At 38.4% G+C, this 236,690-nt stretch overlaps 1 protein-coding gene across 3 annotated transcripts; it reads right to left on the bottom strand.

The window, feature by feature from the left end:
- Window positions 1-12,884: 12,884 nt before the first annotated feature.
- On the bottom strand, window positions 12,885-222,358 carry TRHDE (thyrotropin releasing hormone degrading enzyme). Of its 3 annotated transcripts, XM_039391315.1 has the most exons (19): window positions 221,489-222,358; window positions 215,783-216,056; window positions 180,490-180,616; window positions 139,877-140,031; window positions 133,970-134,083; window positions 122,069-122,206; window positions 106,466-106,531; window positions 88,813-88,878; window positions 86,406-86,593; window positions 70,118-70,206; window positions 60,175-60,308; window positions 60,021-60,076; window positions 44,964-45,111; window positions 42,659-42,756; window positions 42,056-42,163; window positions 28,859-29,026; window positions 28,188-28,328; window positions 22,078-22,159; window positions 12,885-20,221 (listed from the first exon to the last, which is right to left on the bottom strand). In XM_039391315.1, the coding sequence occupies exons 1-19, from the start codon at window positions 222,298-222,300 to the stop codon at window positions 20,078-20,080; spliced, it is 3,108 nt and encodes a 1,035-aa protein (XP_039247249.1). In that variant the 5' UTR covers window positions 222,301-222,358; the 3' UTR covers window positions 12,885-20,077. The 3 variants fall into 3 exon arrangements, with proteins under 3 accessions (XP_039247249.1, XP_039247251.1, XP_039247250.1); XM_039391317.1 differs by lacking the exon at window positions 122,069-122,206; XM_039391316.1 differs by lacking the exon at window positions 88,813-88,878.
- Window positions 222,359-236,690: the final 14,332 nt, after the last annotated feature.

Genomic DNA, 236,690 nt, shown 5'->3' on the forward strand with positions numbered 1-236,690 from the left:
GAATTATGTGGACAAAGAAAGAATACATTGAGGAATCTGTGGAAAGAACTCTGCAAGATCTACTCTTGGAGTGCCTGAAATGTATAATAAAAACGTGTCCATAGGCTCTGTGAAATCAACTTGTTTAATTACACTAATAACAGGAAGTAAAAGTATAAAGCCGAAGTGCTGCAGGGCTCGAGATTTCTTTTCATAGAAGTCCTTCTCTAGGGAAGAAGAATATAATTAAAACCTTTGTTTTTACAAAAAGTGTGGAGATCTAAAGAAAAATGGGAGTTTGAAGGAAAGTCATTATTCTTGATCAAAGTTATTTGATAGAAAATGGCAGTCTTCCTTTGCTAAATGTGCCTGCTTACAATGTAAGAAAAATTACTGTATTAACTTTTACTTTGCCATCTTGGTGTAGAAGACAATTGCTGTCTATGTTGCTCATGATTAAATATTCTAAAGTATTGCTCTTGGAGGCAGATAACATTCTTTTGGTAAATTGGTTCTGTCTGGTAATGCCAGTCACTGAGAACATTTTAATGACTGCAGTCACAATATCACCGTTATTTCAAGATGCAATAAGTCATCATCCATGATGATGACATCTACTGTCCTTTGGGTAGGTTGGACTTGAACCCACGGCCTTCACCAGGTGTTAGTTAATGTAGGCTATAAACATCCAATGGGCTCAGTTGGTCTTTCAAAAGGAAAATGCGAACTAGGGTTTTTCTGCCCTTCACAAAATGTGAAAAAGTGTCCTTGAAGATTAGCCCCAAGACGAACATATCTTTGAATTTGGCCTTAAACAGAAGTGGAATTCACTGAAATGATAATATTAGCATGAGAGTCCTCAAGGAGAGTAATTTCAGAATCACAGAATATTCTGAGTTGGAAGGGACTCACGAGGACCTTCAAGTCCAGCTCTTAAGTGAATGGCCCATACAGGGATTGAACCCATAACCTTGGCATTATTAGCAACAATTTTTAACCACAAGTCTTCCACAGAGACTCTGGAACAAGAAAGATTCAATTAAGAACTTGAAAATTACTACAGTATGAAGTTCACAGAATCACAGAATATGCCGAGCTGGAAGGCACCCACAAAGATCATCAAGTCCAACTCCTGGCCCTGCACAGGAACATCCACAGGAGTCACACCATGTGCCTGAGGGTATCATCCAGATGCTTTTTGAACTCTGTCACCCTTGGTGCTGTGACCACTTCCCTGGGGAGCCTATTCCAGGGCCCAACCACCCCCTTAGTGAAGAACCTGTTTCTAATATCCAACTTAAATCTCCCCGACACAACTTCAGGCCATTCCCTCAGCTTCTGTCACTGGTCACCAGAAAGAACAAATCAGTGCCTGCCCCTCCTCTTCCCCTCCCAAGGAAGTTGTAACTGCAATGAGGTCTCCCTTCAGTCTCCTCCAGGCTGAACAGACCAAGTGACATCAGCTGCTCCTCACACAGCTTCCCCTCAAGGCCCTTCACTGTCTTCATTGCCCTCTTTTGGACACTCTCTAATAGCTTCATATCTTTCTTATATTGTGGTGCCAGAACTGCACACAATATTCAAGGTAAGGCTGCACCAGTGCAGAGCAGAGTGGGACAATTCCCTCTCTTGACCACTCAACCTCACCTCCCAGGACACGATTGGCCCTCCTGGCTGCCAAGGCACTGTTGATTCATATTCAACTTGCTGTTGACTAAATTAGGCTAGAAATATGAGCTAAATAATTGTAGACATCAGGTGAGAACTGCCTGTGAGCAGTCTGAAGATTCTTGGTTCTGAGGTAGAATGCAGAAAAGTAGCTGCTTATTTGTCCTGCTATGAAAGTAACATAGTTAGCTTAAAGCCATCTATAATAACAGTTGTGTGGCTACAGTGCAAGCATACACTTTGGTAGGAAGCCAGAAAGAGTTTTTAAATGAAGGAATTATCATAATTCTGATAGTGCTTTGAAGTGTTTCTCTGATCAGCAGTACTGCTCTTCCTGTGAGATCTCTAACCACTGAAATTATTGCTGCTTTGTCAAAACACTCTGGCTTGAAACGGACCACCCCGACCCTGGAAGAGGTGCTCTGCCATTGGATTTCTTTGTTTCTATTTTTCTCAAGGGAAAACGCGCAAAAATGTGGTAGTATTTCCCTCAGTGATACTGGTGTCTCTCTCAGGTTGCTGTGGGGACCAATGGACTGGGAATCAACAGTGCCAAAAATTGTGTGAGTAACAGATGAAATTGTCAAAAAGTTACTAGTAGCTAAGTTGAACCAGAAAAACAAAGTTAACTGGTGCTTCCACAGCAGAAATAGACCTCAGCCACCTTTTTCATTGACATATTTGGCAAATTCTAGGGGTGTCCAGCCCTGAGGGCGGGAAGCAAGACCACAGAACTGTCTGCGAGCTCACCTCCCCACAGCACCCCATGTCACTGAAAGACATCAGCTTGTCTGTTGCACACCCAGACAATGGCTCATTGGTCACTGGCACAAACTGATGGCAGGAACTGCTGGGAGTAGAGAGGCAGCAGAGGCCTCAGGGAGGGCAGTCCTAAAGCAGCTGCTTTCAATTTCATCTTCAGTCACAGCCTGGTTGGTGCCCTGTGCCTCTCTGAGAATACTGGGCATAAGCTCCCCCTCAATGCAGACTGTCTACAGGTAAAACCTCCCTTTCTAGGCCTCTGCCAGAAGTAAATTTCAGTGGCAGCGCTTTTCCCATGCCTAGTCTGTTTTGACTTTCCCAGAGACATTGCTCAGCGTCCTCTCCGTCTTCTTTGTAAAGCATGATGAAAATCTCTCACATTAGAAGGTATCTGAGAAGGTCGACTATATTAATTAACAGTGCCTCAGTCAGCACAGCCACACATAGATCTTATACATTCCTATTTTGCTAGACTTACATGCTCCAAGGCCAATGCCTCTGCCAGTGATCAAGTATCTGAATTATTTTAATTTTCTCCAGTGATTTCTATTGACCATTTTCAGAAAATATATTACTCCTGATTCAAGCTCTGGATAGTGGTTTAAATCACAGTTCTGTTATAACAATATTTTGAAACATTAATATTAAATATGGAAATATTACAAAAAATATGGAGTAGGTATTTACAAACACAATCAGGACGTTGTTGAATACCTGTCAGACTCCACTCCATCTGGAGATAAGAAATCTCCAGGGTAGCAGCTATTCTTCTACCCCTCAATTTTCACATCTTCTTTTAACTTTCAAGTTAGAAATAGCAGTATTAACATCAGATGATAAAGACATCATGGTGGTGATGGATGGAGTTTCAGAAACATATGCTGGGGATATGACTAATTTCAGAGATTTACATAAATTAGGTAAAGAGGTTGTATTCAGTCTGGTGGAGTCAGTGTCTTGATCTCCCTCACCAAAGGAATCTCTCTAAGCTATGCAGTCATTTATCAGATGATATGGTAATTAAAGTAGTGTCAGCAAGGCATCTTGGCAGTCTCCACTGAAAATACACTTTGTAAATTTTTGCAGAGGTACTGTTATTGCAGCCAGGATTGTCCACAAAGCTGGTAGGCAGAACTGTGATTTTTATTCAACCTACTGATAGATCTGGAGATGATCCCTAAGACTTCAGGCAAAACAGCCCTTCTTTAGTTTCCAAACAGAACAACTACAGATAAATTCAAATTGCTGCTTAACTTAAGATGTGTTAATCAGTAAGAATGGGACAACAGAGCCTTTGTTACCTGAGGTAAAGAAGGGAGCCCTTGGTCATCTCTGAGGAGTGCAGCCCTTGAGCTGACAAGCCAATTACAGAGGGGAGGTAAAAAAAAAAAAAAGGCAGCTGCTTTCGCTTCAGGCTGTGAGATGTACTGGAGGGACCACAGTACTACACTGTGTCAGCAAATGTGACCCAGAAGCCTGGGGATCATATGAAATGCTTCGAAGGTCAGTTGTGTTCCTGTTGCAGTGTGTCCTTTTGTAGAACACTTTGCATGAACATAAAGAGGTTGGGGAAGTGTTAACCTTCTGTTTCAATGTCAATATTAGTGACAGCTGGATAACAACTGCATCAGCGACAGCCTTGCCAACACACAAAGAATTCTTGGCAGATATGAGAAGGAAACTAGCATTACAAGTGGTACATAGCAAGTCACCATCTTCCTGCCCATCACAGCATGTTAAAACAAGACAAATTTGAATTCACAAAACAACTTCTACCAAAGGTTCTCCAAACTTTTTCCCACTTTACAATACTCAAACCTCCCAATATCCCTTGGGGGAAAAGTATTATTATGCAAAGACTAAATGACTTGCATTCTGCTAGGGATAAATGATTTGCCTAAAGACACAGAGCAAATCAGTGGCTTTGATTTATAGCTCTGATCCGGCCTGACTGCAAGGGAAGACTTTTCTGGATTCACACAGAGTCCCACTGAAGCCTCCAGCCCCACTGGAGAAAGAGCCAGTGCAGGGTCAGAATCCACCAGAGTCTCAGTACTTGATCTAGGAGAAGGCAGTCACTCTTTTTCTTGCCTAAGGTACTGTTTGCAGAGTAATGCCTGCAATGTCTTTGCATTATGCATTTGACAGGAAAATTAAAAGAATATAATAAGAATACTAAAATGTTATAATGTATGTTTATATGCATTGCCAGTCTTCTTAAAATTGTGTTTGAGCAATCTAGTTCTAATATTTCTTGTTTCGACAGAACTCTTTGCTAGCTAATTTTGCAAGTGTGTCTGATCAGGCTCATTTAATTCATCATTTTTGTTTGACTCATTAATCTCTGCCTCTGCTTTGAGAGATAATCTGCATTTAATGGCTATGTTATGTAACACGCAGCAAGCCAGGAATATTTTGCACACTTTCATAGGGCAATATTGTAATGTGTCACCAGATTTATCTATGCATCAAGATCTCATTTTTAAGATGCTCAAAGTGCTTTCAATTACCAATAGGCTGAGTTTCTGAGCACTGCTGTAATTTGTTCCTGGGAGGGTCTGAGGGTTAGAAATCAGAGTCATGTAAGAGTGTTTCAAGGTATAGCCACAATCACACACAAAGAAAAATGCAAAGATAAGAATAAATTAGAATTAAATTATAAGCTTTATATATTTTTATTGATACTTACTTACCCCAAAGCTATCCCTTCTGGCAATCACTAGGTTAAGATTGACCATGGGGTGATTTCAGGCTATGGTAGCAGGGACAGTAAGTCCAGACCTTCCCATTACCCCTGCTTCTTGCAGTTCCCAGTAAGGACAGCATAGTCCTTACAACTCTGCTATTGGCAGGTAGGTACAATCCATGTATAGTGGCAGATGTCAATCTACACACCTTTTAGCTAACAAGTGAAGGTGTTTGATGTTCTTCAAACACCTTTTAAAGACACAAACTGACAGCAGCTGGAGAAATTTAATGATGCAACTGGGCAGTAAATCTGGCCCACTATCGATTTCGATTCACTCTTTGTAATGTTTTCTAGACTGAAAAGGCAATGGAAGCACTGAGAGGGTATTTGCAGAGCACTCACCTGGGTCTGGCTTTCCTTTTTTTAACTTCGTCCCATTATTCTTACTGGAGGATTCACCCTGTTCATTCTAGGAAATTTGGGATAGCTAAGCTATGGGCACTTCTTCCTTGCCCTTCATATTACTCATAGACTGGTTTAGTGATTGCTATTTCATTTAAGATTTTTCTTGGTTTTCTTATACCTATTCAGTGTAAATAGACACTTTTTATTTTCATAATCTCTTCACCAAGGATTGAATTTCATTAACAAGTTGAGACATCTAATTAGAGCAATCAATTACCATCCCTTTAAACCCTGGGGTTTTTCTCATCTTGAATTCATTCCTATTTCTTAAATTCTTTCTGAGAATGAAAAACTATATCCAATTGTAGTCAAACCAAAATTGGTAGACAAAGATTCTTTGCTCAATGACATTATGCTTTACAGTGTGATCTAATAGTAGTACTTGCTCATTTTGGTACTATAACTCATTGCAAACCTGTACTTGCTTTGCTCTGTCAGTTCCTCTAGACTATTTTGCACTGATACTATTGAGATTTCCTCATTCTGTGGAGTAACTGACATCTTGAATGATTTTTCCCAGAAGAATTCACCTGCATTTAGTGGTGAATCTTATTGCTATCCTTAATAAAATTCTTTGGGTAGGGTCTCATAAATTTTCCCTGTTGTTACTGTTGTTAACAAGTCCGTCACGCTGTACATTTCATTAAGAGGCTGCTTTTTCCTTCCTTTCTGAGAAATCATTAATGAAGATAATAAAACTTGAGCAAACCCAGATATTCACTAGATATCTCAACCAGGTCTTACAGATTCCCACTTCTCATTATCTTTAGTTAACAGTTCTTCAGACAACTTCACTTTATGTGAACATGTTTGTTCCCTGGCCAATTCAAATTAATTTGGAAAGCTGCTGTCAAATGCTTTATTAAAATCCAAATAAATGATAGCTACTGGTCTGAATTCATCCAATAGTCTTCCAATTTTATCAAAAAAGCAATCATCCAGTTTATCTTGCAAGCTCTGTACTTGGTAAATTCACGTTACTTAATACTGTTACTTTCATTATCTTCCAGAACTCCAGAAATGCCTTCTTTTCCCAACACTTTTTCTTCAGCAACCTAATGATCAAAGTTAGATTTATTAAAATTATTGCCCCTTATTAAAGGGCAACACTATGGCTGTCAAGTATACATAACCGTTGTATGTTGTCACACCCAGTATTCTGAAGCCCAGTAGTACGTAATAATTGTTCCATTTCTACTCTGCCACTTGTCTACCATGTTTCTAATAATGGTTTGAAGTATGTGTAAAGGCTGTGCAGTCTAAAGCTGCTTTTTGTTTGGTCAAAGGCAATAGTTTGTCTTTCTACAACAACAGTTTGTCTTTCTACAGTGTCAATTATTTCCAGATTATTGACACCACACTGTTCCACTTCCATGCTTCTCTCTCAATATCTTTCTTCACTAAGTACTCAGCAGTTTGGTGCCCTTTTCCTGTACCAAATTAAAGTTGCATGTTAATCCAATTCAGTCCAATGCCTTTATTCAAAATCATGAGCACTTTCGTTATCTTTTTACATCCCTACAATATTTTCTTTCTTCTTTTTTTTTTTCCCTACAGGTACCTTGTTCATAACTTATTGCCACTTCACTTCACTGTAAAGAAATCATTGCACCACCTTACGTTTGCCACTACATAGTGCTTAAATACTACTACTGTTTTTATGATGTAAGAGATTACAAACTGGACAATGTAAAGGATTTTCTGTACCAGACAACATCTTCCCTGCCAGGGCATCAGAGTCATGAAGAAATTATATTATTCGTGAATAAAGTAAACCGGAGCCTTGCTCAAAGACTGCATCTGCTCTCTACCCTCAGAATACTCTAGGAGTTACATGAGTTTTAGCCAAAAGCACTACTCCATGTCTGTTCTTGAGTAATGTCATCAGGAAAAGGTCAAACCCTAAATACGTACTAATTAAGTGAACGAAAGCTAGTATCTCACATAATGGTGTGGCAAAAAGACTCTGGGTTTAAATCAGGCTAAAGGGAAGAATCAATTTATGAACTTTGCAGCAATTATCTGCTACCAAATGATTGTCATCTGTGAGAACAGGTAGTGTCTATCTTCAAACATATCTTGATTGGGATATATTGCTTCCCATCTAACACAAGTGACAAAGATTTTTGAAAAAAAAAACAGAAGTCCTTCTGAGACTCCCTTAGTTTGATGGTTGCTTTTTTGCATTCAGGTTCCGACCAACTCCCTGAGCTGGGCTTCAATTACTAATTTAATTTACAGTAAATGGAGTCAGTTTTTTCCCATAAGTTCATCTTTCACTTCAGGTTATGCCTTAACATTTCCTACGTACAATATCCTACTTCCAAAATTAATTATATTCATTGTTTCTATCCACCTTACTGCATTAGTTGCATTTTTTATGATGCGGTTTGTTGGTTTTTTTCACCATGTTAACTAAAGGATCCTCTACAACTAACTCAGACACAGGCATCTATCTAGCAGACAACTAAACTTAGCAAGTCTGACACACATTGTAAGAACCAGACTCTTTTGAAGTAGCGCATTACACTGCTTTGTCTCAGTTGTTTAAATCTCTCTGGCTTGGCTAAAATGGGACTGGATAGTACATTAATTGAATCATTACTGTGAGGACACATGGAAGTCCCAGTCCTGCTGTGCTTTCAGACCAGTGGATACAATTCTTCTGCCACCAACTCTGATACAAATTAGAAGTTGCTGGCACAACCTAGAGTAAGTGAACAGACTTACTTACCAGCAAGACAAACTCAATCTTGCCCAACTGAAAGTGAGTCAACTCTGTTTGAGTTTATTGACTTGTCTATACATGCCTGCACTTAACTTGCTTAAGTATGTAGAGCCAATTCTCATTATGCATTTCCTTTAATCTCTTGGTTTTAGCAAATCTCATTGCTTACTTCAATTTTTCAAATGTAGCTTCTGCATCAGAAGCTGCAAGTTTAACATGTGTAGGAAGCCAGTAGTAGAATTCTGCCCTTTTATAGCTTTAAAAAAATCACTTAGATATTTAAAATGTGTGGCATCATTTTATACTTGATTACAAAGTAGAATTGCTGAACACAAGTGAAATGCTTTTAAAATTGCAATTGGAATTGCATATCTAATTTTAAAAACATGACCATTTTCCCATTTACTATATGCATATTTTTGATTATTTAGCCTCCATAGAAATTCCATGCAGCTATATCAATTAAATATTTGCCCATTTTCATTTATTGTACACACAAAAACCAGTAAAATGCAAACCACATCCATGCCTTTGAAATTTTTGTATTAAGCAAGGTCACAGAAGAATGAATTATGTAAAGACAGATGCAGAGAGAGCTTTTATGAACCATGATCCTGATATTTTGTCTTCAGTTTTTTATTCATCTGACTATTTTTCCCAGGCTGAACTATAAGTTACTGAAAAATACTCTCAACAATAAAGAGATTTAAAAAGAACAAAAAAATTCCTGAGTCAACCATTTATCTGCTACTGAATTCTGTGAGCTAATCTTAGTTCAAGCAAGAGTTCCCCTAAGCAGTTCATATATTTTAATATGGTACAAGTACTCTGGATACATGGTACAGTTTATGCCTTAATTGGTTTTAAAACTTAAGTGAAAAATCTGCAGCTGCAGAGCACACTGGGTGAAACCCTAACCAAGGCTCTTGGCCTGCCAGCCTAAACCAGTCACAGTAAGGCAGTAAGGAAGCCTTGACCTTTTACTGTTTCTCAAACTCTTCACATTTAGCTGTAACCATCAACCAGTGTTTATCTTCAGCAGAAATAACATCTTACACTTGGTGGTAACTATGGGAGGAATATTTTAAAGTGCATGTTTCATTAATCTTGGCCAGTGAAAATGTTTTCAACATAAAGTATTGAGCTCTGCCGGTTCCACTGGAGATTATTGTTAACTGCTTATCATTAAACTAGGCCTGTTGATGTGAAATAATCCTCTGTAGATAATTTTTTTCAGTCTTTTAATTCAGCATTTAGCTCAAAGTGCCTCTGTGTAAGCTTTTCTCAGAGCCACAATCCCAATTCTTGCTTGTGTCTTGTTTGTTTGGGTTTTTTTTCTTTCTCATTTGTTTTATCTTTTTTTGGCTGAGATCTTCCTCTGCTTGTCTTTTATAGCTGCAAAAATATTCAGAATACAATCAAGAAAGAACCCCTCCCCAAAGTGCCTCCGCTTTCCAAGCTGATGTGCTGTCCTTTGGAGCAACTTACCTGCCTTTACGGTTACTTACCTGCTTGGGTTAACCTGCTTTTGATATTAACCACACAAAACCTTGCAGGCTTTTTGAAAGGACATAACTGCTCTGACTTCCACCTATATATTTGGAAATACATGCTGATTTTGTGCTAAGACTTCTATTATTACATCATTACTCTAACCTCCACAGAAATGTATTCGAAACATATCAATTAGCCAAGCAGATGAGTGCAATGAGAAAAAATGTGTTACATCCGTGATTGTAGAGTAGAAACAATATATACTTTTAATGGATATAAAAGTGTATCTCTGAAAATAATACCATTTATTTAAAACCATATTTGTGAGCTATTTCATCTTTTTAAGGGCTGGATTCACATTTGTGCTTGTGCCTATTGCAACCTTTTGACAGTTTTATTGTTGGAAAACTCAAGGTACATCTCATAATTGTACCAGGAGCATGCATTTATCACTGGCAACAGTTCTGTGCCACATGAAATGAATTGCTGTAATAGACATGTCATGTAATAGCATCTTATTATCCTCCCCCACTTCCTCCTCTTTTTCCTAACCTTCTGCAACGAGCAGGTCAAAAATGATGGCAAGTAGAACAGACAAAATGATTCCTGAAAAAGTTCAAGAAGCAAAATGATACCTGCTAAAAATAACGCTGTAGCAGTACAATGAGTAATTAACACTATGCTCAATACACTACATAATGAAAGTGCCATACTAGGGCCTTGAGCCCTAATGCTGCTGTTCAGCCCTAGCAGTGTAGCAGAAAGTGGGGCACTTTGGAGGATCAGGGGCAGGATGGTTAGCACCATGGAAGACTAAGGCTCCTAAGATCCTTCTGCCCTAGTTTCTTCACTGCAGTCCTCTTATTACTGCTGAGGCAAGGCAAAACCTTAACAATACACCCAGGCTTTACCTGCTGTTCCTACAGTTGCTGTGGCCAGAGAAGCAGACAGGGGAGGAGGTGACCCATGGAAAGAGTGCCTGAGGATGCAGTCTCACCATGACCCTGTTGATGCAGTTCTCACTGAGTCTTGCACCATTAGTTCAGATTCTTATGGGTTGACTTCAGACAAATTGACAGAAACATAGAGGACAGTATGGGCTAGATTCAGTACAGAATTTCTGTAGTTTGACATCAGCCCCATGAAGCAAAAAACAACTACTGGTAGGTGTAGGGTGCCTCCTTTTAATCATTCAGCAATTTCTGTTTACTTTAATTACCTTTTGGCCAGAGTAGATGTAGCTGCTAACTCAAAGACTAAGTTTCAACATAATGAGGCTTTAATTTCCCAAGCATATCTTTATTATTTCACATAATTTCAGCCTTACCTTCACTATACTTTCTGAAAAATCTCTTTGCGCTCATTTTCCCATCTCATCCATAAGACAGCCTCAGTCACGTCATTCTCAATATTGTTTGCCTAACATGGAGTTTACATGCTCGATTATCAGAAAAGCCAGGATTGTCAACAGCTTACTGAATTGTTTCTTTTCACTCTCTTGACTCTGATAGCAGTGTGACTCTGTGTGGTGCCTTCCATGCAGAAGGTGCAGTTTAAACGAACTAGATATATTTTTGCTATGAATAGGAGGAAGCAGGAAATTAGTCAGCAAAAGCTGATTTTCTGTTATTAAGATAACAAATACTCCTAAGTCAATTTACAAGCCAAAGGCTCTAGCTTCTTTTCCTCCTACACTCTCCAGCTCAGCTGAGGAGCTTTCAAAGCAAATGGGTGACTTTAAAGTTCTGGTTTTACTGAAGACACTGAGCTGAGAGTAAATAAACAGCTCTTCATTTGGTCTTGTATGAAAATGTTCAACTTGAAAGCAGCTCAGCCACTGAACAAAATGCTGCTCATTGCAGTGGCCACACTGGGGAAGAAACAAGCATGTTCTTTCTGATGTTTGATTCTGAGATGTGCTGCCTGTGGGATTCAGAGGGAACTGCCATTTCTCCCTCCTCACATTCTCCCAAGGATGCTTCCAAGGTGGTCATGTACTTTGCCTCAACTCATTCAACACTCATGGGGAGGTACATGTAGCAGAAAAGAGAGGGACAAGGTCCCTTCTAGGAGCAGTACACCCTAGCCTTTTATAGTTTATCTTACATTCCACTGTCCCCTCTTAATGTGAAAGCTCTCTATTGGCCCACAAGCCTCCTCCTCAGGCCCCCTGAACCTGATCCAGAACTGAACTCAGGAAAATGAGGTATGAAGGGTATGTCTCCATATTCTGCTGATACCGCATACTGGATGGTCCAAATTCTAGCCCCAGTATAATACAGTGAAGTGTTTAAAGGCAGGATACTATAAACATAGTCATTTAGACCTCAGCTCTGCCTACCTGGGCTCAAAGCATCAAAGCTGTCTGTTGTGCTTTGCAAAATCAGGACCTTAAAAATTCCCTCCAGCTTTTCAGCAGACTAAGATGTGCAGTACAGAAGAAAGCATCTTTATTGTTAACCAAAAAAAAAAAAAAAAAAAAGACATTCTGTCTTTGAAAGCTGTATTTTGAAAAATACAGGATTGGCTTTTACTCCCAGTGATGTCAATGTCAAAGCTCCAATTGACTTCAGTGTGAACATGATTGTATCCAATGGTTAAATAATTGCACATATTTCACATCTCATTGTTACTGAAAACTGCTCTTAAAAAAAGGAAAATAATAGCCTGGATTCAAGTACTCTATTAAAAAGTCATTTGAACTGCATTCTAGTTGAAATCACTTTTACCAATGAAAAGATCTTTTTGCTTATTCAAAATTTACATAATTAGAAAAGCACAAAAGACAGACTTTGCTCTCTATTCCAGTCTTAGTCCTGCTAGTCTTGAAGTGCTTAAGAGTACCTCCAAGCCCAAATTTTGTATTTTTCTATGGTTCTCTGCTTTCTACTAGTCCCAGCATTTTAATATGTTTTGAAAAATTCCTCATGTCAAAAAATACTTTCTCTTGCATCTTTTTCATTGTAAAACCTCAGTTTATCTACTCAGCATTATGAAACTGTTATCTCAACTGAAATGGGAACACAATCAAAAGGCCCGGCATTATTTATCTTAGTTATTTCTCCAAATCAGAAAATTAAGACAGTGATGAATTACACATTACTATACAAAATTTTATTATCAGAGAAAAAATTCAATTTTTTTCTGCTTAAAATACAGAAGATAACATTCCTCTTTAAAAAAAATCCATTTAGTCAGTCCTTAGAGTGGAATAAAAATTTTATGTTGAACATATAGTGGTCCCATATTTATGTAGTCATTTTAAAGGCATATAACAGAAAACACTGTTCTGTTAAACTGAAACAGAATCATATATTTTATTTGGCTAATGGTTTCAATTGTGGATTAGTTCTATATTCATTATGATTAGTGCTATATTCATTAATTAACATTGTAAGAATAATTCTGCTTTTATTTAAAAATCCTAGGATGCTCCAAACAAATGAAAATTTTTGTTGAATCTGGCATTTTAGATATACTGAGAATCAGTAAACATCTCCCCTTTATATGAAAAATATGGTTTTCCATTAAAAAAAATTAGAGAGGAGAGCAGTTGGCTCTATATGAAGTTAAGTTGTGATTTTAAATTCAGCAAAACATCACCATATCCTGCACCTGAAACCTGTGCAGAAACAGGTTTCCACTTAAATCACTTTCCAGAAAGACTAGTTCAGCCATATGCATGAGGTTGCAATGAGTATTCATTAATCTGAAGCACATGATTAATCCCACAGACATCAGTGGTCCTACCTAAATGCCTACATATTTGGTTGAGTCTTGGTCAACGCAGCCTCACATCCTGCCTTACATCCAACTGTTTTGCTGAGTTGAAACTTTTTGAGTAAGATCTATAAATACAAATAATCAATGAATGCTTTGTCAAAGCAAAATATCCAGAACTAGAAGCTATACATGCACATATCTATGGTACATAGAGAGAAAAATGTGATATTACACAATCATCTATATTTTCTTTATATGAAAGCAACATTCTGATCTGGCAAACAGACATTTGTGTGAAACCATTTGTGAACTGTATCTAAACTGAACCAATTCCACCTCTTACTTGACAAAGAACTGAATTCCAAAGAATACAGATTTGAGAAGTGATGGAAAAATATGTTCTTCTAATTAGAGTATTTAGAATTAATCTAAGGCTGAGACAGAATTAACAGAAGACTCATCCATTATAACCAGCATTAACAGCTGCAGGATGACTTCTTTCTTCTTAAAGTGTCAAAAGATCTTACATGTGGAGTGTCTTGGGAAAAGAAGGAAATTTATCACCAAACCTTTATTTTCAATAGTATGATCCATTTATGTCATGGACATGTGTGTAGTGGAATAGATCATTAGTTTTCAGAGAACTGATTTATGTTTATCTTCTGCAAAAATAGAGCAACTAGACACCTTTCAACAAAACATCAGACAAGAAGCTACAATCTCTGTTTTTATAAGGCTCTGTGTCTCACCCACACTGAAGCCTGTTGTCTTGTGAACATAACAGCAACATAGCAAAATTACATTTACACATATAATAAAGCTGTCTTTGTACAGGGTAGTTATACAGTAATTACAATGATTTTTCCATCAGACACTGTCAGAATTTTTTTTTTTTTTTGCAGAGTGTCTAAGTCCAGGGAAATCCATCTCTGCTGAAATCTATTGTTTGCAGGAAAAAGAGAGGGTAGTAGCCACACTCTTCACAGTACAGTATTTTACAGTTGTCAAAAAATATTATAAAACTTTATCACATTGGAACCAATCACAAAGTATTATTCTAATGAAAACCAAAGGAAAACAAAAAACATTTATCATCCAATATGTGCTACTGAAAGTTAGATACAAATACACAAAAGATCCTGTACACCAGCCGAGCCATCACCTCGGGGGGCTGTTTTGAGACCAGTGGGTTAGATCCTCAGCTTTAATTCACATTAGTCACTTCAAGGGGTCTACCTCACTGCACCAACAGAGGATCTGCAGCCACACACGTGCTGTCAGTTTGGCTACAGATTACTCTGAAATTACATAAATGAACATATTAAGTGGAGTGAAACATAACACAGAGAATTGAGACTGCATTTTGGCTCTTGGCATGATCTGTTGTATCAAGGCTATCCTTATCAGGCAGATCTAAGTGATGCTACCCAGAAAATGTTGGGGCACTCTAGCAAAAGTCTCCTGGCTCATGACTGTCTGCTGCAGTACAGCCCCTCTGCTCTCACAAAGCTGCTCACCTCCGTGTTCTTTACCAACAACACTGATATTCTTAGGAAATGGTGCACACAAAATAAGCAAAGCATTCTGAAATACTATTTGGCAAGGTCAGACTTACTTTGCTAGTTACAAATCAGTCAAATTTAAGGGCCTTTTCTTCTGAGAAAGCACATTTGGTCTGATCCACAGCACTTGCTCATTGGGTGATTCTCCTTAAACACATCTCAATAGCTCCATATGTCTTTTATAAATTCCAACCTCAGTTGTATTACTATATTCTGAGGTCAAGCTCAGAATCCTCACTGTCAGCATAGACACAAGATAGAACTAAGTGGAACCAGATTCTTCGAAATATACTTGATTTTAAAATTCTGCTCCAATTAGGGCATGTGGCCTTTGGTGAAAAATCCTTCTTCCCCTTCCTTCCCACTGTAAACAAAATTACTCATATCAGCATGGAAAGGAAAAGAGTGTCTATGTTCCTATTTATATCTGAAAAATAATTTTTGACTGTTTGAAATTACTTCTGAAGAACAGACACTAAAATATTGTAGACTTTTACATATATTTTGCTTCCTGCTAGCACAGGGCAATCATATTCATCTCTGAAGATCACCCACAACCTGTACCCCGCAAAGGGACCTTCTGTCCCTCCCAAACAGCTGAAAGAGAGTTCGATGGAACCTCTCTGCATTTCGGTGGTTCCCAGATGGCTTCCTAACCCAGGTGGTCTCGTGGCAGTGGCAGGTAACACATCCAGCACTTTTCTGACTGCTTCATCCACAGCTGGGCAAACAGACTCTCTTCAGGCTGCTCCACAGCTGGATGGTCCTTTTACTCTTTCATGCTCATACTGACACTGTGCCTATATACCCTGATTAAGGCAGGCAGCCTGATATGGTGAGTATTTGTAACAGGAGTGGTGTTAAGTAGATTATATACATAAACCATTTTCAAAGCCACAGCCATTTTCCTCAAAGGAAAAGTTGCACATTTGACTCAAAGTCTATTTTCAGTATCAGCTATGATCATGTGGAAAACCAAACCTTATGATGCAGGTTTCTAAACAAAGGCACCCTCACCTGCAATTACTGGCTTCACTTAATTCTATCCAAATAATTAAATTTTTATGGGAAAAATATCTCTATGGAGGATTTTTCACATTCACACACTAACACACACACATAATATATATAATTTTCATTTTTTTTATACTTTATTACTAAAGATTTAATTGTATGGTTCAGGATCTTTGCTGTGCAAGTAACCTTCTGCATCATTAGATATGTTTCCTTTGGCACTCTAAATCTCAGTGAAATATCCACAACAGACCAAAAGCTACACGAAATTCATCTTCAGTTTCTAACATAGTACTGGAATTCTTGCTATATTCACTGAAAAGATCATCAAAGGTCACAGATTTGGATGTACTGGAGAAGACACAAAGTTTTTTTATCATAATAAATGTCCAAGTACTCCCAGTAATAGCAGAAGAGACATTTCATTTCAGAAGAATGTTTTCACATTGTTCTGTCCTAGTCACAATTAGTAGCTACTAACATTTTAACAGCTATTAGCAATGGATACATGAATTATTCTACCAGCTACAAAATAATAGGTCGAGATATTTGTAGTTGACAATTTTATAAAAATACAATAGACATTTTGTTATGCTGGCATAGAATCATGTCTATTCATATGTCTTCCTATATGATTTAGGATGACATATCAATTAATAACTGCAAAGGATCCTGAGTCATACGAAGGCTGATTATAGATTCAAGCCTCATCAAATCTCTATAAAATGAACGCAGGGCCTAGGTGAGGTCATGTCCACACTGCATTCACATTTTGCAAGATCTCCTCTCATTGGAAAGGATAACGTAAAATCCTGGATTAAAAAATGCTGAAATGTTTGGAATATTTGGCTTCCTTATCTTTAGATAAGGACAAAGGAAGAAAAGGACTGGTAAAGGAGAAAGAAAATCAATAAAATAAATAGATTTTCTAGGCAGACTGTATTAGAGTTTTCCATGAGGAATCAACTGTTCTTTAACACACAGCTGTGAGGAACTTGTTATTAAAAGAAAAGTCTCTAAAGGCATATAAACAAATGCAGGGTTTGAATATCGTAGAAAACAGTTTTAATTTTGCTGGATTTAATCCATTTAAATTTAATCCTGATTCAATGTGAAACAGCAAAATACAGAATATAAAAAATAAAATAATAGAGAATTATAATGGAAAAGTCAGCTGAACCTTAGTTAGAGAAATAATACCAACATTCCTAGAATACAACAATTATAAGCAACACATGAATAGGTACGTATAATATATTCATTTAGGGCTTGATATCTGTGGCAGACCAGTTGCTCAAGGCCACTAAAACATTAATGTACATCCAACACCAGCTAAGTGTGCAAGAACTTCAATTCAAATGATCAAGAGTGGAAATTTCTGTGCACTGTGCAAAATACACAGGCTGTGTATTTTGACTTTGGAATATATTGTTAGCCTGTCCTTTATCAGTGGGAAGACCAGAAACTTTTATGCACATCCTGAAGATATGTGGTTTAATCTGTGGTTCTGAAAAAGAAAAGTCATCAAAGACAATATGGAATAAAATTGTAAAGGGACAGACCATTTCACACTTCTGTTCACTGAAATCCTCAAAGCTATTCATGTTTGAGGTCTTGGTTTTCTGAATACTCTTTGGATATCATCATTTTGGCCTTCATTATAGGGTAGAGGTTATATTAAATAGTATTTGGCTTGCTTTTTTATTACAAAAAAATCTGCATGTGATTTGTCTTAGGAGAAATTAAAAATGTGATGCTACATACTGGCATTGAGGTTGAGTTTGGTCAACCATATAAAATAATACTTTGCACTTTTAAATGCCTTTTATCAGAGGATATTCAAGTGCTTTGCTAACATTAGTCAAGCCTCACAACAGCCCTGTGAGGTAGGTAAAATACATAGGAGGAGGAAGATTTCACTCAGTTTTGAGACAATGTCTCTGGGTATTAGGCTCACTAGCACTGGAACATAGCACAAAGGTTTAGGGCTTACTATAAGGCAAAGAGTTACCAGTACAAGAGCACAGGATTCCCTCTTCTTTTGGTTATGTGAGCCAACCTAACGTACTACACGGCACTGAACAGCTAAAAAAAAAGCCCACGTAAGGATTTCATACACCACGCAATCCACAAACAACACCCTCTGCACAGTTAAAGGTACACAATGACAGGCGCAAGATGGGTATGACAGCTTAGTTATGGAATGGGTCTACTAGTTCTTGAGGAGCAGACTACAACAGGAATGAGAGCCCAGAAAAAAATACTGTCTCCACACAATTCTGAAAATATCTGAAGATGCTTGAGTTTAGTTCTTTTGGCAGTAATGTTTCAAATAACAACTTTCTGGGGATAAGCAACTGCAACTGTAAAGCGTGTTGCTAACTTCCATGCTTTGTGAAGGAAACAACCAGATAAAATGGCTGCTCTCTACTTTGGTTGGCCACATGTTCCCAATGTACAGGGCCAAGATGTGCTCAGATGGTTGGTGTAGGCAGGAATGGGATAAAGAAACACTGTTGCACATTTACATTCTACCTCTGAAGCTGCTGTAATCTGCCTCCTGAAAACTCTGTAACTCTGTGGTTTTTTCCTCCACAATGTAGACATGAGAGAGATTTTGGCCCCCATCACTTTTATCCTCAACGTTTAGGTTCAGTGGCGTAGATAGTCATTGTACAACTCCACTGGGTTACTGATCTGTCAGATTAAGGATTAAGAAGAAACAAACGTGATTAAGAAAACCATCACCCATCTACAACAGTCTATGTGGAATATAAGGGAAGAGAAAGAAAACCATGTTCTCAATATTACTCAGTACAAATAAACACACATACACACACCTCACTTTCTCCATATTTCACTTTTCTATGATGGCATAAATGGTACATTCCATATTTGCAGAAGTATTGCCCACATAGAGAATCTGACCTGTCTATCGTAATAAATCACTACAAAGGCTGGTCTACCACATGCAAGACAGCCCTCTTGGGTAATTTTAAGTCTTTGCATGCAAGATATTCTCCCTTTTTCGCTAATTTCCTTTTGAATCTTATGTTTATTTATAATACTTGTGCACTATCAGCTACAAAACTTACTACTACACAGGTTGGGTAACATGGGTGACCCATTGTGAGTATCAGTGCCTTGTAAAATAGCTGAGAAGAGGTGGTTCGTGGATTCTGTGAAATAAATGCGAAGTTCCTGTCCAACACTGCACACAGTCACAGCTAAAACTACACTGTTTCACTGATCAGCAGTGAACAAATATACATGATTATAATGCAAGGATGATGTCCTCATTTTCTCTCTCTAATGCCCCTCCTCGACCCTTTCTCTTTCTCCTCTCTCTCACTATTTTGCTTATTTAAATACAGGAATATGGCAACTGCAGGAACAACTGGCAACTCAAAAAATGAGCTGGTATCCTTGTAATCATTAAGAGACAATCTGAGTGGTAGATGAGTTGGCAGAGAGCAGGAAAGTTGACTTTACATCTCATACTGCCCCAAGCTGGAAGCCTTCTGCATTTCCTTTTCCTTGCTTTCCCTTTGTTCATCAAAATACTGATTGTCATAGAGTCTTTGTGCTTTGTATAATGCCCAACTTTGATGTAACTGGAACTCACATATAAAATGTGGCTGTTTACATAAGCATGCTAAAATACAGGCAGAGACAGTACAAGCATGCACAAAATAGTCTATGAAGGATTTTTTGTTTGTTTTTCTTCAACATTTACATGCATCACTTAATATCATGTTTGGTTCTGTACATTGAGGACTAGATTTCACAAACATTCATGATCTTGTCTGCTGAAAATCTTCTTGACAATTTCACAAGAGTTCAGTGTAAAAATAAAAACCACAATGAAAAAAGAAAAAATCCCTTATCCCTGCAATCTGATCTTGTCTTGCTGATTTTCATGTTGAACACTTCTAAAATGTCTCCTCTTCTTCTTGCAGTGTGTCATGTTAAATGGTTGGCTGAAAAGACAGATTAGTGTGTCAAGGATTTTCTTAGCCAGTGGAATAGTTCTTCCTTATAAAGCCTTTGCCACCGCACATTGGCTTCTACAGTTTCCACGGCGCGAGAGAAAGAGACAGCAGCTCCCCCTTCATAACTCTTTATAAAGTTCTTTAGCTGGAAATACAAGTTAACAGGTTAAATTTGCAGCAACTAAAGAAAGCAAATATTTCCACTGCACACAAACAAGTCAGGCATTTAGGACAAACCTCGATGATCACTGCAGAAGTAAATGCAGTATCGGGTAGAAAGATTTAGTAGGAAATGTAATAAGACAGCACACTGTCAGTTAGATGTGATGCAATTGCTTCACATTGCACTGGAAGATATTGACATGTCAGCGCTGGATCACATTAATATCATTACCTCCTTCCCTCCTACAGCTCAGCTGCTGCACTGCGTAGATGGCTGCTCTAAAATTTATTTCTACCTAAGAAACCGAACCGTGAGCACTGGAACTGCTTCTAATTAAGGTTTATTTGCAAATATGAGAAGGTAGCCCTGATGTCTTTTGGTTTTATCAAGCTTCACAATATATTTATTTTACTTTCATTTGCAGATCCCTTTTGATGATATAATACAGGTCTGTTGCTGAAAAAAGGAAGGGATGGTTACAGTGTGAAGAGCAAAATAGCAAGTGGGCACTCATTTAACAATGTTTGAATGCCTGAAACATACCCCTTCCCTTATGAGAAAACTTTGATCTTTTTTCTGCAGACTGAAAACACCCCTGCTGTGTTCTTGTGTATACTCAAATTATAGCACCATCACCTGCATCATTACAGCTAATGGTGGTGTGCTTTGAATTACTGTTCTTTCTAAGTGAGAATTGCAAGGCTGATCTGCATAGTAGATCCCATGTTACATTGACTTGTATAAAATTAGGTGGCGTTAGCAACTCTTGCGAATAACTAGTGAATTTCTGTTTGCTGGTGACACCAAATTCACCTTGATTATTAAATTCCAACTGCTCTTTGTGCGTGGGCTCAAAGCTGTAAAGGCTGATTCTGCAACTGTCTGTTTCCCATCACAGTTAAAAGCATGGAAAGGACCTGGAAACTATCAAAATCAGACTTTACTTGATCTCTGTACTTTTTATACCAAAGTATTTACAAAGGTTTAAAAGAAAGGCCAGTTTCTTTAAGGGAAGTATTAACAGGCAGCTTGCCAATGCTGTCACGGAGGTTGAAACTAACAGTACAAAAGGCTTCCTTGAGCAGGGCAGATGTTCAAATCTGGCCAGCACTATCATTCCCACCTGGGTAATTTTGAGGAAACCAGCTGCAGCTCTTCCCTAAGTTCCTGAGGCCACTAGACTTGAGTGCAGACAAGTGGTTGGATGCAAAATATCATAATGCAATCAGAGTTCAAGTCATGGTGACTGTGCTGCAATATGAACCATTGGATCCATTTGGGGCAAGGTTGAGCAGCTGCTAAGCAGGGCTCAGCAAAACTGCACAACTACCTCAGTCAGGACAGATGTTAAGTTAAAATGAGAAATCTTTGCAATCTAAATAATAAGTACTTTGCACTTAGAACAAATTATTTTGGTCAGCATATTCAAGTTAACAGCTTTTCTCACATGGAAAATACTGTAAGCAAGAGAAAAAGACAGAATATGCTTCTACTTTCAACACTGCTGTTTTCAAGGGCTGGCCTCTGCAGCATAAAATAATGTGGATAGAAACATCTCATCTTTAGTTTCTCAACCAATAGTCAAGAGAAAAAAACAAACCTTCACATCCAGCCAAGCACAGAGGTGTCTGCACAATCCCCCTCCTGACACCACCTCTACACACTTGTGTGATTTTGCAATCTGCTCCTCATCCTTGTGCTGCCCAACTGCATGGACAGCTGGGCCATCAACTGCAGCTGAGCAACCAGAGTTTCTGGACAACCTTATTACTGTTCCTGCCTGACCCCATGTCTATGACAAATACAGCCTCACATGCCGAAAGTAATTTAAAAATTACCTCTCTTAGTTCTCCTTCAGTATTGAGGAATTCTGTGACCCCACTGACAAGCTTTGAATTCATAAATAATGCTTCTCCATACCTGCAAGGGCAAAAAGAAGATGCATAGAAAATTAGAAAGTAATCATCTGTAGGCAAGTGAAAAGGCATGGGACTGATTCTGGGGAATCAAGGAAATAGTACTGGAACTGGACACTGATATTTCAGTGTTTCATGATAGAACCCTAGACTGAGATGCTCTTGTAGACTGAAATATTTGTAGTTATTTTAAGTCAGATGCTCTTAAGCAGAATGGGCTTTACTACAGACACAAATGAGCGCTTCTGAGGAGGGAAGGACCAAACCACGCTTAACAGAACAGCTTTCCACATAATGACACCAAAATACAGATGTCAATGAAGGAGCAGAGCAACAACTATGAGAAGTATTCTGAGGAACCCCTCTAGCTGTACCATTAAAACAGACTTTTTGAAATGCTGCAGCCTTCTCTGCATTTTTTATTCATTCACCTCATCTACATTACAAATTGCCTCTCAATAAATGAACTGAATCAAATTTTATTGTTCCAGTACCCGATAATTAAAATAAATAATACTGATAGAGAATAATACTGCTAAAATAATCCCCTGGGCCATGATGTAGCATCTTCAAAGAACCAACCTGGAATGAAAATTTCAAAGCTTGGGCAAGGAATATTTAAAGGATATTCAGCAGCCACCAGCAACAACCTTCAGCAGACAGTTGCTTTGAAATTGGCCATTCAAATCCTCCTGTTCACTTGCTTTTCCAAGAGTTTTTTTCAATTCTCCAAATGAAGCATCTACATGACTCCTGACCAGACTACTTCTTAAGTCTTACATTTCACATTAAAATAGTTTGTGAGGTTTGTTGATGTGGTTTTTCTCTTTTAGTCTTTAGCATGAAAAATATAATTCCACTGGAAAACCAAAGCAAGTCTTTTGCTCAAGTTAGATGTCATTCAGCATCGTAAAAACACTTGACAAATAGTCATCGTTATCTGCATCTCCATACACGTCCAAAGCAATATCTAGCTAATCTGAACATGACTGTTTTTAAGATAGAGAATCCAGCTCTCCTGTAAGACGTGTAAGTATTACCGATAGACTTCACTGCAATCAAGTTTATCTGGGGAAACAATTCAGTTCATCCTCCACTTTTAAAAACTGATTTATAGAAGGAATTCAAAATTCCAAGTGAAATGAACTAGCGCAGGCATGACTTTCTGTTTTGCTTCTATTAATCCCAAATTAATTACCCTTCAATGCTTAGGTATTCTAAGCTACAGTTCTTTCAAAAGGGAGAAAGAAAGAGAAGGAGAGAGATAGCCAAAGTGAGAAGGATATAAAGACGAAGAGGGAAGAGAACTAGGTTCTCTTTGATAAGATTCTGTTTTAGGGAAGGTTTACACCACGTTGCTTGCTATCTTGAGCTTTTGTGAGGAGAAACACAGAGGTATTAAAAATCCTACTCCCTGACCACTAATACCTGAATCATTCACGGATATTTCAGCAAGTACATCTCTTTTCCCAAAACCTCGGTCACACTGGCATATACAGACATCCAGAGGCAAACATCTCCTATGGGAAGTATGGATTTCATGGTCCTTAAGCATGTTTAGGCTTTCTAACAAAGCCCTTTATTATTACAGTCTCAGTTTAGACATAATTGACTGTTTGGAAGACTGGAAGTTCGTCTTGATGGGGTCTTTTGACGAGGTTACCAATCCACTTTAGAAAAGTGACCTCATAAAAAGAGCTGCAGGGGCTTTATTTTTCTTGCAGCCTACCGTAGCCACAGTGCAAACAAGAAGTAACAGAATTTCTTCCACTGAAAATGATACCTTCATGCATACCTGTGCTGATTACTGCCCATTAGGCATACTTGGTAAAAAGTCAGCCATTAACAGCAATTTCTATACAAGCTATGCCAGCAAAAATTCTAGAAAGGTCACTTTCGAAACAGTGTTTTGCAGGTGTGATACAGAAGAATAAATAGGAAAAGCATTTGGTCTTATAAGTGTCAGTCTTCTCACCCTTAACAGGAAAGACAACAGCACTACAGAACTAGGACATTACATGCCTGAACTCCCTGGAAACACTCTGGAGACACTGGCTCTCCACCTGCACCTTTCCTTCTGTGGATGTAAAACTCCAGTTCTCCAAATTTGTACAGGCTTTGCACTTGTGCAAACTCGAGAGGCAGCAAAGTCCATTTACTTTGCACAGATGTAAATGCCTTCCCATATAGTGTCAAATTTTCAAATGCTGACAAATGATTCAGCACTTCAGAATGAAGGAATTCTGATAGGTAGCTGATGGATTAAATTTTCACACACAGACACACATGTGCACACAGGATGAAAATGCTTTAAGAGGTAGTGAATGCTTAGGTCACAAGAACTCAAGCATAGTATTTTCAATTCTCTTTTTTAAAACTGTAGCAGTCCCACAGATTTCTTACTAAAGACTTGTTAGGTAACTCAAGTTTTAAGTCATCTTTATAAATTATATGGGTGATTTTGAAGACTTTATACATTATCAGTATGTTCTGGACAACATGAATACAAGCATACTATAAAAATATGAAAGGTTAACAAGATTTTGTGATAATTCTAACTCCTTGACATGCTGTGTTTAAAAATAGGAGGCAATAGCATTATAATTCAATCCCCCTCAGCTATTTCATATTACTACCTGAAACATCAACACCTTTTATAATAAATTAAATGGAAAATACCACTGAGATGACCTTATTAAATTAATTTTTCGTAGAATGTGTTTTAATATTAAATCAGATTAAATACTAAATTATAATTGTAGGAAAAGGATGCCTTGGGACAGAGTATACTTCAATCACTTCAACTATAGAATGGTTGGGGTTGGAAGAGACCTTAAAGGTCACCCAGTTCCAATTCCCCTGCCATGGGCAGGAACACCTTTAACTAGACCAGGTTGCTCCAAGCCCCATCCAACAGTACCTCACCACCCTCACAGTAAAGAATTTCTTCATATTATCCAATCTAAACCTGCCCTCTTTCAGTTTGAAGACATTACCCCTTGTCCTATCACTAAAAAGTCCTTCTCCAGCTTTCCTGTAGGGCCCTTTCAAGTACTGGAAGGTGCAACAAGGTCTCCCCAGAGCCTTCTCTTCCCCAGGCTGAACATTCCCAACTCTCTCAACATGTCTTCATAGAAGACATACTCCAGCCCTCAGATCATCTTTGTGGCCGTCTGTGGCACTCTCTCCAAGAGGTCCGTATCCTTTTTGAACTATAATTCCACAACAAAGCATGTATTTTAAAAATGTCCTAGTGTGGCGAGCTTAAATCAGAACCCTAATCATAGAATCGTAGAACATTAAGGGATTGGAATGGACCTTAAAGATCATCTAGTCCCAACCACTGTTGCCACGTGCAGGGACACCTCTCACCATAACAGGTTGCTCAACCTGACTTTGAACACTGCCAGGGTTGGTTTATCCATAACCTCCTTGGGTAAGATGTTTCAGTGCCTAACCATCCTCACAGTAAAAAATTTCTTCCTAATATCTAACCTAAATTTCCCCTCTTTCTATTTGTACCCTTTACTCCTTGTCCTATCAGTACAGTTCCTGACAGAGTCCCTCTCTGACTTTCTGTAGGTACCCCTCAGATACCGGAAAGCTGCTATGAGGTCTCCATGCAACCTCTTCTCCAGGCTAAACAGCCCCAACTCTCTCAGTCTGTCTTTGCAGGTAAGGTTCTTCAACCCTCTTATTGGCTTTGTGGCTCTTCTCTGGACTTGCTCCAACAGTTCCATGTCATTCTTATGTTGGGGATGCCAGAACTGTATGCAGTACTCCAGGTGGGGTCTCACAAGAGCAGAGTAGAGGGGGAAAACCACCTCCCTTGACCTGCTGGCCATGTTTCTTTTGATGCAGCCCAGGACTGGATTGGCTTTCTCGGCTGCGAGCACACACTGCCGAATCATGTTGAGTTTTTCATCAACCATCATGCACAAGTCTTTCTCTGCAGGGCTGTTCTCAAACCCTTCTCTGCCCAACCTGTAGGTGTGCCTTGGATTGCATGACCCAGATGTAGGACCTCGCATTCTATCATGTCACTGTTTCACTGAACATTAAAGGGCAAAGTATTAGACTAATTCCATCCTCTCGAAGTCTCACTTAAAAGGTTCTAATCTGTGATTACAAAACAATGTTATTTTCAATTTACATCACATATGTACAGCTTGCACTAATTGTTTTATTCCACTGCATTGAATCTTTCAGTGATCAATAAAAACTCAACTGGATGTCACTTTCAGAAAAATCAACTGCTACAATCTTCTTGGTGGCTCTGACTTGTGTTTGGAGATCAAACTGAATGAAGACAACACAAAGACAGTGTTGGGCAAAGAAACAGACTGTTATTTTCTCATTTTAAAAAAAGGACAATAACAGGTTTTTCATGAGATCTTGCTGATTGTTAAGAATTCAGATTACACAGTGATGCATTCCACACAAGCGAAATAAATACAATTCAAATTCTAGGTGAAGTTAAGCTATTTAAAATTGAAACACAAAAAAGATTTGGCATGTGGCATAGTTTTCTAAATATTTTCTACTTGTCTACACTGCTTAACCTTGTCCACATCTAAAATCACAGGTGTTAGCTATGTTGTCAGATGAATGGGCTTGCTAAGGCAAAACACGACTACTGCATATGTGTTTACAGCAATACAGATTGTGATAGCTTTATGCCTAAACTCTGTATAAATCCCTGGAGGAACCTGAACAATTATTTGGCATCTGCACTGGGTTGCATAATAGTAATGTGTCTGCCATTCAGTTTTCATGTAGAAGTCCAATTCCTGGAATAATCACACCAGGAGCAGAGAATTCTTAATTTTTAAACTCTTCAGCACTCTTAAAGCTTTTTGGAAATTGCTGTCAAAAAGTATGCTCCTGCAATATAAAATTCCAAAACCAATTCCAGCTCAAACCAATTTTCCCAGCTGAACTTCTTCTAAAATACTGCTATACTATAAAATATTATCCAAACCGGCATGAACAGCTTTCTGAACTTTTAGGAAAGTTGCTCAGCATCTGAGTTTCCTTGACTCTTGATGCTGTGAAACCTCTAGAAAGTTTGTACCTGTATTTATCAGGCACTGGCATTTAGTTCCTTAAATACAGCATCTTAAATATACCATTTCAAATATTCTGTGGTACACCAGTTGGCTCCTCACAAGTCCAGAATGGAACATATCTCCAATACCTTTCCTGCCAACACCACAGGAGTGCCTGGTGTGGAATATCTGAAATTCTTGGACACCTGCCTTTAAGAACCCAAGCTTCATTTGAGTTGTGGTCCCTTCTAATCTGTCAGTATCAGATGAGCTGTTGTGCAACCTTTCAGGCCCTCAGGCTGTCCCTAAAGAACTAAAGAAATTCATCATTCATTGAATTAATATAAAAATCTTCACCAAAAAACATTTTAAAATGTTGACTGGGCTTCTGAGTACGAGCATGTAGCACTCGTTCAAAGAGAAAGAGAAGCAGGTGTAAGGAGCAACCCTGTCTCCTTTCTGTTCATCTATTTTTAATTTCAAATGTTGGTCCTTTATTACTTGAAACTCACCTGAAACACAGAGTGGAAAGAAAAGGGATGACACTACATTAGCATCCTTTTGAAAATGGAAACGTTTCAAAAAGGGTTTGGTTTTTTTTTTCCACAGTTGAAATAACATTCTTAAAAAGATAATTTTTTCTATCAGACTTAAAATCAGAAAAACTACTTTGGGAACTTCTGCTTTTTATCTCTATAAAAGTAGAACTGCAGCACTTGATATATAGGTAGAATTCGTTATCATAAGCGCAGACACAACAAAGCAATATGTATACAGATGATTGCTAAGAGACAATGTCTCTATGCACGTGTGTGATAATCTATGAATAAATGCATTTATGACCTATATGTATGTATTTCATATTTAGAGACATCTCTATTTATGAATTAAAAGAGAATGGACTACATTCAGGAACTTACATGAATACACATGAATTATATCAAGATAAGAAAATGAAAATAAATTTAGATTTTTTATCTTTACCTAGCATTCAATATTTTCCATTTTTCTCTGAAAAATTTCCAAGCAAGATCCCTTCCATGTGGATTTCGAGCTACGTGGATTATCACATCAATTGCATCCTGATCCAGGACAACTTCTGAGTTGAGAGACAAATTCAAAAGTCTAGTGGGGGAAACAAGAAAAAAAATCCTACTTAGTTTCACCAACACACAGTCTAATATCAGCACATCAGAAAACTCTCAGAAAAAAAAAAATCACTGCCAAATGGTTTGTTTAAGTCTCCAAGTGAGTTCAGTGGTTTATTTCTATGATTCCAAAGACTGGACGTGTTTATGAATCAGAAAAATCTTGATGTAAAAGGATGTCAGTACAAGTTAAGTGGAGCTTTATGTATGCATTTTTATGAAATCTCTAAGGTCAGACTGGTCAAGACACTTAAATGATATGTTAACAAAAAATATCAGCAATTACAGGATTTCAAACATTTCCAAAGAACATAGGAAAATCTGGAAGTGAAAAGGTATAATATGTGTCAATTTTTATATGTATTAATGCAAAAGCATAAGAAGGTTTCAACAGATAGTGTGTGCTTGAAAAGCAAAGTTCTTTCATTCAGACCAAACCTCAAGTGATGATCCATAAATTTTGAAGTGATTATTGGTAACAGATTCAGATATAAAACATTTTTGTACCTGTTGAGCAAGTTTCTGTCATCACTGCAAGTTAAGGCTTCTAATAATATTTTCTTCTCAGACACTGCTGTGGTGGAATGAAATTTCATCCAAATGAACTCCCATACATCTTCATCCATCAGTGAAACTCCTGTACAGTAGACAATGTCTCTCACATTGAGTGGGATTCTACAAAAGAAATCAGTCATAGCATTGTGGTAAATAATCAGCCTCCTGATATTGGAAACTAAGGAGGAACATTTATGAGACTTCAAAATTAATGTGCAACAGTAACCTTTTTTCTGAAAATTATACTTGCATCTCTTTACTGCCACCAATATCTTCCAGGCCATCATAATGGACTTTCTAATGGGTAACACATGCTTGCCATTCTTTTCATAATGCTGTCATGTTGTGAGGAGACTAGAAAATATGGTCATGTAGTTCATCAACACATGTGCCACATAACCTACAGGTAACACAAGCTCTCCAAATTAGTACAGGATCTTATCATTCTCTTGCTGGGCTCTATGCCAAATCTGCTCTTCTTGTCCTTAATACTGTTTTAGAACAGGAGCTGATCAGCCAGAAACTCCTCCTTGCTTGTGCTGAAAAGTGCTCCATCTTCATACAGTAGCATACAAGTAAGGAAGGATGTTCTGCGATAATGCTAGTTAAACAAGGTATTGTCAGGAGTGAAGAAAATAGAAAGATCTGTTCACTTTTTTCAGCGTATTAATACCAGTACAAAACCAGCTATGCCACAGGATGGTTGTGAACTGTGAATACTGCTCGATTAATATCAACTCAGACCACAGTTAAATGACAGCTTCCTGAAGCCAAATTCAGACCTAGTACAGTATGTGTATATGTATCATTTTCTTCTAAAAAGATCTCAGCTGAGCATTCAATATCCTATCCTGTTTATGTTTCCTATACAAGCATAGAAGCTGAAAGTTCTGTGAGCTAAAGGGTATTCTTACAAGTAAAGCTAGACATTTCTCAGAGGAATATGTTTCTGATTTTTCAGGAAAAAAAAAGACCTCTTTTTGATGGTAAAAATTATACCAAAACACAGTTCTCTAGTTAATAATGGCTGGGCTGAACCACCTCTGGAACTTCATATGCAAGACCTCTTTAGAGAATCTAGAAGTACATACAGTTGCTGTTAATGTCTGTGTAGTAATATAGTGGAACAAAAAATGAAATGACTGCTATAAAACTTGACATCAGAATATACAACAGAGGAGAAAAAAAAGGTTACATCAGTACTTTAATTACAAGAGGATTTCACTGAAGTCTTATACCACAGACTGCGCTAATCCCAGTCAAGAACAAAGAGGTTCTTCTACTCCCATCTATTAATTCTCCAGCAAAAAATTCTTATATTGAAATGGAAAAAGACTTTTCTTTCACTCTGTGATGAATGCCTTTATTAAAAACTTAAGCTGATCTCTTTGGCCATGTTTGAGTCCCTGGAAAATGAAATCAGTGTGGTTTTTTGGCATTTCAAAGTTTTGGTTCCTCTTCAGTACTTCAGAAGGAAGCAGACAAGGTAAGAAACCATATATTGATGATCGTGAAGGGTTACAAACTGTTGTTTCCTCTCTGGGTTAACTGGTCCCAACAACTATGATGGATTCTTAAGAAAAAGAATAAAAAGAATATTTAGCTAAACTGAGGCAAAACTAGGGGGAAAGAAGTGCACTCCTACTACTATGGGCTGAAAAACTTTGGGGAACTAATGCCTCCTGCTTTTTTGTTATGCTTTTTCTGAGCGATAAGAAGTCTTGAGGTTGAGGCAAGCACAGTCATCAGCTCAGAGGGTGTACCTGCAAGTTCAGATGCAGATGGTCATATGAATTTTGCTTCTGCTGAGCTGACATGGCCCAGGATAGTGCTGCTTTCCTGGAGAATTTTAGCAGAGGTCCTTGCTAACAGAGCCACAAAGGGCTACCTTGACTACCACTGAGGTATTTTGCATTTGATGGATACAAACACAGATATTTATTCAGGTGTAAACTCTCCCAAGCAAAACTGAAAGGATGGACAAGAAAAATGTAATCCATTTTAAAGCTACTAGGAATATGAAACTTTTAACCATGCGCAGGACACACCAGCAATATTGCCTTCTAAAGCAAAATCAGAGGTGTAATGTCTCATTTCTACCATGAACTGCTTTCATCTACACAGGGCAGATTGGTACTACAGTGCAGATCCTGGCATGGTTTGAGGTCTTACTGGTTCTTCTCTGACCATCAAATTGCTGTGTGCCTGTTCCAGGCACAGTCAGGCAGTCAGCATTGCTATGGTTATGACCACATAGCTCACACAATTCCTACATGTCAAAAAATTCAGTTTCCACAGTTCCTCCCCCTTGATTCTTCCTATTACCTTCTAAGATTTTTTTCCTCTCAATGTTCAGATGACCTAAAAAGCCTGGCATTGAAAAAAGTTATTAATGCTCCTCAGATTTACCCAGGATCACTAGAATTTTACTCACGTGTGGTCTATACAATTGCTTCTGTGGTTCCTATGGAAGTGATATGTCAAGAGCAAGGAAACAAGAAAATCCTTAAAGTTGAGCAGATCCATTAAAAGAAATAGGGTTTAAACATACATGGGCAGCAAAGGAAAAAAGTTACCACTTTAACCAGCCTTTCCATATACTGAGTTTTGATTTTCAAAACACTGAGTTAACATTAGTAAAATGTGAGTTCAGTTGACATTTACAGAATTATCCATGTATGCTAAGTGTTGAATTTCCATTTCACTGTAATGGAACTTGTACTTCTTACTTGGAAGTCTTATCATTAAGTGCTTGTAGTGATATTTCAAACATTAATGAATATCAACAGTTTATTTTTCTCCCATTTAACCTTTCTTTCAAAAAGTGCATGTAAAGGCAAAAGATATAACTGACTCTATTACATAAAATTAAGAATACGTATTTAAATACAAGAACTCAAGACATACCAACATTAAAGGAGCAGATATTTAGCTGCTGCCTTTGTGTTGAATTATATTAACTCAGAATGAGGCTTAAAGTTTTCTAATACCTGCAAGTCTCAAAACTTTGGGTGAGCAATTACAGTAACATAAATATGCAGCCATATACATATACACTGCCTAGAAGATGAAATTACATTGTCATATTACCCTGATTTTCTAATCACTAAGTTATTTGTTCTTAAAACACAATTTTCTTACTAGTTCATGTCTTTTTTTTCTTTTTAATAGGGGATTTAATACACTGACAGCAGCCATAAGAACATATACTAAATCAAAAGGACTGAGGGGGGCTATCCTGACTAGGGAACCAAACAACCCATTACCCCAAATCTGTCTTGTCATTTGATACCTGAATATGAAGAACAACTGAACCCAGTCAAGCCTTATTTCAATGAAGAAAGAACTTAATATCTTGACACAAACACTAAATCATCTTTTTAGAAGCACATGTAGTTCTTTCTGAGATTTGATAGCAGAAATATTATTTTTGGTTTACTGCAAGAGATGCAATTCAGCAAACAGGTACTCTAAGGAACTATAAAGCACCTGGAAAAAATAATACTTTTTTGGTTAATTGTCCCATTAATTGTCCCATTAAGGTAGGAACTCTAGGCTGGAAGGACTGTCACTCTATGTTTGCCAAGTACAGTCACTGCAGCAGAGGTACCTAGAAGTGGATGTCTAACCCCAGAATGGTCAGCATTCCTCACTTGTGAGGTTTATATTTTTCAAATTTCAAATAAATTCAAGGGCCATCACCAGCAATTTTAACAACAGTGCAGTCAGTAAGTACAGGATCATTTGCATCTCTGGAAAGGAAGGAGGACTTAGGACGAGTGATGGCACTGACCCCATGACCATAGTCTAGATGTCACCATGATCCTTGCTAAGAAAACTCTACTGCCACGAAATCGGTAATAGCATACTGGCAGTGCTGCAGCAGATCTACTCAATATCATCCAATCAATTGCTCCAGGGAAGGTTTTAGGTCTCTATCTATAAGCTATGTCATTAGGGCAATGTAAAAAAAATCAGCCCCCTACAAACCAAGACATCAAAACAAATACTGATTTTAGAAGGTTTACCTTCAGAAACCACAAAATGTACAGCGACAAAACACGACAAACTATTCTTGTGAGAGGCTTGTAATCAGGACTGTAGACAGGGGATTCTTCTTGTGAAAATGAAAATTGTTTATGAAAATAAGAATATCCCCAAAGCAATTTCTCATTGCCCCAAAAGAGACTCCTCTAATCCCATTTTCTCCATTTGTGGGGATTTTTGCTTTCTATCTCTTCCAGTCACTATAGTAGTGTATTTCATCATTATCTAAATATCTGAAATCTCCCCAGTCTACAGATTTTTTAGTATTATAACTTCATGGAAAATGTTGTTCTAAAATTGCAGTTCCCCTTGTTATATTAAACTTTGTCTGGGCCTTCAAGGCTGGTCTCTTTTTTAAAGAGCTAATATGATTGATGGATACTTCAGAAGAATAAAAATAAATGCCTGAGAGCATCACTTTAAATGGCTTTTATTTGAATACTGATCCAATTTATTTAACTTTATTTTTCTTGCTTAAGAGATATGATGGTGAGAATGAAATATGTAGCTAGCAGAGCTTGTTTAAAAATTAAACACTTTGGGAAAAAAGTTAAAAATTAAACAGTTAGAAAAAAATTAATTAAAATCGTGCTGTGCCTTTACAGGCATTTTTTTTTTTCAGGATTGAATTATACAGCTCTACAATGAGCTAAGAATAATCTTCTAAGTTATAATTAATTGGTACATACTTGCTCCTATTTAAAGTATGTTCTAACAATTGAAGATACACTTATAAAATTGGACCATAATTGTTTATCTTCTGGGCAAATTGCGTTCTAATCTTTTAAAATGTAAATGCACACAGTTTAGACAGTTCTTTGATTAAGTAACAAATTTCAACACCATTTACGGTAGTATTTGACAAAGACAATTAATCAGAAACATTATTTTTGCAACAATTTAACATTTAACTTAAGCTTATTTTTCTTGATGACTGTATTTATAGTCTTGTTTAATAGGTTACAAGGCTCAGATAAGAAATAAGAACAAAGTATTAGTACTTTGTTGGCAGATCTTTAATACAGATTCTATTATAAGGAAGAGCACCACACAAAGTTTATTTTTTAACACATCAGTCCCAAATCTTGCACCCTCATTCTCTATTACAAACTCCAGGAGTCATGCTGCTGGCACCACTGTGCAGAGAGATGGGATGATCCTCTGTCACAGTACATATCCAGTCTAAAAAGAAAGGTAGAATTTCCCCTTGAAAATTGAGGCATGGAGCTGTGATGGGCTTGACATTCAGGTGCCTGTCACACATTGAATTTGGGGGACATAACTGAGGACGAGGCTACTGAGGGTGTCTGGGGCAAAGCTATGCATGGTCCCTGTCCCATGCTTCAAAGCCTCAGGTATCATATAGGTCTGACAGAGGCAGGCAGAGAATACATCATCCCTCAAGTGATGGTTACTTCTATTGCTCCTTTCTGTTCCTATCACAGATACCCTGGAAGTGAATGTGCAACTAGCACACTCAAGCTCTCCAACACTGATTTTAATGACTGAGTGATGAGTTAAGCACTTCTTTGTGAGACTAATCTCTGAGTAAATATGCCTTGTTTTATCCATTCTGGACAGTTTTTGCAATAAAAATACAGTCCCTTCTAATCAACTGATTTGCAAAGTTGTGGAGAGATCATTCCCAAATGATTGGAGACTAATCTATCTAAATTCCAAGGATTGCAAATTAATTACTGCTAATACATAATCACTACATACAGGCTCATTTTATTGTGATGACACACGGAAGTCAGAAAGTAGAAACACTACCTGAACTAGCTGCCCCATAAAGCCCAGTTTTGCCTTTTGAGAGATGACGTCCTCTTCCTATTTAGACATATACCCCAAATGGTCTTTCAGAGCACTAAGTTCTTGATTAACTTGTTCACTCAACAGTGTTTTCTTCCTCCTTAAACAGTTTTATTGACTTAAGTGCAAGATTCTACTCAAATGTTGTAACAATCTATTAATTATTAAATCACTTCAGCAACATTGGCTCACATTAGCTGGCAAAGCTCCAGTAACATTTCAAAATGCATGAATAGCTATGCCTGAATTTTTTTCAGTAATTAAAACTTCCAGGGGTGAGAAGGCAGAAGAAGGGATTCATTTTATTGTTTTACATTTATCAGGCACTCATGTGTGAAAAAAATGAAAATAACTCTCTTTTTTTCCTGTTAGCTACTAATGATTTCCAAAAATAGCTGGTGGGCATCAAGCCCTTGAAAAAACCTAGTGCCTTCCAAAAAACCGACAAAAATAATTAACCTGTTGGCCATGTTCTCACAAATACTTAGGTAGGTGGTTAAACTTAAGTACATTTACAAATTGTTGCAAGACTGTAGCACTACTGTGTCCGTGAAGCACAGCAATAAAATTACCTATCTCAAGTAATTAAGAGAAATAAGGGAGGAGGAAAACACTCGTTTGGAGAAACACTTGATTTTCTATCACCTAAGCCAGACTTCATTGAAATTACATCAACTAATGACTAGTAATTTGTTATCTACTACTCCCTCAGATCTATGGAGAGTTTCATTTATAGACATGTTACAGTCTCCTATACACTTTTGCAATTGTTTTTCTAGTGGCATTTCCACTGAGTATTTAAAGGTGCCACCAAGTAAGCACACTGCCAATTCAGGCCAGTGGATGGACATGAATCCATTATTCCGTAAAGGAAACACAAAACCTGAATGAACAAATAGGGAGGTCCAGGACTTGCAATATAGCCTCGTTGGTTATCTCTATCTTTCAAATTACATGATGGAAGACATTACTTACACCTTTCTTAAGACTGATGAAGAACTGATTAGTGTTCCTAACCATCACAGCAATGTACAAATCTTTGTCATGGCAAACAGAATTCACATTAATACCCTTTAAAATGACATAAAGATGTGTTCTGACTTTAAACCCACAGACCAAACAGGAAAATTCATGGTTTATTCTCTTTTCAGCGATCTCTGGCCCTACCTCAGCACCCCAAGACTTCTCAGAACAATCTGGATAATTAGAGACCAGCACAGATTTAAAATATCTGTATTTGCTTTCAGGATTGTCCATCAGTCTCTACTTCTCTTCATGCATGAAGACAGACAAATGCAAACTTCATTAACCCATGGGCTACAGAATTGATGCTGACCTTAGTCTTATTCAGTGCAGCAGCCTGCACTCCATTGCAAACTTCATTAAACCTGATCAGAGTGCTTGTGATGGAAGATTAACAGTAGAAATAGTAAAAACTGCATTAAAGCTAAAATCACTTCAAAGTCATATGAAGCCAAGATCAACCAAATGCATTTACTCTAAGTTTTCTAGGGGTATTGAGGTAATTAGTTAAGGTATTTTGTTTCCATTTAAAAGACAGCAACCAATAAATAGCAATGGTTAAACTTCTAAAGATGAAAATAAGAGCAAACTGAAGAGGCTATGACTAGCTGGGGCCTTCCCACAGATATAGTAACATCTTACAGAAACATTGCCACATAACTCTGTCTGATATAATACTCTCAGCTCACTGTTCCATGTTAGCAGAAGAATAGCATTACCACAGCTCTACTAATAGAATCAGAATACAAGTACTCCTTTTTCTGCTGAAGGCAAAATCAGCTGTCTCAGTTCAAAGTAGTTCTCTCACATACTCACATGTTTACATCATCCTGTTTAACTTTGCCTCAAGCAAGCATACATCCACAGTCGACTTTGCCAGCAGAAACGTGTACGTGGCAACCTGTAGCTGATGGATGGTAACAGTAGCTGGAAGATACTCATGCCTGCACCCACAGAGATGTTTGCAAAAACATGCTCACGTCTATGGATAGGTTATGCTTTGAGTCATCATAGTGTGTATTTGCATGTTACATGCTGTTATGTTATCTTCTGTCAGGAGTTCACCGATTGCAGCTCTCCATACATTTTTTCTTGAACCTCAGAAACACACATTTACTCAGCCTAGCCAAGGCAGGAAGTCTGAAAGTGCTAATCCTCTTAGAAACATGTTTTTCTGTCAGAATAGATGCAGTGAAGGTTAAAGGGGTTAACAAGGCTGATTATTAAGCTCAGGCAGGCATTGAATGGTAATTCTGTTAATTTTTTAGGCTGAACCACAATGCTGTTATATCTAAGGAGTGTGAATAATGTATTTCTTCACACATGAAAGCTTCACAGGGATGAGCTTGGTTAAATGAAGATAGAAGCAAACATCTTAATTTTCAGCCAACAGTAGCTTCTCTTGTACAGCATTCTGTTGTTTGCTGCATACCAAACTACATTCTCAAACTACAAAGGAAATTTCAACATGGTTATACGTTTTCTACTCTGTATTTTCTGGACATCAACATGAAAGTTTCAAGGGTTTCCATTGCTCCAGTACAGAAGCAGCATATATCCCAATTTAAGAGAGTGAAAATGTTTGCCTTAATTTTAACTAACAAGTCAGAAGTAAATACCAACTTTCAAGCAAAATATGTTGGACCCATTAGACATTTGAAAAAAATAAATTTACTCAAATTAATTGATTAAATGAATCAGTGTAAGACATACCTTGAGGTCTAATCTCAGATTTCCAGTGGAAAGAAATAATTGCTTCTTTTTTAACAATTGCAAGGAATAAAATATATCAATTCCAAAACCAGTAAAATCTGATGTCTCTTTAGCCTCTTCTAGCTCTGATGCTATGTGTTTGGTTTCCTCCTTGTAGAGTCAAATTTCTGTTTCAGTTACGTTCCCTGTTTTTATGTTGTGTTTTGCCCTGAAAAAGTGGTAGTGAGCAATACCACCTAAAGCCCTTTGCATACTAAGGAGTTCTGCCATTTCAGGTGCTAAAGCCTCTTTCCCTCATATGAACGCTCTCATCTTTAGACTGGAGAGCTATATTCTTTCTCTTGCTAATGAAATAAATGCTGGAGGCAGAACTTCAACTAGAGGAGGAAAGTGTGTTGTAGCGTCTTAAAACTGTCCCAAACACCTCACAGACAGGTCATCAGGCTTGCCTTCTGCATATGGCAGATACAGGGCTAAGGTACTAAACTGAAGCACAGTAAACTGTTGGAATCTCAGTACTACTGTTTAAAGCAGGGTTGAAGAGCAGCTTCTCTACCAGCTGTGTTTGAAAATAAGTAGTCCTTTTCCTCTTTAGTGGTACTTTTGAAAGGCATCTTTTGCAAGGACCCCATACTCATAGAGAGATCGCCATTAATGTATTCATTTGATACAGGTATCATTCTACCTGTAGTGCTGGACCCTAAGAGGGACCTTTGTGCTTCACAATCTCGTGCTGAGATGCTCTTCAGTGGTGGCTGCCACCAACTTCATTTTTAGAGGTTCCCAAATCCCCTTTTAGGAAGTATAACTCCAAGCATCTGATTCTGCCCTGTGAGCCAGGCATCAAAAAATGAAGCACTGCAACACCTAAGTCACTTTAGAAATTCAAATCTTCAGAGCCTCTGACTTTCATGCATAGAGGCTAATGTTGCAGATCACATGTAAGTTGTTTTTTTCAGTAATTCCATTAAATTTCAGTAATTCCATAGAAAATCTGCAGTGCCATAGTTGGAAATCTAATGGCTTTTTCAAATAGTGCTGGAAACACAAAGAGGACCTCTCACTTTGTGTTATGAGTTACCATTATTTTACTTGGTGAACAGTGGAAAATTATTTGCACAGTAAAGAACATATTATGAAATATAAACACTATTTGATTACTGTGATTATTTCACTTCCTTACGGTGAAGAGTAGATGGCAATTAATTTCTGGACCTACAGCAACCGTAGGCATATGCTGGTAAAATAGTTAGATGTTACTGTATTTACTACCTGACACTCTATTCATAATTAAATGCTACAAGTAGAACAGAAAAAACATTTCAAAAGAACTTCTAAAAAGTCATCAATTAAATATGTGGCCAAAAAAAGTTATGAACTTTAGCATTTCTTCAGTACTATTAATTGTTACTCTGTGTTATACTTATTTGAACTAACTGCAGTAACTGCTAGGGAATCAAAAACCTTCTTTACATGATTTACTGCCTGTGCATTTATGCAGTATTTAATACCACATTTTAATTTAATATTACCCTAATTTTCTATTGATTAAAATCTTGGAACACAAGCCTAATTCCATAGTCTCTACTGCTTTGAAGAATTTGTGTTCCTTCCAACATGTACTGCTTGTGAATTAGCTCATTGTACGAAACATCTGATCTTCTGGAATAAGGTTTCTGGGAGGGGATGGGTGGAAAAGTTGCAAATTAGCCTTTATTTTTATTCTCATAGTCAAACTCAAATTATATCTGTATATTGAAATATCTCTGATCTCTTTGGAACACTATTTTTTGTGCTCTGGCTATGCAAGACCAGGGTTTCTGCAATACATCAGTCAATCACTTCATTCTGTTTCAGAAAAGGGAAGGGTAAAACCAAGAACTTACAGAGTCATTGCTGATGTGGAGGGGAACAGGTAAAGTTACATATAGTTTCTGTACTTGTCACCAACTTTTCTCACCAGTTGTCAGAGAAGTCTGTAGAAAGATGAGCAGCATGAATTTCCCCTTCCTTGTGAGGAAACAAGCTCTGAGGGATTCCTACAGGTTCTGAGGTGGCCGTTTGCAGCAAATTCGCAAACAGCTGTTAAGGGCATCAAACTGAGCAAAACATTTGATCAATGAGAAAGAATACAAAATGGCACCTGTTGGATGTGCTTTCTGCATGGATCTTGTACTTATCTGCTTGCCCTTTGCACTTGAGATAGTTTTTGTCTCTGAAATGCTGTAAGAGGCAGAAGTATGACTCAGACACCATGCTAATTAAATTCCAATTGTAGAATCACCATCGTTTTCTTGGTAGAAAAGCAGGGAAAACAGCCATTGCTTTACTTTCAGGTTTCAGCCTAAATTTGTTTAAACTGAGCAAAGGTGCTATGAGGTACCTCTGATTCAGCAGGGATCTGAATGTTCCTGAGAGAAAATTGACATACCCCTACAAACGTTGTTACTGTGAAACACAAGCTGATTTTATGTCTCCTGAGCTGCTATTACTAGTAGTCTTTGTAATGTTATTTCAATGTAAGCAGATAGGAAAAGAGTCTTGCTCATATATTAGTAACATTCAGGATGTAAGAATGCTTGGAGACTAGCAACTGGTAAATTCTGGAGTGGGGGACCGAACAAATCCTGCAATCTTAAAAAAAAAATCACATCTCTTCTTTGCAAGTTGTGCCCCCATTTATCAGCTCACTGTCAACCTCTATTGTGTAATTACACTACTGTTGCAGCTATTTTTCAAAACTCTGCAGTTCTTTTAGAGAAACACATCGTTTTAACTTAGTAGCTATTCTCCTTCTGTGCACTGCTGTGATGCTTTTATCATAATACTCGTCATATGCTGGCAACCACAATCTTCTGCTACCAAGAATGGCCCCATTGAAAGGCTAAGATGAATCTTCAGATGGCTCCTTAAATTTATTCCTTTCCTAGCTTGCTGTTGCTAGTAAAGCCATAAGCTTGTGTTTTGTTGTCCTTTTTTTTTTCCGATGCCTCCTTTCTCAATCCTATTGGAAATGATGAAGACCAGGATAGGTAGCTTTGCAGGGTGACAGCTTTTTAACACTGAATAATCGATTGATGTGCATGCTAATAGGTAATGCTAGGTTTGATTAACTAATTTTGCAAATGAACATCTAAGTAAATTACTTTTGCGGACTGTTTCCAATGATTCTTTCTCTTTAATCGCCTCTTTGAATAGCTTCATACAGATTGTTGCTGCTGCTGCTAAGGATTCATATAAAACCCTTGGGTATATATTTCTTAGTAAATATATCTGGTATCACCACACATAAGAAAATCCTTCTCCTCAGACACATCTTACTTAAAGGTACGTAGTCATAGTTTCAAGCTCACTTTTTTCCCAGAATTTTCAAAGCCTTATAGGAATGCAAGTTCCCTTCACGCTCAATTCATGGTTGGTTTTAAAAGTCACTCAGATACTTATGTAACTGAGTATGCCTCTGAAGGATTTTTCAAGATTACAGACAGAGATATTTTAATTGCAAACAAACACCTGATTAGCCCAAGATGTCTTTAAAAAATCCTGCATGCTTATATGGCTATAGAGATCTGATCCTTTTGCAGAGCTAATACAAGACTGGGACTAACAATGAGAGACCTTTTTTTTTAATCTTTCTTTTCTTATTTGAAAGTAAAATATTCTTTAAACCAAAGTATCATGCAATGTAAAAATGGATACAGTGCAAATACTTCCACACCCACATTCCACATAATCAGAAAATTCATTATTCTTTCTCAAGAAGTTGTGGTCTTAACCTATACTTTGCACTTATCTCATTGTCCATACATCACTACATACCTAAATATTTGTATTTTCAGTAATTTAATATTTCTTAGATGTTTGCCTTTAAAAGATAAACTTCATACACTATCCATGGCCCATGTTGTCTTGCCTCAGCTGAATAAACCTGCGTCTGGACAGTCTTATATATTAGTTGCCAAACCACTGCGGTGCTGCTAACGCTCAAGGCATCACCTATCATATTATCTGCTCTCTGCAACCTTACATGAGCTTCTCCATGTATTCCTGAATCACATTAATTTCCAAGTCTTCATCCTTAAATACTGCATAACATTTCCTTCATACACATTGTTACATCTCCTTCCTTCCTTCTCAGTCCTTCTGCCTCTAACTTCTCTCACTTCTTTAATAACTTAGCACCTTCTCTTCTTTTGCCCTGACACAGGTTTCATGTTTGTCTGCTAATGTGCTGTCACTCATCTTTCTCTCTTTAAACCCCTCCTTAAAACCCATCTTCTGACCTTCTAGCATAGAATTATCTGACAATAATTTATCAGGAGTGAGCAGAGGCTACGTGGGTGTCCCTTCCACCCACTCGTACATGCAAAGTCAAATAATTCATTCTGAAACTCCACAGACATTTTTAAATGACAGCCAGCAACCTCTGCTTCCTCTCGTACCATTCTGCAAAACAGGGCACTGCAGACAGGGGCAGGTAGGAGAGGAAGAGCATGCCAGTTGTATTGCCTCTCAGTAGGAGAAATGTAAGACACACATTTCAGTTCCACTTACCGGTTCCTATTGCTAGAAATCCAATCTGAGATTAATGTTGCAGCCTGCTGGTGACAGTGTTTGTTACCAAAGCTGCAGGCCAACATGATGACTTCCCGACGCAACTCTCTGTCCAAATTAAAGAAAGCAATGAAGTTGCATTAATGAATGTGTTTGAATGTTTATAAAAAGCTATTTCTTATAACAGTGACAGCGACTGGCAGTCGGGCAACATATCAAAGACAATCTGCTTTACAAATCTCAGTTTCAACTTTATGCCTTCAGCTGCTGCAACAATTAAAGAAAGGTTGTGGACCAAAACCAGCCCCCATTTACACTTAGACACTTTTCCTAACCTCCATGGTCACTTCAGTTCAAGTTCTCAAATATCCAGTGCAGTCAGATATTAAGTTAGGGCTTAGAAAACCGTGTTCTCCCAACTTAGGAAAGAAGAATTCATCTCACAGCATCTTTCTGCTCTCCTTCTAATCCAGAAAGGAAAAACAGAGGGGCAACAGAGCTAGGGGATTATGACATGCTGAAGATGACACTAAACTTTAGGAGAGTGCATTATTTCAACTATATTCCACAAATAAACAATAAAAAAAAGAAATATAACAGTACTCATGTTGGTAGGATGCTTGAACAAGTGATTTGTTTAAATTGTTCATTGGCCATCCAAGCTTCAGATACATTGATGCAACTTGTCTTAAAATATACTCCTGAGGGGAAAAAGAAAAATATATTTAATGTTAACCATCATGGGTTTTTTTACTTGAAACTGAAATACTACTGACTACTGAGGTTTAACCCTTTCACCCTCAAAAAATAATGTCCAACTCCAAAGATTTTGATTTGCATTTAGCAAAGCAACTTGTCCACTTATAATCCCCTTTCACCAACAGAGTAAGAATCAATCTGTAGAACAGCTATTTGATTAGATGCCAAGTATAAGACAATTTATTGCTAAAAAATCCATCACTTTCAAAAGTTTATTACATGCTATTTTGCAGTCACAATACACAGCTGAAAAATTGCAAGAGTGTCAATAGCTTAATTTTTACTCTATGGCCAATCTGGACTATATCTTGAATGTTCACTTTTAAAAGAACATTGTTTTAATAGCCATAGCCATAGCAAAAACATTATCTGGGTACAGTCAATTGCCTTTGGAATACATAACAATGTGGCTGCAAATAAGCTTTGTACACTTAATGATACTATGCTATAAGTTTAGGTTCCCAGTGTGCTTAAAGAACAAAATAAGCCCAAGATCTATTTTAGTGAATTCTACTTTTTACGCAAGAGACATACTTACGTATTCTGACCAGTTTTAAAGAAAACCACTGTCATTGTATTCAGCGTAATCTTTTGCCAGTGGAATTCAACAATTTGAAAAAGAGAACTGAGATATACAGAACTGCATATGAGAGCATCTATTTTATCATTGCAGATGCATAGGCATGTATAGATGACAACACATAAGAAAATTCACAGTGCAGCTTTTTCTAGCAAATACGTTATTCTGTGACTAAAAAGACTTTTTATTTCTTCTGCTATCACCTCTGCTTTCAAAACTCCTATCTGTAGTGATAAAACATAACCTAGCTGTGAATTTTACTGGTTTTATTTATTAAAATTGTATTTTCTTTACACAACCAAGTTTAAAAGTGAAACAGGCTCCTAAGAATTTTTCTGTGCAGTTAACAACAGACTAAACATGCATATCATTTCAACATTTTACATTATGGCTCTGGTTTGCATGTAGACCTACACTGTAGGTTCATAAAAATTTCGATGTGTCCTTATTAATCTGTAGTATATGTTCTACAAAAATAATTTTCCATGTCATCAGGTGTATATTTGTATATGTGTGTGTGTGTGTGTACTTGATGATCCTTGTGGGTCCCTTCCAACTCAACATATTCTGTGATTCTCTGATATATATGTATGTACTTCTACATACATACATAAATCCAGCTACTTCTAACTTCCTGCTCTCTGAGCATGGTGTGTACGGTCACACACACACACAAACAAATATATATTTAACAAGAAGCATCCTTAAGCATTTCAGGTTTTTAAAAGTTCCTCCATTTGAAGTCTTTACAACATTACATAGTTACCGTATGTTGACCATTGAAAATATGTAGACTACATAAACTTCACAGTGAATAAAAATCCCAAGACTTCATAATAGTTACTGGCTGCGGTCAAATCTCATGTACTTCATAAACGATGCTTCAGTGTAGCTATGATTTTTTTTACTATTTCAGATAACATGTTAAAATATTTGTCATGTCTATCTTAATTATCTACTGTGAACTGTTACTGATGTCCCTTCGGATGCAATTATGAATGGGCTTTGACTCAATGGTGATCTAATTCTTGTTAATTAAGGGAACTGCATTCAATTCACTATGGATTTTTGGATGAAATAATGCCTACAAATCTTCGCTTCAGTTGCATGTGTTCTGTTCTGTTGTGCCTGCATTTGGTGCTGCTGAGCCTGTGCATCAACCTAAATATCACCGTGGGGCTCCTCAAAAGAGAAAATCTGGAAATAGAATACTTTGGCTTTTTTAAGTGAAATACTTTGTCATAACATTTTACAGGAGGGATAATTACCTTTCCCTCTACTTATCATAAGTGCCTCAAACAACAGTCATCACCGTTCAAATGCAAATGCACCAAAGCTTGATAATTGCTACATTTAAATAAAGAATAATTAGGAAGAAAGTTAATATCCCTAGGTCATTTACAGTATCTGAATGGGGAACAGTTCAAGTCTTGGCAATAAAAGGAGAGAGTAAGAGGAGAAAGGAAGAAAAGTTAAAAAAAGGAAGAAAGAACAGACTGACAAAGAGAGGGAGGGAAAGAAAGAAGGGAATAACTAGAGGAAGAAAGAGAGGAAGACTGTATATCTTACATTGAAGATGTTGTAGTTTTCTGTGCGGTCCAGCAATTTATCTAGAGGATAAAGAGCTCGGCTGGCAGCGTGCCAAGGCAGAAAATCTTTTTCCTCTGAAAGGTATCTGATAATCTCCAAAGGAATATTCTGAGGCAAATAACCAGCTCTGCACAATAAAAGAAGTTAGTATTAAATTGGTTTTCAGAAGATACACAATGAGGCAAAAATTATTTATTTTTTTCCCAAATGAAATTAAAATGCATAAAAACATGATAAACTCATCACACTTCAATGATACAAAAGTCAACCTTATAAAAATCAGCAACTTGCAGTCTCTCCCAACACATGCAAGCATATTGAATTGATGAAGCAAGGCATGAACACACATGAAAGAAAACTAGACAAGCTGTCCCTACCTTGTAGGGATACTTGTGGCTATAAGACATGAAAAAAAAGTAACTAACTTCAAGAAAAAAAAAAAACCAACAACAAATCAAAACAAACAGAAGGTGTTGCTTTTCTGATTTGTAAGACAGAAAGTTGTCTGCATAAAATCAACAATCCAAGGCACTTTGCTTCAGAGAACATTTTTACTGGCTGTGGACAATTGGAAAGAACTAGTGGTGAAGAAGTAGCTTTAGTTTTAGTTATTCTCCTGAGTCATTTCTTTCTCCTTTAGAGCTGCCTTGTCTTTTACCACCTTCAGTCACTTTGGAATGATTTATCCAGTGGCATCACTGTGGTTAAGGATGTTTCAGTACTTACCACAATTTGTGGAAAAAACTATGTTTTTTCCAGATGTTTATAAACCAACTAGCTAGAATTCTGCCCCATTATTTTACAGTCACAAAAGACCTCTCCCTGAAGGGGAAAGAGTTTAGGAGGGAGTCAGAAAGGCTTAATTAATAGCATTGCAAGTAAAATGCAGTACAGACACAAGCATTTGAAAGCTACTTTTAAAAACCAAGTACAGAAAACATCAAGCTTTAGGTTTTGCTCTCATTTTCTTTTTCAGAACGGCATTTTTTCTTAACTATCCAGATTGCAAAAACAAAGTACAACCCTGTAGGTGTGAACTTTCCAGAAACACATGGTCTACTCTTCGCCTGATGCATGTGTTTAAATCCAAAAGGAGTCATCTATCTGCCTAGGGAGGAGATAATGATTCTGTTTTCATTAAACACTTAAAATCAGCAAGGTGAATTCCAGAAACTTCAATATAACATAGGCTAAACTATTATATAGCTTCATAGACTAGTTTTTCTCCTTGGTTGTAAATATTCCTTTCATTTCCATCAATGTCTGGGGAAGAAATGCATGCTTACAGCAAACAAATAAAGCTAGACACATTATTTCAGAAATTGACCCATACATACGAGTTAATATAAATTATCTCAGTTGTAATTGTATATAAAAACTACCTTGCTGAAATACTTGAAATAGATTGTTTTCTTGCAACATGCACTGCATCTTGCAGGCCTTTCTTTTTCACACTCTCTATTGGAACAATTACACTTTGTTCCCTTCATGTTCTCAGCAAAGGAGTTCATGTGACAGTTTTCAAAAGTATCTATCCCATGTCATTATGATGACCCACCCTCCAGTCTGTTTCATGTCATCTTTGTCCACATTTTGTCAGCTCTGTTTTCAACTCCTGTTACAGCACATACTCAAGCAAGAAAAACAAGATCACTTGGGGAGGTCACTGTGTCAACTGAGGAACTGAGCAGATATGAAATGACAGTGGTGGAGCTTTTAGAGTAGGTGGTGGACAAAGTTCATTACATCTGAAGACAGGTTACTCCATTTTATAGGTCTCTTATTTCTGAAGCAACAGAATATCAGTAAGATGAGTTCTAGGTCATAATACTTTGTAGAGATTTATAAACATAATTAACGGAGACAGAAGTACGCTGGACTGACTGCAGTTAAAAATATTGGAGATAATGTTAGCAAAGAGGTAAACTAGTTTGAAGTTGGTATATATATAATCAGTTCCTAATGGGATTTGTGATTATTTTTACTGATAATTTGATTGACATGAGAAAGTGTAGAGTAAGAAACAAGAAGAATAGCTCTAGGAAACATGCTGCTTAAGGAATAAACAGATTAATGCTTATTATAGCTGCACTAATGGACATTTACGTTCATGTTCTGAAATTAAATCTATCAATACTAACCGCAAAAGGAAAATCACCACTGAAAAACAGATTATTTCTTTTTAAGCTTAACTTCTCCATAAAGACACATAAGAAGTGAACTCAGAGAAATTGATCTCTTATCCTGAGTTCTTCAGAGGTTCCTAATGAGTTTCAAAATCATGATTCTTGGCTGATGGTACTCATCCTGTTCATAACAGAAGCTGTTACTCTCATCACTCACTGCTTCTAACTTCCAAATTTATCAGCCCATTCAATTCTGCCTGTCTCACTCCCTGACTCCCCACTTTTCCTATTGTTTCCCCCTAAGAGTAGAGTGCAACTTACAAAAACAGATCAGGGCAAAGTCTGAGTTTTTTTCTGTTTACTCCTGACCCTCCTTCTCTTTATGGGAATGACCCTTGAAGAGCTTACGCACAGTATCATGAAAATCACACCGCTACACACACATCAACAAAACAGTCCCAAGAGAATGGATGGGGGCGAGGGGAGGTTTTTGGGGATGACATTATTATATAAATGACAACAAATTCGTCACTTCAGACCATGATTTTGAGGAAAAGTGGTCATGGCTGCTACAGTCAATGTTAAACTGTCTGTCAGCACAAGCTGGGCAGTACAGATGCTAGGCTGGACCTCTGAGGGAACTTGAGCAGAGGCAAATCTAAAATCTTCTTACAGTGGCAGTTAAGACAGGAGCACTGGAGAAAACAAAAGTGCTTCAGGAACTTTACTTTGGCTTAATGTCCTTTATTGTACAGATGCCTACAGAAAACCAAGACAGCCCTATTCTTTTACCCTCAGCCACTAAGTCACATTTATGAACTTCTTATTCCAAATATACTGCGCTACCAGACTATTTGGCATTAAATAGCTTCTGTCAAGAGGTAATGATAAGTACATTCATTGTTTCACCGTTTTGTGTAAAACGTGGCATATGCTACAAATTATTAACTGTATATTATAGTTTTAAAAGCTTGAGGAGTATTTTCTTTCCCTCCCCCCCCCAAAAAAAAAAAAATCACATCAAAACCAAGGAAAGAGTTTAGTAAGTGTATAAGGGTAAGGTCAAATACTAATTTTTGGCATTCGTAGTTGAGAAAATAGAATATAAGGAGAAATTCTCACACTAGAGCATAAAAGAGACAAATAATGAATGATAAAACACACAAAAAGTTTTAGGACTTGTGTGAAGTGTGCCAGGAGGTAACATGACTACCATGGCAAGCAGGTCAGCAGAAGACAGAATCTAAACCAATCACAGTGACTGTGTGGTGAGCTATGCTCTAGCATTCTGCACCTTCACAAAGCACAGCAGCTGGTTTCTTAAGCTGTGTATTTTAGTATAATCATATTCTTTTACTTTACACTGAAAGCTTGTCCAGTGCTGAGTGACATCAAGACTCCTCTTTCCCAGGGAATACTGCATTCAGCAAGATGCACTGGCTCACTTCAACAACAGCAAACCAGCCATTGCTAGGATCCTCCTCACTAGCCTGGAAGAACTAGGTTCAAGGATGGTTACACAGGATCTGGTCATCAAAAACATTTATGAAGCAGGATAATAACCAAAATGAGGGAAGAAGGCAGAACAGAGGATGAATCTGTTCTGAGTATATCTGTAAACTTTGTTGGAAAAACACAGACCTGTAGAAATGTTAAACAGAAATGTTTAACACTTATAATAAGAAAAGCTATATATAAAAGTTATTATAATAAGAACCTTCCCATCAAAGGTAAAAATGTAAAATAATTTCCCTGTCATATAATTGCCTGGAAATATTCACTCAAAGGTACTACAGAGTATAAGATAAGCTTAGTACATACTATACACAAGCATCTTGATTTATTACTCTCTCTTCCAACAAAGTCACTGGAAGGTCAGTGACAGAAATCCTTATTTTTCTTGTGTCTTTTTAGCCATCAATCATATTGCCATCCTTAAGTCCAGCAAAATTACTATCAGATATTGCCTGTCAAAGACCAAATGCATGAGAGTTAGGGCTAAGAGACAAGGTTCTTTTCTAACTTAGCCATCTTGGAGAAAAATTGAAATATTGTCTGTCACTTGGAGAATAGCTGATTATGGGCTATACTGGAACCAGGAAACAAACAAACACCACAGAAATACCATGATGTCCAATCTTATGTCTGGTCTAAAAAAGTCACACTGTTTTTCTAGGTATGTCTCCAGTAGCCACCCGAGTATCTTAGCAAGCATGTACCTACAACCAAAAAAATTCTGCTGGGGAATCTGGTATAGTTTTGGCAAGTATCTTAACAGATAAAAAAGTCAAATAAAGCGGTATTGATGCATAAACAGTGGTTGAATGCATACTGATGTTCAGGTAAAACATTTCTCAAGGGTAAGGTTAAAGAGTTTACAAAACTTCACTTATAGTGTCTGAAATTAAAAGAACCTTAAGAGCTCATCTAGTCTCTCCCTACCCAAAACAGACTCATACCAGTGCCATTCCTGACAGAAATTGGTCTAGTTTTGTTTATATAGGTCTCTAGTGATGGGTATCCTAGGAACACTACAATTTCAGTACTCCTCTGCCAAGAGGCATGATTAAGAATAACATACCTCTGGTCTTTTCCTCTGTAAATATTCACAGAAGAGTACCAACAGATCCACTTCATATTCTAAAATGAACTGTTGTTCATGTAGTTTCATTATAAACTACATAAAGCGGACATCCCTCTTTTTTGTATTTTAGATAAGAGTATTTTGATTGACATCATGGATCATAGAGAAAGCAGCCTAGACTTCAAAAAGAGCCTCTACAAGCCATCTCAAAGCCAGCTTTCTCCATACTGAGTCATTTAAAACACATGACTACAAAAGCAAAATTTAACCAAAAAGATCACATTTGAGACACTTCATTGCTTTATCCATTTTATATAATTGTCCTTACCTATAAGTTTATCAGCATGTCAATCAATCTGTAGCCATTCCTACACAAGAGCATGTGTTAGAAACACAGCACCACATGAGGTTTTACTTATTATCTGTGTTCCTAATTTCACAGTTGCCTGCCGAGCTAAAGAGAACAGGAGAACAGGAACACAGACCGGCAATAAGATCCGGTTTAGTTATTAGGAACATTAGCCCTAGACAAACATCCTGGTTCAGCAGGTTTTTCATGCCTAAGGAGGCTGCTGATGAACTGTAGTGAAAAGGTGATATCTCATTTTTATGACAAGGACAGAGGTGGAAAAAGACCTTTCAAAAGTTATATATAGATATATTAAGTGGCTTATGAGATCTTATAATATCATAAGCACCAACCCTTAGCAAGGTACTATCCTGTTTACACTGAAGAAGTTGGTAGGGTGGCCATTGCTGCAGAGAAAAGAGGCAATGAACAGAACAAGAAAGTACTGAACGTGGCAATGAAATATTCCTGTTAAAAATCTCATAGCAATCAAAAATAATCTTTAAATTACATGAGCCTTTAATGAGTCAGATAAAAGCAGAAGATCTAGATTATATTATGAAACATCAGTTTGTATTCAACTGCATTCTGACCTTGATTTGTTCTTTACACTGAGCCGCTGAACTTATGGACAGATCCCAGCACATTCATTTTCCCCTTAGGGACCAAGTACCAAATGGTAGCGTAATTGCCAAGGGAAAATTATTACTCTGTTCTGAATTATTTCTATCATAAATCCAGCACCAGTCAAACAGACTCTGTTAAAAAAACGACAGGGTTGCTGTACAGTGATGAGAGTCCCACACACAAGGGCATCATAAATCCTTTGGTCCCACCACCCAACAAAGTCATTTTAAGTCATGTGTTTAAATCAAAATTAGAAAATCCAAGCTGGCAGCAAACTGGTCTGCATTGTTGAAACAATGGAAATGAGGTGATTTACTTGCTGCTGGTTTAAAACTCCCACTGCCTTGTCTGTTTCTCATGGAATATGTAAAACATGACTAGCTTTTTTCCTGGGTAATTTTGAAGGGGTAAAAAGTAGCTCTTCAGAACACAGATGTGCAACTGAGATTAACATCAGTTCTGTTTCTGTGCATGTGCAATATATGAATAATTAGACTCTACTCATTAACTCCTAAAGGAACAGTTTAAAGTAAGTTAGGATTCTTATTAATTGATTAATTGATTGTTTTACCTTAACAGTCAAGTGTGTAGATTAGAATAACTCCCGGAAAAACTTGGTGCCAATGAACATTCATATTTAACTGTATAAAGCTTTTTCACTTCTTCTGGACCTATCAAGGATTGATGTCCCTATTGATGTATTCAGCATATTCTTTCCTACAGTGCTTTAACAGCAGTTCCTTGACAGCTGAGTAAGAGCAAGTATGTTGAACCCTGACATGTAAAAGAAGCTTTGAGCAAGGTGACCCATACAACAGAGAAACTAACTCCTGTAGTCACAGATTTCACCTTCAACTTCTGCAAGACTGGGATGCCAAAGATTAAAAACTTACAATGACTGACATCCATGTTCAACCACGGAAGCTAGAGAAAGAATGTCTTCTCATAGAAAACTAATGGGCAATCTGTAAAAAAGGCCCTGTGATCTCCAGTATCAAAGAATAATTTACCTCATTCTCCCCAACCAGGATTGGGCTGACTTAGGACCATGTAAAGGACTCTGCTTTTCTAAGACAAGCAAAGTGACTTAATGGAGGTATTATGATCTGTAATAGCTATGGACTTCCACATAAACAGGACAGGAATGCACATCTGTTCTTTGAAAAATACAACAGCAACATTTGGCTTACAAGCTCATTTTAAGAACTACATTTAATTAGCATTCAATCTCTCCAATCTTAAAGGATTCAGAGAGTATGACAGTTTTAAGTGAAGCCTGCTTATTATTATGTTTTCTTACATGCAAAATATTTGAGGACTCTTCAAGTGACATTCAACTCCACACAAGAGCATTTGAAGCATTCTACAAAGAATAGTTCAGATTCAATGTAATTATCAGAGTATAATGTGGCTTAAATTATCTTGCATAATTTAAGAGTTGACACATAAGCATGTTAATTTGAACTACTCACCTTTCTTGAAAACAGAAAAAAAAAAAAATTCAAGCCCCCTCTTTTGTAAAAATGCAAAAAAAATTCCTTCAAACTATAGTTCAGAATCTCTTCTTTCCTCTTCTTCCCATATGAAAAAAAATGATAAAAAAAAAGAGTAGTGCAAGATGAAAAAGAAATAAACTTATTGCTAAAAATTAAGGCTATGCAGTCAGGTATGTTATGTTCTTCATCATTACAAAACCATGATTTTTGAGAAGTATGTAATTCACACAGTTAAATTAACTAAAGAAATTTGAATGTATTTCAGGGGCTAATAGACATCAATTTCGGATGATTCAATTATCATAAGTGTTATTTATTTTCTTTCTTGATGATTTTGTTGGAAAGGGTAGAATGAAACAGCTCTTCTATTCATTTAGTTGTCAACGGGTGATGGTATCTATGAGAGTATCTTTGAGCAAAACCAAAATTGAGTTAGTTTATTATTATGCACAATACTTTTTCATCACTCTCTTTTTTCCTGGTCTAATGTTCATAATTTGCATATCAGTCAGCCAAGTGAAATATTTGTTTAATAGCTAGAAACTTCATATGGAAAGCACAGAAGCCTGATCTTGAAAATATACATACAATCCAAATTTTCTTTGCCAGAATATCTACAGAATTGGACATTCTTTCTCTGAAGGCAATTCCCTATAAAATATTTATCATGAAATATTCTCTGAAATTCTCATAAACCCTCACCTATTCTCTCATTTCCATTTTGCGAGAAAGCAGAGACAAACAATTTAAGTGATTTTACCAGGATCACCTAGGAAGGCTACAGCAGAAATACCATCTCAGGTTTTTCTAGTCTCTGTGCAATGCCTTAGTCATAACACAGTCCTTCCTGTCATTTATTGCTTGATTTCTGCGTAAGCACACTTCTAGCTGAGGAGGAAGGAGCTAATCTATTGTAACATTCAAGCAGATAGAGCATACAAAGACAAAGACCAGACCTCCCCTAGACAACAATTCTGGCCAACAGTAACTGGATAAGCACAAAAAGTAGGATCATTGTTGAGAAGCAACGGTGCACTCAGGTGAAAGCAGCAGGCAAAGTAGTGAATAGCCTATGGTCGCAGACTATTTTGTTTATGCTGATAGGCATCTGTATTGTCTACTCTATTTAGAAAAGTTGGTTCATGCCTTTTATTCATGTATCTTTTGTTGATACTGGGAAAGGACAGGGTATTTAGAGCAGTACTTCCAGCTTTTCAGGGTGGCTTATATTTGCTACCTTGACCAAGTTAGCAGAAAGGTCTTTTTGTCCTCTATACTAGTCCTGTCAGACCCTCAGAAAGAAAAGTAATAGGGTTCTGGGATAAGGGTAAGGAGTCAAGGAGTCAAAAAAGCTGCTTATTTTTAGAGGACAGGTGAGGGAGGTAAAGAAAGGGCTGATCAGGCAGCTGTGGGGAAGAAAAAGGTGTCTGTAGATGAGACAAAAGCACAAGGAATGGGTGTCTGCCAGGTGTGACAGGATAGAGCCCCCACAGAATGGCACAGGTTGTGAGGCTGTAAAAAGACTTCCCCCTGCCCCACCAATACAGAGATTCCTGAAGTCATATTTGCACTTCTTAGCTCATTTCCAACACTTAAAGTTGCTAAGAAGCCTTCAGCAAGCTCCACACATGACACTCCTCTTCTTGTTTAACCTCAAACTCAAGTTAAGTGCTCTCTTGAAGCATAATTCAGACACAGTTTAATTAACGTTTCCAAAACAAGTTTCACAAGCTGTTCCCCACCTCTGTCATTACACAGCAGTCTCTGGCACTGCAACATGGATAGATCCATACCAAGCTGACTTCAGAGACCAGCTTGAACTGTAACAATGAGTTAACAACCATTAGCTAAAAATAATTCTTTCACTCCCTTGAAACTGGAGTCAAGTTTTCCTGATAGTTTATTTTGGATTTGACCAAGAATAGAGTTAATGTAGTTTACAGAATAAAACAATTAGTGCTATAATAGCTCAGAAGTAATAGAAGTAATTGAAGCATAGGCAAATGTTGCAGGGACGTGACAAGACCAAGACCTACTCATGCAGTAAACATCTCCATCCCTGGAGGTTTTTAAGATGAGGCTGGACGTGGCACTTAGTGCCATGGTCTAGCAACTGTGGTGGTAGTGGATCAAGGGTTGGACTTGATGATCTCAGAGGTCCTTTCCAACCCATCTGATTCTATGATTCTATGATTCTATCTGCAGCCAGATCTATAGGGCTGGTTTTTAGTATGTGCTTAAGAGTCTTCTCCAACTTCTTCCCTGGCTTTCAGCAAGTATTTCTATTTTCCAGGATGCTCTCACAGCACCAGCACTTCTCTGGAATGTGCTGTAAAAATTGTTTTACTGCTTTTAGCTATGATACATACTACAAAAGCAGAATTGACTTTTAGTGTGCTTAGTCTCAGGAATTGCTTTGATTCTTCTTGTATGAACATATGCAAATGTTATCTCCACATAACAAAATGTGTATCTCCACATAAAGCAGATATCAAGGCTGTGATATGTCAGAGAACATATGGATTGACACGCAGCATATGTAATGAATGACGGCTACCTTAAAATAATTGTAGCTTCCTATTTTATCTAAAAAAAGGCACAGCTGCTCAGGCCCACTGAGAGATATTTATGTCAGAGGAAACCAAACCACTCCCGTAGGAAGCCACACCTAAATCAATTGCTAGTGAACTATCACCAAAATTTGCCTGACAGTGAATGGGAGTTACTGTCGCATTTGCTGAAATAATTTGGATGAGGCCTCATTTATTAAAATAGTAAATCTATAGCACTATTAATCAAGTGCAATACAAATTATTGATCTAATACTCGGCCCCTTAGCTGGTACTCAGAGGTACTAATTAAAGGACCTGCATAACCTATCTGTTGTTTGTCTCTGTGTTGAACTATCAGAAAATGCAATCAGGAGTAAAGATGAAGGCTGGAGTTAAACTCCAGTTTACTCATTTAAATGGACCCTATATAATTGTTTATGAATAACCCAACAACACAAGGTGAACAACCCTGAATATGGCTGTTGAGATATTGAAACATTTTGAAGTACATTAATCGGGCTAGATGAGAACCTCTATCTTTGTCACCTACTTATTATCCAGCCCCAGCAATTAAATGCCTTGACTTCTCCTGACATTACACTGAACAGGACTTGAAGTAATACAAAACAAGTGTAACATGGAAGCAATTAGCTCACATACGCTGAAATACTTCAAATGATACAATAAATAAAATCTTAATCTCTAAGGAAGGAAAATAACAACGAAGATCACTTCAACTCCATAGTATAGTTTTGTTATGCACGTATTTCGACCAGAAATTTCAATAAAACATTCCTCTAATTTAGCGGTAATAATTCTGGCTTTTATATGGAAGTGTTTGAATTACAGGCTTGGTTACAAGGTAACTCTCAGTTTCCAGAAATAAGATCAGCTAATCATTAAGCGGGGTGGTGCTGCCTCAGGTAGTTAGTTGAATGGATAAAATGTTTTTGCTTACATGTCAAGACTCCATATCCGGGAATTAACTTAAGGAACAGGGAGAGGGTTGGCTTTGATTTGTTTCCCCCCATTTTTTTCTGGTTTTTTTTTTTTAAAGAAACATAAAATAAGGGGTCCTAAAGATGTGATTTTCCAGATCCAAAAGGCTACACTTGATTAACTAAGACTTACTTTTTAAATTAATTTGCCTTTACAAGTTGGTGAGAAAATTATAAGGAGTCAGCATTAGCTTACTTTGGTATTTTACTTCTGGAATCAACCTTGGAGTCAAATGCACCAGCTGTTAAAGATAAATTTGTGTCAAGGGGGATAATTTGGATTTATATATTGAAAAGTAGGTTGGCACTGCCTTTTCCCTTGCCCTCAGACTTTGGTTTTCTAGAGTCAGCGGAACTCACAGTTTGGAAAGAAGCAAGGCAAAAAGAATTGATTAACAGCAGGAAAACAATCATCATAACTCATCATATATCTATTCACACAAGGATCCTGGTTTTGGTCTAGTGTATGAAATTCTGAGAGGAACACTTATGAAGGCCATCTACAACATGATGAACTTAGTTCACAGATAATTTTGAAGGTATATTTTTGTTGTTTTTCATTTCTGACACAGTTCTCTATATTTGTCAAGTCTACAGGGGCAAGCTACATCTAAAGAGGCTATAGCTCACTCTCCTCCTAATCTGTGCAAGGAAATTGACAGCACTCCAACACAGTCATCCATCCTTGGAGTGTAAGAACAATTATTTAACAACACAGCTTCATGCTTTCTCATTCAGTGCTTCAAGAACTGGAAACAACAATAACTATTTTAGGTGACAGTAAAATAGATATTCCCAGTCACATCTGGTCCAACACTGATTAACATTAAATACAAACCAGACCTATTTCTTTCACATAATATTGGATTAAGTCAACCAGTTTAATGAGGGAAATCTTTTACGAAGAGCCCATTTAGAGCCCATCAAGGAAGAACCAGGAGGGACACAACACTCTTAACATTGAGTGATTTATCTTATCCTATATGGTTAAGTAGTTTTGAGAGGTCAGGTGCATGTTTCTCTCCATTAACTGTCAGTGCAGTACAAGGTGAGAATGTCAGATTTACAGGTCTACCTTTGGGATGCCTAAAGTAAAATGGGAGGCATCCCACCTCACATACTCACTGACTGATCACTTATACTAAGGAAAGAGAAAGACAGGAGAAGTTGACGGCATTACTCATGCTTAAAACAGTGGGATCTTTGTTATTTATTTTGACATTGCTTATTGGAGCTATCTGAAATGACCTCTGCTTTGTTTAAGCTTAGAAGAGAACCACAGTTCTATTTGTCTTCTCTCAGCTTCTTGGTTTTCTTAGTCAACATTTACTAGTACATTTACTAGAATCAACATATTTTCAAACTGTACTGAAACTTCATACAAAGCGAAAAATAAAGGATCTTCAAGAAGAAGGGAAGAGTGTTATTCCTGCTCAAGAATGCGGGGCATAAATTTCCCTAAGCTACGTTACTGCCAAGACTACAGCTTTCCAGATCTTAAGGGTGTGTGCATGCATGCACTACCACTGAGAACAGAATTATGCTTAAAAATCTGGAAAACAAGCAGGTTGTAACTTTCTTTTGTGGTTATTATTCCACTTAACTCTCCTTGATGTGTTATGTTAACAAAATTACACCAAGAAGGAAGATGAAGGAATGTATTTCCACGTAAAATGGGCAAAAAATTATGAAATTAAAGCTATAAAGCTTAAAATATTCCTTGGTAGTAACAATTCATTTATGTTTTTTATTTTTGAGAAATCATTATGCTGGACAGTAAAAGGATAATAAACCTTTTGAAGGAATGAAATCAAAAACACCTTTAAAAAATAAAATGTGGTGCTCCAAAATAATTTATATGAGCAATTTTCTTCATATTTCTCGAGATCTAAATATTATTAAATTCTATTAAAGAGAAGACCAGTACTTGTTCCATAAACAAAATCAAGTAGCAGTAAAACTACATAGAAATAATCATATTAGGACCTACCATATTAGGATAGTGAAAAAATTGAGTTAAATCCTTTTGGTGTTATCTGCATCAAGTTCAACGACACATTAGAGAGTACTGTAGAAGTTTCTAAGAAATACAGTCTCTTCAGTACAGTAAAAAGAACTGTTTATGTTAGAAATTATTTTTAAAAGGACCAGCATGAATTTAAGTAGTTATGTTTTAATTTTGGAATTATTTCATCACTGAAAATAATAGCTAGGGATTAAAGTACGTATTCCACAGTTCTGTCTCTCAAAATATGTATATTTATAGTTGTAGACAAGAAGATAACACATCGTTGCAACTGGGAACCAAAACCGAGGGCTGAATTACTGTTAAAAACAGCCGGTCTTCTCAGAAGTCAGGTCTGAACTACCAATTACTGCCTCTATGCCTGGTCAATAAGGTTACTCACCTTTTCTCATGTCACAGTCAAAGACAAGTGTATGCATTTAATCTCCCCATCACGAAATGTCATATGGGCAGGGAGAAACGCACATTGTGCAATGCAGACAAGTATCAGCACTGCATCCACAAGGCAGGTAATATCCAAACCATGGTACTGTTCCAAAAGAAAGTGAGGCAACTTTCTGCACTGTGCCTTGCAGCCAAGGGAGGCACTAGCTAACAGCACTCTGATCATAGTAAAATTCAAAATGCTGTATGAATGCTGTACAAATTCCAGAAATGCTCAATGGAACTGCTTTTCCATTCTGTGTGAAAAGCACCACACAGAAAAAAAGAGTCTGTTCCAGCAGATTACAAGAAAAGAAAGATACTGGGAAAATGATATAACAATACAAGTGTAGTGGGTTTCTGTGGCTGGGTTTTGGTAGCGAGGGTTGGGCTACAGAGGTGGTTTCTCCTGTCCCATGGAGCCAATGCCAGCCGGCTCCAGGACAGACTTCCTGCTACTGGCCAAGGCCAAGCCATCGAGAATGATAGTAATGCCTCTGTGATAACATATTTAAGAACAGAAGGTTGTGGCGCAGAAGGAATTCCAAACAGGGAAGAGCAGAGCGAAAACATGGGAACAACAAGGTAAACACCAAGGTCAGTGCAGAAGGAGGGGGAGGAGGTGATCCAGTTGCTGGAGCTGTGGCCCTTGCGGCCCGTGGTGCAGACCATGGTGGAGCAGCTGTGCCCCTGCAGCCCATGGAGGACCATTGGGGTGCAGAGACCCACCTGCAGCCCATGGAGGAGCCCTTGCTGGAGCAGGTAGATGCATGAAGGACGTTGTGACCCTGTTGGAGGCCCAGGATGAAGCAGGGTCCTGCTGGAGACCTGAAGCCCATGGAGAGGGAAGCCCACACAGGAGCAGGTTTTTCCCAGGTAGGACTTGTGGCCCCTGGGGGGACCCACGTCGGTACAGCTCATTCATGAAGGACTGCACCCCATGGAGGACTGATCCACAGGACAGCAGTTTGGGAAGAACTGCTGCCCGAGGGATGGACTCACGCTGGAGAGGTCCATCAAGGGACTGTCTCCCGTGGGAGGGACCCCACGGGAGCAAGGGAAGGACTCCTCTCCCTGAGCAGGGGCAGAAACAACAACTGACCGAAACCCCCATTCCCTGTCCTCCTGCACTGTGGGGCAGAAGGGAGAACATGGAAAGAAGGAGGTGTTGGGGGAAGATGTTTCTAAAACTGTTTTATTTCTCACTCTTTGGCTCTTATCCTGTTAGTAATAAATTTAAGTCCTATCCCCACTTTGAGTCTGTTTTGCCCATGAAGGTAATCAGTAACTGACCTCTCCCAGCTCTTAACTCATGAATCCTTAGCTGTTTTTTTCTCTCTCCTCTGTCCAGTTGCAGAGAGAGAGTGAGAGAGTGGCTTTAGTGGGTACTGGGCATCTGGCCAGAGTCAATCCACTACAACAAATCAGGGCAAAAAAAAATTACTAAAGCTTAAAGGTGCCTTCCATAACAAATTAAACACACCACAAGGGTCAGTTATAAAAAAAAAAAAAAGGAGAGGCAGGGCATTAGGGAGAAACAGAAGAAAAAACCTTCATTCATTAGAGAAAGAGGAAAGAGATTATTTATCTTCAAAGTGTAAAATTGAACTTGCTGCAAAATTGATCAGATATCTTCAGACTCGGAAATACCCTATGGCAATTATTGATCAAGAGGAGTGAACGTGCCACAGACCAGGTTTCTGTGCCACAAAAAAAAGGAAGAGAGGGGACGCAAAAGAACTTCCGTATGTTTAAGACATATTTAAGTTCGAAGCACACTCAACTGCTGAGTTAACAGTTGCATGAACTATTGCAGCAATGTGTATGAGGATAGACGATCTTCAGGAAAACATACCTGGCTAGATTGAATGCATCATCGATTAAGCCTGCTCGATTACTGACAGAGATAACCTGTGAGGGCCAAGCACAAAAATTGAACCATTTAGGGTGATGGAACAGTGAAGGTTCACCTATGAAAGTAGATTTTAGGGATGAGAATAGGAGCTTACCTCATGGTTCCTTGTTAGCTGATTAATTAGCAGCCTCCAATTCCTAATATCATAATTAACTCTAAAGTAGCCAGTCTGGTTGATGTTCCCCAGCAACCAACCTGCCTCTTCGAAAGCAGGAATTCTGTGGTGTTCTGGAAACAAAGAACAAGAAGGGAAGGGGTTTTGGTTTTAAATTTAAAAATTATAAAGACATATCAGTTAAATTTTCTCCTTCTTTAAGTATACACGAAGGCAGCAAAATTAAGTGAAAGACTAACAAAAACATTGTGCTTGATTAACAATAATCTCCTTTATCTGTTCTGATGTAGAGAGATGCCAGCTGACATTCCCATGGGGACCTTTTACCCACACAGAACTCCAAGTATGCTTTTCTGTCCCCTGGAAAATATTATTTACGTGAGAAGTACACATCTTAAGTTTGGTACCCTGATTCTGGTGATGCTAAAACAGCTTTCTACAACTGTAACTCGAATAATTCAACGGATATGTTATAGAGAGAAGACTAAACCTGTGATTAAAAAAATAAATTCCTAAGTGTTTTTGCATGTATTTGATGAAGCTTTTATATTGGATTCTAAATTAAAGTATTTCCAGTTGTACAGCTTCTAGCTACTAACCACTGAGAGGCTTCTCTTTAGAGCTAGAACCTTATATCAACTAACCTGTTCTTCATCTTTCCCCTCATTTTAAGTAATCACTTCGGGGCAGAAAGTCTAAATTTATTACAGTATTTCTACGGTCAAGTATTCCACGACTATTTGCAGGACTAGGGATTTCAACAACAAAAACACGCTGAACTCATAACACACACTTTTGTTTCACTATGGAAAGAATTACCATAGGATGAAGCCTCAGGCTTCCGTGTTTCTTGAAGTCTTCAATCTAGTAAATTATTCTGACAAAACTAATCATGAACCAGAACTCACTAAAAATTCCAAAACTTTTTTTTACTATAAAAAAATTAGTTTGTACATTGTTGAAGAAACAGTTTTCTCAGGCATTTTAAAAATAAAAAAGAAATACATAAAATTTGTTATAAATGTAATTCCATCAGGGAATTGCTTAGTATGCTTGAATTCCCTGAAAGTAACGATCAGGAAAAAAGTTAACAACGTGGTCTTTACAATTCGCACATGTTATCTAGTACACAGATTTACTAAAGAAAGTGATTTGTTTCAGTCTTTCTTATAAAAAAGTAATTTCTGAGTAAATAATAGATGACTAGGACTACAAATAAAAGTTATGCTTCTCCCTCAACTAAGCAAACCCACAAATAACTATTATTTTAAGGTGCAATAAATACAAAGATCAGCAAGACCCCAATCTTAAAGACACATAATTATATGTGCAAATTCATGGAGCTGCATCATGCACGTGAATTTAGACAAAAAGCTGCAGGATTAGAAAATAAAGTCCTCATCTCTCCTAGGGAGTTCTGAAATCATTAAAACATCTTAAAAATACACTTCTTAGAAATATTAAGCCTAGAATAACTCAGTTGTTGCCTAGTCAATTCAACTGTTATTGCTCCTTTAGGGTTTGTCTAACAGACTCTTACCAGCTCAATCTAATTACTCTATATAAACAAATGAGAAAAAAAAATACAGACCCCTGGGTTTAGTGAAAATAATCTGTGATAAAGCACCAAGTGGACATATTCTTTAGGAGCAAAGATATCCTGCAGAAATTGGACTGAGAAAATCAGAATGAAGTCCTACAACTCTGTGGACTTCCCAAGCATTCATACTGTCAAACCACCTAAGCTGCTTTTGCCACACAGTCTGATTTGGGACAAGGTTGTAACACTGTGTGTCCCTTCTTCCACAGGGGTCTAATAAACACTGGGCTGTGCAGCTCAGTCCTTACCAAACTCTCTTAGACTGCTATACTGAAATTGCTCTTCTGTTTAAATCCTTTTTTCACTGGACCCAACGTCAGAACCACCCCACTGCACCATGCTACTTAGAGACGACTTGAATCCTGTTTCCTGTGTAACCTTATAAAAACATTACTGTAGAAAAATTATATGAGATTGTAACAATTTACACCATAGTGATAAAGGCATTTTCTTAGAACAGATTTGGATCAAATATCTCCCGTAAAAAAAGGGAGAGAAGAAATTTGAATCCAGATCTACTCCATCCTATTTATTCTTCCCAGTGTGGTGCTTTGAATACAGCCTGTCACCCCTAAACATCAGCTATATTCTTTACCAACATAGTGGGTTTCTTAAAGAAACAGGAAAAAGTACACACTTCTGTATCTAGGAGACAATGCTGAGGGAAAGGATGACTTTAAGAGTTTCTCTGGGTTTTTAGGGGCATACTGCCATGGTAGGGTCAGGAGCGGGCTGCTCACTCTAGGCAGAAAATCCTATCACCTTAATGCAGTACAGCCTTCTGCCCATGTTCTTCAGTTGCAAACTAACCTCTAAATACCACCATTCCTGAAAGCAGCTACTTGTGACTGCTTAATCCCCACACCTCTATGATACTACCTAAAAGCATACCAAATGGGCTATAAGCCTTTCTTAAGCATTATCTGGGTAAATAAATTCATTAAATGGAAATTTTCAAAATCAGATGTAACAAAAAAATACATACCCTTATTCTTGTTTCAGTATTTGAGGAAATTACTTCTGCTTTAATAGAGTATTGAATGGTACTTGCCAGTCAAATATGACAAGTTCTAAATAACCTATTTCATAAGTAACAGCTATGCAACATCCCCAACACACATGGCATTAAAGGAGAATATCTTTCAGAAGCTTGATGGCATTATTGCTGTTTTAGTTAGTTTAAATACAACCATAACCACTTGCCATTATTTTCTGGTAAGACTGGCAGGTCCTGTCTGACCAACCTGATCTCTTTTTACGATCAGGTGACCCACCTGGTGGATGAGGGGAAGGCTGTGGATGTGGTCTATCTAGACTTCAGCAAGGCCTTTGACACCGTCTCCCATAATATACTCCTGGAAAAGCTGGTAGCCCATGGCTTGGACAAGTGTACCCTCTCCTGGATTAGGAGCTGGCTGGAGGGTCGGGCCCAGAGAGTGCTGGTGAATGGAGCTGCATCCAGCTGGCGGCCTGTCACCAGTGGTGTTCCCCAGGGGTCTGTGTTGGGTCCAGTCCTGTTTAATATCTTTATTGATGATTTAGATGAGGGGATTGAGTCCATCATCAGCAAATTTGCTGATGACACCAAATTGGGAGGGAGTGTTGACCTGCTGGAAGGCAGGAGGGCTCTGCAGAGGGATCTGGATAGACTTGAGAGATGGGCTGATTCCAATGTGATGAAGTTCAATAAAGCCAAGTGCCGGGTCCTGCACTTTGGCCACAACAACCCCCTGCAGCGCTACAGGCTGGGCACAGAGTGGCTGGAAAGCAGCCAGGCAGAAAGGGACCTGGGGGTACTAATTGACAGGAAGCTCAACATGAGCCAACAGTGTGCCCAGGTGGCCAAGAAGGCCAATGGGATCTTGTCCTGTATCAAAAATAGCGTGGCCAGCAGGAGCAGGGAAGTGATCCTTCCCCTGGAGGTGCTGGAGCGGGTCCAGAGAAGAGCTGGTGAAGGGACTGGAGCATAAGTCCTATGGGGAGAGGCTGAGGGAGCTGGGGTTGTTTAGCCTGGAGAAGAGGAGGCTCAGAGGTGACCTCATCGCCGTCTATAACTACCTGAAGGGAAGTTCTAGCCAGGGGGGGGTTGGTCTCTTCTCTCAGGCACTCAGCAATAGGACAAGGGGGCACGGGCTTAAGCTCCGCCAGGGGAAATTTAAGTTGGATATCAGGAGAAAATTCTTTACAGAGAGAGTAATCAGGCATTGGAATGGGCTGCCCAGAGAGGTGGTGGATTCACCAGCCCTGGAGATTTTTAAACGCAGATTGGACGTGGCACTGAGTGCCATGATCTAGTAAATGGACTGGATTTGGACCAAGGGTTGGACTCGATGATCTCGGAGGTCTTTTCCAACCCAATCGATTCTATGATTCTATGATTCTATGATTCTATGACTGCTCATGTGTTGACTTTCTCCTGAAATACGGAACAAGAATGTTTCACACCTTCTCAGCTAATATAAAAAGGTGGTTATTTCAAGGAGCTGCCTGATGCATGTGCTTCACACAGTTCTATATTATTTAGTAGAATTTGATATTTGTGTTTGTCAATTCTCACATTTTCCTATAAAAGAAATTCTTTGTTTTGGTGATTATAGCACTAAAAATGTCTATACACCTGGGTAATGTCTCCACTTACTAAAAACACATTTACTAGTCTCCTGTTAAAAGTATTATAGTTAGGGAAAAGGTAGTAATTCAGTGTTAAATTCTGTATTAGAACACTCATGACTTTCTAAACAACAACAAAGACTTAATTTGAAATGAAATCTATCTTTGACAGTTTTAGTTCACCTCTTAAAATTCAATCTAAGATATATATCCAGTTGTATTTGAGATTAAAGGGAATTTTTTTTAATCTTCTTTCATCAGAAAGTGCTTTTCCATGGTTGTGTTTTCTCTGGATGCCTCAGAAAACAATGCTGCTCTGAAACTTCCAGTTTTGCCACATACATATAGGAAATATTTACAAGGAAATGTTTAAGTTTTATGACATTTGTTTTGAAGGAAGAAAATCAGCTAGGGTCTTATTCCCAGTTTCTCTGCTCTCAAAGTGTGAGACAGTCCTCCAGCTGGTGCTACCTGCACGTGGCTTGAAGTTCTGTGCTCTCCCAGCTCTCGAGCAACTTCAACTCCTTCAAAACCAGCAAAAATGATGGAAGTCTGCTCCTCCACACGGTAACCCGAGCACCATGTGAGGCAGGTCTGGGAGAAGAGCACTCCTCTGGAAGACTATGTCAGTGCTGCAAAGAGCATAGCTAAACACAGTTCCACTACCATTTCAAATGTTCAGACTCACAGCTGTTATTTTAACTTTTCATTTTATACAACCCCTAGCATACTAAGAAATTGGCTTATGCTGGGAGAACTCACTCCATTTTGCTGCAAAAATAACTGCACAAGTGTAGCAAAATTCTATGTCAAGAACAGAAAGTGAAATTTTTCTGGTAAATAAAAATGTTCCATGAGGAAATTCATCATAATCACAATATTTTGTGAAAAGATACTGACTAACTAAATTCTACAAATCTTCTTGCATGAACTTTTCATATGGGGAGAAGGAAACCAGAAAAAAAAGTTCTATCTCACTTGCCATGTAGCCATAGCTCCATGATGAAAGAAAATGTTTTGGTATAGGGAATAACACAATAAATGAAGGTCATCAGGAAATATGATCAAAATGATCAAGTTCTATCTCACATAATCTTTCCTCAGACTACCCTTCCATCAATTAACATTCCTATATGATGGAACTGCTAAAGTCTAAGGTGATACACAGTGTAAGCAGCAGTCTTCTGTCTCTTCCTCCTGCTTTTGAAAGATACAAGAGTGGAGTCTGGAAGCAACACAGGTAAAGCTCAGCAGCTGAGTCTCCGAAAGGAAAAAAAAAAGGTATTTTTCTAAAGCTACAACTAATGCTCTCTTTCCCGGTGGGCAGCTAGCAAACCCCAGCTCAGAAGCATCTGTCTCCTACAAAACACTTCATGGAGGAGAATCTGATGGTCAAGTGGCTTACAGCTAAAGTAGAGATTTAGCTAATAGGAGGTGGCATAGTAAATTGGGACTTGTTGGAAATCAATTTCCATGTTGAACTTCCTTTCCCCCATCTTATGGCAATCCTGAGGAGATACTTACAGCAGTCTGAATAGCAGTCATTTTATCAGAGGCAGAGAAGTTCATCAGAGGAATATTTCCCCAGAACATAAGAAACCAGTCAACAAACAGGAGGTGGGGATGGAAAGGACAGACTGTAAAGCTGTGTCAGTCAGTTCAGCAACACTTGCTGAGTTGCATGGAGATGTTTCCTACTTGGAGACTGAGCACCAGAACAATGATGCCCAGGGAACAGCAAGTCTGCCTTTATCAAAAGCCCTGCTCGCCTGTTGAAAGTGGATGCTACCTAAACCTCCTCACTTCAGGTCATGGTCAGTTCTTCTGCATTTGCCGAAACATGACAGGTGAGTCTGTGCTTCCACACTTAGTATGCCTTCAGCAGCAATTGCCAACACCTTCCCACAAGCCCAGCTAAGCAGTCATCTTGTGAGGCTGTAATGGGTTCAAAGCCAGTTCTTGAATTTTATCCACTGCTTTTGGGGGGATCCCAAAACGCTGTGGATACATGGTTATAGATTATTACAGCAACCACAAAAGAGGCAACTTATCTAGGCAAAACAGAAACAAGCCCTAGGTTTATGACAAAGCAGAAGTTTGTAACACCAATGATTTCCCCAGTGGCAGTGAAATTTATCATTCAGCAGATGTGCAAGACTAAGGCACAAAGAGCATTGCAGCCACCTTAGTGTGATATCTCTGACCTCAGCATGGATAGGAAGGTTAATCATAAGATGTCTCCTTTGTGACTGGTTTACACTCACTTGAAGCAGAACACCCTCATCCATGGCTATAGGGAGTGAACAGGGAAAAAGTGGTGGTGACCTATCTGTGCAGAACTCTGAGAGCAAACAAGACAGGTCCATTTCACACACCAGACAAACTAAGCGAGTAAAATGGTCATCATCTGGTGGCAGGTATATGAACTGATGAGTACAAACATGGTTACAAAAATGCCACGGCTCACTGGGTAAGGAGAAGAGAGACTGGCAGAAGCACTTGGAAAATTAAAAGCTTCCAAAACTATAACTATGTACCTTCCACAAACAGGTGGGAAGAGATATATTGAAAATGAAACATCTTGGAGACAATGAACTTCATCAGACAGTTGCCAACGTCTGGCATTGTCTTCCCTACAGGATTTGCTGCAAAGGATAATGAATTACATCTCAAAAAAGACACTGCATAGCTGTAATTTCCAGAGCAGGCCTTTACTGAAGAGTGGACAGAATTAGCACTGTTGCCAGCAGCTGGGATGATCTGCAGTTATCTGAACTAATCCTGCTCAGCATATTGAACAATCACTTATCTGCGTGCTCACTATCTCTGGTATAGAGCCAGACACTGACAGGATGAGTAGAGAGCAGCAACTCAATCACCCTACATTCATGTGGCTCTCACAAAACTGGATAGCAACCTCTTATCCCTTGTTCATGAAAATGCCAATTGGCATCCTACAATACCTTGATGAGGTCACAGACTCAAAAAGGATGCAAAAATCAGCAGTTCTCTCTCTTGCCTCTCTGGATGTACACGAAGGAAAAGACTCTTCCATTAGCAAATAACCATCCTAGGTGAACTCTAGTACAAGGCAGGGGATTTACTCCCCTGAGATATTATTTGAAATACCAGAAAAAAGGAATATTTCTTGATGGCAATATATGTAGCTATTTCAAAATTGCCATGGTTTTGTTTCTCTCAGATAACCCACAGACAAGGTTAATTTTATTGAAAAATTTAAGTGATATGCCAAGATATCATAATGGTAGTCATTAATTTGAACCCTCTTCACTATTGGCAGCAGAAATGAGGTCTGTGATCACTAATACATGGCAAACAAAAGAGAGCTGTTCATTACCTCCTATCCACTCCTCAGGTTACACTGGAAGCTCTTCCAGCATGACAGTTTGGTTAAAAAGAAGGAATTGCCTACTCTTTCCTCAAAGGGCACAGAAACCATCCTCGTGAACAGCATTTATTCCAAACTTGATTTGAGTATCTCATTCAATTATACTCACTTGAAGAACAATGTGACCACTCCCAATCTTCCAAATATCCTTTGGAGTAGTTTGTTTCACCTCCAACTTGCAGAGTTGTTCCCAGACTACTCACTGGGACAACACTGAAATTGTGTCCTCTGTACAACAGAATGTCTTCATGATTCTTCCAGTCCACAAAAATCAATCCTGGGAACTGTCCTTTGGAGTCTCAGAATCCCTCCCACATCCCCACAAAGCTGCAGAAAAACTCCAGGAGTAACACAAAATCCTCTATACCAGCCTCAATACATAACAGCATGTACAATGAATCATACATTGAGTACATTCAGGGATGTTCTTACTGACTTTTTATGTTGAGGAATTCTCCAGCTGAGCTAGATAACAATAAGTAGAAGCAAGAGGACATGCTTGATGTAGTCATAAGTTTACAGCCTCATTTTCAATGAGGCACAGTAAGTGAATGAGTGAGTGAAAGTAATGAGGACGAACAAGGATAATGGCAATAGATCACAGTGCCATTGATTTGCTATACAGGAGACAGATGACTCGGAAAGGTTCCTCTTTAATTTCTATATAGTAGCCACCCCAAAATAATTGCTTACACTGGCCATCATTAATTTGTTGATTTCTTGAAGGCATTCCAATAGGAACAGTAGATCTTAAAAGACTGGGTAGCAGTTTTATGGACTTGTTCCTCCGCAGCACTCTGCATGCAAAAAGCAATGAGGAACCATCTGTGTAGATAACAGTGATATAATGAACTTTGAAGGCAGGAGCGAAGGGAAGGAGGCATGCATGTGCAACCTAATGAGATGAGATGAGGTGATCAACTCTCTCTGAAGTCAGTGGGAATCTTTCTGATAACTTCAATGAGAGTTCAGTCAAGCCCTAAAGGACAAAAGTAGAGCAGGTCATTAACGCAGGCTGTGAAAGTGCAAACAGGTTTTGAAGTATTTCAGAGATGTTCATATTAAAAAGTATGGCCAATGTAGTAAGTTTCTGAGAAGTGAAGCAGCATCCGTATGCTCTTACTAGAGTATGTTTCCCAGGTACAAAAAGTGCCCTGATCACAGGCACATTTCTAGATCATTATATCATGGGAGCGGTATAAAACATGTTGCTTTCTCATAGGCTGCAAATGATCAGGGTAAAGAAACACACCCTATACCACTAGAAATTTGGGGTACTCAGATTTCTACTGATCACGCACCATACATCTCCATTCCTACTGGCTATTGAGCTCTATGTGACTAATATATTATAGTAACTTATAAAAGAGGAAAAGAAGTCTCACACAGGTTTGACACCCTCATCTCTCCCAATAAATTTCTATCAGAGGGAAATCTCTGTACCCTTCTAATTTTACAGGAAGGGATCGGTTCTCCCTGTACAGCCCATGTGTCAAGGGGATGCGTGGATCCTTCTTTTCCCTTCCATATAATCCTTCTATTCAAGTCTCGATATGTCTTCCCTCACTCTCTTCAATTCCAGTCCAAAATTGTCAGACAATGTAGCATGAAGTGCTAAGGAAATAAATATTTCAGGACATTGCTATGGCGGGATTTTTTTTTTTTAGGTGATAAAAAACCACTGGTATCTAGCACTCACTGTCCTCAGGACAATAACTATTACTGTTATGATCATGTAGGAACTGAGGAGGAAGAAAAAAAGTAATAAGCAAAATAATGCACTTTTGAGGTCCAGCATATGGTTATCTAATAGAGAGAACAAATACTTTTGATAGATCAATAAGGAAAATTTTAGTTACAGCAAACATTTCTTAGCCCTGGTTCAGACCACAGATCAGAGTCAAAAATTATAGAATTCTAAATTTACTAAATCATACTCATCAGATGCTTTGCTATAAAATAATACATTTCACTTTCACCAATCAATAAATGAATTGCATTCATCAATGATTTGATATGTGTTGCCAAATATAAAATACTTAGCATTTAGTTACATATTTCTACATAAAAGCTTTACATCATACTGTCTAAATTCTGCAATAATTATAAATCTAGCTTGTTGCTCATCTTTCATTCCTCCTCCCTCCCTTCCCAACTCTCCTTTTTTTTTGTAATTCATTTTAAGTAGTTAAACCTGGGTGCAGAGCAACTAAACAATTATCTAGGATCAATTCCAAAGAAACAGTTGAGGAAAACACAAGTATGCTTTATGAGATTCCACTGGGAGGAAAGTTTATTTTTACCTGATTTGTTAGACACCCATATAATTGCCTCTGATGAGATGTGGCTCGTATTTCCTACTGCAATTGTTAATGGAATCTGCCACAAGTAGCTGCAAGACAAAGGAGGGGGAATCTAAGAACAAAAATACTGAACTGATTCTTCTCACAGTAATCAGGGATCATGTCAAAGACATCAAAACACAATTTTAGTAGCACTGTAAAGATCTGTGGATTTTAAGAAGTTACTCTGATTTTGAAATGCATTTGCTATTAGTAATAAAACAATGAAAAAGTAATTCATTTAAAAAAACCTCCTAAATTATATTTTACATTTTTCACACACTATCATTATATGAGGACTTTTTTGCAAGGCTTTTCCTAATTTTACAAAATGATTCGCAAAAGAGGAAATAATGATTTCTCATATAAAGAAGAACACTTTTTTATATTTATGTAGAAAAAGACTACCAGTTTAAAAATAACATACTCTTCTAGTAACTTCTGAAAAAGCTACAATTGGCTTTCCTTGCTGCTGGTTTATAAAAACAAAATGAATGGGATGGATCTCCACTTCTTTGCACCATTTATTATCACCTGTGCATATGCAAACTTGACAAAACTTGCTGCATGTGGTTTGGTGATATACTGGTGTAATCAGACCCCAAATTCCTTATAGGATATTAAAAATTGTTTCTTATTTGGAGTAAATGTTATAATTTACCTAAAATTTTTATATAACATCTTTTTCTTAATAAGCAGAAATTGACTGTATGAAATCAATTTTTGGGGCGAGGACAGAAAGGATGAATTCCTGCATGTCTTCATGACCTCTATTTCTGAACTCTCAAAAGTACCATTTCACCAGTCAGTGAAAGAGTGGACATTTCCCTGACAGGCCTGCCACATCATTTTGTAAACCAGTCAAGAGGAAGCACTCGGTAATGATACAGGTGGTACCTTTGCTGGTCTTTGAGTAGGTGGTCTAGGGGGAGTATTTATGCAGTTAAGCAAGGCAGCATGGCAAGAGAATGGCCTCAACTCAGATATCACTGTATACTACCACTTTGATACCAGGTACATAATTTTTGACTGATTGCATTAAAATAGTGCGAGTGTGGGCCAGTTCTTGATGTCAGCATCAGCTTCTCTCCTGCTAGTACGCAGCATTGCAAAACTAGCCCATGGTGCTAAAAAAACAATTGGTTTTGCTCCTTTCCACTTATCCAGAAGCCTGATGCACTGAATTACAAAAATTACAAACACCACCCAGATGTTCCACAACTGCAGTCAACATGGGCTGGCTTGCAAGGGTGGCATTTGCTGGCCTGACTTGGAGTCTGGGGAAGAGAGAGAGACCCCTGCTCTGCCTCCACACTTTGCTCCCGGCTCCCCACACGTTTGCAAAGAGCCCTCAGCACGCACAGGGATTTGTATTACTTAGAACAGAATCATGTGTGCTGGGAAACACTTGATCATACAGCAGCGATTCAGCAGAGGGGGAAATATTTGGGCAACCATACAGCTGAAAGAGCTATGAATGATAGTAGAAAGGAAACATGGCATTTATTGCCAATTGGGAGAAGAAAAAGGTTCCATGTGATTTTAGTTTCTCTGAGTGTTGGTATCATGACTGGGAAAACTCAGATCTACTCCTGCACTGAAGATAAGCTCCACATGAGTACATGCCCTGGCAGACATTTTTTGGATAATTGAGCTGTGGCATTTGAAGGTGCTTATGGCTTTATCAGTCTGCCCATTCCTTGTGCTGAACATTGACACACTCCGTAGCATGGCCGGCAGAAAAGAATGTCCACTAGGTGCACAAGCTTCTGCAGTTCTCTATCTGGGGTCCTCACACAAAGTTACCCTCCTTGTAGGCTTAACCAATATTCTGGACTGTGAACTGGAGCAATGAGATGAAAGTGTGTTTTGTGTCCTGCTGCTTTTGCTACAGTGTCAGTAATTTCTGGGTTCAACAGGTGAGGGCACTCAGGGAATGCTGCAAAGTGATGCACCAGATTATATTCACTACTCTCTTAACTACCTTATACCTTACTAGACATTCACTAGTGTCTGTCCAAAAAAACTCCTTGGAAATATATCACCTTTAAAAACATATCCAGTTCTAAATACTTGGTTCTCCAGAATGAAAAAGATGCTGGAAAACTGTGATTGAGAAAAACGAGGCAAAATTTGCATAAAGCTTTTACATTATTTGAAAGAACAGGAACACTGGCATATGAAAAAAAATAAAAACTGCATTTGCATGGAATTTTTATGACCTTTCAGCTCCTACTGAAAAAGCTAAACTGCAAAATAAAAGATACTGAGAGCTGCCTATGTAGATGATTTAAGCACATATATACACATTCACAAATATTCATGTATGAACATACACATGGACACCTGTTATTTTCAGAAGGAATTTCATAGAAATGTATTTTGCACATTGAAGTATCTATACAGAGAAGAATTTTATATTACTTGACATTATTTTGCCTCCAATTAAGATAAATCCCACCGAAATAAGGACAGATCCTTCTCTGAAAGGTGATCCAGCTGTCACAAAAGCTACTCCTCCTCAGAAAATATGTGTGGATTTAGTTAGGGAGACTAGTACTGGCAAATTTAACTTTTATCTCCCCAATATGAGAGACCTCCTGATGTTCTTGGTGCTCTCCAGAACCTCCAAATCTCACTCTCTTGACTATTAGTTTCCCAGGTGAACCACGGGTTTCCTTTAAATAGGCATCTCCAGAAACATATTTTTCCTACTTTATTGCCGCTGTTCTCTCTGTTTATCTGTTTTCTCATTCCATTTCTCTTCATTCTCAGAGAAACTTCTGCTGCTGTTGCAGAAGCAGCTGTGGCCAACTTTTTCTATCTATGTGAGAGAGACGTATGTGGCTCACTTTTCAAGAAGACAGCTTCCACTCACTGAGTGATCTGTACAGACTTTGTTCTCCAGGTGTGACTGGGAAGAGGCAAACTTTGTTTGCACTTTTCTATCACAGTATTCTGCTTTACAGAGAAAAGAGAAAAAAGGGGGCCCACTCGCCTGTTTTCCTCATGCCTTGTCTGTGAGTAGTGTAGACCTATTATTTATATTTTGGGAGCACCACCAGTGTGCTCTCAGTATGTATTTGTCATTAAAAAAGAAAAGGAAAGGTTCCTGGCATTTCAGATTTTGCACACCTCTTCAACTACTTTTTCACGTTAATGAATGTTTTTGCTGAGATGTAAACCCATATATTTTCAAGATTCATCTTCCCAGTAACCATAATGTGCCAAGCTTCATGTAGGCATTAGCTGGCACTGGTGAAATCCCAACCATCATCTTCTGTGACTCAGTTTCTCTGGCATTAATTCAATTGTGCAAGGTGACGTCAACTGAGCTGTCACAGGGTACTTGAGACATCTGCCATGGGCTGTTAAATATGACAGAGCACCTAAGGATGCTCCCACCCTTGTAATGGCAACACAAGGCAAAGTAAGACACCTTAGAACACCTTGAATGGCACCAGTCATCTGTGCAAGCAACTAAATGGGTCTCTCCCTCCACTTGATGTTGACCTCTCATAATTAAACCTGAGTTTCCCAAGGAAACTTTTCAAAACCAAGCTGCTTGTAAGAAAAAGAAGGCTTCAGCACAGATTTTCAAATACAGTATTTAAAACAGGCACTGCTGCAACATTTTATAACTACTGTTTTAAATAAGAACTTTCAGTTTACTGATTCAAAAAAATGCGGGGAGAAGTTAAAATGACTGAAACTGAAATGTAAGGTAGTGAAATTACAGAACTGAAATGAATGTTCTAAACTAATTATTCCCCAATTTTTGCTTTGATTTTTGTCCTGATTCAATAGAGGGAAATGTTTTGATATGTTGAAAATTTCTGTGGGATGGGAATCCATTACTTGTTCATCAGTAACACTTACTAATCTTTGTAAAGTATTTTGAGAACATAATCTAAGACCTTATATCACTGAGAGATATGATTAAAGCTATTTAACTCAAAGTGAGGCATAAAAATAGTTCAAGAGTAAAAAGCATAAAACAAGAATCCAAGAGTAAAACTGACTGGTTAAAACACCTACCCCCTTTTGCTGCCACTAGAACTTAATAACCAAAATACCAACTCAGTATCTTCAGTTAAAGATAACAGTCTGGTACATCCAGAGTGGGTGAAGATGAGAAACAGAGAGCAAGAACTCCTTGGCATTAGTTTCCTCAGCTCTCTCCAGATGGAAATGCTGAAATCTCATGTACACACACATATCTTAGGTGAGCAGCACTGAGTCTGAGGAGGGGACGCTTTCCCAGTGTGGCCCTTGCAAATATTGGTGATTCCCTGAATAAGTTAGGATGCTGATAAGCATTTCTTATTAAGGGAATATTTTGCTATGAGCCATCTGCATGATTATGTTGTTTGGATTTCAGGGACAAAAGAACACAAAAGCAAAGTAACGAGAAAATCTGACCTTTCGGAAAGTTTTGCTTTGCTTGTGCACACAGGTTTTGCTTTCTCTATTAAGTAGTCTTTATCTCAAGCCATGTTTTCTCACTTTTACTCTTCCAGTTCTCTTCCCCCATTCCAATGGGGGAAGTGAGCAAGTGGTTGCATGGGGCTTAGTTGCTGGCTGGGGTTGAACCACAATATGTCAAAAGAAAGCCTTTGTTTTCAGTGAATTTTGAATGTTAACATAGTGAAGGTTCAAAGATAATTTATTATTAACAGAAAACCTGAAAGTGTATTCAACTAATGTACAAAATTATGAGCTTTGTTGCAGTGATATCTGGAAGTATTTATTCCTAGGCTGAGATAAGGTGGTCATGGGAAACAAGTGAAAGTTGTTGAACAGCAGAACAGCTTTCAAGCTTCCTACTACAGAAAGAGATTATACATGAAGCAGAACTCAGTAGGATACAATTTTGTAAGCTACACTTTCTAGAGAGATTGTGTTGGGAAAGATAATTTAAAAGCATCACAGAGATTTTCCCAGGTTATTATATAGTATAGTACATCATTCAGTAAGAAGTAATTCAGGTTTCGGGGAAGCTCATGTGAATATTACAGGAAATCACATACTTTTATTAAGTGTGATTCTACAGATTGTTAGTTCTCTTTAATGGATAAGAAGCTGACAATATATTCATATTGTGAATATCATTCTCACAAGACTGAAGAACACAGAGATTTCATTAGATTTAATACGTGCCAGTAAAGCGATTGTAGGCTTTGCCCAGAGGCATAACAAAACAGAATATGATGTTATTCCCTCTCTCATAAGTATTACACCTCCTACACTGAGACAGGGTGTCAAGGGATTCCTTGTACTCTGTCAGCATGGAAGATGGCACATAGGAAGGGGAGATTTCATTAACTTTGTAGCTAAGACAAATATAAGATGAAAAATGGATCAGGAAGAACAACATCAAGTAACTGAGATCCACTAAACACAGCTTGAGGTATTCACTGGTCATCTGCATATGCCCAGTGTGATCTTAATTCCTGTGTTCAGAGTAAGAACAAGAAGTTTAATACAAACAACAATGAGAAACAGGTGAATAACACTGGTAAGGTAACTGATTAAGTTGGATTCCCTACAAGGGGGGTGAAAGAGCACACAACAGCAGACTTTTTCATCAAGTTACATATCACAGTTAGCCAACTTGAATTCAGAAAGGAGAGTACGTGGTAACTGGAAAAGGCCTGCTGGTGTCTGAATCAGACAGGACTTTCATGAGTCCTGCAGACAGAGAATTTCTGACTGCAGCATTGTATGCAGTGCAGAAACGAAACAGTGGGGCACAGTAAAGTGTGACACACAGCACATTAATTGTAGGATGCATATCAAAGGTTTGCTGGACTTAAGCAAAATGAGGAAAGGAAATAGTGCTAACATTGGGATCCTGGGGCTACAATGGTACTGTCCTCACCCAAGACTAACAGATAGGAGTCCTAAGACTAACAGATGGGTCAACAATAAAAAGGTAAGCTAAGGTAAAAAAAAAGGGACAGAGAAGTTAACAACACTGACTACATGACCAACCAGAAAAAGATGGTAAGAAAAAGGTTGTGGAAGTGCTTACTCTAAGATCATTCTGCACTGTGCTGGGCAGAGAAGTTTCTTGCCCCTTTACAAAACTGTGGTGGACTTTGATGGGGTCTGTGAATTAAGGACAGTGTTCCAGTATAATCTTTAAGAAGCTGAATCTGCCTGTAATATAGACTGTAATTTTTTCATCCAAGGGTCCAGACATAATTAACTTAGTGTGCAACAGTATTGTGTAAGCAGATAACAAAATTCCAAATGAGGAACCTGTTACTTAAAAATTAGCAGTCTTCATGTTACCTTCTATACCAAATGCTGCCAAAACCTAACTGAGCTTTTTGTATCAGTTCTGCTCTTCTTTCTCACTAATGCCTCACCTATGGAGGAGTTCAATTTTTTAGTCAGACCAATCTACCAACCAAAACAACCCAATGGGGCCAGATCTTGATAGGTGCTGCCAGGAAGAGAATGGCTTCACCATCTGATAGATCTGAACGGGCTCCACATCTGAGGTGTCAGTTTTTTAAGAGTACTTCAAGTTTTTAATAGAAGTGAACTTAACAGATGTCTCATGGATGAACAGAAATCAATTTACAGAGCAGTCTTGCCTCTTAACTACTTGGAGATTTTCAAAGGCTCTGATTGGATGTGCAGTTGAATACAGCTAATATACATTTCAGAGGGAAGCAAAACTCTGGGTTTTGAGAGATATTTGGAATTGTGAGACTATTATATTTTAAATACAAATTATACTTAGCTGCACACATGGATGAAACTATGGATAATCTTTATAGATTGGAGAAATATTTAACATTGCATAAGAATGACTAGGAAACATATTTTAGTCTTGAGAGTGAGTTCTGCCTCAATATAGCTGCTAATTTTATGTATTTGTCTATTATGTATGCTTTCATTTAGAAACCCATATTAAAAAAGGCAATCATATTGGTATACTCTAAATGAAGGGCTGATAGCTGCTTCTAAGAACAACGTCTAGGATCCTTTAGGTTTTCTCCTGTATAAGAATATAAATACAAAGATACAGAGGGAAAAGTATTTTCAATGTCAGCATGGTGAAATATATTTTAGAGGCACAATTCCTTTGTGGTCATAGCAGTGATTAACATGGTTAACAGCAATGTATTAAAGATGCAGATTTTTTGGTTTTCCTTTACTCTGACATAGTCCTAATTCCTTCTTTACGAGAATCTTTGGAATAATTTTTGACAATAAGCAAATCCTAGAGCTGACAAAAGGAAAAAGGGGGAAAAATTACATTCTCCAAGAGTCTTATGCCAAATATAATGCCTTTACCAACGTAATGACAACACAAATTCCTAAACATAAGAAAAGGATTCAGTGCTGTAACAGCAGTCCTAGCATGAAAGAGCTCAAGTGTGGCTCTGCACTGTGAGTCTGCCTCAAGATGACAACCTACACAGTCTGCTAGAAAACAGCTGTATATCTTTGGCATCCTATCTAACTTTGGTCTGGCTGCCTTTTTAATGGTAGACACAAAGTAATTTAAATGAGTAAATTTAAATTAAATTACCCAGTTTGAAAAGAAAAAAATGCATTGTCTGATAATATAATATAATATAATTATAATTATCTGATTACCAAACTTTCTATAAAGTTCTGTGTAATATTTCATCCAAAAATAAATTATAAAGGAGGTGGTTATAAATATCATGACGCTTTCTAAAACTGACACATTTCAGTGCCAGTGCTAGCTGCGTACCTTACTAAACCTAGAAAAATGTTGTGGGCAAAGAACAAATACTACAAATTCTTTGTCAGTACATGCTGTCTCCTTCCTGCCTAACACTACCTTTTTTACAGCAAAACACAAACCACTTCATTTTTCGAAATTGACAAGCAACCTTCGGTGCTGAATCAAAGATGGATACAAAGAAGCTGGGTTTAAGCAGTTTTAACTGTCTATACCAACAGCTGCCTCTTTACTCTGCAGTAACAGCTCTTAATCTCTCCAGCATCCTCTGTTCCATCTTGCACCAGTGCAAAACATCCTTGCAGAATTGCACACGTGGTGCTGATCATGCAAACCCCATCTCTGTGTTGTCCTTCACCCATGAGCACAGCCCCTTAACTAGAGTGCAGGTGTGAGATTTCTCTGAATGGAACAGAAGGATGCGTTATCGGCTGAGAAGGGACTGCCCTAGCAGGAATAAGAGTAGCATTTTAGCTATGCTTACAATCCTCCAATATGTTCTCAGAGACTTTGTACTAACCATTTTTCAGCATATTCCAACGTTCAGTTCTGATTTTTCCTCTGAATAATGTAGTTTTAAGCAAAATCAAAACACAATTCCTATGATTCTCTTTCCTCAGTAAACTTCCCTAAGAGTCCCCCACCAAAGTATCTCCTCCATAAAATCTAACATTCTACTATTGAGTTTGAAGGCTCACACAAAGACATAAGGAAAAGAAACCCATTATCAGCAACTTAAAAAAGCAGAAGGAAGAAAACATAAAAACCAGAGCATGTTAGAAGCTTTATCCTCTGATCAACAATGGGGAACTCACATCTCTGACTTCTAAAAAGCCATTTATCCACCCTCATCCCTCCTATAAAACTTGGCTCTGGCAAATGCTGTCTGGGCTTTCCCCAATCTGCTCCTTACCTCACTAAAGCCCCCACCTTAAACATCATTTCCCTCGTACTCCATATTTGCCTGTTCCAGTTATACAACTTTAATGCTCCAAATTCCAGCTCATGTCTGCATCCTGCCATGCAGCATTCCCTCTCTTACCCCCTGCTTGTTAAGCAGCTCCCCACCAGCACTGCTGCCCTTATTGTCCTCTTCATCTCCCCACTTCACTCTACATTATAACATAGTTCTGCCCTCAAGTACATGCTTCTTCTCTCAGCATGGAATTGATTTAATTACTGTGAGTTAATTAACTAGTTTGGGTATCTAGGAATTCCTGAGAGTTAGTATTAGCAAATAAGATGAGAAAAGTGACACATTTTGGAGTGATAATAAAATGCAGTAGCAGCTTTTCCCTGTCAGCCTAGCTTCCGTCAGGATACCAGTGCTGCCACTGCACAGGAAGCAATGACACAATACACCAATTTTGTCTTCTTTAGCATTCTGCAAATTCTAACACTAAAAGTTGCCCACATACTACTTGCCAGAGCATCCTGGAAGTTTCCCAGTGAGAGAAGTTTCTTGCAAATAGAAGCTGTGAAATAGTTTTGGAAATAAAGCGCTAAATTAGAATTGGCATTTCTGAGATCTGTGCAAGCAGCAAAATCATAATCTTGCTGGAGACACCAGCACAGACATGTACAGGAACAGATTTTAAAAGCACTTCCTATTCTGATTTAAAAAAAATATGCAACAATCAGAAAAGCCTCTAGAAAATGAAAAGGCAACACAAAAAATAGTACTTTCTAGTGGCTTTTACATTAAAAAAATCATATTTCAACAAGCAGAGCACAGTACAAGGGCTGGGCTGGCAAACACCAGCACCCAACAGCAAAGGCACTCTTCTGGCACGTGCTGAGGCAGGCAGGCTTCCTCCAGGTCACTCACAGAGGCAGCCCTTGTGCCCACTCCTTTGGAGGAGTAGCACTCTGCACAGCATTGTCCTCTCTCAGGCTGCTGGGGTTAAGGACTGTCCCAATACCCATCAAAGGACAAGATCAATTGGTGTCACAGACCTGGCCTCTGCTCCAGTGCACATGTAAAGAGAAGGAGAGCCCCACGCTTTTCTTCTGCAAGAAAAAGTATTTTCAAGTCCCTGCTTGACTAGCTAAAAAAATGGTTAAATCAGTATCTGGCAGTGTTCACACACAGTTCTGTGATCCACTAAGGACTCTTGATTTTTTCATCTCATTTCTGTTAATTCCATTTCCCCTGTGTCTAATACACCATACCTTCCTTTCCTGGAGCCTGTTCCCTTCATCATTATTACAGCTGATATAGAGGCACTGAGGTCAATCCAAATGAACTAGGGTACCACATCTACTCCCTAGGTAGCAACACAAAAGTTGTTTCTGGTACAAATGCTGACACAAGCATAATGTTTCAGGTATAGCAAAGATGAAAGAAAACACTTAGAGGACATGAGAAAACGGAAGATTAGAGGATACTTCTCAGAGATAGGGAGGTAAATGAGCACTTCTTTTTCTATTTATATTTCGTTAGCCCTCTTTCCTCAGTTTATGGAATAGTATTTGTTCATATTATGGTCCTTTTTTATTACATAATTAATACTACATATGCTACATTAATCCACAATTGCTCTAAGAACATCTCATAGATACTAATCAGCATTCCCCATGTGCTCCTAACATTTTGTTTTGTATTTAACCAGCTCCTTAGCTGATAAGTGGACAGAGTAAGTTCCCCATCACTGCTCAAGTGACAACATCCTACAAATGAATAAGAATACACATGGTGATATCCAAACACAGCTATGCTTTTACTATGCAAATAATTATCAGTAAAGGGGACAAGCACAGCCCTTTTTCTGCAAAGCCTGAATAAATAAACAAACTTTGTGTAGGAATTCAGAAGAGACCTGAATGGAAATAAATTCTGAAGTTAATCATTCATCTTGAAGTGGAGTGACTGCTGAACAGCTCTGCCATCCATTGTAAAGTCTTTCAGCTGTCATAATTACTACACAGTGTTAAGCCCATGAGCCTGTACAGCTCTAGTTTTGTTGGTCATGTTCCTGGCTTGCACCATTCAACTGAATTTTCCCTGGTTCCAGTACATGGAGAAAGGCACAGAGGATTACTACATCACAGCACACATGAATATCCTGTTCATATCCCAATTTGTACATCTTCCTTTTTTCTCTTTCCTCACAGCTAGCTGTGTTCAACACCCAGCAAGACATTTCCCTTTAGGATATTATCGTGAACAAGCAAAGATTAGCTATGGAAACTGCATGCATGATAAGAAGACTGTATAAATGAATATTATCCCAGCAACATTAACTTAATTATTTTGATAACATTAAAAAGGTTATTTCTCCACTTTTGAAGATACAAACTCTATATATTTTTAAAAGGCAAAACATACCCACAAGCAGAAAGCTTTGGTCTGCTCTTCAATTGAGTATATAAAAGGTTTATGGATTTCATCAAAACTGGTTAGTTTATTGCCTAGACCACAGATTATTTTTCATAAAATTTCTTGTCATATCTGTGAGCCATTCTTGTAATGATGGATGAGACTAGTGCCTCAAAATCATCATTTTCTGTCAGCAGGGAAACCCAGTGAACCCTGTCAGATGTAATATCACCTTCTCCCCTGTAGCCTTATAACATAAGAGCATAATCCATTCTCACAGAGGTATACAGGAGTCCAGGACCAAACCTACACTTAAATAAAGGATTTTTATATGGGGGTAGAATATGAATTATACAGTTATTATAGTTTTAAAGTTTTGCTCGGATAAGTTGAAATTTCTACTGAAGCATTGTACCAACCATACTCTTTGACATTCAAATCAAGGCCGGTGATTTTGGCCATTCTAAGGAATGACATTTCTAGAAACAGTGTCTGTCACTGCTAGTTTTATTTTCTCATAAAATGAGAACTATGGATGTGACCATGTAAGTGTCAAGCAAAATCTGTGTTCAGTTTGCAAAGAAGTGAAATTGTATACCTTCTATAATTTCAGGTCAAATATTAGAGTTTAGCATGCCCTACAGGCGATTCTATGTACAGAGTTAAATCACAGTTTATACATGTATGGCTGTTGAAACACATTTTTTTGCAGGTATAAAGACATGGAGCCCAAATATACATGAGATTGGAAAATCAACTATATGTAATCATTCTCTTCTGTAGAAGAATTAAAGATACTTACAATAATAGACTAGGCATCAACCACTGCCAAAGGTATCAACAACTTTTACCATTTATCACTTAAAAAATCTGCTTGCCGTTTCTGTATTCCTCTATATGGTTTCAGAGAGAAAAATTACATATGCAGCTTCACTTTCATTTTTAACAGTTAATTGCTGCATAAATACACAGCATAAAGAAAAGCACAGACATTTTATAAAACTAGAATGGTTTTGAAATACTTGGTTGAATATTTACATTTCTTATGCAGTAGATACATCTGAAAGACCTACTCTAAAGTGACTCTTTCTACAGTAAGGCAAAGTTAAATTTGCCTAGAGAGCATCTGAACCAGAAATTTAAACTCCTCATCATTTTGAAGGCAATAGAATTGACATTTATTGCTGTGCCATACCAAACTACAGCCCCACCTCTGGATAACTAAAGACTATATGGCAGATGGATGCTTTAAGAGCCTTCCCTGGAGCCTTCCAGTGCAAACCGTATTGTCTGTTTAGATGATAAACTCCTGGAAAAGCCTGGACCTGTACATTTTTCTGTGTTTTGTGCAGCTCTACTCTTTATGGTGTTTAAAATGATCATCAAAATTTATCCACAGTTAAACTACCCTAAGGAAGCCAATGTTGCCTGCCCTGCAAGACCATGACCTCAAATGTGGCATAAACAATATTCGCTCCCCATTATTTATAGTGCCTATGGCTCCCCAGGAAGCCACATGTATAACACCTAAATTCATAGGTCATTCAGGGGAAATAAGTACCAACTTTATTGGACTGTGAATGAGGCCACTGATACGTAACACCTCCAAAGACTGCATGTTGATGAGATATATAGATATATAGATATACAGATAGATAGATGTATCTCATCATCAAACATCAGCGAACCCACTAGTGTTTAATGTCCCTCAATGTGCTCTTTCCATTCCAGTTATCACTCCTCTTGGTGTACCTGTAGAAAAGCTGCATCATGTCATACAAAGCTCAGCTCTTTCGATGTTAAAAACCAAGGTAGAGTAACGCATCATGAATTATCAAATGGCCACACAGTAATGTGATTTTCCCTGTCTACTGCTTTCACAGTAACTGAAGCAATAGTGACTTCTCCAGTGGGGGAAAAAAAAACATAACACACAAAAAAACCCCTGAAAAATATCTAGGTCACTGCTGGTTAAAAGATTAAGTTTATTTTCAGTATGTCAGTCTTGCTTTTTACTTAATATGTCGATAGGAAAGGACATTAATGACACAGAGCCATTGCACATATCTAGCCGCATGTTCCTGTGGACAGTGCACGAACAAATTGCATGGTCAGTTTTATAACACTCCAGGCACCAATTTATAACTAAGTCATAAGACTTTATGGTAAGTTGATGGATGTTTTTTGAAAGGTGAATGGCATAGGTAAGTTTCACCTTTTGCTAAATGCATATGGTTCTTGTTCTTTTGTATTTATACTTACATAATATGACTTTCAAATAACTTCAACTGGGAAGCGGTAAATTAACTTTGTCTTCTAACTGGCTGGAGTAGACAATTCATCTGTAGAGTTTTCCTTGGGCAAGGGCCCTCTCATTTGTGGTTAAAAGGACATGGAAGCACAGAAAAAAAACAAATCCAAAGAAGGAAAAGAAGGGCAAAGAGACTTGCCAAAGGAGATACACACATATGTACTGTATTGCCTGTTAGGACACTAAATTCCTGGCAGGGCTCATGTTGGTATCTTTCTTCATGCTTTCTATAGCACTAAATCTTATTTCCAATATTTAGAAATAATAATTGTGATAAAATCTGTGGAAAAAATCTCCTAAGAAACCCAGCAGAACTGGCCCTGCTGGTGTAGAATAATACTGTTCCACATGTCACAAGACACAGTTTAAATTATGAATTAATGTCACGTATGAAAATAAAACTAAATCTAATTCTCACTTGTACTGAGTTAGCATGGCAAGGTTTTGGTAGCAGGAGTGTTACAGGGATGGCTTCTGTGAGAAGCTGCCACAAGTTTCCCCCATGTTCAACAGAGCCAGTGCCATCCAGCTCCAAGATCAACCCAGTGCTGGCCAAGGTCAAGCACATAAGTGACAGTGGTAGTGCTTCTGGGGTAACATGGGGAAAATACTGCTGGGAAAGAGCAGTTGAAGAAAAGAGAATATGTGAGAGGAACAGCCCTGCAGACACTGAGGTCAGTGGAGGAGTGGGAGAAGGTGCTCCAGGTGCCAGAGCAGAGGTTCCCCTGCAGTCCATGGTGCAGACCATGGTGAGACAGTTGTGCCCCTGCAACCCATGGAGGTCCACAGTGGAGCACAGATCCACCTGCATCCTGTAGGGGACCCCACACTGGAGCAGGTGGGTGCCCAAAGGAGATTGTGACCTCATGGGAAGCTCAGGATGGAGTAGGCTCCTGGCAGGACCTGTGGCCCCCCTGGAGAAAGGACCCCACACTCGACCAGGTTTGCTGACAGGACTTGTGACTCCACAGGGGATCCATGCTGCAGTACTGTGATCCTGAAGGACTGCATCCTGTGAGAGGAATGCATGCTGGATCAGTTTGTGAAGAACTGCAGCTCATGGGAATGCTTCATATTGGAGAAGTTCATGGAGGACTGTCTCCCGTGAGAGGGACCCCATGCTGAAGCAGGGGAAGAGTGTCACAAGCCCTCCACTTGAGGAGGAAGGAGCAGCAGAGACAATGAGTGATGAACTGACTGCAGGCCCCATTCCCATTACCCTGCACTTCTGGGGTAAGGAGGTAGAGAAAATCAGAAGTGAAGTTAAGCCTGGAAAGAGGAAGGGTTGGGGGGAAGGTATTTTAAGATTTCGTTGTTTTTATACGGTACCCTTCTCTGATTTGATTGGCAATAATTTTACTTTTTTTTCCCCCAAGTCAAGTCTGTTTTGCCTGTAACAATAACTGGTGAGTGATCTCTCCCTGTGCTTATCTCGATCCATGAGTCTTTCTCAGCTTAGCTGAGAAGGGGAGTGATAAGAGTGGCTTTGGTGGGCACTTGGCATCTAGCCAGGTCAACCCACCACATCACTCCTGATATCATTTACACACCCAGTAGTCTTTACACATGAAATACAGCAGAAGTTATTTCAATCAATACTGAATACCTAGAAAATCTATTTAAGAAAGCCTCTGCAATACTTAAAAAGGCTTAACATATCTGTTTTAGTCAATCAAACAACTAATAATCTTTGTTATTCTGAGTAGTAAAATTCACTCACATTACATTACGCATATATACACTTGGACAAAAGAAATTCTCAGGTGAATAAGGGAGAATCTCTCTCCTGTTGCACTGAACAGTGAGTCATGAACACTTCCAACACTCCACCTTCAGTTGTTTTATCTCTTTTTCAAAAAGGAAATCATTTCAGCCCAGAACTTAAACAGATGTTTAATACCCTCTTAGTTTGCTCGAATACAGCCAGAAAAACAACTGTTTATTCTGTGTCATGTTTGAGTTCCATAATATTCATGTTCTAGAAAAGGATAATGAACTTCTAAACACTTTTCAATAAATGTAACTATAATTTTAGGCCTTCCTCAACAGGAATATTCTACAAGCTCCAGACACGTCAACCAAAATTTCATATTAAATTTTAATAATTTAAATCTACTGGACAAACAGAGTATTTCAGGTTGACAGTGTGTCCTCTTTCCCACCAACATGAACAGGTCAACACAGAAACTTCAAAGGCTATCTTGCAATTCTCTATCATAAGTTCTATATTCTTGGCCTTAAAATACGATGCCAAAACTGCTTTAAACAATGAGGATTCTCCAGGATCAGCCAGGAATGTCAGCTTGTCTCTGGAATGAAGGAAGTGTGTGGAGTCAGCTGGGAGCAGGAAAAAACCAATATAAGTGGAAAAAGGGTAGAGGCAGAGAAGCCAATTTCAGCCAGTGTTACAGTTCCCATAGGATCAGTTCAGCTGGCTTCAAAAATGAAACCACTAGAACCCCCTGCCTTGCACAGAGGTCCAGTTCAGCTCCTGACTGTTTCCCAAGTCAAGCAAAGTATGTATCTGACATGCATTTATGTCTGCCTAATCAATGTATTAGCATGGAGAGGTCCACTAAAACAATTTCTTAAAAAGAAGTATCAGACCTTACAACCACATTCCAAATTACTTCATGGAGTGTGACAAAATCAAAAGAAAAGGAGAGGAAACAGATGTGTCATGAAAGACGCTGTCACAGAGAACTGTCAGGATGCAAACGGGAAATTTTTTTCAATTCTTTTAACTAGCCTCAACTTTACAGTTCAAACAGAAGGGTCACCACATGCTATTGACACCAAGCAAAGCTCAGATTTCTAAAGGGCCATCTTCACATAAAGCACTTACTTAAACTATTACAGCTTCTTGAAAGATATTGAGAAATATAAGTACCTGTTGTCTCCACGAGAAGGATCCTTGGGTTTAGCATCACTATCATAAACAAAACGCTCTTGGGAGATGACTATGATGTTGTCTGTAGTTTCATTTCCCAAGATAGTGATAACAGGATAACCCATCTGTAGTGTCCATTGATCCATTACTTCTTGGATATTTACCGATTTTCCAACCCTTTTTAAAGCCTTGAAGGAAAAAGAAAAGTTTCAATACATTGAAGCAGTATCGTCACCCAACATGTAAATTTTTTATTTTTTTTTTGGTCCTGGAGATCATAACTAGTTTGGGAGGTTGAAATAACCATCACATGTGTGTGCAAGACACACATGCACGTTTACACCCAATACACACACTACATAACTGAACCAAAAGCCTCTGTACTTCTTAAAGATAAATGTTGAGTAATCTTAACAGAGAGGAGAGTGACAGTCAGAAAATCATGTTTCCCACATCACTCAGGCACCTGCTTTACAGGATTTTAACAACAGCCACAGAAATACTGGGTGGCTGTCTCCAAAATATATTCTTGACCAGCTAAGGTTAAAAAAGTGTTAGTTGATCTAGGGCACCTCCAACAAAGCACATTTGAAGGGCTCTAAATTAACAGAGCTCCTCTGCTCTGAAAATCAAATGACTAGTTATTTGAAAATATTGTCCCTTATGTCCAAAGTGAGGCTATGTATTTCAAGATAACCCCTGCTGCTTCATAAACTGCATCTGTCATAAACACATGGAGGATTAATGTGTTCATATTTGATTCCATATGTCAATAAAAATGCTGTTTCAGCTGAAATACAAAGAGATACTACCAAGTCTCACGGGAGATGAGACTTGGCATGAGGAGAATGACAGGCATCATTTGTTCTTCAGTGACGGAAATGTTCCTAGCTGTCAAACACAGTCCGAGATCACAGACCGAGTAACCTCTGATGTTACAAGCAGAAGATGTCTTCAGAACTGAAGCTGCAATTGGAACAAAGTGGTTGACAACAAACGGATTTACAGCTGAGGCAAACAGAATTAGCTGTAACAATAGATATGAGCATACGGTATAGCCATAGTGGTTACGGACCAAAATACGGTCTCATTTTTGTTCTACTTTATTAGCTGTGTGTTCTGCGGTTCTCTCAAGACTACATACATCCCTCTGACCTTCCATCACCCAGAACTGCCCCAAAGGCTTTAACAGAGAAAAGGACCAGGTGAGAAGCAAGAAAGACTTTTGCAGTGGCATTCAGCTTCAGATTAAGACACAGATTTAAAAGCCTGACTGTACATTACATGCCTCAATTCATCAGCAGTCAGTACAGACATAGGACTTGGTTCAGTTGCCCACATGTATGTCGTTAATGTCATTTGACCTTTACCTGCCACTTCAGAAGAGCACAGATTTCTCCATATATCATATAACATAATTTAACAATTATGTTAAATCTATTAGACACACCTTAACGTCTTGAACATCCTACTGCACCTATTCTGGCCCTAGCTGCCTATATTTGAGCAACTATCTCAAGTCCCTAGTCAACAGTCAGAAGTTCAGGCTCTTTATAAAATAATCATATAATGGCTAGTCAACTGAATTGCTCTCTATGCTGTGCTGACTATATTGACTAGATTTCTGGGACTCCAGTTGTTCCTATTCACCAAGTATCAAACGACATGTCCTAAAATACTCAACACATTCTTTCAGAACTGGTGTAACCTATAATGGACATGCTTATATCATGTGGTAGCTGGAAGTCAGGCAGGATAAACTAAGGTAAACACTATTAGAAGTCTATGAATGGGCAACCTAAGACTCACTCAGAACAACTGGAGCTTGGACACCTAGCTTACATGTACATACCTGCTTGTCTAGATAAATGCAGATTTTTTGACCTCCAGCTGAAATCTAGCTTTGATGTCAATAGTTACAACTAGATTGCCATGTTCTGTATGGCTTGGGCTGGTACTTATGCCAAAACTCTCTGACTGTACCATCTCAGATTAGCCATGTAGGGAAGAAATTCAGGCATGCTTGGCTCACTTTATGAAACCTATACTCTTTCCTTATAAATCCCCAGACCAGGTTCTAGAAACACAAGCCAAGCCTTTTACAGCGTATGGGCCTCAGCATGCTGCCACTGAAGTCAGTGACAGCAGATTCTATGAAGTATCTTTCACTACACATCAGTGACATAGCACATGCAAAAAATATATTCTAATATAACAAAGAATAGAAATGCTGAAAAAAACCATATTTTAATATTGCTACTAGGCTAACTCAAATGGAATTCCTTGGCATCAATTTTTGTATTTATTCTGGGGTTTGAAGATCTCAATATGCACTATTCACTTCTAACCTCACCAAGCACAGTAAATTCCTGCTTATCCCTTAGTGCAATAGATTAAAGCATTTTACCTTTGACAATGTGTTCCAGAGATCATTTCTGGCTGCATTGCCATACTTGTGAATGGTTAAATAGTCCTACAGAAATAAAATAAAATACAAAGCAGTATTACTATACACAAGCCAAACAGCTAGAGCTGTGAATCACTGCTATTAGAAGTTAAATCTCATCAATGTTTGCATTTGTTAGAAATCTAGAAATATACAATATGTTCATCCTAAGGGAATAAATAAACAGTTTCTTAAGCTAGTTTGCAATGCAAAAATTGTTGCTAAAAATTTCATTTACAATATTCAATGTTCTTTTCTGTGTAGGTCAATCTATAAACTAAATATTTTGAATATATATTTAAGATAGATGTCTAATCTTAGAAGGGATTCCTAGGTAATTCTCAGCAATGAAAGGAAAAGCTGCTGAAACCCAGTTCCAACTGCCATTTTAGCAGGTCATTCTGCATCTAGTGTCAAAAATTTACTCACTTAGATAACTGTTGGATTCATTACAAAAGATTTAACTGAAAACAGCCTATCTATCTGAACTACAAACTCCTATCTAGGGAGATCCGGGCCCTTCAATGTCAAAATACACCATACTGGCAACTGGGGCTGTAACGGGTTATCACAAAGACTCACCATGACAAGGAGCAGTGGAGGACAGGTGACAGGAACCCAACTCAGTGTTGAGCACAGGTACCTACATGTGTGTTTTCACTCCATACATGACAGAATCTGAGGAGGGTATAAACTGAATGCTTCCACTTATTCCACCACAGTTTCAATAACTGAGGGTCCATTCTTCTCCCATAACAACCAGAAAGATAATTCCTGATAAGCTTCCATCATATTAAAGTAACTTCCCAAATTAATAGTTTAAGCATATGACCAGCTTAGGTCTAGGTCTTTCAGACATAAAACACTTCCTATATTAAATGACTTCTCAAGAGACAACACTGTTTTTTCCCACTATCCTATGTCCCTAGACAACAGCTCATTTAGTTACAGTAGTGAAATTTAGCAGTGATTATTTGAATAACATACATTTCAAGCATTTTGATTGGAAGAATTAAGTGCAGAAACACATCAGAGGTTGTAAATCAATTGGTTCTCCTGCATTTGAATTTCTACCATCTTCACTTTACAAGCCCTAGAAGACAAACCCTAATTTAAAGCACAATGATAAAACTGGGACAAATCTGCTGACTGTGTTATCTGTGCTTTGTGTGAAGTAAGATATTTTGGGAATAATTAGTATTTGGAAAACAAATTTTCTGATACACAAATTGTAGCACCTGTGACAGATTTAGCTTTTGTCAGCCAACTCATAGTAAGACAAGCAGCAACTCCCATTTAATCACAAACTAGGAAGGCTAAATGAGAACACTGGCTCTGTAAATGCCGCGCTGAGCCTTAACAATGTCATGAGACTAACTCAGAAAAAAGACAGTATTATATAGTCTGCATCTATAGCACTCGGTGCTTCCATTTTGTCTAAAAATACAGAATCACTTAAGGCACAGTGAAATATTTAATAACTTCCAAAGCTAAAGAAGTTGAATTGCAAATTAGAAAGCTAAAATAGGAATAAACAAAAGTGGGACAAGGTAAATAAATAACAACAAATATACAATCCGCATTCTAAGCAGTACAAGAAAATGCTGCATATATTATTCTGTCTAAGAGATGCTTTCAGAATTGTTGCAGAGCAAAATAAAATGGGTGGAACACTTGAGGACTCCATGTTTACCGATCTACCATTGGACATTTTATTTGATTTTTGCATTTTGCTTTCAGGAAGACTGTAAAGAAACTAAATACTTCCATCCTTTTCTTTTGGGTTTTGTTTAGATCGGGTTTTTTCCTCCCAATACACAGATTGGGAGGTTTAAATGTGGCTTGTCAGTCAGTTAAAAATTTATTATCCTCCAATCTAACATGTTTATCTCACAAAGGAAAACAAAAGGAATCCTAACCTTTACAATGAAATAAGAAAATACAATGAGAAACACAACATCCAAGTACAGTCCTGGTACCATACAGGTAATCACCAATTTTTTCATTATTTTATGAAAATTTCATCAAGACCTTAAATATAGCATCAAACTAGGACTGCTATCAAAAGCATACTACACAAAAACCAGTCCTAAGTGACACAGGCTTTCAGTAGTAAATCTACAATGCAATCCCAAATCTTAGTGCACTTTCTACAGGCACAAGAGCAAAAGGCTTCTGAAGCAGGGCCCATGAAATATCCTCATATATCCTGTTTTCAACAATAACCAGTAGCAGGCACCTGGAAAGGGTATAAAACTGGAAAAGCATACAGCGGAATGCTCTTCCATCATCCAGCACTTCATGGCACAAGAAGTCCTGAGCAGACTAGTATCCTTGTATTTAATAGTTATCTTCTGTGAATTTGGCTGGTTGCCTTCTGAACCTATATAAGTGTTTAGCATTTGCAACATCTTACAAAAAAGCATTTCCCACTTTGGTGATCTGTTGTGTCAAGGTTCCTCTTTCAAACACCTGCCCATCTGCTGGTTTTATCTGCTGCTTCCTAGTTCTGGCACTAAAAGACATAGTGCATTACTGTTCCCTACTTCACTCAACACAAGCCATCCATGCTTTTACAGATCTGTATTGAATGTGTCTCCCTCAGAGAGCTTGGTTTTATACTGAACGCTGCCAGATCCAACCACCTCCAGCTCTGCTGCAAAGTTCCACTTTGTTACTACCTCCCCAGCTGCTGACTCCAAAGATAGCTAGGGTCTCTATGATCCAGCCTGAACTTTCATTACCAGATTATCAACCTCTCTTGAAGTATCTTCCATGGACAGCACTCAACTTAAAAAAGACGATAAAAGGCTTACATGTATCAGCATCCAATACATGTCAGGAAGTAGTAAAACAGGAGCCAAAGATGTGTACACACCCCACTTGTCTGTTCTAAGGATAGAACAAGCAGGAATATAATGCATTTTTCCTCCTGGAGACCCATATCTAAGTCTTAAGTAGTTTGCAAAGAGGCAGAATATACACTCTCATTCACAGTAATTCTCCAGGGCAGGAGTATTAACCACCCCTTTGCCCGTACATTCAATAGAAAAACCAAAGCAAACAGAAGAGAGATGCAAGCCACAGAACAGAAAAGGGGGATGACATTGAAAACACAGCTGTCTGAATCTCAGTTGCGCTCAGCACAGCTCCAAAGGAGGCAAAGTGACTTAAAGCTACTTATTTATAAGCACATATGCCCAAAACCATCTGGCTGCAAGGCTGCTTCCCATCATAAACATGTAAGTCTATCACCTACAAAAGCTATTCCATCAACTGGAGTATGCTGGAGCATGAAGATACACATTAGCCACCTTCCTTTCAGCTATAACCCTACAGTATGTGTAAACACAAAAGATGGCATGAAAATCTTAACGATTCAAGATTCAAGAGTGCTCTTCTACAACTCTTCCTTTCTCCTTCACTGTAATGCTGCCCCTAAATTTCTTTTTCGTCATGGGGAAAGTAGAAAGACCCTAGTGCAGCACCACTCAACATGAAAATTAATCAAACACACACACGAAAATGATCATTTGGGTTTACATTTTCAGTAAGCATCCACTTGTAATATTCTTCCTAACTTCCTGGCATTAAAATATGAAGCCACTCTTTGCCAAAACGAGTACTGGAATACGATCCATTCACCTCTATCAATAAAAAAATTTAATCAGACAATGCGGTTTTCTGACATGTGTTTTAGCAATTTCTAACATCAAACAAACAGGCAAATAAATAAATATCCTGAATCTGTCACACCATGAAAACAAAGTCCATTTACTGCACAACCAAAATATAAGTTCTTTTAAGAAATCCGAAAAGATTTAGATTGTAGTATAATATGACATCAAAGAATAATCTTAATACCCCCACAAAAAATTAAAAGGCTTAATGCTTTTGAAATTCTTACTTGAAATCTGAAGCAGAAAGCTTGAACAGTCATACAAATACAGTCAAAAGTGCTAAAGAATTTTGAAAGATGTTTTAAGTAATGCTGTATTGATTAAGCTTGCAGGCCTTTTATTGTATTAGTTTTTTTAAGAAAAGGAGATTAAAAAGTCTTTCATATGTTTGCAATATTAATTTGCAATATTACCTAGGAACTGAGCCTCTTCGTTTCAAAAAACTGAACCTCCCCACCATCCAAATATGATAATGCTCACAACTAATAAAAGGTAGTGACTGATAAATGCCAAGAGGTTAAACGGCTGTAAAGGGGGAACAAGTCTCCAAACATGCATCTTACTTTCAGAGGAGAATTTAGATCTATAACCAGGAACTGAAATATCAACTCTAGGACCAAACTCCTTTCTCAGTAATCTGCATAAAGTTGATTGGTTGGCTGAAGGAACAGCTCCTGTCCTGACTTTCATGAGTGGTGCTGAGATCTGCAACAGATGGGCATTGAATAACTTAATTTTTCTCCTAAAGGTAACTGGGAAATTCCACTATCTATATAAGTGAGGAAAAAGTAGCAAACTATTTTGGCCTCAAATTCTTGTGGCTGTGTTCCTCCTTTCTCGGGACTCAGGAAACAGCAGACTTGCCTCTACCTCCCTTTTGTATACTTCATTTCTACTCCTCGGTACACATCTTCCTCCCTTCAGCCTATAATATGTTCTTGATGAATGGTTTTATACATGACTGCTGTATATCACCGAAGATTTAAAGCTACAAATAAAAACATTCAGTTCAGGTGGAAACCAGGCTCTAAGGCTCCTGGTATCAAATCCACTATGTTTGTTTTCCAGAAATTTGTATACCTAAGCCACCACACACTGACAGATGCTGACTCACTGACTATAACATGCCACCTTTTTCCTCCCTTCCTTCACACTACTAACATCAAAGCTGCTATTGCATATTACCTTGACATTGCCTAACATTCAAATAAGAAAGTTTGGGCAAGGGTCAGAGGGAGGAAGATACTGCATATGTTTGCAAAGGTGACTGACAAACAAGGAAGAGTGAGAATCAATGGTAAAGAGCTACCAGCAAGCTACAAAGCAGTGACTATTCCCATAAGAGAGGAAGACTACTGAATAGAAAAGCTAAAATAGTCAACTAGGTTTAACAGTATTTTTCAGCTGTACAACAGACAAACCCTTGAGAAACTGCCTTAAGGAAGAGAAGTGATCACCTTCCTGGCTGGGCAGTCAGGCAAGCAGCAGAGTAGGTAATATAAACAAAGAGTAGGTAAATTCACCTTATTGGTCATGGCAAACATTGTGTAAGGCAAATTAGATGGGGGTTAACTCTATTTGTGTCAAGAATTAATTTGTACCAGTGAGTCAAGCTGCAGAGCTACCTCCAAACTGAAAAAAACACTTGTGATCAGACCACTTATCAAAGCACTGCTGCAATGCCAGCTAAGAAAAACCTTGGAAACAGATTTTCCCAGGTCAAGTAAGCCAAACAAGTGCTTCACTTTCTACATAGTTTTAGTAAAAGTGCTCAAAACTGCTTCCAGGCAGTCTTGTAAAAACTGCCCACCTACAGAATACACTAGAGTCATAGAATATACTTCTGCCAGAGTTCTACCAGAGTATCAAAAATGTTAATATTCTTCCTATACTTCTACTATTGCATTGAAATGTGTTCCTACTACAAAAAATTAAGTTATTCAGAAGCTAAGAATTTAACTAACTAGAAAAGCATTTCAACCTACAATAACAAAAAACAGCATCAAAATGATATTGAAACAGCAAGCACACAAGGAGTATAAAGTCACACCTGCAGATAGTAAGCACAATTATGTAGATAGTCCTTACCTAGTACTAAAATTATCACATCTGTTTTCTATACAGACACAGCATCAAATACACTCCTGCATCTTCCCAGAGCTACAGTTTGATGATATTTCAGTGGTACAGCCAGACTAAGTACTTTCCACAGCCTCTGATGCTCCTTGGTCCTATCCCCCTGCTTGTGATGCTACTTTGCAAACTAGATCTCTGAAATGGCCTGTATAGGAAGCAAAGCTAACATTCCGCACTCAGGACACTTTTCCTTCCTTTACCAAGGAGGACTACAAACTCTTCCACTGGTATAAATGAAGTGGTGCTGGGTGGCCATGCATGGATGCGAACGAGCAGCTGGAGGCAGCACTGAGGAAAACAGAATGGTGGTTTCCTAAGCCAGTGTCCAGTCCAAGTATGGGCCAAGTATTATGGAGAGACTAGACAGAAACATACACAGTGGTGATTTCAGAAGACAGTTAAGAGAAAGATATCAATGTATCACATTTAAGGGAAACAAAAATTTTATTGTGAATTGCATTTTTCTAAAAGTGATGCACAAATGTTCTTTTCAAATGTTTAAGTAATGGTTAATGGTGTTGTTTCTCATCAATAAGCTAATTTTCACAATGAATTCGTTAACTTTCATTAAAACTCATGTGTGGATTCTGCATTCAGAATTGAAGTATACTAAACTCAGAAACTTCAAGTCACAATGAAACACTATCATGAATCAAAGAAAGAGAAATTACATTTAACTTCTGTTTTGAAAGTGCCCATATGGGGCTACAATGATGTTTAACTAATCCAATTACAATTCCTACCTTCTTCTGCTTTGAATGAACTTTTGTGTAACCCTGTTTAAAATGTCCCCTATCAGGAACTTCTTAGCTAACTTCTAGTTCAAACTCACAAATAGGTAAAAAGAACTTAAAAAAAAGCCTGAGAGGCGTAAAACATACTTCAGAGTTGTCATGCAAGAGTTCACGTCATCTGTGTTTTGCCTTCTCTTGGGGCTACTATCTCAGTCGACACTCAAAATCCTAGGGAAGGAATTCAGTGGAATCCTATCACTGCGCAACAGCTGAAATTCCAGCCCTTCATTTTCAAAAAGTATATTTAGACTTTTTTCACACACAACAGTGATATAATGCTCACAATCAGCAGCAACTGGAAAATATCCACTGTCAACATGTCATATCTGCAATTAAATCATTATATCCAAACAGCAATCTAAAACTACTAATCAGGAAGAGTGAACCTGGAACCGCACATGGAAATAAATCTTCATTTTCTCTGGAGCCAATGATGCTGAATGGGTCACATAATTATAGTATTTTACTTTGTCCTTTGTACTTTCATTTGCTATAAAAATAATAAGATCAGCAGAACTAAAATTTCTGGTATTATATGGGTGAATGAGATTTTTAACATTGATTTCATTGGGAGAAGAAATAGGGAAATGTTGAGAGTATCTCATCCATGGTATTGGAAGTACAGTATTCATTTAGAGGATCCAGAGAAGATCTGTTCCATCCACAGTGAGAAACTAGTAAGAGAAAGGAGGCAAGAGCCATCGTTAAATCAACGGGATTGTTTTCTTTGCTCTACCCACTTCTTGTCGATAAGAGACCAGTACTGTAAATCAGAAGTAAGCCAACTAAATCAACATGGCTCTGTCAGTTTAATTCCAAGAAAAGAAAACTTCAAATGACTGTAAGGAACTCAATTTTGTAATTAATAATCTTCTGCAGAGCAAATCAGTGAAACCAATCTGAATAGGATATCTAAAACAGATTCAAAATTTGTATTCAGGCAAATTTCCAGCTACTCTAAAATATATCCTGCTTTGCTGAGAATCCTTATTAAAATATCAGACATATTAAATTGAGAGGTTTATTTCCCTCGTATAATTCAGCTTCACCTTATAGCTATTAACATGAAGAGGGAGGAGGTTCCATTTTGAAACATAGCAACAGCAGTTGAAGTCTGGTGGCAAAGCAGTTCGCAAGTCAAGTCTAAAGAGAACAATTAGAAGGACTGAAGAGTCAGTGCATAGCAGAGTCTGATGGTATCTGCTGTGCAGTGAGACACCTGCTAGTATGTTAAGCTTGGTTTTAAAGAAAAATGTATTTGTTGTATTATTTGGTAATAGTACTAAACTACTGACATAAGGACAAATCTTACAGAAATAAAGCACTCTCTGAAATTAAACTGCATATATTTGACTGAATTTGTAAATTCATTTTAGTTCTGCCTTGCTTGGTTGTATAATACACTTCAACCTAAAACCACACATTGCTCAATAAATATAGTCTTAGTGCACACAAAAAATGATGGAATGTTTTCCAGAGACATTTGGATGGCACCTGCTAATTGTGATAGTTTGGCTGCTCATTTCTCTGCACTAACTTGAACTATGCCCAGGTATTGCTAACCAGGCAAAAAATCTCTGTTGCACTTTTCTGTAATATTTTTCTCTATAGAAGTCCCAGTCTTGGAAAGAAATTAATGCTACTTACTATTAAAAGGTCACCATAAATCCACTGAGAAAACTTTTTGTAGTATGATTTGCATGTCACTGTGTTGACTTGCAACATTTGTACAGTAACAGTGAGTAACAAATAGAGAAGTGGAAAGAGCAAAGCTCTGATTTTGCTTATAAGTTATTTGTTGTTGGTATCAAGTGAGCAAACATGTTGGTATCATGGTGCAAACACCTTCATACAATACAGTCCCTAGAGCTGCACTTTTTTTTTTCCATTTTGCAAAATGGAAAATGCAAAATGCATTTTTGCAAAATGCAAAAATCATTAGCCCTTACATCTTGCTATATGCTACTGTGTCTACCTAGCTACATTAACTGAGCTTTAAATGTATATAGAGAAAGGAAAAGGAAGAGGAAGGGGAAGGGGAAGAGGAGAAGGGAGGAGGAAGGGAAAGAGAAGAAAGAGGAGGAGGAGGAAGTTTTCACAACAACATGTTTTGTCCAGCAGGGATTCAGTTTTTTTTCTGAATGTCTTCCACTAGGCTAAACTGAAGTAGGTTTATTTCATTTTAGATGTGTATTATGTGTTAACTGGGAGTTCAATCCTGCAATACTTGTGCTGAAAATACCCACTGACTTCTGAAGAGCTAATGGAAATTTTGATTGCATAAGAGTGGCAGTATTGCACACAAAATGTGTTACTTCCAGTGACCTATGCAGTCCACTGAGCTCATAGCAACAGCGGCAAGGTTGGCACTGAGCTCCTATCAAGAAAACAGTATAATTTTATTCCAAAAGAAAACATTTTCTTTAATACCTGCTCAGCCTGCTGACATCTGAAGATTCATACCTATCATTCTTATTCTTAATAATTCCTATAATAAAAATGAAGGAGAAAATAGTCGTAACTGAATTTCACATGCAACAAAATAGAAGCTCACTGGAGGCACGCCAAGTGAATACCTATATAGTATCTGTAATATGACTGATTCTAACATTGCCATAAAGGGCAATCCTGTTCTGAGAAAACAAACTTTGTTTATATGTAGTGTGTATACTAATTGTTTTTCTTTTTGTAAGAAGTTCTAGCAACACAATAATTTTATCCTAGCTGAAGAACATCATGACTTCCTCCTAATGAAGGCAACGCCATCTGTAACCTCACTCTGAACGCGGGCACTGGGGACACCACTAGCTTTGAGGTTCAGCAGCACCTACCATTACCACTCTTTATAACTCTCCCTGCTGGGACCTCCAATATGGCCAAAGTGCAATTTGACCTGAAAGCCTACTTTCAAAAAGTCCACCTCAGATTGAATTCTTCTCCAAAATTTCAGTCAATACCAGGCAGGACTGAAAAATACTACATTTTACCCTTTTTTGTCACTGTTTCCTTTGAAAAGCTCTGCTGTCCCCATTCACTGGAGCACAGCTCTAAAGGTCAGAAGGAAAGTGATCTTGTTTCAGGAACATGATTTTTCATAGCACTGATCAATTTTAGGTAACTCAGCAGCTACACAGTCCTTCTCTCTCTGCATCAACAGCTCAAACATGCTTAAACTCAGAGAGAGATCCTGGCCCTGAAGCAGAAAGCAAAGAGCCCATGTCTCCCTTCTTTTGTCAATCCCTGACAGTTGGGGAAGAAAATTGCCTGCTCCAAACACAAAGCAGAGCAGAAAGAATGGAAAGGAGTTAATGTAACCAAACAGGAATATTCTGCTAATGCACCATTTTAGAGAAAAGCTGCCTTTGCACAGCAGCAATGTTATATAGGGCAAAAACCACCAGCACTCATGATGGCTGTTCTAACTGTGAGTGCATTACATTCAGCCCTGTTGATGTTCAACTTCCAGTTAGATAATAGATAAACTGTAGAACTGTAGATAACTCAAATACCTCAACTCTTGTCTGCGGATTGGCTTCTTGCGCATCAGGTAAAAAAATACGTTTCAGGAAAACACTGTGGTCTGATTTCTAGCAGAGCTGGACTCTGTGACTGAACCTGATGTGAGATCTGTTCTGAATACCTGAAATGGTTTATAATGCTAAATACTTTAACAGAACATCTTCTTGTGTTTCAAAATAGATATCCAAATTTCATGGATCTTTTTCTTTTACTCACATTTGTCTAATTTCCCCTCAAATGTACAGGCACTCTATTGTCACTGATTTGTTTAAAGCAACATTAATTGAATTATCAACATTTTCTGGAAGCCCACCTTGGTGCCTCTGCAGGTTGAGCTGCAGCCACGCTGTGTGCTCACAGTTGACAATGAAGCCAGAGGAAGCTATGCTTTGAACACATAAACTCTTATGATCTAGAAGTACTAAGACACGTGGGAGTACTGCATACTCCACAAATGTATAAATTTTAACTTACATTTCTGTGTGCATAGATCTCCATTTATAAAATGAGGCTTGGACCACGTCTTCCCTCCCTATGAGGTTTATGTCTTCTGTTCATTAACTATTGGTGATGCACTCTGATACCACACTGGATGACATTTAAGAAAATTGTATGTAGCAGTTAAGAACTGGGGTTACAAAACTATTGAACAGAAGGACAATTCAGTTAGGATGATCTACCTTGTGAACTGAATTAGACACTCTCCTGTGTAGAAAACACTAGGTACTTGCATAATTAAAAATCCTGGCTAAGTTGCACACAGAAAAGAAAAGAATGGAAAGATAAAATTAACTTTAGCATTTCTCAATAACTGTACATTTAAATTATGCACTTTCAATCATATTTTTCCTTTAAGCAATAGTATTTTGCTATACACACAGTATACTCAAATACTCTCAGAGTTAGAGGAAGAACTTCCATTTTTGGAGTGATATCCAAGTCTGGCCCTTATTATGCTACACATCTTTAATACTTTTCAAAGGAAAAAAATATTGTGACACTGCAACTCATAGAAATTTCTTACACAAGAGACTGACCTACTGTCTTTTAGTGACCTATGTAAGTCAAGGTGGAAAAAGCTACAGGAATTCAGTCCATAACAGTGAATTCCTTTAACAAATGTTAACTAAAATCAAGAGTGATGTAAATTAGAAACATAAGAAATGCTGAGGGGCCAGAAAAGGCAAAAGATGTTAACAATCTTCTATGGCAAGCAGTTTAGAAAACAATGATGTCAGCTCCTATGAGATTTCCTATGACTTGTTATGTCCTGCTTTTAACGTGCTCAAGTTCTCAACAACTGTTCGTAGAAGTGAAACAGTTTAAAATATAAAGGGATTAGTAGCAACTAACTTAAGGACAGTTAATAACCAGAACTGAGCACTCTGTGCTCTTCTAAACAAGAGGAGATGGGTGCAGAATCAACTGAAAAGTACTTTATTCAACATCTAGTAAATGCACCAGCTGCGACACCAGAGGTACTCTAGCTGTAAAGATACTCCTGCCTGGTGGCAAAAGTTACATCCTCCCACTGAGAAAAGGAAGACTTCAGGTAGTTCCATGTGCGCTGTTGATCTGAGGACAGCATCACAGCTCATTGCTTCACTGACTGTGATCCTAAGATGCCTGATTTTTTGTTCATTTGTTTTTACAGATCTTTTATGTTTTTACAGAAAACTTGTGAAAGACATCTCTAATGATGTCTCTTAGAAACAGCACACAGCTAACTATTGTGAATTGGCAATAAAGATATAATAAACAGGTATGATAAAATGCGTACACTGTTTAATATACTATGTAAAAAATAGATTCTTAAATAATACCGTGGAAATAGATTAATATAATTCATGTACCACTAGATTCTTGGACAGAAGCAGCAAACAACATGAAAAATAGCATATTAGAGCTCTCTTTTACACCTCAAAAGTTTCTGACAGGGTTTCATATGGACTATTCAAATTCACAATTCAAACAGAAAACAGACATGCACATTGTAGGTGTCTAAAACACAGGAAATACTAAGCAGTGGGGATGAAAGAAAGTCTAAATAGCCAACAATATGATAATAAAAAGTGATCGGAATCTGAACCTTGCTGTATTTAACAGCCTGCATGTCACACTTCCCCAGATAGCTCCTGCGAAAGGCTGACCAATTTGTTTCAATACAGTGGCCACTCTACAGCACCAAAAAAGACAGCATATATCCAAAGCACCATACGGAAATTCTTCTTCCAAATGTACGATGTGGAGCCTGAAGTAAAAAAGCAGTTAATTTATCACAGAAGCAGAGATTCCTACAGTAACTAATTCAAACTGCTGATGATGCACTAAATCAGAGTGAGTGATGAACACATACATAGCAGCAAGTGAAGTTCAAAAGGATACAGATCTATGTGATCAATGAGCTGCCACATAGCAAATGAAATGCAGTGTTGACAAACATAGTAATAGAGGTGAGTCTCCAAAATAATGAAACCAAATATAAGAACATTTGAATAAACTAGTGCAGAAATGTCTCATTACAGAACCAGAGGTGCCTCTTTAAACACATTTAACCACCAGACCTGCAAATCACTGGTTCTTTTCTCTAGCTTTAATATGAAAAAAAAACCAAACCATTTGAAGAAGTGCATAAAACAAAGCAGTAAAACCTTCCCAAAAGTGTGATACAGTGACACCAGTCATGTAAGCAACCATCTATTTCAAGCACACAGAATTGTAATAACAGAATACAGAAGAAAATCTCACACAAATCTAGTATCATATTGCACATTACCACCCTGAGTCATGATTGAATGATAAGGCCAATCTATGGCTTCTTCCTCTATCAATCTGTGCAGCTCAGAAACATAATCAGAGCAAGTGGTGCTGACCAAGCCTCTTCATACTCTAAGCACTGTCTCACCTGATTAACGGCTTTTTGACTGAAAAGCAACGCTATTTTGTAAGAAGAGTACCAGCAGTGTGATGTGCACTTCTTGAATTTTCCTGGAGCATAAGAAACTGCACATCATGAAAGATGCCAGAACTTTTAAAAATACAGAAAACACCTACTGTGAAAAGGAAATTTATTAGATATTTTCTACAAAAATAATAGCTGTGACTTTCTTGTGTGCAGGTGTTATCAGCTATGGCTACTACTGTCATTATTCAATTATTCATTACAGCCAATGTTCTCCTTTGGTTCTGTCTATGGAGTGCTATTAGAAAAACAGTGAGAATGTTCCGTCTGTTTCTTACTAAATCTTCTGTTTGAAAATGTCATATGATTCAAGACACCATGTCTTTGAAGGGCTTCCTGAAAATCATACCTTCACTAGAGTCTCTTGGCTGCAGCTTTACTGTGGAAATTCCACATTATAATCAAAAGGCTTTCCACAGTATATTTACCATTATAGGAACAGGCGAGTTATTCTTGACAGATATAAATGTCTCTAAAGACATCTATCTGTAAAACTGAGCATCTCTACCACAATTTTACTTTCTTGCAGACTTCTCAATAGAACAGTTTGCTGAACTGTTACGAATCATGTGCACATTCATACTTTTGCTTCAGATCATATGTTAAAGAATATTCACCAAAGAGCCCCATTCTCCTTCATCAGCTTTTCTTTTTAACATGATTGTTTTCTGTGCTATAAGGGATTTTTCACCCCCAAGCTATCTCGATCTGCTCTTCAAAAAGTCCACCTACCAGGTGACGGCATGTGACTAGATTAAGAATAAAAGAGGAAGCGGACAAAAACGGTAGCAATCCTATTTAGTTTTTGCTCTAAACCTTATCTTTTCCTCTCCTTAACCCAAAGATTACCACATCTGTTGAAGTTTCCCTTATATAAAAGCCCTAATTCTGTAGGTCTTAATAAGATGCTGAATCATACCTTGATTTTGATGAAACCACAAACAATGCAAAGACAAATAAAGGGCTACTCATCTTGGTTTATGCTAGTTTAATAAAACTACAAGATTATTGTTTTTTATCACCTGTTAAACACTTAAGGACATAGCTAATACACTAAAAAGAACTGAAACAATATTAATAGTGACTGGAAATATAATACAGTGGAGAGGTAACAGTATAGGAGGTTCCTAGAGCGTGTGGAAGATATCTTCCTGATAGAACTTGCGAGTAAGCCAACTGGAAAAGGTCCCCTGATGGATCTCTTGTTTGTGAACAGAGAAAGACTGGCAGGTGATACGATAATTGGAGAACATCTTGGGCACAGTGATTATGATAGAGTTTTCAGTTCTTGGAGAAGTAAGGAGATGGGTCACTAGAACTTTCACCTTGGCCTATTTACGACACTGGTTAAGAGACCCCCTTGGCAGGCAGTCCTGAAATGTAAAAGAGTCCAGGAAAGAAAGAAATCTTCAAGGTGTCAGAGTAGTCCACCCCCATGTGTGAAAGATGAGTCAGCAGGGAACACCACCAGCCTGGATGCACAGAGAGCTTTGTCTGGAGCTTGGATGAAAAAAGAGAGTTTATGACCTTTGGAAAAAGGGGCAAGCAACTCAGGAGGGCTACAAGGATGTTGTGAAGTTATGCAGGCAGAAGATCAGAAGGACCAAAGTCCAAGCAGAACTTAACCTAGCCACTTCTGTAAAATACAATAAAAAATGTTTATATAAATATAGGACAAAAGGAGAGCTAAAGACAATCTCCATGCTTTGCTGGATATGGGGAAAAACATAGAGACGAAGAATAAGGAAAAGGCTGAGGTACTTAATGCCTTCTTTTTCTCGGTCTTTCATAGTAAGACCAATTGTTCTTTGGGTACCCAGCCCCCCAGGTTAGAAGACGGGGAGAGAGAGCAGAACTGAAGCATCAGTTATCTAAGGGAAAATGGTCAGTTATCTGCTACACCACTTAGATACACCCAAAGGTACTGAGGGAGCTGGCAGAAGTGCTTACCAAGCCACTTTCCATCACTTACCAGTAGTTCTGGCTAATCAGGGAGGTCCCAGACAACTGGAAGTTAGCAAATGTGACACCCATCTACAAGAAGGAGTGAAAGAAGAATTCGGGGAATTACAGGCCTGTCAGTCTGACCTCAGGGATAGAGAAGGTCATGGGGCAGCTCATCTTGAGGGCTATCACACAGCATGTGCCGGACAATCATGGGATCAGGCCTCCCCAGCACGTGTGTATGAAAGGCACATCCCGTTTGACCAATCTGATCTTCTATGACAAGGTGACACACTTTGTGGAGGGAAAGGCTGTGCATTTTTTCTACCTGGACTTTAGTAAAGCCTTTGATACCATTTCCCACAGCATTCTCTCTGGGAAAACTGGCTGCAGAGGTCTTTCAGAACTCAGTTACTCAACAAGCCATTAAAATAATATAGGAAAAAGGAACCACCAAGTGCACTTTCACAGTATTTGTTATTTGAAGAGATTTATAAATAGTAGTAATACTTGATTTTGCAGCTATCCTCAAGAACGGTCATTTAGTTGAACACTAGAATTCCATGTTAAAACAGGATTCAAGGTAGCATAATGCCAGATCCCAACTGATGGTATCAAGCTAAAGAGCTAAAATGCCTAAACCAGTGCATGACAGAAAGGGTAAACTAGTCCTCCAGTTTCCCTTATCATTAGTAAAGCTATAGCCTCCCAACTGTACAGTGCAGGAACACAAAATATAAATAATTAAATGATTGACAGATATTTCCAATTGTACAATTTTTAGCTTATGAAAAAGCTTATGAACTTTATGTTTTATTTTGTTCAACTTGCAGACATACACATGGAAAATCTCTATCTGGATTTCAAACCATTTTTAGTTAAAATCCTCATCTTCCTACTGAACTGATGCCAAGACTTTCACTAGTCAGATTTTAAGAGTTAGATTTTTCACAGACTTTCATTAGCAAACAGAAGAGTTTCTAATTAGAGCAGAACCAGTGAAAATAGAAATAATAGGAAACCATTCAAATCAAAAAACAGAGCTCCATTACAACTTTATGGTAATTATGATTAATCTCTGCATAGCTACTCTTCGATCTGAACTTTTTTTCTCAGTTTATTTCAGGAAAACTTGCACACTGTTATTTCTCAGTTAAACATAGAAGAAAACAGGAAAACAGGATTTGATATGCACGCACTAAAACTTTTTTTCCTTGAGCGACACACTTCATTGGGAAAAAGTGCTACTGAATTTCTCTCTGAATGGATCTGCGCACTTAAAAGTTTCTGGCTGGAATATGGAGTTTGCTGGACTAAGGACAGAAGCCTTACTAGCTTAAATGAGATGAGAGTTTTACCCTTAACATACACAAGATTTTAGGAAGGATACTTCTGATTTAAAGACTTCTTATCTGGATGAGAAACTTATCTTACTCATCTGACCTGGTGTTACAACTAAGAAAATGATCCAACTGCGTCCTGTGAGTAAGTTATGCTGCAAACCCTGGATGTGCTGTAAACTCTCCAAAAAGCAGTACTTCCCCAGCAAATTTCCTTTCATTGCTTTTTCATGAAACACACCTCTCTGACATGACCAATGTATTCATTTAATTTTTGTTTTATATTTTATCTTCCAATTTATTTTGGTTAGAGGTAGAATTTTTCTGTTAAAAAATGACCTGATCCTAGACGTAGTTTATTTAAATTTCAAAATGAAAAGCTTACTAAGAACAGATAAGATTGATTGCTCTTTTCAACTTAGCATAATTGTATTTCAGGTGAACATCAATTTACTTTAAAGGACACTTCTAAGTAGCAGGCTGCATCATACATAATTCATCAATCACAGCTGCCTTTAACGTGATTTACTCAAGCAGATTTCAATGCAATAGAGGGAGTCACATTGTTTTTTATGCTTTGGCTTGTTTGCTTTTAAATAGTTTACGAAATGCTCATTTGTGCTGAATTATTGCTGAAAAGATTTCATCCTTGGTAATCAGCATGTTGAATTTCTTTCTCTTTGTATAGAAATGTTACCTCTTTAAATTTCTTTTAAAAGGCAGAGTGAGTTTTCAAAACATCATCAAGGCAGAGAGCACTCCATGCTCATCAAAGGTAAAAATAAAGCTCAAGGATTTTGCTATGGAGGAAGGGATGGCAAAAATATTTATCTGAAAAGCATTATTGGTTTGAGGGTATTTTCTAGTTAGCTTGATGTTGTTATTTGTTAGACCAGCAGTCAAATGTAGGCGAAGAGTAGCTACTTCCTCAGCTAGTCCTTTACGCAGTTGTCACACGGATAAAATGGCTTCTACATGGCTATGTACACAAAACAGACACAAAGCCATGTGCCAATTAGAGTGCAATCACTTCATACACCAAGAAACATAGGTGAAACAGGTGGCACTGCAACGTGTGTTATGTTACACTACTCAGCATCTTCCATCAAATTCAGTTCAGGGACATGGTGGTGCCTCAGATGGTCCCAAAGTAAAGAAACATTTCCACAAACAGATACAAATATAGCTTCAAAAGAAAAAAGAGAGAGCAAGAGAAAAGACAGAAATGCCTTTACTTACTTGTAAGCCCATTTGAAACACAGAGTGACCCATAAAGTTAGCCAACATTCTAATTAGAGCTGCACCCTGTGGGAAATAATGGAAAAACAAAGAAGTTACCAGTTTTGAATGTCAATATAATACAATAATAACAATCTGAATTAGGCATTTCCATCCAACAGTATCATCCTGGAAACCTGTGACTAATATAATCTTTATTTGTGCTGGAATGAAAAAGAGAGAGAGAAGATAATGCAAATAGTTACAAGGAAAAGTGAGGAAGCAAACTGATATTGTTAATATCCTGTCCCACATACTGAATAAAGCACAGGTGACAAAACACACATTCTCCCCTGCTTGAGCATGGATGTGTCAGGTCCACAGTTGGTTGACCCCAGCCCTTCTACGCACCTGCAGAAATGCCCAGTTTTAAATGAGAGCAAAAAAATAATGTCCATGCCAAACTCTACCTCAGTGATTATTCATAATATTTTAATCTCCATTACACCACTGTACATCAGGATTTAGTGATACTACTGTCCTTTGTAAAAGCCTTCAAGATCTGATGACTGGAAGTGAATCATTTCCATAAGAGTTTTATAATATGTGGATATATATATTTGACTTATTAATAGTCAGCTTATTTTCCAGACTGTCATGCAAAGAGGTAAGTACTTGTATAGCACTCTTGCTCTGCTTATACCAGTTCTTATCCCTTTGCCCCTTCAGGCAAAGCACAGAGATCTAAAAGACAGGTGATTCTAATTCTCAGTACTTACTGCAAGAAACAGACAGATACTTGCCAGAGTAGCTTTTTTTAAGGTGTCCTTTTTGTATTTTCTCACTCTCTCTCAGAAACACAATTGCTGTATATTTTCTCCCTGCATAAGTGCTCTCTTTCAAGCAGAAATACCTTTGCAGATCTGATTTGACAATTTAGCTGTAATATCCCGCTCTGCAATCTAATTTCAAGACAACCAGTCTTCTAATCCCATTAATCAAATGTTATACTTAGTACTGATCACCGCGTGAGAGGGAGGACGCTTGTGATTTCAAGTCAGTGAATCAAAGGCTGTAAGAAAACATGACAATAGAACCCTACAACCTCAGCAGGAGATGAAGGTTCAGGAATTAGCTTAACACTCAATTAGAAAATAATAATTAACAAAAGAGAGAAACATTTCATAGACTCAAAAATTCACAGATTCTAAAGCCAAAAGGACTATTACAACAATGTAATCTCATTTCTGCATTAATAGAGGTCAAACAGTAATTTAGGCAAAAACCCTATGGCTTCTCTTTACACAACAGCATCTATTTTAGGAAGATTCAAGAACAGGAAAATGTTTCATAGGATTACATAATGTATCACAACTAATATTTACTCTCACAGTGAAAATACATACCTTTTCACTAATTTGAATTTATCTAGCTTCACTAATTTGAATATATCTAGCCTCAGCTTTCAAAACAGGAATTTATGTCTTTTCCTGCTAGATTAAAGTTCAGGGTATTTTGGGGATTTAATAGTTGTCCGATTTTCAGACCATTTTATACATGTTCCACACATTTTTTATAGAGTGACTATCTTTTAAGTATTGAAGGGATCATCTGTAATAAAAAAACATTTGAAATAATGACATAAATCAAAAATATTTGTAAATTAATAGTAAATTTTAAGAAAATACAGGTTCTTCATACAGGCAACAACAACGAATGCTATATAGTTAGCAAAGTAATGGAAGCAAAAAAAAACTGAGATGTGTGCAGTGGTATATAATCTTGCGGTGGTATATAATCTTACTGGAAGACCAGTCATGTCTGGAACACATAGCAGAATAGAAAATAATTCCTGTCAAAATAGATTATTATCTGAACACACAAGACCATAGGTCAGGAAGCATTATTGCCCTTACTTTACTAGAGGAACAGAATGAGTAAAGTTCTCAGAGACATTTAAGCAGATAAACAACAGATAAATCTGTTTAAGCAGAAAAACAGAAGATTAAAAATATCTAATAAATAGATAAATCCTATTTATCCTGTAAGTAACGGGCAGGGCAGCCAAAAACATCTGTAGCAGAATGAAAAAAAAAAAAACAAACCATAAAATATAAAAGGGATCAAGCAAAATCCTTAACAAGAAGATATTTTTCCATTCATCACACATCCCTTTTCCTACTCACTTGTTAGTATTTCAGGACACCCTTATTTCTTTCTCACAGTTTAAATTTCACACAGTAGCAAAGACATATATTTATATAGGCAACTTAACTCTACTGATTTCTGTGAAAAGTAAGCAAGTAAATACTCCCATTTAATCTTGCCCACTGAGTCTATTTTTATATCCAGACACCACGAACTATAACATGTAAAGAAATCATAGAATTAGTCTCATAGGTAACATTTAGACACACATTGGAAGGACTGTGGCTGGCCTTCACACAGAAAACAAAATGAAAAAGCAAGCAAAAACTGAATAGCAGAGTCAATGCACAGAGGCAGGACTATTCTCTCAAGATAGACCTCTTTTCACAGCTTCTTTAGAAGTACTTTCCACCAATTAATTACCTTCAGGAAACCCAGAAACTGTACTTATAGCTTCCAGAACAATATGCTTGTCCCAGTTCTACCATCTTCCCCACTCAGCAAAAGCAAAAGTTTTCTTCACTTATTTAAGGAAGGGAAGGGATTCTAAAGAAAAATGGGAAAACAAAAAAACAGAGACCCTCAAGAGGGAAAAAGCGTCTGGGAGAGAAAGGAAGAGAAACAGGAGCAAACAGGAGCAACAGCCCTTGGTGTGGAGGGAAAAGAAATGGGAGGAAACCACTCATTTCACCTTTCTTGCACTTTTGAGAGCAGGCAGAACAGAGAACAATGATACATTTGTAAGAAAAGCAGAAGCAATCAATACATTCAGAGCTCTGGGAAGGGAAGGATACGGCAGCAAACACTGGCACTCTGACTGGAGAGGAAGAGAAATAGGTTTGCAGGCAGAAGGATAAAAAGCAAGAGATATAAAGGTATAAAGGAGCTTACTAAAAGGAGGAGTTTGGAAGATGACCCTAACCAGAGGGTTATGGGAGGTAAAGAAGGTATGTGCAGTAAGTTCAGTTATAGGCACAATGGCTATAACGACCCAACACCTTGGGGTCGTCTGAATGGCCCAGAGTGCTCGCATTTTCACTGCCTATCTGCCCGCCAAGCAGTGAACTAGATGGAGTCCAAAGGACCTATGGTGCCATACCTTCAGAAAAATCACAACAAATCTCTCCTGCTGCAGAGGATGCCCTTTGGAACCTGGCAGCATCACTCTCTGAACACCGTGGCATGCAAGCAGTCTGCCCTCCACTTCACTTCCAAGGCCACTTCTGCTCTGCCAACATTTGTCCAACTGAGGAACAATGTATGGAGTCTTGAGAAACGAACTTGCCTCTCCTATGGGGCAGAATGGCTATTTATTGATGATTTAAGTGCTTTCCTCCAAGTAGTGGATGAGTCAGTACCTTGTCAAGAGGTAAAGCATATTGGTTTAAGAGGTTTGGTGGAAAGCAATTCTTTTCTATTCAAAAAAACATACCTCTGTTCCTGCCAGCGTAAAATCTAACTCACCTTAAGCCATTGTACCATATCTTAATATGTCTACTCAGGCAAATACACTAGTTATTAATTCAGTGATTAATGGCACTACCTGGCTCTGGTGAAGCACTGCTTATTAGCAGATCTCAGTATTCTGCTAATTAAAGGGAAACTGTGGCGCACCATAGTGAAATCATTTGCCAAAGATCACCCAGCATGCTCCTTGCATAACCTACGACACAGCTGAAGCTTCCTCAGACTCAGCACTGTGCCTCCACTGCTATAGCAAAGGAAGGTAGAACATATTGGCTACCACAGGGAAATTAAGTGCTCGTAGAGCCCTTTTTTGCATAGTGCTCTTGGGAAAAGGCATGCTCCTGGGCAATGAGCCAACAGTGTCTGAAGGGATGGAAGTTTATTCTCTTTCTTTCCCTGAAGAAACATGACACTCACACCATGGTAAACACAATGGATAACAAAAATTAGGGGTAAAATTGCTTTATATGTAAGCTGAACATGTCTTTGAAATCTACAAAATCCAGACACAGTTAAGGTATTCAGTTTAATTTTCTCCATGCCATCATTAGTTGTAACTAATTTTTAAAGACCCACTCCTCCTCTGGCATCACTACAGATCACAATTACTGTACCTGTGACTACAGTTACTTTAGTCCTTTAGACTTCTCTTACAGTCAATGGGTTACACTTCATCTAATCTTAAAGTAGACCTCAGATCAGAAAAAGCACCCATCTCTTGTAATTCACACCAAAAGTAGCCTTGAGTGATGTCCTAGTTAGAACAGCTGGGACCAGTTCATCACTGTATGGGTGTAACCCAAAACTGTGTATTCTATAGCCTTCCATGTCATTTCCCAGAAACTGTTATCAATAGACCATTTACACAATCTGCCCAGAGCAGCCTGACTCCTCAGGCTATAAACTGGGTGTTAAGAGGCCTGCGAGATAGGAGGATGCTCCTGTCCTCACACCCATTGTGGAACCTCTCACCCTGAGGGAGGTACTGGGCATTCCTGCCTGAACTGGAGGATATATAATCTTGGAGTCTTGGGACTTTTTTAACCACTCGTGGGATCCAGAGGAAGACTGCAACCACCACTCTCAACTGGACTGCAACCATCACTTTTTCAACCAGACTGCAACCACCACTCTTGACCGGACTGCAGTCACCACTCTTGACCAGACTGCAACAGCACTCTCACCAACAGGTTTTCCCCCTCTCCTTTTACCTTGGACTCAGGGGGCCCAATGAACACCACTCTGTTCATGCCCCAGGGTGCATTTGGGTTTTGTGGGTTAAAACCAACTGTTTGTCTGTATAATCATATTTATTGTATTATTTTATTAAATTGTTATTCTGACTTATAATCTCTCCTTTGAGTTGAGTTCATTTCCCCTGCTGGTTTACCTTTAAACCAGCACAAGTGACTACCTCATATGTACACATCTGCACTGCGGACATCTAAAGTGCACTGTCCAAAAAGACCATACAGAGACTGGTTCCTCACTCTGTGCAGGGAAGAGAATTTCTGAATTGTGAAGGTACAAAACTGGTGTGACACCACCCTTTTGTATATATACAGTCAAATAACATATATTTTGCTTAATTCTACATGCCATACTTTTACATAAGAAGACCAACAAAGGTAGGTATTCAACAAAAGGCCCTGAAGAGAGGGCAAAGTGCTTGCTAGCTGAAAGTGGATGCTCTACACCGAGCAGACAGCAAAGAAAAGCACTTGAAATAAAGAACTGGTGAAGAAGTTGCAGTGAATGGAACAAGATAAAAATAAGCAAACCAGCATATAAGGTTATGCAGAAGGTAGCAGGCACAGACAAGGGGCCGCATGTGAAGAGATACGAATAAGCTGGGAAATCATTCACCATTATTCTTTGAAGAACCAAAAATTATGTCAGTATTCTAAAAAGCTCTCAAGAGAGAAAAATACCAGCAACAAAACAGAAAGCATGAACTACAGGTCACTCTTGTAAGGGCGAAGTAACTGATTATTTTGTAAATGCATTAGACTGGGGGAAGGAAAAGAGTTCATAAAAAAGAGATCAGAAAAAGCATAGCTCTTACATCCTCCTTCCCACCAAAACTTTTCATTTTTTTCCTGTAACATCAATTTCTTTTTCTTTTTGGTTGTGCTTTTGTTGTTTTTGTTTTAACCATATGATTGAGATTCATCTGAGTGCAATCGCGTACATTGCAGCTAACTGATATTTACTCAGCTGCAGACAGCTGAGCCAGCTGCCTAGACCCCCTTTAAAAGCAATGAAGACAGGAGCAAGCACTTCCGTTCACCCTGATTCACCTCATCCAAAGACATGCATCTAAAATAGGACTGATGAATTTTACCCTAAAGGTGCCTGTTTGGCACATCACTGATGATAAAGGAAGGTGAGAGGACTACTCAGTTGCAGGAGTCCACGCAATGAATATCTCAAGTGAGGTGATATGAATCTCTCTGAAGATATTTCATCCTGTAACTTACAAAGCAACATTAGAAAACATGGAAGAGTAAATAGTGGAAAAACACCTCCTTGAGTTTGCAAAGTCTGAGACACCATCTTGCAGGCTTACCTATCAATTTATCTCACATAACATCAAATATCAATCGTACCGATTACACAGACCTCAATTTATTTCTTCTTCACCGAATGTCCACCTTGCCACCCTTCTTTAAGAATTAAAGCTGTTTAATTTAGTTCAGAATGATCCTTTTTGTGACACAAAAACTAAAATCAGGAAATATCCTGGTATGAAAAAAACCACCGTGGTATCCAAGGTGTAAGAAGGGAGTGAGATGTTGAGGAGAGGAGCACTGGACTATCAACAAAAATTACATAACTGAAATTCTAAAAAAGAAATTTAATATGTCAATTTTCCACAAAGCCTTCACACATCCAGTTTGCTTTTTCTTCTCTCATTAAAAAAACAAAACCAAAACCAACATTGAATACAGGTGATTTATTAACTTTTTTCTATTGTGCAGCAGTCAGTTCAAAATCAGTCTTGATTAATATGTAAGAGCACCGTTTGTTTTTCAAATACAGTGGGACACAAATACTGTTATTTTTCTGTGTGCTGATATACCTGTAATTAAAGATAAGGTTACTTTCTCTCTAGTTCAAGGAAATGTGAATTACTCTATCCTCTGTCTCAATTACACTAAATGCTATTTGTATTGTTAGAACTATTATTACCAACAGTAAGTTCTTATAATCATCTTCATCTTCATTGATTAAAACAAAACTCAGACCACATACAGGCACTCGCAAAGGCATCATTCTTTCATAAAGACCTCTTGATTTAAGATGAGATACAAATACAAGATGAGATGAAATACAAATTTTCACGGCTACTAGTATATACCTGATATATAATAGTATTAGGGGGTTTTTAATGAATCGGTCACAGTACACACACGTTAAACAGTTCTCTGCTTAAACTATTTACCCTGAGCTATAGGTGAGGTGCCTTGTCAAAGACATGTTTTCAAACCAGTGTCTACTGACTCCACCTCAAGAACTCTACCTGATTACTAAGACAGAATCTCTTTGCAGCATATAAGTTGAGTTTTTTCTTTAAAATGCTAAATATATTTTTACAGTTCTCCGTCAAATAGAAGCCTAAGGATATTCACAATCAAATAGGTTCTCAAGCAAATGAGTATCACTTCATTTCAGTTCAAAATTCCTGAATTCGTACATTATTCTTTATTTCTCAAAACTGCAGATAATTCTGTGAATCTAAGCTCATTTCAAATATTAGATCATGTAAACAAGCATTCATACAAAGAATGCACATTTGTACTTCAATTTTGTAACGCGAATACTAGCCAACAAGTAATATCCAAGTCACGTTTTTCAAAATAATCATTCTTTGTTGGTACTAAGCAACCACAGTTGGATGCTCCAAGAAATTTAGCTTATTGACAAAAACACAGTGTGAAATAAAAGTCAGAGAATAATGTACATCAAACATGTAGCAAAAATGTGACATTTTAAAAAGAATTTGTACATAAAATTAAAAACCCCACCAAAATGAAATCAGTTGAATCTTGGAGATACTTAACAGAAAAAAATATGTTTTGACTAAGTTGCATCTGCAGAATTGGCTCAAGCGTAGACACAGAATAGTGTATAAATATGTAAGTGAACTATTTAAAAACTTGGTCAACTGATCTGCTGTGTTACACTACATGCAGTGCACTGAGTTAACTGAATTGTTACCCTCAGCATGATAAAGAAGAGGATAAAGAGATGTGAGAAGTCTGACTGCAATGTCCGTTGAGCGGCTGGTCTGACCTTAAGCAAATCAACACGCATTCCCTAGTTCTCCTGTATGAACAACTGAAAACTGGGTAACCACTTTCAAATTCAGGTGTTACACTTTAGCTGCATTTCCTTAAGCAAACATATTCATCATACATTCTTGCTTTTCTCTTTTTCCCTCAAAGGGAGAAGTCCAGTCATTCCTCAGCTCCCATTCAGAAGTTTATACTGAAATGTATTTTTTTTTCCTACCTTTGTCATCTAAACAGTCTTTCATAGTACACGGCCTTACTCTGATGGTTGTGGAATAAGAGTGTCCTCTTCATGACATCAGTTAAAACATGATACTGTGGCAGGCTCCAGAGAGACCTTTGCTAAAGTACTTCTATGGAGTTGTAAGAGCAGAGATAATTGCAAAGGCTTCTCTGGAATTCTTCAGCTGTCTCTATCAAAAATATCTCATCTCTGAGAACTGCATAAGTACTCAATAAGAAATTCTTTCAGGGAATTAATTAGATTGTATCATGAGTCATCACACTAAATTCCTCTTTCATTTTCAGAAACCTAACACTGTAATACAACAGCATAGCTCTTTTCTGTATTCTCCAATGGCATCTCCAAATATTACAAGAAAAAAATGAAGCTTAATGAATGTGAATTTGATAAGTGTGAATGCTCTTTATTTGATTAGGATAACAGAACATATTTGTTTAAATGAGTAAACACATGCCTATGATTTCCTTCCTGTGGGAGAAATGTAAAATGTTTAAATAAATTCCTAGAGGCTTTCCCTTTGGAAAGCCCACATAAAAGCCATAAGAAGTAAGGAAGGAGATAGGTAGATGCAGGTTATGCAGCATACAAGTACAAAATGTCACAATAAGAGACTATCCTGAGGGTCTTAGTCCAGGCCATTGTTTAGTGACACACTGAAGTACCTTAAGCAAGAAAACAATCAAACTGAAATTCCACAGCCTACACACATAAAATTGAACAAATAACTATGTACTTAGCTAAATGTGGGTCTGATCAGTTTCCCTGCACTTAGTAATAATTTGTTAAAAGGAGCCTAAACAAAACCATCCCTAACTGCTTTTAACAATACAGACCAGAAAAAAAAATCAGTCATTTAATTCATCTTCTTTATTTTTTAAAGCAATTGATATTTGCTTATCAAGCAGCGCACACTTACAAATTAACGTGCTGCTGATACTCAGCAATAAAAACAAGATATACTTTAACAAAGAAAGTAAGCTTACACTATTGTTAAAACTTTTTTAACAGCATGGGTAAGCCAGTATCTTTAAAATCAGCAAATACACCTACAAACTTGCAATATACTGTGCTAAATCCTCAAAGATGTATAAAGGGATTTTATGTTCGTTTTATAGAATAAAAGGCCATTTATCTGATGCCAAAACACCACTGAAAAAGCAACATTATATTCAAGGAGAGCTTTTCACTTGGAAATCATAATAATTTTCTATTCTGACAAACACAGCTGCTCTAAGGCTGGATAATACCAAAATGGCCAGACGGTACGATGGCTTTGGTGAAATGCTTGTCTTAGACATAAATTCTGCTGCAAATTTTAGGAACATGACACAAAGAATAAAATTCAGGGGTAAATGACCATAACTAATCATGCTCTTCAGGTGGATATTGTCACATCATTTTCCTTGAATAATAAAATGTTAGCCGTCATCCAGACAAAATACTATCAGGACTCAATTTACAACAGGAGTTTTATTTCCCACCACCAGAATCTCTCTTACATGTTCTGACACCAATGACAAGGACAAAGGCACATCATACTTTTTCATTAACTGCTTTTATATGGAAATCTTGAAGAAAAAAAAATATTTTTTTTAGTTTGCTAAATCCCACATAAGAATCTCAATCCATTTGCCTAAGACTGATTTGCAACTGACTATAACTAAACCTGTAATTCTACTTTCTCTCTTTTAATGCCTCCTTTAAGCTTCATAAATTATCTGGTACTTAAACATATGTTTAAAAACCAACAGCAGCAACAACAACAAAACAGTGTGCCAGAGGTTGTGCCAGAGAGTTCCCTCCTGAATAGAAGTCCTGCAGGATCATATTTTGATCAAAATATTAACCATATTCTTACATCAAGTTTTTTGTTCCTTTTACTCTATCCCATTATCTCCACTTCATTTTCTATTTCTAATTCTTACAATTTGCTCCAAGTTACTTTAACACTTGTAATTGTTGCTCTTCTTTTACTGATCTAAACTAGGATGTGTATCAGCAAAATCAGTCCTTGCCTTTACACAGGCATTGTTTTTTGGACTCCTTCAGCACTTTATGCTGAGCCATAGAAATATTTGAGACACAGGTACACTATTTTGTTCCTTCTACTCCTTGTTGGGAAAAGAAGGATGGTGGGATAGTGTTTATATCTACTGTTGCCATTTCTGCTCTCACCACATTCTCCAGCCCTTCTGCCACTGCCTTTCCATGGGGAATACGCAGAAGACTTGTACCACAATAGGTCATGTCTTCCCAATCACTCTACCCTAAGTGATCTAGTCTAATGAGTTCTTCTTTAAATAAAATGCTTCTATTAACATTTGTGTTCTATCTTTATTATTTCCAATCAAACCCATATATAATTGTCCCTACTGTGGGGAACATAACAGTCCTGAAGCACTTGTCCACGTGTGGCTGCTTATATCTCACACACAGTGGTTTCTATGTTTCTTCTTCAGAAAATAATATCTTAGCATATACTAAACAGTGTAAAGGGTTAATGACAGTTTTTCCTGCTTGAGTCAGGAAGGTGTGCAGATGGCTGAAGAGAGGTATTTTAAGTATCTTGAAGCACCTGCCTAGCTTTTTGTACTGGCACCCACTGGCTGGACTGGGACGGCCTGTATACTTTAAGTCAGGTACTCTTGGGGCTGCTCTGAACTTGAACCTATAGGTTTCACTGACTGAGTTTAGATGACTTTCATATCGGAAGCAGTAACAACCTGCAGCCTTTTATCTAAACAGAAAGACGTTATTTTCATTACAAGATACCTACTCTGTTACAATGCATTAGGAACAAATGGCTCCTGAAAGCACCTTCTGCAATCTGGGCACTGACCTGTTGCACTCACAAGTCATGGAAGAGAAATCAGCATCAGGTGAATGTGCACCCAGAAGTTAATGGCATTCACAGACAACATCATGGCTAAATTAAGGAGAACAAAAAGCTCTCCCTTTATACTGCAGTAAGAGAGTGGGTTCTAAAGTCATCTGTGTTGTATTTTAAGACTTTTAACTAACTGGATACTATCTTATGTTATTGATTTAATTAAGTGAAAAGTTAAAAATAGAACCTATTTTGCTATTTATACGCATTTATCTAGTATTTTTTTCACTGTTAATGAGCTACTCTCACTTTTCTGTAGTCACTTCATAGATGTACATCATCACAATTTCATTGCACTCATGAATGGGTTTTCTTAAAAACTAATATTTCTGGTTTTACTGGACAGAATAAATGTTTGGAATGGGAGTTCTTTTTGTTTTATTTTTTTATTACAGTGCCAATATCCTTCCTAGTGCCTGAGGAATAGAAGTAAAAAGAATGAAGTTTTTGGAGAGCCCTTCTAGTGACTGCATTAGCCCTACTGTTGTTCCACATTCTTGCAGAACATGCTATGCTGTAAATTTTCAGAGAGAATTACACTCAAAAGGGTGAGCAAGCCACTGCTTTCAATTTCTTAAATTCTCCTTTGCCAGAACTCTATATTGTTATTGCAATATACAGGAAGCCACGCATTTTTCTCTGTGTAAACTTTTAGTTGAACAGATTTTCTAATGCAGAGTGTTGCTTTAGAGGAGAGGCAAGGAGCATGGTCTCCCTCTACTACTATCAGAAGTATATCTTCCTTCCATCACTTGACATAGAAAGCAGGAAAAAGCATTTTTAAAGAAGTGGTATAGAGTTAAGTGGGAAAAGGAAATTATAGCGAGAGAGAGGTTTAGGAAATAATTAATTGTTTGCATTATAAAGTCAGAGCCAGTAACTGATCTCACTGCTGAGATTCACTTTGCTTACAGGAAGGAAAAAAAATTAATATTCTTCCCTATTCCAGTCATCTTCTTCCTTGTTTTGATTATTGTTTGTCACTTGCCAAGACATATTCTACTGGGGGTACTTTTACAGTTGCACTCCATTGTATTGGTCCTGCCTGCTCTAATTGCTGCCAGAATCTTCAACCAACACCCTTCAAAGCATCCAGCAGGCTGATAGAAACAACTTCAGATATCTGGCTCTCTACAAGTCCTTTCATCCCTTCCCTTATCTGGCTGTGGCTGCTCATCTAGCGCTATGACTCCTTTAGTTGTGTCTGGGATCTCTCTCCCACACACTGCTCTGGGTCTGGCTGCTCCCTTTGAGATGCAGCTGCCTTGTTTCCCCATTTTATTACAGCTGGTTGTTCCTCACTGATTGTTGCTCCTCGTGTTTTTCTTGCTGCACTCCCTCCTCTGATGCTGCAGCTCTCCAGGGCTATGATTCCTGCTGTCAGTTATTTCTAGTGTGAAAAGGCTGTCACGCTTTTTGCTTTGATTTAACAATCCTCAGATCCACTCTTGTGTTCAACAGGCTATATTTTCTACTGCTCTTGGGATATAAACACTTTTCCCATCATTGTGGGAGGACACTATCTCACTTCCAGCTGCACTAGGAAGACATATCCACTCTCTGATGTAACTTGAGAACCTTGAATCATCTACCAGTACCGTTTATTAATGAACTACAGCGACTTCACATTTTTCTCTACATATTTGTGACCGTAATGGAGGATAACGAGCTCCTATCTGAAGAATGACTAGTATGATGCTTTTAAAAGAGGCAAGCATTACCCTCAACAGCTTTAGTAGAAAAACATCATGTGCTGCCAGGCTGCACTCTGCTTATGGGATTACCTGAATGCCATTCTTCAGGTGTTTGTGTCACGTGCAATCACCGAGGACAAGAAAGTGGAAATGAAAAATATATTCAGCTCTGAAGCATTTAATTAGCACATTTGCAATGGTCATTTCTTTAGTGTACAGAAAGAAAAAGAGGTATATCTTTAAAATGACAGCTGAGTGTCTAAAAGAGATGGGCACTTTAATGGTGTCTAACTGATTTATGCCATCTTGATGACAGTACAGACAATGAAATGATAATGACATTCTATGACTGTCATTTCACTGAACAAAAATTAGATGGGGAAAGTTTCATCATTTCAATATCATGTAGAAAACTGTGAAAAGAGAAAAGAGATCATATGGACAATCCAAAGTCTCGGGGAGCACAAGATGGACATTTAAAAAAAAATTAAAGAGAATGAAAAACAAAATTCCAAAATGTAGGGGAAAGATACTGCACAACAGTGGTACAATGCTAAAAGACATTTGATTTAAGGCAGTTGAAAAGTCCTCACTGATGGTCCTGATTCAAAGTTTACTAGAGTCACCAGAAAAAAACTTCCAAGAACTTAATACTTTACAGTCATTTAAAAGATCAGTCAACAGACAACCAAAAAGTTATTTCAGAAACACCAGTAGTACTATCCCTTCCAGCAGGGCTCATTGTGTAAGGAGGACTTTGAGGCACCTGAAAATATTTAAGCACATACCTGACCAGGTGAAAGCCTTCAGTATAATTTTACAGTTTGGATTTTATATTGGCAGACACTAGAGAGCTAGAAGAATAGGCAAATATTGTAGATATCTAATAAATGAGTTTAATTTCCATAGTTGAAATGTAAGCAACGCATGCATGCATACCAGGTTACATAGGAGTGAAACAATGGAAGATGTAAAATATCTTAAATTTGGTCTAATTTATCCTCAGACAGAAACAGCGTCAGGTCTTTGGAGGAAGGTATAGAAACAATGAAAAGAGCAGCTACAAAGTCAAATCAGGAAAGTTTCTTCCTATTAGATTTTGCTTGTGTCTAAACCAAAAGGATGAATTACTACAGAAACTAGCAGAAAGACAAACCATTAGACAGGAAAATGAGTGAAAGAGTGGGTATTTTAACCTCTTCACCTATGCAAGTATGTAAGTAAATTCTTCCATTGCCATTCCCCAAGGTGGTTTGCCAGATCTGGTAACTGGGTTCAAAATTTACAGGATCATGCCTTTCTATGAATACATTCAGTGTCACCTAAGGTCTGGGAGGTGGCCATCAGAGAAGCTGAGTGGAGATGCTGCTCTATCCACTGGGCATGGCCCCTGTTACACTAGAAAAGGAACAAGGACACAAGACAGAAATTGTTCTGTAATCTGCACAGAAAACAGACTTATTAGCCTGCATGAAATAGCTAACAGTACACAGATCTGTCCTACTGTCCTATTTTGTCATTTCAATGTAAATTAAAATTACTTAACATTTGCAAAGTGTTCATAAGATGAAGTGTTAAGTATTACTGTTAACTGTGTGATATTACTATGATCATATTAATTAGAAAAATAATTAGCTTGAAATATTAAGATATTGATGTGAGATAAGCCTCTGAACCTACCCAGGTTCACCAGCAAACATATAATTGAAACATTTAAACAATGAGAACATTCAGTAGGCTAAGAGCTGCTGGCTATTATAGCTTAATTGACCAAGAACGATGTTTTCAAAGCTAGCCAAGGGATTTTTGAAAATGTTACTTGGGCTCTTGAGCGACTCCAATCTTTTAAAACCTTTCCCTAAGTATTTTTGGTTTGTATATTACATTGTAGACCTATTACATGGTCATGTACACACATACACTCTTGCCCATTCTAAAAGGCATAAGATCCTTATCCAGAGGATCAAGGTGAAGTTATTGCTGTCTAGGAATAACTGATGACTAAAAGAGAGGATATACCTCTTTTTTAGTCTAGAATGAGCACTGGACAAACCGGAGGTTCAGTCACCATGTCAGTGCTATGTTGCTGCTGTCTTGCTACAGTCTGTTGTTAGGCAGCTAATGATGCAGAAGAAAAGATTATCAGATGCAAAGGTGATAGTCAAATGACTCTTGTCATTGGAAAGCTCCCTACGGGAAGGCTGCAGGCAGTAGCAGAGAATAAGCATGTAGTATAATGGAAACCACCAGCTTTCAGGCCACAGGATAACAGCAAGCCCACTCATGTGATGGAGGAGGGGAAAGTGTGCAGCCCTCTCACTTCTGCACAGAAGCTGTTCAGTCCAAAAACTGGCCAAAAGACTTTCTATTCATTGAAATAAAATTGGAAATTGCCTGAATCTAATACATATTCCTTTGCCAACCCAGGAGGCAGTTTCTCCATTCTCACTGTTCAGCAATGACTTGAGTTTTCACAAGCTGACAGAAAAATTCTTGTGCATAGAAAAAACAGAAAAAAAATTTAGCTTTAGCCCTTGACAAGTTTTCTAGAGAGTTTCAATAGGATAAAGACGTCCTTATGCTTTTTAAAGTATCTAGCACAATTCAGACAGTGTCACAAAATAAATAGTAATAAGAAGCACTAGATCTTCTTGCTGGATTCTGACAGCCTCTCAAGTTTATTTATAATATTTAATAACACTTGGTATGTTGAATGGCTAAAATCACTACAATATATTCCAAATATATTCCACATAAATTGGTTTTCCAAGTAGTAGCCACTGTAGTGTATGTAGTTTTACAGCAGTATTTGTTTTACAGATGGAATATGATCTTCTGATAGCTACATATCTATATTATAAAAAGATAGATAAGTTTAATTAGTCTCACCTTTTTATAGGCAATCCAGTCAAACACCCTGTCAATGTCTGTGGCTTGCTGCACCTCCTGGGATACTGGATGTGAACTGGCCAACCCATCCAGCAACATCACTTCATGTAGGACATCTGTCAGAAATCTCTGCTTTTCCTGAAATACAGCATATGCAGTAGTATCACAGACAAATACACATTTACAGCAATACCAAAATGATGCACAGATATCAGAGATGGCTGACTAAAATCAGACCTTCTGGTTTGAACGTAAAACCACCATGACCTCCTACAAATAGAATAAGTATACAGAATAGGTTCAGACAAGAAATTTTGCTGCAATGAAACGACTGAAATTAAACAAATCAAAATATATCTGGAGGTGCAGAATGCAATGTTGAATATGACTTTTCATTCACAGTTAAAAAGGGTGGGGAGAGAGGCAAAATGGCACAGTCTTCAATCACAAAAAGAGATGGATGTTACAAGTCATTGAGCTCATTGCATAGGCAGGTACGAAAAATTTTGAAGAGGTAGGTAAATACAATTACTACTGCTTTATTTAGCCAAGTTTAAGTTACTTGGCTCTTAGTGCCAAGTTCACATTGCAGGTCAACATGGGACAGGACAATGAATAGAGCTCACAGTAGTGACACAGCAGATGCCTGCACTGTCTTTCATAATTCTGATATAGAAATCCTTTCTCCACAAGAGCCTGAGTCCTATACAAACTTTGTAACTTCCACTTGAAGGAAACCATTATTATCTCTCTTTACAAGTGGAAAAACAGCTGCATGTACAAGTTAAATGACATAGTCAAGGTCACATCAGAGGCAGGTGCAAACCCAGAAAACATACAACATACGAATTTGTTTCTATACCTTCTGTAAGTACTGATTGCAGATTGTATGTCAAAACTGTGCCTATTCACTCTGGCAGCAACATTAATGAAACATTCCTGTATGCTCTATGAACTGTGCTCCACTCATTATTACAGCACAAGTAGATGGGGCTTTTTCAGCTGAGAAATGACACAGCTTAAAAACTCCTCATATTGCATTCATGTAGATGTCCGTAATCCAAAACACTGTGTCAAGAAGAGCTTCATTTACTTTCTTTTTCAAGTCACAAATAAATGCAAAGAGTTAATGAAAAACTATGGAAAGTGTAAATGAGATTTTTTTCACCCTGAAATGATGTATCTCAAACCTTATCTAAATTTTAACAGCTCCCGAATTAACGTCAACCTAGTGCCATAATACAAAGAAACTCTAAGGAATGCTGCATTTTTTTCAAAAGCCACCTTGATGTCCTCAGATAAAATAACCATGCAATTATATAATAAATTCTATGTTTAATTTCTTGTGTGGTAAGGTTTTGGTATCAATGTGTTAATTTAAATTATTTTTGTAAGACAGTCAAAAAGCTCTTCCAGCGCTGATCCATCTGGAAATAAACCTTTATGTTAAAATTCATTAGAGCACAAGAAATGTACATTAGAACACAAGAAATGTACCTTGAGCTGACTGTATATTCAGGCAATTAAAAACACAGGATGCAGGAAAGCCAATTACCTAACACACTCTCAGTGTTCTCAGCTGGCTGCATGAGGTAAGGTTTGTGAAGGGAAAAGCAATGTCTTGTTCGTTAATTTCCAAATTTTCTCAGGCATATGCAGATAGTAATTGCCCTTTTTTAATGGGAAAAAAAAATGTAGGGAAATAATTATTATGACAGTCCTACTCAGCGGAAAACTGCAGAGCTGTAAAGGATGGTAGACAGTTTGGTTACACTTCACTCTCATTCTCCATTAGTCAGTAACAAAGTCCCAGTTTCATCAGATGTATGATATCATAGAATCACAGAATGTGCTGAGTTGGAAGGGACCCACAAGGATCATTGAGTCCAACTCTTAGCCCTGCACAGCATCATCCCCACGAGTCACACCATGTGCCTGAGAGTATCATCCAAATGCTTCTTGAACTCTGTCAGCCTTGGTGCTGTGATCACTGCCCTCGGGAGCCTGTTACAGTACCCAACCAAAAGGTGAAGAATCTCTTTCTAATATCCAACCTAAACCTCCCCTGACACAACTTCAGGCCATTCCCTCGAGTCTTGTCACTCATCACCACAGAGAAGAGATCAGTGCCCACCCCTCTTCTTCCCCTCACAAGGAACTTGTAGACTGCTGTGAGGTCTCCCATAAGTCTCATCCAGGCTGAACAGATCAAGTGACCTCAGCCACTCCTCACATGCCTCCCCTCAAGGCCCTTCACCATCCTCACTGCCTTCCTTCAGACACTCTCTAATAGCTTCATATCTTTCTTATATTGTGGTGCCCAAAACTGCACACAATATTCAAGGTAAGGCTGCCCCAGTGCAGAGCAGAGCGGGACAATCTCATCCCTCAACCAGCTGGCGATGTTTTGCCTGATGCCCCCAGGACACAGTTGACCCTCCTGGCTCCAGGGCACACCGCATACCTGCATACCTGTATGTTACCCACACAGGTGTAAGCATGCAGAGGTATGGACCTGTCTCCAAATTCAAGTTTGGATATCACAATTGACAAACAGTTGCATGAATGGATTGTTACTGTTCGGAATTAACTCATTAAAAGGACGCTGGATAATCACAAATTAATACCTAAATATAGAGCCTGGAATCAAGAAAATGAGCACATGAGAAACATAAAGTGAAGATTTAAGAAATAAAATACAAAACATACAGAAAGGACAGGCTGCATTTTCATTTTCTGTTTGTTTCTTTGGTTATGTCCTGCAGAACTGAAAACAAGCATTTTAGACTCGTGATTGTTCATTCAAGTTACAACAGCTGAAAAGTCTTTCCTGAAATTTATGGCAGACCATCAAACTGGGATACAGACAGAATAGTTAGTGTGCCTCCAAAAATGCAACCCTACAGTTTAGTGAGAATTAAGAAGTCTTTTGACCTTTAAAGTTAAATTTATTGAACTAAAAGGATTTCCAAAACATTCCCACCTTTTCTCTTTAGTACAAAGCCTCTGAGAACAAATTTGAAAATGACACTCAAATATACTTCCAGGGGGCACAGAGACAGTTTGCTGGTTAACAAGGGGCCTGCAGTTTGAAGAGGCAACAGGAGGCAGAAATGTAGAAAGAAACTAAAACTGCCTTAATTTTATTGCAGAAACACTACCTCAGCTGTTGAAGTCCTGGCATCATATTAAGGGGAAAAGGCTAACACATGTGACCAAACTGCTTATACTGATAGAAGAGGGTCTTTCTATTCCCTAGTTATCTTACCCTATGCAGTACAGTGGAATTGATCTCTTTTAACTAATACCTACAGGAGTAAACAAACCCCTAGCATAGAAATTGTAAAGGAAATCAATCTTGGAATGTGTTTAATGAGACCAGCAAGATGTCAAGATGATAGGTGACAGGTCTGCAGCTACACATGAAATAATGACAGAATGTCGTTCAAGATAACTGTCCATTGAGGGAGTTCAACTGCAAGAGAAAAGCCAAAGACTGTGATCCACCCATAAGGAAAAGAGGCTTCAGGTGAGTCTTGCAGCCAGGCTTGGAGAGTGTTGGTAGCCGCACGTAAGTGCAATGTTATGCAATGTTAACAGAGGGCCAAGGGGTCTGAGCAGGAGTTGGTATTGCAGCACAGAAGCCAAGTTTGAAATAAGGACAGACCTGCTTCCACACAAATTTGAGCCTTCATTTAAAGGCAAAGAGGAAGCATCTCTGCTCCCTATCTTCCTACTGCACACTTTGAGTCCCAACTCTTCATCTCCTCTCCTCAGAGGTTTCCTTGAACTGTGTACAGTCAGTGTCTGGGACACCAGACCTGTGTTCAGAAGAAAAGACATGTCAATTATTTCCAGTTGCTTTCCGTCTTTCTCTGTAGAATGCTTCCAGGTGCAGACACTGAAGTGTTGTTATCAGATGAACATGTCTTTCAAATATTTACATTTTCTGACTATTTTTCAAACATCTGTGGTCACTAGATTCAAGTATTTATAACTTCATAGGAATGACTTCTTCCAACACTTGCCAATAAGACCTCCTCTGCTTTGTACAGGGTTTTCCTGAAAGGCTTATCCTTTCTCTGTGCTCTCTCCTCCTTAGTCAACATTTCAATTCACCTTGTTCTAGGGAGAAAGGTTTACAGAAAGGTAGTGGTCACTCTTTGTGTATTCATCTCCAATAAGGTGCCCACCATTCAACTCTAAATGGAGAGAAAGCAATTGTGAAATAATGTTTTTGGCAGAAAAGACTGTACCTTCAAGAGACATTAAAAATTTATTGTGCATAACAGGATAACAATGATGTAATGGAGAGGGGTTATTGCTGCTGATTTTACAATATCATATCGAGGCATAATGTAAGAGTACAAGTTAGCATGACAATAATGTAATACTTAAGTCACATAAAAATCATTTCTAAAAATTAATATGAAATACCAGGTAAAAGAACTAAAATGGAAAAAAAAAAAAAGGAAAACATCCACTAGCGAAATAAAAGGAACAGCATAATGAAAGCCAAAACTGATAATTAGCATGCAGAAGAGATCAAAGGCCTCAGTATTAAAAGCATCGCCTTTGTTCTGGGACAGCCATTTGAACACATTATAGACTGAGAAATCTATATGAATAAAGCTTAACATCAGTGTGCAAATCTGCAAATGATTTTCCTGACAAATTTTCTGAAAATATCTTCTTCAAAATTTAGAGCTTTACTAGCCATCAAGAATACAAAGGAGTTAAGTGATCTTTAATGCCTGAGAAAACAAGCATTTGCAAGACACAAGCCTTGGGTTTATAGAGAAAGTGCCCCCTAAGGAAAAAGAAATAGAGGCAAATTTTGAAAGCTATCAGAGAACACTCAACACCACAAGCAGTTGAGTTCTAATAAAATATATTTCAGGGTGAAGCTGAACAAACCAGAGGAATATCATCTATGAGGAAACCTAGGGTTCAATAAAATACATTAAGGCCAGATAAGATCCACTGAGGGCCAAAAGCAAGTTCTTTCTGTCTACATGCTTATAAATCCTAAGTTGTCATAACACATTCTCTCAAGTACTTGCAAAGGAAAGCAATGTTTCTTTCTCTCTTCACAACAGTAACTTTGTAAATACCTTGAGCAGCTTACAGACTGCTTTTTTTTAAAATTTACATCTCTGCATGCGTGCTTTAATTATGTGTACAGTTTGTTGAAGGAGACCTGAAACAGATTCTGTATTTATCAGCTGTGAACATGTCACAGTTCCATGTCTACCTTCATAACCCTCTTTTCTGCATTTTCAGTCAAAGACCTTGCAAAATTTCTGTCCCCGTACTTGAAAAATTTTCACACTGACTGACAATTTTTGTTGTTATAAAACAAGGTAGATGTTCTCGGAGGTCATAGTTAAGGAAGACCAATAGCTCTGAGTATCAGCAAGGAGAACTGGATATGTATTTTCTTTTCAATAAAGTGCCAAATCAGATACTCATGACCACCTGCTTACGTTGCCAAGCAGAAGGGTAATCAATTAGGAGTTTTTAAGCAATTTCACCAGTTACTTCAACATCTGTTTCCTCTCTCTACTTTGTTTATCAGAAATAGCTTTTATTTGGTTGTACACCAGATGCATTACAAGGTATGAAGCTTATCCTCTAATTCAAACTCCAGAGAAGAAATTTGTAGAGGAAAATCATCTCAATTCAAGAAATAGTAAATAATACTTAAATGAAAAGTGGCTTCAAGATGCGGTTGGTATACTGAGTCAACTGCCAGCAACAATTGCCAAAGGTCACCAGCAATGAGGTATTACACACCTAGACTCTGTTGCAACCTGAAAGTGATGAGATTCAGTGAGCTAAGCTGTGAAGAAACCACAGATGTTTTACAGGCACTCCAAAAATTACTTATCAATTATCAGTTTGTGCTCCAAGTTACTGTATACTGCCACAATTTTAAAATAAACAGTGGTAGCACACAGAACTGCTGAAAATTTGGGAAACAGTCTTTCAGTTAAGAATGCCCTCAAATATACAACTAAACTGGGCCACTGAACTTCCCATATCAACTATGTTTCCCGATAAGTGCACATTCTTGTTTCAAAAGGGCAATCCTGCAGTGCGTCCTTGCCTTGAGGCAAAAGTTGCTGTAAAGTTTTTATCTCATTTTACTGAAGACAAGGGGTTACTAATTCAAAATTATGTGAAATTCAGCCACGTGACTTAAGTTTTTTTCTGAAACTAAACCATCTAAACCCTGAACTCAGATTTGAACTCACATGACCCTAAAGCTTTCATCATAATGTCATTTAAACTGCTATCTCAAGATGTGCAGAAAATGACACAAAGAAAGAAGAGACAGTGACATTCTCCAAACCTGTACTTAATCTCTTGAATAAATGTTTCTTCTAAATGCTGATATTCACTTATGTCTGACCTCTAACTGTTAAGAGTTAACTGCTCAAATTTAAGAATTCCATATATTAATCTACCTTGCTAGAGCATTAAAAAAACCCACCTGTGTTCAGGAAGACCACGTGGAAATGGAAATCCATTTTCTTAGTTATAAGCAAAATTTAGTATAAGGACTTCTTAACTGGTATACATAAAAAGGGTTAGTAATTAGCAAACAGAAGATCTTGCACCTTACATTTACAATCTCTTTTTTCCTGCCAAAGTCAATTATACATGAGATTCCAGTTAATTTTACATTGAAAGCCCATCGTTGAGTTAAAACAGAAAATCATATAAGGACTGACTTCACTGCGTAGTTACTGGAGGAAAAACATTCCATGTGGTATTAATTAAAGGCTTACTTTACACCAGCATGGGGAGCCTTTAACCCAAAAAGAAAATGTGAAAGTAGTTTTAAAAAACGAGAGGCTGAATCTCACTCAATGCCGAGCCAGCATGATATTTATGTTGGATTCAGAAGGATCAAGCAGGCTACAGCTCAGGTGTGAAATGCCAAAATAATAATGAAATAAATCAAAAAGGCCCATGTCTTAAGTCTACCTCAAAACTTATATTATTTTCTGGGGTTTCTATGAGTCAAACAATGCCTTAGAAATCTTTACAGATGGAGGCAAACACTTTAGGAGGCAATGTGAATTAAAGTACATTAAAGATATACATGTGTCTAATGGCTGCATTCGCTTTTATTATTTCAACCAAGTCAATGAGAAAGATAGGCAATTAAGATAATTTGTCAATTTTTTACTTATTTTGAAACAGAAATGTTGTTACGCAACCTCATTATTATTATTTTCAACTGCCTGTAGTAATGGCAGGATTGTCCATACTGTGGAACCTAATAATGTAAAGGAAATATGATTCACTTTAAGAAATAGGAAAGATGTCCTTCTATGTAGACACAAAGTTTTTAATTTAATACTAAGAAAAATTCTGACAAATATGACCATCCTTACCTATAAAAGTAGTAAGCAGACAAGAAAGTGGGAGATCCCAGAGCATCAATGGATCAAGAAGACGTAGGATTCAAAGTTTTGCTGATGTACTACACCTTGACTCTGTCAATAAGGTTGTCAGCAAAGCAAACTTCTATATAATAAAGAAAAGGGAGAAGGCAGCTGGGGTCTGTGAAATGCTTTCTCAGCATCAAGCCAGGTAGTGACTGCTAAAGTATTTGATGCTTTTTTGATGGATGTAAGGGCAAATTACATGCCAGTAATTCCTGCTGTCACAGTACTCAAAACCTACCCCAATGCCACAGACATTCAAGGACAAACATGATGGTTCCTTCTACCAGAAAATAAGAAGGCAAAAGACCAGTCAATAAATTCCTGTATCTGCAAGCCTCAGCTGAATTCCTTCCTTTACAAAGCCACACGCAAAAGATTTCAAGATAACGAGAGAAACAGTCCAAGAGGAAGATGGAATATATAGCTGGAAACAGGCCTCTGAAAGGAAGGTGATCAGGGTAGACAGATAGAGCTTTGAAGTAGAAATTACCAGAATGTAGTTTTCTGCTGCAATTTTTTCTTTTCTCTGATCCTAAAACTAGCAGAGGCCCCTTCCACAGAGGTGAGATTACCTTGAATCGGTCATAAGTTCTTACAGCTCAAGAACTTACGTCCAGCTGTGGTTGCTTTTTGATGGCATAGAGAGACAACTAAACAGTTACATCTTAAGACTTTAATACAGAAATCTCATCTCTTTCTAAGTTATGAAGTAGCAACAGCCAGGGAATTCACATGGAGACGACTACACATGATGAAGCGAAATTCTCTGATCTCTGGGAGGAACACTTAGCAGAGACAGCTTTCTTTCTAAAATTATCCTGACAACAGAGAAACAATTGATTAAACTTCCAGGACTTTAAGAATGAGATCTAAGACTAAGAATTTGAGGCATTTTGGAATAAGAATTTAAAAAAACTCTTAATTTGAGAGACAGACAAGGCAAGAGGATGAAATGGGAAGAATGGTGAAATCCTTTTCATGGAAAATGTCTAACAACTGTATAGCAGAGACAGATTTCCTGCAAAATCAAACATAGCTTCATCTGTAAAAAGTAACATGCAGAGACTTATTTTTCAGCTGAAGGAAGGAAATGAGAATTTTTAGCTTTCATTTGAAGTAACTTAAATTTGAAAAAGGATATTAAGACCAGTGGTCACGAAGCTTCTCAGCACAGAAAACTCATCTTTCTCTTTTAAAACCTGCAAAACTTCATTCACTTCCTTGGAAGAGTTCTGATGTATCTTGCATTTACTGCAATGGATAATAGACACCTCCATCAGAATGCCTCTTCATTCTGTTCTTCACCCAAAATTTTAATAGGAGGATCCAGTACATAATGATGGCAAGTGTTTAATAAGGACTGGATTTCCTTTCTCATTAAGATAATGCAAGCCTGATGAAGTATGTAAATGCCTTCTGGACAAAACAAGAAATTTTAGACCTGCTGGAATGCTCAGTGAAGTGTTACAGCTCCATGGCAGGTTCAGTCACTCTTACTCATTAGTCTCTCCTGCTGCAAAAGAGTCTATATAACAACTGAAGAAAAACAGATATAAAGGAAGAACCTCAGTAGGAAAAGAAATATTTAAGCAAGGTAAAGAACCTAGAGAAGAAGGAGAAGCCACTAAACGTGTTTCAGGAAAAAAAACATGGATCTCTGCTTTGTGCAGAACTCAGTGCTGTTGGTTTAGGTTAAAATGGTGCGTTATAATGGTGCGAACACGCCTTACAGATAACTCTCCTCCAGACTCTCAGCTTCAGCCATACCAAGACTACAAATGTCAAATAAGATGGACACTGAAAAACACTCAGCTGTGCTAAAAGAGAAGCATCTTCAGACAAGTAGTAGCAAAACTTTAGAGGCTTATGAGCCTTAATGATGGAAGTTTAGGTGTCTGTAGCCTATAAATATTGAACAACTTAGGTATGAAGCTGTGGATAGATTCATTTTTTTCAGATGTATCCATACTGCCCAAGTTGCATTTCCAAACAAAAGTCCTTTTTCTGCAATGGACTACCAGTCTTCTGCTCTACACTTATTCAAAAGAAAATGTGAAAAGAAGCCTTTAGTAAACTGAAAAGAAGCTGAATTCAACATTTTAGTCTACGGGCTTCTTGAGGAAACTTTCAAGGTTAACATTTCAGAACTAAAAGAGAAAGAAGTTAACTATATAACTTTCCCAATTCTTTAGAAATAAAGAGGATTTTGGAATATCACCATTTTCCTGATGCAAAAACCTGTGGTAACATACACCATAATGTTTTCTTTTATTTTTATTTCACGGGTATGACATACTGCTGAGAAAACACTACCCGGAATGCTGGAATATTGCACTGTTTAGCCATCATTACAGAAAATCAATCTTGTAGTTCTTGTTTTCGCAACTGATTCATGAAGCTTGTACTGCATCCTTTTTCTTTTTTTTCTACATGCTCACTTTAATTTTTTCAAGTTTATAAATGTCAGTCAGTGTTGATCTAAACAGCAAATGCATTTTATACCAATAACAAACACCAGCAAGCCTAATTTCAGTAACTGTAACTTTTGCTTCCTCTTCCTACAATCTCTATAATGAGGCTGAAACACAACAGTATTGACTCCTTCTCTAGTCTGCAAAAGAATGCAGCATGTTTAAATGTTTAACTCATTAAGAGAATCTTCTCATTTTCTAATTATTTAAATATGTCAATATGGTCATTTTTCTATCAAGGGCCACAGCTACTCAAAGCCTTATGAACAGTTTATGTCTACCTTCTTTTTAATTTAAGGAAAAGCTTGACAGATTAATATTTTTTCAGGCACAGCAGTATTTCTGTAGTTAATTCTAATTTATGCAGCACATTTCTGATTTCCCAGTTTAACTGCCATACCTTGTTCAAGCCATTCACTTTGCCTGTATTCTGCTAAGATGCCAAGATTTCATGTGATGGGCATGTCATTTGCATAACAGTGAAGATTACATTAATTCCACAAAAATTTCAAGCAAATATACTATATTCCAAATATTTTCTAAAGCAAAGTTATTCTGAATTTGTTAGACTGATAATGTGAAGAACAATTGACTGACGATTTGAAGATAAAATTCAGTGTATAAATGTTGTCATCTATGACACTTCACTATGCTAGAATCATAAAGATTTCATTGCAGTTATAATTAGAATCATTACATTGTAATTCAGGTTGTGTTCTTCATAAAGATGAACAGAATGAGTTTTAATATAGCCAAAGCCACGTAAATCCAACAAGCCTATGTATGCAAGACAGATGTCAGTACAGATAAAGATTTGTTTCCCTCTTCATAATGCAATTATAGACCAAAATTGACACCTTAAAGAAAAAATTAACATACTACAAAAAATTCAAACTTCACAAGAAGCAGACATAAAGCAAGAGTATCTGTATACAACTATTTTCAAAAATTAGCTTTAACTCACAATTATAGCATCTTCATTTCATCGTATACAAAAATTAATGGCATAAGAATACTCAATAAATCACCCAGAAATCAGAAAAAGAAAATTTCAGAAGTTAGTTTGCAAGAGTCTAAGCAAAACATCCAAGCTCCAACAAATCTCCATCAGACAATCGGGACTTATAATAAATATTTTGCCACTTAATTAAATACCCGTAAACATAAAAGGTTAGCAAACAAAACCATGTCTCCAATGGACAACAAAATCTCTATAGAAACCTTCAATAGGGTTCATACAAAATTTCCTTGTACTGAGGTCTCATATCTCCTGTTTTTCTTATAAATATAATATAGCCAGATTACAGCAATTCATATAAACTAGACCTTACTAGGTACAATGTGATTCAACAGAAGGACTTCAAAATAATGTACCAGCACAGAATTTCCAGTCTGCCCTCAGAGAGCTCCTTTATTTGCACACCAGTTGACAAAGCATGTTCAACCACATACAGCCAGAAATCATACTGAAAGCTAGATTCTCAACTCATATACTCCATGTTAATTTATGCTGCTAGATAGCCAAACAATAGCAGGAAGATAAAAAGAATAAACTTAGGGAGAGAACAGAATACTGTCAGAAAAAATATGCTCCATTTTATAAAATGTTTTGTGAAACATTTCTTTCCAATTTATCTTGTAGATAAAATTCAACCATATCAATGTTTTAAAAAATGGTCCAAGTTAAATCATAACTGCTTTAATCCAAAATATTTCTGAGCAGAGAGACAGTAGCTATTTTAATGCTGGGTTACGACAGACATGACATTATTTCCTTTGCAATAAATTGAACACTTTTGGAATGCTGTCAAATTATTTCACACCTAGTGATTTTGTTTCATTCAACATCTGATACTTGCATGCATCATTTGGTATTTTTCAGCAGTCCTTTTCTATAACAGAAGCAGGAGTATAACAGCACAGCAACTTTTCTGTGGAGTTTTCACATTAACAAAATAGAACTGACTTACCATGTTCCACCCTGGGTAGAGGTAGTCTGTCCCAACAAATTCAAAATAGTGAGCAAAACCTTCTTTCAACCACACGTCCTCCCACCAAACTGGAGTCACAAGGTCACCAAACCACTGCAAAGAAAAGTTCAAATGCACGACCTTTAGGAAACCATGTTTGCATATATTTCATTTATAAAGAACACATTCTCCAAAAGTTTTAATAAAAACAGTAGTATACACCGCCCACTGAAACTCAACTGTTTTTTTCATGTACTAATTAATTCAGCCTTTACAGGATGCATAAGTTAATGAAGTAAAACATTAGAAAAGAAGAAGTGGGGAAAAGAAGCATTGAGGACAGTATTCACAACGTCAACTTTAGTTATCTGAAGTAGATGCTCACCTAGGTTTAAGGGACTAACATATGCACTGGACAGAAAAAGGCTTCTAACTTGAATAATCTGATCCATTACCTGGAAACGTCACTATGCATAGTATGAAAATTGAAAAATTGGGAAAACATTCCCCACCTCAGACCTAAATTTTAGCACTTCTTTCTCCACAATGTCTGCCCACTAAGATTTACAACACTAGCGATGCTCCTCTCAGAAGGTCTTCTAAGGAAAGCAGTTTTATATAACAATGCCATCTTTCTGTGAGTAGGACTCAGATGCCTAAAAGCAGGTAGTTGATGCCACTTAGAGAACATCCTAGGGTATCTGAGATACCCACCCAGGCCTAGAAAACTTCATAGAGGACTTACAGGAGAATTGCAGCCTTCCCAAACAACAACCAGAAGCAGAGGTATCTGAAACGGCATAGGCCACCAATGTATATGCAAAGGAAGCCTACTTGAGGGTTGACTGCCCTTCCCATTCCCCCAGGTCACCCCTCAATTTGCCCGACTGACTTCAATCTAATTTAGCAAGAAGGACAGAAATCTCAAGGATAATTAAACTCCTGTGAAAGTACATAAAGATTATCATCTGAAAAGAGGAGAAGAGCTGGATCTGAGGGTGAGGCAAGAACACATCCACTAGATACTCTGCTTAGTAAGCCATCAACAGACACGGCACGGGGCATGTGGGTGTCAGAGAGGGATTTTACACAGAGCTAAGATGATCACTGGAAGACGAACGAGGACAAGAATTCAAAGGAAATCAGATGTCATAAATTCTTCTGCTCATGGATGATCCTGTTTAAATGATTGTAATGGCCCTATGCAACCTGAATCACCGTAACACCAGTGGTAGGAGTAGAAACATATACACTATTTCATACTCTCTGTAGCACCTTTTATGCCCAACAAATACCAAAACTTTGTTTCAGTAAAATTATGTCAGTTTTCTCATAATATGAATAAAAATGAGAATAATTAATAATCAACAGAAATAATTTTGAGCTTTCATGTGTTTGCAAGCTCTGAAAATACACAGAAAGGGAGGAGAAATTAAGTATTCCACAGGCAGAGACTCAGGTTAGAGCAGAAGAGCTGCTGCTGAACTGTAATGAGAGTGGAGAATGAATGAAAGTGGAGTTGGCCAATAAGCAGTTCGCTTTCATGACATCTGGCTTGTTTGAAGGCTTTGTCTGGGACCTGAATGAAAGGTCTTGCTTCTGTCATGTCTTTGCAGAGTGAGAATAGTGCCAAGGAAGGATCAATGCTGCAATGAGGATCCACAGCGAAGTAAACACTAGTGCTTCAAAGAACACACTAGCAGAAAGATTACCAGATTGCCACACAAGGTTCAATAAATAGGATTTGAATGAAAAAATAAGCAAAATGTGACTCTAAATGTCACTAACAACCAACTTAAGAATTCATACACTAAGTGAAGCTAAAATTAATGCACACTCAGTGAGCATAATGTAGTTGAAGGCTACCAATAAATTAACTCTCTGTAGGGCTGCCAAAGATAGATCCTGTTCTTAAGAACATTCAACTGAAAAGACAAAGAAATATTGGAAATATATTAATGTAGCTAATGCATTTTCAGAATTTAAAATGTTGAAATGAATGTAACTTTCATACATTGAGGAGTATGACAGTTATATTCATACCAGAATAGGTTGATTAAATGATTTGCGACGACAGACTAAACACAATAGCATAGAGTTTATTTCTTGAATTGCAAGAGGACTGCTGAACAAATATAAAACAAGTAATAGTCATTTTGTACTATGACTATTCAGAGAGAGATTAAAAAAAATAAAGGTTGTAAAATTCATAATACCTGTAACTTGAATTAATAAGATTAGTTTATGACGTCATAAAAAAGAATTTGTTATATTCCTTTGTGAGTTTTCTGGGTTTATTTATTACTGATACAACTACTCATACAGTTAAAACAATTTGTTTAATTATGCACCTAAAGGAAGAAATGTTTTACAGTCATTAAACCAGCATATCCATATGAAAATGCAGGGAATTTGCTTAACTAGTCTTGAACAGTATCAGAGAGAGTTATGGATGTCAGAGACAGAGCAGTGCCAGAGAACGCAAGTAAGAAAGCCAAATTTTCCAGCAGAAAGGTGCTATTATCTTCCCAGGTGTTACATATCTGAAAGGAAAACTGTAAGTAAAGCATTTAATTTCTTTAAGTATTTATTTGTGTATTTGACTATAAACACTATCTGCCTGGAATGAAGATCATTACTTCATTTTTATTTTAAAATTTATTGATTACATAAATTTCTCATCCCCCTCAAGTGTTAGGTTCAATCTGATATGCAGAAAGTACTTATTTTACAGATACAGTGAGAGGACACTCTTTCCTATATGCTTCCTTTACAGATTATTAAAAAAATGTTGATGTAGAACTTTTAAATGTCTTTTCAGCTTTCATGCCTCTTTAAGTCAATCTGTCACATGAAGTTTTGTTCTCAGGTGGGAAAACTATCACAAAAATGATGGTGCATAAATTCAAGCGAATTTTCCTTCAAAGACTGTAGGTGGGACTGATCTGTGATATGCCCATAAAACTGATTACTACCCTAATTAGAATTATTTTAATAAATTATGGTAATTATTTTGAGCTATCAAATTAAGCTGCTAGAAATATGTTGTTTTGACCAATATCCCTCTTACGGTTTGGGGCTTGGAAGAGAAGGTTTTATGCCAAAACACTCATTCTTTCACTTATTAATTTTTTTAATTAATAAAATGTTCTAAAAGAACACTCAAGTTGAAATATCAAAAAATACAACCTATGTAATGACAAAACCAAAGCTACCTACTTAACTGTAATGCGTCTCTCCTAAAACATGTGCCTAAAATAAATACCTGGTCAAGCACGACAAAGTCAACGGTGAAGAAACTGGACACAAAATTCTTTCTTACACACTTTTCACCTGTATTTTCACAACCACAGAATTTGTCTTTTTGCAATGCTGTCTCATTTTCTATCTGTCCTGAAGACTGTACTCAAGCATTAATACCCAGCAGGTTTGGGAATTACAATTTTAAACAGGCAAATCTAAAGGCAATACTCTCATTTTTTAATATTCATCTGTTTTTTTCAGTCTTGGAAACAACATTAGCAAAGCAATTGCTGTGCTACTTGAAGTAACAGGGGTCTCATACAAATCAGTTTACTATATGCTCAGATATGTTCCATAAGTTTTAAAGTCATGGGTTTAAAGTCAGGGAAAACGGACAATGACAAAATTCTTAAAAAAAAAAAGAAGAAAAAGAAAAAAGAATGTTTTCTTATGAGAGTTCCATTTCCTCTTAACTGAAATTAAAAAAAAAAAAATCAATAAATAAAAAAGCAAAACTGGAAATGTGGATTCTACTTCTGGTTGCACCAGAAGTTATTTTGGTTAAACGCTGTTACTCTACGTGTAAAATTGAGTGAAGGGGAGGAATATTCATGTATCACCACAGGTTAGCAAGTGAGATGGCTTCACAGCAAAAGACAATGAAAAATGCAGTGAATAATTAACAATTAAACAGCAGAGGCAAGAAATCCCGGACCCAACCAGGTCTCAGTTCAGGACATTTTCAATTAAGATAGTATTGTTTAGAGTTCCTGCTCTAAAGTTTCCTTGAGGGAGTATGAGTAAGATAAAAGCAGACAAAATTACTAAATAAAGACAATACTGTGATGGAGGTGCTAGACAGTATTTTGCAGCTTATATTTTTTGAGGGTTTCTCCCTCAAAAATTTATTTGCAGATGAACAATCATACTCTCTGTGACTCAATTCTGCATCTAAAAAGTAGAAATAATGTTTCTTTCACCTGAATATTTTCTATCTTGTGTAGTTATCCAGTGAAGCAGTTAAGCAAAGAGCTGATCTGCAAGATGCTGAAACAGAAACAGCAGCAACAGGAATAGAGGAAGCTACATTTAATTAGGCAAACAGCACTGGAAGTAATATCCACATGGACACCAAGTAAACCTCCTCATTTGCTATTTTAAGGTCACTTAAAAGCACTTTATGACCACATTTCTACCCTAAAATAAATTCAGTTACAGTTTTCACCCACTTCATGGTCCTCTGACATTCCCAGAAGAATGTGAAAAGGCTTCAGTTTCAATGAGAATCGAATAAACAAACTTGGAATGTTACTGATGTGATAATTGCCCACATCTGAAGTACAAATTGCTCTGGAAGCAGAGGAAATTATCAAACCAGTGCAAAGAATAACTGGAAGTAATGAAATTACTTCACAAAAACTAAGATTTAAAGCTGAACTTAGAAAAAGGTATTGACCATCAGATTTAATCAAAAGGTTTTAAGGGAAGTCACATAACCCTGTAATCAGGAGCACTGAGCCTGGCTTTACAAATACACCACACAGAAGAATCTAATACTAGCAAGAGCTGGGATTTCATGATCTAATGTGTGTTTTCCTCGCCTGATTCCTAAGGCACTGTAATTTTTCTAGCTGAACAGTGTGCTACCCTATTGTAATGCACAATAAAGAGCTTATAATAAAATCAGATGATCATATCAAGATCAAACCAGCAATAACATTCAAAAAAAAATTCATGTTGTAGTTAGGGACTTCATATTCATTGACAGATTTAATGTGAAACATTAATATGAACATGAACCAAACATTATTATTTCCAGGTTCATCTGCCAGAACTCCATTACAATGGCTCCCTTTTACATGGGACTTCTTATTTGCAGAAAGTGTTCAGAATTTGCATTGCCTTTAAAGAACACTGTGTAAAGTCACAGATGTAAGCCATGGTGATTACACAGTAGGATTTCATTCATTTTAACCTGAAGGCTATGATTATGCCTCTTATGAGTGTAAGAAAGCGTTGCCTGCCCCTGTAGCAAATTTCTTCAATAATATCTGCATTCAACTCAGTATTACTAAATACTTGTAATGTGTTCAGTTTGAGATAAGAAGATGGGGAAAACACGAAATAAATTGTAATATGGGTTTATTATTTTAAGTTTTCTTATTGACACAGTTTCTGTACACATAAAGACTTGATTATCCACCAACAGTGAACATAGAGTGGGTTAAAAAAAGAAAACAATGGAAGTATGTGTATATATGATGGAAGAAGAAGCTGATTACCAAATTGAGCCAAAAGATTTTTTTGACATGAACATGAAATTCAGGATGAACCTGCTGTAGTTCTACAATGAATAACTTTCTACACCTATCAACATGTTTATTCTACACACCAGCAACAAACACAGAGACACAAACATACAGAATATAATCATACAGAAGACAGGGAAGTTGTTCATTGCTACTAATTTTCTCCTCTATGCCCATTTTGAGTCTTCACAGTTTCTGTATTGTAGGGATGTGTCTTACAGACCTCTGTGTTATTTGGATTTCAGTACAATGGAAGTTGCAACTGTCCATACGTACAATATAAATTCATTTTTGGTTTTAAAAAGGAATGCATGGTTTCTGACATTAAGATCAAGTATGTGAACACCTTTAATACCTGATGACATAGCTCATGTACAATGACCATGGTGACATCCAGTAGGTATAATATAGAAGAAATGCTTGGATCTAGCAGTATCCTTTGCTCCACAAAAACACTCAGTCCCCAGTTCTCCATAGCAGCATATGGATGCTTAGGCACAGCTAACAGATCTAGAAATAGAAAAAATATACGTTAACTCCTTGTGGGAGCTACTATGCTGAAGAACTATTGTAAGTAAGACCATAAGTCATCACTAAAAGCATTATAAATAACACACATTTAAAAAAACCCTTAATTTCAGCTTTCTAGCTACGTTATTTAGGAAACATTAATAAAATATTCATTTTTTTTATTTTATGCCAATATCTGCTCACACATGAGCACTATGTTATTGATGTAATACATTATTAGTACTTCTAATTGAAGCTTTCTATACAGAATTCAGCTTATTTACAACACCTTATTGATTTATTGCTGGGTTTGATACTGCTTCTCATGTTTACTATACCATATCAATGTGGTAACATAGACTTTTACAGCAAGTATTTTTTATCTTTTCGTTAAAGCAACTTCTTCGTGAAAATCTTACACATAAAACTGTATGTAACCTGACATTAAGGAGTGCACTGAAGAAATAGTGTTTCATAACAAGAAAAATGGCAAATTGTTCAGGATCATCAGTTCTTACAAAACAAGGCATCTTTCAGTGTGCACTATTGCTAACACACATCCTCTGGGAACAAGACTGCTGGCAGCCTCTTCTCAGCCCCACAGGCTGGAAGTGGGACCATACACAACTTCAGGAGCATTACTTCAGTTTTGTATTCAGTAAGTGACAAAATATTAGGAAGAAAATGGGAAGGTCCTTCGTCAGGTAAAAAAAAAAGCAACAAGGAATCTCAGTGGCATAAAGTTGAATAAGACAATATTAAAATACATGTGTTAAAAAAATCTTACTGCAGAAGATTGAGAAGGAAATAAATTGACTATCAGTATAGAAAGAAATCCAAAATTACAGTAAATTTTTCTAGGGAATAAACCAATACACAATGTTGCTTCATGACAAAAAACATCTGAAAGAGTCCAGAAACAACTTGTATGTCTGTAAGAAGACCAGTGCAACCCATGTACAAATCAGACAGAATTTTGGAATCTACAATGTCACATCAGCATAGTGCTCCCTCTAGTCAAACTAATTAGCCTGACTTCTTAATTAATTAGCCTGGCTGCCACACTCCTCTCTCATTTGGTTCTATTACTTCTGGTTCCAAACCGAGTTCATTGGCAGTTATCACATGTAGTATACATGTAGGTGGTAGTTCACTGGGTGGGATGAAAGATCTCTGGGCTGACTTCCTAACCAGAACAGGAAAAATTCTGACCTACTTATTCTAAATAATACTCTAAATTATATCACAGCACTGACATATCTCCTAAGGTTGTCTGTTTTGGCTTGCTGAAGTGTGGTAGAATTGGCTTGGAGAACAAACAGACTGCAGGAGCTCTACTCCAGGATTCACAGGAAGTTGCCACTAAAATATCAGGAATGGAGAATTTGGGTGTATTCTGGCATTCCCAAAAAGGGTCTGATGCAAGAAGCACAAAAATACCAGCCTCCTAGCACAAGCAAAGAGAGAGTCTAGCAGATACTTCCAAATACAAGCAAAGTAAAAATATTCAAATCACAGAGACATACTACAAATGCTAAAGAATAAGTATTTTATAGAAAAGCAGACACTAGAACAAAAGCATAATTAAAGAAATTAAAGCAAAAATCCAAAACATGCTGTTCAAGATTAGATATGCAAGCAAATTCAAAATGACATGCTTTCCTCTTCTTTTTCAGTTGAAGCTCGAATTGTACTAATTTTTTAGAGTAACTGCAATTCGTTATAAATGACATGCAAAATGAAAAACTCGTGTCTGAAGGTATAAAGATGGGGAAAAAAAGGGACACAAAGGCTACTGGGTGAAATCACTGAAGTTAACAGCAAATCTTCACTGACATTAAATAGCAATCTCTCCCATTCTCAACTCTGTAAAGAAAGCCATATCTCCATAATTTCTCCTACAGCAATTAAATCACCCTTCAAAAGGTGTCTTCAGAAGATGAATACAGAGAGACTCTGTTCTTATTTACCCCAATTAAGTTTTCAGCAATTCCCCTCAAATTAGCAAAGAGACACAGAACAAAAACTAGCACAAAAGTAAAACCAGTTTCCTACTTTTTACTGATCCTTTTATTTTCTCTCCTTTGGGTCCATTTGTAGTTTTTGGTCTTTATTGTCAGTCGTAATGTATCTGACACTGATTTTGTCAGCGTCAGACAGTTATAAACCGGAATAACTCTCTGGAACTGGGAAACAAGGGTGAGGTTTCACACTAAACCTTTATGGCTAATTATAGACTGTCTTTCACCATTTGTGTCATTGGTATTAGTCTGCTGGTTTAGACTGATACTTTATAGCACTGACATACCAATAAAACCTTCCAATTTGACGGACACATAACTGCCTTGCAGGTAGGCAACCAGAGAGGGATATTCTAAATCTCTTTCATCCAACACAGCCTCATTGCTCTGCAAGCCTGAAAACTCCTCTCACACATTGGCTAATGCTTAAAGGGCTTTTCAGAACAAAGTAAACAAAACAGATAACCCCATCAGTTTCCAGAAAGTTAAGCCCTGCAGGTGACATGACCATACCAATAATGTTGAATGAATATGAGCACACTACCTTTTCCTAGCGCAGGGACTGATACACTGCACTTTAATGCCAAAGAAGAGACTTAATATCCAGTGACTGACAGAATGGACCCCGAACATAGTCATTGTCATAAAATCTTTCACTTCTGACTGTCCACATCTAACCTGAGTATGCAAGTCTTGATGTTAGTTTTTCATTGGTTGGTCTTTGATTGCTCCAAAAACTTCTACTGCCTTTAAATAAAATTCCAAACGCATTTGGTTTTGTGGTAAAAGACACAATAATCTATATCTTTCTCTGGGGAGGAATAAATGTTTGATTTCAGAGGAACAATGTTTGATGTTCAAGTCTCAACATGAGAATTTGTATTTCCCTCTCTTTATCACACCATTAGAGCCCTGAGGAAGGTATCCTGTGCTCCTGGAGGTGACATCTGTTAAGGTTTAGGTGTCATTTTTAAGGAATAAGGTAGAAAAGGAGGGGTGATACACATTTTGATGGAAATATCACTCACACATATCACTGTGCAAAAGTGTTCTGCGCTGACTGCAAAATGGGAACTACTAAATATATAACAGTTTGTGTATGTGCTGCATCCAGTCACTCTGTACACTATTTAATTAAATTCTTTGTAAAGCACTTGCGAATGTTTGATTATGTGGATATTGCTGGAGAAATAGAAATGTATGTTATTGCTTGCAGAAAATAATATCCTCATGCATCATAAAACTGTTACTTGAGATTTCCTGATACAGTAGCGCAGAGTCCTGTGTAGTGCTGGAATAATAGAGGGTTTCCACCTCCTGGCCTTCACAGAGACTAAATTCATGACTAAGAAGTAAAAACTATATGGCTAAAATAAAATCACCAGACAAAAATGTGTTGGAACTTCACACTAACATGCTATACTGGTACAATTATTTGAATACAAGGATAGCCTTTGGACTTTTAAAAATCTATTTCTGTGTGAATCTCATGGAAAAAAAAACAAGTTACAAAAACTGTACATAGCTCAACAGCTGCTTTTGTTTCCAAACATTTAATTAAGACATCATAACTATGTGAGTTTACATCAAAATATAATCCTCTGACATTATTAGTAAGTTATCATCATAGTGCAAAATGGAAATTAGTGACTTTGTGACCAACACCTAAGTTGGTCACAAAGCGAATACACATTTGATAGTTTTTTTATCTCTGAACCTAGTATCTGTGCAATTTGCACAGATGATACTGTTTTTTCTTTTTTCCCACTCACCTATGATATTTTCTAGGCAGTTAAAAATGCTTAAATTCCCCAACCACACAACCAGGAACATCACTCTTGGTTTATATGAGAGCAGAGGTAGAACTGAATAGGACTAAATGTAAAACAAGATCCAACTCTCTCATGGAGGGTACCCTTTTCTCCTCCTTTATTATCCTACTCTTTTTCAAACATCAAAGCATCTTTTCCACCACTGTGATTCCACTATATTTAACCACCTCCACTTGAAGTTGGACAAGGATAATGGCTTAACAGACACACATCCTTAATATACATATAAATATGACACGGACAGAGAGACATCCACATCTACATTTACTAACATCATGTACTGCAATCTTATTTGATTTAGCTGTTGGTTGTAATGCAGCCAAGGACTAGATACTGCAGAACATATGACAGTATTGAATTTCTAATACTCAAGGTAGCTGTTATAAAGCATCTACTAAGGCAAAAAAATAACTAGATGTGCGAACGATTTCTGCAAATCTTCAGTTAGCATACATGTCTCCCAGATAAATATGAGACCCCTGAAACACTGTAATTTGTAAATGAGAACATACAGTGACAAACAAGAATTTTCTGTCAAGCATCTTAATACACATATTTTCCTAAATAAACCCAGGAGGCACAGAGATAAACTGTTCACTGCATGAACTCCATGTTTTTCCCCTATAATCCCCATTTTTATTACAAAAATGACACTACAAAAATAACTTGAATTTACCTACATGACCCTCACGACACTTTTTTCGTTCATTTCTTCAGAGAGGCTTTCTTCAAGATATCAGGTGCAGATATCATGCTCCCAGAATTTCCTTTTTTTTTGACAAAAAATTCAAAAAATTAAGAGGAAGCATGGGCTAATATCACCTTCTTTTATTCATACCATAAGTAGGGGGATTGCCCTTTTCTAATGCTACATAATGTAATGAATAGCTTTATTAAATCTCTCTAAAGGTCTGGTGCAATTTCTTAAATGAATGTTGTTTCATTTCTTTTACTAAGTAGAAGATGCTTTTCTATAGCACAATACCACTTAATGATTTATGCAAATTTTAAGGAACAAGCCACCTACAAAAAGTGACAGCTGTGGTTAAAAAACATGAAGTCAAACAGTAGTTATTGTAAGGAATATCCGAATTTTCTACTGATAAAGAACTACTGATATAAGGACTTACAAGAAACATCTAAATTGGCTACTTTATTTTCTGCATCGTTTTATTAGCATATGGCAGAGGTGTTTGTTCTGGAAAACCAAGTTGTTATTCTTCTATATTCTTTCATCCCCTTAAAAAATATTGGGGGGGGGGGTGGATCAGGAAGCAACATAACAGGATGACACATCAAAAAGCCCAAATATCCCAGGGTTGGTGAGAGCTCTCTGAAGCCAACATTCACCTTGAGACACTTTGAGACATCTGATTTTTAGAAAATATTAAGTGCATGTTTCCTGAAAACTAAACCAATTTAGTATTTCACTTCTGGCAGTTAGAACCTAGTTATCCTAAATTAGCTGTCTTTAAACTTAATAGTATTCCTCTGTCTCATCTCAGTACATACAAAGTATTCAAATACACAGAAGTTGCACATAACCTGGATAGCACCCCCATGGGAAGTGTTCAACTGTTTCTGTTTACCCAACGTTTACTCTGGTACCCATCAGTTTTTATCTCTGGAACTACACCACCAATATCCTTCTGTAAGCACGACACTTACCAACCCCCATGGACATTATCCTGCAGAGTTAATGCAAAGGTCTAAAACTGTTTGCCATTATTTCGGTCAAATCAGATGGCTTGTGGCAGACCCTGAAGAGAAATCACTGACACACAGCAGTTTATTGCTGGGATTTTTATTGCTTCTTATTGCTGTACAAAGTATTACTTAACATTAACTGACATAAACAATGGATGGATTCACAGAGTGTTTGATACAAATAGCAGATGTTTAATGCAATCCAAGCGGGAAAAAAAATTGTGAGAGAAAGCTGGCGAGGGTAAGGAGAGATAATAAGCAGAAATTCAGAAAGTAAAAATTTTGCTATTTTTTCAAGTAACTGAGCCTTGACACTGGGAGATGGTTAGTTTACAGTTTAAGAAAATAAAATAGAAATCTGTTGATTTTATTTGATATGCATATTATTAAATATGCAAACTTTCAATTTTGATACCCCCAATCTATAGATCTATAGATCATGTTATTTCAAAGTATATCAAATGATTCATTAAAATGAAAAATGAATGCAATCGCCCACTGAGGATGAACTCCACATCATCTTGGTTGTATTGATCTTCACATGAACAATGCCTTTCTTTTAAAATAATACCTGGATAAATCACTATGAATTCCTGTACAACATCAAACGAGGAAAAAAATCTTTCTTTAAGTTTCTTTTTAAATATAAACTTTTTTTGCCAGTCTTCAGTTTAATGTGGGAATTCAAAACTCAGACACACAAGGAATTGTACAGATCAAACTGAGACAGAGACTGAAATCAGCTCAGGTTTCTGTTACTCCAAGATACAGCGGTAGTACTGTAAATGCATCCCCTACAGTATGTATAGAACAGATGAACAGAGAAAACACATTCCAACTCTCAACACTGAAATATCCGGAGAGAGGAAAAAGCAAGAAATACATCTGTTGCCTTTATGAATACTGTATCTAACGTAAATACTAAGAGGACTGACATGATGGAAAATTGCCAACAGCCATTTTCCTACCACCAGAGTTAATAGAGCATGAGGATTCTATGGTTGAAAACAACACGCCACTGATTACTGAGCATTTTCAGTATGAATGCTGCTGCAAAGAAATGATCAAGTGCCACTGCCATATTCCTTCTCTTTGCTGCAAAACCAAGGTGCAGGTACACGGAAAACTCCAGAAATTCTACTTAAGAGTAGTAAAGAGGTAAAATAAATTTTCTCATCTGGCATATATAAAAATTATTTTCATCACAGTAAAAAAGACACGAATGTTTTCATAAGTACAATACTCTATATACCAAGATTTACCTCTTTTATGTTTGTTTTAAAGTGAGATCGCATTCACAGGTGATGGGCACAGTTTACTAGTGAAAGTAGAAACAGGAATTTTGGGAAGACAGGTAGGTATTTCTCATTACCAGCATCTTAAAATATGTATCATGATATTCCACCTGGAGATAAAATTACAAAATACAGATAATCATATTCACTACATCTGAAGGCCATGTTATTGTGGGAACTGTATCTATTTATCTTCTCCTCCAGAGTAAGATGAAGAAATACAAATGGTCTGTCCTGGAGAGCTCCTGATATACCGTTTTTAGGTCTTGTTCTTTATCCTAAGCCCTAGAATAAAGCATATTTTACATTCTTATGCTAATTCTTTAGATAATATAAGACCGGGATAAAATTTTACTATGTTAATAGTAAAAATAGCAATCTATTAGTCTCTTTTGTCTCTATTGTTTCTTTTAATAAAAGAAACAATAACTTTCTGTGACATAGCACAAAAGGCCCATCATCATGAATTCTAGAGAAACACAAACAACAGAGGATTCATTTTGTCCTCATGCAAGTTCAAACTCCCTCCTCCCTGCTCATGCCCAAGGATGTAAGCGCTTAAACTAAGTCTTGTCACAGAGTCCATACTCACAAGCAGTTCAAAGTACACCCTGATGGGTCAAAATACAAAAGTCAAAGGTGAACTTCTTGGTGCATCTAGATATCCTACAGAGATTTAAGTAAGTGAATTTACTACTTCATTCTATTATGAATCAGCACGGTCACAGGCTGCCAGCCATGTGCTGTGCAGCTACTCATAAGAGATGAAAAATCACAGTTAAAAAGCAGGCGTGCAAGATCATAACACAAAAAAATCATCCCTCTCTACATAGTTAATCCATATTTTCCACAGTAAAACACAGCACCAAGACCTGAATATCGAAGAAGTATTTAACAGTTTCAATTAACTCAAAGAGTAGAACCCAAACATGAAAATCTATTACAAAAATGGAATACTGCAAACTATGCAAAAATAAATTTCTAGAAAGAAATATTTGTGACACATTTAAGAGAGGCTGGTGACCAATACAAAGTGAACCGTGCTACTTAAGTTTGGCGAGGAGCTAACCAGATCTGAGAACATAAGAGGTTGGGACAGACCTCAGACAAGTATTTCAAGAATAGAATAGACTATCGAGAGACTCAGAAAAAAAGCAGAGCCTGACAAACGACAGGCGTCATCTAGCCCAGAACAAAGTTTATAGAGATCAGTCAGATCTCTGACATAGTGAGCAAGATTGATAATCCAATATCCCACCAGAAAATAAACCCAAGACAGACAATCATCCAGAGCTCAGAGAACATGTGGAGCTGCACACGCAGTGACAGCCTGGACAAGTGACAGTCCTTGTCAGTGTGGGAGAAGAAATACTGAAAAGCTGATGGACTAAATCTCTTCACCAATGGACGGACCATACTGACAAAGGAGATGATAATAGCAACACTAACTCCTACTAGTATTTCCTGGGTACTTTTATGATACACAAATGGGCATTGTATTGCTATATTTTTGTATAAAATATGCCTTGTTAGTTTCCTTAAATCACATTTAAGCCAAATTGAGGTACTTCCATTCAGTCATACATTTTACCAGTAACTTTCAAAACTGACAAAGCTGTTGAATGCTTACAAAAGTTACCACTAAATAGAAAAATGTATGTTTAATGTCGTTACATTGACCCATAATTACATCCATATTGAGCTGGTACTGCCAAGTGGGTAATCACAGCTCAGGTCCTTGTGCATATCTTATGTTTCATGTTTTCCCAATCATCAAAATATTATTCAGAAGTTCTGGTCTAAGAATTCATCTGCAAGAGATACAACATAAAAAAGTATGTCTTCCCTTGCTTTTGCACACAAAAGAACTCATGTAAAACTGAAACTTTTTTTTCATTGCCTACAAGAGGAGATATTTTGAGAAGTCATTGATATCAAGTACTTCTGTGTTAGATGAATATGCAAAATTCAGGCAGATGCCATTTGAAAAGGTTATGCATTCATCTTGTGATGGCACAGACAGTATATCAAATTTTACTGAGTAACAATTCATATGGGAAAAACCAGGAAGAGAGAGTGGCAAGAGGCTTTGGACAACTTTGAAAAGACTAAAAAATGCCAAGTTAGAAATACACACACACACAAAAAAAAGCATAAAGGACATATATTGGAAGTACTGTAATGGAAGTACAGAGACCAGGCAAAGTATGAAGGTGGTGTTATCATCATGTCCAGTCAATAGAAATTATACTGAGATTCCTTGGAACAATGGATTATATCACCGAAGTTGTGCCAAATGTAGGGTGGTTTTTTTAAATCAACAACTACTGTAACCACTACTGAGAAATCCTGTTTACAGACATCAGAGTAATCCACGAAAAGGCAACAAGAACTGAAAAAGATGAAGAGATCTCCCTGTAATCCCACAGCCAATTCAGAAACAGTATGACAGAAAACATAAAACTAAATTCTTGAAGTACCTTTAATATGGCATCAGGGCAGTCCTCTAACAGAATCACACAATGGTTGGGACTGGAAGGGACTTCTAGAAGTCATCTTGTCCAACTCCCCTGCTCAAGTAGGGCCATCAAAAGCCAGTTGTGCAAGACTATATCCAGATGGTTTTTGAATATCTCTAAGAACTGAGACACCACAATCTCTGAGCAACTCTGTGACAGTGCTCAGTCATCCTCACTGAAAAAAAGGTACCCGATGTTCAGAGGGAGCCTCCCGTGTTTCAGTTCATACCCATTGCCTCTTGTCCTGTCCCTGCACACCACTGAAAAGAGCTTGGCATCATCTTCTTTGCATCCTTCCTTCAGGTATTCATGCACACTGACAAAATTCCCCCTGAGCCTTCTGTTCTCCAGGATGAACAGTCGCTGGCAAACAAGTGAAGAGCTAGACACTGTCTATACCAACAAGAAAAAAGAATATCTATCTATAGGGTATGGATTAGACCATTTTCTAATGTGCATCCTTTTTGACTTCTTAACTATTAAATCTCAAACTCTCAAATTTAGTTCTTCCACATAAATTGAAAAAAAGATAATCAGGTTTTCTGGTTTTTCAACCTCATGGTGAACAAGTCATGGAACTAAACCAAACAGAATAAATCAACATACATAAAACATTATTCTCCCAACAGCACAAGAAGCTATAACAACCAAAACCTGATAAAACACTTGAGTATCAAAGATGTTGAAGGAAAAACAGCAGTTAAGCTGAACAAGGTAAAGAAGCCATAAGAAGAAATTTGAGTAAAGTGAACATAAAGCAGACAGAAACTCAGTATGACCAATTGCATCTGCCACCTACAGAAGCTGAGAATTTTCCTGATCAGTCCCTGGCAAAAAGAAAAATACCAAAACAGACGTAGCACATTTTTCTAAAATAGCACTATTTGTCCAAGTACAATCTTGTTTATGTCCCATGTTACAGCGTGGCATTACAAAGTCATGGAGATAACAGATGTCTGTTCTCAGTACTACTAGCCCACTGAATACATAAACTTTTCCAATTATACAGAAATCAGAATGGTTTTCCTGAGTAGAATTCCATTCTATGCATCATAGGTTTAAACATTAAAGTTATATTAAAGTTATATTAAAGAACTATAACAAAGTTGGGTTCACAAATCTCATCAAAACTTCATAACCAATGACTAATTTACATTAAAATAATGTAGGTTTTATTTTAAAGTGTTTCTGTTATTATGACTTTTCTGTTAGAATCATAATTTTTCCATACCATCTTGTTTCACTAATATTTACAGAAAAAACAATTTCTGATCATTCCACTTAAAAAGCCAATTAAATATTTTGCTGGATTGGTAATGTTTGATGAAGACTATGACTTAGTATACAGGCTTTTATTTTCAGAAAATATAAGAATAACTTGCATGAAACAAGCATTGTAATGTCTATTAGAAGAAAGAATAATCTGCTAGATCTTCAGTATAATGAAAGACACAAAAGAACAACTGGTATGGGATCAGGATCTAACAGTCCCTGAATCTAGGAAGTCTTTTTGTTTTGACTCCTATCAATATAGTTGAAAGTATACAGCTAATTCAATGTGCACCATGGAAACATTCTTAAAAATCTTAATAATACCATGCAGAGGACCATTGCAGTCCTATAGTGAACTTAGTAAGCCAGGATGCCAAGTCATCAAATCATCTGCAAGATTCACACTGAAGTCTTTGAACCAAGTTCTCCTTTGCACTGAAGACGTAATCTCCTCCTAAAAGACAGATAATAAAACAGTCTAAATGAAACAGAGTTTTCGTGTGGTTCCTGGTCCCTTTTCAGTGCTGGAACAACATAAATCAGATTGCTGGTTCAAATGTAAATCAGAATCAAAAGGACTAGGACTTGCTTACAGCAAATGATTAAGTATGTGGGAGATCAAAGTCAAGCGCTTCATTGACATCTGAGAATGCAAATGAGAGATGTAGAAGAGGATGAAGAAACACAAAGGAGAACTGAGGGATTCTTTCTTGGTGCAAGCATTAAAAATCTACTGTTTTAAACTAAACAATGACAATTGTATCAGTGGAGGAATCCTCTCCTTATCTCATGGCTTTACTTGATGAAAGGTACATTATGGTATTTCTGCAAGAGGTCAATTTGGTTTGGTTTTTTCATGCTACTATATTCATACTCCTCAAGAAGATATTTTACTCTTTAAGTCAGTTTTGTTCTCTCTCATTTAGTAAACATTGATTTTTTTCTACCCGTCTGCATTTTAAATAGAAATAAAACAAGCAAGGGTGGTTTTGTTTAATACCTTCAAAGGTGCTGAACCTCCTCTGGCTATCTGGAATAAAAATCCACAGCTGTGACTTCTTTATGGATATTAAAATCCCAATTTCTTCTTCTTTAAAGCTTCAATAGTTGTTTAAAAGAAGCGAAATACATCCTTCTTTAAAGATTACAGGAATGTTCCCACACTTTGCATGATCTCAGTACATTCCTACAGCAGTCTGTGCTGCCTGGGGGTTCAGCTTGATGTCAGCTTGAAGGTATGACAGTGATGACCAAAGACAGTCATCTGCAGAGACAAGTTACTAGGGGCTTCAAGAATACCAGCTATCCTGACAGCAAGAAAAAATGAAACACATACTTATTAAAAGGTACTTTTGTCTCTTGCCACAGCTATATGCTGCACAAGGAACTGCTATTTCATTTACAAGTGAAGACTCAGTGTTGCAGTGATGGCACAAATTTTAGCCAATGGAGTAATATGCTTGACAAAGTCATGAAGTACTAGATTATTACCCGCCCTGTAAAACCTCAGCACTTGAAGTAACCAATGCAAAACTTTAGAAGCACCAGATAAAAGATGAAAAATCCCAACCACCACTTTAAGATCCAGAAGAGCACATTCTTCCATTTGGCATTTAACATCCTAGATACCCACCTTTTTCCACAGGCATTCTCTCATAATTTTATATTAACTATTTTTGTAATAAATTTATGGGTGAGCTTCAATTGAAAATTAAATGTCCAAACACAGTGAATTAATTGTATTCAATCTATAATACACAGAAATGCACAGATTATAGAAATATACTCTAGTAACTGGTGAATAAAGGCAAGGAACACTCATAACAAAAGTTATCACAGAATTTTGCTACTTAGTTTATAGAGTATCAGTCCTTCTTGATAGCAGCAAAGTGTCATTCCTAGATTTCACCTCTTGAAATGTTTTTCCACAGCCAGAGGAGTATCTTGACTTGTATCAGGATGCAATCTGATCACAATAGTACTGCTGAAATTACAGTTAAGAGAGCACATCTCCAGGTACACTAATCCCTGTAATGATTTGGCCTGCTGAAAATCCAAGCTTCTCCAGACATTCCAGCTTCCCCATAACTCTCACTGTCAATCCAGTATAATCTTTCTGCTCAGTGTTATTTGTTAATTTTCTTTAGTGATGCCTCCCTCCCTCTATATCAAAACTCTTTATTCCATTTTTGCCTATATCAGACTATTGCCTTTCACATCCTTAGGTATATTTGCAATTTTCTGTGTTTGGATACTGGAAGCGAGTAAAGAGAAAACTGAAGAGAGAACACAATCTCATGTGACTCTCAAGAAAGAAAAGTAGTTGTGTCATCAATTCTCAAAACTCCTTCGGGTGCATGTAATCAAAGACCCAAAGGAAAGCCCTTCTTATGCAGTATCAGCAATTGCATCTTTTTGCCACCCTGTTAATGCATCATACTGACATGTCAGGAACTTTCCCCTAGGCCACAGTGGCACAGGTCTAGAGCATTTTTTCTGGTCTAGTCTATTCAATGACAAGTGATCAGCTTACCTGGCTCATATGGGAAATTCTGTTTAACATATATCCAGGTACAATGAAAATTTAGACCTCTTCGTCTCCTCTGCTTTCTTTGCAACTTTTGAGCCTTTTACCTTTTGTTCTAATGGTTTTAAGTATCCTGCAAGCACTTGGTAAGTATTTTGTGGTTTCTAAAGGACTATTAAGTAGTCATCTGCAACTGCAGGTGACCAGATTAATTTCTTCAGCTGCTTTCTTGCAGGTCTGATAATTTTCTATCCCTCCTTCTTCCTCCAGCACAGGATAACAGAAAACTGTACATATATATCTCTGTGATCAGAACTGAGGTTGAAGGTAACACCCTGACACTGACATAAAATCTGCTACTTCGTATTCTGTTAAGTATTTTTTTCAGCAGCCTACTGAATTTGTAGGAGTCTGATTGTTACTTTGGCTAAAGCAGGACCACTGATCTTTCCTCTTGCTTCCATCAGAATGTCTCTAGAAGAGCAGACCTGCTGCAATATGCTTTTTCTTGACTATGTCAAGGTTCTGTATAGGTATATGAACTAAGCTAGTGCTGAAGAAGCAGCAGCATGCTCAGGAAAAACACCAACTTAAAACATACCTGAAGCAGCATTCTTAAACATTCTTACACACAGTTCCAGGCTACATCTGTCTTTCCTTGGCATAGAAGCCACTTGACGCAGAGCTGTGTCTGCCAGCCCACAGAGGAAATATGTTGGAGGTGATTGAATGGCTCACCCAATTATGCTGAACTGGCACGTGTTGCCATCTCATTGTAATTTTGCATCAGTAAATCAACAGTTAAAAGGCATATAATACAAGGTGACTTGAAGTGGCCGTCATTAATTATGTTCTATCTTTTGCTTAGTAACCACCACAATACAGTCTTCAATAAAACTAATCCTAATTACAGTCTGACAAGTTTCCCAAGATTTATTTTAGCATGACAGTTTTGGAAACCAGAAGAGCTGTTCATTTCCTTTTTATTTCACAAGTATATCCAACAGAGTTACAGTCAGAGATAAACAAACACATACAAAGTGCCATTTGAACATCCAGGAAGCAGCAAAGCCAGTGTTAGAAGATACTAGTGTACCCTGAAAATATTAAAAATTAAATTTTTAGTAACAACAGTATCAGCTTCAGAAACTGATAAAAAGGTGGCAACTTCCATCTGATCTCTCATTGGAGCAAATTAATCAAAAATCTCTTCTGTACTTCACTAGAGACTCTGTAAAAAAGGAATTTCTTCTATCTATTTCAAAACAATCTCCTACCACTTTCAATGTGCATCAGAGGTAGTAGTGTCCCTTGTAGGATTTGATGAACCATAGTTCTGTATGAATTCATTTACATTTTTATCTTTCCCTTTAACAAACTCTCTCTGAAGAACCCCCTTAATAATATATTTTGTGCTCTCAAAGTCAAAGACTTTTGGATAAAAATAGGGGAGTCTAGAAAGAAGGGAGAGAGAAAATAATTTTTAATTTTAAATTCCATCTCTCAGAATAATTCTCATCTGAACCATTTCAATGTTGTGAAATACACTTCTCTTTGTTGTTAGCCTCCTTTTCTCTTGAAAACAAGGAAATATAAAAAAGGATGTTACTGTTTTTTCCCACTTAACAAAGAACATTCAGGATGAAATTTTACAACGCGGTGGGGGGGGGAATCAGCCTTCACTACTGAAAGGTACAGCCAAATTTGGAAAGCTCTGTTTATGTAACACAGTTTTATAAACTTTTAATAGTTAGCATATCAGTTAGCTTTCTCAACTCCTATAACCAGGACAGGATCCTTCACTTCTGCAAAAATGACAGTCAGAATGAAATAAAACCTTTAAATTAAAGTGTTACAAGAAGAATTTCATAATTACACTTTAAAATCATGAGTATGCAGTGAACGAGGAAGTGTCACATCTCTCGTTCTCTCAAGTCACTCATATATGGCACTGTTCCTAGGAAAGAAAGAATCCTTGAATTGGCCCACACCTGTTCTGCCTCAGCTTTGCTAGAAAATAGGTTAGTTAATAAGAAGTGAAAGATAAAATATTTTCTCCGCCTTTGGTTTGAAGTGTACATGTACCAACCTTTTCTATAAATTTTTGTCTTCATAAATCCTAGAGTGGTATATGCTGGAAAAAATTATATAGCATTGGCTGCATAACTTTAACCCTAAAACTGATTTCTGAGAGGTACCAGTCTCAGAAAACACTAATTATCTTACTACCTAACAAGGAGATTGCAAGACCAGGCTTCTTTTCTCAGAAACCCACTCCCACCAGCGCAAAGGCTTTGCATGTCACTCTGTGTTCTGTTTGCATTGATACTTGGTTGCTATTCAGGACACTGCAGATAATGCCAATTATAGGGGCCACAGACAGTGGCAGCCTCTACAGAGAAGCCTCTGCTTGATCTCACTTCCAGCACAAGAAGGCTGGCACATCTCATGATCCAGAGTGAAGCAACAGATGGGAAGGAGGGAAGAAGAAAGAGAATCAAAGCTGTTCCACGCTGGTTGCTCAGAGGTTGCCAAAACAGGCATTGACAGCAAGTAGCCATAGGGAACTGAGGCAAGTTAAAATCCTCATATCTCAGCAGGTGCAAAGCAAGGAGACAGCATTCTAAAACAACCCCCTAGGAAGCCCTACATTTTTTCCCCTCTCCCGTTCTTTCTTTCTTTTCTCTTAAACAGTTTCATCCTTTAACAAACAAAATTGCCAGTGGCTTTCAACTTACAGCAACAACCTGGAGGCAACTAATGAGTACTTTGTCAACAATGCTAATCCATAAGCCAAAGAAAAAAGACTTCTATTTACAGTTAAAAAAATAGAAAATAGTTGTTTTCTCTGCAAAACAGGCCTAGGAAATGTAAATTGATGCAATCAGGTCCCTAGGGCGTTCTGCAATGTAGAGTTCTGCTTCTGTTCCAGCACTGTAGATCTATCTTTCTCTGTCCCACTCTCCCACACATACACAATTCTACTCTATTTCACTTACGCTTGTATGTACCTCACAGAAATCACAAAGAATGACTGTGTATGCTCTGGTGTGCAGATACTCACTTAAAATACACATTACCAACCACATAGCAAAGATTTTCTCTTGTTATCACTGGAAGACACTTCTCCAGATTAATTAGTCAAAACCTATTCAATGCCACTTAAAGGGAGAAGCAGCTTTTTTAACGCCCTTGAATTTGGGGTTTAGAGTATTGAACTGATATGGTACTCCAGTACTCCACTTTTCAGGAGCATTACCAGCAACAGGGAGCACATTGAAGTTAACTAGTTATTTTTAAATCAGCCCTAAATCGAGTTAAACTGAAACAAACATATTCGTTTTCTAAACCCAAACAGCAGTTTGCAGTTTAAAAAAAAGTATAATGATGATTTGAAGAGAAGAAAGAAGTACTTTGCCCTTCAACCAGTTTTAGAACTTTCTCCCACACTGTATGGTTTAATTAGTAAGCCAGTAGTTTTTCTGACTGAGAACTGTTATTTTCACATGTGCCCTCTCTCCTCAGGTAGCCTTTTCCAACCCTTCACCAGAAATGAGTCCAAATAACAAGATAGATTCTTTCTCCTATAACACAGATCTATCATTAGAATTCTTCACTCTTCAGTCTCTCTCACCTACCCATCTTCTGCCAGAAAACCTCTTATTTTTATACATCAATCCAGGCAGGAAGAAATCTAGTACATCCATCCATCTTCTTGCCATATCCTCCTTTTGGTAGTGCTAATGTGAGAGAGGATACCCAAACAGTGCTAGCTGCCTGGACCGGCAATGAGTGAACCCTTAACAAGTTATCTTCTGCAAGGCATAAGACTTCCTCCACTATAGCCTGAACCATTCCATAGTGATAGCCTGACACTGACTGAAACACTTTAGTCTCATTGTATAGAGAGGTACATAGAGGACATGTGTGACCCACACAAAAGGCAACACAGTGTTTTGACAGAGAGCAGCTATGGTGGTAACAAGTCTCTTTGGGAGGATAATGAGTTTGAGATTAACTGATCTTAATCCTGTCTGGAAGGTTACACTGATACCCTAACAAATATCTGAAGTTCGCTTTGCACCCAGAATCAGAAAATGCAATCCTCATCCCCTCTGGTGACCATATAATTCTTGCATCTTACTTTACCAAAATGCTTCAGTGAGCAGCACCACTGGGAATGAACAGCTGGAAAAAACCTACAGCACAAGCTTATCCCTTTTTTCATTTGTTAGCCTCTCTCTCCCTTCTGCCCTTTCATCCCTGTCAATCAGCAGGTATATTATGTGCTGGAGCAAGAGGGTTTACATATCTTACAAAGTCTCAAATAATCTACTGTAAATGGATGCTTTTATTCATCTGACTCTTACCTTTTACAAGACCTGCAAGGTTCTGGCCTTGATGAGAACTGAAAGCACCCGGTTTTACAAATTAATCTGCCTCCCTAGCAACAGCGTGGATTTTCTAAGACCCAGCTCTGGGAAAGAACTGCCTGTAGTAAAGCTGGACATGGCCCCTATCAGTACATGAAGTAGAAAGAAACCAAGTGGATTTGGGAAAGATGTGGAACTGACACAGCCTGAAAAAGAGAAATAATACAGTACCTAAAGAATATACACTTGAATCAGTATGCTACTATTTCATAAAATAGAAGCAACATAACTGATACAATTACTGTTACTTCTGCACCTCAGTAGTGACATCTAATGTAAATGCTGAAACCAGGGCATTTGTATTTTCTGTCTTTCATATTTTTTAAGTAGCTATTGGTCCTAAGAGGAAATAAGTTACCATGTCATGCCTAAATTGTCAGACTTTCCCTTGATTAAAAAGAGCCCTTTTTCTCTGACATGTTTCTCCTTTCTGCTCCAGGCCTCAGGTATGGTACTAAGTCAAAAGGTACTCCTTCAAAGCAATGAACTACACATAAAGTCTAGGTTCAGTCTCTTCTACTTGCACATTTTCCTTCCTGCCCACTCCTTACAGACCAATGAAAGCTATTGAGTCCAAGAAGTAAACACCTATTGTTCAAAGACAGCTCACTCATTCTTTTACCAAGTAAGGATACATTTACTGCGGAAGAAACAACAAAATTGTACATACAATATTCTATATGGTATGCTTTAAAATTAATGTTTTCATTTTCTTCTGAAAAGTGGTGTAAAATGAAGCACTCATGGCCACAATGAACTTTCAGAAGCTAGACATGAAGAATCCTATCAGTCACCATGACTAGAATTCAGACTTCACAAGATTCGCTTCTGTCAAGAAATTCTGAATCCAGAACATTTTCTGGTAGGAATATCAAAAGCAGAAGACTCTAGACATATTTAAACCGGAGTTTGATGAGTTGCTTATATAGCTTGTTGTCAAACACGGCAGTAGAACTGCTGTACCTTTCCAGGCTGTGTTCCCAGTTACATGATGCATTCTCTCAACTTGGCTCTAACAAACCCTGCGTTTTCTCCTAAATTATCATTCTGGGGCTGTTGTCTAACAGCATTTTAGAAAAAATCTCAGATTGGGGAAAGAAAAAAACAACCAGTGGTATTCAGAGATATGCTATTTCTGTTTGCCTGTGCTTGTTTCTTGGTCGCTTGTTTGAAGGATGCCAATACCACATGTGTGCCAAGTAGAGTTAACTGAAGGCATTCTTAGTCCTTTCAGAAGCCTGACACCAAAAGATCTGTTCTGCCTGTTTCCTTTAACATACGGTACAAAAAGTAACAGCTTTGATTCTGAAGAGTCTGATTCAAAAATCAACCAGCACAAATAGGCCACGTGCATGCTATAGAAGCACACATGAAAAGCACGCAGAAATACGACTAAAACATCTTTCCATCACCTGACATTTCCCACAATGAACATGGAGGAAAAAAAGTCCCCCATCCTTGAGAGAGAGTTTGGGATGGCTATGCAAGCACTAAAGAAGTGAAATATCAATAGCTGAAGTAACTCTACTTTTGTCTTTTTTCAATCTGTTTCTTTATTGTCTTCCAAAAGGACACCACGATGAAGGGAACATGCTCCTTGCTGTTCAGAGTGAAGTGACAGCTGGGAGGAACAACTTACTCACTCGGCACTTCCCCAGATGACACAACTTTTGATCAAAGAATCTACTTCTAGAAATGTTGATTCACTAATGGGTGGGATAACTAAGCAACTGCAGTAGTGATCTATACATGAAACTGGCATTGTCTCCCCCAGTTCAAGGGACACAAAAGGCTACCAAACAATCATGCTGCTGTAGAGTAATGTCATTCCTGTCCTCATTTCTTCAGATCAGTCAGCAGCCAAAACATGTGGGTAATGCTGTGAAAGAAAAAGTAGCAAAACCTATCTATCTGAAACCAGAAGAAGCCTTGTTGACTACCTCCTACAGAAACCCAGATGTGAAGTTCAGCCCCTTCCCTTGAAGCAACGAGGAGACTCTTGCCTGTTTGCACACAGCAACTTGACAGCAGCACCTGATCAGAAAAAGATCTATACTGCAGACAGATTTCTATGTATTTACTTCCTAGGCTATGCAGAAGTCCTTAAGTTGCTTCTCCAATGCAGAAAGAAATACAAATTCACGGCTACCATCTACTAATTTAAACCTGGAGTCAGATACTTTGATCACTACAAAGTGAACAGGGATTCGGTGAAATTTGAAGGGGTTTTTGCCATGTGCCATATGGTCTCACCAAATTTCACAATTCTGCCTCTAACAACATTTAGAAGCAAAATATTAGTCTCTCTCCCAGTAGCCCACTAGGCACCTCATTTTTGCAATGTCACAACCCCAACTAAAACACAAAAGCACAATAAACCTACTTCACATGAACAACATGACCGGTTTAGGAAGCTCATCTACCAGAGCCTCCTACGAGAGTGAGGACCTACTTTCAGAGAAGGACATGAATTCATTCAGCTATTGCACAGAGACTCTGCTGTCTGGAGAATCTTGCTCCCCAGTTTGACACAGGAAGAAACAAACAGTTACTATATATAAAGAGACAACTTCTTTCTAGGGATTTTTGTAGTGTTTCCCTCCAATAAAGATTGTTTCTAGTCGGAGAAGAAAGCAACAAAGGTCAGACAACATTCTTCGGTCCTTAACCTAGCATTAAGAAATGGATTAGAGTTTGTGAAGAGATTCTGAATTTATAAAATTGCTTGATAAAAGCAGAGTATAGCTCTTTATGCAGAGAACAGTTGCAAAAAATTGGCTTGCTGTTTCTGCCAGCTCAAAGTTTTGAATCAATGTCTATGGAAACCATTTCGGGTTTTTACATTGACTCCTCTGGGCATGGAATCATGCTTCAAACAACCTATATAGCTAAAGTTTCAATTATTTTGCTGTATCTTAAGATTATCCCTTGGGCTTTCCTCTGTGATTATTTCTTCCAGATATTTTTATTCTATCCTAGAAATCATTTAACAAAATAACGTAAATTCTCCACAACTTGATAAAAAAGACAATTTCCTTTCTCAGCCAGTAAAAAGTCAATGGCAAATGATTCTATCTCTTTTTACATAATTTACTTGGCTTATATCTTTGGATGTCAGTGTTCAGGGGCTCCTATACTAGTCCTTCAAGTGACTACAGCCATATCCTTCTCAACAACCTTTGTCACTGCTGTCTTGTCAACATGAGCTTGATGAAAGATCTCAGAGAAAGAGGGGGAAAAAAACCAGAGGAAGAACATTTCTCATCTGATTAACAACTTGCTAGCAACAATAAAATATCTCCAGATATCTTAACATTGAAAAGTGGTGACTCATTTCAGGCTTACTTGAAAAGGCAAACAAATTTTTAACTACTTAAACTACATATGCTTTTGCACAGAAATGGCAAGCACGCACAGAAAAACATTTGAAAGCTAATAAAATACCAGTTTGTTGGCAGAAAGCAAAACAAAACAAACAAAAAAACACAATCACAGGAAAAATCTTACTCTTAGAAAATGATCTGACAAAGAACCACACAATGATTCTAAATCTGGTTTAGAGAAATGCTGACTTCAGTCCATTGCTTTTGTATTCTGAATAAATGATTCTGGACACTCTTTCATGAGATATTCACTCATATTAATATGCAAGGTATTGGGGGGGAGGGTATTTATTAGATAAAAGGTGTTTTCTTCCCTTCATGTATCTTTTAAAAATTTAATGTCTATCTTTTAAAAAGATCCTAGGGTCCACAAGAATCTTTCCCAGCACCTTATTTTAACCTGCAACATTTCAACAAGCTGATTTACAGCAGCATCTAATAACCATTTTAATGGCCCATGTGTGGGGAGAATGGGAATAAGCAGAAATAGGTAGAGTTGCTTCATAATCCAGACTTTTCCTGAAGCTGTCAATGTGTGGTATAATCACACCCCAAAACAAAGTCTGAGAGGACCCAACAGGCAAGACTTCCCAGATTTGTGGACTCAAAAAGAGACCATGGATTCAAAACCACATGTGAAGAGTTCTTTTCAGTCTGGAAAGCAAACTTATCTTTAGTTTGAATAACCTAAGATTTAGTCCTTAAGGCAGTAATTTCAAGGAAACCCCAGTGATGATGAAAAGGCTTACTGGTCTCTTACTCTTGCTACTGATATTTGTATTTCCAGGATGGGAAAATCCTGTTGTACAGAGCCGTACTACACTGAAATGCTCTCCAAAAGAGCCAGAGATTCCTCAGGCAGGTATCAGTTGAGAAGGTGACCCCAAGCGGTTGCACCATTCACCAACACGAACATTACTACTCATAGATCTCTAACAGTATAACACATCAATTAGCAGATCACCTTTTTAGGAATTGCACATGCACTTCAATATAATTTGCAGTTTACTTGTCATGCAGGCAGCAACACATAAACCAGGAATTCAGCTAACAATTTGAGAGGAAAAGACTACTTACCACTGAAAATCTAGGACTGAAAATCCATATCAAAAATTCCATCAAACACAAGTGAAAGTAAACTGCCTGAAGTGCCTTACATTAAATGAATTATTTTACAAAATTCTTATTTCCTATTGAAGGAAATCTAAAAAAATTATTTCTTCTGCAACCAGGTATCAGGAAAAGGTGACTGAAATTTGTCATATGTACTGCTCATATTTTTGCAATGAAAGCTTACTGTAGTCAATTGCAAACCACTACCCTCCAAGTTTTTTCCATTCTTTTGAATTATAAACCTCAGCACAATCAATACAAAAAAAGGTCAGCTTACACGTTTGTTCAAAAGGGAAGTCTCTTGCAGGTAAAAAAAAAACGCATCTATTTCAACTTTTTTTTCATTTATATTTTATTACATGAATTTTAAACATTTCTTCTGTAAGCACATTGGTATTGACATCTGTTAGCTACCAAACATTCCATACATTTAATACCACTGCAGACAGAAATCACCTGTTGGCATCTCCCAGCTATGTATTTAAAACTTCAGGGCAAAAAGGTACTTATATAAGTACCACGTACTTAAATTCAAACACATGACTTGTTGAAATTGCTCCTGAATTGAAATCTCCACTGGCAAATTATTCATTTGAATGTGTAGGGTTGCACAACTCTTCCTCTTCTATTACGTTCTTACTGAAAAAATAGCTATTTTCTATGTCCATTGAGGGTGTGCCAGTTAACAGGCTAAAAAAAACCCCACCAGATACATTTTAAAACTACCTTTCTTCCAAAAATGTCTACTGCTATTTGAAAAACAAAAATCAATAGTATTATTTTTAATCACAAAATACAAGAATGTTTTTCCAATTGTTATTCAGTGGGAATGTTTTTAACATATTTGGATATCACCCTACACTCTAATGTTGCCTATTCCAGAAAATCCCTTTAGCAACACTGATAATCTTTTTATAAATCAAATTTGCAAGCTCTTATAAAACCTACAACCTCATATCCATTGTCCTCCATAATGTCAAATATTTCTGGTCACAAAGATATTCTTCCAGCCTTACCCATCACGATATGAAAATATATATGGGATGTAATTTATTCTGCCATTTATGGTACAACATAAGACTTTCATTTCATATTCTATACTATATATATTCAATAGACAATATACAGAAATTCTGGGCATCTGACAGTATCATTTCATGTAAGAAAAAATGAGACTACAAATAGTATTTTATTTGAACTAGAGAATATAGGTTGGATAAGAGTGAGTAATGATAGATTTTACAGCACTTCAGTGTTGACTTAATCACTTATTATTCTGAAGCAATTTTGGCTTAGTGGGGTTTTAGATGTTGGAGATTCATTGATTTACACTATTAGTGAAATTTCACCAAATATAAGTTCAGACTTATGCCTCCCCAGACAGGCAACTATTTAAAGGCATGACATGGTGAAGGACTTCTTTGGGTTTATTTCATCATATTGCAAAAGAAGAATTGAGTTGGTCAGAAGCAGAACATCAAGAACTGAATTAAAAGATCGTTTTACCAACAAGACAGCCTCCATACAAATTCTGGTTGTGCCTAGACATGTTTGATTGATGATAGCTGATGGGATTACAGCCTAGTTGAGGCAGCCCACAACACACAAATGTGCTATTAGTAGCATGGTACATTAATCAATAGTGATGAGTGTAAAAAAATCTAGAATCTGATCTCAGTATGTTTTACTTAGTTTTTGACCAGAAGTAATGGAAAATTTAAGCAAAAACCCATATGCACTGATCATACACTATACCTTAATTGTACATTCAGAACTCTTGTTTTAAAAAACTTTTTGTCTACAGAAATACAGAATAGGAAAATGCCCCAATCTTGTCTTCTAAAATTGTGTAATATTTTTGCTTTGGACAGCAAACTGGAAAAGAAAAGAAATTAACTTTTGTTAATTACATCAAGATCTAAAAGAAACATAAAGGAAGACAATGAAGTCTGATTCAATTGAATAAAATATCTTAACTAAAAACATTCTAAATCAGATTTGTGCTAATTTCAAGGCTTAAATGAGACATCTTTTTAAGATCAAGCAGACAGAATATTATCTTCATGTCTGAAATCATCTTTTTAAAGTATACGTTTAGGTGCAACCCCATTTAAAACATAAATCGAGTATGCATACTGAGTACCAAGGACAACCAGGTGGTAGCTCACATGTAAAGTCAGGCAGTTCATACTGATTCTCAAATCTGCAACTCATCCCAGTCCTGGCAGCTCTCCAACCACGAACTGAATTTCTAGTCTAACAGCACTTGGGATTCCCCATTTCAATGCTCATCACAATGTATAAAAACATGAAAGGAAGATGTTAAGCAAAGATTGCTGTAATAGAGAAAAGCTGCACATTCAGGTTTAAAGATGGAGAGATACGTTCAATGTTAGAACAGCTCCAGTGGATATAAAAATATTGTTGAGAGCAGAGAAGGCAAACAAAAGGTTATTTATATGCTGTTGTGTGCTACAACTACACCTCCTTCACAATCATGTTGGCAGGGACGCAGAACTTAACATAGTAGTGTAGAGAAGCTAGTATCCCCAGATTCAACAGTTCAGTCTATCTGGCAATCCAAACACCCAAGATAAAGTCCGAATAAATCTATAATCCCAAATGTCATAAAGTGGGACTCCAGGTGAGATAAATAAAAGGAAGGGGGGGAAATCCTTTTTCATCTCTATTTTAACTGCTAGAGAAAAATTCTTTTTAAAGAATATGTATCTCAGTATGCTGCTAAAACCCATTAAAACTTTATTGCATTTTGAGTACATAGAACTTTTAAATCTGAAGTAAATCTCAGATGATAGTTTTAAACACTCAGGTACAGGATTCAGCTTCAGCTTCCTGTTAACTGAGTCTGAAAACCATAGTACACCACAGAAAAGTATTACGTACAAATGAGAAAACACCCTGACTCAGAGGTCATTGCCATCCTAAAACGGCACACCCAGAAAGACCAGAAGAAGATGACAGAGGCAATCAGCCCTATAATTATGACACTCAGCAACCAGTCTACAAAGTCAATCCTCCCCAGCACAGCAAAAAGGAGAAAATATTATGATTAGATTTAGAAGTAAAACTCAGTGATCTGCATAAAGAAAAGTGTAAGCCAAGGATCTAATATTTCCTTATTATAAAATCTAATGTGTGCATCTGCTGTTTCATTTTTCACTAACTCTGCTACAACAAGAAAGAAGGAATCTTTGCAGGGGCACCTTTGTGATATAAATTATACCACAAATGCAACCCATTCACGCTGAAAGAATGCAGCATACTCTATGCATTTGAGAATGCATCCCCTGTGACTGATTTGTGAGAGGATGACAAAGACACCTTTTCTTTATTAGGGTACTCCACACACACCTCTAAAAAAGTGTCAATCATGAGAAAAGGCCTACATCAGAGGTGAGGTTTTAGAAACTGGAAGAAAGGCATTATCCCATATAGGTGATGATAGATGGATAAAGACATTCAAAAAAGCTTTTAAATATACATGAGCAGTTCTATATTTTAATACCATGAACCAATACCAACATTACCAGGAATTTTCCATCTTCACACAAAGAAGGAGTAACACTATGCTGGACTTGTTCATAATCCTTAGGTCAAAATGCCCTGGCCCTGGATGTGAAGGCAAATTTCTAGCTAGGAGTGTTAAAATGAGTTTCAGTGAAGCTCACCAGTCTTACAGATCAAAGAACATGCTGTCAAAAGACTAGTTCTGCATGGAATTACCTTCCAAAATACAGTTTGCTTGTCAAGTCAAAAGTTTTGATATGAAGACATTTATATTATCTCTAGTCCTGTTACCTCTCTGTAGGAGCCCTCTTCCCAAATATGAATATTGAGAGAGAAATAATTTTACAGCTCCTATATCTGTCAACTTTTACTTATAGACTACTTGAATAATGGAAACAAGCCACTGGTGGTAGAGTACAAGACACTTCTTTCTGTCCAGGTGAGTTGACTCTTCCACCTTTATTTTGCTAAGAGATGGTAACCAGAGCCTTTCTGATGCTGAGGTCCCTGATTTAGATAACACAGATACAACACACATTAAAACTTTAGGAGTTACTTTGGACTTACGCTTAACTTTACATTGCTGTACCATCTGTGACTATAATCTTCCCAGGGTTATAGTTTCATGCATACTGGCATGCACCCATAGGCCAGCACTAGCAGCTTCTCAGCAGTGCAACTAAACTGTGGGACCAGCCTGAAAACAGCTCTCTGGAAAGAGCTGGTTAAAAATAACCCCAAAAAAATCAAAGGGAAGAGAATGACTTTACACCACTGAAGTTAATGTCTTATGAAACTGCATGAAGGACAGAGTCTGCTTGCCTGATGAGAAAGTACTGCAATGATGATCTCTAAGTGGAGAAGGCAGCTAGAAAAAGGTCAGAAGACTTCTGAAATGCGGGACAGCTAGCCCACAGCCAGTGAACAGGACCCATCTTCACCATGGGATCCTCAGATAAAAGCCTGAAACTAGTACACTCAATGTCACTGCCCCAATGTCATGGTTTAACCCCAGCCAGCAGCCAAACACGATGCAGCCCCTCACTCACACCCATCAGAGGGACTGGGGAGAGAATTAGAAAAGTAAAAGCTTGAAATCCGTGAGCTGAGATAAAGACAGTTTGGTAGGGAAAACAAAAGCCATGCACACAAGCTAAGCAAAACAAGGAATTAATTCACTACTTCCCTAGGGCAGGCAGGTGTTCAGCCAGTTCATGTCCAGGACAACAGGGCCCCATCACACAACAGTTACTTGGGAAGACAAATGCCATCACTTCGAACATTCTCCCCCTCCCTCCTTTCCCCTACTTTATATGCTGAGCATGATGTCATATGGTCTGGAATATTCCTTTGATCAGTTTGGGTCACCTGTCCTGGCTGTGTCTCCTCCCAGTCTCCCATGCACCCCCAGTCTCCTTGACAGCGTGTCAGTAAAAAAAAACAGAAAAGGCCCTGGCTCTGTGTAAGCACTGCTCAGCAATAACAAAAACATGCCTGTGTTATGAACACAGCCCCATACTAGCCACCATGAAGAAAATTAACTCTACACCAGCAAAACCCAGCACACCCAATCTTTTAGTTATCCACATGTCCAAACTCATCTCATGACTGTAAGTAAGATTCCCTGTTCCCAGACTCGCTATCCCGTGGCGCACACTTCTTGGTTCCATGTTCAGACTTAGACCCTTTACTCAGGATAGCAGAAAGGTGGGAACTATAGCTTGAGAGAGCCTCCATAAAAGTCTGGTACCTGCTAACTGGAATTTTATCTATAGATACATGTTCTTACAATCTTAGCTATAGGATTACCATCATAAAATACAGTCAGGAAAATACATACATAAGCTTGCATGCATCTATGTGTACACATGTATGGTTGGAAAGACAGATTAATATTAAAAGAAACATTCACAGACAAGTATTTGTACAATTTTGAGAGGCTAGAACTACTTGTAGGAAGATATGCTTTTATAATTTAAAATTACATTATATTCACTTGTAGTGCTATTTTTCTCCATTTCACTATTGCTACATTAGATTATTCTTCAGCTGTGTACTTGGATTTGACTATTTTTTACTCCATATAAGAGTCATCACAGCAATTGTATTTTGATTGCAAAGAGCAAGCAATTTTTTCCTCTTTTGTTTTGGGTTTTTTTTAAGAAATAGACTGGCAAAGATAAAACAGAGAATTCTTCTGGGGCTGGACTTCCATTCGGCCGTCCCCAAATACAATATAAGCATTACAGAAAGCTGTCTGTTCGTTGTTGCTCTGACGGACTTAGAGCAATTTTGAATATCCTTTGATATCACCTGACAACATTCTTGTCTTCGGAAGGTTTTATTAAGAGCTACATTAGATCATTTTGTTATCAATCATAACTTGTACAGCTCACATCCTCTTAATCACTTGGAAACTGTTGTACAGTTTCTACAGAAAAACTTGGAGAGATGGCATGAAGCATAAAACTGCATTTCTAACGCGTGTTTGTTACTGAGTAACAGCCTGCTTCTTCATAAAATTCAACTGTCTGTCATTACCATACGACAGAAGTAAAGCTTAAAACATTTCAAGAATATGGAGAAGAGATGCTTAGGAAATCATTTTTACATTAGCAGTGAAAAGACATATAATGCATTTTTCTATGTATCTAAGTTACATAGTTATCTAAGGCTGACAGTTTTCTGAAGCTTTATATATTTCCACACCTGAGAATTAGCATCGTAGGAAGAACAACTCAGACTAGTTTTAAAGCAAGAAATATTGCATCCACTTGTATGTCCCTCACATCAATCTTAATCTTCAATATTTTAATTATAAAAGGATGCAAGTTCCAGCTGCCTTCTTTTTCAATGCATACCCAAATTCTTTCTGACAAGCCTGTATTTTATACAGGTCTGATCAGCAAAACATGTCCCTGCCTTCACCTCTCAACACGCTTTGGCTTTTGGCTGTGCCTTTATATAGGACAACAGAACTGTGCTGCTTCTCCATTTCCAAAATGCATTATGTGTGAAGACACAGTAGCGATTACAATATGCTTATGTACTACAACCACAGTGGAAACATCTCACGTGTTTTCACATGAGGAATTCAACCACTGACTTCTGCTACTGCTTGGGAGTCACATCATAAACATAGCCATGTGTAATTAAAGTTCTGTCAAATTACCTGTGCTTTTACATCATGACTTTCAAAGGAAATCTAGTGTCATAGCGTTCATGATACAGCAAACCCCCTACTGAATAAAATACCTAAGGAATTCTTTTCGCATGATCCACTCCACTCCACTGCTCCTCTATTGTTGCAGAGCTCAGGGATCAGTTACAAGGACACAAACTCTAGGACTATTTGGAAACAATTTCTAAGGACTTATCTGAGGCCCCCAGAGACACAGCAACAGCTGCAGAAACTGATGACAAGGGTCTCCAGAATATATTTCTAAGTTCTTTTGTGCATCTGGCCCCTTGCCTCCCACTCCCACCCACTCCAAGGTTCAATTGCCCAGTAACATACAACAGCAGAACTATGCTCAGCTTTGCCAAAGCTGAACACACCAGGAGAAAAACAAGAAAGACTTGATTTTTCTAGACTAAAACACTGCCCGAGTTTAATTTCAGTGAAGAGTAGCATATGACAAGGAACATATTTTTTAGTTGAACAGTGGGAGTTGTTTGAGCTTAATACACTTTCTGAAGTGTGCTATCACGATGACAAATACACATCTTCACGAGGACAGCTCTGTTAGAAGTGTTACCGAAGAGAATCAGAGAGAGTGAAGGAAATAGCAGTCTTCACAGACCTGATCCTGAATCAGGAAATGTTACGGTTTAAATACACAAGCAGATGGCATTTAAATAAATTAGAAGAAAAGGAGAATTCATACACAGCAAGAGAGAACACAGAAAGCAAGTTTCGCAGTACCTGCAGAGATCTCCACAGCATTTTTATTAAGTCATTCTTTCAATGTCCATTTACCATTTTAAGATGCTTCCTGCCAGCAAGCAGGAAGCGGAGACTGGGGGGGGGGGAGTGGGGGAGAGGGCAGGAAGGAGGGGGTGGAAGATATACAGTGACAATTCACTTGTTCAAATGAAAGTTGTTCAGCCATCTTAAAATTTTCATCTTTACAATGAAAATCGTTGGTTTCCTTAATGCAAAAATGAAGTTGCTTCAGGCGTAGAGCTGCAAACGTAGCATAATTCATTGTGTTAGGATATCTTTTCAGTTACAAAAAAGCAAAAGCAATAAAAGGTGAGCACATACATTCTTTTGAATTTCAGTAGCTTACAGAAACTAACTACTACAGGTGGAAGGTTTATAACTAACCCAGCAGAATTTAGGCAGAAGAAATAGGTTTATTCAGCTCTGTAGTCATACATTTTTTCACATCTTTTGTATGAACAGAAATCTCTGGCCTACTTAAGTCCCACTTTAATGCGTTATGATCTTTTTCAAGACCTTGTCATAATCTCTTGAAAGAAACTCCCCATGCTCTTCACTGATATATGAAAATGTATCTTCTTTACGTCTGTATCTATAGGGGTTTTTTACAGTACAGAAGAAAGATGTGAAAGCTCATTTTTACACATCTACATAGAGACTTTTAACTATTTCTAATATTCAGAACATTTTCAGTAGGCAGTAACTTTTTTGTAACTCTCACTGCAGCAGTAATGCATACCTCTTACATTTACTAGAAAGAATATGAGCTGTATAGATTAGTGTGTGTCTCTGTGTGTGTATACTTCCCTTATCTGTTTTCTTTATGGCATGAGGTCCATAGTGAAGGAGAAAGTCCTTAGTAGGGACAATTATGGAGGTGTCATGATCTTGGTGTTACACTGGGTGGGAATAAGGTAACATTTTAAAAAAATACATATATGCATACCTCAAGACAAACATACAAAAATAAACAAAAGCAAATACAAATCAGTTTAAGTGAGGTAGTGGGCAAAGAGCTTTCTCATGAGTTGGGCCTAGCAAAACTTCTGTTTCTCAAAGTAATATATTTGCTGCCCTCAAATCAGCATCTAATGGAAAACAAACTTTGTCACAATACCATCTGGAGAGCATAACAAACTACCCCAAAGGAGCACAATCCTTCTAAAACTGAAAACATGGAGAGTTAACAGGAATGTTTCTCCAGTGCTGCAGGGAAAAAAACCAATACAAACAAACAAACAAAAACCAGAACCCACTTGTTTTCATTCTCATGAAAATATCAGCATATGATACTGATATGAAAAAATTAATAAAATCTTTGAAGTCCAAATAATCAGCATTAAACTGATGGCAGTGTTTTTGAAATCGCTGTGAAAACAATAGCTATCTCTGCAAAAGGAGCAACACAATGCAACTATTGTTGAAATCTCCTTTTGGTCTTTTTTTCATGGAAGTTGTCATTCCAGCCATTCAGAGGCTTTGAATAAGGAGGGCAAGGAGCTAGGCAAACCCTAACAGCTCTAAGTGCCTTGAATGAGGGAAAGATGCAGGAGAAATGTCTTTTAAGGCTTTCTTGCCTGCCTTGACCAAGGAAATAGGCTATACTGGTGTTGCTCTGTGACTTTCAGGCTAACTAAAATTGTGCTTCTGAAAGATGAGTCTGAACAGACTTTGTCATGACATTAGCTCCTCCATGGCTCTGGCAAGCCAACACAGCAACTATAGGGTCCAACAAGCATAACACTAGGCAGGGTGAAAACTGGTACAGAAGACATGTTTTTAGACAGAACTGGAAAAAAGATTCCATTGTATTGATTTATAGTTCCCGTTAGACTCATTTGAACTTGTTTCTGAGTCCGGCCTGAAACTGAGCCTTCTTCATTCTTAAAATCAAATGGGGGAGGCCAAAAAACCACAACGCTGAATGAGAAAATACTACTGAAAGAAATTGCTGCTGCTGAAGTATGTAAAACTACCTGTCTCAATTCACACCAAAAATTCTTAAAGAATAAGAGAATTGTCCTGTACTCAAACCACACATGTTAAAAAAAAGTTCGAGTGAACTGTGTTTGTGTTTGATGTGGACAGTACCCTAATCTGCCACTTTTTTTTTTCCTCACCAGCACAATACCTTGATATTACCAAGCTTCACTCTTCAGGAAAGCCTCTACTTCACATGTAAGACAGAAAAAACACAAGTCACCATAGTATCCTTGTTCCTCCCTGCCTTCCACTTGAAACTGCAGAGTTAAATGAAAACTGGAACCTTCATGAACTGAACCGAAATTATCTTTATTTACAGTTTGTCATATGACTATGAACCAAAATTACAGAAAGTTCAGTAAGTCCTCAGTAAACTTTTATATTTACTCAAATGGTGTCTTTATGAACATGTTACTATTATTTCATCAGCTTTGTTTGGGAATGTGCAGTTCTCTTGAAGGTGCTGTTTAAACAACACTCACTGTATATGATTATATGTTTCATTAGGTCAATAACAGTCTTTTCCACCAAAAGACAATAAACCTGAGCAGATCGTGTAACCTTTCTGTACTGTTTCAGATGTGGGTTTCTACCTCAGTTCTGAGAGAAAAGGCCACTACTTTCTCCTCACTACTCTAATTGATATAGACCAACCGCATTACCTACTTCGTTCAAACTAAATGCTATAGTACAATTTTCAAATGAAAAAAAAATCCTGGTTTAGCCCATCCTTCTACAATCCAATCTTCCTACACACTGCGCAAGGATTCACACATCCCTCTTCTTAAGCACCATCTAAATCTAACACAGTATCCTCAATGATATAATTCATCTTTTTTCCAAACCCTTCTATGTTTGTTTTTCCACCATGCAGCTCTGAGCTCTGTCTGCATGTAGTGCCATACCATGCACAGAAAGCAACTCTCCCAGCATCCTGACATACAGATCCTATCCTATAATAAAAACCACTGTTCCCATTGCCTATACAAACATGAAGTTCATTGTGGACACGAGGTCTAAGCTTTTTTCTACATACACTCCTTTAAGACAAAGCTAGAGCTGCTGGTGTAAAAGGTTTCAGCTGCTGGTCAAAGTCTCTGATGAACCATGTCGACTGTCATATCTAACAAGTGATCGAAAATGTTCAGCAAACTCTCCTAGAAATAAAGGGAGTTCAAAAGTTGGACATGGTCAAGAGGATCCTGATCCCCACAATACTATTTTGCAGGAGAAATCAGTACTACCCTTATTCATAAGTGAATGTTTCTGTTCAAGAACAGTATGACTAAGCTAACAAAAAGACAATCACTAGCAGCCCTGAAGAAGACAATCAGGGATGAGAGCTCTGCTCAAGCAGAGTGAAAGGAGCTATAATGAAAACTACTTCACCCACAGCTATCTAGAAAGTGTTTTGGATTCATGTGCTTTTAGGCATTTAACTGTCTCATACCAATAGAAGTTCACACAGTTTTCTGGTGATTCCCATAACTTCTGTGGAGTTTCTGTCTGCCAGAGATCTTAACCTCATTTTATAAATCCTACAGAAGGATTCACCTCATCTTTTAGGCATTTATGAATCAAAGATCAAATTTAAACTAGCCAGATTAGTTTCCTCTCTCTGTAGTCAACAGAGATACCTTTACTGGTACCTCTGCATCGAAGATCTTTTCCTCCCAGCTCATGATAAAATGTATCATTTTCTGAAGGCATCTAGTTTCTCACAAGGTAGAGAACTAAGAATAGATACTGCAGAAATTCAGCACACCCACTTCTACATTGGTACTAACTGCTCAAATGACATACTGAAGAGCAGCTTAGGAAAAATCTATTTACATTCAGATGAAGGATTCTCTTGGCTCAAAAAAAGCCCTGACATTTCCAGGGAATCTTCGACATCCTGTTACCCTCTCATAACAGCATCACCCGCTTTTTTTTTTTTTTGCCTTTTTTTTAATTACTCATTTAAAAGCAAAGCTGATTTAACTGAGTAGCCAGTGGGGACAGTGTCAGATTCGGTCATCCTCTTATGGCCTGACTGAACTGCTACTGGGAATAGTGCTCCTATCTGAACACTTTCCTTGTTTGAGAGGTACGGCTTCTATACATGCCACAATTAAGAGGAGAGGAAAATAACTACATAATGAAAGGAAAATGTTTCATTCAGAAGAGGATTATTTCCATCAGGGCCCATTCATCTTTATTCTATACAAAACTGCTTTATTCCCACACATATCCCATCTCCTGCAAACAATATCAGACTTGCCATGCCAAGGCAACAGAGAGAGATCAAGTCCCTTAACAAACTTCCAAAACCTGATACAATGCCTACTGTGAGCTGTATTAAACTCATTAATGGAAATAATTGGTTTACCACTAAAATTAGTTTAGAGCAATACAGTAAGTCCTAAGTGATGGCTATTTTTTCCCTTCTTTCTTAATATCTTACTATAGATTGATTTCCTATGTGGTTTGTTTCAGTCTAGTTACTCACAGTTCCTTCTCATATTTCAAAGCATTGTTATGAGAGAATACATTGCTTTTCCCTATGGCTAGAGCTGGAATTTCCCCCCTCTCCGCAGTGTCCTGATCAGTTGCTGTTTCGGAGTACTCATACCTTAGAAATTAAAAAAAAAAAAAAAAAAAAAAGAAAGAAAGAAAAAAAATATATACACCACAACCAGCACACCCCAAATCTCAAAACGGAATCTTTATAAAGGCCCAGGTAGAAGTGACACAGTTCATTCTGTGTAGGAATGACCTGTATCAACAAATAGTCCTCTGTGTGCAGAAGCATTATGCTTCTTTCAAGTAGTTGGTCAAAGAAAATAGTAGGCTTCAATTCTCCTGCCTAAACATAGGTGGCAACCCAAATTGAGATGCTCCAAGTTATCTAAAGAAAAAAAAAAAAGCCATGTGAAACTGTCAAGTATGAGCCAGCCAGGGCCCAACAGAATCTCATCTGGAGGCCAGCAGAAGCACCAGCTAAGAGTTCTCAGGATACCCCATGGCACTTAACAGCACTTAAATCAAAATTAACAGTTAATCACTAGTCCTCACACACAGCAAGTCACCTGGCCAACATACAACAGCATCCTAACACTTATTCTGGGCCTGCAATGACTCACATGGCACTGGCAGCAGCAGCCTCTCTCACCAAAATATTAACTGTCAACAATCAGGGAATGGAGCACAGGTCCATGATTTTCATTTAGAAATCAGAACAGTCCCTTGTTAAACTTCTTCTTTCTAATGGCTGAGCTATATTTTACATCATAAGCGAGAGTTTAAATTCTTCAGTGACACACTTTAAAAACCAAATCCTGTTCTCCTAAAGTACTCCAAGAGCAAATGTTAATGGTCCAATCTTGTCTTCCACTGTGCAGCATGTTCACTAAACCCCTTGGAAAATTGTTTTCTGAGACTTTGCATTCACAACCTCAAAACATTTTAAGCAGAATAATGAAAACAAGACCATATAATTTTTGCATGAACCAGGTAATTAGTACCTGAAACATACCTATAAGGGAAAAAAACCAAACCAGACAAAAAAAAAAAAATCCACATAAAATATATCAGATGAAATTCCAAAGTTTACTGTACAGTAAATCTACAGAAAAAGAGTTTAAGAAGTCTGGGAATGCATTTCTCTTCAGGGTGCTGGTGGATGAGAGGCTGGACATGAGCCAGCAATGTGCACTTACAGCCCAGAAAGCCAATTGTATCCTGAGCTGCATCAAAAGCAGCGTGGCCAGCAGGTCAAGGGAGGTGATTCTGCTCCTCTACTCTGCTCTCATGTGACCCCACCTGGAGTGCTGCATCCAGTTCTGGGGCCCCCAACACAAGAACATCAACCTGTTGGAGCAAGGAGGCCCACCAAAATGATTAGTGGGACGGAGCACCTCTCCTATGAAAGAAGGTCTAATTGGGATTGTTCAGCCTGGAAAAGAGAAGGCTTTGGGGTGACCTTATTGTGGCCTTCCAACATCTGAAGGGAGCCTACATGGAAGACGGAGAGGACTTTTTACAAAGGCATGTAGTGACAGAACAACAGGGAATGGCTTAAACTGAAGGAGAGTAGGTTTCAATCAGATATGAGGAAAAAATTCTTTACTATGAGGGTGGTGAGGTACTGGAACAGGTTGCCCAGAAAAGTTGTGGGTGCCCCATACCTGAAAGTGTTTAAGGCCAGGCTGGATGGGGCTTTGAGCAACCTGGTCTAGTGGAACGTGTCCCTGCCTATGGCAGGTGTCTTCGAACTATATGATCTTAAGGGTCCCTTCCAATCCAGGCCATTCTATGATATTTTAACAGTGCTTTTAATAGTGCTCTCACAAATTACAGTAATTATAAATTATGTATTGATTCATATTCACTGACCTCAAGACAAAACAGCTAGGGGATTTTCATCCAGTCTTTCTGTAACATATGCAGTCATGTCCTAAGGTAGATTCTTCAGCTGTTCATTTTCTATGGGGAATGAAAAGCTGTCTGAGGAATCCAAGTTCTTACCAAACCTATTCACAGCTCTCCACCACTAAATGTCTCTTTCTCAAGTCTGCGCATCGTGAAGGTTTAAGGGTGTAGATGACAAACTAAGCTCAGGGGTTAATAAAACATTTTTCCTCTTACTTAGGTAGCTCAAAAAGGAGACTTTGCCCATACAAGATTCAAACCATCCAAAGGGATATCTCCTCTATTGATGAATAAGGAAGCTAGGGCAATCAGTTTGCTAAGTTAGACATGTCAGTTGAGTACCTAAAGTTAAACGAATCGAAGCAAAGCATCTTTGGGTCAGGCACTTTATGTCCAACCCTTGAGACATCCAAGTTCCTTTACATTGTCCACAGCAGTTATGCTAATTGCATGGATATTTAAATACAGTACTCAGAATAAAATGAGTTGTAAAACAAGTTTTCAGAGAAACAGCAAACACATCCCACTAACACAATGATATTGCAATGCTGTTAAGAGGAGGCAAACCAAGGCCCAGAAACCCAAAAATCTTCATACAAATGGCTCATTTATGTACCACACATGAAGCTTTTGTAGCCTTTCATAATTGGAGCCTTATAAAGTTCCCCAGTTCCAGTACATAAAGAATTCTGGAAAAGAGATTTTGTGGCCCTTTAATAAAAACTCTGGAAGGGAAACTGGAAGATTATGAACGTATTGGATAACCTTGCCAGCTCAGACAAAAAGACTGCTTTGCTCAGTATTCTCTCCAACAGCAGCCACAAACAGATGTTCAGGAAAGAATAAGACCAGGGAAGTACAAATAGCACTCACTTGAGTATTTCCTAGCTTCTGTTTTCAAGCCATGGGATTTTCTCCCATGGAGCACCTTTCCAAGTACTTGTCCATGTCTCTCTGGACTTTTATAATCTTTTTGCACCTACCATCTCTTTTGATAAGGAGTTGCACAAATCTACCACCTGCTCCACTAACAGTGATCTTTTTGTGTTCTTTGTACCTGCCACCTGCTAACGACACTGGGTGACCCTCCAGTCTTGACTGGAAAAGGCTGTCAGCCCTCACACTTCAAATCATTCACAACTGAAGAGTCACAACTGTCCACATGTAAAGAGTGCTTGATTACCTTATCATTCCCCCTCGTGTGAGTTTTACTCTGACCTTTGAAGACTCCATTTTGATGTGGGTTTTTGGCTTGGTTTTCTTTTTTCCTTTTAAATTTTTAAGCTGTGTGCACTTCAAAAGAGCAACTGGTCAGGACTCCAGAGGGAAAAATTCCAGCCTTGAAGATCCTCATAAGAAAAAGCTCTATGCATACAAAGCATTTTTTGTGTATTGCAAACTGGATTAAAAATAATTATGTGATATAAATACAGAAATATTTTATATTCACCAACCATAGGAACACAATTAAAAATCCTTCTGCATATCTTTTTAGATTAAATAAAACCCAATACTTTATCTACCCATCATTTTAACTAGTGTTTATAATGATATTATAGTCTTGGGAAAATCTAGGTTTTTTAAAAGATCTGACACATTTTTTAGACATTAAATTCATATAAAAATTATCGGTTTGAAACCCTACACAAGCACCTTCCAGTTCAGAGTATGATGTGGGGGGAAAAAAGCACAGACCTACAAGCTAAGTAGATCTTTTAACTGTGGAAATTGGTGATTCAATTCCCAATTCACATTCATTAGCAGACTTCACATCAATTGGTAAACACATCTATTGTTCCAGGACATTCAGAAGCCAGTACAGGCCATATAAGATCTAAAAAATCTTGGCCACAGCCATCTGACTGCATGTAAGCACAGTATGAAAGTCTAGTCAAAAACAGTCAGGAGTCAAGAGTGTCAGGAGAAAGCGGTTCTTGTAGAGAACACTAGCCAATTTATTACAAAATCAGATGAGGAGCACTAGTTTCAAGTGCCAAGGATCCTTGGAAATGGACCTCAATGAATAAGAAGGGAACAAATTAACATAGACCTCTCTGATATAGCAATACATCTGAGGAGCCTGAATGTCCTCAGATACTCCTACCGCAGAGTTCAAATGGACCACATAGATGACCAAGTGCTTTGCCAAGGCTTGTAGGTCCCTTTTCCAGGGAGGATCACCTGTGGCTGCAACTCTAACACTCACATCCCGCAGCATTACACCACTGACGCTAACAGTGTGACGCTCGGTAGTTAATACAGCACCTGCATAGTAAACTGGCCAGTATTTCAACAACAGAATTATTTTGTAAACATAAATTGTGCTTTCAAACAAAATTATTATATTTGCTTAAGTTCAGTTTCGCTAGAGCTGAACAATAGATGAAACAATTTTTTTAAAACATCTATGTTTGAAATGGAATATTTTCTACAAAACTGGTGCTGACATTAAAAAGCTTTCTGAAGTACATTCTTCATTTTTCACTCCCACTTTCACATTTGGAAGTGAAATGAAAAACTCCTAAAATGTCCCACAAAAACATTATCACTTTTCTTAAAACCTTAATAAAGTATTCAATCCTTTGCAGAAGTGACAGCAGTGAATCAGGTGAGTGTCCTAAGCCCCTAAGCCTGACGAGCCCAGGTGCATTTTCAGTATCAACATATCTTCCTATGCACATGGTTTTTCCACTGCTGTCGCTAATGTTGTTTTGACTTTTCATTTAGAAAATTCTTTAATAGTGCTGCAAAATCCCTATCATAATAGACTACAGTGTCGCCATTTTTAGTCCTTCTATTCACCCATCAGACTATTTTTTCTACCCTTCCATTTTCCCGTTTAAAAAAAATAAAAATTCAGTACTCTTTCAGGTTAAAGACAACAGCACATGCTTAAATATAACAATCAGTGATTGGACGAACTGGGAACAAATATACCTGTATTCATATGCAAAAAAAATTTCAAAAATATTTACATCACTGAGAGAGTTTTGAAACCTTTCTTCCTATATTTACAATAAATAAATTTAACCTTATTGTCGTACACAAAACTTTTGAAATTATTCTCTATAGTATCACTACAGAATAGCTAAAGTTTTCAAGCAGTATTTCCTATTAACAATTTCACTACAAATACTTCATGAAAAAATACAATTTTACTTGTGACTGTGCCTTCTGTTTTTTTCCAAAAAGATCTAAACTGGAACACACTCATTTCCAATCAAATATTTTTAAAAGATAATGTCACAGTATAATGACAATGAATACAGCATGCTGAGTTTAAAGACCATATGTTGTAATTTTGAAAGATACTCTGAAGCAGATATAGTCACTACTGTCTGCTGCTAGCTGGCATCCTCAATAAACTACCTGATTTTCTGATGTTTTGATGGAACTAGATGATCTTTAAGGTCCCTTTCAACCCATTCTGTTTCATCTTTTATATTCATCTTTTATATTATAATCAAGTTCTTGATTATTTTTCCCTGCTAAACTTTTGGCCCCTGTAAGCCTATAACTTCCTTTACAAATCATCATTACATACCTGAAGTCATGTATGAAAGCATACACAGAAAGTTTGTGCATGCAATACCCTCATCTAACAACATCAATTACTTTATCCATCTCCTACACCATTAGCTGAAAGTCTAATAAAAGCTACTCAGCAGGCAAGAGATTTAATGAAATAAACCCCAAGTTCCTGGGAGGAACCTGTGGTTCCAACTCTAACACTTCTGATCAAATAGAAGCTCTCTTTCTGCTGCTGAGCAATAGATTTTTCTGGATCTTGATCAAACATACTCCAAAGGAGGGAGGGTGTAATAATATGGTGTAAGGTATTTAAGTGTGTAGGAGAAAAACTGATTGTGGGAAAAGGGAAGATGAGAAGAAATTATTTTTAAAATGTAATAGAAATTTCTGGGGTCACAGCAAAACAAGTTCACAGCAATTCTTTCAATAATCAACAAGACAATTAAGCTTGTCTACTAATCATCATTAATAAACCACAAAAGCCATAAAAAACCCAACAAAAAACCCCAGTCTTGCACTGTTACAGGTTCCCAGTCTCCACAAATATTTTCACTTCTGTTCCCCATCTAAGGCTGAGGCACCAAGATACAAATATTGCAGAACAAATATCTCCTAGTGGCTATCTAATGGAAGTAAGGACCAAAATAGACACTATCAAAAAAAACCCAAACAAAAATCCCCACCAACCCACATAACAGTGAAAGGTCTCAAGTTCTCTACCCCTTGTCTAGAAACATAAGTACTGTCTGCTTCATGATCTTTTCAGTTCCAGGATGGAGAAGGAAAAATTTGGCTTCCATTCCTCTGCAAGGAAAAATTCCTTATTGATTCTTCTAAATTAACCCAAATATTTCTTACCTTGAAATGTAATACATTACAGTCTTAAAATTGCTTTAAAATAGCTGACTTAATCTCTCATTTCTGGACAAACTTCACATTCTGAAGAAAATCTTACCTAATTTTGGCAGGGAATAGGGCACTTTAAAATAATCTTCATAAAACTCAATGAGACTCCTTGTAATATTTAGAGCATAGTCCCCCGATCCTCTTCTGATTGCATCAGGCCTTGCATATAACCGTACCTGTTAAAAAACAAAGCAAAAGACCAATCATTTCAGCATCTGCCTTTTAAATCTATCATATCTGCAGAAATGAATTATCCTAAGGTTGCTGTGACGTGGCGGGATTATTACCTTAAAGCCAAATATGACTGTCATACATTCTCAAAACATGTCATAGCTGAAAACCAGGACTACCACAATTAAAGTTACAAAGTTTAGAAGTCACAACCTCCTAATTGCTTGTGTTGCCAAATAAAAAACTTAACACTCCTTGCATCAAAATAAATATTTGAAGAAAACATGTGTTTGCTAGAGATATGATGGGAGAGTGGATTAGTATCATGGTTCTCTGCCTACACTGAATGTAGGCAGAATGCAGTGACTCAGTAGGAGACAAGTTCATGGTTTGTTAAAGGCACATTATATCAAGCCCTGAAAATATTAGTAGACTGTGAAGAAAAGAAAATAATCATTCTCTTTTCTCTGGCAGTGACACAGTTACCCTCGATGAGCTTTGGGAAGACTGCAAAAACAACCATTTATAAGCTCATTCATGTACACAAACAATTAACATTCCTGAAACCTCCTTGACTGCTTCAGGCCTCTGTTTTCAGAAAGCAGTAAATCAAAGCTGTTTATACACGCTACAGACTGCTCTGTTCAGTATAAAACAGCTCACATATTTGACTACCTGGAGTGAACCAACTGAAAAGAACTCACCTTCATAATTCTGCATTCAAGTCTGACCCTGATTAAGAAGGTAGCAGAAAGCACTTCTTGGTTTTTCCCTCTTCCCTGTCCTTACAGACCTTAATGCTTCCTTAGTGCAAACACAACATACAGCCAAGAACTGTTAACCAAGAAAGGGACAGAAAGGAGAGCCACTTTTCACTCTCCCTCCTCATTCACCTTATGAAAGTAGTGTGTGCTTTGTCTCTAATAACTGGCAGAAGGTCTCTCCCTGCAGTACATAACGACTTGACACAAATGAGACTCTACTAAATGTCAGTCCTAACACTTTCTGTGGTAGGATTAAATCCCAGCCAGGGTTCTGAGGAAAGCAGTAGGGCAGAAATCAGAAAATAGCAATGCAAACATGAGGGAGAAATGTCAGCTTTGGAATGTTTCTAAACACTATTATGGACCAAGAAAAGCCAATGCAACTTTTTGCTTCAGTGAAAGCATTATCAAGTATTGCTTTACTACTGAAAGTAACCAGTTCAGTTATCCAAGTGGAAACCACATATCAAATACTGTACCTATCAATTCTGTTGTAACCCGCTATCTCTTTGTTTTCAGTATGCAGACACATTATTTGCTTCATTACAGTGCCCATCTTTAATCTTTGTGTTGTATTAGACTCAGTGCACCATCAACCATACATAGTTATCACTTGTAATGTAAAACAGGTAATGATGTAACCTAATGAGATATGTAATAAAGCAGACTTCCTATAATCACCACCTGAAAGAATATAAACCATTATCTGAATCCCTCCAAGTCACTATTTTTGTTCATTGTTTCCTTTCAAAGTTAACAGTAGCATGTACATTAAATGTTCCCTTATCTGCTAGATAAAATATATTTTTTAACAAAACAGATATTAACCACAGAGATGCTAATCCAAATGTCTCAAAACCTTTAGTTTGTTGAAGGATGTTAAGAATCACAATTAGATTTGTGATGAACACTGTTTTGTATCATTAAACCTTTATAGACAATTTTACATAATTGCTTTACTGGCACAGCTGACTGTACCAGTAAACTAGGAAAAAAAAGAGTCAGCCAACCAAGTATGCAAAAAATCATTCAATTTGACAGTGGTCAAATGCGTCCATAATAATAAATATGACAACTGAAGAGAAGAAAATAATAGGTAGATACAAGAAAAATCAAGGTTCAATTTATTGCATTACAATGTGTGTCTTTTGGCAAATGCAGAAAAGGTATTTAATAGTGTCTGAGATAGAGCCAAGGTACCAAAGCTCAAAAACCACAATGCTGCAAACTTTCATTTGTCTCCTGCCTAACACTAAATACAGTTTTATTTTGCCCATAAAGTTTCCCTCTGTCTCTCTGCCTGCCCAGAACAGCTCTGGACTGCCAGGGCCCCATGGCTCACACCAAGGTCACCCCCAAGCTGGAATACACTTCAGAAATTACCTGTGCCTTTGTCCAGGTCTCTCAGGGCTTTTGAGGCAACAGGTATTGCCAAAGCAGTCAGATATCTTCAAACGTTGGGTCTGCTTCTGCTTTTCACCCAACAACCACTGAACATGAAAGATATGGAGGAACCTTAGACACACCATCACAGGCCTATCCCTGGCCTCAGAAAATTCCCTGTTGGTTAGCAGAGGGCAGGGACAGAGGGCTACCACAGGGGACAATCTGGACACTCTGCCTGCCCAGTTAGCTGTTTTGGATGACACTTTCTGAGGTATCATTCACAACACAAGGAGCTTGGTCCAGAGTCTAAAGTCTGGCACCTATAAGCTCGAAATTGAAGTGCACTAACTTTCACACACTGATGTCTTTAATGTGTATGGGCTTACTTTGACCATAAGACATCTTACTGCCAAATCCATCAAATAGGGACTATATTATTTCCTTAGCTTATAAGATTCTGAGTGTAAAGTAATAAAGACTGTAAAGTCTTCATACACTGCTCCAAAGAGGAGCTTAAGTAAATAAAACAGAATGAAGATTAAGATATGAGATTTATTTAGAATAAATTGCTTGCTGGTTTAGTATTTTCATTTCAAAAGGCAGGTAGGTTGTGTTGCTTTAAAACTGTGTTGGACTGAACAATAATGCCTAATTATTATATACTTTTTCACAGGCTGATTGATCACTATACTAAGAATTCTATTTTACAATAATTTAAATAAGAGAAAAAACAAAATCTTCTGCAGGGTCAGGCCTAAATATAATAAATAAAAGCATTGCATGTTCTCCTACAAAAGATAAATAGCTTTCTTGCTTAGGTGCACAATTCATCACTCACTGCAATGGCACCTACTACCCTGCAAATATCAGTGATGCTCTTTTTCATAATCTTTGCAAGATTAGGTTAGACTATAATTTTCACATAAGAAAGTAAACAAAGAGAGACTAATACTAATTCTGGGTGCCATTCTGGACACCTCTCAATGTCAAGTATACTTAACAGTTTTGATCCACATACTTAAAGCACTGTTCCAATTATATCTTACTGCAGTGGTGAACACTTTATACAGCTTTGAGTCTGGCCACAAGTGCCATAGTTTGGGCATTAAGAAAATCAGTAACACATTATTAATGACTAAATGAGACTGTGTCAGTTTATGTGATTTACTTGGCATCCCGTAGCAACTCAGGTGGCAGTGGCAGAGAGGGAATTCAAAGCAGGCATTCAGCCTCACTGCCACCTTACAACCTGCACCATGCACCCTCCGTATTTGGGAATTAATAAGGTAGGGACTCTTCAGACAACACGCATATTCACAGCATACTGGTGGTATTCTGATGCAGCATAGTTCCCTGTGTGCCTCAATGACAAAAATATCAGAAAAATATTATGAGGAATCATTTTCATAATGACACTGTCACAAAACCTAAGAATATAACTAAGTTCACACAATTAACCTAAATTCTGGAGGTTTTTCTTAGTTCCTTTATACCTACATTTGCAACCACTACCAATTTCTCAACAGAAGTTCTGATTACTAAGAAAAAGAAATACAGGTTCTTTTGTTTCTCTCTCAAATGGAACCAGGCTGACCATCTCCTTCCGACCACAAATTTGAGCAAGTAGGTTTGTACCTTCAGCCCTACAACCCAGACCTCCCTGTTATAAGATACAGCTGTTAACAACTCTAGAAGTTACTAGAGATCCCAAATGAAATCGCTGCAATGTATATTTTCTCATTCTTTCCTGAAGTGGGCAAAAATATGAGCTGTTTCCTCTTGTTTGCCTTCCAGAAGCCCTCAAGCAGTTTCACAAGAACTTTAAATAAAGACAATACTCAACCACACTCAGATAATATCTCAAAAAAAATCATCCTGAAAGATTACTTCAAAAATATTAGCAACCTAATTCAAGTTCTTGGAATTATTTTGGCACCATTATCAGAAAAAATACTAAAACATTCCTGAAATTTGTATGCTAAATTCCACGTATTTTATAAGTGATCAATAGCCTACTTCTCTATAGTTAGTCAAAAGTATTTGCTGTATAAAACAGTGTACTTTTACAAACAATTTGTACATTTTGCCACATTTTCTGTAGTCTTTTTTAATATTTCAGCATTTGTTACATAAGTCAAAGAAATTTTAAAAATATTTGTAACACTAGGTTGCCAGAAGAGATGAACGTGATTGTAAAATGAAAACTGTTTCCTGAAGTGAGGGACAGTAGCAATATATGCTAAGAAATGTGCAACATATGTAAAACCTAACTGAAGTCATGTTAATAACTACAGTGCATGAGAAAAACCTTCCTGTCTACAGCAGGTAAAAATTATCCATCAAAAAGAAAGTTAGCACTTAAAAAGAAAAGTGCTTTCCTTGTCTTATTACTTCAGAATGCTTCAAAAAAAATATGAATTAGTAACTATATACAAGATATAATGGGTAAAATTCTGACAAGTACAATTGTAGATAGCAACAAACATCTTTATTTCCGGAGAATCATCATGGCTAGGCTTCGCGAACGAAGATTTGGGAAGGCTCTATCCACATTTGCTGCAGGCACGCTGGTGGCTTATGAGGCCAATACGTGACAGACAAATCCGATTGCAAAAGGCACAGCAGAAAGACTCCTTAGATGGTGTATTCTGCAAGACACGGTTCTTTCTGCGTTGCCTTTTTTCCTCGAGGGTGATCCTGCGTGTGTTCTCAAAGGAGACAGCTGCGTTATAGATGGTGTGTCTCCAGGCCTCCCGATTTGAGGCCAGAGTAGACCAGTGATGGTGATCAATATGGCCAAGGCTGAGATGTTGTTTCAGGGAGTCCTTGTATCTTTTCTTCGGGGCTCCTCTCATGCGGCAGCCAGTGGCAAGTTCACCATAAAGCAAGATCTTAGGGAGGCGGTGGTCCTTCATCCTGGAGAATAGTATATTCACTAAAAATGTTTCTACTGTACCAAAGACCAGTGATAATTTCAGCACATAATAAACAGAAGAATGGGTTCAAAAGAAGTAAAACTCTTCTGTTTTGACATGTTAAAATCACTACTTTTTTCTTTACCTTTTTTTTGGCATTAAAATTTAAGTGTGTGAAAAAGAGTACAGAATGAAAGGGATGAAGAATGGTGTAGTGGGTTGACCTTGCCTGAATGCCAGGGCCACCAACCCACCGTATCACTCTTCTTCCCAGTCAGACAGGGGAGAGAGAACAAGATGGAAAATGACTCATAAGTTGAGATAAGGCAGTTTACTAAAGCAAAAGTGAAAGTTTTGTGCACGCACAAGCAAAGAGGAAAATAACCAGGTTCATTCTCTACTTCCCATTAGCAAATGATGTCCGGCCACTTCCCAGGGAGCAGGGCTTCAGCATATGTAGTGGTTTCTCAGCAGGCAAACATTGTAAACCATGAATGTCCCCCCCTCCTCCTCCTTTCCATAGCTTTTATACCTGAGCTGATGTCATATGGTATTGAATATCCCTTTGCTCAGTTTGGGTCAGCTGGCCTACTTGTGTCCCCTCCCAGGATCTTGCCCTTGATTTGGGTGGGAAGAATGTTACAGCACCGATGCTGTGCTCAGCAACAGCCAAAACACTGGTGCATTATCAACACCTTTCTAGCTACCAATGCAAAGCACAGCACTGTGAGGGCTGCTGGGAAATTAACTCCATCCCAGCCAGATCCAATACAAATGGTAAGGAAAAACGTGCAGTCGTTTTTTCACATTATGTGAAATACTTCAGGTCAAACCAAAGGGTTCTGCAATGCAGGTAGGAGGAACATGGAATACATTCAACATTTTCATCATGGAAATAAAAACTCATTACTTAGACATGCCTAATTTGCAAAGAGACTGTTGTCCCACCATCTACCCTAGAGGAATTCACTAAAGACAAAGGAAGACCAGAGAGAACCATAGTATGCTCTCCCTCTGGCACTAGAAGGCAGCACTAAAAACCTTTGTGAGAAGTGCCATAAGCCTGACAACCTACTTTCCCAGGGAATCAAGGAAGTTGATAATCTGGCAGAAATCAGGATGTTACAGTAAGAAGCTTGCAGGTCTGCAGAACCAGAGCCCACCACCTACTTTAGAATTTTTATGCACTTATACATTTGAAGTCTACTATTGAAGACATTATTCTCTATGCCACCTTCTAGTTCATGTGTGCATTCCCTTTGAAACGTTCTTAGAATGGTGTTATCTTTTTAGTGTCACCTAAAGACATTTTTATTCTTTTATTTATTGTTACGGTACAGTTTGCTGATCACAATAATCCCATATAATAGTCTGCATTCATTCTGCAAGGCAACTTTCCTTTAAATGTTTAGTCATCTTTTCCATGTTCTAAGACCACTCCAACTGCCATCCTCTATGCCCTAGGGGAATCACAGCTCACTGGATGTGAAATACTGCTCCAAGGAAATGAAGTGCACCTCTGTTTTAGCAAGAAAAGACTTGTGAAAGCAGATGGTTCATTGGGCTCTAACGGCCTAAAACAACACCCATTGATTTCAACTGAATGACTCTTGTTAACTACGGGGGCAAGAGACACAACTGGTCCTGCCGCTGGGCTAGGGACACTTCTGCCAAGGCAACCTTCACCAACAGCATCCACCATGTCTACAGTCCATGTTTTTAGATCACTGCTTGAACAGTTCTTGTCATGCAGTTGCACAGGGGAAAAAAAGGCAAAAAAAACCCAGTCCTTTAAATGACTGTACTTTGGTCATGGCCACTAATAGTTCAAATCACGAGAGGCAGGACTGGACTGTATGTTTCTATCTCATGTAGTATAAGGAAAATAGCTCTCTGAATCTTGAAAACAGCCTGATGCAGAATATACACAGCAGTAACCGTTTGCTGCATCAGGTACAAGGCCAGCTTTGTACAGCATAGAGAATAATGTCTTCAAGAGTAGGCTTCAAATGTATAAGTGCATATATAGTTCTAAAGTAAAAGGTACATCAGGTGCAAGGCCAGGACAAGGGGAGATGATGCATATATAATCCTACCCCTTGCTTCACATCATCTAATACCCCAGACATTGCCACCCACATCACTACACAAAACCACTCCTAAAGGCACCCACATCCATGGAGAGCCTTTCCCCAGCCCTGAATGCTGTCACATCACATATGCCGGTGGAACCAAAAGAGATCTGAACCTCTCTCTCATTTACCTCGTCACTATTGCAGTATCTCTCCAAGCAAACATGGCTAATGTTCCAAGCATGGCATATATCTATTTTCCTAATGTCTCAATGTCTCCTCAACCTTTCTTCTGTCTTTGTTCCATTTTGCTGCATGTACTTAAGTCTGAACAGACTGAGAGCAAATGGGGGTATGGAAATGGAGCAAAAGTCTGCCAATAACCTTAGATCTTGTTTTCTCAGGCAAGCATGGGAATCAACACAGGAATTCACTTCACAATTAATGATAGTTACCCTTCCCACCTACTTCACAGAGAATTACTGTCAGGTGTTATAAAGCAGCTTAGAGTGCTTTCCCATTATGAAACAGATGTTTCTGCACATCAACTGGTGTCAGAAAAGCCATTCTGGGAATAATGTCTGTCCTTTAATCCCTTTCTCAAAGCCAGCAGACTCTACAGTAAGCACTGTTCTTAGGATGCCCCTCCAAACTAGCTCCAGTCCTCTATGTGACTATACCCATGGGCTCAGCCCAGTGCTGGTGCATCTGGGATCCCACAATGATTTAAAAATCTCAGTTCAGAAAGGGCTTATGCATAAATTCAATTTTAAATACGTGTTTAACCTCAAACATGCCTTTACATGTTATAGTTACAGAAGACCCTAACATTTCAACAGAGCAGCCACTTACAAACTTTTTAAAGGGGGACAAAAGAGTCTTCTGCTCTTTATTTCAAGATCTGTAATACTTCAGCAGCAAGTGACACCCTCAGATAAAAAACACATGCATTGCCTCTGTTCCTAAAAGCTTCAATTTACTTGATAATCTGAGATCTCTTTTATCATTATTTTGCTCACTATTTTAGGCATAGGTATTGCTTTTATTATTGTTACAGAGATAAAGATAGGGTCACATTACGCATTCAATATAGCAGACAGATGTCTGGATCCAACAGTCTTGGCTGCAAACTCCCTGCATCACTTCTGCAAACAAGGCACTGCATCTCAAATGGGTTTTTAAATGTGATAAATTCAAAATAAATAACGCTTCACTACATACGCAAACAAGCTACAGGCCAGATTCCACTAAGAACGTGCATGGATTGTTTCACATGTGCGCATAACTCCACACATTTTGTGCGTGCTCAAATGCAATAAATTTTACAACAGTGACGAGTGAAGGAGAGAAAGAGAGAGGTAGCTGTAGTGAAATATCAATTCTGCTGTAGTGAACATAGTTAAATGTGATAATAGGAAGAAATTACAGAAGAATGTCTTGTTTCAATCTCCTATTCATTATTCATCATGGACAATACTCAAAAAAGACTGCATGGTACTGAAATGTACTTACTGAATACCGAAGGAACAGCTCATTTTTATAAAGAGATTACTCTAAACTGAGCAGTCACATACAGCACTGCACCGAGCCCTAAATATTTTAATAAATTTGGGAATTTTTTTTAAAGGTAGCTGAAACCAATGAGCATTCAATGACCTGATACTTCCTAAGGAAACAGCTTTGCTAGAGATTGGATGGAATTTTTTTAAAGTAAACAAACACTGTCTTGGAATCCTCATTCAAGACTGTTGTAACAAACTAGTTAAAATAAGAAAAGCCATCAATAAAAAAAAGTTTATATGATAGAAATGGTCACTGAGGGAATAGAGATGTCTCAGGAAACTAAACGCAAGCATTGCGGTACCTCAACACTGTTGCAGGGCAAGGGGAAAGAGGCTTTGAACAGATATAGTAGATCATAGAATCATAGAATCAACTGGGTTGGAAAAGACCTCCGAGATCATCAAGTCCAATCCTTGATCCAATACTGCCATGGTTACAAGACCATGGCACTAAGTGCCACATCCAGTCTCAGCTTAAAAACCTTCAGGGATGGTGAATCCACCACCTGCCTGGGCAGCCCAGTGTCTGATTACTCTCTCCGTAAAATATTTCTTCCTAATATCCAACCTAAACCTCCCCTGGCACAGCTTAAGACCGTGCCCTCTTGTCCTATTGCTGGTTGCCTGGAAGAAGAGACCAATCCCCACCTGGCTACAACCTCCTTTCAGGGAGTTGTAGAGAGTGATGAGGTCTCCCCTGAACCTCCTCTTCTCCAGGCTAAACAAGCCCAGCTCCCTCAGCCTCTCCTCAGAAGACTTGTGCTCGAGTCCCTTCAACAGCCTCGTTGCTCTTCTCTGGACCCGCTCCTGATTATCCTTCCTGAACTGAGGGGCCCAGAACTGGACACAGTACTCCAGGTGTGGCCTCACCAGCGCTGAGTACAGGGGAAGAATCACTTGCCTGGTCCTGCTGGCCACACTGTTCCTGATCCAGGCCAAGATGCCATTGGCCTTCTTGGCCACCTGGGCACACTGCTGGCTCATGTTCAGCTTCTTGTCAATCCAAACTCCCAGGTCTCTTTCCGCCTGGCTGCTCTCCAGCCACTCTGTCCCCAGCCTGTAGCACTGCATGGGGTTGTTGTGGCCAAAGTGCAGGACCCGGCACTTGGCCTTGTTGAACCTCATCCCATTGGAATCAGACTGTCTCTCCTGCTTGTCCCTCTGAAGGTCCCTCTGAAGAGCCCTCCTGCCTTCCAGCAGATCAACACTCCCCCCCAGCTTGGTGTCATCTGCAAATTTGCCAATGGTACACTCAATCCCCTCATCCAGATCATCAATAAAAACATTAAGTAGAACTGGGCCCAGCACTGATCCCTGAGGGACACCACCAGTGACCGGCCACCAACTGGATGCAGCACTGTTCACCACCACTCTCTGGGCCCGGCCCTCCAGCCAGTTCCTAACCCAGCACAGAGTGCCCCTGCCCAAGCCGTGGGCTGCCAGCTTTTTCAGGAGTATGCTGTGGGAGACGGTGTCAAAGGCTTTGCTGAAGTGTCAAAGGCTTTGCTGAAGTCCAGGCAGACCCATCCACAGCCTTCCTCTCATCCACCAGGTGGGTCACCTAATCATAAAAGGAGATCAGGTTGGTCAGACAGGACCTGCCCTTCCTAAGTCCGTGCTGGCTGGGTCTGATCTCTTGTCCATCCTGTAGGTGCTGTGTAATAGCACTTAGGATGATCTGCTCCATAACCCTGCCAGGCACTGAGGTCAGGCTGACAGGCCTGTAGTTTCCCGGGTTCTCCTTGCAGCCCTTTTTGTGGATCAGTGTGACATTCACCAACTTCCAACCATCTGGGACCTCCCCAGTGCGCCAGGACTGTCGGTAAATGATGGAGAGTGGCTTGGCGAGCTCTTCTGCCAGCTCCCCCACCACCCTTGGACAGATCCCATATGGTCCCACAGACTTGTGAGAATCCAAGTGGCTTAGCAGGTTGCTAACTGTCTCCTCCCAGATGTCCAGATGTTCCTAGATAAAACCTTGCAGCATGACCCTCAAGGAGAAAGAAGTGAGAGAAACTTAGGGGGTGACAGTGGACAAATGCAGGATATAAAGCAAAAAGATTTGTCAGGTATTTTCAGACTTGTGAGAACGGGGGAAGAGCTTTGTGTAGCCCCTTTCTAAATAAACGTGACCACATGGGACAAGCATCTATTGCCTCATCAATTTCTCATCTGAACCAAAACAAATGTGACTGCTCCAGTCAAAGGTGCAACAATGTATTCTACCAGGAGGAAAAACTGTCATGCAGACATGCTACAATTTCTAACTTGAGATCATAAAATACTTTGGAAAGTTAATGAGCTGCACTTACCTATAAATCCAACCAGTGCTCAACTAGCATACAATAAAATACTGACTATGTCACTGACCACAGTGCCATTAAGATTAATTTAGAGCACTTAGAATCTGTATCATCTTGTTGAAATGGCTCAGAGACAAAAAATGAACATGTTAACAACTAATGTAGAGCAAATGTAATTACAGACACCATTTCATAGCCATTTCAGCCAGCCAAGACTGCCACGATCTCACCGCCATATACTCAGTCATTCAGCCCCGACTCTCTTATTACACCAGCACTAGAGTTCATCTCTTCTCACAGCAACCTGTCAGCCAGATGAGTCAGCTAACTATGCCAACCAGATGGGTAGTGTCCAGGCAACCCAGCTTCCTCATCTGGACACTCATCAGTTCAGTGCTAGACAGTAAGAAAAAACATTTGTGGAGAGAAGAGAGGACCATGACAGACTTGTTACAGATAAATTTCAGTTATTACAGAACTTCAGCCTAGGAGGAAGGTTCAAGTTCTTCTGAAGTGCTATTGTAGGTAATTCAGTGCCTAAACTGTTGAAATTCCCAGTGGTTAAAGCTCCTGCCAGTTCTTTGTAGAAGGTGAAAAATCAGCACAGTTTTAAGAAACAAAGCACAAAGATTTACATTATTTACCTATTACACATACAAACTCTGTATCGCAACCCCAGAGGTAAGATGATGTGGGAATGGTTTTTTCCTCCAGAAAAAAAATCTGCAGCAGATGTATTCCCAGGGTTAACACCAATTTTGACTTCCTTTGATTGGATTTGGATTGGATTGAGTTCTCTTATTCCAAGTACTATTTACTGGCTATTTTATAGGCAAAGCGCTCACACCACACATCATTCATAAATGATATTTCCCTACTTTTGGACTTTAAAAAAGTTATAGAAGTACACAAGTTTAAAGAAAGTGCTAACAAGTGACCTACAATGTTCAGCAGCTTTACAGCATGCCTGATTTTACCTAGCTAGAGACTGCTCTGTCACAAGCGCACAGATGTTACCTTCCAGTGATTCCATTTGAAATGATAATATGAAAACATTGTAACTGCTGATTTATATTTTGGCAGCGTCTAGAGACTCAATATGACAACAAAGTTTCTCTGTGCTTAGTTGACTACACAAATACGCACAAGAGATGTTTGTTATTCTCAATCTTCCTGTCTAAAGAGTAAAAGGTAAAACATGAGGAAAATGAACTGTTATCATCTTCATTTTATAAATGAAAGATGCAGAAAGATGGGCTTAATATCAGGAAGGAAATCTGAAAAAGAGCCAGAAATAGAACTTGAATATCCTCACTGTGCCAAACTGATAAGTCATCTTTTCATAATAAATCATCAAATTACTATTCCTAAAACACATTTTCTGGAAAACAGCACCTTTTCCATTACAAATAGAAGAAAAAAAAAAAAAAAAAAAGAAAAATCCTGTTTTCAGGTTCCTCAGTCACAACATGTTTTTCAAAAACCAGACCCAAACTTTATTCCACACTATAGACTTGTACCCCTGAAATTGCTTAACTTAGAAGACATTCTGAAAACTGAGGTTCCCCACATTGACTCGTGTAAGAGTAACCATCGCACTCCCATAATAACACCGTTTGTAAAGTAGCAACCATGCTGAGACTATTTAGCTTTGCTTAAAGGCATAGGTTTTTTTTATTATTCACTTAAAAGTAATTATTTTAAGGCATGTCAACAAAGTGGTCCCCTAAAAAATAGCTAATAAGTAAAGTGATGTACTTGTCTAGACCATAACAAAGTTGTGGGGAGATAGTAGAGACAGACTGTACATGACAATTCAAGGATGACTGCAAGGGCATGTCAGTACTTTCAAGTTTCACATAAATTCAGCACAACCATAGTGGAAACCATAGTCTGGTAGGTATACATTTCATCATACTTATCATGTTTACAGTATTAAGAAAAAAAAAATAAATCTGTGGTAAATAAAGAGAACCAAAAAAAGCAAAGCAGAAGCACAGTTCACCTGTGAGCTCAAACGCATTCACTCAAAGCACAGCTTACAATAGCAGCAATCAGCAAGAGGAACACAAAAAATATCTTGTGAGCTACATGTAAACTTAATAGCAAAACTGTTCGCAAGGCAAACAGATTAGTGCTGTAAGGTTCTGAGTTTTAAAGCACCCTTTAAAACTTGTTGGCATTGAGGAAACTGAGCACTTTGTAGACAAGTCTGCATTGTGCTGGATTGAGCCCACAATACTTTGTGAAAAACTGTACTTAGCCCTCAGGAGGGAGAAAAATATGCCCACGGGAAATTTTGTGCTCTGACTGGCATAAAATTCATATCACAACCAAAAACAGGTTACAGCAATAAGAGTAGCAACCATATTAATAGTGAGAGCTCCTTCAGGCTAAAACCTTGTCTGAGGAATGAGACAAACAATTAGGTCAGTGAAAACAAAAACCATAAACCATGAAATAAGGAAACAAGAAATCAAATTTTTTGTATGGACACACTAAAATCCACTAAAAAGCTTCATTAAAAGCTCTGATTCCGACTCTCAACTAACATTTCAAATGTTTTTAAAAACCTCCAAACTGACAGAACAATAGAAAAACGAAAAAAAAAGCTAAATGTGCTAATAATATTCAAACGCTTTTGCTCAACTAGCCCCTGACAAAACCACGGACAGAATGAGCACTTCAGCCAAAGAAGACATATTAGGAAAGAGGTTGCCATCTATCATTAATATCTTCAACTGGAAGGATTCCAGCCCCCTTCTGAGAACACCAGTCTCAGTGTAAAACATGAGAACTAAAAGAGAAAAAAAAATTCAAAGGCAAACTACAATTATAGAGAACGCAAAACAGAAGGGCTGAATTAATTAGAATATTAATCCTATTTCAAGACTCCCATCTGAGAAAGATCAAGGCCACAACAAGGAATCACCGTGATTAACCAGCTAAGCATTAGCCAGCAGAGATATAGATGAGAAGCAGCAGATTATATATACACAAAAAATCTGAACTGCCAAACAGAGGGTTTTGCACCTTAAGACAGAAGAAGCTGCAAAATTCAAGTACTCTGACATATACAAATGGGATAAGAAGACTCTGAAGCATGCTGGTTTTAATCCACAGAACACACATTAATATGTGAATTGTTTCAATTAAATAAAATACTATGAAATTTTTAACTGCAGGGTTATTAATCAAATCCCTTCCAATATATGAAATGCTTAGATGTTTATGATTATGAAAAAATATCTTTGCACATTTTGTCATTCAAATTACTTTCCTCATCTTAAAACTTCCACTACTCAGGACATAGTTCCTATCAGGAACATGCGAGTTAATCTGTGATATCCTCTGCCTGCCTATGGAAAAGGTCAATTTGCTAACAATGCTTTCTCATCAGTCACAGTTCAAACACAGCATCTGGTTTACATCTTAACAGCCAGCCAGTCAGCTAACCAGCTGAGATTAAACTAGATCTAGATGAATATCACACAAGTTTCCTAAAGCAAAACAATTTGGTGAAAGCTGATTTCTTCATTCATATCAATGCGCTGGTTAGCATTAGATTAAAAGAGCATGTTTAGGACAGGATCATTTCCAAGAATAAAGTGAGTTAAAACCCCTGCTTACAAAAAGAAGTCAAGGCAATTCCTTCCCCAGGAAGCTCACTAGGACAAAGCAACAACAGGGTCCAATGGATTATGGAAAGATAGAAAGAAGAGAAAATTTTCTGAAACATGGGTATCAAGCACAGTGGTCATAATGCAGGCAAAACAAAACTCCCATTAAAGGTTTAAGTCCTAAATAGCATGTTAATTATGGAAATACGAAGACAGAAACATTTTTACCACAGTCATTACTTCAGTTCCTAGCATAATAAAACAGACTGCACAGGTATGGTCCTTTGCTGACAGGGGAGCAGATCGCCGTTTTTTGAACAGTCCTTCCTTCCCTTTTCCTAGCTGATGAAGAAAGCTATTCCCCTGCTTAACTTCCAGCTGACATTCACATCAATATAACACCTTCATTAGTCTCTCTCTTTTTAGCACTTCTTAGAGTCTAAGATAGCATTCCCTCTCATGAGACATGCCCTGACTGCATGGCAAGGTAAACTTTTAAAATGGAAGCCTTTATTTGCTCTCGCCGTATCTCTACCCACAGCATAAACTGTGTCTACAACTGAAGGTTCTTCATATTAACAAGCATTAAGAACAATTACTATGGCAATATCAACAGTGCATGGGCAGCAAGAGCATTTGTGCACTTTAGCACATACTAACACAAGAAAATGCAAATCTTCTGGAAGCTTCCACAAGATATAAACACCATAACGGATAAAAAAGAACTTTGCAAGGAAGGTTTCTCTAGGTTTAGCATATCAGAACAGGATCTCGAATATCCTTTTTTCCAAAGTTTCTGGTGCTTGGGTGTTGTTGGCAGGACAATAGAAGAAAAGATTCTGTCATATAGTTTATGTACTCTTAATTATGTGCAACAAAGTATCAGTGAGGACTGGAATCCCTGAGCTTGAAAACTTCATTTCCCTAAGAGGCAAACTGTCACTAATGTCAAGAGGATCTGGAAGGGGATTGAAGGAGCTAGGCTAAGAAAATGAAAATAATTAAAAGTAGATGGTCTTCAGATCAGTCTGTGAAGGAAAACACTACCTGAAGTTTCTTAGAAAAACATTTGTTTAAATATCAATGACTAACATTCTGTTGCCAGTTTCACCTAAAGCTCTCTAGTAGAGGCTACTGCCTCTAAAATATCTACTACACTTTTCCCATGAGATCTTCAAAAATGTTATTTTCTATTAGGTAGAGCAAAGGGGGGGAAAAAAAAAAAAGATGAGGAAAGAAGAAAGAAATCCCAGGGAGAAGCATTGTTGCCAGATTGCATGCTCACAGTGCTGATTGACTCCTTAAATGGAAGGCCAAAGCTTAAAATGTTCCCTCGTTCAAGGACCAATCAATCTCATTGACAGCACCCCAAGGGATTAAGGCTACAAGACAGCCAGCCTTCAGCTGCTGTACTTCAGGGACTCCCAAACACTACCCAGCCAGATGCTGTTCTCAAGCACCTCCATGCATTGCACTTACACATCCAAACAGGTTTTCTGACTTTTACAGCTGCATTTGACCATTGCCCAGCTCGCTCATGAAAAAAAAAAAGGAAGTTCAGAAGACAGAGATGATGTTAAACAATAATGAGAGAATTTCACCTCTGGGGTTTTTCCTAACAAAATGAAAGGGCCTCATTACTCGCAAAAAAGAAACCCGAACTAACAACAAGATCATTGCAGGCCTGTAGGTGGTGAGCTCAGAAAACAGTAAGTTTTTGAAGAAGACACATGGAGATGTGAGCAACTTCATCAGCAGTCTGGATCATGCTTGTGAGGAGAGCATCTCTTGGTAGCAGAGCGTAACATAGAAGAGCTAGCAGGCGCACCAGCATTGCCGGGCTTTACAGTCCAGCATTGCTCAGAGACACATGTATGGCAGAGGCAGAGCTGTGTCTGATCTAATAAACCTTGACTTACAACACAGTAAATGACCTGGGACACGATGCTCTGCTGATATTGCTATCCCACTCTCCATTCCAGATCCCATTAAGGGATCCTCATGCTGTACTTGCACTGTACTCCACTGAGAATTACTCACCTCTCCCTAAAAAGAACAGATGTGCTTCATTCATTTTACACTAACAAAGGAATGGGGTCAAATATGAGCTGTGTAATAGCTGTAAGTCAGCTGAACAGCTATTGTTCTCTACATTCTTCCCCATTATTTTCTGCATCTGGACACCAAAACACAGACCCCGAAGCAGCAGCAAAGGCTGGTCCAATGACCTTCTCTGACCCAAGTTTCACTGATGCACTTGCACACTCTTCAAAGCACATTCAAGATCCTAAGAAATTACTCATATTTGAATGTTGATTTTTACTGTCATTTCTGCTGTGCACACAAAAGCAGAGCTCCCAATAGGTTTGTATATTGTAACCTAATCTGAAAAGAAAAAAGAGCTCTGGTTCAGAAGTTTCCTGTACACTTGTGGATTCCAAGATTTATTTACTGAAATGAAGAAGCTGGAGAGGAACAACCCAGGAAGCAAGTGTATTTTTAGCTCTACAAGATGTTTGCAGGTCATTTGCAGTCATTTTCAGTCATGAAAAACAGCCAATAGGACACTATACTAGTATGAAATGCTATCCAGAATGTTGAATTTTAACTCGGAGAGAAGGGATTTCATTATTGCTATTATTGTGATTATTATATTACTCTATTGCAAATACATGCAATACAGTAATATAAATACACAGCATCCATGATTATACAGTCTGTGATTCCACAGTCAGCTATTCAAAAAGAAAATTCCAGCTTGCAAACAGTTTGCAGATGTTCAAGATTTCATTAAAAATACATTGTCAGATCCAATCGGGAACAAAATGCAAGTTTGCAAAAGTCTTTCAAAGTTGTTGTGGATTCCTTTTTGCGTTTTGATTCCAGTATAGGCATATTCTAAAATGAATTCCATTTCAGAAAATTCTTGAAACATTAATATTGTTTGAAAATAAAACAGAAAAGATACTTTTATTATTTCTTTTGATAAAATGAAAATTATAAGTTTGCCAAAACTATTTTTTTTACCACTACTACTTTCAATTACCACGTAACCTGATCATGTAGATACCCCCACTATAGTCTATAACTGTCAGTGATAACTCTTTTCACTGGAAGTCAGCTTAAAGAAGTTAAAGAAGACAGAGGTTCTCCATCAACCTGCTCCTCAGGAAGTCCCCCATCATCCTCACATCACCATTGGCCAATCAGAACTCAAATCAGTCCAGCAGTTTAATTACCTAGGCAGCCTCATCTCCTCAGATGGTAAGATTGACGGAGAGATAGACAATAGGTTGCTTTTGGAAAACTCCACAAAAAAGTATGGCGTAACAAACACTTGAAGAAAAGCACCAAGATCAGTGTTTACAGAGCCACAGTGCTGTCTACTCTCTTATATGGTTCCGAATCATGGGTCATCTACCGCCACCACCTGCGTCTCCTAGAACGCTTCCATCAACGCTGCCTCCGTACAATCCTAAACATCCACTGGTCAGATTATGTGACCAATACATCTGTTCTAGAGCAGGCAGCTGTCACAAGTATCGAGGCCATGTTGCTGAGAACACAGCTGCACTGGGCAGGACATGTCTCAAGGATGAAGGACCACCGCCTCCCTAAGATCTTGCTTTATGGTGAACTTCCCACCGGCTGCCACATGAGAGAAGCCCCGAAGAGAAGATACAAAGACTCCCTGAAACAACATCTCAGCCTCGGCCATATTGATCACCACAACTGGTCTACTCTGGCCTCAAATCGGGAGGTCTGGAGACACACCATCTGTAACGCAGCTGTCTCCTTTGAGAACACACGCAGGATCACCCTTGAGGAGAAAAGGCAACGCAGAAAGAACCGTGTCTTGCAGAATATACCACCTAAGGAGTCTTTCTGCTGTGCCTTTTGCAATCGGATATGTCTGTCACGTATTGGCCTCATAAGCCACCAGCGTGCCTGTATCAAATATGGATAGAGCCTTCCCAAATCTTCGTTCGCGAAGCCTAGCCATGAATGAAAGTCTCTAACTGTCAGTGGTAACTCTTTTTTCACTACCCTGAGGTTCAGTGGCCTGCATGTCAAGGTCCAGCTCTGGTACTGCCTAGCTGTATAACTACTGAAAAAGAGCTACAAGAAAGTCTGGAGGCAGATAAAACCAAGAAAATGACAGAGCTTAAGATTATCAAAACATCATAACTAGCTCAGGAGTTCAAGAAGCAAACACCAACACAAAGGTATAAAACCACAGAGAGTGGTTAGCAGGCCCCACTGGGAATCGCCACCTCCAGTCAACACCATCGACAGTATTGTCAGAGTTGGTGGAAGATGGCAGCTAAGCAACACAGCATCTACTGAAAGGAGCCACACAGGACAATCCTCCCCAGCCAATGCCTGCCAGGTCAGCAAAGACTGTGAGCAATGGTGAGCACACTAACACTGAGCCCAGCAGCTCATTAACTCCTAGGTATCTTTTGTGTGCATTATCAAACAAATAATTGTTTCACACTAAGGTGAACGTACCCTATGTGCAGAATCGTTTTGATACCCAGCCCAAACAATCTAACAGGGGTTTTTACAGTCCTTACTTTGGCAACAACAAAATTCCATTATTGGAAAAGCCAATGACTGAGAGGGCACTAAACATGTAAATCATACTCATGATTTCACAGAACCAGGACATCTACTTCCCCTCCAACCAACTAACAACAAAGTAATTTATCTTTATATAAATAAAAGAATAAAATAAAAAAACAATGTGTTTTATTTAAAACACTGTCTGGGGTTAACCATACTGGGCAACTGTGCATTGCCAAGCACTGATTTCATTTTCATTATATGGCACTGACAGCAAAGTCATTTATCTTTTCTGCTCACAGTCTCCTTTTATCTTTTTCTTATGTTTCTGTATTTTTACTCTATCCTGCAGTGTAGCTGAATGCTGATGAGCAGAAAATGGTACAATACCACAGACAGTCTCTTTCAAATTAAAAGTTCAGGTATGGAAAGTCCAACATTTTCCATTTTGGAGTTCCCAAAGAAGCTGTATATTTGGCATTGTCCAGTTATATAAAGATCAGTTAAATACATCACTAGCTGTCCTCCTCTAGAGTAGACAGGCTTTCAAACAACGACATGATGTTTCATTCATGGTTCTAATATGCTTCCCATTGAGAAATTATCTTCCTGTCACTGCAGCCTTGGATGTTTAGATAAAAAATAGAGCAAACAATGGAAAAGCAGTTTTCCACATATCAGATCTATAATTTTTTACATTTTTTTTTGCATTCACCTTGTTTTATTTGTAGATTACTAGCATTCCATAAAAATAAGGAAAAATAGAAACATAAAGAAGAAACAAATCTTCCCAGTGTTATGGTACTTAGCCTTTAAATGTGTTAGCATCTCACCAGGGATGTGCATATAACTGACTTTTTTATCAATTCACCAGCTGAACTTGCCATTCTTAGTTTGCTAGTATTGAATCAAGGTTGCCTTAATCCTGTTTCTGACCAAAACAAAACCGAAGTACTTAATGTCATCAGGGACAATACATTCCTCTTGAAATAAAGTGGAATATTAAATTTCCAAAGATTTATTCAGAAAACAAATGTAACAGAATTACAGTCAAAACATTATAGCTTATGGTTAGAGTGATGCTTCATAAAGCAGACACTTTAGTTGCATTTCAGGTTCTACGGGTCTCTATGTTGTGCATGATTGTATACCAAAGAGTATCTGTACCTCCACTGTGAGGCAATGGTAGTCTGTTCAACAGTGTTAATAGAACCTCAAGAGGGATTCGTAATATTCCAAAACAGATAGACTGACTAAAATGCACTCAGAAGAGCTAAAGATGATGGTCAATCTCACCACAGCAATTGCTAATGTTACTAGATTTCTCTCACAGCAGTGACCTGAACCATAATTACACCCATGACTTCCAGCAATAGCCTTCATTTTCTCTGTTCACCTGTTTAGGCATATATATGGTCACACTATAAGAATCTTTTTCAGCAAAACTTTTTGGTAGAGTTCCATCAAAGTTCCCTGCCACAAAACAGAACATGCAACTGCCATTTTCTTGTTAGTCACGAACACTTCTGCCACACCAGCAGAGACAAGCAGTAAGGAATGTGTCCAGAACTGACAAGGACAAATAAGCAGAAAACTGTGCAGTCTGCACAGAGTTATTCAGAATAGTCACATGTACAAAATGCTGCTGGTGAATCTCACATCACCAAGTAGCTGGTTGGTAAAACAGCAGAAGAAATTCAACATCAGTAAGTGCAAAGAAAGGTAAACAGGAAAAAATAACCTTAACTATGCAGACACAGTAATAGTCTAAATTAGCTATAGGTCAGGGAAGAACTCTTGGAGTCACTGTGGACAGTTCTCTGAAAATGTCAACTCAGTGTTCACCAGATATTCAATAGGCAAACACAAAGTTACAACTGTTTAAGGAAAGAATAAAACCCAAAACATTATTATGCCACAGAACAAGCTCAAGCATATAAACTTTGAGCACTCTAGGCAGTTGTGGCACCACCCCTCTCTTTTGCTCAGTGTTTCAAACAAGCATTGGAGAACTTAAAAGGCACAGAGAAAGGTGATAAAAATAAGAAGAGATGGGAAGTGAATCCCATACAAGGAGAGATTAAGTACTTTTGAGTTCTGAAAAAGGACAGCTAAACCATCTATAGAATCAGGACTGGTACACAAAAGCAAATGAAGAACTACCAGTCACTGATCATTACAGAAAAAGAAGAGAGTGGCCAATGCAAATGTGGAATAAATGCATTTAAGCAAACAAGACATGTAAGTAAAATACAGATCTTGTTGCCACCAATTGTCAGAGAGCACAAAATGCAACAGCTTCCAACATGGATAATGTACATTCACAGGTCCTTTGGTAGATACTAAACTATTGATCCATGTATAACTCCAGGTCAGGGTCACTGACAAAAGGAGTCTAGGAGTAATAATAATAATAATAATGGCCAGTCTTCGCGAGCGAAGATTTGGGAAAGGTCATTAACCCTTCCAGCCTGCGCAGTGGATTTTTAGGTGAGACACAGCGTGCGCTGAACTGAGCCCACCCTTTAGTCCTGAGGTTCATCTGCCGGGGCCGAGCAAAGCTTGGACAGTGGCAGTGAGGTCCCCAGGATGTAGGTTTGTTTAGAGTGACCTTCTCTTAGGTGGATTGCCTTCCACGGCTGACGAGCTCCACCTGCCCAGGGGGCCGGGAATCGAACCCGGGTCGCAGCGGTGAGAGTCAGACACTCTAACCACTAGACCACCAGAGGCCCCTGGTTGTCATCTCTAAACTGCTCTCCATACAGGATACAGTAAAATATTTTCCTCTGTGGCTGTTCTTACATTAGGTATGTTGTCAGTAAATTAACATGATTTGAAGGCCAGCTCTGGCTCTGGGTCCCTTGAACAGTGCCTCTTCCTTGTGGATAACACATGACTTTTTCCTCCAACTATAGTGACCAACACAGTCAGACTCCGGGAAATAACTGATAATGGATTCTTAATAATCAGGAAGGTGAGGTTCATATAGAGAAACAGTAACATCATCTCACTCCTCTGAAGGATCTCATTTGTAATTCACACATACCAAGCACTGGCATTAACTTCTTCACCTGAGTAATAACGACAGCAGCTTGGATGTGAAAGAGTGACACCTCCACAAGTCATCAAGAGTGGCAAAAAACTGATACAGAATTTTATATTGTTCTTACTCTACAGTTATGATGGCATATCACTAAAAAGGACAGTCACACATTCCCTCCTCCTCTCAAATTAGATCCATGGACTATCCACACACTGGATGAGATGGTTCAGTCAAAAGGTTATTAAATTTTTTTGTTAGTTTCCATTTGGATTATTGCAGTGAACAGGCTTACTGTCCAGCCATAGATCACTAGATTTGACAGAAACAATACAGCAAAAGTGTGCAGGCAAGGGAGGGGGAAGGATGACACAAATCTGTTCAGTAGCAGCTTTCAGCTACGCTGCTTAACCCACAATGTTAAAATGCAACCTATGGTACAGTAGTCCTATTTGAACTTGGTCTGCTGAATAAAAAACATACAAGTCCTTAGACCTAAAAGACAGTGAGTCTGAAGTAACTAGATGTCACAAAGCAGACAACAAAGAAGAAAGGACATGAAAATCTGTGGTTAAAGGTTGTTAGATAGAGGGGAGCTTGTCCAAGTTCAGGTGACAGAGCTCAATAAATATGGAAAACCACTTCAACTTGTAAATGTTAATTGTAATTACTACAATGGTTCAGCTTAATGAAAACATCCCAGCATCAGTAAATCCCATCTGCAGTTGAGAGGAAGCATCTTTCAGAACAGATAGCTTCTGCAAGGGAAATCAGTTTTGTTCATTTCTGGACTTACTCATGTAGGTACTGCAAGGTATCATTGTACTGGTGAGTTCAGTTAGGGAACAGACTGTATAATTATACATATTTAAACACTTTAAATGCTGCTAAAGCAAAAATGTACATAAAAACAGTACTCAGAATATTTCTTCTTAGCCATCAACCCCTGAATAACAGAGCTGTGAAACCATGCAAGTCTACACTACCAGCTGCACTATGATTCATGGATCCTTTTTATCCTCACAGTACTTCATGATAGTATAATCATTCCTAGTCATGTGTGATTCATCAAAGTATTTTGTAGTAAAGACAAATGTTATAATATGCCCTATTGTAACCATGCAAATCACATATCTTCATTTCCATACCTAAATTATGCTTTCACTGAACTTTTTCTGCTGCTCAAGCAGCTCTCACATACCAAGCTAGTTAGGTATTTCAAAGTTGTTTCATAGCAAGGAATCCCAAGTTTTCTTCATCCCGTTTCACTTTCTCAAGCCTCTTCATGCTTTACACATCACTGTTTTGAAAAGGTTCGCACTAGGTTAACTCTAAGCTACCACCCTATCTCCTCTGTATGCCTCACATGTTTCCTGTGGCCAGAAGTTAATGTAAGTTACTTGTATGTACTGTCACTCGGCAGACAAACCTTATGACACTTCACACAGCAACTCTGAATGACAGGTCCTTTGTGGATCATCACAAGCCAAGCAATACAGAGACACAAGGAAAAGTTTCAAACTTCTTTTTTCTACATCAAGATATCATATTCCGAAGGAATTCATCTTTCTGCTCTCTTGGAGCCTATTAACTTTAACAACAGATGTAATATTTTTTAGTAGAAACCTTAATACAGTCTTAGAACTGCTCATATTAACTGTCTAAATTTCCAGTTCAAACCTAATGGTTTTGGCTCAAGAATAAACGTTAAAAAGCTCTAAAGACAGTTAAATAGAAAACAAGTACAAACCACCACTCCACATTTCACAGGTAAAACAGTAACTCACAATAAAGAAATAAAGATCAAATACAACCAGAGCACAGGATAATAACAGGCTTCCAAAGAAGGGCAGAATGTTACCACTACCTTTGGTGGTGCTTATCACAGAAAGGTGATATAGTGAAAGTACTGTGGACTGAAACAAATTATATATTCCCTGTGACCACTATGTTCTCTTACCCTAGAACTGCATATTTAACATTTAAAATATATGGATTGCTAAGGAATCAAAACCAAAGGTTAATGATGAGAAGAAAACCAAGTTTGGGATTCAATCCCTTTCCATCCTCCAAACCCAGTTAGCAGAAGTTCAGTAACACACAGAGAATTATTCCTTTAGTCTGGGGGGAAAAAAAAAACAAAAAGATGTCTTCTCTGATGCAGCAGTGGCAAAAATATATTATTTTATAAGTATTTATTTATATCTATAAATAAATATATATATTTATATAATACATATATTCCACATATTTATTTTATGAATGCATATGCATTCATACATATGACTTTAAATGAAGCAGTACATGTTATCACTCATTGGCATTCCCATTTGGGCTCCTATCTAAAAAATAGACATATATCTATCAGACAAAAAACTATCAAACTTTTACACCAGGTATAAATCATTTTCCCTTTTTTCCCCTGGTACTTCAAGGGCAACAATAAACTTACAACAACATTATCAAATTTTAAACATATAGGAACACTTTTCAGTAAAACAAAACACAGCATGATGTACTGTTGTTCAACCATGGAGTGCAATTTATTTAGCCAGGGGATTAGAAAACGTGGTATGCAAATGATTCAGTAGGTATACTTCTTTCTTCAAAATTCTTCCATAGGAATTCACTTCTCTTTTTCCTTCTCCACTTTTTATTTCTTCCACCTTTTATTCTCCTTTTATCTTTATTAACTAAGGTACCACTTGCTGTCCTGAGGATACAAACTCTTAATTGAGGTTCCAAGCTGCTGTGACTACCAAACTATCACTGCTCTCAGGAGGGAAGAAAGTGTGGATACTCCCAGAGGTAAATGCTAATAAAACACCCTTTGCTTCTTATCCCATCCCCCCCAGCAATTTCAAATAAATAAAATATTAATCTTCTCATTTTGTCCCACATTGCCCCACAGCGCCACTGCATGATGTGAAAAAAAATGCATGGTTAAATATTTTTCATGATAATCCACTGTGGGATAACTTTTTTTAATATACTTTAGGTCATTTACTCTTCAAAGAAAAACATAATCTGCTTTCAAATTATGCTGTTCCAAATACAAAGATAACAGGCTCAGTTCTCATTTCTGACTGCTCCTGCTATGTCTCAACAGCATGCAGCAGCCAGAAAGCTCCCAGGCAGGAGCAGCAAAGGATCTCCTAGGGGTACCATTCAGTGGAAGCAGGCCAACAAAGTTGGTTCTCTGCCACCTTCTCTCACCTCATTGCATGAGAGGGGTGCCAGGGGATGGGGTCACGTGCTGAGCTTGAGCAGTTGGACAGCCACAGCAACCGCTACGAGATGGAATAAACTTAAAGAATGAGAGCATTGCCTGCAAGGCGGTCAGTCACCCTGGCTATTGCCCTGTGCAAACAACACCCTCGCAGAGTAGCAGGGAAAGATGTGTGAAGCCAGGCTAGACCCTGGAAAGCACATTTATAGAATCATAGAACATGTTGAATTGAAAGGGACCCATCAGGATCAAAGAGTCCAATTCCTGGCCTTAGGCAAGACACTCCAAGAATCATAGGACGTGTCTGAGAGCGTCCAAATGCTTCTCGAACTCAGACAGACTTGGTGCTGTGACTACTTTCCTGAGAAGCCTGTCCCAGTGCTCAAGCACACTCGGGGTGAAAAACTTTCTCCTGATATGTAACCTAAACCTCCCCTGACTCAACTTCATGCCATTTCCTCAAGTCCTGTCACTGGTCACAAGAGTGAAGAGATCAGTGCCTGCCCCTCTGCTTCCCCCAGTGAGGATGCTGAAGACTGCAAAGAGGTTTCCCCTCAGTCTCCTCTTCTCCAGACTGAACAAACCAAGCGACCTCAGCTACTCTTCATAAGGCTTCCCCTCCAAACCCTTCACCATCCTCATGGCCCTCCTTTGGACATTTTCTAAGAGCTTAATGTCTGTTTTATATTGTGGCACCCAACAGCAGAGCAGAGTGGGACAATCACCTGCCTTGACCAGCTGGCGATGCTTTGCCTGATGCCCCCAGGACATGGTTGGCCCTCCTGGCTGCCAGGGCATTGCTGAATCATATTCAACTTCCTGTTGACCAGGACCTCCAGCTCCCTTTCCAAGGCACTGCTTTCCAGCCTCTCATTCCATTCTGCCACACGATTAGAAAAATCTTCAGAAGAGGTACCTGAAGTGTGAAAGAATCCCATCGGAAGAACAAAAGAGCTTTGTCAACCCTATAGACACCTTAGTAGAAAATCAAATTGACTAGGTTCTCTACTTGTAAAAACAGGGGTAAACACCATAAACCTCCAGGCAGCAAAAAGTACTGGGACAAAGGCAAAAATAAGATGGCATTTGTGCAGGTTTTCCAACACTAAAACTAAAAAGTAAAGGCAAGTCTAAAGGGTGAACATTACAGACACCTGACTGTCGGAAAAGGAGGGATTGGGCTCCCAACAGGTATGAATCTCTGAAAATAGTGGTTACTTTCCTACCACGGGCTATAAAAACAGGCTAAGTTTCTTGTTCCTGTATGAAAAATATGATTAAAACTTAGCTAAACCCTGGAGGAGACACAAGTCTATAAACAAATAAAAGTACACATCATTCTCCTCCCTCAAGAATAGTGTTATCTGTCACTCAACTGGATGTCAACTAAGTCACCTGCCTCAGTAATCCATTTTCACTGCACATAGTGCAGTTACTACAGTAGGTATACAGGATAACACTGCTTTGACTGACAGATGTTCAGGCTGGTGCAGGAAAGTGTTAACCTTTACATTGTTCTGGAGTAAGATACCTCCTACAGATTATGTGGCACTTGTTTTTGCTTTTATAGCAAGAGCATGACTCTTATGGAAATGTGTTAATAGCCAGAAAGCAGAATTCATGTTGATGACAAGGACAGAGATCATAACAAATAAGTTAATGAAGTCAAATATGACAGCAGAATATAAGAGGCATAAGGAGACATGAAACAACATAGTACAAACAGCAGAGCACAGCTCGGGTGTTCAGTCTTTACTGTGAGTTGTATTGTCACAGTACATACTACTAAGCATATGCTCATTAGCACACGAAAGGAAAAGGAAAGATAGTCTCTCCTTTACATCTCACTCCTTCCCCTACTTGTAATGTTGAAAATGGGAGGAACTGCAGACACTTCACACTACTTTACTCTGGGTAAATAGCTGGGAAGGAGTGGAAAGTACTAAGAGTCTCAGACCTTTCTTTCTTTTCATTAGCCAGCAGAGACCTCAGATGAAGCAACTACAGGCTGAACTGCTCCTGAATGTACAGAATTACGATTAGGATGCTGTTCTGACAACCATCAGGCCAAGAATCACATGTGCTGCCTCTCTCATTCTCCTCACTGTTACTGCAGGCAAGCTATAAACCTACAAAATAGCCACAAATTAAGAAACTGATTTTGCTTTTTGACAGTCTTCTTGCTACTACATACGAAGTACACCACTGCCCCCAGATACTTACAGGTGATCTTCCTAGACAAAACCAAAACAAAACAATGTTCCCAAACTCAAGTCTTTCAATTCAATAGTATTATTTGCAGACTGCAGCTGGGCACTTATGTTAATAAAACAAATATCACATTTAAATACAGCATGTACTACAAGTGCTGACGGAGAGAATTTTTTTAAAGTAGTAAGCACAATGCATGTTCAGTGTTTTCCTAGCGTATTCGACTTGCAAATTCAACCAGAAATCAATAACAATGGATTGCAAGTTTGCAATTTATGTTTTTAACAGATTCCCTGGCATATTCAGTTTAGCATGGATGCTGATCACATAGGGTTTTGTTTGTTTGTAGCACATTTTGTAGCTATAGTATTTAAAAATTAATAAACTAGAAGTCATTTTCAATATATAAACCTGAAGCAGAATGGATAAACAAATACTGATGTGGTCAATCTGAAAAGGCTACGATTTCCTTGGATTATTATCGTATTACATTACAGTTTCCCACATAACTAAAATAATTCACAATAGTAAGTACTGAACTGAGTAAAAGATACTTGTAGAACCAGCCTTTGTTTACTACAAAGAAAATTTCATACAAGTAAAAGAAAGCACAAACACACCTATCCACGTTCATATGTGTGTGTATGCTTTTCTAGCTCAACATAATCACGTTACTTCCCAACACATTCTTTGTAACATGCATTTTTTTTTTTAACTGTTTGATGAAAACTATTCTGGGGAAGGCAAGACTGGGACATTTGCAATAAAGACCAAAAATGAATGGGCATCGTCATATCACTATGACATTTGAGAACACATAAAGATTAAACATTACAAGTCTGCATAGGACTAGGCTTCAGAAATATGCCTGGTGTTTCCTGTGTTAGCTGTTACCTGTCTATCAGATACATGTGTGGCCTCCCAGTGGTAAGTGATGGGCTAACAAAAGTTACTTTGCTGGGCTTTGAAAATAGAGCACAACTCTGGAGCTGTACTAAATTCAGGTTGCGGAGGAAGAAAACTTAATTTTAATTGAGGACTAATCCTACTTTTGATAGCTAAATCATTCTGCTGTAACCAATATGCTCACCCACAAAGAATTATCTCACGTATAATTGCTTCAATACTGATTAATAAATAATAACTGATGAAGAGACTTTGCTGGCAGTCACTAACCAGCAGCTGAAGAGAGGGCCTAAGGAAGAGCCTTAGGCCTTTAATCCAGGTTGTCATTAGCTGAGAGAAATTGCCTGGTTTTGAGGTCATTCCTATTAAATAAAAATATTAATATATTTTTCAAATAATTTTCTAAAACCTACAGGCTGAACTGCACAAAACATGGTTATTATTTTAGACAGAAAAAAATGAAAATATCAGTTTCTAAGAACTAACAAATGACAAAACTCGCTGGGAAAAAAGGTATTTTGGTGTTCAACCTGGGTTTTTTTCTTTTTTTTAGACTATTTATAAAAGTCAGCTTGTTAGTCTCCTCAGACTGACCCCCACACTGCAGATGAGGGAGTGCCCAGCACAGCTGCCCAGCATCTCATGGATTGCTAGAAACACTATACTACTTCCAGTCATCCTGTCTTAAGGACATGGATAAAACCATGGTCTCCCATGGTGCTGAAACTAAACCAACATGAGCTGTTGGACATGCACCAATTCTGATCTAAGTCTGCTTATTTGACTCTGTTCACTAGCCCTTCCTGGATAAAAATTATTTTTCACTTGTGCAGAATCAAGCAACTATTACTGCATGGATCCCATTTTTGAGACCACTATACCTTTTTGTGTGATACTGAGCCAAAGTGAGTGAGCCCCCAAGCACATGTTTGAGGTAATTCAGTGCCAGGACATTTATGCAGGCTCTCTTTAAGCCAGAGAGCACTATGGAAACAGTAATTATCTTATTTTCCTTTAGCCAAATTATTAGAGCTCCTCCTGATTGGCCAGCATAAGACTTAAATGTACTGCAAAGTACTGAAGTAAGATCTTTAATCAGGAGCTTGTGATCTCTAATTACATCTTAGATAAAGTAATAACAAAATAAAAGCAGTGCAATAAAGGTTGGCCTTATTGTGGTATGATTCTTATCATAAGAACTTCCTTAGCCTCAAGGTCTTTTTCTGTATTATGGCAAATTACTCAGCAGTGATGACTCTACAGTAATGTTTAATACCGCTGAAAGCAAGACATACCAGCTTGTAGTGGTCTCTTCAAAATGGAATGCACAGGGGCTCAGTCAGACAGTGGAGGTCCCACCCTGAGCAGCTGACCCAGCTGCTGTCAGGCAGCCCTGCAGCACATGCTGCAACCATTTTGGAATAGAAGCAGGAGTAGGAAACGTGAAATCACACAAAATTCTTCTTAAGGCACTGTGTTCCATCTGCATTCCTCCTCCCACTCACCACCACCCAGCCAGATAGCCACTTTCTTTTACAGCTGCTCATTCCCATCTGCTCTGGCACTGTCTGCACTTGTCTCTTTAAACCCCTGCACCCAGAATTCCTCCTGATTCCACTCCTTTCCACGCACTTCTTTTTTAGCAGATACTCCCCCTGACAAGAGAAACACTTTAGAGCTGCCAGTTGGCATTTTATTTCCATACCTATCTCCACATCCCATCCACAGCAAAAAAGAACGGTAGAATGGGAATCACCCCAAAACATCTCTTTCCAGCACTATGTTCATCTCAATTGATACACTGTTCTTTGTCCCTGAGTGCCCACTCCTTCCACTAACTGAAAAGAGAAAGAATTAGCAGGGAAAAAAAGGAATTAAAATAACTTACGAGACAGTGAAAAGCCATGCAGGATATAGTGAGTTTCCATGTTCACCTGACAAAGGAATGAGAGACAGAGGCTTTGAAGAACAGAAGCACAGCTAAACATGAAGTACCGTAAAAATTAATCCAAACAGGGGAAAAAATAAAGCAACAGTAGTAGGAAAAGGCCTGGTGAATTGAAACCACAGATAAAGACAACAATGAAAGAAAGAGACACAGAGATGATGTAACATACAATACAATTCAGCCAGCAATGTTTTCCTTTCAAGAATTATTGAGAAAGAATATATATAAGAGGTATGATTAGGAAATGTAACGTAAGAGTAGAACCAAGCAAATATATGGAGGTAAGTGGAGTTTTCTGGATTATCATACTGTCCAAAGATGACACAGATCCCATGATTTTCACCAACTACAGCTCACACCTGCTAGAGCCATACAATGATCAGCTAAGCTTGCTTGTAAGGGCATCCTCCTCCCTGAATACCACATTACCTCAGGCACTACCCTGGTAGAACTATACTGCTCCCTAGACCACAGCAACATAGATGACTGCACCACAACCCTTTCCACATAAACAAAGCCCCTGCCCAAAGACAAAAGCAGTTGCAGTGATTTCCTGTAATCCCAGATTAATCTAAAAAACATATTATATATCTGTAATGCATACAGAAAAGGCAGTTCTGCTTTTAAATTACCTACTCAGGATGGGATTCTGATCAGATCCATATGGACTAAAGAGTTATGCTAATGATTTACATCCACTGAGTTGTGCTCCTAGAAAATAACTGTTTGTCTTAATTCTAAATTAATTTTAGTGTATGAAATGTAGAACACCTTCATGTCTCCAAGAATTATACAGGATATGGAAGAACTACTGTTTTGATTGGCTACCTAAGCTTTCCAAAAGTCAGTTTCTATTTATAACTTGACTTGTACTGAATGTCACACTTAGGTTTAAACTAATTTTGAGGTCTTTGAAAAACTGAACAGCTAACAGTTAAGCAGTTTTGAGGAACAAATCTGCTTTTAATCTCACAGTTAATTCTGTTCCTCTCAGACTTTATACACTCTTAACCACAGCATTTTATTAATACTGGTCAGTTGGAAAAGAGGTGAGATTTTAATCATTAGCAAGCTGTCAAAATTTGAAAGGACAGCCCCCTGCCCCCAAAATGTTTTGTGAATCAAAACCAGGTTTAGGGACGTGCCAAAAGAAAAGCAAAAGTATATGCAGTGTGAAGCCTTTTAGATGTCTACAATATGTCTACAAAATAAATATATATTACCTTAATTGAATTGAAGAAAGATTCACCAATGCAAGAAATTGCTTATCATGATGCTTCAATTGAAGGTTTTTTAATTTTCCTGAAAATCCATTCATTTTCAGAAGCAAACTTACTTTTATTATACATTTATATTAACTGCCATGGGAGTAACTGTATTTTAATGAAAAAGCAGCTTTGAAGGAAACCAAGAAGTTGAAAATTGCATGTGCAGGGATTCAGCTATTTTCAAATTCAGCCAGTAGTGTCCATGAACTCCTGGTACTGCAACATAAGAGACTCAAAGAGATGGATTACCTCAGCAATTCATCTGAAAGGACACAGTTCTGAACTAAAGTGCTCGTTGTGAGTTCATACCTTAAAAAATACTCTTCCAACAAAACTGAACCATGATTAAAGATGATCAGATCCCAAATGGACTGAAAAATAGCAGGATATATTTAACCAATAACCCAGCGTGAACTATTCTGGTATTCCTGGGCAGTAATGTCCCTGTCACAGAGGTATATTATGAAAAACAAGAGCTAAAACTCTAGACTAACCAAACAACCTCAAACTATCTCAATCTACGTAGGCTTTTGGTCTTCAAGTCCTTGCAAAGATTAACATACTAATTTGCATAATTGTTAACATAATTCTGTAAAGTGATACTATCAAGTTGGTGGAGTATACGTATGTCCTACATGCGCTGAATCAAGAGAGTCAAGCATAACTATCAAGCTCTAGTAGCCACAAATTCCTAACAAATAAATACTTGGATTTTCTCTTCAGATCTGTGTTAAACCTCAAGTCATGAGACCAGTTTTGCCAAACACAAGAGCGGCAGAAAGTTATCAACTGGTATCTATAAGGCACGAATGTGCCTTTGTCTTCAGGTTACCAAACATATTCAAGCAGCAAAAGTCTGCAGGATATGAGCTCTGAACAACACTACAAGAAAATTAGTTAAAGAGAAAGTAGGTTTTATGTTTCAAACTGATGATGGTCCTAAGGTCCATCCCCCACATTTCATACAGTTGCTGACACTAATGTTGAAAGCCAAAGTGCTTGCAGCTGGTTCTCCGATGTGCCCAAGACACTTCAGAGTGAGATAACAAGGCAGCATTATGTAGCAAAAACTTGCAAGCATTACTCTATATTAGAGCCGAAGGAACAAGAGACCTACCTACCAGAGCATACATCAAACAACTTCCGTATTAGAGCCCTCAGTGTTTTCTAAAGTTGAAAACTAGCAGGCATTCTTAGCTTCAGGCTAAATCCTTCACCAGGTGAAGTACATTACAATGAAAATTATCAAATCCTACCTGAATTGAAGCCTGTTCCCATACCAGTTGAAAACAAGTGAGAAACAGCCTGATACCTCTACCCTGTTCTGCCAGGCCAGTCAACACTCCTCCTTCTCAGTGAGTGTAGTGATAGGACGAGGAGTAACAGTTTCAAACTGAAAGAGGGTATGATTAGATATTACGAAGAAATTCTTTACTGTAAGGGTGGTGAGACACTTGAATGGGTTGCCCACAAAAGCTGTGAATACCCCATCTGTGGATGTGCTCAAGGACAGGTTGGATGGGGCTTTTGAGCAACCTGATCTAGTGGAAATTGTCACTGCCCATGGTAGGGGGGGCTGGAACTAGATGGTCTTTGTGGTCCCTTCCAACCCAAACCATTCTATGATTCTACGAGCATTACAAAGTCAGAGGCAACCAGTTTCTCATCCCAAGAGCAATAGAAATTGTACAAATATTTAATCTGCTGGAAGCAAGACTAAGAACCAAGCATCCACTTCTCCTTCCTTATTTCTTTACCTTGGCACTTTTGAGTTCCTTTTCTTAATTAACCCACTGTACTGACAAGAGAAACAACCCAGAAAAATAAATAAATAAATACATGTCATGGGTTGACCACAATAAATAACCCCAAAACCCCACCAAAAATCCAAACTACAAACTCTAAGCCTTTCAGCCATCGAAGGCAACATGAGGACTGCAAGCATGGTCTTGGCAGTTCCCATATCCTTGTACTCATAGGTTAAAGCACCTCAAAGAACCACTTCCTAGTCATGCTTCCTCCTTTTGTGGGGCCAGGGAGTAGTGTCATAGTCTGCCAGTCATGGTAGGAAAAGGCTGAAGAGGAGTGAAAGACCCTCAGTGTCCTATCCAGATGTTTCAGTGACAAAAACAACTTATTTGCTGACCCCTTCAGTATGGCCTAAATGAGAGATGCCAATGCAGAGGGGTTTCCTGGGTCCACCTTCCATCAGCACAACCTTAAATCCATGCTAGGGCTCTGGCATTTGCATAAAAAGAAACTGGATTAGAGATGTGTTTTGGTTGAAAACTGACCACATTTTCATGTATTTTTCAGGTCAGTTTTCAGCCAGATCATATGGCTGTACAGAGGCGAAGGCTGGTACAAGGAAGGTAAAGAATACCTTTGGTTCAGAGAAGATGGGATCAGCTCCCTCCACAGCAGCACAATGCTTAGGCTGGCTCAAAGTGTTTAAGGATTGGTTTCCCAATATGATCAGCCTGCAGGCCTTCCTCATGCCCCCACGCTACAGAACAAAGTCATACAGCATTTGCAAAAGTATAAGGTGAACATCCCTCTGCTCAGGTGCACAGATCAAACTGCTGTCTAGTCCTCTGCTTCCAGAACTAGCTCTGTTTTGTTATTCACAGTAACTAAGAAGGAAGAATTCTCTGTATGTTCACCTGAAAAATCAAGATGACAGCTCTGTGAAATATTCTATTAAGCTGACAGCATTTCTCAGGTATGTTTTGGCTTGTTATACAGTTTTGAGCTTGATATTTGTACACAAAACCAAAACTGACATAAATAAAGGTCATAGTATAACTCCTGGAACCATGCCATATCAGGAAACAATGGCTTCAGAAAATCAGTGCTTCCATCAACCTCAGGAGGCAGGTAGGTTGCAAAGTCCTGCTTCTGAGCAAGAGATCTAAGATAGAGATTACTGTATCAGCCTCCTGAGCTAGCACACAGCAAACCATAGAACATGTCAGTACTGAAAGAAGGAGACTGGAAACCCTACTACTTTCTTAACTCAGTACTACTGCTTTCTTTTAATAAATAGTCTCATGAACACTGGTATTGAAAAGGCTACAGGAAAAACAAGACAAAACTTCCCAAGAAAACCAAAGTGAAGTGAAACGGCATATTTAAAAGCTTAAAATTTCATCAGACAACCACACCTACTAAGCTAAGCAGTTACAAAAAGCCCAAGACAAACAAAAAACTTTAGACAAACCTCCAGAAAAGGTCACAAACAATACACACCATCATTAAATAGATAGCAAATTTTAGAAATGCTAATCAAGAAAATACTTTAAGTACTTGATGGTATGATCCCCATAAAAAGTGAGGGTTTTCAAAGTAGTGAAATGTGTTTGATATATTAGAAATACTTACAACTACTCCACTCTTGGTGACAGTTTCCCGGTATGTAAAATTGCACACTGCCCAAGCTAGGTAATACGTGGACATAAGAGGGGTCTGTGAAAAGTGATCTGTAACCCATCCATCTTCTTCAAAAACAGAAGTTTCAACTGGCATGTTGGACAAAGACAAGTAAGTTGCTTGATGTCTGATACTGATTTTGAAAGTGGCCTTGTAGATGGGCTCATCAAAGCAAGGAAAGGCTTTTCTGGCGTGAGTAGGAGAGAACTGCGTAACAGCAAGAAACCTAGAAAAGCAGCAAACAAAAATAAAAAGTAATTACTAACTGTGCCCAGCACTTGATTCATAAACATACCAAATAAGACATTGCTTCACTATTGTGGTTTAGAGGGGGAAAAAAGTACAACTGTATAACTGGTGAAAACAGTTCAAACAACTGTTTGAACACTGCTTTATCACTTTCTTGCTACCTCTACTGTAATGCAATTGATATAAAGTAACGGTCTACAAATTTCATACAAATTTGCAGACACCACAATGACGTTAAATAAATAACTCCTTGTCTTTTATCAAAACTTCAGATTCTAGCAGTATTTTTCATCAATATGTGGGGGAAAAAGTGAGCCACTAGTGGTTATACAATATAAAACAAGCACAGTCCTCAGTTCAAACCAGGATTTAACAGCCTTTGGGGAGTTCACTCTGCCCTGAGAGACTGACAGGGCACTTTGCCTTTCTTTGGGCATGAGAACTTACGGTCACACAGTGCACGCAGGAGGGTCGTTGTTTTCCACTGCTGATTACTTCTGTATCAGCTGCACATAGGCCTGGGACACAGTGCTATACAGCACTGCTGTGTCCGTGCATGTCCAAAAACAATTCTGTGAGCTTTGCCGAATTACAAATGTAAGTAAATGATTAAACAAGCACAGACTATTTCACTGCTCTTCTACATGTGGTTTTCTCTTCTGGAGTATTTTATAGAGAAGAAATAAATATTTTCAGTTAAAGAGTCAAATTATTAAAAGATCTCTAAAGGAGGAAAAGGTATTTATTATGCCATTGTAGAGAATGGGAAGGCTTTAGCTTGACAATAAAATCTGTAACTGTGTACTTTGGAACTAAAATGATTTTAACCCAGATATAGAAAAGGAGATTTTCTGGGTAGAAACTTATACATAAAGAGAAAACCCATGTGCAACGATCTTTTTGCAGAAACAAGAAGTTACGCTTCAAAGGTTGAATTATGGGGTTTGATAAAAGTATTTTCTAGAGGCATGCAGAATGAAAAAATTATCATAGGCCAACTATGTAACTGTAAAGGTAGCACACACATAGGCTTTTTAAGTAGTATTGATTCATGTCTTACGTTCCAAGGTTCCCTCAGTGGAAATAACCATGCAATTTTAGATACCAGGCAAACATTTATCAAAATTTTAGAGGCTGACTAATCATCTGTTATTCCTCTGAGGGAAGAGGACGGGTGGACAGTTTTGATATAATGAAAATGGTGGCACCTATTATTAATCAGTCTATAACCATTATTTTGCAATGTGATACCCCCTAACACTGAGGAAGAATATAGGTAGCCCATACAGAAAGTGAAGTATCTAATTAACTTTTTCTAAAACTTCTTGGGTTTTACACATATTTTGGAGAAAATGAAGAAATAAATTTATTGAAACATTACACTTTTTTCTTGCTATAGTGCATCTGCACCTGGTAGAACTAGGTATATGTTTTCCAGTGAATTATCATCTCTTTCAAATAAGGTTAATTTTTTAAAAATTTGAAAAATTTTTCCACCGCTGAAGCATTTACAATCAGTCTAAAATAAAAGCCTTTTTTGGCTAGTACTTATTGAAGGAATTCATCGTACCACATTTTTCTTGTCTTGTTACAAAACATGGATTACTAAAACCATAACTCCGCACAAGGCTGCTAAATCTAAGGTTAAAATTTGGTGCCAGGTATTCTAGTGTTAATCCAGAAAAATTCCATATTATCAGTGGATTTGTACTAGTGCAACAAAGCCAAATCAGCCAATTAAATGAAGCAAAGCAACTTAATTTATACACAAAGTATTTCAAGTGGACCTGATTCTGCATTCTAGGCACACTCTAAGTAGCTACAGACATCAACAGAAGCCTCAAGTGAGCATGGAAAACTGTACTGGTCTGTTATTAATAAAGCAAGAATGATGAACTTTCCTCTGAAATTAACAATTTTAATGAGCTCCAACGTACGTGTAAATGTATACTCGGGGAACACCATTTATACTGTGACACTCTCCAAATAAGGAATCTTTCCCTTGTCCCCCCTCCCCAGCCTCCCTCTTCAATACTTTTATATTTAATACTCATTAGGCCATTGAAACAATCTCTTCACCAGGTAATAAATCCTGGTAACTTGATAACCCTCGTAAACGCTTCATCATCTGTATTCTCTCAGACAGGTAGATATATATCCACATAGATGTAACTGGGCAAACACTGGGTGGTCAATATTTCATACTAAAAATACATCAACTACCAATAACGGTGATATTTATAACACGAGCATTAGTATCAAACATCAATTTGCTTGTTGTGCCATAAAGCAAAACAAACAAAAAGTTAAAACTGCTTCCCAAAAACTAAACATTTATACTTAAAAAACCCAAAGAAACTAAACCCAAAACATTGTCTCTGTTTATCTACTCCTCTCTGTGTTCAAGTAAAACAAGCAAACTTCTATACCATAATAAAACTGAAGAGCAAGCCGAGTATTTCATCCATCTCTTTACACACTACTCTGGGCACCAACATTTTTATCTCCAATTCCCAAAAATATGACCATAAAAAGTTTTACTTTAGGGAATAACAGGCTTGCAGCCTGTTTTCTCAGCATACCCACAGAAGTACTTCACAGCTGTTTTAATCCCATCTCATCTATTAAAGGAAGACATCTCCTCAACAACCTATCTATTTTGACATCTTAGTTGTTACAAGACAAAAAAATATGTCTGTTTGTTTTGTTTCTGTGATGTAAGAATTTTTTTTCCTTTTCATTTATGCCACAGTTTGATGTTCACTTAAATATGCCTGCATATTTTTACAGTACTCTACAGTACCTCTGTATTATATGTCTGTATTATGTGCCAGTAAATTCTGGCACATAACGCTAAGCAAATTTGTAGCATATCACTTGCATTTTACATCTCAAATACAGTAGAAAAAACTTAAGTCAGAAGCTGCTTTTATGCAACTGTCAACATTTCAGACTGATTTATGACTTTCACCTGTGAAGACCACAGAAACTAAGTTTAGGGAAAAATAAAACATGTACAAGAAAAGGGAAAAAAATGATGGTTTGGACCCTTTTATAGCAATGCAGCTACTGTATTTTAATCAGATACAAAGATGTCAAAAGCTAAAGCCCTGCTGGAACATCAAACTCTGCCAGAGCATGCAAGAAGCCTGTCTGTCTACCATAATAGAAATTTTCCACATTTAAGGACCACAAATGGTTATATGTATTACATTAAAAAATGGGTTATTAATAAAAATGCAAATTGTTACATTGTAAAAGCACGCTCTGATCAAAGAAGTTCCCTGCTTTAGAATGCGTATTATTCACTTTATACTACAGTGAGTCATTAAGCCTGCGCCAGTTGAAAAACACTACTTCTATTTAACACCTGAAACTATAACCACACAATGATTACAGTTTTAAAAACATTTTACAGAAAGAAATATAAATGAACTGATGTAAAGAAAACACATGCTATTGATTTCAATATAGCAATGCTACCTTACATAAGGTAAGGCATCTATCCTTAGATCTTGTATGACTGTACGTAGTGTATTAAAAACAAAGCAATTCACATCTGAAAAGTTACACACAGAATACTGGGAAACGCATTTTATATTGCCTTCCACTCTGTGTCTTAAATTACTCTGATGACTGAAAAAGTGAAAGGACCTTTTTTTGTTGGTGGTGGTTTTTAAATCTTAACTAGGGAATCTGTATTGAAGCATAGTACAGTAACTCTGGAAAAATGCCACTGCCGCACCTATTCGACATTTCAATTACTCCTATACAAAGTCTAAATACACAAGAATAATATCTGCTTAAATAACTTCTTGGATTTGTAAAGTGAATTATACCTCCTGCTGTTAACAGTATTTTGTTTTCTGATTTGCCTATTTCCATACAGGTCTGTAAGAACTCCCAACTGTCCTAGTCATTCAATCATCCCTGATAACAGGCATTTTATCCGCATCTTTTCCTACAACCATGTTTTTTCAAATTTCCATTTTATTTCACTTTGATGACAAATTGCAAAAACTTAATTTCAATTCTGCTTTTAGTTCTAACATCAGACTGTTTAAACTCTCAGTAATCATAGTAATGAAAATATGTTTTAATAAAAGGACTTTTGACTTAATTCAGTTGGTGAGGATGCTTTTCATGTTTGACTAAGTATTTTTGCCCAGTTCTTCCAACTATAAACTCTTTGTTTCACATCGCAGTATAAAACAGTAAGATTCAGGAAGAGAAAACCTGTCACTGCAGGTGTTTCATACAGATGTTTCAAGAAAGAATGGCTTAAAAATAAACTAATTCTAAAATGATAAGCCATGCCAGAACCACGAAGCCCATCCCGCCTTTCTTTTCTATTACAAAGCCTGACTGTGGTTAGAAAACTACTTTAAAAAAGAAAGCCTCTGTAACTGCCTAAACGGGGGCCTCCACAGTGACCTTGCCCACCATAACAAGGGCCTCGACAGGAACCCAAGGGGCTATAACAACATGAGTAAATACTGAATCTTGTTCTGCATGAAAACTAATCAGGTTTGCCCGGTCACAGGGTGTAAACCTGCAGCGACTCAGCTGCAGAGGTGTAAACGCATTCACGTTACGTGAAATCACATCCCACCACGTTTTTGCTTCAGATAATAGAATAAAATCAAACCAGCACAGAAGTCCCGCTGCTGGCAAAGCTCTGTCACACAAGGGCACACGGCAGCCAAACACGGAGTGTTTATTAAACAGACCCGGAGTCTCCTCTCCGGGCCTGCCCCGACAGGGACCGAGCGGATGGTCTGCTTCACTCTTGCCACCCTGGAAGTTGGCTCGTTATCCCCGTCCGTCCCCAAGCTGCGCTGGGGTATCTCCTGACCCGCAGCCTTCCCCGCCCCGGCGGGCGCGCAGGCGGAGCGCTCCGCTCACCTGCCAGCAGCCCCGGCTAACCCCGGCCGGGCCTCCCGCACGGCCCAGCCCGGTCCGCCCCGCAGATCGCGGCAGCTCCGCCCGCCCCCCTCGCTCCCACGCAGCCCCTCAGCCTCGGTGCCCTCCAGACGCTCTCCCGACACCAGCCGGTGGCGCGGAGCGGGCAAGGACTCGCAGTCCCCCAGAGCCTCCGCAGCTCCGCCCTGCCAGCGCCAGCCTTAAGGGGACGCCCAGCGAGCGGCGGCAGCGGCAGGCGAGGCCCGGCCTGTGCTCACGACCGACCGATCGGACTTGGCGGCCGCTCCTCCCCGCCGCAGCCCTTGCCCGGGCGGCCGGCACAGCCCTGCGCCCCTCGGCGGCACCGCCGGGGCCGGGCGGCGCGGAGCCCGCGGCATCACCCGCCTGGCAGCTCCGCGGCCGCCGGGTCCTAGCGCCGCCCCGCCCGAAGTTCGGCGCTGGGGCTGCCAACTTCGGACCGAGTTGGCGACGCGGCCGCTCCGCTACCTTCGCTCGCCGTGGAGAACGTAGGAGCTGCGGAAGAAGCCCAGCAGTTCGTTCTCGATGAGGGCGTTGTAGATTATCTTGAGGTTGTAACTTCTTTGCACCTCTAGGCTGCGGTTGAGGACCACGACGAACACCTGTGTCTGGGGGTAAAAGAAGGTGCGGGCCACCCGCACGCCGCCGGCCAGCTTGTCCTCGGCCACGCGGACTGCTTCGATGTGCATGCGGTGGGCATGCAGCACGATGTACCGGCTGGCGTTGCGCACCTCTAGCTGCACGTTCACCTCCCCGCTGAAGGTGAAGTTCTCCATGAAGGCGCTCAGCATCAGGTTGTAGTGCAGCGGCCGCAGGTGCCGCGGCAGCCGCGGCCGAGCCCAAGGCGGCAACTCCTGCCGCCGCTGCCACTCCTCCTCCTCCTCCTCCTCTTCCTCCGCCGCTTCCCCGCCCCGCGCCTCCTCCTCTGGCTGGCCGGGGGGCTGCCCCGCACCGGGTGGCTGCCGGGCCGCCCCCGAAAGGCTCCCGTTGCCGCTGGCCCGCGGCGGGCCGTCGGCGGCGGCGCCGCACTCCTCGAAGCGGACGCTGAGCAGCACGGCGATCATGGTCACCGCCAGCAGCGCAAGGATGGAGACGGCGAAGCCCAGGACCAGCCGCTTGTGCACGGCGATATGTCGCTCCGTGGTGCGGGGTCTTGGCCCCGCCGCCTCGGCCCAGGGTCCCGGCGTCAGTCCCCGGCTGCCGTTCCGCAGGGCGGCCTCCTCCTCGATCATCATGGGGGTGACGGGCGGGCGCTTCTCCCGCTTCTCCTCCAGGGCCATCACGGCAGCGCCGCTCCCGCCTCCCACGAGGCCGCCGCCACCCGAGGGGGCCCCGAAAGCATGGAAGGCTCCAAGGCAGGGGGGCCCTCAGCCCAGGTGGGACGCACCGCCCCTCACTTCCCAACAAGCCGCATCACCCTGGCCGCCGGGAGCCCCGCTGGGGAGCGGCTCCCGGTCGGGGGGACGGGACGAGGTCGGGTCAGGTCGGGCAGGAGGCGGCGGGCGCTCTCCGCCGTCCGGCCGCCGGGGCCGCGCCGCGCAGGCAACTTGTGCGGCTTCTGCGGGGCACTTCAGCACATGCCGCTGAGCACACCTCGGCGCCAAGGGGGAGGGCTCTGCCGCCCCGGCCCCCCCGCTAGCACCGCCGACCGCAGGGAGCTCTCTTTTCCCCGCGTCCCGAGTCGCCGGGGCCGGGGTCGGGCTCCTCGCCCGGCCCCAGCAGCGCCCGAGCCATGCGCGCCCCGGGGGCGCCGCCGCGCAGGTCGGGCCGTCCCCGCGGGGCTCGCCCGGCACCGGAGCGGTGGCACCGGACAGCGGCGTGAGCCGGGCTCGTCCTCCTCTTCCTGCGAGCGGGTCGGGCTCCAGAGAGTCGCTCCTCGCGGCTCCTCTTATTTTCTCTTTCCTGTCTCCTGCAGGTACAAAGCACTCTCCCGGCTGGCTCGAGCAGAGGCGGCTATATATAGGCACTGGGGAGAGGCGAAGGAAGGAAAGGGATGGGAAGGGGGGAGAGGCGGGCAAGCCCCGCCGCCCCTCGGCTTCAGCGGCTGCTCCGGCTGCCGGCGGTGACGGCGGCGCCCCGGGGGAGCGGGCGGGGGCGGGAGGCGGGGGCGACGCGGGGATGAGGGAGGCTTTTCTCCGGTGTGTCACACGCGGCGGCTCCGGGGGAGGTCGCTGAGGCGGCGGCGGGAGCCCCGGCCGGGGCGGGCGGAGAGCGAGGGCCGGGCAGCCGCCGGGGACGGGGCGGCTGCAAAGCCTCCGAGCCGCAGGACTGCCCGGGATTACACGCAAATGCGTGTGCTCGCCACATAAATATTGAACGCCCTTACTGTGTCGTATTTATAGAGACTTAATAAAAAGCCGCCGACTACGTGTTTGGACGACAATAGTGCTGTCATACTAACGTGGGGATGGAGCTCAGAAAAGGATAAATACTCCTACTTAAATCGATAGGATTAATATGCCGAGAAAAAAATCGTTCCATAAGCTCTGGCTGGAACTCTCAGAAATCCCTTTGCCGTTCCTCCACGGACCCAGGACTGCCAGTGCTGAACCCTGCTCCTCAGCTGGAGGGATTTTAAGGATATGTTAAATGCTGCCTGGGGTAATACAGCAACGCTTCGCTTGAGTAGCCCTTGGAGCGAGCCCCGGTCTGGAAAACTGAATCAGCCCACTTTTTCCACCTGTCCCCAAACTTTTGCGTGTAGGGACTGCAGAAACACAGAATTAATATATACAGCGAGGATGTAGATCAATGTCTGAAAGCACCTCTGTTCCCCTTATTTTGCTTGCATACGTCAAAACCTGCCTCTGTTCATTTTCTTTTTTGAAGCTCTTTAGCTCCAGTCTTGTAAGTAGTTACAGATGTCTCTATCCACGGCATTCAGTCCTGTGGAATCTACAGGAATATATGCTGTACGTCAAGTTAAATGCATACATAACAATTTGCAGGATAAAGGCCTTATTTTCCATAGTGAAGAAAAAAGAAAAAAAAATAAAAATCAAGTCCTACACTTCTTTCATAAGCCAAGCAATTCTGCAGAGTTTCATGAAATGGGATGTATTAGCCATTTCACTTCAAGAGGAAATGCCTGATCTGTTTTCCATGAATCTATGACATCTTCTAGAAATGTTACGTCACTCAAACCAATTTTGTCTAACGATTGCTAGTTTAAATATAAGGAATTTACTATCTTCCGTATATACTCCTTATATTTCCTTATATGTTCCTATAGAAGGATTGTATTTAGCTCCACTGTCCCTGGAAGGAAATGAGCACAGTCTAAAAAGCGTTTGTGATCTTAACTATTCTTAATTTTAAGTATGGTGATACACTTGCTAATTGTGTTTGTACATCCTAGGAGGACTAAGATTTTGCTCCATAACTGGCATTCCCACATATTTCCTCTGGTGATATTTGACTGCCCACCTATTACAACAGGGCAAAGAACAAAAACGTTTTATTATCCGACAATAGCCTTCATTATTTACTGACTAAAGTTTGAGGCAGGAAGGTAGAAAACTATTGCTATGTGATTTGGGGAAAAAAAAAAAGAAACAAACTGACACAGCAAACTAACATCTAAAGCTACGGGTTTAAAATGTCAGTTTCTATATGTTTCATTAAACCCTTTAAAAGTGGGCACAAAAGGAAGTGTCTGAGTGCTTTTAAGATTTTGTATGCAAGCTGTCAGTATCAGGCATTAGTAAGATAGGCAGTGTTTCCCTCTATCGCTCTCTGCATTTGATTTTTAAGTTATGTTGTTCCCATCAGCAGTGCATGGAGACATTCAGGCAAAGATGTGATTCAAGAGTAGAAGTAGCCTAGAATACAGTGGAACAGTATGTGTCATTTATAAATATTTTTAATTTTTAATCACATTTTTAATTAAATACAATTGAATAGTTACAGCTTTCACAGTTTAAGGTTTTTGTGAAGCCTTCTCAGAAAAGCAGTGAATGGCAGGCAGTTGGGCTAACCAGCCCTGCCACTTAAAGGGGGATGTACCACTGTGTGTGTGACAGCACGGGAACATCATCCTGGCCTTCTTGATGTACAAATAACAACCTCAGCCAAGGGAGTCAGTCACACAACTCAGCTTTGAGAATATTGGTCTATAAATTGAAGGGCCAGTACTGGGAGAGGGTACGTAAAAAGTTTAAGGTGCATGCTAGTAAGAAGCCATGAGGCTGACTCCTTTTAAGCCAAGTTGAAATAGCACTCAAAATACTGGCGTAAGGCATGAGTGATGGGAGTTAAGGCTGCTTATATTCACCTCCAACTTTCGTCATTGCTCAAACGGAGCAGTGAGAGGTTTCCAACCCCTCTCCACCTCTCTTTGGGCTTCTTGTCAGTCTGGAGACTTACAATAAGAAGGTTCAGCTAGGTACTGTGTTAAATAGCTCATGTCGTTCAACTCATCCATCATTCTAAAACTTCACATTACTAGATTAACCTCTTTTTCATATTAGTAATGACAGGTTTCTAAAACATAGCTTGAGCAGATACAGGTCAAGGGAGGTATTAACTTACTAATTTGTTCTCAAATGCTACTCTCTGCATGTAGTTCTGTGTACAGACTGATATATAGCCTTTTGCTGAAAAAATACAAAGGCATGGGGCTCCCAAAAAACAATGTGTGTACATCTGGGGAAAATTCTTGTTTTTTCATTTGTCCACAGTTACAAACATAGATGTGGAATGCAACTCCTTTGGTCTTTCTGCAAAGACTGTTGGAAAATACATCGAATCATTGATCATTTTTTCAGTAAAATCCTGATGATGACTCCCTGTTGTTCAAAATTTCCCGTAGGCTATCAACATGTTGTATGCAATCTCATTTTATGAGCTTATAGCTTAGGGTTTCACATACTCATACAAAATATGAGTATGTCTCACCTTAGCAGAATTGCTGTGAAGATGGCCCTCCCTCGACAAGTATCAGAAGAAACATGTATATACTTCATACAGCACAGTTTCCAATTCTATACCAGCTTGTAGCATGGCTAGTAAAGAGCTGATGAGGGACCCCCATAAAACTGTAGTTTATGTTAAGATTGCACACAACACCTCTCAGTATTCACACTGGTGCTTTACAGTCTTGGAAGAAAAACTCTGTAAATGAGCAACCTCACTATATATCATGCAGCTGGGTACAGCTCAGCCAAACTGGGGATCAGGACATTACAGTTTTCTGAGTTAACCCAACTATTGCTGCTTTTTAACCCGAGTCATCCATCCTTCATTCATCTGGGTATAGCAGAGGTTTACAGACAGACTTTATCGTACTGACTCCATTCACAAAAAAAGCCGAACCAACCAAACAAACATAAAACAAAAAACAAACAAACAAAAAATCCCAAATATGGTAAGGGGCTCAAAAAATGTCCCTCTATGCAAAGACAAAAATCAATAAGAATTTATGTTGGGAAGAATTACAGGGGGAAAATACTGCATCAGCCCACATCAGTCAGTGCTCCACTGATCCTTTCAGCTTCATTCAGGCATTTCTCTGGTCATAGGTGGATTCTCCTTGCATACTTCAAAGTCAAGGTTACCCATAGGTCTTAACCTGTCCTGTTTAAGTCCTAAAGTGGATTACAATTCATAGCCTGCAAACATATTGGTCAAAAAACATCAATAAGGTGACCTCTGAAAGTATTATGAACTATTCACTTCTCACAGATCCATGTGGCTATTACTTAAAGACCAAGCATGGGCTGACTGTTTCCAAGCCACACAGGTTACCAGCAAAGCAAAGAGGAAATTATCAGTCCATCATCATTGGCTTTTCAGTTATGACTAATTCCCCAAAGAAGTGACGCTGCCATACAGAGGACAGATGAGTCCTCTTGAGGCTTACAAATAGGCCAAAGGAAGTGGATTGGGACAGTGGCCCGACTTTTAGTGGTTTTGGGGTTGGTTTTCGTTTGGTTTGGGTTTTTTTCCAGAAGACATTTTTGGTAACATGTCAGGTTTAACATATGGCACTGGGGAATACACCTTCTGTTTAGTTTAAAAAATGCTGCTAAGAAAAATGCTATGGGAAAGACTTTCTAATTAAAAGTGAAAACACTGGATTGTAAAACAAGCTGACACACAGTGATTTGTGCTGGCTTAAACATACAAAGAAAAGCAACATTCCTTCCGTTGTTTTCTGCTCCTTCACCCGCATGTCACCTGTATAAATGACCTTCTTTCTTACTTGAGTTCATTGGCATTAAGTGCTATTTATGTTTAGTTTATAATTAGAGATGTCCAGATGACTCGGTAAGGCTTTATCTTGGACAGGTTTTGTTTTTCCTTTTCTAAAGGAACAGATATATGAGGAAGGGGCTTGGTGCTGGTCTGTGCTGTGAGTAAAGTCCTATCTAATGAGAAGCTGGAAGTTTGCAACAGGATAGAGAGGCTCCCTAGTAATCTGGATCCTTCTCTTCACCTCCTTCCTTTCTGTCTTATCATCACCTCTTTGTTTTCTGTCAACTCTCAAGCTGGAAGTAACATCAGAGGAGGCATCAATAGAGCATTGCTTGTGCACCACCAGGCCCCCAGTGACCCCCTGCTGCTTCCCATTCACCCTGTGCTTTGAAATCATACCATCGCCACCCTTTGTTGTGAAATTTTCTTCCTTTATATTTCAATCCTTTTAAACTACTCAGTACTGTCCTACAAAGTCATAATACTCTCTTTTTCCTCCAAAACTCAGCATTTTCTTTCTCAAGTTTTAGGATAAAAATATCTACTTTCATATGAGAAATAAACATTTTAAATTTTCAATTTAGGTGGATGAGATATATTCTTTTCCCCAGATGTTCTGTTTTCATGTTTATCCACATCTCCTCAGCAACTGATTTTTCTTTTCTTTGTTTCATTTCTTTTTCTTCATTTCAGCAGTAGTTTAAGAAGGAAAGCAAGTATCCTCATTCTTCACTAGCAGGTTTTAGTTAAAGTATATTTCAATATCTTTACAACGTGAGGATTTTTTTCAGCATTTTTAAACACAGCTTCTTGAAGACATTTTTTTTCCATGCATGAACCATTTCAATTCCACAAGTTCAATAATGCCATGTTGTTAGTAGTGGAATGCATAGCATAGATATAATACTGTTTGTTTCTTTCACTGAATAATTACACTTAAAACTGACTAATTGGAATCAATTAGTAGTAAGAAGTTAGTCTCAGGGGGAGAAGAAGAATTATTTATGGAAACTCCAGATTATGTAAGGAACCAACATTTCCATGCCTAGATTGTGTCTTATCTGCTGCACTTTTTCATTAAAAAATACAAGGACCATGGTAGTGAGCAAGGCAAGTGTTCACTTCCATTAAAATTTAGATTAAACCACATTTTTTAAAACATCTGTAGATAATCTCTTCATTCATTTAACCTTAAAGTACAGACTTCTGGTACTGGATTTCAATACAGGATTTCAGTACAGTTTATTGCATTTTGTAAAGCATTATAAATATCCCGTGCTCTTTTGTTTCTGTCAGTATCCCATTCCCAGGGCAAAAATACGGATGTTTCCTCACAAGTCTCCTAATTCAGCTAAGCTAGAGCACTCCAATTTATGCAGGAATACCTGTGCTTTACAATTGCCTCCTCAGGCCCATATTTGTGTCCAGTAGACATTATATGAATATGTGAATGTATTTTGTCAGCTCCACCGTAACCATTTGCATCCTGCTACAGACTCCCTGAGTAATTGTAAGGATAAGAACTGATCTTCACCTTCACTCTTCACTGATCACCTACACTGATCTTCACAATCAAAATACCATAGGGATTTGTGATTTGCCAAATGTCTTGGATAAGCATCAAATAGCCAATTTTTGCAGAAATGTGGCCAAAATTTAACAGCTGTGGGAAATACAGTCCACAACAATCCTTCAAGAAGAATGATCTGTAAAAACAATCACAAGCATCTACAAACAGAATCACTGTGAGATTCCTTAGTCCAAATGTTGACTGATCCCAAATTTTCTCTGAATAAAGACTGTAAGGAAAAGGTCAGCATGTGTTTAAGGTTGCTGTGATTTTATAATTGATTACAACAAAGCACTTTGGTACATGATGAAATATGGCTTTCTTTGGGCTAGCCTTTAAAATGGAACAAGTGCCAAAGGGGAGTCATAAACAGGGGGGGACAAATTATGAAGGGGAAGAGGAGTTCAGGTGACTGGGGAAGATCATTTGCCTCAGTGCAATTCTTGGCCAAAATTCGTCTGGGTTTGATTTTACTGAGATCCAAAGGATTGGATAGTTCCATTTCCTTACACAATGAATAATGTGAACCAATCGAACAAGGTCTTTGAATGTAGAATACCAGTTATTGATTAAAAAACAAAACCAAAAACAAGACAAGTAACTGTTCACAGTGATAAAACTAATCTAAATGCATCAGCAGCACTTAAACTTTAACCTATGTTTGAAATACATGAAAATATCCTACTTAGTAATAATTCTAGATTCCATTCTTTCAAGCTACCTGTGGGTCACTCTTGATTTCCACATTGTAAATTTGCAATTTCATTAAGCATCAAAATACATTACCAATATATCTGATCATTTGATGGGCCTCAGAGCACACTACCAGGTATTTTGTAACACCACTCAACTCATAGAAAATATTTCATTATAGTTATAAGGGTTTTTTGTTCTTAATGCATTGGTACTATTCTGAGTTTGTCTCGCAAGTAAACTCCTGCCCTCTATCGCCCTTAATGGTGCTGATGCTATAGGCACACATCTCAGAGGGATTAAAAATATTATAGCTATTTTGGCTATAAAGAAATTACTCAGATGCAATGTTTTTCATTATGTTCAGGTCATCAGTCTCAAGAACAGTCATGGCTGCTACTTTCTTGTTAGAAAAGTGTTAATCTGACCACTCACATATAAGTGGGATCTCAAAAGGAGTTTCACAATTAAGATGTTTTTGGTGAGAATTCATACCCATCATCAAAGTGGGAAGATTTAACCCCTGTTGGTATAAAATTCGTTATCACAGAACCCTATGTTTCAAATAATTTGTTTATGAAATAAGACCAGAGCGCCGAACAGCAAAGGCAGAAAAATTAAACAACCAAAACATTCCAGTAGAAAATTCATTCACATTGTAGACAATAAATAATTCCTTGTGTCATATCTCTTACCAATATGACTAATGACTGAAAAGAAATTTTCAGGTTTTAGTTCATTTGAATTCCTTTATTCCTTAGAGAAGAAAATTAATTAACTACATTTTGATCACAATTATCCTCCTTAAGATTCCGGAGCTGTGATAAGTAGACGATCTACGTCTCATTCATTCTCTTAAAAACTTAACTTTTGATGTGGGACAGGGGCAATGAACCATCTTTGCTGCTTTAAGGCTTTTCGCAAAATAAAATTTAACTGACAATAAAGGAAGCGTGCTCCTAATTAAAATAATATTGATTCAGCATATGGTATTTTGCCTTTGGTTTTCACTTTTTATTAGCCAAGTTGTCACTTTTCTCTTTAGTGCCACCTTGTGGGTCAGCCAGTTATGAAAGCACAAAAATCTCTCCTGCACTAAAAATAAGTGGATCTGGCATTCAGAGCATCATGGGGAAAGGGGGAGGTTGTGGTTTAGGGTTTAGAGTTTCTCTTTTTTAAGAAAAAAAAACCAATAATGTATGAAGAAAATGGTTTCTATTCATTTATAATAGGTATGCAAGAAGACAGGACAATCTCTCTGGGATTGAAAGTAATGGGATCTACAAAAAAAAAAAATCAATGTTCATTTACAGGATAATCATCAAACTTACCTTGGAAAATGTAAGTGGCAACCTCTGACTTGTGTGATTTTGCCACAAGAAAAATGCTTCTGTATCTTACTGCCATTATTTTTGCAACACCTTTTCAAGAGAAGTAAAGCTAGATAATTGTAAACTCCCACTAATCCTACTTTCAGAAAAGATAAATGATCAGATACAGCATCATAACATACGTGCTTGTGAAATTCAAGGGGGATTTGCACACACCAACTTCAGATTCTCCTGATAAAGCACAGAAATTCAAAAACATATCTAAAAATTAAAAGTGTCAGGGGACATGTGTAGTGCAAAGGACATTCAGATCAAGACTTGGCTGCACTGTGGTGACAATAAGTTTTTTCTAATACCACACTAATAACTCAGCTGTCCCCTCACCTTACAGAATGGCACAAACACATCCTCATTCATTACTTGAAGGAATTATGGACAGTGGAATTATGGTCAGTTTGTCTTCTTGAAAGGAGCAGAGAGAATGTTTGTGATATCTAATTTTTAAAGAGCCCTTTTTGTTACTTTTATTAATCATTTTGTTGGTTTTCTTAATGCTGGCAACTTTGAAAGCTACAAGAAAGAAGTTTTTCTATGTTATAAGCCCCCAAATAAAACATCTTCATTTTATTCTGCATACACATTAAAAGCACTTTAAGCTTACAAATTCTGGTTTTTAGCTAGCCAGCTCCTTTGCATTCTCTCTTACTAAACACAGATTTATAAAGGAAAATACGTCATCCCTGAAAATCTCTTAAATTTGATCAAGTAGTCATACATCAGATAATCTTGCTGGTTAGGAGAGGGGTGATTTTAAATAGTAGCTGTAAGGTAAACATATGCAGGTATTCTTCCGAAGAATACCAAGGCTGTTGAAGGATTAAAAAAAAGGGTTTTTTCAGATGCAAGGACCACTTTTTTACAATAGTGCATGCATCAGGCCCTGGCAAAAGGCAAAGCCCCTCCTCCTCCAAGGCTTTTTTGTATCTTCTCTCTCTCCTTCCCCACACTCTCTGGCCCAAGGGGGCTTTGTACATGTCTGCAAACATGTTATCCCTCTGCATACCAGAGAGCAAGGCTGAGAACTTCTCTTGCAATGCTGGGCAGGAGGAAAGCATTGAAACCGCCTTTGAGAAAGAGCCACCACTTTAGGCAGAAAGCCTTCCCAGCAAAATGAGTTCTAACTTCCCATTACAAATTCTTCCGGAAATGTATCTATTCCTACAGTAGCTCTTGAGTTGTACTGAAATCAGATTTCATCCTTAAGATATAGGATCAGAACAAGAGATAGAAAATATAACACAGTGGAAAATGCAGTTTCCCATGATCATATATAGCCATTACTTAGATGGAAAGAGACTAAGGAGTTGCACAGGAGCATATGCCCAGTAGGGCATTGAGGTTCAGTGACATTTTCCAAGGGTGAAAAGCCCCGCAAACTCTCCTACCAACAAGTAGGTAGGTGTCCAGCAATTTCTCTGAGTCTTAAATAAGTTCAAACACAGTAAATTCAGTTCAAGCAGTAGGAAGGATGGTCCAACAGGCAGCTCACTAGCCCAGACTGTAGAAAACTCAGCAACTGACTTCCCAGTACAGTCACAGCCTTCTTCCATAACCCCCGTATTCCTGTACCCTTTGCTAACGTCATCCCTCCAGACAGTGCAAAAGCCTTTGAGGAAAAGAGCTGTTAATGACTGTATGGTGTCTGGATGCTACATCTCATGAAAACACTGAGATAGCAATGTCTTGGACAACCTATCATGTTCCAAAATTTGCTGTGAGCTGAAAAGCCACCCACTGCACAACACTGATGGGCAAATGCTTCGCTACTGAGAAGACGAAGGGAGGAAAGGAGTTGCAATCAGGTTGAGTGAAGAATGACACACAACAAGTGAGAGGTTTCACCCTGTGCTCACATCTCAGCAATTGCTGAGGATACAGCTGTAGAGACAGCTGTCTCTGCATGACTCTACAATGCATCAGTTATTCTTATCACTCTTTTCCCTCCCAAACCTTCACATAGACCAGACTATGATCAGTTACCAGATGCTTCTACATAGTTACCAGCACCAGAAAACATACACTGGTAACCTGCCTCTCTGAAAGTTGCACTTGCTGGACTGAGAAATGGCCACATGCTTAAAAATGGGATTTGAATATATGTTTGGGGGGGGGATTATACACATGAAATCTTGAAATTCTGAAAAAGCATCAGTGAAGTTTAAATGATGAAAGTGAGTGTAATGGCATAAAACAAATACTCTAAAGAAGAAAGTAATGGGATACCCAGGACTGCAACCATTGTTCACATAGAAGGTCCTTGTACTATTTTGGGGAAATACTTAATAGAACCTCATTCCATTTTCTATGAGGGGTTTTTAGCCTCTGCTGCATCAGAAACAATATACATGCACCACCAGCTATGCTTCTGCCAGGCCAGTCTCCTATGAGACACGCCAAGTGTGATGCCCCTCAGCCCCAGTTGGGTGCAATCCGACCACCTCACCAGCATCTACGCTCACAACTAGCAAGGTCCCACAAGCCAAACAGTGACAGAATCCAGACCCCAGTTTTCAGGGATGTGTCCATCTTGCCTGCCCCACTCCTCAGACAGATGTTTTCTCATATACCTCCCTTCCTGAAGAAGCTGCTCAATTTGCTTTTGAGAAGATATGTACATAAACAATTTCGTACAGTTTTATTTGAAATGCAAGTTCTCCAGACCCCAGGAAATTCCAATTTTAACATTATATGGATATGCAGATGGCAAACTTAATTTTCCTAGACTGCAGGATAGAGAAGACTAGCAGTGTCACCCTGCTTCAGCAAACACCAGAGCCTTGCCTTTGCAGTATTTTTAATATGTCTATATAGCACAGCATCACCTGGAAGAGCTGTGATCCAGCTGGGATAAGCAGGTTTAGCTGCTTCAAACACCATGCTGTTCAGACTGTTCCAACATGTTTTTCAGCAAGATCACTGGTGCAAGAGCAAGCACCACACAGTTGTCACACAGTGCTGTCATCAGAGGTAGCCTCAGGGTCTCCGCAGAGCACCAAGCTGTACTGCACAGCTCAGTGTCACTAAGACAACGTAAGCCTACTCTAAGCAGCAGAAGCCTGCTGTACATGCTTGCAGTGAAGACAAGCATCCCCAACCCATGCCACCTTATCCTACCATAGCGGTACCATCCCTCACAGATAACAAACAGCTCAAAGCCACATGCAAGGGGTTGCAAACTCAGTTATGAGACCCTACTCTTAACTTCAGACACTAGCCTAGCCCATTCAAGTGGGAGCAGGGATTTCCATAACTGTTCTTTCCTGCTAGCTTTAGAGCAAGCAATAGCAGATCATCCCTCCATACCTCTCCTCCTGCTGCAACTTCCTAGCTCCCTGCTTGGCAGTCTTCCTCTCCACATAGCTTTTCCCACCAGTCCTGTCAGCCTGTATCTCTGAAGCCTCTCCAGGGCAGCCTGCAGCCTCACCATTTGCTGCTCCATGATGCCCGAGCAGCTGTCTCTTACAGCAGCTGGTTTAGATCCACAGCTTGATCTCAGCTAGTGGAGGTAATAAAGCCGTTCATTAACCCTTTCTTAAGCTACAGGCAGGCATGGTGTACTTATTGCATCTCAGTAACTGAGAGGTTTAGGAGCATCTGTAGGTTATCATCCCACATATGGGCCAGTACGAAGGAGTCCAGGTGCCAATGGGCTTTACAGACAGATCTTTACCAACAGCAGAAGGAAGGTTAAATCTGGGTGAGATTTTGGAAGGAGTGTCTTCTTTTTACGAATAGCCTTTGTCTTCCTCTCCTCCCCAAATCTGATGCTTTTTGCTTCAACCACTTCATCCTACTTTAACTCCCCTGTCAGTGTCCAGATATCTCACCTCAGTTTTAGTCTCCATTCCTCAGATGACTCATCACAGCATCAATCTCCTGGAACACCTCAGTGCTGAAAATCATAACGTGACATTTACAAATAAAATTTTTATGTGAGATTTCCAATGACATCTCAGATCTCAGCACAAGGGCCTAACCGTCTTTGTACAGCAAAATATAGCAAAGTGAATTTTTTTCTGTAGTTTTGATTCTGAAATGCATCATACTAGAGTACAGTTTAAATATAAACAGAAAACACTGCTCAGTTGTCTCTCAGAATTAACTTTCTCAAGAAATATTTTTAAGGCTCACAAATCATGTGCAAGGTCTTTTTCCAAAGGAGAATTTTTCTTGAATCCATTTAGTAGTTGAAGGTTGTGTCATATGTCACTGGAAAGGTAATTTTTCCTAGTTTATGAAAAATGCCTTGAATTTGACTTTGCTGTCACAGGGGAATAATGATATCTATACAGGTAATAAACTGGCACCCAGAGATTGCTATTGGTAGCTTTGCAAGAAGTATACAATTTTATGGAGGATGATAGGAAGTAATGGGGTAAATTAATATCAAATACGCAATTTATTTCTATAATGTCTACATGACTCAGGTTTCCAGCATTTGTAATATTCTTTTAAATATTAATAGTTAAAGCATAACAAACAGAAGATCATTTTAGAGGAACTAATGCACAGCTCTGTAAATTCAGTAAACGATGGCTATTAATGTTCTCTTTTGTCTTCCAGACAGAAAATCAAAGCTATTTAAATTAAAGGATGCATATAAAATCAATGTATGTTGATAAGGTGTGCACATTAACGACAATGTTTGCAAACATTCTCTGTAGCTTGCATATATAATCTTCTCTTTCTGGATAGCTGAACACATTAGCTGGCCTCATCAAGAGCTCCTTAAATTATTTTTTTCCCTTTGTTTTCTTTAAATTATTAATTTTTAAGCTTGTATGGTAGAAGCCTAGAGGAGGTTGTAGTGGCACAGGTGTTACGGTGTCACAACCACATGTGCTCTCAGATGAGTGGGATGTACCCATACAGCCTGTTTGGTCAGGCTGAGGCTGGGAGCTGAGGAAGCTGGATCATGATGCTGAGCTAAGATTTGGACACAGGGAGGCCCCACAGCTGAGGCCAGCCAACCTTCACCCCACTGCCAGGGAATGACCACCGCCAGTCCCCTGCCTCTAGCTAAGACCCCCGCCAGCCCGCGGGATGCTTCCTGATGTGACACCCCTGGGCAGTTGGTTACAACCATGGGGTTGATCACCAAATGGTTGGAGCATAGGATAGCAAGTCAGGCCCCCATGCCTTAGCTGGAGGCAGCCGATCACCGTTCATATGGTGTGCAAGTCTCATGGCGTAAGCACTGGAGATTGAGTCCAGGGTGAGAGGAGCAAAGTGAAGGTGCTGGCTGAGTGGAAAACAGGCAAGCAAGAACACAAATGTAGGCTGAAACTATGATCAAACGTGCAAAATAGGCCTAGATTTAGCTTAAGAAGTGATTATTAAAATCCTATGTGGTGTACTGAACACGCAGTCTTGGCTCATGACAGTTACAGTAGAGATTTAACAAACTAAAAAGAAGCAAGAATAAACTGGTGATTTTTTTTAATTATTATTATCTATCCATTCAGCACATCCATACTTGCACCCACATTGTGTAATTAAAATCAGTTAGATTAAAACCAGAGAATGATCCATGTAACCACTATCCATTCCACATGGAGTGGTCCAGCTAAGCCTTGTAGCTGACTCCACAAGCCTCAGTCTTAACATTCATCATATTTAGCTGTGGTCTATGCAGGTGTAAAAATCCACACACACCAACTTGCAACAAGTTCAGAGGCCAGACCTCCAATGCAAAACATTTGTCCCTAGGCCCTCTGCTATCAAAAATATTATGGAAAGAATGAAAATAGAATGAGATGGCCTTTTGTCCATCAGTAAGTCATTGAATCAGAAGGAATCCAAAACATACTGGGCAGCCACC

This window comes from Pipra filicauda, unplaced genomic scaffold (assembly GCF_003945595.2).
Source record: "Pipra filicauda isolate LSUMZ 115617 unplaced genomic scaffold, ASM394559v2 scaffold93_size3172892_pilon, whole genome shotgun sequence".
Taxonomy (NCBI): domain Eukaryota; kingdom Metazoa; phylum Chordata; class Aves; order Passeriformes; family Pipridae; genus Pipra; species Pipra filicauda.

Coding starts and splice junctions, on each gene's coding strand:
- TRHDE (XM_039391315.1), bottom strand. CDS start 222,300: ATGGCCCTGGAGGAGAAGCGGGAGAAGCGCCCGCCCGTCACCCCCATG. Junction 28,329..28,858: donor GACAGAAACTTGCTCAACAG/GTACAAAAATGT, acceptor TTCCCCCACTAG/ACTTTTGAATTTGTCTCTCA. Junction 20,222..22,077: donor CTGAAGGAGAACTAAGAGAG/GTAATTTTTAAA, acceptor TTGTATTTCCAG/CTAAAGAACTTTATAAAGAG.